Source organism: Pseudorca crassidens, chromosome 3 (genome assembly GCF_039906515.1).
Source record: "Pseudorca crassidens isolate mPseCra1 chromosome 3, mPseCra1.hap1, whole genome shotgun sequence".
NCBI lineage: Eukaryota > Metazoa > Chordata > Mammalia > Artiodactyla > Delphinidae > Pseudorca > Pseudorca crassidens.
In genome coordinates this window covers 44,114,590-44,402,947 of record NC_090298.1, presented here as the reverse complement: position 1 = coordinate 44,402,947, position 288,358 = coordinate 44,114,590, and the positions used below count along the sequence as shown (strand labels likewise).

The 288,358-nt window shown below is 39.5% G+C and overlaps 3 protein-coding genes, 2 long non-coding RNA genes and 1 other non-coding gene across 10 annotated transcripts; 3 read left to right on the top strand and 3 right to left on the bottom strand.

Moving 5' to 3' along the window:
• The first annotated feature begins 55,565 nt into the window (after window positions 1-55,565).
• MIER3 (MIER family member 3) lies at window positions 55,566-86,171 on the top strand. Of its 3 annotated transcripts, none has more exons than XM_067730713.1 (13): window positions 55,566-55,680; window positions 57,387-57,411; window positions 60,368-60,513; window positions 68,899-69,033; window positions 70,242-70,362; window positions 71,306-71,391; window positions 71,583-71,655; window positions 73,415-73,566; window positions 76,003-76,084; window positions 77,438-77,532; window positions 81,714-81,841; window positions 81,925-82,067; window positions 82,180-86,171. In XM_067730713.1, exons 1-13 carry the CDS (start codon window positions 55,591-55,593, stop codon window positions 82,635-82,637), a joined length of 1,734 nt encoding a protein of 577 aa, XP_067586814.1. In that variant the 5' UTR covers window positions 55,566-55,590; the 3' UTR covers window positions 82,638-86,171. The 3 variants fall into 3 exon arrangements, with proteins under 3 accessions (XP_067586814.1, XP_067586815.1, XP_067586813.1); XM_067730714.1 differs by lacking the exon at window positions 55,566-55,680 and adding an exon at window positions 55,836-55,942; XM_067730712.1 differs by lacking the exon at window positions 55,566-55,680 and adding an exon at window positions 56,741-56,963.
• Window positions 86,172-89,839: 3,668 nt separating this feature from the next.
• On the bottom strand, window positions 89,840-97,365 carry SETD9 (SET domain containing 9). Of its 2 annotated transcripts, none has more exons than XM_067730715.1 (6): window positions 97,236-97,365; window positions 95,257-95,624; window positions 93,912-94,035; window positions 93,574-93,689; window positions 92,747-92,852; window positions 89,840-90,759 (listed from the first exon to the last, which is right to left on the bottom strand). In XM_067730715.1, exons 1-6 carry the CDS (start codon window positions 97,331-97,333, stop codon window positions 90,672-90,674), a joined length of 900 nt encoding a protein of 299 aa, XP_067586816.1. In that variant the 5' UTR covers window positions 97,334-97,365; the 3' UTR covers window positions 89,840-90,671. The 2 variants fall into 2 exon arrangements, with proteins under 2 accessions (XP_067586816.1, XP_067586817.1); XM_067730716.1 differs by having other exon boundaries at window positions 92,747-92,848.
• A 41-nt stretch (window positions 97,366-97,406) lies between these two features.
• LOC137221306 (uncharacterized) lies at window positions 97,407-169,935 on the top strand. Of its 2 annotated transcripts, XR_010941966.1 has the most exons (5): window positions 97,407-97,543; window positions 100,981-101,049; window positions 119,090-119,231; window positions 156,218-156,369; window positions 169,718-169,935. It is a non-coding gene; the product is annotated as an uncharacterized lncRNA (long non-coding RNA). The 2 variants fall into 2 exon arrangements; XR_010941965.1 differs by lacking the exons at window positions 156,218-156,369; window positions 169,718-169,935 and adding an exon at window positions 152,310-155,221.
• LOC137222872 (U1 spliceosomal RNA) lies at window positions 106,332-106,493 on the top strand. Its single transcript, XR_010942649.1, has one exon. It is a non-coding gene; the product is annotated as a U1 spliceosomal RNA (small nuclear RNA).
• Window positions 116,061-198,139, bottom strand: MAP3K1 (mitogen-activated protein kinase kinase kinase 1). The gene is made up of 20 exons (XM_067730711.1): window positions 197,578-198,139; window positions 157,065-157,215; window positions 156,216-156,416; window positions 152,176-152,376; window positions 151,635-151,751; window positions 151,104-151,252; window positions 141,672-141,793; window positions 140,990-141,071; window positions 140,692-140,875; window positions 138,531-138,809; window positions 128,832-128,953; window positions 127,114-127,205; window positions 126,653-126,842; window positions 125,059-126,340; window positions 124,531-124,683; window positions 123,266-123,428; window positions 121,981-122,112; window positions 120,717-120,859; window positions 119,968-120,099; window positions 116,061-118,653 (listed from the first exon to the last, which is right to left on the bottom strand). Exons 1-20 carry the CDS (start codon window positions 198,057-198,059, stop codon window positions 118,504-118,506), a joined length of 4,527 nt encoding a protein of 1,508 aa, XP_067586812.1. The 5' UTR covers window positions 198,060-198,139; the 3' UTR covers window positions 116,061-118,503.
• Window positions 174,341-176,767, bottom strand: LOC137220692 (uncharacterized). Its single transcript, XR_010941745.1, has 2 exons — window positions 176,533-176,767; window positions 174,341-174,616 (listed from the first exon to the last, which is right to left on the bottom strand). It is a non-coding gene; the product is annotated as an uncharacterized lncRNA (long non-coding RNA).
• Window positions 198,140-288,358: the final 90,219 nt, after the last annotated feature.

The window sequence follows — 288,358 nt, the reverse complement described above, 5'->3', positions numbered from 1 at the left end:
TATTCTTTTTTAAGGTCTTTTCTTGGGGAGTTTCTTTCCTTCCTTCTTTCCTTCCTTCCTTCCTTCCTCCCTCCCTCCCTCCCTCCCTCCCTTCCTCCCTTTCTTCCTTCCTTCACCACCTGGCATGTGGGATCCTAGTTTCCCAACCAGGGATTGAACCTGAGCCCCCTGCAGTGGAAGCGCCGAGTCTTAACCACTGGGCTGCCAGAGAGGTTCCTTGGAGAGTTTATTTTAAAATACAAATTTATAGGCCACACTTTGGAAGTCCTGATTCATTAGAATCTCCTGGAAATCCTGATTTTTCATTCTGATTGATCCTATTCCCAGAGTAGGCGGCTCCCCTAGTGATGGTGACAACAGTGGTGACCCCCACGGTCCAGTGGTTAGCAGAGTCATTGGCAATGTTCAGTTTATAGCAGTGGTGGCAGCTGCAGCAATGGCTCCCAGCCAGGAGGGCATGATCATAGCGGTGAGCCCACCTGTTTGCCCCGCCTTGGTTCATACTCCTTTTTTGAGCTAGGTTCTTCAGGTTCCCTGATGATAAATTCCTATTCTGCTTAGTTACCCCCAAATCTTTGTCTGTTGGTTGCAGCCAATTCCTCTGGCTAGTACAAAAACCAAGTGGAATTTTCAGGAATGTTCAGTCCCTGCTCATTCCCCCCCCATCCCCCTCTAACAGAGACGAAAAAATACAGATGATCCCTTTGTCCTCTGGGAGAAAGCCTAACTGCTTGGTAGTAAAGTCTATTCCTGGCCATGAAATATACTGGAAAACGTCTTCAAATGCTAGGATGTGAAAGTGAGATTTACACCAAGCATACCCATCCCCCTTCCTGAACCCCACTGCATTGCTCCCCTACCTTGACATAGATTTATTTGGTGTGGATTACTTGCCTAGTCAATCAAAATTCCTCTCAACCTTCTAATGCTTTGGTATTCTAAAGTCTCGATTCTTCAGCCTCCAACTTCTTGTCTTAAATTTAATTCCTCAGGTTTCAGGAAAGTTGCAGCTGTGAGGCCGCCAAGACATTTTGGGAAACAAGCAGCTGTCTACTACAGGTTTGGGTTCTCTCTATCTGGTATCAAAGGTAATTGTGTCTTTTTAAAATCCCTGTTTTCCTTAAATAGATTTTAGGAGGAAATGGTATCCCTTAGCTTAGCTGTGGACCTTCACACCAAGACAAGAATGTGTCTTGTGAGTGCATGGGGTATAGAGCTTTTGTTTTGAAAGTGGACTTTCTTCTCATTCTTTGCCATTTGCAGGATCAGGAACTGTAAGAATATACATTGTATTTTTAAATCAGCTCATTTGTACTTTTCAAAAGATCTTCATTTTGATCCTAAGACTCTGAATGTTACGGTTTTTCCTCCAGGTAAAACTAAATGGGTCACCAGGCACAGCCTGGAGAGGTAGCAAAGATGGTGTTACAGGAAGTGAGAGGCTCTGGTCTGTTCCAATAGGAAGCGTTTTCTATGAAACTGCAGGAGCCAGATTTCCTTGGAAGACATTTGTGTAGCAAAGCTCAAGAACTTTTCTCTCTTACCCCTGACACCACATGGTTGTGACGTTGGAACATTAATATACAATGATGGGGAATAATACCAAATTTCACCTAAAGCAGTGGTTTAGTTTGTATCAAAATTATCTGACTGCTAGTAATGTAGATTTCTAGGCATCGCACCAGACCAGTAGACTACTAGTACCTAATTCTAGGTAAACTTGTGTACATATGTGTGCATGCGTGTATGTGTGTGTGTTGGGGGTAAGGGGCTTGGTCATTTTTTTAAATTAGAAAAATGACTTTAATAAAAGCATAACAGGTAAATCCAAAACAACTAATGATTAATATTGGCAAATGATGTCAATATTAACATTTTTCTTTATTAAATTAAACTTTTAATTTTGAGATAACTATAGATTCTCATGCAAGTATAAGAAATAATGCAGGGAGATCACACCAAGTAACTTTTACTGAGTTACCCCTAATGGTAACATCTTGCAAAATTATAGTATAATATCACAATCACAACCAGGGTATAGACATTGATACAGACAAGATACAGAACAGAACATTTCCATGACTACAAAGATCTCTCCTATTGCCCTTTTGTAGCCACACTTACTCTCTACACCCCTGTCCGGGTCCTTAACTCCTGGCTACCACTGTTTTCAGGTTCTCTAACATTCCATAAATGTTATGTAGATGGAATCATAAATTCTTTTTCGGATTGCCTTTTTTCACTCAGCATAATTAGCTGGTGATTTACCCAAGTTGTATGTATCAATAATTTTGTTTCTTTTTGTTGCTGAGTGGTATCATATGATATGGATATACCACAGTTTGTTCAATCATTCAGCCTTTATAGGACATCTGAATTCTTTCCAGTTTGGGGTTATTATGAATAAAACTACTATAAACAATTGTTCATAGGTTTTGTGTGAGCATAGTTTTTCATTTCTCTGGGATAAATACCTAGGTGTGCGACTGCTGGGTGGTGTGGTAGTTGCATGTTTAATTTTTAAAGAAACTGCCCAACGATTTCCCAGAGTGGTTGTATCATTTTACATTCCCACCAGCAATGTATGAGTGATTGGATTTCTCCATATCCCTGACAACATTTGGTGTTGTCACTGTTTTGGATTTTAGCCATACTGGTATGTGCATACTGGTATTCTCATTGTGTTTTAAATTTGCTTTTTTCTAATGGCTAATGATTTTGAACACCGTTTCATGTGTGTGTTTGCCATCTGTGTATCTGCCTCAGTGAAATGTCTCTTCATGTCTTTTGCCCGATTTCTAATTGGATTGTTTGGGGTTTTTTTACTGTTGAGTTTTTAGAGTTCTTTATATATTCTAGGTACTCGTCATTGATCAGGTCTGCAAATGTTTTCTCCTGAGCTGTTGCTCATCTTTTCATCACCTTAACAAGATCTTTCAGAGAGCAAACGTTTTTACTTTTGATGAGGTTTATCAGCTTTTCCTTTGATGGATCATGCTTTTGGTGTCAAGTCTAAGAATTCTTAGCCTAGCCCTAGATTGTAAAGATTGTCTCCTTTTTGTCCTCAAGGTTTTATATTTCACATTTAAGTCTATGATCCAATTTGAGTTAATTTTTTATATTAAGTGTGAGGTTGAAGTTGAGTTGATTTTCTTTGTCTGTGGATGTCAGTTGCTCCAGCACTATTTGTTGAAAAGGCTGTGTTCATTGAATTGCTCTTGCACCTTTGTCAAAAATTTGTTGAGCATACTTGTGTGGCTCTCTTTCTGGATTCTCAGTTCTGGTCACACATTGATCTATGCGTCTGTTCTTCCACTAATACCACACAGTTTTGATTACTGTTGCCATATAATAAGTCTGGAAATTGGGTGGACTGATTCCTCCCACTATTCTTTTTAAAAAACGTTTTAGCTATACTAGTTCCTTTGCCTTTTCATATAAATTTTAGAATAATCTTTTTTATATTTACAAAAATGTTGCTGAGATTTTTGAATGGAATTGCATTAAATGTGTATATCAATTTGCGGACAATTGACATAATATGTTGAGTCTTCCAATCCCTGAATATATTGATTGTATGTCTCTTCGTTAATTTAGATCTTCTTTGAATTCTTTAATCAGCATTTTGTAGTTTTTAGCATGCGAGTTCTGTACATGTTTTGTTAGTTTTATATCTAAGTATTTCATTGGTTTTTGAAAAATTGTAAATGGTGTTATATTTTTAATTTGTGTCCATGTGTTTATTGCTAGTGTATAGAAATACTATTGATCTTTGTATGATTTTCTTCTATCCTGAGATCTTGATGACCTCACTTATTAATTCTAGGAGATTTAAAAAAAATTTCTTGGGATTTTCTGTGTAGACAATCATGTAAATGGAGACAGTTTTATTTATTCCTTTCCAATTTGGATGCTTTTTATTTTCTTGCTTTGCCTTGCTGCACTGGCTAAAACTTCCAATACTATGTTGAATAAGAGAAGTAGGAGCAGACATCTTTGCCTTGTTCTCAATCTTCTTGTGAATGCACGCAGCCTTTCACTATTAAATGTAATTTTAGCTATAGGTCTTTAAAAAATTAATTAATTAATTATTTTTGGCTGCTTTGGGTCTTCGTTGCTGCGCGTGGGCTTTCTCTAGTTGCGGTGAGCGGGGGCTACTCTTTGTTATGGTGCGCGGGCTTCTCATTGTGGGGCTTCTCTTGTTGTGGAGCTCGGGCTCTAGGTGCACAGGCTTCAGTAGTTGTGGCACATGGGCTCAATAGTTGTGGCTCCTGGGCACTAGAGCACAGGCTCAGTAGTTGTGGCTCATGGGCTTAGTTGCTCCACGGCATGTGGGATCTTCCTGGACCAGGGATCGAACCTGTGTCCCCTGCATTGGCAGGAGGATTCTTAACCACTGTGCCACCAGGGAAGTCCCTAGGTGTTTTTGTAAATACTTTCCATGAGGCTGAGAAATTGCCCTTTATTCCTAATATACTGAGAGTTTTTTTTTTTAATCATGAATGAGTGTTGAATTTCATCAAACTTTTTTTTCTGTTTCAATTGATATGATAATATTTTTTTCTTTAGCATGTTGATATGGTGGATTACACTGATTGATTTTTGAATCTTGAACCTACCTTGCATACCTCGAATACATCCCACTTGGTCTTGGTGTATTACTTGGCTTTGGTTTGCTAGATTTTTGTACCTAATATCTAAGGGTGTGTGTGTGTGTGTGTGTGTGTGTGTGTGTGTGTGTGTGTTAGGTGAGGGACATTGTCATTCTTAACAAACATACCAAGTGGCTTTGATGTCTGTGGTCTCCATACCATGATTTGAGAGACACTGAATTGAATTAGAGACAGAACCAGGTCTAACAACCAGCTAATGATTTAGGTCAGACAAAACTAACAGGATTAAGAGAAATAGATCATGAGTTAAGGCAGGATTTCCAGTGTCTAGAAGCCCACATAATGTCCAGAAGATGAAACTGAAGAGCCAGAGACCAAGTAGAATACACTCCTCCTTCAGAGAACAGGGCTGCTACATAGGAGGTGTGCAGTGCACCTCAAGGCTAGACAGGATGGGCTGGGGGCCCAAACAGAGAAAGAAGATTGGAGGATTCTAGAAAAGATTTATAAAACCACCCTGTCTTACCTCAGCGCCATCCCCAAACTGTCCTAAGGTGAAAGTTCATGCATCTTGGTCCACCAGCCAAGTGAGATAACACCAAAAAGAAAGATCAGGTTCCTATAAAACCTCGGAACTGTGCAAACAAAACCAGTCTGGGGCTTATCTATTTACATTAGGTCAAGAACTTGTTTTCATGCAGAAGAGCCCATTCCTATGATCTCTACCTGACCACTTCCACCTCTGGTGACTAGAGAGACCAGAGTGCCCCTAGCGGCCAGGACTAGTGTCAGCAGCTTTCACACCTGGCAATCCTTTCTGTTCCCAGTGGCTTTGAGAAAGTAGTACAGACGAGAGATTTGCAGGGCTAGAATCAGGGACCGCTGTGGTGGCTGCCCGTTCCTACTTGGAGATGTGCTTCCCAAGGCAGAACAGAGTGGTGTTGGGAAGCAGAAAAGCCAGCAAATTTGCATGGCAAGTGATAACAGGATTGAGACAACTCTTTCTATCACAGTTCCACACAGAAGAACACAGATGCAGGGTTAAAAACCATAAAATGAAAAAAAAAAATCGGCCAAAAGAAGAAAGGCTGGGACTTCTCTGGTGGTGCTATGGTTAAGAATCTGCCTGCCAATGCAGGGGACACAGGTTCGAGCCCTGGTCTGGGAAAATCCCACATGCCTCGGAACAACTAAGCCTGTGTGCCACAACTACTGAGCCTGCGTTCTACAGCCCGCGAGCCACAACTACTGAGCCCCCTTGCTGCAAATACTGAAGGCTGAGCACCTAGAGCCCATGCTCCACAACAAAGAGAAGCTACCACAATGAGAAGCCCATGCACCGCAACGAAGAGTAGCCCCCGCTCGCCGCAACTAGAGAAAGCCCGCACGCAACAACAAAGACCCAACACGACCAAAATAAATAAATAAATTTATATAAAAAAAAGAAGAAAGACTGTGCAAGTGGGTCTGTAGTCACTTGGGTGCAATAGAGAGAGCCCTTCAGAGTCACTGCCTAAGAATAATAACCACATCACTGCATCATCTCTAACTTACAAAATAATAATTGCTACTATATAATAAATGCTTACTATGTCCAAGAATTGTGTAATGTACTATATACACATTATTGTAAATCTTCATATAATAGGTGAAATATCTTGAGCATGTTAAACAAATGTATTTTTGCCCTAGGTAATCCCTGGGGCCAAGTTATCTTATGAATCTCATTTCCAGAGCCACTCTTGAGGCATTCAGTATATAGAGGTTGATATCACGGCATAAAGTAGACACCACTTCCATCAAATGGTCGGACTATGTAGCCATCTGCCCCAACAAACAGGGAGGACATAACATAGAGAAAGTAAAGAATTGAACCACAAGGAGATATTATCTCACACCTGTCAGAATGGCTGTTATCAAAAAGACAAGAAATAACTAGTGTTGGTGAGGGTGTGGAGAAAAGGGAACCCTCGTGTACTGTTGGTGGGAATGTAAATGGGTGCAGCCACTGTGGAGAACAGTATGGAGGTTCCTCAAATAATTAAAAATAGAACTACCATATGATCCAGCTATTCCATTTCTGGGTATTTATCTGAAGAAATTAAAAACACTAATTTGAAAAGATATACGCACCCCTGTGTTCATTGCAGCATTATTTACAGTAGCCAAGACATGGAAACAACTCAAGTGTCCATTGATAGATGAATAGATAAACAAGATGTGGTATACATACATAATAGAATACTACTCAACCATTAAAAAGAAAGAAATCTTGCCATTTGTGACAACATGGATGGACCTTGAGGGTATTATGCTAAATGAAATAAGTCAGTCAGAGTAAGACTAATACCTTATGATTTCACTTATATGTGGAATCTAAAAAACAAAACAAATGAACAAACAAAACAACAAAAACAAGACTCTTAGATACAGAGAACAGATTGGAGGTTATCAGAGAAGAAGGAGGTTGTGGGGTGGTGGGTAAAAAGAGCTAAGGAGGTCAATTGTATGGTGACAGATGGTAACTAGACTTATTGTGGTGATCACTTTGTAGTGTACACAAATATTGAATTATTAAGTTGTACACTTCAAATTAATGTGTTTACCAATTTTACCTCAATTTTTAAAAAAAGAAAAGAAAAAGTTGAAATCCACATCTTTTTTTTAATTGAAGTATAGCTGATTTACAATATTGTGTTAGCTTCAGGTGTATAGCAAAGTGATTCATATATATACATATATATATATTCTTTTCCATTATAAGTAATTGTAAGATATTGAATATAGTTCCCTGTTCTATACAGTAAATCCTGTTGTTTATCTATTTTATATATAGTAATACGTATCTGTTAATCCCATACTCTTAATTTATCCCTCCCCTTCCTTTCCCCTTTGGTAACCATAAGTTTGTTTTCTATATCTCTGAGTCTGTTTCTGTTTTGTAAATAAATTCATTCGTATTTTTTAGATTCTACATATAAGTGATATCATATAATATTTGTCTTTCTCTGGCTGACTTACTTCACTTAATATGATATTCTCTAGGTCTATCCATGTTGCTGCATATACCAATATTTCATTCTTTTTTATGACTCATATTCCATTGTAATATATATACCACACCTTCTTTATCCATCTGTTTGTTGATGGACATTTAGGTTGCTTCCATGTCTTGGCTGTTGTAAATAGTGCTGCTATGAACATTGGGGTGCATGTATCTTTTTCAATTAGAGTTTTCATCTTTTCCAGATATATGCCCAGGAGCAGGGTCGCTGAATCATATGGTAGCTCTGTTTTTAGTTTTGTAAGGAACTGCCCTACTGTTTTCCATAATGGCTGCACCAATTTACATTCCCACCAACAGTGTGGGAGGGTTCCCTTTTCCCCACACCCTCTCCAGCATTTATTTATTTATTTATTAAAATCTATCTATCTATCTATTTATTTATTTATTTATGGCTGTGCTGGGTCTTCATTGTGCTGTGTGGGCTTCTCATTGCGGTGGCTTCTCTTGTTGTAGAGCACGGGCTCTAGGCACACAGGTTTCAATAGTTGTGGCTCGCGGGCTCTGGAGTACAGGCTCAGTAGTTGTGGCGCACGGGCTTAGCTGCTCTGCGGCATGTGGGATCTTCCCGGACCAGGGCTCAAACCCGTCCCCTGCATTGGAAGGCGGACTCTTAACCACTGCGCCACCAGGGAAGTCCCTCCAACATTTATAACTTGTAAACTTTTTGATAGTCATTCTGACCAGTGTGAGGTTATACCTCATTGTAGTTTTGGTTTGCATTTTTCTAGTAATTAGCGACGTTGAATGCCTTTTCATGTGACTTTTGGCCATCTGTAGATCTTCTTTGGAGAAATGTCTATTTAGATCTTCTGCCCTTTTTTTTTTTTTTTTTTTTTGCCCATTTTTTGAATGGGTTGTTTTTTTCTTTTGGCCTCGCTGTGAGGCTTGTGGGATTTCAGTTCCCCGACCAGGGATTGAACCTGGGCCATGGTAGTGAAAGCACCGAATCCTAACCACTAGGCAACCAGGGAACTCCTGGGTTGTTTGTTTTTTTGATATTGAGTTTTATGAACTGTTTGTATATTTTGGAAATTAACCCCTTGTGGGTCACACAGTTTGCAAATATTTTCTCCCAGTTTGTAGGTTGTCTTTTCATTCTGTTTATTGAAATTCACACTTTTTGACCCTAGGAGATTTTAAGAAATAGAAGAGGTGTACAAAGAGAAAGATAGAGACCTTCCTCCTCACGGCTGACACTTGGGACAGGGTGGAAAACATCCAGTGGTGTTAGAAATATTTAGGAATCCAAAGGATATCAAACTTGGTGATCTCCTTCTCCTTGATGTTTTCCTGGGGGATTCTTTACCCATGCCTGGGGATGGTTGTTGGGTGATGAGGCTGATTGAAAGGAGCTGTGGCTCACTGAGACCCTACAGGAAGGGAGCCAGGGGAGTGATATCCCACCCTTACTTTCCTTCCTCCATCAGATGGCCTTTCAGCCTTCTCACTGACCAAATACAACTGGAAGCCAGTAAGCAAAGGAGCCACGGAGATGGTCCATAGAAGTCAGCCTCGAGCAGGGTGGAGAAGATTGTAATGTGAAGGGACAAATGGAAGACATGTGGCACCCCTGCTTACTTTTATCATTATTTTATCACTACTTACACACACACACACACACACACACACACACACACACACACACTACAACGAGCAACTCTCAACTAACAGTTTTCTACCTTGGATCAGAGTCACCGGGATGTGGGGCTTTATACATGCTGTTCCTGCTGTCTAAAACACTCTTTCCTTCACCTATACTCATCCTTCTAGTCTCAGTTTAGACATCATTTCCTCCAGGAAGCCTGTCTTGGTCTCCAGGCCTGGGGTGGATGCCCTCCTCTATGTTCCCACAATAATTATGGTTAATATATTTAAGTGTATACTGTGGTAAGCACAGTTCTAAGTAACACCTAACATGTATTAACTCATTTGTTCCTTGTAATCTTATCAGGATGGTACTACCATTATGCCCAATTTACAGACAAGAAAACTGAGGCACAGAGCAGGTAACTGATCAAGGTCACACAAGTAGTGAGTGATGGAGCCTATGTTTGAGTAGGAGCAGACAGGAACTGGAGCCAAGCTGTTAACTACTGTGCTAAACTGCTTCCAGTTCCAAACTGTACTTGTTCTTAGATCAGTCACAGTGCCTGGTGCACACAAGACATTCAGTAACTACTGGAAAATTTAATTAGTTAGTTAATTAATCTATGTAGGACAGGAGTCCTAAGTCAGTTTTTTTAAGAACATCTGGGTGAGAAGGATTTGTTATATAGCTTTTGCTTTGTCCCCATCAAATACTTACATGAGATTATGTTTTAATGCCCAAGATTTGGCTAAGAACTTCTGATACACCAGAATTTATTTTCCTGGTTGCTCTTGGGAGTTCAAGTGTCCATATGATGAAGGATCTGACAGTACAATTTCTGCAGAAACCATTAATGGTATCCACTTCAGCAATTATATTTATCATTTCCCACCTGGGAATTCAAGCCCTATCTTTTGCTCACATGAATGTGCAGTAACTTATGGATCTGCTGCTGTGTCTGACGCCACAGTTTCTGTAAAAACCATTAGCGGTGTCTGCTTCAGCAATGAGGTGCAGGAATCAGCTCTTGGAAGAAATCAAAGAAAAGAGGAAGTTGGCTATGTAGATGAGTTGTGGGAAGATGGTCTAATATACAGGAAGGAAACAGCTCTAATGGGAAAAGAATGAAGAAGGCATATTGGATTCGACTGGATAGAGTTAAACTGAGATATGGTGAACGTGAGGAGAATCAAGAAACTAGAATTTTGGGGTGCACCTTCCATATGACAGGCACCATGTGTTAAATAACAATTCATTTAGTCATTACAGCAATCCAGAGGGAAAGTCTTCAGTTTACAGATGAGAAGACAGAAGGTCAAAGAGGTTAAGTATTTGCCCAGGTTTATGCAGAAGGAGGCCATGCTGGACTTCAAAGCCCATGCTCTTTCTTCTGCTTATAGACCTCACGGTGCATAGCTTAGAACTTCAGTGTCTAGTACAGAGACCACAGCATCACTCACTCATTCATTCATTTATTCATTCATTCATACATGAATATTTATTGAGTGCCTACATTATGCTAAGCACTGTGCTAATTGCTGGGAATATTATAGTGAAGAAGGCACATCCGTAGCTTCAAGAATCACATTCATCATTGTGAAACATGCAATGATAGGATGCTTTGTGGGGGGAGTGCAAGGACATCTAACCCAGTCTTGGAGGAGTTAGAAAGAGACATTGATCTTAAGGAAGGCTTACAAAGTAAGTGAATTCAAATGGAGCCTTGAGAGACTAGAGATTAGCAAGGAAAAAAGTGGACAGGTATTCCAGGAAGAGGTTGCAGCTGATACAGAGGCCTGGAGATCTCCCAGAACTGCAGGTAGCTCAGCAGGAGGGAGGATGACAGCAAGAGACAAAACAGGGCAGATACACAGGGGTCCAAATGTGTAGAGCCTTGTGTAATATATAAAGGATTCTTGACTTTGTCTTGAGAGCCATGAGGAGACAACAGGATGACATTATCAGATGTGTGTGACGGAAGGGTAACCTAGCTGTTGTGTGAAGAATGAGTTAGAGGGGTTAAGAATGGAGGTAAGAGTGAGAGCTTGAACTAACATAGTGGCACTGAGGAAGAGAGAGAGATTCAGAAAATATCAAGAAGGCAGAATCAACAGGACTTGGTTACTAAGTGCCTGTGAGGAATGAGGGAGAGGGGAGTCAATGAGGATGCCATAGTTTCTGATTTGGACCACTGAGAGGTGAAAGGTATTGGCAGTCCCTGAAATAGGGCAGAAGCAACAGGATTTGGGCAGATTTTATTGATCTTAATATGGGACATCCAAATGGAAAGACCCAGTAGGCAGTTGATTATATGTGTCTAGACCTAAGGATGGAGATCTAGACTGAATAGAACAGTTCGAGTAATCAACATAAAGATCATTGTTCCCAAACTTGGCTAGGAATCAGAATTGCTGGGAGGCTTCTTGCAATAAGATGTCTGACCTCAATGAAGACTAACTAAATCAAAATTTTCAGGAGGCAGGATGTAGATGCATACGTTTTTAAAGAGCTCCATCAGGGTTCTCATGCCCTGCCAAGGTTGAAATTTATTGGTATGTGTGGTAACCAGAAAGTGCACTGCTCAGACCTCCTTCAAGAGAAACCGCTACGGGAAGCATAGTTGACTGACAGACCCAGCTCAGCCCGCTCTGGATCCTGTACTGTGTTCACACCAAGGCCACACTTCCCAGCCAGCCACAGGACTACTTAACAGGTGGCTTTGGTTCCAGGATTCTCCATAGAACTGACTAGAACTTTCTGAGAACTGGCTGGCAGTCTGAGACTCTTCCTACCAATCTTCCTTCCTTCTCCCTCTTCTTCCAAAGGTGTCAGAATGACGTCATGATCTAAATGTTTTCCCAGACTATTTCTTCTCCCTTCCCTGTATCCTTTACAGATGTTCCCCCAATAAATCTCTTGCACATCTTATCACATCTTGGTGAATGCTTTTTGGAAAACCTGAACTGACACAATATGGATGATAATTGAAGGCACAGAAGTGATGAAGGTCATCCAGGAGAGAATAGAATAGAGCCAAAACAGAACCCTGAGGGTCACTTACATTCAAGGATGAGCAGAGGAAGAGGTGTCTAGAGAAAAAGAGAAGTGGTCAGAGAAGCAGGATGGGAACCAAGAGAACATGGCTTCATAGAATTCTAGGAAAGAGAGCTTCAAAACAGTGACATGGTTAATATGGGCAAACACTACAGAGGTCAAATGTTTAACAACAGGGATTGGAGATCTTAGTGAGAGTCACTTCAGTGGCATGAGAAGCCAAGACTGCAGTAGCCAAGTGATGAATGACAGGTGAGGATGAGGACATATTGAGTGCAGGCACCTCTGTGTAGAGTCTTGTCTATGAAAGGGAGAAAATAAGTCTGGGTAGATACGGAGTTCAGAGCGGGTTCATTTTTTTAAAGATGAGGACCTGTTTAAATTCTTCCAGGAAGGAGCTAGTGTGAGAGCAAGAGTAAAGATACAATATTGAGAGACAGTAGAACCAAATGAGATCAGATTACAGGTAGAGAGAACAGATTTAAATAAGAGGCAGTACATCTTTCCCATTTTGACGATGGGGAAAAGAAGGAAGAAAAGGTAGAGACACTAGGAAATTTGTGCGTTAGGTAGCAGAAAGTTGAGGGAGCTCCCAAATGATGGCTTCTATTTTCCTTGAGGTGATGTCTCCAATAGAGAGTGAGGAGTGATGGGCTATAGGTAAAGAAAAGGGTGGAGGAGTTTGAAATGATTTCTGTAGAGAGTGAGAGTAAAGCTACCCAGACAATAGGATTATCAGGCAGCCACTGAGGACCTGGCTGGAGTCCAGGAGTTCAGAGTGATTTGACTATGTGTGTTTGTAGAGTTGGGTATTTTTTTTTCCCATCAGCACCCACAGACTAGGTGTGGAGCACAGAAGGCATGAGGTTGGCTTCTCCAGGATTGGCGTTTTGCCAGGCATGTGTGATGGAAGGACCAAAGAGGGAGGTAGTGGAGGAAACTGAATAGAGAGTGGTAGAAGTGATGGCTCTAGATTAGATAGAAAATAAAGTGCAGAGAGGATGAAGAAACAAGAATGACAAGGACAGGGGGACAGAGTGGGAGAAACGTGAGGATAGGAGATTATGCAGTTAATGGAATGTTTCAAAATTTTACAGGTGGAATCATTTTAGGAGGTGGTGAGGTCTAAAATGTATAAACTGAAGTAGGTGAAGGTGATGGTATTTGGAGTTGAATAGATAAAGAAACAAGACACTGAAGTGTTGAATGGGTCTTTCACATGGATGTTGAAGCAACCATCAGTGATGATACATTGGGGGAAAGAGGGAATGAGAAGTCAAGGTTCATAGTGAATGATGGAACATAATGAGGAGGTTAACAAGAGAGATGAGGAAGCAGGGACAGTAAAACCAGGTTATGGTCCTTAAAAGAGGCTGGAAAAATAATGGCCTGAATGCATCGTTATTTAGGGAAGATGCTGTCAAGCTAATCTCTTGACCTCAGGGTACATCATGCGTGGAAGAGTGAGAAGCAACTATTCGGAGGGTGACAGGGCAAGCAGTTTCCTTTGGGAAGGTCTGGGTTTCAGTTTAGGCAAGGAGAGCTAGGGAACACTTTGTGATGTTGAAAACCCAGTGGAGTTCGTATATAGGAAATAGGGTTTCCCAAGAGCACAATGGGCAGATTTAGGAGGGAGAGGAAAAGCAGTGATTGGGGCAGGAGAAAGGGGAAAAAAGTAGTCTGGGGAAGACAGTTTAAGAGTTGAGAGATGACAAAGAAGTTTCATCTTGAGTGGTGTCCAATGCTGACGTGGAAGTAAACCATAATGAACTAAAAGTAGGGTATCTGGAAGCCTTAGTTCCCATAGTGCCTTTACAAATAGGAAAGAGTTGGGTTTCTGTAAAAAGTCAGGCGTGGTCCAGGTTGATTAATACTTCCAAGAAAACTCTAGTCTACATGAGCCCATGAGCAATGATAGTATCATGGTTTCAGTCTAAGACAGTATTAATTGTGAGATTATGCAATTAATAACAGCTTTTTTTAGGGAGGAGGAGGAAAGAATATATTAATCATACATCTTGGTTTCAGAAACATGACAATATGAAACATGTATGTCTTTAAATTAAGAAAGTATGAAAGCTGATTCTGTATAACTTCATCATGTCCCTCATTAGTGGAGGGAGAGCCACAGTCCTCATCAGAACTTACGTTTCTTAAATGAGGAAGGCATTGAAATATGGCCATTCAAAGAGAATAAGAGGAAATGAGATGACAGTGCACTCTGAATGATGTCAGTAAGAATTTCCTAACACTGATCATTCTAGTTTGGGCTGATTTTTGTTAATCACAAAACTGAGTTTATATAAAAATTTGGTGTCTCCTCCTAAGGGACTCTAAAATATAGTGGATTTTCATTCCTTTGAAATGAGGTTCCTGGCTATAAGCCAAAATCTTGATAATCTCTCAAATTCTCTACCAAAGTGACTATCCTATCATATTTCTCCTATAATTCTTGTTTTGTCTTTATGCAGCCAGTTTAAGACCTTATTTATGCCTAGAGCAAAGTTTCATTTAATCTTTATTTAGTCTTTCTCTGGAGCTTATTTCTTTAAATCCTAAAATAAGAAATTAACCAAAGAAATTCCCTAAGTTTTCCTCCATTCTATTTACATATCAAAATAAGCATAATGCTGGAATGATTTGTATGCTCCAAGAGGGAAAACCAAACCCCTAGTTGGTGTAATTTATTCAAATGCCAGATTCTCCTGGGGAAACTGGGTTTTCTTTATAACTTGATTCAAATAACTACTTTGATTCTCAAAAGCTTTTTACGAAATTACCGTGTAGAACCTAAATTGGTGCAGCTGAATTAAATAAATATCAGAACTTAACATTCTTAATCGCAAACCTTCAATTTAACCAACCATTTATTATAATCAAAAAGCAATCAATATGTTGATTGTGGTGACATGCAAATGGAGATAGAATTATTAGTAATTACCCTATATTTGTGGTTCAGTGTGATGGAGAAATAACTGGAAAGAAATTGTAAAGCACACTCCAGTTAAAGGACTGGTTGCTGTGTTTTAGAGCAGCATGCTGTATTGATTGTAGTCTTTAAATAAATTGAATAACACAGGTTGCTGTCAGACGTGAATTATTCATGAAGCAGAGTTTGGGAACACTAAAGCAGATGCTGTTTATGAATATTCAGATGTGTTAATTTATAAATGACTGACCCAGTGCTCACCAATTGTTGCGTGAAGAAAAGGTCTCAGAAACAAAGTGGAAATCTAATTAGGCAAACTCATTCACTTGGGTCACTCACTTGAAACACAACCAGTGTGAGAGATGAGTAATGAAGTCCGAACCCCACATCAGAGAGACATTCGGTCAAGGAGGGAGGCACTGGGGCTCTTCTTTGATCGGGAACACTTGGTGACATCAAAGTTTTTTCTGCAGACTCCAGAGACCTTGGAGTTTCCATGATCACATATCTGGTGTGACCCTTGGATTCCTTCCCATCAGTGTTTGGAACTAAATAGCAACACACCTTTGTTTGCTTTTTCAATCCTATTTATAAAAGGATGAGAGGAAATTACAGAGCATTCCAATTTTGAGAAATCCTACATGATGATTTTCTTTTCTCTGAATAAGTCCCCACTGTGGCCTATAAGCTGTATGTTTTGCTATACATGAGGCCTCCATAGGGGTGAAATCCTTATTTCCTGAAACTCTGGATATCATTGAGTCTTGGGATGGGATATTTTAGTAAAAGGTAAAATAGAGAATTTGTCTGAGGTTATCAGACTATGCAGAGGGAGTCTTATAGGGAAGCAATGATTTGTGAACAAGTAGGGGTGACCAGCCAGTGCATTTCGCCTGGGACTCAGGGAGTTCCCAGAACATGGGACCTTCAATTTTAAAGCATGGGGCAGTCTCGGGCAAACTGGGATGCGGTGGTCACCCTACCAATCATACCAGTTTGACCAGAGGAATCTCCTGGGAAGTGAGACTTTCATTGTGAAAACTAGAAAATATCTGGGCAAACCAGAACTCTTGTTCACCCAACCAAACCACAAAGTGAAATGAACAGATTTGGGGCGGGGGGCTCTCCTTATGTCGATCAAGTTTCTAAAAGACTCATCTATAAAACTGAAAGCTAACTTATTAATTTACAAAAGAGTATAAATTTTCCTGTGAGTGGAATTTTATGCACACCATCTAGGATACGTGTCCCATTGTCAACATGGCTGAATTTTTTGTGTGTGTGTGGTACGCGGGCCTCTCACTGTTGTGGCCTCTCCCGTTGCGGAGCACAGGCTCCGGACGCGCAGCCCCAGCGGCCATGGCTCACGGGCCCAGCTGCTCCACGGCATGTGGGATCTTCCCGGACTGGGGCACGAACCCGTGTGCCCTGCATTGGCAGGCGGACTCTCAACCACTGCATCACCAGGGAAGCCCAACATGGCTGAATTTTTAAATAGAATCTTTCAATTGTGTGAATCAGAGCCAAGGGAGGGAAATTCTGGAGTATTAATTCCCGAAGGTAATTGCACATCAGAATCACCATAGGAGCTTTGTAAGAGTATGGATCCTCGAGCCCTGCTTGTAGAGATTTTCATTTAGTAATGGCTGGGATAGGGCTTGGGAACTGTATTTTTTATAAGCTCCCCCGGTGACACCAGCCAAGTTTAGAAACAATCGGTTGGGGAAATATTTCATCCAGGCCAAGGTAGAACATGATGAATTATTTCTGCTCTGCCACAGGGTACACCTCTTGGGTGACCATGATTTTCATGTCCCATGTGATGCTGTGAGTGAACTGACTCTCAGCTCCTGGTATCAGAAACCTTTGGTTCGCTCCTGACTCTGACACAAACTGAAAACTTAAGCAGGTCACTTACACTCCCTAACCATTTGTTTCTTCCTCTATTGAAAGGGTATGATGACAGAAGTTATTTCACAGAGTTGTTACAGAATTAGGTGATACAATGTGTGTGAAATATTTAGAAGCCTGAGAGCCACAGAGTTCAATGAATATTCGCTAAAATTATGATTTAATGTCTGTTACTGAACGTTGATGGATAAACTGCCAAATTCTTACTCTTAGCTCTTTCTTTTACTAAATTCTCTGAAGATAATATCTATCAATACATTCTTTCTTTAGACAGAGTGTTTCATATTGTTAGATTTTGGGTTAAAATATTTGACTACATTAATGTTTGATTGTGCTACAATTTCAGATCTATTGGTCCAGTCATGTTTCTGAAGACTGGACCCTATGAGCCCGATTCATTCTGAGTCTATCAAAATAAGCATAATGCTGGTCTGTCTTTAGCCTATCTATCGTCTGTTGGGTTACAGTCATGGATAGTGTGAAACCCTTATGTTCTGGCAACGTGGTCTTGAGTTGGTGGTTGAAAAAATAAGCCCTGGAGCACAGAGTATAGGTGAGAATGCCTGCCCTCTTCTGCAATATCCATTTGATTCTCTCCTGTTCATTGCTCAAAAAGGTAGGAACTGGATACACTTTTATGTACTAGGGTTGGCTTTAGCTAGGTTAATTTTCATTTTCTCATTTTCTAGTTCTTGGAAGGATGCCTCACTCCCAACTCTATGTAACAAGTAGAGTTTCCATGTGGAAGTTGTCCTGGTATTGGTTATGCTAGTATAGCTGCAACTGGCTAGTTGATGACCAAATTATTCTCTTTTTCCTCCTAGTCATGTAACTAGTTGTTTCTCAGTCTTCCTTGTAGTTAGACATGGCATTATGACCGAGGTATGGCCAGTGGAATTGGGTGATATTGTGAATTCCATCTGGGCTTGTCTAAGAAAACCTGTGTAACCCTAAATATTCTCTCTTCTAATGCAAAGGATTTAGTGAAGGCTGTAGATTGAAAGAGCCTTGGTTCCTAAGTCACTGCTCAGAGAAGAGCTGCCAAGCTTTAGGGTTTATCTGTTTCATCAGTTAGCCTATCCTGACTTTTCAAGTAGAAAGGAGGGGCTGCAGGTATCAATGACAAACATTTGGCCAGTAGCATTTTTGGTCTCTGATACTTTTATTCTTTTTTTGAATAAAATGTGTTTTTAATAATAAAGTTATACAAGTCTTTATATATTTATTCCAGAAAATTTAGAAAGAAGGAAGAATGTTAAAATAAGCCATAATTATACCGTATATTCTTCTGGACTATTTATGTATATAGGTACATTTTCCCATAAAAATTAGCTTGTCTGTCTTTAGTATTTTATAACTTTCCCCATTATTTAATATTTAAGGTAATACTATTACATTTTGATCATCCTTTTTAATGGCTATACCATCATCTACAGTAAGTCCCAGACATACGAACGAGTTCCGTTCCGAGAGCACGTTCGTAAGTCCAATTTGCTCATTAAGCCCAAGAAAATTAGCCTAGGTACCCAACTAACACATTCGGCTATACAGTCTGTACTGTAATAGGTTTATAATACTTTTCACACAAATAATACATAAAAAACAAACACAAAAAAATAAAGAAAATATTTTTAATCTTACAGTACAGTATACCTTGAAAAGTGCAGTAGTACCAGCTACATCACCTCTGCTTTTTTGCTTGACTCCAGACATCCTGGGCTTGAGATAAAGATACTGTACTTTATACAATACTGTACAGTAAAGTACGCAAAAGCATAACCACTTGTAGAGAATGCACGCACGTGAAAATGTACACCAGACACGTGAAATAACTTATGTGATTGGACATGGGAGTGCACATTGGCACTTACTGTATTTAGTGTTATGTTACTGAGCATTAAAATTGTTCTCAATTTTTCCTATAAAACAAATACTGTTATGAATATCCTTGTACATTAATCTTTGCTCACATCTTTATTTTCTTAAGATAAATTAATTGAAGTGGAATTGCTAATTTTTTAACATCTTTATTAGACTATAATTGCTTTACAATGATGTGTCAGTTTCTGCTTTATAACAGTGAATCAGTTATACATATATATATGTTCCCATATCTCTTCCCTCTTGCATCTCCCTCCCTCCCACCCTCCCTATCCCACCCCTCTAGGTGATCACAAAGCACCGAGCTGATCTCCCTGAGCTATGTGGCTGCTTCCCACTAGCTATCTATTTTACGCTTAGTAGTGTATATAGGTCCGTGCCACTCTCTCACGTTTTCCCAGCTTACCCCTCCCCCTCCCCGTATCCTCAAATCCATTCTCCAGTAGGTCTGCATCTTTATTCCCGTCTTGCCCCTAGGTTCTTCTGACCATTTTCTCTTTTTTTTTTTAGATTCCATATATATGTGTTAGCATGCGGTATTTGTTTTTCTCTTTCTGGCTTACTTCACTCTGCATGACAGTCTCTAGGTCCATCCACCTCACTACAGATAACTCAGTTTCGTTCCTTTTTTATGGCTAAGTAATATTGCATTGTATATATGTGCCACATCTTCTTGATCTATTCATCTGTTGATGGACACTTAGGTTCCTTCCATGTCCTGGCTATTGTAAATAGAGCTGCAATGAACATTTTGGTACATGACTCTTTTTGAATTATGGTTTTCTCAGGGTATATGCCCAGTAGTGGGATTGCTGAGTTGTATGGTAGTTTTATTTTTAGTTTTTTAAGGAACCTCCATATTGTTCTCCATAGTGGCTGTATCAATTGACATTCCCACCAACAGTGCAAGAGAGTTCCCTTTTCTCCACACCCTCTCCAGCATTTATTGTTTGTAGATTTTTTGATGATGGCCATTCTGACCGGTGTGAGTTGATATCTCATTGTAGTTTTGATTTGCATTTCTCTAATGATTAATGATGTTGAGCATTCTTTCATGTGTTTGTTGGCAGTCTGTATATCTTCTTTGGAGAAATGTCTATTTAGGTCTTCTGCCCATTTTTGGATTGGGTTGTTTGGTTTTTTGTAATTGAGCTGCATGAGCTGCTTGTAAATTTTGGAGATTAATCCTTTGTCAGTTGCTTCATTTGCAAATATTTTCTCCCATTCTGAGGGTTGTCTTTTGGTCTTGTTTATGGTTTCCTTTGCTGTGCAAAAGCTTTGAAGTTTCATTAGATCCCATTTGTTTATTTTTGTTTTTATTTCCATTTCTCTAGGAGGTGGGTCAAAAAGGATCTTGCTGTGATTTATGTCATAGAGTGTTCTGCCTATGTTTTTCTCTAAGAGTTTGATGGTGTCTGGCCTTACATTTAGGTCTTTAATCCATTTTGAGTTTATTTTTGTGTATGGTGTTAGGGAGTGTTCTAATTGCATTCTTTTACATGTAGCTGTCCAGTTTTCCCAGCACCACTTATTGAAGAGGCTGTCTTTTCTCCACTGTATATTCTTGCCTCCTTTATCAAAGATAAGGTGACCATATGTGTGTGGGTTTATCTCTGGGCTTTCTATCCTGTTCCATTGATCTATATTTCTGTTTTTGTGCCAGTACCACACTGTCTTGATTACTGTAGCTTTGTAGTATAGTCTGAAGTCAGGGAGCCTGATTCCTCCAGCTCTGATTTTCTTTCTCAAGATTGCTTTGGCTGTTCAGGGTCTTTTGTGTTTCCATACAAATTGTGAGATTTTTTTGTTCTAGTCCTGTGAAAAATGCCAGTGGTAGTTTGATAGGGATTGCATTGAATCTATAGATTGCTTTGGGTAGTAGAGTCATTTTTACAATGTTGATTCTTCCAATCCAAGAACATGGTATATCTCTCCAACTGTTGGTATCATCTTTAATTTCTTTCATCAGTGATTTATAATTTTCTGCATACAGGTCTTTTGTCTTCTTAGGTAGGTTTATTCCTAGATATTTTATTCTTTTTGTTGCAATGGTAAATGGCAGTGTTTTCTTAATTTCACTTTCAGATTTTTCATCATTAGTTTATAGGAATGCAAGAGATTTCTGTGCATTAATTTTGTATCCTGCTACTTTACCAAATTCATTGATTAGCTCTAGTAGTTTTCTGGTAGCATCTTTAGGATTCTCTATGTACAGTATCGTGTCATCTGCAAACAGTGACAGCTTTACTTCTTCTTATCCAATTTGGATTCCTTTTATTTCTTTTTCTTCTCTGATTGGTACGGCTAAAACTTCCAAACTATGTTGAATAATGGTGGTGAGAGTGGGCAATGTTGTCTTGTTCCTGATCTTAGTGGAAATGCTTTCAGTGTTTCACCATTGAGAATGATGTTGGCTGTGGGTTTGTTGTATATGGCCTTTATTATGTTGAGGAAAGTTCCCTCTATGCCTACTTTCTGGAGGGTTTTTTTTTTTATCATAAATGGGTGTTGAATTTTGTCAAAAGCTTTCTCTGCATCTATTGAGATGATTATATGTTTTTTCTCCTTCAATTTGTTAATATGGTGTATCACGTTGATTGACTTGCATATATTGAAGAATCCTTGCATTCCTGGGTTAAACCCCATTTGATCATAATGTATGATCCTTTTAATGTGCTGTTGGATTCCATTTGCTAGTATTTTGTTGAGGATTTTTGCATCTATGTTCATCAGTGATATTGGTCTGTAGTTTTCTTTCTTTGTGACATCTTTGTCTGGTTTTGTTATCAGATGGTGGCCTCGTAGAATGAGTTTGGGCGTGTTCCTCCCTCTGCTATATTTTGGAAGAGTTTGAGAAGGATAGGTGTTAGCTCTTCTCTAAATGTTTGATAGAATTCGCCTGTGAAGCCATCTGGTCCTGGGCTTTTGTTTGTTGGAAGATTTTTAATCACAGTTTCAATTTCAGTGCTTGTGAATGGTCTGTTCATATTTTCTGTTTCTTCCTGGTTCAGTGTTGGAAGGTTGTGCATTTCTAAGAATTTGTCTATTTTATTGGCATATAGTTGCTTGTAATAATCTCTTATGATCCTTTGTATATCTACAGTGTCATTTGTTACTTCTCCTTTTTCATTTCTAATTCTATTGATTTGAGTCTTCTCCCTTTTTTTCTTGATAAGTCTGCTAATGGTTTATCAATTTTGTTTATTTTCTCAAAGAACCAGCTTTTAGTTTTATTGATTTTTGCTATCGTTTCCTTCATTTCTTTTTCATTTATTTCTGATCTGATCTTTATGATTTCTTTCCTTCTGCTAACTTTGGGGTTTTTTTGTTCTTCTTTCTCTAATTGCTTTAGGTGTAAGGTTAGGTTGTTTATTTGAGATGTTTCTTGTTTCTTAAGGTAGGCTTGTATAGCTATAAACTTCCCTCTTAGAACTGCTTTTGCTGCATCCCATAGGTTTTGGTTCATTATGTTTTCATTGTCATTTGTTTCTAGATATTTTTTGATTTCCTCTTTGATTTCTTCAGTGATCCCTTGGTTATTAAGTAGTGTGTTGTTTAGCCTCCATGTGTTTGTGTTTCTTACAGATTTTTTCCTTAATTGACACCTAGTCTCATAGCGTTGTGGTCAGAAAAGATTTTCTTAAATTTACCAAGGCTTGATTTGTGATCCAAGATATGATCTATCGTGGAGAATGTTGCATGAGCACTTGAGAAGAATGTGTATTCTGTTGTTTCTGGATGGAATGTCCTATAAATATCAATTAAGTCCATCTTGTTTAATGTGTCGTTTAAAGCTTGTGTTTCTTTATTTATTTTCATTTTGGATGATCTGTCCATTGGTGAAAGTGGGGTGTTAAAGTCCCCTACTATGATTGTGTTACTGTCGATTTCCCCTTTTATGGCTGTTAGTATTTGCCTTATGTATTGAGGTGATCCTATGTTGGGTGCATAAATATTTACAACTGTTATATCTTCTTCTTGGATTGATCCCTTGATCATTATGTAGTGTCCTTCTTTGTCTCTTGTAATAGTCTTTGTTTTAAAGTCTATTTTGTCTGATAAGAGAATTGCTACTCCAGCTTTCCTTTGATTTCCATTTGCATGGAATATCTTTTTCCATCCCCTCACTTTCAGTCTGTATGTGTCCCTAGGTCTGAAGTGGGTCTTTTGTAGACAGCCTATATATGGGTCTTGTTTTTGTATCCATTCAGCCAGTCTGTGTCTTTTGGTGGGAGCATTTAATCCATTTACATTTAAGGTAATTATCAATATTTATATTCCTATTACCATTTTCTTAATTGTTTTGGGTTTATTATTGTACGTCTTTTCCTTTTCTTCTGTTTCCTGCCTAGAGAAGTTCTTTTAGGATTTGTTGTAAAGCTGGTTTGGTGGTGCTGTACTCTCTTAGGTTTTGCTTTTCTGTAAAGCTTTTAATTTCTCCATCAAATCTGAATGAGATCCTTGCTGGGTACAGTAATCTTGGTTGTAGATTTTTCTCCTTCATCACTTTAAATATGTCCTGCCACTCCCTTCTGGCTTGCAGAGTTTCTGCTGAAAGTTCAGCTGTTAACCTCATGGGGATTCCCTTATGTGTTACTTGTTGTTTTTCCCTTGCTGCTTTTAATATTTGTTCTTTGTATTTAATTTTTGATAGTTTGTTTAATATGTGTCTTCTTGTGTTTCTCCTTGGATTTATCCTGTATGGGACTCTGTGCTTCCTGGACTTTATTAACTATTTCCTTTCCCATATTAGGGAAGTTTTCAACTATAATCTCTTCAAATATTTTCTCAGTCCCTTTCTTTTTCTCTTCTTCTTCTGGGACCCCTATAATTCGAATGTTGATGCATTTAATGTTGTCCCAGAGGTCTCTGAGACTGTCCTCAGTTCTTTTCATTCTTTTTTCTTTATTCTGCTCTTCAGTAGTTATTTCCACTATTTTATCTTCCAGGTCACTTATCTGTTCTTCTGACTCAGTTATTCTGCTATTGATCCCTTGTAGAGAATTTTTAATTTCATTTATTGTGCTGTTCATCTCTGTTTGTTTGCTCTTTAGTACTTCTAGGTCCTTGTTAAATGTTTCTTGTATTTTCTCCATTCTATTTCCAAGATTTTGGATCATCTTTACTATCATTATTCTGAATTCTTTTTCAGGTAGACTGCCTATTTCCTCTTCATTTGTTAGGTCTGGTGGGTTTTTGCCTTGCTTCTTCATCTGCTGTGTGTTTCTATGTCTCCTCATTTTGCTTATCTTACTGTGTTTGGGGTCTCCTTTTTGCAGGCTGCAGGTTCATAGTTCCTGCTGTTTTTGGTGTCTGTCCCCAGTGGCTAAGGTTGGTTCTGTGGGTTGTGTAGGCTTCCTGGTGGAGGGGACTAGTGCCTGTGTTCTGGTGGGTGAGGCTGGATCTTGTCTTTCTGGTGGGCAGGTCCACGTCTGGTGGTGTGTTTTGGGGTGTCTGTGGACTTATTATGATTTTAGGCAGCCTCTGTGTTAATGGGTGGGGTTGTGTTCCTGTCTTGCTAGTTGTTTGGCATAGGGTGTCCTGTACTGTAGCTTGCTGGTCGTTGAGTGGAGCTGGGTCTTGGCATTGAGATGGAGATCTCTGGGAGATTTTCACTGTTTGATATTACGTGGAGCTGGGAGATCTCTTGTGGACCAGTGTCCTGAACTTGGCTCTCCTACCTCAGTGGCACAACCCTGATACCTGGCTGGACCACCAAGAGCCTGTCCTCCACATGGCTCAGAATAAAAGGTAGAAAAAAAAGAAAGAAGATAAAATAAAATAAAGTTATTAAAATAAAAATAAGTATTAAGAAAAAATTTTTTTTAAGTAATTAAAAGAAAAAACCGGACAGACAGATTCCTAGGACAAATGGTAAAAGCAAAGCTATACAGACAAAATCACACACAGAAGCATACACTTACACACTCACAAAAAGAGAAAAAGGGGGAAAAAAATATATATCTTTGCTCCCAAAGTCCACCTCCTCAATTTGGGATGATTCGTTGTCTATTCATGTATTCCACAGATGCAGGTACATCAAGTTGATTGTGGAGATTTAATCCGCTGCTCCTGAGGCTGCTGGGAGAGATTTCCCTTTCTCTTCTTTGTTCTCACAGCTCCTGGGGTTCAGCTTTGGATTTGGACCCGCCTCTGCATGTAGGTCGCCTGAGGGCGTCTGTTCCTGCCCAGACAGGAGGGGGTTAAAGGAGCCGCTGTTTCGGGGGCTCTGGCTCACTCAAGCCGGGGGGAGGGAGGGGCACAGAGTGCGGGGTGGGCCTGCGGCGGCAGAGGCAGCGTGACGTTGCACCAGCCTGAGGTGCGCCGTGCGTTCTCCCGGGGAAGTTGTCCTTGGATCCCAGGACCCTGGCAGTGGCGGGCTGCACAGGCTCCCCGGAAGGGGGGTGTGGAGAGTGACCTGTGCTCGCACATAGGCTTCTTGGTGGCGGCAGCAGCAGCCTTAGCGTCTCATGCCCGTCTCTGGGGTCTGCGCTGATCGCCGCGGCTTGCGCCCGTCTCTGGAGCTCCTTTAAGCAGCGCTCTTAACCCTTCTCCTCGCGCACCAGGAAACAAAGAGGGAAGAAAAAGTCTCTTGCCTCTTCAGCAGTTCCAGACTTTTCCCGGACTCCCTCCCGGCTAGCCGTGGTGCACCAACCCCCTGCAGGCTGTGTTCACGCCTCCAACCCCAGTCCTTTCCCGGTGCTCCGAGTGAAGCCCGAGCCTCAACTCCCAGCCCTGCCCACCCCGGCGGGTGAGCAGACAAGCCTCTCGGGCTGGTGAGTGCCGGTCGGCCCTGATCCTCTGTGCAGGAATCTCACCGCTTTGCCCTCCGCACCCCTGTTGCTGTGCTGTCCTCTGCGGCTCTGAAGCTTTCCCTCTCTGCCACCCGCAGTCTCCGCCCGCGAAGGGGCTTCCTAATGTGTGGAAACCTTTCCTCCTTCACAGCTCCCTCCCACTGGTGCAGGTCCCGTCCCTATCCTTTTGTCTCTGTTTATTCTTTTTCCTTTTGCCCTACCCAGGTATGTGGGGAGTTTCTTGCCTTTTGGGAGGTCTGAGGTCTTCTGCCAGCCTTCAGTAGGTGTTCTGTAGGAGTTGTTCCATGTGTCGATGTATTTCTGGTATATCTGTGGGGGGGAAGGTGATCTCCGTGTCTTACTCTTCCTCCAACTTGAAGCTCCTCGCTAATTTGTTTTTTAAAACATTTTTAAAAAAAATAAATTTATTTATTTATTTAGCAGCTGTTTTGGGTCTTCGTTGCTGTGCGCGGGCTTTCTCTAGTTGCGGCAAGCGGGGGCTACACTTTGTTGCTGTGTGTGGGCTTCTCATCGCGGTGGCTTCTCTTTGTTGAGGAGTACGGGCTCTAGAGCGCAGGCTCAGTAGTTGTGGTGCATGGGCGTAGTTGCTCCGCGTCATGTGGGATCTTCCGGAGCAGGGCTTGAGCTCGTGTCTCCTGCATTGGCAGGCGGATTCTTAACCACTGTGCCACCAGGGAAGTCCCTAGAATTGCTAATTTAACATTTTATTCTTATAAGTTGTTCAGGGTTGCCACATTTCATTGGCCTTGACCAAAACCACAGCCATATTTTAATTTCATAGATTGTGTGACCAAGGGAGGGCTTGCCAACTTTAAATCATTATACCATGGGCAATAGAAGAAGGAAATGTTGAGTTTCATTACTTAGAATTACAATCTCTTGTCATAACGTAATTTTGGGTAAAGTTTATTACAACTGAAATTCTTTGGAAAGTGAGATGTAAGCCTATCCTGGGGTAGAGAGACTCTTTGCCAATCTTCCACACTTTCCTCTGTCTGAGGTCTGCCTGGAAGGGTGCAGTTAAATACTGAGATACATGTTAATCCAAGTGCTCCATTTAACATTCTGTAGAAATCATTCTGGTAGAGGAGCCTTTTATTCTCAAATTTGTTTGAGAAATTACTTGGTTAGAAAAAAAGTCCTTAAAATTTGATTATTTTAACTATTAACACCAGAGTTAGATGAAAATATGAGGAATCGGGTATGATTTTATTTATCTTAGGATAGCTCATAGAATGTTGTATATACTGCAAGTCTTACCGTTGGAAGGTTTTTAAAGCTCAGTTGACTGGTGGATTTCACAAATCAGTTATCTCAGGGCAAAAAAGGCAGTAGTATTCATTTTTCAATATCAGAAAGGAGTCCGTGCTCTCCTGGTAACACCTCTCTCGTCTCATTGACGTTTTGCAACCATGCAGGCCCCACACAGTTACAAAGGCTCTTATCTTCCATCTGTGGATGACTTTGTGTGCCGTTGTCAAATGATCCTCTTTGGAGGCTGCGTGACCTTGCGATGAATGCCCTTCAACAGCAGGCTTCAAAGATGAAGAACGGTGCAAGTGGTTGAAGGCACAGATCACACAGATTGTGTGCTCAATTGTTGGTGTATGCAAGAGATATTTTTGGAAATACAGCGGCCAAGAACAGGCCTTCCTAGACATTTTTTTATCAGGATTACAGATGTACGTTTAAAATATTTCATATGGCAATGTTGGTGTTGGTTTAAATCATTTGAATGAATGGATAGAATCCTAAGACATGATGTAAGTGCTTCACGGAGCCCAGTTTCATAAGGTGCCCTTATTGTCAAAAGGGTAACAAAAGGACTGGGCCATTTGCTTGACAAAGTTGCACCCCCTCCATATCAGTGTTCCCTGTGCTGCTCCAACACCAAAGCACAGTCTAAGATGATTACACCTCATCAATATCTTCTCTAGGTGGTGTCTTAGTGGCCACGTGCAAAGTGTCACTCTTGGTGGTGTGTTTAAATAACAACCTGCTTTCCAGCAACTCAAAGCCAAGCAGATTTATGTTTCAAATCCTTTGAGTGTGAAGTATTGAAAAGAACTTAACCTAAAAGCAGAGGCTGTGTTTTGTTTTTTTTTTTTTTTAAAGATTTAACTTTATTTATGGCTGCTTTGGGTCTTCGTTGCTGTGCTCAGGCCTTTCTCTTGTTGTGGCGAGCGGGGGCTACTCTTCGTTGCAGTGTGTCGGCTTCTTGCAGTGACTTCACTTGTTGCGGAGCACGGGCTCTAGGCACGCAGGCTTCAGTAGTTGTGGCTCGCGGGCTTCAGAGCACAGGCTCAGTAGTTGTGGCGCACGGGCTTAGTTCCTCCATGGCATGTGGGATCTTCCCGGACCAGGGATTGAACCTGTGTCCCCTGTGTTGGCAGGCAATTCTTAATCACTGTGCCACCAGGGTAGTCCCGAGGCTGCGGTTTTTATGTTGACCTTTGCCCAGTGAAAAAGAACTAACTGTTTCAGTGCTGAATGATTTCTTGGCTCTTGACAATAGAAGTAAGTAGCCTCCCCCCTAAAATCGGTAGCCATATTCATTTTGCTGTTGCTTCAGGAAAAGATGTTTTAATGGTGGTGAGAGTTTTCATAAGAGAGATTACATATCTTGAAATGGAAGCTTACTTAAACTGTTCCTGATTAATGAACCTCTCTCTGAGAATCTTCTCTGAAGCACTGAATTGGCATTTGACCCTGGTTCCTTTTCTCCTGCTGCAGGAGATGCTTCTAATAAACCATGCCCATCTCCTCTACTTTGTAGGCTTAGGATTGTGTGACAAGGCTTGGTTGGCAGTAGGAGGGAGAGGCCAGGAACCTAAAGATAGGACAGACCCATGGCCCATACACCCCACATTTGATGGGTGAACCTAGCATATCTTTTCTTTCCCTCAATCAGACCATCTGACCAATTTCCTAAAACTGGTGCTTTGCCCTTTTCAGAAAACAGTTACGTTCACTGGTTAATATACATTTTTATACTAACCTCTCTGCATTCTCCTGCAATTTCAGTTGCCATGCTGAGCCATTAGTTAGACATGTGATATTGGACAAGTCACTTCACTACTCCAGACCTAATTTCTGCCATTGAATAAGATCACTGGTTGAGCTCTAAGGCCCCTTCAAGCAAAGAGGAGACCAAATCCCTCCAAATTCTATGATTATAAAAATATGTATTGAGCCCACACTGCATGGTAGGCATTCTGTCGGGTGCAAACAACTTCAGATCTAATTCCTTGCGCGCTAGTAGCTTATGTCTCAGGCAGTAAATACCAGAATCAGGGCTAGGATGCCTGGGGCATGTGAAGTTCGACAAAGCTCCCCAGGTGATCCTGGTCCTCACTCCCTCTATCAGTTGAGAATTTGATGTTCATTCTGAAAAGGTTATCCACAACAGGCCATTAGGATACATTATTCCCCTATATACCGGCTAGATAAAATCAAGCCGGAAGTCACCCCACTCTTCACAGCCACAGTTTCACCACTCCACTGCCTAGTGCGTGTGTCAAGTACTATTTTAGCCAATGCTGGGTAGCTGGCTGGTCTTTTAGAGGCACAGGATTTCATCTGCATGAAAGCATTAGTTATAAAAGCTGTGAGTGATTCTGTTTCTTTTTGTAGTGTCAGGGAGTAAACATAAGGAGCTTGTCAGAGAAAGGACTGGTTTAGTGGAGCATCCTTTGACTTGGGCCCCACTTTGCTCCATATCCCATGGGGGAAGGAGAGAGTTGAACATGACAACCGTCGGCTATCAGGATGCAGCTGCCACACATATCTGTTGCCATTCGAGGGCTGAGGGTTTCTGAGGTAATTTAGGTCTTGTTACTCCCCTTTACTTTGTCACCAATCCCTCTCTAAGAGCCAGAGTAGCCCTCTGTGTACCTATTATACCCATCAACCCTTTGAACTCTTCCTCCTTCATACACACACACACATATACACAATCATACACATATCTGTATAGTGATGGTTGCACAATGCCATTTTCCTATCTTCATCAGTCATTTGTTTATCAGTCCATTGATTCTTTGAATCATTCACTGATTTATTCATTTGTCCATTCATTCATTTATTCATTCCTTTGTAGATCAGCATCAAAAAGATTTATACCCAAGGATGACTCAATCCTAGCACAGAATGCTTTGGAGAGCAACCTGCAGTGTCTCTTTATACCACTTACTTTTCAGTTTCCTTCCAACTTTGACTTCAGTTAGAGCTGGTCCTTTTCCCTCCCCCATTCCTTTCTTCCAATTCTCTCTCCCATTTAGACACCTCTGATGGGCTTTGTTCAAAGAGAATGCTTACAGGTTTAGGAGGTCGGGGCTGGCTGCCTAGAAGGAGCTCTAGTGGCAGGTGCAAGGTGGCACCAGGGAGCAAAGAAGTCGACTGAGAATCAATTGCAGAGAATACTGTAAATATTTAAAATCTCAACCCAGAGCGTTTCCCAAGTTTTCCTTTATCTCTTTAGTAATAGCTCTGCGGTATGACCCATGGGGCTACTCCAGGGGCAGCAGGTATGTTCTGCAGCCCAGAGACTCTAGCGTGTGGGGTACTGTGCTCACAGTGGGGCAACAGAGGCGATCAAGGGTCCCACTGCCTCCTGACAGCTGACAGCCCCCTCCTGCTTCGTCCAGTCTGGCGCCTGGTTTATTCCTTTTTTCTCTCCCCAGAGAGCAGTCTTTCTACTCCAGCTGAGCAACCCCTGTAGAGGTCCATAAGCAGTGCCTAATTTGTTCCTGAATTCTCCATCTTCTTTCACAGGCCCCATGTCTTGAGTCTGGGCTTCTGTATTTGAGCCTGTTCTCAATAACCTGGTGATGTCCCCATCTCCTCTTAGAACAGGAGCCTCCCTTGGCCTTGCCAGTCCAGATCCCAGGGATCAGAATCACAAATATCCCCAGTGCTGACAGATTCCTGGCTGGGTGTCCCAGACTTCTAAGTGTGCTCCACCTTGAATGCCCCACTCCTGTACTTCACGTGCTTGCTGGGATCCTCTTCCTTCTCAGCCACCTGCTCAGCTTTCTCCAGGCCACCCGCCCCGGCAGCATGCACAAAACTGGAATTCCCTGCAGCCGCAGCTGCTGGTTCCCTCTCCCTCCTTTGTGTTCGACCCGCCCGACAGAGATGCGTTCAAGTCCTGCTGCTTCCTTTCCTTCTATCCATCCGTGAGTATTGTCAGGCCTGGCTGAATCCCACAGAGTGACACAGGAGACAGTCATGTGTGAATTTAAGGTTATGGCCCTTGCTGTTCTGTAGATCCATGCCACAAAAAGAATGGACAAAACTTGAATGAGCAGAGAAATTTCAGGGCCACATGCAAATCCTCTCTGAGTGGGATGTTTCAAACCAAAAAAAAAATTGACAATTAGCTGCATAGTTTCACTGTTTCCCAATTTTACATCTGAGACATGACTATAAAAGTATCCTTAGGGTGTATGCTGTGCAGCTTCCTTTCATGCCAAACCCTTTTATAATGTGATTTTGTATTACTTTATCAAAGTCATTTTCACATGTCTTCAAAGGACCTGCTTAGTAGCCTAGTATCTTAGTTGAAAGAGCATTGGTCTGTGTCCCGGCCCAGTCTCTCTGGAACATACCAGTTGTTTGAACTATGCAAAACATTAACCTGTGAGGGACTCAGTTTTCCCATCTATGAAATGGGAAGAGCATTTCTCTGCCTGCCTGGGAAAATGCCAGGGTGTGAGGATGTGGTATATATATATATATGTATATATATATATATTTATATTTATATCCATTTATTAAAAAGTTGGTTTCTTTGACAGTCACTAAAGACTTTTAGGTTATTTGTAAACCTTTCTGAAAATCACCTTCATGTTATCATTTTATTACAAACCACTTTATATAAAATAGGTTGAAAAGCATTATTGTTTCCATTTTATGGATGAAAAAACTGAGGTAAAGAAAAAGTAACTATGAGATTTTACCCAAGATATTGCTGATAAGCAGTAGAACCAGGGTGAGAACATAGTTCTTCTGCTTCCCTGGGCCAGACCTCTTTTATTCTCTTCATTCAGGACCTTTCTTTAACCAGTTATAATAACTGTGTTCTCCCTTCGTCTAATCTCCTGACAGCCAGGGGCAGAGCTGAAGCAAGCATTCAGGTGCCAGGCAGGAGGGTGAGATGCTGAACACTAATGGATGGCAGGGCTGGGCTCTCCAGAGAAGTGGACCAACGTTGAATTGCCGGGTTAGAGCAAAGTCCAGGTATCTAGCCAGAGATCAACTACCAAAAGAATAATAATAAAATTCTTAGTGGGTAAATATGACAGACAAAAACAGTATAAGCAGATGAGGATCAAACCAACTACAGCTGACCAGCTGTAATATGCAGAAGTTGGATTAGGGACAGAGTAGTCTAAATTTTTTTTTTAATAGATCTTTATTGGAGTATAATCGCTTCACAATACTGTGTTAGTTTCTGTTGTACACTAAAGTGAATCAACCATATGCATACATATGTCCCCATATCCCCTCCTTCTTGAGCCTCCCTCCCACCCTCCCTATCCCACCCCTCTAGGTAATCACAAAGCACCGAGCTGATCTCCCTGTGCTATGCGGCTGCTTCCCACTAGCTATTTTACATTCGGCAGTGTATATACGTCGATGCTAGAGTAGCCTAGATTAATTTTCTGGGAAGGGGTCTGTTTGTGCCCCTTTGAAGTCTTGGGCCCCGACTCTGGGAATGTGCCCTCCATTCTCTCAAAGGCTTCTCTCTCATTTAATCAGTTTGCATGCATGAATCAACACATACTTATTATTTACTATGGACCATGAGATGTTAAGTACTAGAGATACAATTGTGAATAAATACCTATGTGGTTACTGTTCTCCTGAAGTGCATAGTCTAGTACAGGGTTCTCCACCTGGGCACTACTGACATTTTGTTGTGAGGACTGTCCTATTTAGTACCTTTCCACCAGACACTAGACCACCTCTCCAGTTGAGACAGCCAAAGAAGTCTCCAGACATTGTCAAATATTCCTGGGCTGGGGGACAGAGTGGCAGGAGCAAGAGACAGGTTGCCCAGGTTAAGAACCACTAGTTTAGGGCTTCCCTGGTGGCACAGTGGTTGGGAGTCCGCCTGCCGATGCAGGGGACACGGGTTCGTGCCCCGGTCCGGGAAGATCCCACATGCCGCGGAGCGGCTGAGCCCGTGAGCCATGGCCGCTGAGCCTGCGCGTTTGGAGCCTGTGCTCCACAACGGGAAAGGCCACAACAGTGAGAGGCCCATGTACCACAAAAAAAAAAAAAAAAAGAACCACTAGTTTAGTATTAATAATGATTAACAATTACCAAACACTTACTAGGTGCCAGGTGCAGTGTTCAGTACAACTAACCAAAAGGCAGATAACAATGGAAACTCCTAAGCAGCGTCCACTGAAACAACTCCTCAGATTCTCCAGGGCTCTGCCTTTCCTCCATGACCCACAAGGGTGAATTCTGATGACACGTGGAATATTTACAGCCAAGGACTCTGGTTTGCCTGTGTACTTCTGCTCCCCCATGTTGAGTCATATGCTTACGAAACTATCTTTGCTCTCAAACCTGTTTGTGCCTATTGTGCTTGTTACAATTGTGCAATTTGATTAATTAGTATATAAACTTTAGATATGAGTGTGAAGAGTTGTTCCTAAGAAAATTAAGTGGAATGCTCTGGAAAGGTATCATAAAAAAACTTTCTGTCGATTAAATATGGGTAAGAACAATTGTAACAGGTAGAAAAAACTTGTAAAAATATAGAAGATATAAATTCTTGACACACCTTAAAGAATCCCAAACTGGAAATTATTGCCAATGCATTGTGGATTGGATTAGGTAAGAAGACAGATGTGCAGTATAGCCAAAGAAAAGGCCTATGCTCTATGTGAAGATGTATAAATAAATACATATTTGTATGTTTTAAGTTAAAAGAAAATGTTTAACATAGGTATGGCATTTTATGATTCTCCATTTTAAGTTGATCTATTTATCCCAATTGCTTCAGATGGGTGGGATTCTCTTATATCATGCCCATTTTAGAGATGAAAAGTTGAAAGAGAGGTAACTTGCCTAGATGTACACATCTAGGAGATGGTGAGCCTAGAATGAAGTCTGGATATTTCTGGCCATGGTTCAAATTTTTGACCATGATGTGAAATGTTAACAGCTCTCCCCTTCCCCAAAGATGTTCTCGTGTTAAAATGAATGATTTCTGTTCAGTCAAGGATATCGTGAACAAGGTTACTAGATGGTAAATTGTGAGATGTTTGCAAAGTCTAAAATCAACAGGGGCTCAGTATCCAGAATATACAAGGCATTCCTTAAAACCAAAAAGGAAAAGAAAGCAATCCCAAGATAAAAATGGGTAAAGACTGTAACAGGCCATTTACAGAAGAGGAGTTCCTAAAGACTAAAACGCATATGAAGAAATGATCGGTAATTTTAGTAATCAGAGAAAAGAAATTTAAAACAACAAAGAGATGCTACTCTATGCTTGTTAGATGGGCAGAAATGAGTGGATAATGCCACAGAGAGTCAGAGATGAGAAGACATAAGAATCCCATGTATTGCTGTTGAGAATGCAGATGGGAGCAACCCCTCCAGGGAGCAATCTGGTCCCACCTTAGGATTCAACAACTTCCCTCCTAGATGTACATCCCCAAGAAATCTTTACACAACTTAATAGGGGACACGTATGAGGATGTTTGATACAGCATTATGGATTAGCCTGAGTCTTACAAAAAACAGATGCCAAGATGTGGGTTGAATCAATTAAATGTACAAAGATTTTACTAGGGAATATACCTGTGAGCGAAAATGGGGAGGGTTGGGAGAACTGTCATACCATGTTGCAAGTCTGATCCCAAGTGAAGGAGAGACGGAAGGGCTGTTGGTGGAAGTGTCCTAGACTGCTGTACAATCTAGGGAAGGTTCTTTGAGTCCAGCAGGAAGTCTTCAAGCCAAAATCAGCTGTGAGAGGAATCCCATGTCTCCCAGAAATGGGCCTGTCTTAGTGTCCCTGCTGCACTTAGTCACTGGCTGGGAGCAACCCGTGGGAAACATGACCTCAGGTGAAACACAGCGCCGGATTTCAGAGTACAGCAGCTGGGGCCTTTGCTCAGTTACCCTGCCTGTGGCTGGAGGTCTGTGAGGAGCTTTCGCACGGATGCCACACATTACTGGGGGTAGCAGAGAGAGGAAGGCAGCCTATATGTCAGTCACATATAGGAGAGAAGTTTGGTAACATGTAGCGGATGCACACCAGTTAGAAGCAAAGATGTACACCCAACAGCATGGCTAGGCCTTAAAAACAGTGTGCTGAGTGAAAAAAAAAGGGGGAGAAAAAAAAAGAACCAGAATGAGCTGTCCAAGGCAATAATATTTGCTAAATTTAAGAATACTTGCATACAAATCAGTAACACTCAATATGCAAGGATGCACATACTATCTAAAAGATGTTCATTATACCCACTAGAATGGTTGCTTGGGTAGAATATAGGAGTAAAAAGGAATAAATATAAAGGAATATACCCACCACCAAAGGCCTCATATGGGATTGAAGAGGATAAAATGTCTTAAACTGAGTATGAGTAAGTCAACTTCCTGACTGTGAGGACCTAAATAAACAAATGAACATGGGGCTCACCATCTGCCCCCTAAAGAGACCTGAACACAGAAGCAGCCTCTTGGCAGTTTTTTTTTTTGTTTGTTTTGTTTTATTGCAGTACGCGGGCCTCTCACTGTTGTGGCCTCTCCTGTTGTGGAGCACAGGCTCCAGACGCACAGGCCCAGCGGCCATGGCTCATGGGCCCAGCCGCTCCGCCGTATGTGGGATCTTCCCAGACCAGGGCACGTGCCCCCTGCATCGGCAGGTGGACTCTCAACCACTGCGCCACCAGGGAAGCCCTTGGCACTTTTTAATAGCAACTATAGAAGCAGTCGTCTGCCATAAAAACAGCAGCTTGCTGTACAGTAGTGTCTAGCCCAATCCCTGGCCCTTTAAATTCAACTCATCCCATCCATGCCTCATGTTGTAGCAAATACAGACCGACAGCAGCTGCACTGTAGTGAGGCCTAGGAACTGCCTCAGGCCACCTGCCTGCTTCCTCTTTCCCTCTGGCTAATTTCCAGGTTTTCTATTCCTGCCCTGGTCCCCTGTATGTTTTGGGTATTTTTGTTTTTCTTATAATAGCTTTATGGAAATATAATTCACATGCCCTACAATTCACCCATTTGAAGTGTACAATTCAATGACTTTTAATAAATTTAGAGTTGTGCAACCATCATCACAATGAATTTTAGAATACTTTCATCACCCCAAAAAGAAACACCGTACTGCTTAGCCAACAACCCCCAACCCTTCCATGTGCCTGTTCCCCCTCACTACTCTAGGCAATCACTAATCTGTTGTACTTTCTGTCTCAATAGATTTGCCTATTCTGGGGGTTTCATTTAAATGGAATTATACAATATATCGTCCTCTATGACTGGCTTCTTTCATGTAGAATAATGTTTTCAAGATCTATCCATATTATATCAGTGCTTCATCCTTTTTTATTGCCAGGTAATATTCCATTGTATGGATATACAACATTTTGTTTATCCTTTCTTCAGTTGATGAATATTTGAGTTGTTTCCACTTTTTGGTGGTTATGAATAATGCTGCTCTGACATTTGTATATAAATTATTGTATGGACACATGATTTCCTTTCTCTTGGATGTACATCTAGGAGTGGAATTGCTGGGTTATGTGGTAACTATGTTTAACCTGTTGAGAACTGCCAGAATGCCTTTCAAAGCAGCTGCACCATTTTACATTCCCACCAGTGGTGTATGAAGGTTCTAACTTTTTCACATCTTCATAACAGAGTTATCTGTCTTTTGGATTATGGTCCCCGTAGTTCTTGCTATTGACTCCTGGCTTCCCCTGGGCTTCCTGACCTTAGTTGTCTTGCACTTCCTTGATATCAGGGCTCTTCACGTTTTCCTGCAAAAGATATTTTCCATCACAGAGGCATAACTAGCTCTTGGCTTCTCCAACTTAAGGAAAAGATAGTGAGGTTCTCAGATTCCACCCTCGAAATAAAAGAGTAGAGAAAGAGGAAAGTTGAATGTGACTGACAGTTATCTTAGCCCCTTTCTTTCTCTTTTGCTCTTGTTGCTGGAATGACAAGCTGAGGGGTGCAGGAGGGGCTGATTTGGGGGCAGCAGCTATTCTGTAATTCCAGCCTGAGAGTGACAAGGGTGAGAACATGGCCAGTGCAATTACCAATTTAGAGGCAGACTCTCATTTCCTCCAGTCTTTTCATTTTCTGCAAATGCAAAGATAAGAGAGAGGAGGGTCAGCATTAGGCTTGGTTATAAAAAATCACAGTTTTTACTGACAATAACTTACAATTGATACTGTTGATTGTTCCTCTTATCAACAACTTCTGTTTTATGGCTGGTTTATTTAGAAACAAGTGTTGGCGTTTGTACCATTTCTGTATGTTCCAGGCTGAAGAGTCCTAGTTGAGGGTGAGACAGAGTTCAAGATTATCGCAGCTAAAGAAGAAATGCTTTCAGCACAATGAGAAAAACCATCAGAAAAGTCATGCATTGTGTTTCTGTTTAACCCTTTATTCTGAGGCTGAGATCACTTAAGTAGAGGTTTCTCCCTTGGAAAACTGACTTGGGTTTGGATTTCTCAAACATTTGAATTTCACCCTAGGAAAATAGGCCCAGTGAGTACACTTCCCTACAGTAATGATTCTATACACAGCAGAAACCTTTACTTAACAACCATTTAGACTTGGAAAATAGATTAAATCCATTAACTAGGCCAGTGTTTTCTCTTTTACTGTGGTCATTAACCAAATTGCTAGCTTTAGTTGTAACACAGATAACCATGCTTAAAGATAACCTAGACCTACTGTTTTAGCATTTTTATTTTAATGGGCATGACAAGGAAATACATTCTCAACCTATTTAGTTTCACAGAATTCAAGTATAAACTTTTAAACATCAACTCTCTGGAGGTGAAATTCACTTACATTTAAGTGCACCCATTTTAAGGGCTTGATTAATGAGTTATACATTTGTATAACCACTACAAATGTAAATTTGTATAAGCACTACCATAATCAAGATACAGAATATTTCCATCACCCTTTCCTCCTGCCCTGTGCTGTCAATCCCCACCCACTTTCTGCCACCAGGTAAGCACTGACTTACTTTCTGTCTCTAGATTAGTTTTGCTCTTTCGTGAATTTAATATAAATGGAACCAGAGTGCTTTTGAGAGTCATCCATGTTGTTGCATGTATCAGTTCATTCCATTTTACTGCTCAACAAGATGAATGTATCGTAGAGTGGGAATGATAAAGTTGCATTTATCCCAGGAATGAAAGGTTGGTTAGACGTTGAAAATCACCATATTACCAGAATAAGGTGAAAAACCATATGATCATCTCAATGTATGGAGAAAAGGTACTTGACAAAATTCAACACTCATTTACAATAAATAATCTTAGCCAACTAGTAATAGAAGGGAATGATGATAAAGGGCATATAAGGAAACATGATGATACTTAATGACTGTATTATTTATCTATTGTTGTGTAAAATATTACCCCCAAAATGAAGAGCTTAAACAATAAATACTTATTATCTCACTATTTTTGAGGGTTAGGGATTTGGGAGCAGCTTAGCAAGGTGGTTCTGCTTGAGATTCTCTCATGAGGTTGCATTCAAGACGTCAGTTAGGGCTATAGTCATCTGAAGACTTGACTAGGGCTGAAGGATCTGCTTCCGAGATGGTTCGTTCATGAAGCTGTTGGGATAAAGCTTCAGGTTCTTACTCACTGTTTATAGAAAGCCTCAGGTCCTTACCATATGGATCTCTTCACAAGGCTTCTTGAAAGTTCTCACGACTTGGCAACTGGCTTCCCCCAGAGTGAGTGATCCAAGAGAAAGGGAAAGCAAGGAGGAAGCCACAATGTCTTTTATGACCTGGTCTTTTGGAAGTCACATACCATCATTTCCACCAGAGTCTATTCATTAGAAACAAGTCACTAACTACAGCCCACATTCAAGGGGAGAATATTAAGGCTCCACTTTTTGAAGGGAGGAGTGTCAGATAAATCATGAATATATTTCATAACCACCACAATAGTAAAAAATAAGATGCCTTCCCCCAGGAATATCAGGAACAAGGAAGGATAAGTACTCAACGCATTTTTTTTTTTTAACATTGTCCTGGAGGTCCTAGCCATTGTACTACAGCAAGAAAAAGAGAAAGGTATTTGGATTAGAAAGACAGAAGTAAAACTGTCTTAACTATGGATGACAAATTTGTGAACATAGATATTCTACAGATGCTACAAAAAAGCTACTAAAACAATAAGTTCAGCAAAGTTGTAGGATACAAGGTCAATATATAAAATTTAAGTTTTTATATACTGGCAACAACCAATGGTGAAATGAAAATTTTAAAATGTCATTTAAAATAGTCTTGAAAACACATAAAATACTTAGGGATAAGCTTACTAAAGGATGTGCAAGACCTGTACACTGAAAACTATAAAACATTCCTGAAAGAAAGTTAGACCTAAATGAATGGAGAGGTATGTCATGTTCGTGGATTGCAAAACTCACTGTTGTTCAGATGTCATTTCTTTCCAGATTGATCTGTAGATTCAGTGCAATCTCAGTGAAAATATTGGTGGGCATTTTGTAGAATTTGATGAACTGATGCTAAAATTCATATGGTATAAGCAAAGGATGTTGAATAGCTAAAATAATTTTGAAAAAGAGCAAAGTTGAGGGGTTTACACTACCTGAGTTCAAGATTTTTTATACATCTTATTACTATAAGTCATCGAGACAGTGTGGAATTGTCTTAAGGATGGACATATAGAACAATGAAACAAAATATGAGGCCCAGAAATAGGCATTATATGTATATATATAAAATGTATATAATGTAATATAAATATCTCAGTTGATCCAGTTGAATATATATATTATACATACAGTCATCCCTGGGTATCCGGGAGAATGGTTCCAGGACTGCCTAAGGATACCAAAATCCACATATGCTCAAGTCCCTCATGTAAAACCGCATAGTACGGTTTGCCCTTTGTATCGGTGGGTTCCACATCCACACATTCAACCAACCTCAGATCAAAAAAATTTTTTTAAATATTTATTTATTTATTTGGCTCTGCCATGCCTTAGTTGCAGCATGCGGGATCTTCACTGTGGCATGCAGGATCTTTAGCGGTGGCATGTGGGATCTTTATTTGTGGCATGCAGGATCTTTAAGTTGTGGAATGGGAACTCTTAGTTGCGGCATGTGGGATCTAGTTCCCTGACCAGGGATTGAACCCGGGCTCCCTGCATTGGGAGTGTGGAGTCTTAGCCACTGGACCACCGGGGAAGTCCCAGATCGAAAATAGTTTTTAAAAATTCCAAAAATTTCCCAAAAACAAAACTTAAATTTGCCACACTTCAGTAACAATTTACATAGCATTTAAATTGTATTTGCAACTATTAACATAACATTTACAGTATCAATATTAGGTACTGTAAGTAATCTAGAGATGATTTAAAGTGTATGGGAGGATTTAGGTTATATGCAAATACTATACCATTTTACATAAGGGACTTGAGCATCTGTGGATTTTGGTATCTAAGCGGGGGTGGGAGTGGGGGGGGTGTCCTGGAACCAACCCCTAACAGATACTGAGGGACCACTGTATTCAGTTGATTTTTGACAAAAGTGCCAAGTTATTTCAATGGGGAAAGCTTTTCAACAAATGGTGCTGGGACAACTGTATATCTATATAGAAAAAATTAATCTTGACCTTTAACTCACACAATACATAAAAATTAACTCAAACTAGATCATAGACCTAAATGTTAAAGTTAAAACTATAACATATTTTGAAAAAAAGATATTGGAGAAAATCTCTGAAAACCTGGAGTGGGCAAAAATTACATAAGCTACAAAAGCACCAACCATTTAAAAAAAGGGATACGGGCTTCCCTGGTGGCGCAGTGGTTGAGAGTCCGCCTGCCGATGCAGGGGACATGGGTTCGTGCTCCGGTCCGGGAGGATCCCACATGCCGCGGAGCGGCTGGGCCCGTGAGCCATGGCCGCTGAGCCTGCACGTCCGGAGCCTGTGCTCCGCAACGGGAGAGGCCACAACAGTGAGAGGCCCGCATACCGCCAAAAAAAAAAAATAGAAATAGAAAAAGGGATACACTGGACTTTATCGAAATTGAAATCTTCTGTTAAGTGTAAATGTAATCAAGAGAATAGCAGGGATTGAGGCCGAGAAGGCTGTGTGTACACCAGATCCTCGGTGGGTGAAGGGCAGTGGCCAGGCAGTCAGTAAATGACAGTGACGGGGGAGAAGGTTGTATGACTGAGTGCTAGGATTCTCGGAGGGTGCAGCACCCTGCTTCCTATCAGAAGAGGAAGGCCATAGACCTCCCCTCCTGACTCTGAGGTCTGTGCAGTCTGAAAAGATGGTGTCCTGGGCGGGAGCAGTCAAGGAGAGGAGGTAGATTTCAGTTAAGTCAGGTGGTGGAGGGAAATGCCTGGGAAGTGATTCATGGTGTAGGGGTGTGTTGATCACAGAATATAACTCCCAGGGGCTTAGTGGAAGGGCTTGGGAAGTAAATGAGACAGGTTAGGAAGAAGGAATCTTGAGGATAGAGGACAGAAGAGACATGTTTTAGACCATGGCTAAAGGAAAACCAGGAAAATCTAGTCCTCTCATTCTCCCACAGCAGTAGCTTGCAACATTTTTTGCTTGAATACTCTCACAAAAGAATTTTGAAAAAAAACCTTTACTTTTTTCTTGCTTTTATTAAAATATAACTTTTCTAAAGTACACAGATTTTAAGTGTAAGACTCAATGAATTTTTCCATATTTATACACTCACGTTACCACCACCAAAATCAAGACGTAGAACATTTCCAGCACCTTAGCAGGCTCCCTCATGCTCCCTTCTTATTGATACCTGCCCTCTCTTACCCATAGGTAACCTCTATTCTGGCTTCTATCACCCTTCCTCTCACATTTTTTTAAGTTGAATTACAGTTGATTTATAATACAATGTTGTGTTAATTTCTGCTGTACAGCAAAGTGATTCAGTTACACATGTATGTACATTCTTTTATATTCTTTTCCATTATGGTTTATCTTAGGATATTGACTACAGTTCCCTGTGCTGTACAGTAGAACCTTGTTTATCCATTCTATATATGATAGATTGCATCTACTAACCCCAGACTCCCAATCCATCCCTCCCCCACCTCCTTCCCCCTTGGCAACCACAAGTCTGTTCTATATGTCTGAGAGTCTGTTTCTGTTTCATAGATAGGTTCATTTGTGTAATATTTTAGATTCCACATATGAGTGATATTGTATGGTATTAGTTTTTCTCTTTCGGACTGACTTCACTTAGTATGATAATCTCTAGTTCCATCCATGTTACTGCAAATGACATTATTTCATTCTTTTTTATGGTTGAGTAGTATTCCATTGTATATATGTACCATATCTTTTTTTCTTTATCCATACATTTTTATTTATTTTTTTAACATCTTTATTGGAGTATAATTGCTTTACAATGGTTAGTTTCTGCTTTATAACAAAGTGAATCAGTTATACATATACATATGTGCCCATATCTCTTCCCTCTTGCGTCTCCCTCCCTCCCAATCTCCCTATCCCACCCCTCTAGGTGGTCACAAAGCACCGAGCTGATCTCCCTGTGCTATGTGGCTGCTTCCCACTAGCTATCTATTTTACATTTGGTAGTGTATATATGTCCATGCCACTCTCTCAACGTTTTCCCAGCTTACCCTTCCCCCACCCTGTATCCTCAAGTCCATTCTCTAGTAAGTCTGTGTCTTTATTCCCATCTTGCCCCTAGGTTCTTCATGACCAGTTTTTTGTGTTTTTTTTTAGATTCCATATATATGTGTTAGCATACGGTATTTGTTTTTCTCTTTCTGACTTACTTAACTCTGTTTGACAGACTCTAGGTCCATCCACCTCACTAGAAATAGCTCAATTTCGTTTCTTTTTATGGCTGAGTAGTATTCCATTGTATATATGTACCACATCTTCTTTATCCATTCATCTGTTGATGGACAGTTAGGTTGCTTCCATGCCCTAGCTATTGTAAATAGAGCTGCAGTGAACATTGTGGTATGTGACGCTTTTTGAATTATGGTTTTCTCACGATATATGCCCAGGAGTGGGATTGCTGGGTCGTATGGTAGTTCTAGTTTTAGCTTCTTAAAGAACCTCCATACTGTTCTCCATAGTGGCTCTATCAGTTTACATTCCCACCAACAGTGCAAGAGAGTTCCCTTTTCTCCACACCCTCTCCAGCATTTATTGTTTGTAGATTTTTTGATGATGGCCATTCTGACTGGGTAGTTTTGATTTGCATTCCTCTGATGATTAATGATGTTGAGCATTCTTGCATGTGTTTGTTGGCAATCTGTATATCTTCTTTGGAGAAATGTCTATTTAGGTCTTCTGCCCATTTTTGGATTGGGTTGTTTGTTTTCTTGTTATTGAGCTGCATGAGCTGCTTGTAAATTTTGGAAATTAATCCTTTGTCAGTTGCTTCATTTGCAAATATTTTCTCCCATTCTGAGGTTGTCTTTTGGTCTTGTTTATGGTTTCCTTTGCTGTGCAAAAGTTTTTAAGTTTCACTAGGTCCCATTTGTTTATTTTGTTTTTATTTCCATTTCTCTAGGAGGTGGGTCAAAAGGATCTTGCTGTGATTTATGTCATAGAGTGTTCTGCCTATGTTTTCCTCTAAGAGTTTGATGGTGTCTGGCCTTACATTTAGGTCTTTAATCCATTTTGAGTTTATTTTTGTGTATGGTGTTAGGGAGTGTTCTAATTGCATTCTTTTACATGTAGCTGTCCAGTTTTCCCAGCACCACTTATTGAAGAGGCTGTCTTTTCTCCATTGTATATTCTTGCCTCCTTTATCAAAGGTAAAGTGATCATATGTGTGTGGGTTAATCTCTGGGCTTTCTATCCTGTTCCATTTATCTATCTTTCTGTTTTTGTGCCAGTACCATACTGTCTTGATTACTGTAGCTTTGTAGTATGGTCTGAAGTCAGGGAGCCTGATTCCTCCAGCTCCTTTTTTCTTTCTCAAGATTGCTTTGGCTATTCGGGGTCTTTTGTCTTTCCATACAAATTGTGAGTTTTTTTGTTCTAGTCCTGTGAAAAATGCCAGTGGTAGTTTGATAGGGATTGCATTGAACCTTTAGATTGCTTTGGGTAGTAGAGTCATTTTCACAATGTTGATTCTTCCAATCCAAAAACATGGTATATCTCTCCATCTGTTTGTATCATCTTTAATTTCTTTCATCAGTGTCTTATAATTTTCTGCATACAGGTCTTTTGTCTCCTTAGGTAGGTTTATTCCTAGATATTTTGTTCTTTTTGTTGCAATGGTAAATGGGAGTATTTTCTTAATTTCACTTTCAGATTTTTCATCATTAGTGTATAGGAATGCAAGAGATTTCTGTGCATTAATTTTGTATCCTGCTACTTTACCAGATTCATTGATTAGCTCTAGTAGCTTTCTGATAGCATCTTTGGGATTCTCTATGTATAGTATCATGTCATCTGCAAACAGTGACAGCTTTACTTCTTCTTTTCCAATTTGTATTCCTTTTATTTCTTTTTCTTCTCTGATTGCTATGGCTAAAACTTCCAAAACTATGTTGAATAACAGTGGTGAGAGTGGGCAACCTTGCCTTGTTCCTGATCTTAGTACTACGTCTTCTTTATCCATTCATCTGTCAATGGACATTTAGGTTGTTTCCATGTCTTGGCTGTTGTGAATAGTGCTGTTATGAACATAGGGGTGCATGCATCTTTTTGAATTATAGTTTTGTCCGGATATATGCCCAGGAATGGGATTGCTGGATCATGTGTTAATTCTATTTTTAGTTTTTTGAGGAACCTCCATACTTTTTTCCACAGTGGCTGCACCAGCTTACATTCACACCAACAGTGTCACCCTCCTTTCACATCTTTAAGTTAACATGTAAATATTTCTATTATAAATCTGAATAATTGAAAAAGATGTCATTTCTGGCACATCATATATTGTACCTTGGCCTGCAGAGTTAGCCAATTTAGTTTATGGAAATGTCTCCTGTATAATTGAAATGGCGAAGCCAGTCCTCATTGTCAGACCCATTAACCAGATTGAATTTTTCAGTCAGAAAAAAAATATGACATCATTTATCAATTAATATAAATGTGTTCATATGTCTCCCTGTGATCAACTTATCTTACTTTTGGATTGTAATTCTAAGACATATAGATGGCTGCATAAGGTTCAGAGGCTTGCAGGAGTTTGTCACCTGCACGAAACAAGATGCTGCTGCTTTAGTGTTTTTATGAAGCTCTTTTGCTTTGCACCCAGGGAACTGCCTCACAGTTGCTTCTCACAGGAGGGAGCTGTAGACTCAAATTGTCCCTTACGGGGTGTCTTGGAAGTTTTTATACCTGGGAATGTTTATTTGGGATTTGGGGAAAGGGTCATTGTAAAAGGGAGGTGGGGGTCTTCCCTGGTGGTGCAGTGGTTGAGAGTCTGCCTGCCGATGCAGGGGACACGGGTTTGTGCCCCGGTCCGGGAAGATCCCACATGCCGCGGAGCGGCTGGGCCCGTGAGCCATGGCCACTGGGCCTGCGCGTCCGGAGCCTGTGCTCCGCAACGGAAGAGGCCACAACAGTGAGAGGCCCGCGCACCGAAAAAAAAAAAAAAAAAAAAAAAGGGAGGTGGAAAAGGAGAATTGGCAGGCTGTGGAAGACCAAATTTAGGAAAGATTACAAATGGAATTGAAGATAAGTAACCAATCAGCTTAGAACAATCTGCGTGCTCACCCCTGGGAAGCCTGCATGTACCCTGGGGGTGGGGTTTCTCAGTCTCAGCACTACTGGTGTTTTGGGTTATCTAATTCTTTGTTGTGGAGACTATCCTGTGGATTGTAGGATATTTACCGACATCCTTGACCTCTGCTTACTAAAATGCCAGTGGCAACCCCCTCGCCCCAGCTTGACTACCAAAAACATCTCCAGATATTGTTAAATGTTCCAGGGGCTGGGCGGGGGTGGGGGGACGCGGCAGAACCGCTGCTGGTTGAGGCCCACTGCCCTAGCATCCTCCAGTTTGAGGATTGCTGTCCTGGAAGATAGTAGCTTCACAGAACTCACCTGCAGCCTGGAGAAGGGGCCCACAGTTGCAGTGTGGGACCCCGTTTTCCTCCTTTTCTGGTCCACAGAAGTGGAACTCGAATCTCATTTCCCCATAGGCTGGGTGGCAGCAGGAACAGGGAACCAGGAGCATGGACCACGTGGTCCTTCTTGCAGGGGTGAGCAGAGGGGGTGGGCAGTCGTCTTCACCCTCGCTTCTAGCCTTAGGCACTAAGGAGAGGGTCGGGACCATCTGTAAATGTGGTTTGATGACATCATCAGAGATGACCCTTAGAGACCCCAAGAAAAAATTGAGGAAGAGTTTGGAGGACTAAGGATCTTTTAACAAGAGAGAAGGGCAAATGTTAGAAAACTTCTTTGTTTACCCTTAAAACAAGCCATTTTTAAAATGTGGTCTAGGGTAGTACTACTCAAAGGATGGATCCATGAGCTGTTGGTCTCTGACTAGAGGAGCTTGAGCCAAAATATGAATCAACACATACTGCTTCCTTCATTGAGAATATCTTGCTGTGAAAAAATGTCAGCTGAATTTAGTGCTTAATGACTTTAGTGCATAGTGACCAAGTTTACTTACATTCTGGCTCCAGTTCCTTAACTTGTCACGGCAGCAGCCCACGCTTAGAGTAGCTAAGAAAATACACTGAGGGTTTTAGAGGGTCATGAAATCAATTTTGTGACTTGCAACCTTTCTTTAAAAATGTCTAATGAAATAAAAAGATATCAGAGTCCATGCTACTTAGAATAAATATTGTTTAATGAAACTTTTGTTTAAGTTATATATAAGTATACAAACACAGGTGTACTGGGTCACAATGTAAAATTATATTTCTAACTGGGGATATTGGTCAGAAAAGTTTGAAAAGCACTGGTCTAGGGAAACATGAAAGCACAACTGTGCTGATTTAAGGCTGGATTGTGGTCCATTATGATTCCCAGATCTTTTTCAGTTATATATCAGCAACAGATACTGCCAATGTTTGATCCATATTCCTCAGTCTACCCTGGAGTTGTCTTTGGACAGTACCTGTTCACACCTGGTTCCCGCATCTCTCTGCCTAAGGTTGTTCTCTGCCTGAGACAGTGGGCCTGGCCCTCCTGAAGGAAGGGCAGGCCAAAAGTGCCCAGGAGTAAATGCCAGGAATGACCTTTAATGGGGATGGGAATTAGTGGATAAAATTCCAACTTCCTCACCCCTCAGTGGGACAATGCTAAAGCATTACACATCGTTTCTAACAGGGTTACAACACAGATCGACAAGAGGAAACTGAGATTCAGATAAATTAAATGACTTTTCCAAGGTCACATGTGCGAATAACATTTGAACTCAGGGCTGTTTTATTCCAATGTGCACTCTGCTATAGCTGTGTTACATATATATTTTTCCCCTAAGGTACAGTACCTTGACCTGTAAAGTTATTGACCTTCTAACAACTTCTCCAAGTTAACCTGTCTTGTTTTCTTGGCCAGTCCTTACCCTGTGCTGTTAATTTCACTCTATAGCCTTCCCTTGAACTGCTCCATATGACAGGTGCCAATTCCTGCAGTCTGCATTTTCCGAGCTCCTGGGTCCGCTGGCTTCTTCCCAGTTCAGGGAATGGGAGGCACTGGCAGGAAATTGGAGGGGGAAGAGAAAAACCAGGGTATTTGTCCTTTTCTCTCTATGCCTAGTTGCATCTCCAGCACAGCTGTATCTTCAGCTGTAGCTAGTCAAGCATACAGTAGTGCCAGCTTCCCCCAGTGACTGGCCTCTGGGCTGTGGTAACATTGATTCTTCCTTTTGTCTTTCCAGCTTAGAAGACATAACACTTTCTGCTTTTGCAAATCTATGGATTGCTTCACAGTCCTCTGTTTGGCATCTCAGCCAAACCTATGGCTTATGTAACCAATTCATGGATTAATTTCCTTTGTTTTAAATCTTAGAATGGTTCCCAGTTGGAACCAACTGATATACTTTCTAATCTCCTATTTCATAAAGAGTGATGAGTCCTCTGAACATGATGTATATCATGCAGGAGCATGTTATTGATTACATGGTATTCAGCTCTGCATCAGCCCCAAGATTCCTTGTCAATGTTTGTCTTTAATTAACAGGGTTGTTTTTTTGTTTTTGTTTTTGCTTTTTCAGTCTCATTTTCCAGCAGGCACGTATGCCAGTGTTCTCTCCTGGGTTCCCTAGAAAATAGAGCCTGAGACAAGGATTAAGAGATGATGATTTGGGGAAGTGCAAAGCCATGGTAGCAAGAGTGAAGAAAGAGGGAAGTTAAACAGGGAAGGATGGGAAGCAGTGCAAGGCGATACGTAACCATGCTGGTCATTGCTTCTTGACAAAGCCACAGGAGACCCAGCAGGTCACTCAGCAAGTACATCTGCTCAACCACTGGACATCTCAGGACAGGCTGGGTGGAGAAACTGTGCCCCAGAGTCATCCACCCAAGGGCGGGAGGAAAGGGAATTTAATTGCCTGGCGCCCTGCAGTCTCCCACATCCCCATTCATCTAAGCTTGCCTCCTATGGAATTCAAACCTCCACGTTTTTGGCTTACACCATCCAATCCCCCTAACAGTCACTCAGGAAGCCAGATTCCATGCTTTGCAGCTATTTATTGTCTGAGTGCAGAAATGGCAGAAGAAGCCAGATACCAGCAGGAGCTGTGTGCATGGAATTGGCCTTCCACGGTGGAGGCTGCGAGTGCGAGAGGCAGATTGGGTGGAAAGAATCTGAGGGGGCGTGTGTTATGGATTGAATCATTTCCCCCCTCCCCCGAATTAATATGTTGAAGTCCTGATCTCCCAGTACTGCAGGCTATGACTATATTTGGAGATAGGGCCTCTCAAAACATAACTAAGTTAAAATGAGGCTATTAGGGTGGGCCTAATCCAATCTGACTGATGTCCTTATAATTGGAAATTTGGACACACAAAGAGACACCAGGGATACGTGTGCACAGAGGAAAGGCCATGTGAGTATACAGTGAGACGGCAGCCATCTGCAAACCAAGGAGGGAGGCCTCAGGAGAAGCCAAACCTGCCGACACCTTGGCCTTTGACTTCTAGCTCCAGAACTGTGGGAAAATAAATTTCTGTTATTTAAGCCACCGAGCCTGGGGTACTATGTTATGGTGGCCCTAGCAAACTAACACAGCACATAAGATGTTTCTGATACAATCAGTTCCTAAAATTCCTTCTATTGAGAGAAGTTCTCCCAAAGTATAAGCTTGTTCTTGTACAACTTTGACTTGGTAATTTTGGAGAGAAATCCACCCAGTGGTGTGGTGAATTCATTTGTGTGTAAATATAAATGTCGGGGCATAAGTATTTCAAAAGGTGAAATACAAGTTAGTGAATGAGGAGAGCTGTTTTGCAGTGTAGACTTATGATGAATCTCCTTATAGATCCCAGCACAGTGAGATCATATGTCCCTTCTTCTCCCGGATAGAAGGCCAGGTAGAGCTGATGTGGCCAGTAAGGGCCAGGAAAAACTTTCAGTTATGGGTGAGTGGAGGTCTTAGGGAGATGCTGAGAGTAAAAGCCAAAGAAGCATGTCCCAGTGAGTGACACAGGTAAGGGATCCCTGTGGGACGTTACTCTGTGGTATGACATCGAGGAGAGTTGGGTATCTGAGGTGGAGGAAGGAGAAAGGACCACAACAGGTCAGAACAAGTGAGCAGTAGGGCTGCCTGACTGCACAGTGAAGTCAGAGGGCTGGTGTCTGTGGCTGGGCTTCCTGGTACGTGTACCACATGGGCAGTCCCAATCTAACCAAAGGCCAGGGATGGAAATGGTTTGTAAATGGATTAATAAGTGAATGACTGTTGCCTTTGTAATACTGTTCCTAATGATGCATTAGGACTCATTGCCTATTATCATCATTATTGTATACCTTAGGTCATTTCTCTCTAAGGAAGTGGCTACCATTGAACTAGATCCTGATTCATTCATTCAAATATATTTACTGAGTGTACATGCACTGTGTGCCAAGCAGTGTGCTAGGCCAGATGTTTGCAAAAAAATGGACTGAGATGGACATGGTCTCTGCGCCCTCCGCTTACCATCTTTTAAGTACTGTATAACTCAGATTATTTTCCTTACTGTATTGTTACAATAAGTTGATCTGAAACACATTTTTCTTTTATCCAGTTTCATAGGTTATTCTAAAAGTTGGTCCCTTAGTTTAGCACTTGTTTTTTCCCAAGAGAGATTGCTTAGTCTCGTTTATAAAATTATCAAGATTTCACTTAAATCCTATCTTTTTGTTTTCTAATGGTTCTTGGTTCACTCGTTAACATCTTAATATGAAGAAAAGAGCTCAGGCTTTAAATTCAAGCAGCCTTGGGCCCAAATTCAGCTCTGTCATTTAAAAGCTGGATAAGTTTGAATTTCTCTGAGCCTTAGTTTCCTTATCTATAAGCTGGAGACAATAACAGCTACCTCCAAGGTGATGATGAAGAAGACTATACGGAAAAAATATGTACTTAATAGGTACTCAAGGGACTTCCCTGGCGGTCCAGTGGTTAAGACACTGCACTTCCCCTGCAGGGGGTACGAGTTGGATCCCTGGTCGGGGAACTAGGATCCCACGTGCCATATGGTGCGGCCAAAAAAATATATATATAGGTACTCAATAAATGCATGTAATGTGGAATCACACTGTATTTACATTTGGTTGTGCAACTAAATGAAAAAGGAGGAAAAACTATTTAAATAGCATATATTTTGATATTCCTGAAACATTTCATGATAATAATTTTAGAAGAAATTGAACTGAAAAAAAAAAAAGGCTTAGGAAAGTGTCTATACTTTAAGCCTAAATACTATGGCTTGTATTTATAGGTCATACTGTACCAAAAAAAAAAAATGTATCTTTAAACACCAGAATTATACTCAGGGCAGCAAGGTGCTCACACTGTGAGAAGCCAACCAAGAGTACAGAAGATTGGAGTCTCCCATTTCAAGGTAAACCCAGAGTATATTGATTGAGGGAAATGGAGAGCAAAGTCACTGGCACTCCTTGAGTTGTGCATTCTTTTTTTCTTTTTTTAAAAAAATTTTTATTTTATTTATTTAGTTTTGGCTGCGTTGGGTCTTCGTTGCTGTGCGCGGGCTTTCTCCAGCTGCGGCGAGCGGGGACTACTCTTCGCTGCGATGCGCGGGCTTCTCATTGCAGTGGCTTCTCCCATTGCACGGGCTCTAGGTGCGGGGGCTTCAGTAGTTGTGGCTCATGGGCTCCAGAGCACAGGCTCAGTAGCTGTGGCTCATGGGCCCAGTCGCTCCGCAGCATGTGGAATCCTCCCGGACCAGGGCTCGAATCCGTGACTCCTGCATTGGCAGGTGGACTCTCAACCACTGCACCACCAGGGAAGCCCCGTGTGCATTCTTTCTTCAAGATAAGTTATGCAGCCATTAAATTAGTTCTGCTAATACTTGCCTTGGGAAGTGGCAATGTACCTCCATCAAGAGAAGTCCCTATATCCTTGCCCTGTGTGTTCCATCTCAAAGCCAGTTCTCCAAGCTGGTTGCCCCAGTTAGTTTTTGCTAAAATTCTGACGTTGTTGAGTTCAGCTTTTTCAGAACTTTCTCTAGCTTCCATTCTAATACAGTACAACATACAACTACAAAGCAATTGTCAGTACTTATGGTTGTTTTGTTCAACCTGTTTTGGTCAATCTTAGAGAAATAAGAATTATTTTTTCTTTTCTTTTTTTTTTTTTTTGGCTCACGGGCCCAGCTGTTCCACGGAATGTGGGATCTTCCCGGACCGGGGCACGAACCCGTGTCCACTGCGTCGGCAGGCGGACTCTCAACCACTGCGCCACCAGGGAAGCCCTCTTTTTTTTTTTTTTTTAATAACTACATAGACCATCTCCCTCCTGTTAACAATCTTTGTTTAGGCAAAGCTTACTACAGTGAATTAGCTTTCTCAGAGAGCAGTCATCCATTCCGTCAAGAAATATTTGAGTTTCACCCAGGAAAAATGGATATGTTTAGAAAAATGCAAGAAGTTTGATGTGATAGCAAGCTGAAATGTTGGTATTACAGTCTTACCCGAAGCCATGTTGAGAGGTAAGGTTAAGAGATTCTAAGAGTCTGCAAACTGGAAGCTCACAGTTCACGTGATTTATTTAACGTGGTTTATTTAATCTACATTGTGTTGAACATTTTTTAAAAATTAGTTGATAAATTTTGAAAACCAGGAGATGTCACATAAAAATCTGGCTTTCCAGATGTGCTTGGAAATTGAGAATGCCTGGAAGCACTGGGCCCACATTCTCACAAGGCTAGAGCCAGTCTGCTGAGACTGAGTTAGTGGCTGCTCCGTTCCGGTAGGGTTACTGTCTACTGGTTTGCTATTGCCCCTACTTTAGTCTTCACAATGGCCAGCTTCACTTATTCGTTGCGCCTGCCTGACTAGCACAGGCACTTGAGATTGAGACATTAACTTTGGATAGTCTATTTGGGTTAGATGGAATCTGTAGAAAGCTAAATATTTGTATTGCATACCGTGGCCCTGTTAAAACTGCTTTCAGTAGGTCATACATTTATAGGATGCCCTCAACTTTCATGGATGGTCACTAAAAGAAACAGTGTTGCAAACCCTGCCAGTGCCCTTTGAGGATCTGGTAGAGGATATTGCCCTCTACAGTACTACATTATTATGTAGCTCAGGCAAGACATTTCTTTAAAGGTTCTGAAAAGCTTTGTTTCCATGGAAGAATTTGTACATTTCTTCTCAAGGACAGTGAGAATCAAGCAACGATTGTATTTATTTTTTGCTTTAGCTCCAGAAAGCGCTAAGCCAAATTTATGGTTTAACTCTCATGTTGTGTATCACACCTCATTACCTGCATATTCTTGTTCTGACTTCTTCTCTGGTGTTAATCTCCTAGGCTAATTAGTTTCACTGGCCCTCATTTTTTATACGTACATTTTCTTATTTTATTGTATATATTGTAAGACATCTTAAACCATACATTTATAATCTTTTCTTGATTTATTTCATTTCTAAAGATGGCTGGAGGATGTTATTACATTTTGGTTCTCCTTGGATATTACTGTGGTTTCAGTTTTGAGTTTTCCTTGCTCTGATTCCCATCCACCACGTATAAAAATTACTCAGTTACACGGTAAGCTTTGACAAGGACTTTTACGGTGATCCCATTGTGCCCAGAGTCCAGCATAGGACTTACTTTCTATATAATGCCACCTGTTGTATATAATAATAACAACAGTAAAAAGTAATTTTTTATTTCAACTCCCTAGAACAAGGGGACTTTTTATCTGTACCAACTGCTAGAAGCCTTGTCATCAAAAAGAATGAAAGATCCATGTACAAACAGTAGACTTTACACACTTTATCATAAAAGGAATGTGTTATGTAAGACTGGGTGGTATACTTTTTCTCTGGGGATTAGGAGTGGAAAGTGGCTGTATTTCCTTAATCTGCAAATTAATTTAGCTTCACTTATCTTTCTATGAATCCTTATTTAATAGCCTGGACATAGACTACATGAATTACGTACTAGGATGGAGAGCATATAAGCAGCCAAAATTACAAGTGCCTGTGCAAAATCTTTATAGTTTAATAAAAAGAGAATCTGCAGACTCTCTACTAAGTTTACGCAAGTGCAGGAGTCTGTATATTTCTTAGATAGGGCAAAATGGAACCTAAGGCCACATTTATAGTTTGGATTAGCCACGTTTTGCTATGAAGCAAACGTTTCTCCTTAGTGTTAAGTATGACAAGACAGGCTGCTGGAGACACTTTCTTCATGACTCGATCCCAACCCCATTCTGTGGTGGCGTGGCCTGTGGTCCAGCTCAGGGCATTGTTTAATGGCTCTGTCCATGGGATGTGTTCACTACCACTTTTCTAAAGTTAATCACTTAATTTCAAGCCATTTTTTACTTTGAAAACTCTAAACGCCTCATTGAGGACAGTACATACAATGTGTGCCAAGCCCTCTGGTTTCAAAGTTCAGCTGTTTTTGAGTTATTTGACTGGACAAAATGTCGAAAGATATCTTTCACAGCAGGGAAAGTGTAATTTTCCATGTCTTTATGATGTTTTGAAATGGTTGAGGTGACTTTTCTCCTAAAATTTCCATAAATAAATAACGTTCACCAGTGGAATAACTTTAATTTTGAGATGCCTTGCTTAAAAAGGTTGAAAGTAATCATCTCCCCTCCTATCCATAATCCAGTCTCCACCATTGGAGGGGAGAATAGAAGGCAACCCCGGATTAAAATCCAGACCTTTCATGTTTGGACTAAAAGAATGGAAAGTTTAAGCTTCTAAAAAGTCTCTCAATTTGTGAGATTACGGCAAATAACCTCAATTCTATTATTTAATATTACGTGTTTTAGCAATAGTTGATAGAAGAGCTCTGGTGTCTGAGATTACACTCTTCTCCAAGTTTCTATAGGGCCCTGCTATACTTTTCTAATTGTGTTTGCATCTCACTTATCCAGGACCTTACAGTCGACTTCTCTTTTCCACTTTTTCTTTTTTTTTACTTTGTTTTCCATACATATTATTTCTGGCCTCCTGCCTCAAGACACCTGTGTGCCAAGGCAACTAGGAATACGGACTCGAACTTCTTGCAGGATTTACCTCTGTGGGCTACCAACGAGTTGTTGGTGAATATTTTTGTGTACTTTGCTCAGAGTTGTTCAGTGTGAAAATGGAACTGCCAGGAGTTAGACTTAGGTCTCCCAATGAAGACCAAACGGCCATAAGACATGCCTAGGAGAAGGTACACCTCTTAAACCTTGTCCTCCATCCTCAACCCATCCACTTGCCCACAGGTCTACTTTCCCATTTGACCCTAAGCAAATGTTTGACCTTTTGGGAGGGAGGTGGGAGGTGGGTCAGTTTCAGGCCCTTGAGTATTCCTGCTCTTCCACAGGTCTATCAAGTGTGTACCTCTGGGTCATCCCTATTTGGGATCAACCCTATTCCCTTACCACCCTATTTGGCAATTAACAACCTCTAGTACTGTTCTAATTTTTTTTCCCGAACGTGCAGAGTTTGTATTTTACAAGCATCTTCTTTGAATCGTGCAACTCTATTCACTATCACTTCTTTGCCCTGTTGATCTTTTGCCTTTTCTTCCGTACTGTCACTATCTTCCAAACCTGTTTGGCAAATGACCACTTCCACCGTCCACTCCATGGGCCAGTGTACGCTGATCTGCATCCCCCATTCCTGCAGGTCTCTTAGGGGAAACCGCAAAATGCCTGGTCGCTGTCCTCTCATTCTGGACTGACACTGCAGTCCATCAGCCACTTCTTCCATTTCTCGGGGCTTCCTCTCGGCCATCCACCACCTCCTCTCCTTACTTAGGGAAGTCTGTCGAGTTGTCCCTCCAAGTCTCTTGCCCCTCTCCCCAACGCCCTCCCGGACCGGAGCGTCTGTCGGTCGGTCCGCAGCCACCCCGGCCGGTTCTTGGGCCTCGACTGGGTGGACATGGGTCTGTCCTGCGCCGATGTTTCCATCCGTCCCCCGTCTGCCTCCAATTCGGCAGGAACTTTACTCCAGCCGAGAGGCGAAGGGCGGGTGAGTGCGGGTGCGGGTCGAGGCGCCCGCAGCGGGCGCGGGGCGCGGCGAGGGGCGCCGGATGGGGTGGGCTTGCGAGCGGGCCGGGGGTGTCGCGGGCCGCCCTGCCCTATAAGGGGCCGAGCCGCCTCCGCCGCCGGGCGGGTGCCGGGCGGACCGCGGCGGCGGCGGCGGCGGCGGCGGCTGCTATTGGCTCAGGCTCCCCATCCGGGGACTGGGCTCGGCGCTGCTCGTTCGCCCTAAAGGTACCAATATGGCGGAGGTGAGCAGGGAAACCGGGCAGGAGCGGCCGGGCTGGAGCGGGTGCCCGGCGGCCTCCCGCGGTCCCCGAGCCGGCTTGGGGGATCCGGGGCCCTTCCCGCGGCCCTACGGGGGGCGGCGTGGCGGCGCGGGGCCGCGGGGCGGCGACGGGCGGCGGCGGGGCCGGCCGGGGGGCGGGAGCGGGCGCGGGAGCTGTCTCCCTCCGGGACTAGGCCGCGGCGGCTCCTGCCCCGACCCGGCCGGGCGACGGGGCCGGACGGGAGGCGGCGGCCGGCGGCAGCGAACCCCGGCCCGCGGACGCCGCCGTGCCGTGCCCCCGGGCAGCTGACGCGGGCCGCCGGAGCCTCCGCGCCACCTCCTGGGGCCGGGGTGGGTGGAAACCGGCCGATCCCCCCCCTCCGCGGCCGGATTGCAAAGCGGGGAGCGGGCTGCGCCACTGCCCTGCTGGAGGAGTGTTCTGTGCCCCCGGCCCATTGGGTCCAGGCTGCGGTGCGAAGGAACCTCAAGCTCCACTTTGCTCCGGGCGCGGAGGCGAGCGGGATGCGCGGCCGCTGGGCTTCGCGAGAGGCGAGCGGGACTCCCCGCCCCGCAGCCCGGGAGGTGCGGGAGCTCCTGTGGGTAAACGGGGAGGACCAAGACCCTCGACGCTCTCTCCACGGATTCTCGGTAGCCCCACTTTCCTCCGAGCTTAAGGGGGGAGGCAGGGCGAGCGGAGCTGCCCTGGCCGTGTCCCCCGGGACTAGTGAGCTTGGGGGGAGGGGGTGGCGCAGCAGAAGCCCCTCGGCAGGAGCACGCTAGGGCGAGGGGCTCGCTGGCGGGCCCGGAGAGCGACTGAACACTCTGGAAGGAACCAGCATCTCTGGGACTGCGGATCCGCGTCTCCGGACGCCGCAGAGAGTATGGGGGGGCTTGAGCTTTGGTTTGGGGGCGAGTGTCCGGTTGAGAGCTGGCTACGCTCGGGGGCAGAGGACAGCACAGGAATTGGGGCTACCGGGCCCCAGGAGGTGGACTGGATGCGCAGGGTGAGTCCCTTCCAGGAAAGGGTGTTAGGTTGCGAGTTGTTGTTTGGGGCCGTGGAGAGCCAGGTGGGATTTGGGGGACTCCTGAGATGCCGGGGTATGGGGGACCGATGCTGTGAGCCGACTGCTCTGGGTTGTGCTTCTCTACTTTGTAACTTGCTGAGCTCCAAGCGGAGTCTTGGAGTTGCCAGTTAGACACCGGGCTTCGTCCCCGGTGTGCGAGTTTGTACACTACGGACTCGGGGAGGAAGGCGAGGCAGCCAAGAGGGGCCCGAAAGGGGCCGGGAGCGATTGGAGCGAAGCTACGTCTTGCACTTTTGGCAGCTGCGGAGGAGCGCTGGGCTCCGCCTCCTCTGCGCCCTGTTGCCGGCGCTGCCTCTTTCCCTGGCTGCGCGATCTAACCGCACGTTTTCTTTTCTCTCCTAGGCTTCTTTTGGAAGTTCGAGCCCAGGTTTGTCCCCTTTTCTTACTTTTCAGTGGGTCCCAAAGGGTGATGGGGACCCAAAGATCTATTGCTCAATTTTTCCAACAGAAATTTGTCTTGCGAGTTTTTCATCATTTGTTTTTAAGAGGTTTCAGTGTTCATTTTGGTAATTAAGCTGTTGGAGGAAGGAACAGTTACACTCTTTTCTCACTTTTATCTGGCATGTTGAAAAAAATACTTTTGTTACAGAGCTGCTAATTGACAAACGTTCTTTTTAAGTAATAGATCTTTAATTCTCACATATCGTGTTTTTTTTCTCCAAGTCTGAAACGGTTAATCCCAAATCTTTCCCAAACTTTCCACTAACTTTAGCAGTTTAATTTAGATTTTAATTTTTTTGAGAAATTGTCTCTTTAATTTGTCAGAACTTTGGGGGTGCTTATATTGATCATTAATCCTGACTCTCCATCTCCCCTTGTTTTGTCTCATACATTTTTCATAATTGAGAAGTGTCTGTGGATTGTATTAAATGCAAAATTGAGAGTTACGTAAAGCTGTCCTAATTAAAAGAAACACATACTTTATGAGTTTGGCAAAGAAAAGTGGTAATACAGAATTTTTGAGGTGAGACAACATTAGATCATCTAGGACAGTGTTTCTTAACCATTTTGGTGTTAGAAACCCCTGTCAGGATCTGATGAAAGCAAGGGACTCTGTCTCCAGAACTCTGCACATAATGGATAATTGCATATACCTTGGGGTTTGTGGAACCCCTGAAACCCATCTATGGCAGAGACCTTTCCTCATGTGCTGAAATGTTAAGGACAGCTTTGTTTCAGTTTCTTATTCTCTTTCCAGCCCCCTTTTGGCTGCCTCTTTTCCCTCTCATAGTCTCCAGGAAAAGTGCCTCTGAACTAGTTCAACTCCCTTATTTTACACTTGAGGAGACTTCTAAATAACTCTACCGAGAGTTACCTAGTTAATAGCAGAGTCTGGATGGGCTCCCAAGTCTTCTGTTACTACATGTTGCCTTAGAGTCCATTTCCTTGCATATTACTTCGTGTCTTTAGTCAACCTTTAATGTCTCACTTGATTATCGTTTAAGGTATTATAAAATAATTAACATCAAGTAGAAGAAATTTGTGGCTATTTTGAAAATAGCTATGTCTTTACATTTAAAAATTGTTTTAAGTTTCTCTAATTTTGAGACAAACATTTCTTTGTTATAGCTGATTTCAGGGAAAGAATATTTATGTACATGATGCCAAACATCTGGATGATAATGGAATTTTTCCATTTTGTATCACTGTCTGCTTTTAAGAAGTTGCAATCTAAATAAAAAGCAAAAAGTGTGGTTTTGGTGTTTAAACAAACTTATAACTTGTTTATAATCAATTAGCCAATTTTTAAGAACATTTTAGAACCAGAAGAGACTAGAGGTCATTAAACCAACCCTATGAATTTTATAAATGAAAAACTGGACCCAGGCCCCGACGGTTTAAATGACTTGCCTCAGGTCCCAGAAAGCCAGGGACAAAGCCAAGAGTAGACCCTCAGGCCCTTCTGTTTCTGGCTGTTATTGAATGAATACTTTCGTCTTTCAGGGGAAGCCTTAAAGTGGGCCAAGTGATACGTGGATTAGAAAGAGGGTAGAGCTCTGCTTTCAAAGAGGTAGAAAAGTTACCATCTACTTCATACCTTACACTTTGGCATACCCCAAAAGTTTCCTGGAATTCCTCAAAGAAAATTTGTAATGGTTGATGTTCTGCTTTTCAGCTATTTAACAAATATTCATCTTTCTCTAAAATTAACTTAAACTACCTATACTTCAACAGGCTTTTAAAATGAGCAGGTTAATATCTTTCAGCATTCAGAAAATAACATTATAATGTAAACCTCCTAAAGAATAGAGTCCCATAGGAATTTTATTATTTTGGGGGCTAATGATTAGAGTTCTCTGAACTCAGAATCAGAAACATTGAATTGTCTGTGTTTTTTTCCATAGTGAAAAATCTTTGGTCTAGTTAGTGTTTTGGTAATGATCTTAATGTCCTTAAATGTTTAAAATATTAAATAGCTTGACTAAAAACACATCAAACTTTTTGTGTTGAATATGCTTCCTTCCACTTCTCCCTTTCTCCACTCCAAGATTCTAATACTTCTTTCCTTGCCTGCTCTGAGAGTGATCTAATTAAATTACATAGTAGAGTAAAACAAATGGAGAAAATCCTGTTTTTCATAAATTTGACTTCATTTTCTCGGGATTATGGATAGTATTCATTTCTCCATTTGGTTTTCAGGGTATCCTGTTGACTTCAGATTTGCCATTAAAAAGCATTACCATCTTTTTTTTTTTTTTTTTTTGGCCACACCACGTGGCTTGCAGGATCTTAGTTACCAACCAGGGATCGAACCCATCCCCCCTGTGGTGGAAGTGCAGAGTCCTAACCACTGGACCACCAGGGAATTCCCAAGCATTACCATCTTATAAACAAGTTGGAATTGACTAAAACAACTTGCAATGGGATACCTCTTCCAAAGCTCTTAGATATGATTTTCTGTATTCCCTTCACATAACCTTAAGAACTTTATTAGTAGTCCAAAGAAAAGCATGCTTTTATGGTTTAATGCTGGGGAGCTTGAAATACTGTTATAGACGTGAAAAGTGAGGTAGTGCTTTTGAAGACTGAATTGCTGTATAGCTGCTTCACAGAAATTTGTATTTGTTCTAAAAACCACATTTCTGTTGTGATTTGAACCTTTATTTGAGGGTTAGAATTTGAGTAAAGTTAATATTCCCTTCTACTGAAGTTTTTAGCCTCACTATGTAAGACTCTTGTGAAGTCTTCCTTTCATAATCCATCTCACATTTTTCTACTGCTTTTAGACAAGTGTATTAAGGAACTGGCAGTAGAACACAAGTTATTTTCTTTTGTAAATAGCCTTGTGAACCTGTAAAGTGATTCAGTTTGTTTCCTTCCAGTTGGGTCTTTGTCGTCTGAGGATCATGATTTTGACCCCACTGCTGAGATGTTGGTCCATGACTATGATGATGAAAGAACTCTTGAAGAAGAGGAAATGATGGATGAGGGTAAAAACTTCAGTTCTGAAATTGAAGACTTAGAAAAGGTAAAGGATTTTACTTTAGTATTTTAATACAAACTTATAGTAAAGATTTTGACATTCTATTATAAATTATTTATAACCTACCTGAAATAAAAATAGTATCAAAGGATCTACTGTATAGCACAGGGAACTGTATCTTGTAATAGTGTATAATGGAAAAGAATCTGAAGAAGAATATATATATACACACATATTTATAAGAAGATATATACACACACACATATATATAAATAGCTGAATCACTTGGCTGTACACCTGAAACTAACACAACATTGTAAGTCAACTATACTTCAATTAAAAAAATAGTATCAGCGTATTTCCTTTTGACCTAACTTGTACAGAAAGTTACTGCTTTTCTTATTATTTTGAAGGATAGCCTAATAAGTACATTTTCATATAACTTTTAAAAATTATTTTATGTTTGTTAACCTGTTTTTAAGTTTATACCAGGACAATGAACTAGGTACATTTACAGATGAGAATATTGAGATATAGAGAACTGTAGGAAACTTAGTTCTGAATCCTAGCCCAGCCTCTTTGCATTATATCACACTATTTTACTGAGGGGCAAACTTGAGTTTAACTAAGCACTGCACTGCAGTAGATACCGGGAGAAGTTCTCCTTCAAGAAACTTAAAATCTGATGGATTACTATAAGGAAATTGAGAGAGAAAAAGTTTTACTCTGTTTTTAAATTTGAATTAGTAATATCCTGTTTCCTTCCCACCCAGTCATCTTTTAGAAAGTCGGGAAGGTAAATGTAGTTTATAACTTTTAAAACCCCAAATCAGTATAAATTCAAATGAACTGGATTTTAAACATATATTTATACCAGGAACTACAGAGAGAGGGGTTCCTTGAAAAGATTATACTTATCTGTAAATTAACCTTATTTGCAAATTTCTAATCAGCCCAGAATAACAAAAGTTTTCAGGAATAATACTGAGTTTTCATACTTCTTTTTCTTGAAGAAGACAAAGCACATTCTTAAGTAATCTCTTCTGCTATCTTTGTGAGGCAGGGCTGTGCTATTATGGCATTTCTTCTTTCATCTTAACACACAGGGAAACAGAAGCAGAGTCTTCAGGGCCTAGACCCCAGGCTTGCTCCTGTAGACCTGAAATCTTCTAAACATGTTTATTCCTTTGGCAGATTAATCCAACATGGTTGCGGTTAGATTTAATCATTAAAAAAATACATATATCTCCTATAAAAGCCAAACAGATTTGGGAATATAGAGATAAAATTGTTAGGAAATAATCAAGAAGAAAAGTCTTACCTATCACTTCTTTCAGGGGTGATGATAAGTTGTTGCCTGTTGATGAGAGAAGATACCCAAGAGTCTCAAGCTCTGCCTTGACTTTATTCAGGGAATTCGTTTCTACCTCTTATGAGTAGGTAGCCTAGAAAAATTGAGAATTATAATCCAGCTAGCATTATCACTAAGCCAAGGACTGTGATGGGTCCTGGGATGGCAAAAATGAGCAATTTGACAATGTTTCTGATCTCTGGGAGCTTATGGTCTAGTGTGGGGTGACAAATGAGAGCAAAGATTTTTTTGATGTCCTCTGCTAAGAACTATGAAAGCAGTAAGCAGTGAGAGCTATGGGAGAAAGGATTTATGTCTAGTAAAAGGTGTTTAGCCTCATGTGGAAGTTCATGGAAGGCTTCTTAGAATACATACTTCTCTCCTGTAGTTTTTTATGTCAGGACACTGCTGTGGGCTTGGTCAAAAGTCCCAGGTGGTCTCATAATGCACCTTCCTTAATTATGTGTTTGCTGTTAAAGATAGGGAGACAGCAGTCTATTTACAGCATGACGTAAGAAAATAATATAAATGTGCTAGACTGTGCTTTAACCACACAAATAGATGTTTTGTCAGTAAACTAGTAAGAATTTAAAATTTCATTTAATGTGTTAATGTAGTTCCTACTTGAGTATGGGTAATCTTGTAGAGATTTTTATGGGCTGGTAAAATTTTGTTTTTCAGATTTGTAGGTTTTCTTCTCCCAGAGATTATAGTAATAGCTGCTTTAATCTGTGTGGTGAGTTTTAAAAGAAAATAGGAAAGATATAGAGAAATAATCAACAGCAAAGAGTTACTCACTTAGCTGTTCACAGAAATACCTAGTTTCTATTCCTGTGATTTTCATTTTGTTTAGTAAACTCCAGTAATTAAATCTTTGTAATGATACCTGTCACTGAATTTGTAGATTCTGAAAAATTACAGGCCTTTAAATGTTTCAACTTCTCTGTACTTAGGCAGTTTTGCTTCTTGGCATTTTGTCGCATTCTTGGAAATTGAGACAGAACAATCCAGGTAATTTTTAAACAAATTCTAGTGAAGACCTAAGAGCTGTGTCCTTGCTCAGAAGGCTAATCCTTCTCTCATTGAGCAAGGGACAAGAGGAGCTGTTTCTAAGAGTGACTGACTGCTCACTTCATCTGAACTGTGATTCTTATCTGCAGTAAAGCATAACTGTGTAGATGTGGTCTCTGTTCTTTATTGATGTTTAATGAAACATGAAAACAAAGAAAAGAAAGAGTAGATAGAGACACAAATATAAAGAGTAAAGATCATTGTATTTTTAGAAGAAGTTTGAAATTATTTCTATACAATTTAAAATAATGTATTAATCTTATATTATTGGAACAGTGATTTAGGTGTTGGTACATGGTAACAGCCTTAGAGCCTTGGTGTTAATGTTTTAGAAAACTACAAGTTGTTATGCTCATAGTAAATAAATTTGATAGTCTATACATATGGCCTTTATTTTGGTGCTTACAAATTTTTAGTACATTATATGTTATGGAAAATAAGAGCGGTACAAAATCAGTTTTCTTACGGTAGCACTTTGGTAAGTATAGAGAATAGATTACGTGACAAGATTTTAGTTATTAACCATACTAAAATAAGGTTTATGTTATATCGTTCTACATTTTAATTTATTCACATTACTGTTTCCTGAGAGGTTTTAATTTAATAATCCTAGATTTAGACCTATAACTTTTAAAAAAGTAATTTACATTTCTGCCTTTATTAATATATAGATTTCTCCTCTGATATGCATTGTGAAATGAGACTTTGATCTAGGTCCTTACTGATTTATTTTTAAAGCATTTTAAAAAGTTATATGTATGCGGTTTTGCATCCAGTATTATAAGATACCAGACTGGTGTTATGTGAAAATTAATTTGTACCTCATTTAGACAGTGTCATTTGACCCATTCAGCAACACCATCAGGTGTGTCAGACAAGTATTAGCGTTATTTCCTTGGCTCAGAGGCCTTGTTGATTGTAAGATGTACCGTAGATTTAGAAGCAGCATAGATGGGAGCAGGGAGGGACATTACTATGAGAAATTTGTACAGTGGTAATGAGGTGCATCCTGATTTCTGATATGTGAGGTTATGCATCATAGGATTAATGAAATAATGTGTTTTTCTATTTACAGATGAGGAAATAGAGGTGAGAGAGGTTAGGTGATTTGCCCACAGTAGTAGTTAGCAATTAGTGTGTCCTCTGCCTCTAAATATTGTGCTCTTCCTGTTACAAATCCTTTGACTTACAAAACAGTTCATTTATAAGTGTGACTGGACTCAGATGTGTCCCTTGAAATTTAAATAGGTTCAACAAAATGGCTGAGAAATATTGTAGAAGAGAAAAATCCTCATCCCTGGGATAAGGTGCTAGATCAAACTTCTAAGCTGATCTAGCCACCACAGATCCTCAGAGACTTTGAGATTTGCTAATTCAATTTTGAAAACATTTCTTCTGTGCTTCAAAGGACTAAGTGCTTTATTAATAGGCTCTAACAGAAAGCTCATTTGTAAAGTGCTTCAGAGACTGGATTAATCTTCTCCAGTTTTGCTTCAAAGTTTTAGTACAGATAATTTCTGTGTTTTGGCACCAGCCCCTTCTAGGGGTCATTACAGTGTCATCCTTTGACTGTATTAAGGAGGTTTCCACAAAGAAGGTCACCTTCTCCCTCAACAGATGATCATGCTTGTGTGTTTGTAGAGAAAGTAGGATTTTCGTGAATGACTACCCAGAACCTCCTGTTTGCCTCACACATGCAAACTTAACTTTTATGCTAATTCTTCCTTCCTTCTCTCCGGTCCCAAAAGTATCTTCCACATCCCAGGCTAGTCCCTAGATTCCACCCCTTTAGCCCTCAGTTTATTCTTCTACTTATTTTTTTTATTTCAGTATGGCCTCCTACTCATATATTTCCCACATTTGGAAATTCTGTTTTGACCCTGTGTTGCCCTTCAACATTCTCTTTTTATAGTGTATGTACTTTCTCCCCTCCCATTCAGTCCTCAGCTTTGCTTCTCCCAACAGGTTGTAAGGTCACCAATAATTCTTGATTGACAGATACAAAGAATTCATGTCTGCTTTATCTTGCTTGATCTCTCTTTGATATTTGACCCAAGTGACCATCCGTGGTTTCTCCACCCTTGCTTCTTTCTTAACTTACATAATCCTGCATTTTCTCCTAGTTCTACTTCTACCCTCTGTGTTTCCCTCTGTAGTACTTACGGACTTTTCTTTCTTTACCCTCATTTTAATTGATGGTATTCCCCAGGGTTCTAGCTTTTGTCTTCTCACTCTGTATTCCTCTTCTGGATAACTCATTCAAGCCCAGTGCTTCGACTTTCACCTTAAATCATCTACTGTCCCACCCTCTACCCTTAAGTTTATTTGTCTTTTGTTTTGGTCTTATAATGATGCTGTAGCTATTTAACCTTCTCAGGCCAGAAATGGGCAATCCACTTAGACTCCTGTGTTACCTACATTCCCTCTGTCACGTAAGTCAAGAAATAGATTCTTTAATTCCCTTCTTAGTTCAGGCTCTTATTCTTCTACTCCCCCTAGGATGTCTTTTTCAAAATGCAAATCATATCTAAAATTTTCTAGACGTGTCCCATTGCCTATAGGGTAATATATCTGAAAATTCTTCTAATAAAGCATAGATCCCCTTCTCTTTACTCTCTCCCTGAGTGAGCTCATCTACTCCTGTGGCTTTAAATATCATCTAGATGCTAATGAATGCCAGATTTATATCTTTAGCCCAGCCTGATCCTCTGAGCTCCAGGCTCTTAGCCAACTTGACTTTTCCACTTGGATGTTTCATAGTCCTCTCAAACTTAACTTTGTGTCCTCTGCAGAACTCTTTTTTTCTAAATTATGAAATTCACCGTATTCTTCTCCTCTCAAACATTTTGTTTTTTTTAATTATTTTTTTTTTATTTTTGGCTGAGTTGAATGTTTTTTGCTGCACACGGGCTTTCTCTAGTTGCGGTGAGCGGGGCCTATTCTTCGTTGTGGTGCGTGGGCTTCTCATTGCAGTGGCTTCTCTTGTTGTGGAGCATGGTCTCTAGGCACGCGGGCTTCAGTAGTTGTGGCTCGCGGGCTCTAGAGCGCAGGCTCAGTAGTTGTGGCGCACGGACTTAGTTGCTCCGCGGCATGTGGGATCTTTCTGGACCAGTGCTTGAACCCGTGTCCCCTGCATTGGCAGGCGGATTCTTAATCGCTGCACCACCAGGGAAGTCCCTCTGCAGAGCTCTTAATGTTTTTCCTTCATAAACCTTTCCTTCCTTTAGTCTTTTCTACCTCAGTAAAAGTTACCACGATAGGCAGTTGCTCAGATAGAAATCTGGGGAGTTGTCCTTCTTTCTCCCTTTTACTCCAGTAGCCCATTTGATTACACCTCAGAATACATCTCATCTATTCACTTCTCTCCATGTCTGTATCACTACCCTAACCCAGCATGCAACTCCTAAGTGGTCTCCCTGCTTTTCTCTTCCCTCTTCATCTCCCCAAACTTTTCTTCATACAGCTGCCCAGGATTTAAGAAGAAATAAAGTCATGTCACTCCAGTTTTATAATTCTCCAATGGCTTCCCATTGCCCTGGGAGTATGAAGTCCAAGTTTCTTTCCCATGAGGCCTTTTGTGGTCTGCCTCTGCTTGTCTTTCTAATCACCTCTTGAGCCATTCTTCATTCTACTCTCTGTGCTCTGGCCATTGGCTTAGTGGAAAACCATATTCAGGCCTCAAGTGTGTTGTTTCCTTTGCCTGGAATGCTCCTCACAGGATTGGTCACTTCTCAGACTTTGGGCCTCAGCTAAAGTCATTCACTGTCTGACTCTGTAACCCTATGACAGTAGGCCCTCCACATAATTCTGTGTCTCAGGACCCTATTGATTCCTTTTGCACGCATCTTAATTGGCAGTTCCATATTTGAGTATTGTTAGTATCCCCCTAGTCTGTAAGTTGTAGAAGGGCAAGACCTGTGTTTCATACCAGCACCTGGCACAGTGGGCTCCTGGCACAGTCACTGCTCAGTCAGTGTTTCTGACGATGAACCACAAGTCCCTAGCACACAACCCTATCTGTTAAAAGCCTCTTCATCTTTCAAGACTTAGCTCAGTCTTTGTCCTCTGTGTGATACTTCCCTACCATATACTATTATTCCTGGAGCGTAGGTCTTCCCTTCTCTGTACCTACCATTTCATAGCACCAATTCCAGAACTGATTAAAGCAGCTAGCACCATGTTTTACAGTTGTTAACTTATCAGTTCCTTCCACCAAGACTGAATTTCTTGAGAGCAGGGATTTCTTTTTTTTTTCTGGAAATTGTATTTCTTTACCCATAGCCAGTAGTCCTTCACATGGTACCTAGAGCTCAGTAAATGCTGTGTTGATGGGAAGATGGACTGTCAGTGCATGATGAGTGAAAGTTGCCATCTCCCCAGTTCATGGAGGGAATCTGAAACTGTAAAGTTTTGGAGAAATATTGCTAACAGGTGGTTGGCAAAGGCTGTAACCAGTCTCCTCTTACAACTAGTGTGAACCAGAGGGAATGGACTGCATGGACTCTGCAAGGAGCAGGACTGGAGAAACTCTCAATGTGGTTCTGGCACCTTCGAGGGGTTCTTTCATTTGGGAGAAGAATACTTCATGAGGTTTTCCCGTGGCATGGGTGAATTTCTGTCCATCCTGACCATCCAACTTAATTTGTGCTGAATTTGTCCATGCTCCCAAAGCAGCTTTTTACTGATTCCACTTCCAAGCTGAAAAGATTTCATGAGTGGCATGGTCATTGGAAAGGTGCATGTCTGCTACTGCAGATTCACAAATTAGCATTCTGTTATATACTTTATTCTAATCTCATAACATGAATCTATTTCATTCAGGCATAGTGAAAAATGTAAGTTCTGTACTGCAAAGGTGAAGGCCAATTCTTAGGGACCCCCAGAACCTGTGTCCCTTGTGGGCCCTGGTGGGCAGCCAGCTGGCTCTCTGGGAGACATCACTGGCTCTCCTCAGCTCACTTTGTGATCAACTGTAGGCATGTGTTGCATACTCTGCTTTCATGCTGTGTGCTTCATGACTTAGATTTTTTTTTTTAAAGGGAAAATTAAACCGTAAGCTAGTTTTGAAAGTGAATCTCTTAATAGATGGACATAAGCGTCTTTAAAATATTTAAGAAATTAACTAGTTCATGAATATATGGTTTTGAAGTCATTTAAATGATAATTATAAACAGTTCTATGCATTTTAGTGGTTGAATTAAACTACTTTAAAAAAGGAAATATAGCACTTATTTTCAGATTAGTGGAGGGAAAAAACAATGACTGGGTGCCACTATGTGGCATGGCATAAGTATTCATAACACAGGTAGTCCTGCAGCCAGAGTCTGTAATTTTATCAAAGCAGCACTGCCAGTAAGAGAACTTGGGGGCCTGGGATTCGAACCCAGAACTAAGCCTCAATTTTCTCATCTGTAAGATGGTGGTAATGCAAACTTCATCAGACAGTTGTGGGAAAAAAACAACTGGTACAGAATATAGAGACAGTAGTAGGAATATCAAAGGATAACTGTGTCTTGAACATTAATATATAAACATAATAGTGTTAGTAAATGTTCAGCAAAGGTTTTCTCATTAGGTATCTTCCAAATAACATGAAGAATAAACCAAGTGGTCAACTGTTAATTGCAAGGAAACAAGCTAAAAATTATGTGAAGTTATTGATTGATTAATCGGAAATGTTTTCAAGGCGAATCGTTATAGTAATATAAAAGCGAAAAAAAAGTCTGCATGAAGGCAAATATTTGAGGAAGTTTTTAAAAAGTAAAATGATGCTGGAAAATGAAAATTAAGATGTTAATTGTTAGACTTTTGTTCATATATTAATTATAGCTCTAGGTGTTTGATCCTGTTTTCTGGATACAGTTACAAAAAGCAAAACTAAAACTTGGTTTTGATTTGGTCCTGCTGTTTTGATAATGTGCTTTATGAACACTAATGGCATCAAGGTTTATCTGAGGTTCAGCATTGTGGCATCTGCTGAGTTCATGTTTGTGTTCTGGCTTGAATAGGAAGGAAACATGCCTCTAGAAGATTTATTGGCATTCTATGGCTATGAACCTACAATTCCAGCAGTTGCAAATTCCAGTGCAAATAGCTCCCCAAGTGAACTTGCAGATGAACTACCAGATATGACACTAGACAAAGTAAGTACAAGCATGTAGAAAAAAATTCCAGATCTGTTACCATTGACTGTTTTTATTAGTTTAATTTAAAGCATTTCATAATTCTGAATTGTAAACTTCTTATGGATGCATTGCTCTTATCATTTTGGTGACTGATTTGAATATTGTTTGGCTTTGATCTCACTACTTTAGAAGTAGTAATAGCTTCATAATACTTTACATATTTGAGTATTCTTCCATAACTTTTTATCTTTCCTGTGTAGACATACTGTATCTAAACTTAGATTTTGCCCTAACTTCTTTTGATCCTGTGGACACTTGAATGCATTGATTAATGAATCCCCCAGAAGTTTTCAAACCAATCTGGCTTAGGCATGGAGTGGTTGGAGAGAAGTTCTGTTTTCTTGGGCTCTGGGAGTGACAGAGACCATAGCAGCCAAGGCCTCAGTGATACATCTTTAACATAGGCTGGTTGTAGGGGAGGCCTAGTCCCTGCCAAGGAGAATTCAGTCATGGTCTCTGCTAACAGATCCCTGGGAAACTTTCCTCATCTTTCAGGTCTCAGGCAGGGAGAGGACTCCACATCTTCCTGTGAGTTATGTTGTTCCCACTTTTCAATTAAATGTGATATTAATGTACCAAAAACCTTAATGACCATAGTCATTCAGCAAATATTGAGTGCCTACTATGTACCAGGCACAAGGATGACTATATACTTACATAAAAATTAATTCTGAACTGTTTCTTTTAAAATTATATCACTGGTCGGAGTGGTGCATTAGTTGGACTTCTAAAAAATTATCGGAAGAGTGGAGTTTGGAGACTTTTTTGTTTTCTTTTAGTTATTTAAGTTGGCAGAAAGTGAGTTTAATTTTTAACCACTTAGAAGTAAGATTATTTTTGTTGTAAATTCACTAAAAATTAGTCTACCGCTTCAGATAAGTTCTTTACATACCCACAAATTAAGCAAATTGTTTGTTATATCATAAATGTATAATAGTATAGCATTAATATTATATATAATTAGTAAATGTTATTAACTAATTGTGTACGTGAAGTAAATTATAGGAGAATTTCAAATTTACTTTTCTCAAAACTGAGACTTCAGTTAGTTCTTAATTGTATTATAATACCATAATGTTTATGAATAATGTTATAAAGACTTTTTTTTTCAAAATTGATGGGATGTAATCATTTCTAACCCTAGCATTGCATTCCTATTCTTATAGGAGGAAATAGCAAAAGACCTATTGTCAGGTGATGATGAGGAAACTCAGTCTTCTGCAGATGATCTGACACCATCTGTGACTTCCCATGAAACTTCCGATTTCTTCCCTAGACCTTTACGATGTAAGAAATCCAATCATTACTGATTAGTAGTAGCACTGGTACTGTAGCTTGAGTACATTTTGTTACATTCAGTAGTTATGTCAGAATATCTGAGTGCTTTACTTAATTGAAATAAAATACTATTATAATCTGAACAAGATTATAACCTTTTTTTATTGGGGGAGATGTAAACTAATATGCTCTTTAAAAACGAAAGCATTTGCTTGGTTTTGCAGGGCTGTTTTCTTTCCCAAGACTCATCTGTTGCTAGGGCAACCAGTCTTAGTTCAGCCATGAAATTTTATAGACATTTTTTGGGTTTCTGTTAAAAGGCTCTTACTCTCCTGATAAACTACTGTCAGTTTGAAAACTACCATCAGTTGCTCCAAAAGTATTTTTTATTTTTAGCGATTTATTTAATCCTTTTCTTTTAGTTCTTGATGTTATCCCTTAATGTATATCAGTAATATTTAAAAGGTCTTTGAACTGAAATAATTTCTTATATGCAATCTTGCTTATTTCTCAGGTATTTTTATGGTAGAAGAACTGTTCAGATAACAAGTTCCAATACACATACACATATGTGTGCAAACAGAATTTTTATGGACTCAATGTGCAGCTCATTGTGTATGTCTCACTCTGGATTAATGTAATCAGTGTAATCTAGTGCTTTACCTTCTTTTTTTAAGGGGACCGTAGTGGTTTTCCTCTTGCCTCTCCAAACTATATGACCGTACACCAGATAATTATAAGGATATTATGCACTTTCTTCGTGTTTTCAGTGTCTTGTTTTGACTAGTTTCAAAATGTGAGAATAGTACAAGAGGTTTAGTATATTTGTGCTGATCTCATTTATTCAACAAATTTTTATCATAAGTAAAATATAAAATATCAGGCACTCTTTCAAGTGCTGCAAAAATAGGCAACAAAACCCTTTTTTAAAATTTAACTTTCTTCTTTTAAGCAAATACTACGTGTGATGGAGATAAAGAATCAGAGGTTGAAGATGTTGAAACAGACAGTGGTAACTCACCTGAAGATTTGAGGAAGGTATGTTAAGTTACCATCATAATTTAGTAGACCATTTGGATTAAAGTAGCTTTTAAAAACACTTCTGAAATAATTTACGATAATTTTGTGAGATAACTTTAGATTTGTAGTAACTGATTAATGAATTGGAACATTTTTTTTCAGTATTTATTTTTGTAATAAGTTGTTTTTACTTCTAAATTTTCCTGTAGGAAATAATGATTGGTTTACAATATCAAGCAGAGATTCCACCTTATCTTGGAGAGTATGCTGGTAATGAGAAAGGTAAGGAAGCCTTTTAATTTTGATAATATTTGGTAAGCCAAATTACCACTCGATATGTTTATTTAAATATCTGATTGTATGCTCATCCTGTGAGTATAAAGACAGATTTTGGAGTCAGGGAAGAATTAGGCCTGACTTAGGAGTAATGTATCATGAGATTAATTAACCATGAGACTCAGAGAACTACCGCCCCCTTCCCCCCAACCCTGGCACCTTACAGTGCTTCTTAATTCAGTATGCTAAGCACCTGTTAAAATAGTGGAGCTGCTCTTAAAGTACAGCTCTTTGGCCTACATCCCACTGCAGTGGAAGTTGGTAGCATCCTATCACCTGAGATAATGAGAACATTAGGAATATAATCCTCTTGGGAAGAAACACTTAAGGAAAAAAGAAGCTAGAAGAAATTCTCTTGCCCCAGCCCTGAAAGATAAGGTGGTAGAATGTAAAGATTCTGTTGCTTTTGTTATATACCCCTACTTAAGTGTAATCAGTTTTCCTCACATTTTTGGTAGATTCCAACTATAGCTGGTTCTGAAAATATGGAGGGGTGAGGTGGTGGGAAGTAAAAATCCAGGTACACCTTCCTAGCCAAACTTGGGAAACACGTAGATTTGGCCGTGGGCAAAAGTACATGCTCAGCAGCTGCTGGTCCTTAGATGAAACATAGCGGAGGTAATATTCTCTCAGTTCTACACCTTCAGAAAGGAAAGTATACCTTCTCTATCTTTTGAGGGAATAAACTCAAACTATATTACCTATTTCAGTTTTGACTAAAGTTTCTTTATGAAACTGGTTCCAGAAACTTACCTCAAAAGTCAGTCTTATTGCTTCACAGGCACACTTTATTTTTAACTTTCCTGCTCATTGGGAATAGAAATGCCTGCCTTATACAGTTGTGAATGTAAAGCACTTACCACCGTCTCTGCTGCATAGTGAGCGCTCAGTAAATTACTTTTATTCGCTATATTTAGTAGTTATTTTACAATTGAAGAATGGAAGCAATGGGATAAATACTTGGGCTATCTGTATGACTTTATTGTGTGAAGTAGAAACCTTCAGTATGGCAACAGTGTTTGCGTTAATAAAATATACAGTTTGTTTTAGTGTCATTTCGCTTACTAAATATCAGCTTCTCTAAGAGGTAGAAAGTTTACTTATCTTACTGTTTATCATTGTTTTCCATTTTTAATTAGTCTGCTTCCTTTTTATTTTATTTTTTTGCTTTTTAAAATAAAAATTTACCTTTTGGGAAGAAATCAGTAAAGGAAAACTATATCTTTCCTAGGTATTTCAGTATTGGCAGATATTTTGATTGTTATTTATTTTTGTTTGTTTTAATTTGTTTGCAATTTTTAACCTGTAGACATTTTCATAGAGCCATTTAGGGAGTTTAAGAGAAAATTGTAATAAGTTTATTAAAGAATTTACACAGGTTATTTTTACCCCCTCATTAGAAGAATGTAAGACACCACTACCAGGTTTTATATTAGACTACTAGGCATAGAAATCTTTCTAACTTGTTAGTAAATCCAATCACCAAAACAGCTACTTGCTCTAGTGACTGGAATACTTGGACCTTAATAAAGTTAAAAAAAAAATTGTTTTAAACCTTTACTAATGAAAGACTCAGCTTGCCAGACAATCAAATTACTGGTGTCCTCAAAGTTAGTTACTTGTATAGGAAGAGGAAAAACAGTTTTGTATACATCTTAAAGTGTGTTCACTATTTTTAATGTGTTGATGGGATTTTCTTTATCAGTGTATGAAAATGAAGACCAATTACTTTGGCGTCCTGGTGTGGTTTTGGAGAGCAAAGTTAAGGAGTACCTTGTTGAGACCTCATTAAGAACTGGAAACGAAAAAATAATGGATAGAATTTCTGCAGGAACGCACACAAGGGACAATGAACAGGTATACATCAACTTTTGTTGAAACAGCAGCTAACTAATATAGTATCTTCTTGATTTTCTTATATTTGATTCAAATATTTCTTACATATGAACTGGCTATCTCTTTCTGATTTTTAAAACTTGGAAAATACTGGTTTAAAAAAAATCCCAAGACCTAATGATAACCATTCTATTGTTTCATGTCTTCTGGCCTTTTTTTCTGTATACACACACATATATTTTACTTTACCTACCATGTTATATCCTTTTAATTACTTAGTCTTATTTTCTTTGCCATTGAGATTTCTTTAATACTTCATTCTTGATGTCTGTATGTTCCATTGTTTATTTAAACATTCTCTGTGGTCGGACTTTTAGATTTTATGTTAAAGTTATTTTTTGGATTATTCTTGAACTTTATTCAGGATGTGATTAAAGTTCATGTCTATTAAGAGTGTATAGGGCTTCCCTGGTGGCGCAGTGGTTGAGAGTCCGCCTGCCGATGCAGGGGACACGGGTTCGTGCCCCGGTCCGGGAAGATCCCACATGCCGTGGAGCGGCTGTGCCCGTGAGCCTTGGCCGCTGAGCCCGCGCGTCTGGAGACTGTGCTCCACAACGGGAGAGGCCACAACAGAGAGAGGCCCGCGTACCGCAAAAACAAACAAACAAAAAAAACAGTGTATAAATTTGCTTTAGGAGCATTCGTTAAATACTGTGTGCTTGTAGATGGAGTACGCTCCTGATGGTGTGTGGGTTAAGGGTGGAAGTATTGCCTATTAGGGTTTTTTCTCTCTGATGTTGTTTGCCCCTCTCATATACCTTTACACTCTATCTCCAGCCTAGCTAATCCCAGCTAATGAGTGCCCAGAGATAGGTGGACTCAAACTTGAATTTCCGAATAACACAGAGAAGTCAAACTAGCTGAACTTCAAAGTAGTTTTGTCAGCTGTCAAAAAGAAATCCCATTGGCTTTTCCTATTGATATTCCATTAAAACTATAAATTAATTTTGGAAGAATTAGTACCTTTAAAATATAAAACCTACTTCAAGAACATGTTCTGATTCTCTATGTATTTGACTTTTTTTTTAATCACTCAAATGTTTTTACTTGTTTTAAGTATCACATGCATTTAATTAATTCCTCATTATTTTTAAATACAGTATTTAGCACTGTTGTAAATGGGATCACTATTATATTTGTATTTGTATATGTTGATTTAGAGAAATATAAATTAAAAAATTTTTTTCTCAAGCTACTGAAACTATTTAATTTAGTATAATGATTTTTCAGTTGTTTCTCTTAGGTTTTCTAGTTTTAAAGTCATTACTGAATTATACGTTTGTTCCTTCCTTACCATTATTATATCTCTTATTCCTAGAACATGTTTTACTGCATTAGCTATAACTCGCAGAGACTTTTGGTAGTTACAGTGGTTTGAGGCCTGCTTTTGATGGAAGATAATACATGTAAGGTTTTTACATTAAGAATAGTACTAGCCTTGGGACTTCCTTGGCAGTCCAGTGGTTAAGACTCCGCCTGCCAATGCAGGGGGCACGGGTTCAATCCCTGGTGAGGGAACTAAGATCCCACATGCCACGGGGTGTGGCCAAAAATTTTAAAAAAAGAATAATACCAGCCTTGGTTTGATACAGGCTGTCTTTCTTATAGTAAGGTAGTATCCATCTACTTATAACCGTTACAGGTTTTGTCTTTTTAAAAATAGAAATGGGTACTGATTTATCTGAAGCTTTTTTAGCAGCTGTTTTTAATGATTGATTATTAATGTATTGATTATTAACCTATTGATGTATTAATAGGTTTACCAATATCCTTGCCTTTCTTGAAATGTACTTGGGAAGGTGGATTATTATTTAACTTTCAGTTGAGTTCTGTCTGCTGCTATTTAGTATATTCATAATTCCAAACAGGTTTAATGGGAAGAAATTCTAATTTTTAAAAAATGATATCTTCCATAGTAGATGGAAATAACTATAAACTCCAGTCACTAAAATATCCATCCTTCTATTCTAGACCTGCTGCTATTCTCTTTTATTAAAACTCTAAAAGGCAGGCAGAAGGTGCTATCAAGAGAGAAGACCATAATTCTTGACTTTTCCTGACTAGAAATAATCATCTAAAATAGGGATATTCTCCCAGCTCAGAAGGCCTGGCAATGAAAAAAAAAAGTGAGGAATGATACTGGTAGATAACTTCTGAGAGGTAGAATCAGAATGAACAAACTCTTCGGATACCAGAGTCAATATACAGGATAGTTACGTAGATTAAATGTCTGGGCAAACATGCGCTTCAAATGTCCTGAAATTAGAGAGCACTTCAGCTAGTATTTGTCAGGACTCTTACAATACACCTGTTTTTGTTTGTTTGTTTTTGAGTTTTTTTTTTAAGTATGAACTTTTGGTAAGTTTTATTGAATAGTTTTTTTCCCCTTGCCCTAAGGCATTATATGAACTTCTCAAGTGTAACCATAATATAAAGGAAGCAATTGAAAGGTACTGCTGCAACGGAAAGGCCTCTCAAGGTAAGAAACACTTGGGATCAAGAGAGGGAAATGATAGGGGATGGTCATTTGGGGATCAGAATAAGCAAAGTATAAAGGACGGAGCAATCCTATAACACTTTTGTATAAGATCTATTTTTATCTTCATAGCAAATAATTTTTTCCTTTTCTTGCCCTCTATTTTTAGACGTACCAGAGATTGTTCAAATACAAATTAGTTACCCCCCTGTCACCTCCAGAACAAAGCAGACCCCAGAGATGACAATATATCCAAAGTAATTAATAAGAATGATTTTATGATTTCATTGGGGGAAAAAAGTTGTTTTTTCTTTTTCTTAAACCAGACAGGAAATGAAAAGGAGATTAAAGATTAAAAAAAAGAAACATGTATAATATATTCCATTCAATTTATTGCAAGAAGTGTATGTTTAGTAATCATGTAATAACATTTTTGCAGTGCTTAGGTTTTGGTTTGTGTGTGTCAAGGAAAATGGTTAAATTTAATTTCAGTATTTTTGTCATTATATAAATCAGTTGCATGCACCATAGCTTTCATTAAGTATATATAGAGTGAAATAATGCTTACTAATATTATATAAATGACTTGGAAAAATATAGAAGCTGGAAACAATGCATTTAAACTTGTAGGTGAGATAGTCTATTGAAATGTTTCCGTGTAAAAGCTGCTTCTTTGAAAAAATTACTTTAAGCTCTCAAAACTCTGAACAAAGTTTTCACCTTCGTGGTGGGCTACTCTTAATGGCTTTGGGGACCTGGTTCCCATTGTGAGGCACTTCAAGTCTCCTCTGCCCCAAGTAGATTTGATTCATCAACATTGACATCTGCCAGGAAGTTGAATGGGATTTAGTCTTTTGAGAGCATGGGCTGTTTTTTATTCCCTTTATATTCCTACAGTATAGCACTTTGCAAACTGACTCTGAATAAATATGTGTTCATTATTTATGGTCTCTAATTAAAGAGCTTATGGTTTTGACATAAGACCAAAGGAAGGCTTTTTTTTCTATAAAGAAAATAACCTTTTTTTTCCCCTAATTAAAAAAATGCTCATTGCTTAAAAAAATCAGAAAAACAATGTGCTTGAATTATAGAAGAAAATATAAAATTCTTGTCTCATCATGCAGAGGAAAAAAACCCAGTTGTTTATATTTTGGTATTCTAGATTTTTTTAGTTAAGATTACTAACTAAAATCTCCACATAAAGAACTTGTCTGTGTGTGTGTGTGTGTGTGTGTGTGTGTGTGTGTGTGTAGAAGTTTATAGCCTTTTTATTAGGAAAACATACTGAAAGTAAATCAGTCATTTATATATATAAGAGTTTTGAGGCCAATTTATTTTGTTTTAAAATTTCTTCAGAAGGAATGACTGCATGGACAGAAGAAGAATGCCGGAGCTTTGAACATGCACTCATGCTTTTTGGAAAAGATTTTCATCTTATACAGAAAAATAAAGTAAGTTAGGCAAATTAGTATAGAGAAATTGCTTAGTAATTACAATGAATATAAGCAACTAATTTATGAGCCTCTTGGGTAGGGAATAAAAGCTATAACTTGTTAATGCTCCCCTGCTATTAACATTTCTGTTACTTTCTGATCAATTTTTCTGTAAACCCAAAACTGCTCTGAAATATAAAATCTAGTTTAAAAAGCAATAGGTGGGGCTTTCCTGGTGGTGCAGTGGTTAAGAATCCGCCTGCCAACGCAGGGGACATGGGTTCGAGCCCTGGTCTGGGAAGGTCCCACATGTCGCGGAGCAACTAAGCCTGTGCGCCACAACTACTGAGCCTGCGCTTTGGAGCCTGCATGCCACAACTGCTGAGCCCATGTGCCACAACTGCTGAAGCCTGTGCACCTAGAGCCCATGCTCCACAACAAGAGAAGCCACCGCAATGAGAAGTCTCTGCACCGCAAGGAAGAGTAGCCCCCACTCACCGCAACTAGAGAAAGCCTGCGTGCAGCAACGAAGACCCAATGCAGCCAAAAACAAATAAATATAATAAATAAACTTAAAATTTTTAAAAAGCAGTAGGCATAGAATATTGACCTATCCACCTAAATATTTTAGAATCCTGTGTTCCTTAGGACAAAAAGAAAGAATAAGCAAAGCATATTTTAATGAGATTTAATTATCCCAAACTGTTAGAATATACACACACTTTTAAATAATAGACTTTATTTTTAGAGCAGTTTTAGGTTCACGGCAGAATTGAGGAAAAAGTATGGAGAGTTCCCATGTACTTCCTGCTCCCACCCACACACGGCTTCCCCCCACCAGCCCCCCCACCAGAGTGGTGCATTTGTTACAACTGGTAAATCTACTTTGCCATGTTTTTATCCCCTAGTGTTCACAGTTTACAGTAGGTTCACTCTGTTGTTATAACGACACCTATCCACTATTGTAGTATCATACAGAATAGTTTCACTGATCAAAAAATCCCTTGTCATATAATTGGAATCATACAGTATGTAGCCTTTGAAGATTGGCTTCTTGACTTAGTAATATGCATTTAAGGTTCCTCCATGTTTTTTTGTGGCTCATTTCTCTTGCTTTTTTTTTTAAAAAAAAATTATTTATTTATTTGGCTATATTGGTCTTAGTTGCGGCACACAATATCTTTAGTTGCAGCATGTGAACTTCTAGTTGCAGCAGGTAGGATCTAGTTCCCTGACCAGGGACCGAACCTGGGCCCCCTGCATTGGGAGCATGGAGTCTTAGTGTGGCTCATTTCTTTTTATCACTGAATAATATTCCATTGTATGGATGTACCAATTTGTTTATCCATTCACCATTTGGAGGACATCTTGGTTGCTTTCCAGTTTTGGCAGTTACGAGTAAAGCAGCTGTAAGCATCAGTGTGCAGGGGTTTTTTTGGACATAAGTTTTTAACTCCTTTGGGTAAATACCAGTAAGTGTGATTGTTGGATGATATGGTAATAGTATGGATATTTTTTTTTTGTTGTTTTTTTGGGTTTTTTTAAACATCTTTATTGGAGTATAATTGCTTTACAATGTTTTTTTTTTTTTTCTTTTTCTTTAAGCAAGTATGGATAGTTTTGTAAGAAACCGCCAGACTGTCTTCCAAAGTGTCTGTGCCATTTTGCATTCCTACCAGCAATGAATGAGAGAGTTCCTGTTGTTCCACATCCTTGCCAATATCTGGTGGTGTCATTGTTTTGGATTTTGGCTATTCTAAAATGTGTAGTGGTATCTTGTTTTAATTTGCATTTCCCTGATGACATATGTGGGTCATTTTTTCATATGCTTATTCGCCATCTATATATCTTCTTTGGTGAGGTGTCTGTTAGGGTCTTTAGCACATTTTTTAATTGGGTGGTTTGTTTTCTTATTGTTGAATTGCAAGAGTTCTTTATATATTTTGGATAACAGTCCAAAAAAATATGTGTGAGTTTTGAATATTTTCTCCCAGTCTTTGGCCTGTCTTTTCATTCTCTTAACAGTGTCTTTTGCAGAGTCGACGTTTTTAATTTTTATTAGTCCAGCTTATCAATTTTTCTTTCATAGATTGTGTTTATATTGTTGTTCCTAAAAAGTCATCACTATCCCCAATGTCATCTAGGTTTTTTCCTGTGTTATCTTCTAGGAGCTTTTATAGTTTTGTAGTGTACTTTTAGGTCTTGTAATCCATCTTGAGTTTTTGTGAAAGGTGGATATAGATGTCCACTTGTTCTAGCGCTGTTTGTTGAAAAGATGATCCTTCCTTCATTGAATTGCCTTTGCTCCTTTGTCAAAGATTAGTTGACTATATTTGTGTGAGTCTGTTTCTGGGCTCTCTATTGTGTTCCATTAACGTATTTGTTAATTTTTTCACCAGTACCACACTATCTTAATTACGATAGCTTAATAGTAAGTCTTGAAGTTGGGTAGTATCTATCCTCCGACTTTGTTCTTCTCCTTCAATATTGTGTTGGCTATTCTGGGTCTTTTGCCTTTGCATATAAACTTTAGAATTAATTTGTCAGTATTTACAAAATAACTTGCTGGAATTTTAATTGGGATTTCACTGAATCTATAAATCAAGTTGGGAAGAACTGACACCTTAACAATAATCAGTCTTCCTATCTGTGAACATGGAATATCTCTCAATTTATTTAAATCTTCTTTGATTTCTTTAATCAGAATTTTGTAGATTTTCTCATATAGATCTTACATGTATTTTATTAGGTATATACCTAAGTATTTCATTTTGGCGCTAATGTAGATGGTATTGTGTTTTTAATTTCAAATATCAATTGCTCATTGCTGGTATATAGGAAAGCAGTTGACTTTTGCATATTAACCTTGTGTCCTGCAACCTTGCTATAATCATTTATTAGTTCCAGGAGGGTTTTTTGTTGCTTCTTTAGGATTTTCTATATAGACAATCATGTCATCTGTGAACAGACAGTTTTATTTCTTTCTTCTCAATCTGTATACCTTTTATTTCTTTTCTTATTGCATTTAGCTAGATCTTCCAGTATGATGTTGAATACTTCAGTGCTTTTTTGTATGTATGAAAACCTATTGTTTTCTCACAGATGAGATTAAGTGTTTAATTTATTGAAAGATGAAACAGTTGCCCTTTTAAGTCAAAATAAAATCTCAGTTTAGCAATAATTTATGAAATATATTCATTTATTTCACAAATAAGCTTTATCATTTACCAGATATTATTTTAAGCTCTAGAGATACATCAGTGAATAAGACAGGAAAGGTCTCTGTTCCCAAGAAGCCTATATTCTTTTTGAAGACTTATTTATGGCTAATGTATTTATTGAAAGGTATACCTTATTTCTTGGTTTAAAAAGCTTGTTCCTATATTATGATCTTATATCACAACATGCTCACTAATCAGGATAGAGATTCTGAAATGTCCTTATTGGGTACTGATTAAGCAGGGGAGAAAGTGTTTATTGGGTAAAGATACAGAATTTTGTCTGTACATCTGAACTCATACCTTTACCTATATATAGTTAGAAGAGCCCTAGTCTGCATGTGGAGCCAAGTTGAACGAGGCTCAAATTTTATTGTTGTTGTTGTTCTTACCAAACTCTGTTGGCGCTAAGAGCCAAGTGCATGTTAAAGGAAAAAATTCTGCCTTTATCTGGCAATCATCTTAAATTTCAGATGCGGTAGAGTACTGATCCCTTTGCAAATGGTTCTTAATCTCTTTTGGGCCATGGAACCCTTTGATAATCTGATGAAGCTGCACCCTTCTCCCCAGAAAAGTATACCTGCATGAAATTTGGGGAATTAATAGATCCCAACGAAGCTCATTCATGGATCCTTCAGGGTTAAGAAGGACCCCTGCTACAGTCAGCATCACAGTGAAAGTTCAGTGAAGAAAAGTAAAGGATGTCAGTGTTTTAAGATTTTCGGTAAAGGTGTAAAAAAAGGTAATTTCTGGATACACATTTATTATTATTATTACATTCTGATTTAAAGAAAAAGCCTTGGGCTTTTGAAGTCAGCCTCATTATTAAATAGTGTAAATGTAACGGCAGTTCACTAATAAAAAGTTCAGAATTTCATAATTGGGAAGATAGAAAATAAGACCTATGGGTTGTAAAAAATAATAGTTATTAAAAAATGCATAGAATATGTTGATTTTAAAAAATGCAACTTTTTTTGTTAGGTGAGAACTAGAACAGTTGCTGAATGTGTAGCATTCTACTATATGTGGAAGAAATCTGAACGTTATGATTACTTTGCTCAACAGACAAGATTTGGAAAGAAACGATATAACCATCACCCTGGAGTTACGTAAGTACTGTGGGATTGACTTCTGGGATTTTTGTTTTTAACTGTGATATGCAGTCATAAAATTATTGGGGTGTGTTTTTTAGGGACTATATGGATCGTTTGGTAGATGAAACAGAAGCTCTGGGTGGGACAGTAAATCCTTCAGCCTTAACATCTAACCGACCTGAGCCTGTTCCTGATCAACAGCTGAACATTCTCAGCTCTTTCACTGCCAGTGACTTGACAGGTAACATGAGCATCTTTTTGCATTTTTTACCATAGCTTGGGGCAAACTTATATCCTCTTTGTGGCATGACGTCAGACCACTTACTTAAACCATTTTCCGTCTCTTTTTTTAGCTTTGACCAGCAGTGTAGCGACCGTCTGCGATCCAGCGGATGTGAGTTGTTTGGATGATAGCTTTCCTCCACTGGGCAGCACGCCCCGTGGACAAGTCAATCACGTGCCTGTTGGAACAGAGGAGTTACTCACCCTGCCCAGCAATGGGGAAAGTGATTGTTTTAACTTATTTGAGACTGGATTTTATCACTCAGAGCTAAACCCCATGAACATGTGCAGTGAAGAGTCAGAAAGACCAGCAAAGAGATTGAAAATGGGCATTGCTGTTCCTGAATCCTTTATGAATGAGGTTTCTGCAAATAATTTGGGTGTGGACTTTGAAAATCACACACATCATATCACCAGTGCCAAAATGGCCGTGTCTGTGGCTGACTTTGGCAGTCTGTCTGCCAACGAGACCAATGGTTTCATCAGTGCCCACGCTCTGCATCAGCATGCCGCCCTCCATTCTGAGTGACGTGAGTGAGGGGCCCAGAAACAGTGGGTGTGCAGTACCAGTACCAGGAAAGTATCAGGTTTGCTTAGTCTTTCACTGGAAGTTTGAACTTTTTTCACTATGACATCAGTGATGTCAGTATGTATAGAACTATATCTTGATTTATCAAGAGTATTTTCATTTTCAATCCATAAATGTGGAAATGAACTATGATCAGCAGAGTTGGGGACTAAGATTGAACTCTGTGGTGCAGCTTTAAGCTCTGCTTATCTCTTCCTCATCCCCAGTACCTCTTCCCCACTCCCTTCTTTTTCTATTTTCTGTTCCCCACTGCCCTCACTCCCAATTTTAAAACCTGTAGACAGAGGCCACCAGCTCAAAACCAGCACAGATGTTCTGAACTGAATGGAGTGGCTTCTATTCGTGTAAATTCCTTTTGCCGTAATGGATGCAGTGGAATAACAATGTTTACAGGTACCGATCCTGATCCCTGCTCAATGTAGCATTTTTTGGTTTTATTTTCTTAATTAAATAAAAGCAGGGGTAGGTTTCTTTAAACTGCACAAACATGCAAGGATTTTTTTAAAAATGGAAACTTCTCTCATGTTGTTCAACTAGAGCACTTCAGTTTACAAAACAGCAAGTCCATCTTTATGGAAGCCAGCACGAGGAACTGCGTGCAAATTATGAAGACGCTTGCTTGGATCCTGTTTCAGAATTCTAGACCAGGGCTACCTTACACAGAATTGGTCATTTTACTGCCGGAAGATTTCTGTGTAACTTCAGTTATTGGCTAAAAGTTTGGCATTTGAAGGTGTGGTATTTAGATGGGGTTTTGTCCACCATTATCAAGATTGTAATCATAAAAATCATACCAGTCATTGATAATTTAGTTTATCCTGAGGCAGTTGACTTGCAGGGCACAGTCTACAAAGCCTAGGATGTTGCCACTCATTGGTTTACATTTTGGAACACCTCTTAGGTTTTTTTATAGTGGTGCAGTTCAAAGTGTTAATATTTAGGAGGGATTTCTAGATTTTAGACATAAAATGCAGTAGAACCTTGAAGTATATTTAAACTTTTCTGTTTAGCTTGAACAGTTACTGGCAAGAAAAATGTGAGTTCCTATCTGAAATAGAATGGTACGTTACCACTTTAAGTTTTAAAAAGTGATTGACGTTCAGTTGCATCTCAAACTCAGTTTTATTTTTATTCCAAACATTGTGAATGAGAAGCCATTGTCTTAAACTTAGGCCATTTTTGCTGTATAGACATGCATCTTTAAGTTATAAGGTGAATTCAAACAATATGTAATGCAGTATTAGAATGTGATAAGCTTTGCTTTTACAGTTCAGTTAAAACACAGAATTTTACTTTTTTTTTTTTGCACTGTCAATTAAATTTTTCAGTTTCTACTAGTTGTCTTGCTTTGCAGAAACTTAAATGTTTGGCTACATTGCTGATATTTGTAAGTATAAGTCGCTTCAAGGTTGTGCTGATGAATAGATAGAATGTAGTTACCTTAGTAGTGATGGAAAGGGAGGGTATTTATTATACAAACTGTGAACTGCAATGACATCCTTAGTTTTGGATGATGTGTATTCTTTTCTTTGCAGCATTTTAATGAAGATTGCTTTGAAGTGTTTACGCATTAGGACATTTACTATAAAAGTTAGTTTAGCACAGTGGACGAAAAGTAGTTAAATTAATAACTTAAAAGTCAGTCTCTAATTTATACATCTAAAGTCTAGCATTCCTGTATGCACACAGTAAATAATGGGTAGCCTGGGTTCTATGTTGCTTTCAGATATTTTTTTCCAAGTTGTCAGCTTCTTATTGCTGTGGTGTTGTGCTAAACTTTGAACCTAATTTCTTTTGTTAAAAATGAATACACCTATAATTTAGTAAGATACTGGCCATAATCTTCCATTGTTATAACTTTAATTTTTACTCTGGGTTTACAGTGGCTGGTCTGTATAAAATAATTTACACAAAGATGACTGAATGCTAATACCAGTTGCACTTAAATGAACATGCCCATTCTCAGTAGCTGATGCAGTAATATATTCAGTTTATCTATGCATTGCTGGGATCTTGATATAAGATGGAAACAGTGTTTCTTATCTGAAGTTTTGATTATCAGCAAGTTGAATGGACACTTTAGTTATTTAAATAAAGATTTTTGACCAAAATCCAGAAATGATATGAGAGAAAAATAATTTCCAGCTAGTTTAATGGATTTTTAAACGCCAATCTGATTTTAGCCTCTTAGAGAGCGCTAACTGGCTGGTAACGTTTACTTTTAATTCCTTGTTAAAATGAGGCAATAATTTGCAAGATTTTTGTATATATATGTAAAGTCTTCATCTCTTTTTAGATCTAATTCAATATTTTCTGACTGCTTCCTCCATGTATAATACCATTTTTGTGCATGCTTGATGTGACATTCATAAATTGTACCACTATGACTTTATTCATGTAAAATAGCTATTTATTGAATTTCCTTTTAAATCTGGATTTACTGGGTTTTTTCCTTTCCGTTTAAGCATCTTAACAGAGAATTTGTTACTGTTTATTAGAAGAATTGCGTTTGAGAGCATGAAAATAACTGATTTGCAGTCATAAGAAGAAACAATAATGCCTTTATTATCAAGTGTTAAGCACAATTCTTATAACAAACTGTGATAAATTCTTTTTTCTTTTTCCTTTGCCATATTATTTTTGTATGAACAAACCAAAAATCCATGGTGAGCAGTTGCAGTGTTGGCTGATATGTCTTTTATGTACAGGGGGTTTGAAGAGGACAGCGGATTCATTTAGAAGTGAAACTGGTGCTGTGATTATAGCAATACTTTACTTTTGTTAGTTGTACTCCACTTTTTCATGCTAGCTTTTTCAGTGTTTAGTTTTCCTCTTGTCATGGTCAACTGCTGAATTTACTTGAAGGATGTAGAATACTGTTTAAACAATACTAAAGTGTGTACAATTAGGTCAAAGAATTGTGCAATTGTTTCCTTTTTAATTTTTACAATTGAGGGTCATAATATTTGAGAACGTCAGATCTAATAGAGCATAGTGATACTGTTTAATTTAACCAAAGTCTCTAGTGAATACTTCAACTTTGAATGTAAACCAACAAATAAACCTGACCACCAAGGAGATTGTTTGCCCAGAGTTTCAAAGCACATTGTCTACAAATGGAAATCGAAATAATTTATAAAAATATTGACATTACTATGTTTTTTAAAAAGTTCTTAATTTTTTCACTAAAAGGAGGAAACTATTAGTTTTATTGTTAAATATGGTAGATATTAAAACTCCTCTTAGATGACCAGTGATTCCAATTGTCCCAGTTTGAAATAAGTACGCTGTGAGTATGAGATTGATTAGTGACAATCAGAACAAGTTTTAGTATCAGATGTTCAAGAGGAAGTTGCTATTGTTGCATTGATTTTAATATTTGTACATAAACACTGATTTTTTTGAGCATTATTTTGTATTTGTTGTACTTTAATACCTGGTGTACAGTTCCAGAAATAAAAATCTGGAAATCTTTTTTTTTCTTGGTTCGTGTGAGTATTTGCCACAAATAGATTTTTATTTAATAATTCTTAAGCTATAACACATGGGTAGATATTTAACCACTGTTAAGTTGGTTTTAGATGTAGTAAATAAGGTATTTGATAGGTAAGTAATAAAATTGGTAGATAAAATAAGTTTTCTTTAACTCCTCTAAAATAAATTTCCATCTATAATAAAATTCTCGTTATCCCAAAGTGGGGATTGTACGTACTTTTAGTTTCATTCAGGAAGTATTTATTGAATGTCTGTTATGTTTCAAACAAGTTTCTCAGTAACTGTTGTCATTTAGGAAGACATGAAATCTGAAATTTGATCAGATGTTATTATTTGACAATATATTTATAGTAAACTAGTCTTCCTTATCATAATATTCATAGTTTAGTAGACTCTAGAAATATCTTCCCTAAGTCTTCATCTTTTCAAGCTAAATATCTCACCTTAGCCTAATTTCACAAGTCTGTCCCCATATTTCACTTGATCTGACCAGAGCTTTCTCTCTGTAGTTCCATTCTTAATATGCAGTGATCAGATTGCACATAATGTCCAGATTTTGTACAAGGACAAGAGGAGGATAAAAACCTTGACGTCTCTGCTTCAGTTGCTTATCTAAAACCACATTTCTTCCTTAATGTGCAGGGCTATCTGGTGGACACATACACAGAAGTGCCTTCAAAGGAGGTACAAGGACCAGTGTTTTGAATACAGCCAAGAGGTCAGCCAAACGCCATATAAGAGCATAGCGCTTTAGTCTTTTAGGGGAGGGAGGAGAGCCTTGTGGGAGCAGAATAATCTAGTCACTTGTAGACCTTACCCATTTTGGCCATAATTTCCATCAATGGTATACTTTTTGAGCCAGCTGCTTCTCTGACTTAAAGATTTCATGTCATCTGTAAATTGGGTATTTCATTATACACACTTTCATTTTTTTTTTTTTTTTTTTTGTGGTACGCGGGCCTCTCACTGTTGTGGCCTCTCCCGTTGCAGAGCACAGACTCCGGACGCGCAGGCTCAGTGGTCATGGTTCACGGGCCCAGCCGCTCTGCGGCACGTGGGATCTTCCCGGACCGGGGCACGAACCCGTGTCCCCTGCATCGGCAGGCGGACTCAACCACTGCGCCACCAGGGAAGCCCCACACTTTCATTTTTAATTTAAATTAGTCCCTGGGATATAGCACTGTTTACAGTTTCCCACCCAGGTAAGTGATCTCTGATCTTTATTCTCTTCTCTGTGGCTATCTGGGTTCTCTGACAAAACAGTGCACAGGGCGGTGAAGTCATAGTCCTAGACCAGAAATGCTCACATTTTTCAAGGTTTAATATACTATAGCTGGCATATTCACTTTAGAGAGACACATGCTCTATAGTGTACCTCGATTTTGATGAGATTGTTTTTACACAAAAAGCCAATACTGCCACAAAGTTGTTTCCTGGTGTAGAATTAATAAAAGCATTTCATAAGCATGTCAGAAATGATATGTCATTTATAAACCTTAAAAAAAATTCTAGTAAGGAAAAAGTGGTTCTTTAAAAAAAAAATCAATGTTTTATTTTTTAAAAATATCTTCACCTCTCCAGTCCAGACCAAGTCATGGTACTGGGTACGCTTTATAATCCCATTGTAAGCATTTTATCAGCAGGAACTGTGTTTTATTCTTTGAATCTTCCAGGACCCTTCACATAGTAGGCATTCACTAAATGTTTGATGACTCTTAAGCTGATGGTGACGTTTCTCCCAACTTAAAATAATAAAACTTTTAAGACATAAGTTAAAATAACAGTATGAAGAACAATCCAGATTAAACAATTAACTTTTTACCATATTTGTTCTCTTTCTATATAATATGCATTTTTTTCTGACTTATTTATTTATAAATTTGTTTTATTTTTATTTATTTTTGGCTGCGTTGGGTCCTTGTTGCAGTGCGTGGGCCTCTCACTGCGGCGGCCTCAGCTGCGGAGCACGGGCTCTAGAGCGCAGGCTCAGCAGCTGTGGTGCACGGGCCCAGCCGCTCTGCGGCATGTGGGATCACCCCGGACAAGGGCTCGAACCCATATCCCCTGCATTGGCAGGGAGACTCCCAACCACTACGCCACCAGGGAAGTCCTCTGACTTATTTTTAAAAAGTCTTTTACATTGCAATACTTCACTCCTAAATACCTAATATGGCCACAGGAGTTAAGTTTCTGTATCTTACATAAAGTTCTGAGTAATAGGATCTTATTATTTATTTATTTATTTGCTGTACGCGGGCCTCTCACTGTTGTGGCCTCTCCCGTTGCCAAGCACAGGCTCTGGACGCGCAGGCTCAGCGGCCATGGCTCACGAGCCCAGCCGCTCCGCGGCATGTGGGATATTCCCGTACCGGGGCACAAACCCGTGTCCCCTGCATCGGCAGGCGGACTCTCAACCACTGTGCCACCAGGGAAGCCCAATAGGATCTTCTTGATCAAGTGGCTTGGCTTTTTTAATAATATGAGTCCCCCGGCATCTCAGAATCTTGGCGGCACAAATAAAAAACAAATGAGCCTGAGAAGAAGAGATGCTTCCATGGATTTACATGGACATACATGATAAATACTACAGAGAAGAAATGGATGGGGATTTTAGGGGTTGGCGGTTGGGGATTGTAAATTTCCATAGGTTGGTTAGGCAAGGTGACAGGGAATGAGCTGTATGGCTATCTGGGGGGAGGTTTCTGGAGGCAGAACTAGTGCAAAAGCCCTGAGGTGGGAGTGTGCCCGGCAGGCTCTAGGAGTGGCAAGGAGGCAGGTGTGGCTGGGTGGAGTGAGCAGGACGTGAGATCAGAGGTAATGAAAGACTGGCATTTACTCCAAAGCAGGAGTAATCAAAGAGTTTTGAGCAGAGGCGGGTTAGGATCTGATTTGTGTTTGAAAGAATCCCTTTTGGTGTTCTATTCTGTAAAAGGGGCAGGAATGGAAACAGGGAAGGCAATTAGGAGGCCACTGAAATTGCAATAAACTGAGAAAAGCTGTTGGTGTAGCAGTGGAGATGGTCAGAATCTGGTTGTATAGGTGCCATGTTAGGATTTGAGGGGCCCAAAAAATAACACCCTCCTCCCTATCCAAGTTTGGAACTGAGGGTTGGATGCAGGAGTCAGGTTGATGGAGATCAAAGTAACTCTTACTAATAAAACTGGAGAATGTGGCTTCAGAGCTGAGGCCAGGTCAGCTCACTAATACTCTACCTCTGAACTAAACTCACTCCTTCACTGGCTGGGCTGACTACAGGCTACTCCCTGCACAGGGCAGAGAGCAGCCCAGAACAGACTCAGCTGGGAGAGTCCACAGAAAAGGAACTAGAGGGGTTTGGGCCATGGTGCCTAGTTCTTCCCTAAAGATAATCTCAGAAAATCACTCTTTCGCCAGTGGGTGGAGAAAGAGGCAGGAGAATTACTTATGGAAGCTGTCCAAATATGAGAAGTGTGGAATAGGGGATAGGTGTTCCTCCCACCACCATCTTTTAACTATAATTCCATGCCAAAACAATCTTACACTCTTAAACTGTGTGTGTGTGTGTGTGTGTGTGTGTGTAAATGTGTGTGTAAATACAGTAAATAGTATGATGACCCCCCATTTTTCCCTTAACCAGCTAAAACAATCTTTTTTTTGTTTCTGTTAAATTTTTTAAAAAATAAATTTATTTTATTTATTTTTGGCTGTGTTGGGTCTTTGTTGCTGCACATGGGCTTTCTCTAGTTGCAGCGAGCCGGGGCTACTCTTCATTGCAGTGCACGGGCTTCTCATTGTGGTGGCTTCTCTTGTTGTGGAGCATGGGCTCTAGGTGCACGGGCTTCAGTAGTTGTGGCACGTGGGCTCAGTAGTTGTGGCACACGGGCTCTAGAGCACAGGTTCAGTAGTTGTGGCTCACGGGCTTAGTTGTTCCACGGCATGTGGGATCTTCCCAGACCAGGGCTCAAACCCATGTCCCCTGCACTGGCAGGCAGATTCTTAACCACTGTGCCACCAGGGAAGTCCCTAAAACAATCTTTAAATCACACACACACAAACACACCCCAATTAACTCATGACAACACAACAAATATTTTTGGTTTTAGAATATTCTGGAAAAATTAAGTCTTTATGGAAGTTAGTACACATCAATAGTACAAGAATTGCTGATGACTTGGCTAAAATTCGATAAACCACCACAGAGATAATCAAAATATACAAAAGAAAAGTTGAAACTGTAAGTTCAGACAGTGGGTTTTAATTTAGTAAACTACTGTGTACTTAGGTGAAAACCAATTAACACTGGAATTGCATTACAAATTTGAAATTGTAATGAAGCAAATAGTTTTCATGATGGAACTGAAACACAAATATCAATAAAAACTAAAAAGTTCCCACTCCAATTAGGTTTCAAAATATTTGCTCTGCAGGTGGAACTCAGAGAAACAACAAAAACATTTAGAATTAACTCAGTAGCTGAATAGAAAACCTAATTTCATACAGTTAGCTGACAATTGTATAGTAGTTTGAAAAAAGCTCTTCTCCTTGTTTGATGTCCCTGAGTGCGACAAGAATGACACATCGAAGTGGACTGAAAACAAAAAGAAACACAGACAAAATTAGAAGTATTAACAGATACAAGCTCATGTTTTAATACAACCAATATGGATTTTAGAGAATTTTATTCAGATTCCTTACTATCATCTTACTTTATGTATTTGATTTCCATGAGGAAATAGTTCTTATCACTGATGAAGGCATTTTAGAGTATGTTTATTTTGTATTATTTAAAAAGACCACAAGTCAATTGTTTATACAACTGACTACTTCTTTTGAAAATGTTGTTTCTATGTTCAAGCCCTCAAAACTGGTATCACAAAAAGCATTTTAAAATGACATTTATTATAATTTATTATAATTCAACACTTAAAAAAATTAATTTGTATCTTTGTATTCTGCAAAGCTGGAAACATTACTTTATAATTTATGGGAATTAAAAAAAATAGTTTTTATGGACACAAGACATAATGCACACCTTCAATGTTCCTACTCATTTAACTTTTCTTGTACTTGTTGAACAGTAATAATATTATGCCCCAGAGTATAAGGCTAAAAAAACCTCATTGTTAAATACACACACATAGACATGAAAGTTATCAAGGTTTAAGTACAGGGAATAGTCTAAGTTTTAAATATCATTCATCTTCAAAAGACAATTTAATAGGACCTGTACAAAATAAAGTTTGCTAGCAATTGGCAGCTCAGTGAAATGATATAAAGACAATATCTTCCTATAGCATTGTTAATAAAGAACTCTTAGCTCTACAGAATTACTTATATTTAAAAATTGTTACTTGAGTATTCTCGGTAGACTTTCCACTTAATGATTGATCAGAGAAGAAATGTTACAATAAAAATACAGGGACTTCCCTGGTGGCGCAGTGGTTAAGAATCTTCCTGCCAATGCAGGGGACATGGGTTCAACCCCTGGTCCAGGAAGATGCCACATGCTACGGAGCAACTAAGCCCGTGCACCACAACTACTGAGCCTGTGCTCTAGAGCCCGCGAGCTACAACTGCTGACCCTGCGTGCCAACACTACTGAAGCCTGTGTGCTCTAGGGCCCGCATGCCACAACCACTGAGCCCATGTGCTGCAACTACTGAAGCCCGCACGCCTAGAGCCCATGCTCTGTAACGAGAAGCCACCGCAATGAGAAGCCCGCGCACTGCAACGAAGAGTAGCCCCCGCTCGCTGCAACTAGAGAAAGCCCATGCGCAACAATGAAGACCCAATGCTGCCCAAAATAAATAACATTATTTAAAAAAATACATATATTCTTATCACTTATATGTGGAATCTAAAAAATACAACAAACCAGTGAATATAACAAAAAAGAAGCAGACTTAGAGATATAGAGAACAAACTAGTGGTTACTAGGGTCAACATAGGGGTGGGGGAATGAGAGGTACAAAATGCTGGGTGTAAGGCCACAAGGGTGTACTGTACAACATGGGGAATATAGCCAATATTTTATAATAACTGTACATGGAAAGTAACCTTTAACAATTGTATAAAAAATAAATAAATTATGGTAAAAACAAAAGCAGATTTAAAAATTCATATCTTCTGAATATTTCCCTTTTTTTGACTAAGTTTCTGAACCTAATAGTGAAGTAGGCAAAAGAAGTAATAGTCTAATTTGGTCCCTTTCTTCAACTGGGTGCTTCCATGTAAAATGGAGAACAGGATCCTTAAAATAAAGTAAAATTTATTTGAAGATTTTGTAGGTAGGAAAAACAAGAGTCACCTGAAACAAACTTTAAGGTTGATAACTTATAAAATACTATACAGAATAAAAGTGGGTAATAATAAGCAGAATAAGCTAAGTTAATGGAAAATTTTAAATTTCAGATAACCTACATTAACACACTAAAGTGTGATGCACATAAAAATCTGTTATAATTTTTCACTAAAAAACTTACCCCAATCTCTATATAGTTTTTTCATAGAAAATATATATATTTTTAGGTACAGCATAAGACAGAAGATAGGAAAAGCTCTTCCAGAAGACTAACCTTTGTTTGTCATAGCTGTACGCAATGTTTGGAAGATACTGCTTCAGTTCTATAGGGAAAACTGCAGGCACATCAAATTCCTGATAACAGACATTAGCTGCTCTGTCTAGGAACAAGTACAGAATTTTTTAGAAACAGAGACATTTTATAAGGTCATGAATTATGTACTGAATTATGGCACTTGATGTATGGTTTTCTAAATTTTCAGAAAACGTTCAAATTAATAATCACTATTATGTTCCAGGCACTGCTAGATTATATATCTATATACATATGTTTGGATGTTTTATTTACATTTTGAAGATCAGGAAACAGGTTCAGAAAGGGTAAAGGTTAAGTAGAAGAATCAGGCTTCAAATTCATGTCTCCCTAACACCAAAGTCTATGTTAAATGTAGCCAGATAATCAAACTTGTAGGAAAGTTAAGTCCTAGAGAAGGTAGGTAACTCACAAACTTAGCAACAGAAAGAGGATACCAGTCTAGTGTCTAGTGAGTAATCTATAAGGCTATGTTGAGGCACTGACAAAATAATCTCTAAGTTAAGTATTAAAAAATATTAAAATAATAATCAAAAGGGCAGTTATCAATTGCCTATATTTACTGAAAAATCAGAATAAAAATAGTAAGTTAAAGAATTCCAGTTAATGTATATCATTATCTCCCCGAACTCTCTCTTTGATACCAGCTATTATAAAGTTAGAGTTTACTCAAGGGCTTAGAATAGCTGAAATGTTAACTCAACTGCCTCTGGCACTCAGTCACATGGCAAAGGAGGAGCATTACCACTGCTGTATTTATATCTCACAGCCCCAAGGTGCCAACTTACCATTTGAACAATTGTTGACGTACTGTCCTACAGCCAGTGGATTATGAATTTCTGACGTTAGCCATGTACTATCACTCATTTTTAAAGGGCCAAGTTGATCCCTCCCATTGCAAGATCTGAAACAGGTGAAAGCATTAGCTAAGACATTGTTCCTCTGTATCTTAAAATTGAAAGTTAACCCTAGAATTGAACAGTGAAATTTTTCTTAAAAAACTTTTGTCTAATCAATAGGGCAGCTGCCTAAATGATTTTTCTTTAAAGTACAAACGCTAGTGGTCAGAGTCATTGTGGTGCGGTTCTACCTCCTATAATTAAATTTGAACATGGCACCAACTTACCTATACACGACTTTTGATATTCCTTTGTCATTTCCATCAATGAGTACCCCATCCAGGCATCTAAAAATAAACGGATTTCCAATGGACTGGAAAAAGATTGGCTCGTACTTTTGATATACTGTACCTAGTATACAAGACAAAGACATTATTATAGCAACCTATAAAAATCATAAACATCATGATAAGGACCTTTCTCTGGAACATAAACATAACATGGAAGAATTTGTTTTAATTTCTCTGCCTTTTTCTAAAGTTTCACCTCCCGTCTAGACCATCAGATTCTCTTTGGCTACCTTCCCTCATTAAAGAGTGGCCAATAGCAGAAGGAGCACAGAACCAACTTGTCCACACAGCCAAATAAAATATGACTATTTTGGTTAAAAAAATGTGAACACCACATTTTAGGTTCAGTTTTACAAAGCTGTGTTTTTATTTTTTAAAGTAGAGTGTGATTTGTCATCTATTAAAGAGCCTTTTAAGAAAAGTGTTTTTATTAATAATTAAATAATGTAGATATATACGGGAATAGATGAGTCTGACATTCAGGTTGTTTTTCCTTTCATTGGCAATGAAGGAAAGGAGAAAATTAATACTTACAGGGTGCTTCCTATGTTCCAGGCATGTTAATCTATTTATTTTACTATTAATTTGTTTGTTGCTGGCTTGTCCTATTTAGTCTTTATGGAGTTAGGATAGTTGTGTAGGAGGAAACTGAGACTCACAGAATTAAAAAATAGTAGAATGACTTTTTAAAAACATAGGTCTATCTGACAAACATTCACGCATACTTTCCACTACAGCAAATAATATGTTTAACAAGTAACATTCTACTTAGCATGCTAGTCAATGATCTTTTGAAAAGAAGCTTCTTTACTTTTCAAGTTTAGAAATGGCAGGAAGATCTTTATTCAGTGATTTATAGGTTTAAATTTTATCTTTCATGTTTTAACCCGTATCATTTTTTACCTTTAATTATTAATTAGCTAAGCCAAACTGACTTATTCTCTAGTGATTTCTAAGTAATCAGTCTTATCAAAGTAGGCCATACTATAATCTCCTAAATTTAAACATTCATTAGAAAAATTTCCTTAAAAGAAAAATGCATTTATCCCAACAAATACTCCAGGATACTTTCTAATACATGAGATAATTTACAAACAGTTAATTTCCAAATCAGGGTTTAAAAATTTGTGGAAAAAAGAAAAATCTGTGGAAAAAAGAAAAATCTGTGGAAATCAGAGTTTCCAATACAACCCCTTACTCCAAGGATTACAGGGATAGGCATTTTGTTGAACTTATATTTTTTTATAAGAAACTCTTGGCCAAGTACTAATTATGTCATTACCAGGATATATAGATACAACCGCGCCTTTTGGTACCAATCCTTTGTTAACGAAGACACCTTTTCCAGCCGAAATCAATGTGCTAGGTGCTCGGGTGACACTGAAACCCAATGTCTTATAAAGAATTTCTTCTGGTGTAAAGGTATTTTGCTGTTGATGTCTGTATTCAAGCTGTTTCACCCCTGGATGCTGAACTGACAGTAGGTCTTGATATTTTGATTTAACAGGTTCTGGAAACACAGTCAAGATATCTGATTGTTTATTGAAATCATTTACGAATAGAGCTTGGAAAACTTTCAGTAATGTTCCTAGGACCTCTTCATCTGAGATAACTTTGTCTTTGGATTCCTCTGGAACGTATCGGAGGGTCCTGAAAATGGGAAAAGTTTCTATTCACGACCCTCAACTGATAAAAGCCAGACTGTCTTGATGTCTTCTGGGTTACTGGCCTGTATGAAGATTATTCTCATGTGTTTGAAGGGCATAAAACTAAGAAGTTCAGAAAAGAGTTTAGGTTTAGTTCTAGTTACCTGACTCCCAACAATACCTACACAAGTCAACAACAGCTAATGCTTATGAAAGGCCCATTACATACCAAATTCTGTTGGGTCCTTACATTCATTACGCCATTTTTGCAGACAAGGAAACTCAAGCTTGAAGATGTTAGGGAACTTGCCCATGGTCCGAAAGCGGGTAAATGGGAGAGCCAGAAGCGGAAACAGGGCTAGTTTCCCACTACACCCAAAGCCATTATGTGAATGTTATTACATAATGAGAATCCTCATATTGCAATGGCTCTTTTCACACGCGTGTAGTTTCAAAGACAAATTTAAGTTAACATTATATATTTTGTCACATTCTCTCCCAGGAGTAATTACTTTTTTATTTTTAATTTAATTTTATGTATTTTTTATACAGCAGGTTATTATCTATTTTATACATACTAGTGTATATATGTCAATCCCAATCTCCCAATTCATCACACCACCACAGTAATTACTTCTTTAAAGATCACTTTTTATTTCCGTAAATAGTTTTTAAGTATTATTTTTACTTCTTGGTTTACTTGAACCAATTTCCGCCTCACAATTCTAGTAATGATGCAGCTGAATTCACGTTTCCGTAGTATGAAACTCTGGGAAAGCTCTCTGATTATTAACCAGCCTTCAGCGGAGCTCGTTTGCCTATTTAAGTGAGCATTACGTTGACTTCTTTGCCTATTTAAGTGAGCATTACGTTGACTTCTTCCAGACCACAAGCAGGCCACTTACTAAAGCCGGCAATAACAATGATCCTACGGCCACCCACTCAGCTAGATCCCCTTCTTCAAGCGCTGAATCCGTATTCTAAATCCAATATTCCGACATGCTTTTATTGGCTTTTTGCTCGTTTTTATTCATCAGCTACTCCAAGCTGTTATCCTCACAGCCGAGCTGCGCTGTTTTCTCCATACCAACTACGGAGCTGTGACCATACCAACTACGGAGTTAGGAGCTTTTCTAAGGAACTTCAAGCTCCTAACTGCCTTGGCGGAGAGAAGGCCACGCACCCTCACGTTGTACAAGTTCTTTTCTTTTCCAAAAGTTCCTATTTTTCCCCCAAGCCCAGGAACCCCAGCCCCTGCAGAAGCAAAAGCGAGAACTCGAGCCAAAGCCCGCGGGCGATCAGGTCCTAGCGGACCTCGCCGCGCCGGGGACGACGGGAAATAGGCCTTAGGCCTCGCCCACCTAAAAGCCCCGCGCCCTCTTCAGGCCCCCAGCCCAACTCGGACTCCATCAGCCTCCGCCTCGCCCACCTCGGGCGCTGCCCACCTCGGGCCCCGCCCACTCAGGTCCCTGGGTCGTCTTAGGCTCCGCCTGCTTGAGGCTTCGCACTCCGGAAGCTCTGCCCACCTCGGCCCTCTAACCCAAGTCCCAGCGGTCTAGATGGCGTCGCTGGGTTAGAGGAAAACGGCCCTGGTCGAGCCGCTCAGCTCTCTCACCTCGGGTTGTGGCTTAGGTTCAGCGCGATCCAGGGTACGAAGCGGTACTTGTAACGACGCCATCGCTGCCAGAGGCCGCGCAGCAGGCGGCCCGGCATGGCTGTTCTGTGGTGCCGTGAAGAGGACGGCACTGGGGAGGCGGGTTTTCTCGGGCCCGCCCCGACCCGAGGAGGAGCAGAGGCCGCGCCGTCCCTCCCCTTCGCGGTCTCAGCACTCAGTGCCGCGCTCGGCGGCCCCGGTACCTCCTGGCCTCCTGTCGCCGTGTCTCCGTGCCTCTGCTTTATTGACCCCAGCTCGCTGAAACAGAGGTGCGTAGAGCTGTAGGAGGGCTCCTTGTTCCCTTTTCCTTTCTCCATTCGCTCGTGTATTTTCACACACACGCGTTCACATTTAGGAGAGGATTAATTAGACCACGCTTAGTTGCAGGAGGGGTAAACTACTAGAATAACTCAGCCATCTTCAAATCAGGTGTTTATTAAAAAATAAATGTGTTGATGCCGCTTCCTCAGTCTGGAAAGTCAGCTTTCCTGTTCTTTGCCTGAGAGTGAGGGTAAATCCTAACCTAAACGTCTAAATTGAACTAGTCAGATCTAGTGAAAATTCAGGCAAATTCAAGTAGCCTTAGGACTAATTTCTTGTATTCCAAAAAAGGAATAAAAAGAAAAAATATCTGTCAAAGTTTCTATTTCACTCTACTATATAGGATAGTTGGCAAACTCTAGAGGCTGTGCTGTCAGGTGTTGTGTTTGGTAAATTGACATCCTCCAGGTTTACCTGATTTGCTAAATGGGAGCAATTCAGTTCCAGGATGTGCAACAAATGGCATTCAAAGAGTAACTTTAAGGTCTCCAAACTTAAAAGGAACTAAAAGGAACTAGTTGACTTCTTACCTATAGTAATATACTTATCTTTAAAAACAAAAAAGTAGTTTTTGTATATATTTACAGTGCTTTTAAAATTTTTACCATATAGTTTAATCATCTACAATGTACCTCTGGTACAAAGGACCGTTTTGCCCAGACCTTACTTATTTACTTATTTCTTTACGTTTTTGAGATATAATTGACATATAACATAATATTAGTTTCAAGTGTGCAACATAATGATGCGATATTTGTATATATTGCAAAATGATCACAATAATCTAGTTAACATCTGTCACCATATATAGAAAATTTTCTTCTTGTCATGAGGACTTTTAAGATGTACTCTCTTAGTGACTTTCAAATGTACAATACAATTTTGTTAACTATAGTTACCATGCTATACATTACATCCCCATGACTTACTATTTTATAAAAGGAAGTTTGTACCTTTTGACCCCCTTCATGCATTTCCTCCACCCCCCAACTCCTGGCAGCCACCAGTCTGTTCTCTGTTTCTATGAACTTGTTTTTTTTTTTTTTGATTCCACATATAAGTGAGATTATACACTATTTGTCTGTCTTTGTCTTATTTCACTTAATAATGCCCTCAGGGTCCATCCATGTTGTTGCAAATAGCAAGATAACGTGTTTTTTTATGGCTGAGTAGTATTCATTGTATATATATATACTGCATCTTCTTTATCCATTCATTTATTGATGGGCACTTAGGTTGTTTCCATGTCTTGGCTATTGTAAATAATGCTGCAATGAACGTGAGGGTGCAGATAATCTTTTCAAGACAGTGATTTGGTTTCCTTCAGATACATAACCAGAAGTAGAATTGCTGGATCATATGGTAGTTCTATTTTTAACTTTTTGAGGAACCTTCATACTGTTTTCCGTAGTGACTGCACGAATTTACAGTCCCCACAAATGGTGTACAAGGGTTCCCTTTTCTCTACATCCTCACCAACACTTGTTTTTTGTTGTCTTTTTGATAATAGCGATTCTGACAGGTGTGAGGTGATATCTATTGTGGTTTTAATTTGCATTTCCCTGGTGATTAGTGATGTTGAGCATCTTTGCATGTACCTGTTGGCTATTTAGATATCTTCTTTGGAAAACTATCTGTTCAGATCTTGAGGCCATTTTAAAAATCAGGTTGTTTTTCTGCTGTTGATGAGTTCTTTATATATTTTGGACGTTAACCCCTTTTCTTCCATTCAGCAGCTTACCTTTTCATTTTATTGATGGTTTCCTTTGCTGTACAGAAGCTTTTTAGTTTGATGTAGTCCCACTTATTTATTTTTGCTTTTGTTGCGTTTGCTTTTGGTGTCAGATCCAAAAAATCACTGGCAAGAATGATGTTAAGGAGCTTACTGTCTATATTTTCTTTGAGGAGTTTTATGGTTTCAGGTCTTACATTCAAGTGTTTAACCTATTTTGAGTTAATTTTTGTGTATGGTGTAAGATAGTAGTCCAGTGTCATTCTTTTGCATGTTGGCTGTCCAGTTATCCCAGCAACATTTATTGAAGAGACTGTCCTTTCTCCATTGTATATTCTTCTTTCCTTTCTTGTAAATTAATTGTTGTAAATTTATTTATATGCATGGGTTTATTTCTGGGCTCTCTATTCTGTTTTATTGATCTGTGTGTCTGTTTTTATGACAATACCATTCTGTTTTGATTACTATAGCTTTGTAATATAGTTTGATATCAGGGAGTATTTTGCCTCCTGCTATGCTCTTCTTTCTCAATACTTTTGGCTATTTGGAATCTTTTGTGGTTCCATACAAATTTTAGAATTGTTTGTTTTATTTCTGTGAAAAATGCCATTGGGATTTTGATAGGGATTGCATTGAATCTTTAGATTGCTTTGGGTCATATGGACATTTTAACAATATTAATTCTTCTAAGCAATGATAATTTAATATCTTTCCATCTATGTTATCTTCAGTTTATTTCATTAATGTCTTATAGTTTTCACTGGACAGGTCTTTCACCTCTTTGGTTATATTTATTCCTAGGTATTTTATTCTTTTGATGCAATTGTAAATGGGGTTGTTTTCTTAATTTTTCTTCCTGCTAGTTCTTTATTAGTGTATAGAAATGCAACAGATTTTTCCATGTTGAAATTGTACCCCACAAGTTTACTGAATTTGTTTAGTAGTTTAACAGTTTTTTAATGGAGTCTTTAGGGTTTCCTATATATAATATCATGTCATCTGCGAATAGTGACAGTTTTACTTCTTCCTTTCTAATTTGGGTGTCTTTTATTTCTTTTCCTTGCCTAATTGCTCTGGTTTGGACTTCCAATACTATGTTGAGTTTAAATTTATGGTGTTAAAATTACCTGTTGGTTATCTAAGTAATTCATGAAAATAGCATTCTCCTTTTAACAAATAGAAACATGGTAGATAAGGCTAAAAAGTCTCCTATAACCACACCCTGTAACCTGTGCTTCCAACAATCCTGGTCCTTACCACTCTCCTCAGAGGTTATCAGGCTGATGTGTTTTCTGCCAATCTTATTTCTGTGTATGTACCTATCTGTGTATGTTCCTGTAGAAAATCATAGAATTGTGTGTGAGTGTGTTTTGTATATTCAACTTTTATTTATTAAAGATATATTTTGGAATCTCCTCTTATTATTTTGTATGAATATACTTCATTCTTCTATTTCTGAGGTTTCACCTTTGAGTTTAATATTTACTGTAATTTTCTGGTAGGTATAATTTATAGAGTTTAAAAAGTTCTCTTCTATTTTTGATTTGTCAAGAATTTTTGTCTTAAGTTTTAAATGAATGATGAATATCAAATGCTTTTCTTTGCTGTTTATTGAGATGATCACATGACTTTTCTCTGTTTTCCTATTAATAGAGTGAATTATAATGACACACTATCAAATGTTGCACCATCCTTGGATTCCTGAGATAACCCTACTCAATTGTGAGTAACACTTTGGTCATACCCTATCGGTTTTTATATGCTTTTGTTGTCATCCCATGTTTATTTTGAAGTATTTTAAAATTTTTGGTTTCATGGCTTGTTTGTAGTTTTATTTCAAGTTTTGGTATTAGGCTTATGCTGACCTCCTAAAATGAGTTAAGAAGTGTTTCCTTCTCTTCTACTTTCTAAAAAAAATTTTTTTTAATACAAGATTGGTGTTATTCCTTTATTAAATATTGATAGAATTCTCTGGTGAAACTGTGGGTTTCTAGTTTTCTTTGATAATGAATTCAATTTCTTTTAAAGATGTAGGGTTATTCAGAATTTGTTTCATCTTGTTTCAAGTTTAGTCATGGAATTTTGTTCATTTCATCTAAGTTGTCAAATTTGGTAGCATAAAATTGTTCATAAATATAATCTTACTGTCCTTTTAATGTCTATATGATCTGTAGTGATAATTCATTCCTGATTTTGGTGATATGTTTTCTTTTTTCTTTTATCATTGTAACTGGAAGTTTGTGGATCTTTTCAAAGAAACAGCTTTTGACTTTATTAATTTTCTCTGTTGTTTGTCTATTTTCTATTTTGGCCATTTCTCTTTGTTATTATTTTATATGTCCTACTTACTTTGGGTTTATTTTGCCCTTTTTCTAGCTTCTTAAAGTAGAACCTTAACATCACTGATATTAATCGAGTTTAATATTTACTGTAATTCTCTTCTTTTCTAATATATGTATTTAAAGTTAAAAATTTTCTTCCAAGCATTATGTTTGCTGAATCTTGGGAATTTTGATATATTGTATTTTCATTAGCATTCAGTATAAAATATTTTTTAAATTTCCTTGTGATTTTTTGATCTATGAATTATTTAGAAGTGTTTTTTATTTTATTTATTATTTTCTTAATAACTATGTTTTATTATTTATTTATTTATTTTTGGCTACGTTGGGTCTTCATTGCTGTGCTCAGGCTTTCTCTACTTGTGGTGAGTGGGGGCTACTCTTCATAGTGGTGCGCAGGCTTCTCATTGTGGTGGCTTCTCATGTTGCAGAGCATGGGTTCTAGGTGCACGGCCTTCAATAGTTGTGGCACACGGGCTCAGTAGTTGTGGCTCGGTTCTAGAGCACAGGCTCAGTAGTTGTGGCGCACAGGCTTAGTTGCTCTGCAGCATGTGGGATCTTCCTGAACCAGGGCTCGAGCCCATGTCCCCTGCATTGGCAGGCGGATTCTTTTTTTTTTTTTTAACATCTTTATTGGAGTATAATTACTTTACAATGGTATGTTAGTTTCTGCTGTATAACAAAGTGAATCAGCTATACATATACATACATCCTCATATCCCCTCCCTCTTCCGTCTCCCTCCCACCCTCCCTGTCCCACCCCTCTAGGTGGACACAAAGCACCGAGCTGATCTCCCTGTGCTATGCGGCTGCTTCCCCCTAGCTATCTATTTTACATTTGGTAGTGTATATATGTCCATGCCACTCTCTCACTTCATCCCAGGTTACCCTTACCCCTCCCCGTATCCTCAAGTCCATTCTCTATGTCTCCGTCTTTATTCCTGTTGGCAGGCGGATTCTTAACCACTGCACCACCAGGGAAGTCCCTAGAAGTGTTTTTAATTTCCAAATATTTTGGGTTTTCCTAGATATCTTGTTGTAATTGGTTCTTAATTCTGTTGTGGTCAGAGAACAAGTATGTTTTCAGTTCTTTTAAATTTATTGACTTGTTTTATGTCCCAGGATATGCTCTCTCTTGATGAACATACCAAATGCAGTTGAAAAGAGTGTATATTTTGTAGTTGTTTTGCCTTTAATGATTTACATAAAATTTTAAATACAAATAAATGAGAAACAACAGACAGGCAGACAATTTTCTAATATATAATATACAACAAGCAAAAGGTTAGCATTGGTAGGTATAGAGATGTGCTGCTGTCCAAAATTGTCTTCTTTGCTGATTCTTTACCCCTACTTCCTATTGTTTCCAGTCTCTTGAAATACTCTACCCAACTAAAGATATGTGTGCTGTATTTTTTCATTTAAAGGCCATTTATGCTATTAATCACAAAAATGCCATGTAGGATAGATAAACTTTATTATTAATATCCTTAAAATCCACAAATAGTGTCCCTAAATGGATTGTAACTTCCAGAGTTCAAAATGAGATTTCAACAAATAATTTAATGAACACCTACTGTATCCCAGGCTCTAGTGTAGGAGACAGATATTAAACACATAAATAATATCAGATAGCGATTAGTGCCCTGAAGAAAATGAGGTAGGGTACTGAGAAGGGAGTGGGGTGGATAATTTTGTGTGTGTCTTCTGTTTCCTCCTGGGACTTCACCCTCTTAAGGGTCACTTGGGGTGGGAATAGGGGTAGCAGCACTAGATAGGGTGGCGCCATATGTGACTGAGACCTAAATGACAAGGAGGCACCAAACTTGGGAAGATCTATGGGGAGAGTCTCTGGATAGGAAATGCAAAGGCACTGAGGTGGGGAAGAGCTTGATATATTCAAGCAAGGAAAAGAGGGCCACGTGGCTGGAACATGGTAGTAAAGGAGAGGGGAAAGGTGATGTCAGGGAAGTGGCCAAATCATGGAGGGCCTTGCAGGTTTGGGTGAGGATTTAGCATTCTTAGTGTGCATGGGAAGTCATTGGAGGGTTATGAGCAGAGAAGTAACATGATTTGATTCTTGTTTTTAAAAGATCACTTTGAGTGTTTTATGGACAATTAGATGGGCAGTTACCACACAAGGAAGGTTAATTAGGAGGCTAGTACAGTAGTTTAGGTGACAGATAATGATAGCTTGGACTAGAGTGGTAGCTGTGGAGATGGAGAGAGTGGGTGGATTAGGATTATATTTTGGAGGAGCTGGCCAGACTTGATGATAGATTGGATGTGGGAGGGTGAAGTTTTAAAATACCTGTGAGAAATGACAAGTAACTAGTTGAATATCCGTATCTGGAGCTTTGAAATGAAGCCATAGCTGGAGATAAAATTCAGAGTCTTCAGCCAGAGGACATGAAGAAAAAGGAGATGGCAAAAACGTAGATGGATCAGTGACCATGAGTTTTACAAGATGCAGGCCCATGGTGACTTGATTAAAAGCAGTTTTGGTGAAAAGTTTGAGTGTGTTGGGGAGAAAATATGAGGTGAGGAAGGAGAAACAAATGTACACAACTCTTTTAGTAAGTTTTACTGAAAGAGAGGCAGAGAAATAGGGCCAAAGGTGAAGGGAAATTTTGTAAGATGAAAGATCCTATAGCATATTTGTGTGCTGGTGAGAATGATCCAACAGAAAGAAAGAAATTTATATAGATGTATGAGTAATTTCCAGAATAAAGTTTTTGAAAAGGTGGGAGTGGATTTAGAGCATAAGTGGAGAGGTTGTCCTCTGACAGGAGCAGGGATACATCTTCAACTGTAGTAAGAGGGAAGGCGGAGAATGTGTACTCAGTGGATACTAGGGGATTTGGTTGGAGAAAGTTGAGGGCTAAATCTGATGGCTTCTAGTTTCTCACTGACCCATGAGGCAAGATCTTCAACTGAGAATAGTTATAGGGGAATATTGGAGGTTTGAGATGAGAAGGTAAGATTTAAAATAGCCCAGAATTGGAAAGCCAGTCTTGTAGGGAAATGCAGGAGGGAACTGCTGAACTACTTTGAGTGAACCCACCAATGTTTATCTGCTCCTGGGCAAGCAAGGAAGGGTCCTCTTCCCACCCTTAGAGGAGGGCGTTAAGGTTTTTTCTCTGTGGAAAGTGATGAAAAGACTGAGTTTATGTTGACAAACGAGCAGATATTCAAACATTTTATGAATTCTTGGCAGTATTTATCCGCTTAATATTCTTTATGGGCAAGATCAGTAAATAACTAAGAGCTTTGACTTTGTTCAAGAAAGAACTGTTTTTCAAACTATAAACTGGAGGACAGGCTTACTTTGCATGAATCATGATTTCACAGTTCTCTGCTGTAAGAGAGTGGATGTTTAAAGTTAGTGGGTATTCTGGAGGCTATTTGAATAGGTACATCATCTAATGTGGGTAACATAACTGGCAAATATTTATTCATTGATAACTGTGTGCCTAGGTACAGCTTCAAAAGATTATGGTGTAGTTGGAAAAACATATAATTTAGAAAAAATTAAATATTACTATAGAATTTGAATATGAGTTACTGAAGTAAGGAGTGCCTCAAAGAGAAATAGGTAGAAGAGAGGTGGAAAGGAAGGGATAGCATAAATCAGCAGTTCTCAAAGTGTAGCCTAAGGACGCTGGGGGTCCCTACGATCTTTTTAGAGATTGGCAAGGTCAAAGCTATTTTCATAACAGTACTAAAAGGTTATTTGTCTTTATTTCCATTCTCTCACAAGGGTACAGTGGCATTTTCTAGGGGTTACATGATATGTGGTAAGACAGATTGAATGCAGAAGCATATATGAGAATCTGGCTGTCTCTTATTAAGCCAGAAATAAAATAGATTTGCAAAAATATTAAAATGCCATTCTTTTCACTATTTGGGGGGGTTAGCTATTTTTCATAAAGATAAGTTACCTATATTAACATGTAATAGATTTTTAAATTGTTATTTTTAATGAATTAATAAGTAAATATTTAAAAATTTATCAGTTTTAATATGATACAGTAAATATCAATAGATATAACCCACATAAACAAAAGCTCCTTGGGGATTCTCATAATTTTTAAAGGTATAATGGGGTCTGAAGACAAAAATGTTTGAGAATTGAGTGTTAGAGCCACATACTGTGATGCAAAATTTTGAGAAGGAAAGTTTGTGACAAGGCATTTCATTAACTTTGGATATTGAAGTTAATGTCAATTCTATGAATTACAGTAGTATATTGCCTATTGATAAAATTAGACGCAATGTATTTCAAAGTTATTTTGTGCTTTAGGGTCTAAAATACTGCATGAGGGACTTCCCTGGTGGTGCAGTGGTTAAGAATCTGCCTGCCAAATTCAGGGGACACAGGTTCGAGACCTGGTCCGGGAAGATCCCACGTGCTGCGGAGCAACTAAGGCCGTGTGCCACAACTACTGAGCTTGCGATCTAGAGCCCGCAAGCCACAACTACTGAGCCTGCGCGCCTAGAGCCTGTGCTCCGCAACAAGAGAAGCCACCACAATGAGAAGCCCGTGCACTGCAACAAGAGTAGCCCCCACTCGCCGCAACTAGAGAAAGCCCGCGCACAGCAACGAAGACCCAACGCAGACAAAAATAAATAAATAAATAAATTTATAAAATACTGCATGAAATACTTACCTGGCAGGGGAGATACCATGATCTCAAAGGTGGTTTTTCCAGGGCGAGGCTTATCCATTGTACTCCGGATATGTTGACTCCTGCGATTTCCCCAAATGTGGAAAACTCGACTGCATAATTTGTGGTAGTGGGGGACTGTGTTCATGCTCTCCGCTGAAAAAAAAAAAGTAAAAGTAAAAGAAAATAACATACTGCCTAAAAAGGAGAAGAAAAAAATTGTCTCTGCTAGTCTGAATTAGCAAAACTCACCTCTGCCTCCAGCCACTTTACTGCCATCTAGTGGAAAATGATTATAATAAACATACAAATATTTAGGAATGATGCCCCAGAGAGCTGTGTATTAGTACACAGTTCGTTATGGCAGTTTTGAATATATCAACTGGAAGATTCTATGCCATTGGCTCTCAGCTGCTTCTCAGACCAGAGTATGAGATCAAAACGTTTGAGAACCATTGGCATGAGCAAAACTGCAGAGATGGGAATGAATACTGTGGGTTCAGAGAACAAGAGTGTAACAATCTGAGTAGAGCAAAAATTTGCATTAGGAATAGTAGGAAATAAAATTTTTAGGCAGAGTAAGATCAGACCATTAGGAAATCTTGAGGTAAGCGGTAGGTAGTCATTGAAGGTTCTTAAGCAGAGCACTAGCATGTAGGAATAGTTTGGGAAGCTCAAAACGAACAGTGGTTGGCAAGATGGATGGGTGAATGGCTGGATGGGTGGGTGGGTGGCAATTCAAGAGCAAGGTGGTCTTGAGAACAGGAAACCAGGAAAAAGGCATCAGGTGTCTTTTTAGAGCCTCTCCTTGGTTGTAACTGTTACTCTTGTCTGAAGGGGATAGGAGAATAAGAATGTCCTGTTCTTATTCTTAAACTGAGTCTAAGTTTTTGATTGGAACAATGGAGTTATCAGTGAATTGCCTTAGTTTTTTCAGTTTTCTAAGAGGAACACTGAGCTAACTGCTTATTCCTGAGAAAGAGGTGATGTAAACTCTGATTTTCAGATATTTGGCAAAGTCAGTACACTGTTAAGATCATCCTTTAATTAAAGAAAACTTTTACTCTGCTGCCCTCTTCTGGATGTTGTGTAATTCCGTAAATAATTCTTTCACTGGTGGTCAATTAGTGTAGGCTGAATTGCCACTGAAATACAGGAGCCCAGCTGCAGGAAAAAAAAAAAAGAAAAAAAAAGGAAATCAAAGTAAAATACAAAAAAATAAATGACAACAAACCAAAGAATATACAAACATAAATATTTTCCCAATTTTTTATTTTGAAAATTTCTAACCTACAGAAAAGTTCAGTGAACAGCCATATATCTTTTATGTAGGTTCACCAGTTGTTAACATTTTGTAACAATTCCTCTCTCTCTCTCTCTCTCTCCACACACACATATATAAGAATGACATTTTCTACATAATCACATTACCATTGTATCTTTAAAAGTGAACAGTAATTCAATATCATGAATATAGCCCATATTTAAATTTCTCTAATTTCAAAAATACCTTTTATAACTGTTCTTTTATTATTTGTTTTTTAAACTGGGTCAAAGTTAATCTAGTCTAATTTAATCTACCTCTGCTTTTATTTGTTTTTCATGACCTAAAACTTTTATGAATACTGAAATTGAATCAGTAATTTAAAAACTCCCAATAAACAAAAGACCAAATGGCTTCACAAGTGAATTCTACCAAAAGTTTAGAGAAGAGTTAACACCTATCCTTCTAACACTATTCTAAAAAATTGCAGAGGAAGGAACACTTTTGAACTCATTCTATGAGGACACCATCTCCCTGATACCAAAGCCAGACAAAGATACCACAAAAAAGAAAATTACAGGCCAATATTACTGATGAACATAGATGCAAATATGCTCACAATATCACTAGCAAACCAAATTCAACAGTACATTAAAAGGATCATACACCATGGTCAAGTGGGATTTATCCCAGGAATGCAAGGATTTTTCAGTATCCATAGATCAGTCAATGTGATACACCACATTAACAAATTGAAGAATAAAAGCCAAATGATCATCTCATATGGAGATGATCATAGATGCAGAAAAAGCTTTGGATAAAATTCAACATCCATTTATGATAAAAACTCTCCAGAAAGTGGGCATACAGGGAACATACCTCGACATGATAAAGGCCATATATGACACACCCAGAGCTAACATCGTAGTCAATGGTGAAAATCTGAAAGCATTTCCTCTAAGATCAGAACAAGACAAGAATGCCCACTCTCGCCACTTTTGTACTAGCCACAGCAATCAGAGAATAAAAAGAAATAAAAGGAACCCAAATTGGAGAAGAAGAAGTAAAACTGTCACTGTTTGCAGATGACATGATACTATACATAGAAAATCCTAAAGATGCTACCAGGAAACTACTAGAACTCATATCAATGAAATCGGTAAAGTTGAAGGAAATTAATATACAGAAATCTGTTAGTTTCTACACACTAACAACATAATATGAGAGAAATTAAAGAAACAATCCCATTTACCACTGCATCAAAAAGAATAAAATACCTAGAAATAAACCTACCTACAGATATACAAGAGTCATACTTAGAAAACTATAAGACACTGATGAGGGACTTCCCTGGTGGTCCAGTGGTTAAGACTCTGTGCTCCCAATGCAGGGGGCCTGGGTTCAATCCCTGGTCAGGGAACTAGATCCCACATGCATGCCGTAACTAAGAGCCTACATGCCACAACTAAAGAGTCCACATGCTGCAACAAAAATCCCACATGCTTCAACTAAGACCTGGTGCAGCCAAAAAAAAAGAAAGACACTGATGAAAGAAATTGAAGATGACACAAACAGATGGAAAGATATAGCATGTTCTTGGACTGGAAGATTCAACATTGTGAAAATGACTATACTACCCAAAGCAATCTACAGATTTAGTGCAATCCCTATCAAAATACTAATGGCATTTTTCACAGAACTAGAACAAATAATTTTAAAATTTGTATGGAAACACAAAAGACCCCCAATAGCCAAAACAATCTTGAGAAAGAAGAATGGAGCTGGAGGAACCACACTCCCTGACTTCAGACTATACTGTAAATTACTACAAAGCTATAGTAATCAAAACAGTATGGTACACAGGGAGATCAGCTTGGTGCTTTGTGACCACCAAGAGGGGTGGGATAGGGAGGGTGGGAGGGAGACACAAGAGGGAGGAGATACGGGGATGTATGTATATGTATAGCTGATTCACTTTGTTATACAACAGAAACTAACACAGCATTGTAAAGCAATTATACTCTAATAAAGATGTTAAAAAAAAAACCAGTATGGTATTGGCACAAAAACAGACACATAGATCAGTGGAACAGGATAGAGAATGCCCAGAAATAAACCACGCACTTATGGTCAATTAATCTATGACAAAAGAGGCAAGAATATACAATGAAGAAAGGACAGTCTCTTCAATAATTTGTGCTGGGAAAACTGGACAGCTACATGTAAAAGAATGAAATTAGAACATTCACTAACACCGCATACAAAAATTAACTCAAAATGGATTAAAGACGTAAATGTAAGACCAGATACTATAAAGCTCCTAGAGGAAAACATAGGCAGAACACGCTTTGACATAAATTGCAGCAATATTTTTTTTTGGATCTGTCTCCTAGATTAATGGAAACAAAAGCAAAAATAAATGGGACCTAATTAAACTTAAAAGCTTTTGCATAGCAAAGGAAACCATACACAAAACAGAAAGACAACCTACAGAATGGGAGAAAATATTTGCAAATGAAGAGACCAAAAAGGGATTAATTTCTAAAATATATAAACAACTCATACAGCTTACTATCAAAAACAAAAAAACCAACCCAATCCAAAAAATGGGCAGAAGACCTAAATAGGCATTTCTCCAAAGAAGACATACAGATGGCCAACAGGCACGTGTAAAGATGCTCAGTATCAAAAAAAAAAAAAAAAAAAAGATGCTCAGTATCACTAATTATTAGAGAAATGCAAATCAAAACTACAGTGAGGTATCACCTCACACCAGTCAGAATGGCCATCATCAAAAAGTCTACAAACAACAAATGCTGGAGAGGGTGTGGAGAAAAGGGAACCCTCTCGTACTGTTGGTGGGAATGTAAATTGATACAGCCACGGTGGAGAACAGGCACTTTTCAAACTGCTGCTTTTCACTGGTCCCCAGGGCAAGTGAGTCTGCACATGAGCCCTTTAAGAGAAATGTCTCAGTTCTGTACAGCCCTTTGGGTCCCCTGGACGTGAGCTCTGTTGGTTTCCCAAGCCAGACCTTTTGGGGGCTCATCTCTCCACTGCAGGTCCCAAGGGTCGGGGCACCCGATGTGCGGCACAAACCCCTCACTCCTCAGGGAGAAGCTCTGCATTTTTGACATCCCTCCTGACTGTGGGTCGCTGCACTGAGGGTGGGGTTTTAGTGAGATCACTTCTCTGCCTCTGCCTCAATGTGGCCCTTTTATCATTTGTCGTGAAGGAGCTGGTCAGCTAGTTTTCAGGTCTTTTCCAGAGGGAAATATTCCATATGTAGTTGTAGATTTGGTGTACCTGTGGGAGGAGGTGAGTTCAGGATCTTCCTACACGGCCATCCTGGACCACCTGTGGCCTGTAGTTTTCTTTTTTGTAGTGTCCGATTCTGTCTTTGATATCAGGGTAACACTGGGCTCATAAAATGAGCTTGGGAGTGTTCCCTCCTCTTCAGTTTTTTTGAAGAGTTTGAAAAGGATTGGCGTTAATTCTTTAAATGTTTGATGGAACTCACCAGCAAAACCATCTGGTCCTGGGCTTTTCCTTTTCTTTCTTTTTTTTTTTTAAGAAGATGTTGGGGGTAGGAGTTTAGTAATTTATTTATTTATTTTTGCTGTGTTGGGTCTTCGTTTCTGTGCGAGGGCTTTCTTTAGTTGTGGCAAGTGGGGGCCACTCTTCATGGCAGTGCGCGGGCCTCTGACTGTCGCGGCCTCTCTTGTTGTGGAGCACAGGCTCCAGACGTGCAGGCTCAGTAGTTGTGGCTCACGGACCTAGTTGCTCCGCAGCATGTGGGATCCTCCCAGACCAGGGCTCGAACCCGTGTCCCCTGCATTAGCAGGCAGATTCTCAATCACTGTGCCACCAGGGAAGCCCCCCTGGGCTTTTCTTTGTTGAGAGGTTTTTGTTTACTGATTCAGTTTCCTTACTTGTTATTGGTCTGTTCAGATTTTCTCTTTCTTCATGATTCAGTGTTGTTAGGGACATTGTATTCTGCCCTGATGCTGACATCACTCTCCCCTCACATTTCCTTTTTTTTTTTTTTTTTTTTTTGCGGTACCGGGCCTCTCACCGTTGTGGCCTCTCCCGTTGCAGAGCACAGGCTCCGGATGTGCAGGCTCAGTGGCCATGGCTCACGGGCCCAGCTGCTCCGCGGCATGTGGGGTCTTCCCAGACCGGGGCACGAACCTGTGTCCCCTGCATTGGCAGGCGGACTCTCAACCGCTGCGCCACCAGGGAAGCCCTCCCCTCACACTTTCTTATCTAGATAATGCAGTTGTCTTCGGACTTTCTTTCTGCCTCTGGTACCACCCCTTTGATTCCTTCTTCAAGATACTGCTGGAGTGATCTTTATAAAATGCAAATATAGTTGTGCTACTCCCTGCCAAAGATTTTTCAATATTTCCCCATACCTCATTATTCCTCCTCCTTTTCTTTCTTTCCCTTTCATCCTAGTTACAACTCTTATCCTCTGAGTATGTCTACGTAGATGTTGTGAGATCTCATTAAGCAAATTGACTTTAAGGGAAAATAGCACTTAGTTATCTCAAAAATAAACTCCAATATGAATTTCAGCATTGTGGGAAAGGAACTTTGGGGCATGAAGACTTTGCCTCTTATGTCATCAGCTTAGCCTAGTTTTATCTCTACAGGTTTGGCAAAGTTCTGAACTGAGGGCCATGGGGCATGGGCCACAGTAATACCAGGTTGATCTCAAGTGATGAGACCGGTTTCAGTTGTGGATGAAGTTCTTTAGTCACAGATCATGCAGAGTACCTACTGTAAAATGAAACTCACAGACTAGCTATACTGTGATGGCATATTTGTTTGTTTTTCTAAGATTTTACTTATTTGTTTTTGGCTGTGTTGGGTCTTAGTTGCAGCATGCGGGATCTTCATTGAGGCATGCTGGATCTTTTATTGTAGCGTGCGGGCTCTTCCTTGTGGCATGCGGGCTTCTCTCTAGTTGTGGTGTGTGGGTTTTCTCTTTTCTAGCTGTGGCGTGCAGTTTCCAGAGCACGTGGGCTCTGTAGTTTGCGGCATGCAGGCTCTCTAGTTGAGGCGTGTGGGCTCAGTAGTTGTGGTCCACGGGCTTAGTTGCCCCGCGGCATGTGGGATCTTAGTTCCCAGACCAGGGATCAAACCCATGTCCCCTGCATTGTAAGGTGGATTCTTTACCAGTGGACCACCGGGAAGTCCTGCATATTTGAATGCTATATACATAGTTTGCTACATGATAATTAGGCTTTAGCGGTAAGCATTTCACATTAGTGCATAAAACTAGACAGTAATTTTCTCTTCATAGGTTAGTTCTCTAGCATCTATAATCAGCATCTCCATTTCCCCCTTATCTCATATATCTCAGAAGACAAAAGTCCTGGATCCAGTTTCCTAAAGCTGAGATTTCACTCTGATTTTCTACTTCATTTTTTGTTTTATAAGCCTGGACCCAGGTCAGAGGTCAAAAAGCAGCTAGTCACACGCCAGATCAAGCATATGAGTTTTGTTTAGCCTACTGTTCCTTATAAAATTTAAAATTAGTTTCCAATGTGTAAACAACAAGAAATTGCATGTAAAATCCAGATCTCTCCAGCTTCTTTTGAAAATTCAGAGGCTTTGGAAACACTGGGTTTTTTTTTTTTCATTCCAACATGGTAACCATGGACCCCGCTTGGACATGAATTTGGCATGAACTCTCAGGTTAGCCAAAAGCTCTGCTAAGGACACTTCTAGGTCCACAGGCATTTGAGTCTGTGACTTTTGGGTCACTCATTCATTCATAAAATACATATTGTGCATCCACTGTGCCTGGTACTGTTCTTAGCCATTTACATAGGTTCTCTTACTTCTTACAAAGCTGTTGTGGGGTTACACGGCTAGCAAGTGGCAGAGCCAGACTTGACCCAGGTGATGTCTCAGGCTCTGTGGTCACGAAGTCCACCATCATCACCTACTTTAAAAGACCCATCCTTTCCTACCTTACGTCTCAATTCAACATGCGATTTTTGCTTATAGCAGAAATTTTTAAAATGACAAACCTAAAAATTGTCATGACATGGAAATATGGCAGTTTGCATACGTTTGTCACTGTGTTCTCCAGTGACTGCAGTATTTCATGCATTTTGTTTTATAACAAGTGAATTACTGTATCAGTTCACAAATGCATTCATTGGCATTTCCATGTGGGCATGATACCCCAACATTTTTCTAGATTCCATCTAACCTGCAGATTTGGTCATTTTGTGAAACTGTTAATATCATTGAAGTAAAATCAAGGAACAGAATTAATTTATTAATTCCTCTGAAACAGAAAGCTTTTCTCAAAGTTAATATTTTCCTGAAATGACTGAAGTGTGCCCTTTAGGGAAAATATCCAGAGCCTATTTAAAAGGTGTACATTTTAAATCACGTTATACAGAAAGTTTAAAACAATGTAGAGACACAAGATAGCTTCTGAACTCACAGTTTTCAGTGACATTACCTATCTTGCAGGGTGATCATGTGAGAAACAACTACTGAGCAGAAATACGAAGGATGAAAGTAGAAAACAGTAACACACAACCACAAGGTACAATCTAAGACTAAAACTCTGGGGTAGGCCAAGTGAGTTCCCTGGTACAGCCTGAATTGCAGAATGATTGAAATTGCCTTATTTCCTCATTTGTGAAATGGAGTATAATCACTGTTGTAAAGTATGCCTGACAAATAGTAGCTGTTGAATAAATCTTTATTCCTATTCCCAACAGTTTAACATAAGAGGATGGTTTTTATGCTTTTTTTATGTCTGATATAAAAAGAGTTGTATGAACAGGATCAATTAAGTTTAATCTGTGCTGTCTGGGAACAGTAGTAGTATTTATGTGCAAGTATATAACATGTCAAACCACATAAGATTTTTTTAAAAAAGGTATAATTTTCAGTTAATTTTTTTTTTTAAAGAACAATTTTAAATAAAGCTTTCCTTTATTTTGTCAAAAAGCCCTTCAGTGTTGATAGTGGGGTAGGCTGTGCAGTATGTGAGGCCAGGAGTTACGGGGGAAATCCCTGAATCTTCTGCTCCATTTCGTTGTGAACCTAAAAGTGCCCTAAAAAATAAAGTATACATACGTGTGTGTCTGGCTTTAGGTAAGCTGGAACAAGGGCAGTCCAGCAGGGGTTGGGGCCCATGCAGAGAAGGCAGCCGACTGAGGTGGCAGCCTAACGGGGATCAGGAGATGGGTTACATGGGTGGGTGGAGAGCTTGAGCAAGTCAGTCAACATATTGAGGCAAATGGGAGCCAGGTTTCTTACTGTCCAGAAAAGGAGTTACAAATATGGAAAGAGGGAAAGCTTGAATGAACCTGGATGGTGGTATATTGAAATGGAAAGGTTAGTGTGAACTCATGGTTTATGTGTGTGTATGGGTAGGTATATATATATATATGTATTCTGCATACGTATGCAAAAAAACATATATTCTAGCTTTGTCTACCAAGAGGGCCTGGGAGCAGTGATACCCAGGAGTAATGAGTGTATCTAGCACCCAGTTTTTAAATACCAGTCAGGGCTCTTTGGAAAAATGGCTGATCCCAGGGATGAACCAAACTCACGAGATGGGTCTGAAAGTATAGAAGTGTTCAAAGAATAATGGTGGCTTGTCAGTCCATAGAGAAGCTAGCTCTGAGAGGCTCCCAATGGCTAAATGTGACAATTTGAGGAAATATGTGATGACAGTAATGGATTTTATCTCACTGAATAGGAATCCACAAACCCATTTTGATATATATGAATAACAAAGAAGAGAAAGGTCTTCCTTATAGAAAAATGCCCATTAACAGAATACAGAAGGAGTGCAGGAACCAGAAAACCAGTGTCTGGCAACCATCAGAGTAATAATTCAGGCAAGAAAGTTAAGAGCAGAGAGCTAAAGTTGGATGAATAACAAGCTATTTATGTAGCCTCAAAGTGTCACCTCCACAAAATATTTAATATAAAGGAAGATATTAATTATAAAGGGAAAGAGTAACTTTACAGTGGCAAAGCCTTCTCAGATGATCACAGTTTGTATCACCAGCAATGGGACAAACTGACCTTGTATACCTCCGGATAGGAGACACTGAAAAGAACACTGCCTGCACCATCATCTCTGAGATATTCCTGTCACAAATGCATACTCTGAACTGAATCATGAGGAATCACCAAATGCAAATTGAGGGACTTCTATAAAACAGTAAATTAAGGTCGTCAGGGTCAAGGAAGGCATAAGGAATGGTTCTGGATTGAATGGGACTCAAGAAACATAGCCAAGAGCAAAGCTGATCTTGGTTTGGATCCTTTTGCTATAAAGGATATAACTGGGCTGCTGGCAAAATCTGAATGGGGCTTTTGGGTGAATGGTATATATGGGAGCACTTTGTGGTGTTCTTAGGACTTTTTTGTCAGTGTGAAGTTATTTCAAAATAAATAAAAATAACAACCTTTGTTCAAAAACTTTTATTTACTATAAAGACAAAACACCAAAATAGGTACAAATACTATAAAAGTGGTTCAATGGGGTAAAAATTTTAATTAAAATATCTTGATATATTTAAAATAACAAAGGATACATTTAAGCCAAATTATCTTAACCCAGAGATTTTTTTTGTAACATTTGCTTACACAGTAAGGTGCTAATAGCCCTTAAGCCCTGGAAGTCTTAGGAATCATAGTCATACAGCAAATATAATTTCATTGTGAAAGTGAACTTTGGTAGAAGAAAAATCTATAGGACACCTGAGGTAGTAGAAACTGGAATAAACAGCAGTAGACGTTATTTACAACTTGAGTACCAAATAACATTAAGAACACAAAAATAATTACACATTACAATTTTCAGTCCAGCTTTGATCCAAAGAAAATAAGAATATTACATCACATTTGCATTGAAAACAAAACAAAAAACAAAACACCACAATTACCAGCAAGCTGAGGGAACTGCAAACAAACTCAAACAATGGATTTCTGACATCTAGAGGCAGTCTGAGTTTGAAATGTGGTGGGCATGGTGATCTACAAAGTAATACTGATTAGCTGAGGTTCCTCAGTTTATACAGTTTACATCTCTGTCAGACACAGTATTAATCTGACCAATGATCTTCCAGTACATAAAATGGCAAGAGTGCATCCTTTAAAGCTTGCACATGAGAGACTTGGAAACAATCTTATTAGAACTGTGAAAATTCTAAGTAGTCAAAAAAAAAAGAAAGAAAATACAACACATTTAGAGCTACCAAACTTCACATTTCTGTACTATGTTTAACTCTTCAAATATTGCCAATCTTCCAACCAAAGGAATGTAAAATTTCACTAAGAAACACATTCATATAAAAAAACTGCCTTTTAAAAATTATATGCAATATATCCCTGTAAACTTATCTTGTAACTTATTTTACTTCCAATTTGTGTTGTACATTTAAAATGTACTCTATATAGCTTATTTAGCTTATCCTGAGTCTTTGAGAATAACCAATTTTATTTAACTCTGCAACAATTCAACTGGCTTCTGAAGAGTTAAAACTTAACATCTCAAAAAGCTGTATTAAATACTTAATCAGTACTTAATTTAAAAGACTCACAGAAAAAAGGGTAAAAGAGCTGCCATTTTCCTTCAGGATTCCATGCATCTGAATTCAGTTTAGACAAAAACCATTAGATAACTGTGCAAAATCCAAGGAATTAGTGTGTAAATGAAATTGTTTCACTTATCTTTCTGAACACATTTTCCAAGTTCAAAGCAAATTTATTGTTTAGAAACACTCATTCCTAGTTGAGTAAGTTAATTTTTCTTTATCTATCAGCCAGGCCTACTGTAAAGAGATAATGCATGGTAGAAGGAAAACAGCAGTTAACGTTGTTATCAGTGGTGATGATGCATGATGGATAATTACATACAGAGTAAGACTTAAATGGTGTGAAGTTTCCTACAAAAGAAACCGATACATTAAAAAAATTCAAATACATTTCAAGGTCATCTTGATCTTGGTTGTGAGCTGCATCAGAGAGAACAGTTGATTTTCACTTAATTTATATTTAACCTGCATAAGAAGAGCAGTGACTGACTCAATGAAGGTAGTATTTTATCATATTCCAATTTTAAAAACAAACAAAATTGCATCTATATTTTAAAAAACTCTTGCAATAGCAAGATATTTAATAAACTCTGGTTCACATCTAGTTCTTTTTTTTTTTTTCTGGTTTGAAAAGATCACCTTTCCCTGAATATTAAACATAAATGAAGGTGAAATGAAAATATAGAACCATAATTTCCAAAAACGAAATGAATGGGCCAACAGTAAAATGCACAATGAACCACAATTGCCCAGGCATTTAAAAAGATAAAGGTCAATTGTGGGTCATAAAGAAGTTATCAACTTTTAAAAATATATTTATTTACTGCTACTTATAGCATATTCTGACCTAAAAGAGGCAGATACTGATTTTTATAGCCAGTGACCAAAAAAAAAAAAAACAAAAAAACCAACTGCAGAACCCCCTGCTTGTGATCACAATATGAAATGGAAGAATAACTGAAACATTAAAACAGATCCTGAGCCCCTCAGCTGCTAATATTGCTGAAAAAGTGCTCCAAAAAATTATGCTTCTGTTAATTAATCATGCAAACTTCATTGCTTTCCTGTTTACCTAGGGCCAGTTCTTTGAAAGGCACAGTTTACAGTTTCTGCACAAATTGTGGACTTTTGCATACTAAGCTTAGGTACAAATCATGATTTGTCAATCACATACTTAGGTAAGGGTTCCCCACTGATCTTGTTCATAGCTGTTCAGTGGCATGAAGGCCAGCAGATTATCAATGTGGTTCCCCACAAAAGTTTTTTCTCTTGTTGAGCATCCTGTCTCCATTACAGTTTATTTGTATAATTGGCTACCATGTAGTACGGAAGACTGGATGCTTCAGTAGCTCTCTTGATGGAGGTCTGTCCTGAGGTTGAAGTTCTAAACAGCGAAGAGCCACATCTCGTAAACCAGGAGACAAATGTGAAGGGATTGATGGAGCAGTAGTTGCACTGGCAATCTGTAAGAGAAAACACTAGGGTTAAAGTTCTCCACAACTGGAGCTTCTGATACCGAAGTACACGTGCATGTATTTCATAACCTCTATATATGCATCCTATACATAGAAGAATTAAAAGTGGGTGGACTTTTTGCTAACACGGTGTCTATGGAAAAACTCATGAATTTGACCAAATACATGCTGATCAGATGGAGCTACAGTTCTCTTTATTGTCTCAAATGAACAAGGCGAAGTGCATCACAATGATGAGGCAGGTGAAATAGTCACTCAGATCAATTCTGCTTTCCTCATACTCTCCAAAATGGTTTGTCCTCTTTCCTTCATTGCACATTTTCTGTTTTTTCAGCACAGAGAGCTATTCAGAGTAAGTAAGACTAAACCTGGCCAGTCAATTTAGTATATCAGAAACACAACTGCACTGATTTTTTATTTTCAGGTGACTGAGGAAGTTATATAAGCATGGGGAGACCTGGAGGAGATTACGGCAGGGGAGAGGCGCTGGGGATCAGCTCGGAGGACTAATACTACCCACTCTGCACAGACTGTGTGTTTTAAGTGCTTTACTCTCAGGCCCAGAGGTAATTCTGTTTATCCTCATAATATGATGTAATATAAATAATTCATCAAGGAGGTGCTATTATTACACCCATTTTATAAACAAGAAAACGGACAGTAGACAGAATAAGTCACATGGCTGTTAAAGGATGGAACCAGGGTTTGGGCCCAGGTCTGTATAACTACAAAGCCCAAGCTTTTAAATGAGCACATGTGCAACTCAAATGCTAAAAATCTCAAACATTACATTATTCTCTGGTGGAAGTGGAGAGAATGGATTTGGAAGTTGTCAGAAAGGTAGAACAGCCTTGGCCTCTGACTTAGGTGTGAATTTTTTAAATACAGGAAATAACAGATTAAAAAATTTGTGACAGTACAATACATAAAGAGCTTCAAGTATTTTAATTTATAAGTTTGGTGTGCGTGTGTGTGTGTGTGTGTATATATATATATATATATATATATATACACATACATATACATATATCTATGTACATATTAAACCCAGGAGCAATGATTCAGTATTTGCTAATTCAGTGTTCTCAGTGACTTGATAGAGCATGATTACCGTGAATAATGAGAACTGACTGTTCATGCTGCCAACATTCACCACACCATATCAATTCCTGGAGATATATACACATACATTTATTTCAAAGAAGATATGCCTTCACGTTAGATTGATAGGGAAGGAGAACCCATGAAAATTTGCCTTCTGCCAATTTTAGCAGAAAGAAGTAATTTTTATCTCATGATTACCTTAAATATCAAAGCAAGATGATTGGAGTGTTTTTCTGCATTCCAAGGTGGTTTAGCACAAGCCATTTCTATAATAGCACAGCCAACACTCCATACATCACAGCTCCTACCATACTGCTGACCTCTTAGGACCTAAAATAAAGCAGAGAGTTAATTTGGAAATATGACTCATTAGAAAAAGAGAAAGCCATTCTGTAGTTATGGATTCTGGTTTTTTTACTTCAGAGCAAAACAATGTACAAAGAACAATTCCACAGACTACCTGATGTCTCATTTATTTCATTAACATGCTCAATCTCCTATGTGGGACAAAAATATTTTGGAGAATTGTGAGGTTCTGAAGGAGAGGCATATCATAGAATTTCAAAGCCGCCTCAGTACGCGCAGTAAACTACAGAGCAAGAGGACAACCAATTATCACTACATATGAACGTGAAGAGTTCTGAACATAACAGAAGAGGCCGAGTTCAGAATAGCAATTATGCACCTTGGGTTTACTAGAAAACAACTACTATAAATTACTGAATAATTCTGTGTTAGAAATAGGTTTTAACAGATTTGCTTAAAGGCTACGGAAAGGCAGGGATTAAGGGTCTGAAATCAAGGATATCATTAAGACCTTAGTCTTAGGGCCGTGGACTTCTAATTAGTAGTCACACAGTGGATAACACTGCAAAATTATTTGGTGTAATGCTGTCACACAGAACTCCAAAATATTTTTTTTCATCACACTCAAAGCTGCTTCTCACCTCAGGTGCCATAAATGCAATTGTCCCCAATAATTGTCCCTGAAACTCTCCTGCACCAGTTCCTTTTGATGCCAACCTGGCTGCAGCTCCAAAATCAGCAATTCTCAGTCTCTGACCTGTGCTGTCAATTAGCAAATTGGCACCTGTCAACAAAACACAGAGACCTTATATGTTAAAAACAAAAGAACAGATTAAAAACTCAGTAAAATACTACTAATGAAATAGGATAATGACAAAAGAAAGTAGACTGTGTGTCAGAGAAATCTACTCTTCCTCTCAATTCACTTCATTCGTAAAGGCACATAGGTCTCTGCAGTGTAAAAAAAATCCAAAGCCTCAGAGGGAAAATCAGACAAAGCATCAAGGCATAAGGAACAAAAGCAGAGATTTCGTAAAACTTTTAAATAGTAAGTGTTAAACCTTTAATATAATGATTCTTAGCAAAATCTTTACTCAAAGTTCCAATTTTAGTGTAGTTTACACTTTGAGACAAAGCTCTGTTGAAACATACTGACCTAGCCCAATTCAGACTTTATACTGTAATTTCATAATTATAGCTTAAAAAAATTAATGTTATAAATAAATAAATAATTTATAAATAAAATTTTTAAAATAATTTTATTATAAATATTTTATATTTATAAATAATTTTATAAATATTTTTTAAATAATTTTATAAATAAAATTACTTGAATGTGTTATATCAAATCCTAAAGGCATTCATGTCAGAAAACCAAAGTTGCTCTCTTTTTTTGGCCACGCAGCTTGCAGGATCTTAGTTCCCTGACCAGGGATCGAACCTGCACCCTGGCAGTGAAAGCACAGAGTCCTAACCTAGACTACCAGGGAATTCCCCGAAGTTGCTCTTTAATAAACTAAACTGCAAAAGATTAGAGAGGATTTTTCTTAAAAGGAGTTTACAGTATCCCAGTTATTTTAAATAAAGCCAGGAATAGGAACCTTTGGGGAGGCAGTAAGTACATCATGAGACCAAGACAGGGGAATCAGAGACCTGGATTCGGTACTTGGTTTGCCATCAATTAGCAGTAAGACTGTGGAAGAAGTCTCAGCCTAAGGAAGGCAGAATATATTACCCTGAAAAGTTCCTTTCACTTCTGATAATTCTAGTGATCTGAGTTACTCAGGAGAAACAATCCCATAGTTGATTTCAAGTTAGAAACTATCAACAAAGGTCTAAGTTTTAAAATTACATTTGTTTTCTGCTTATTGATAATAAGAAGATAATAATTAAAAGAATTCCTACCTTTGACATCTCTGTGAATGATCTGGTTTTCATGGAGATATGAAAGGCCACGAAGTAATTGTTCAGTATAGTTAATAACTACTGATTCCTTGAAGGCTCCATATTTACTGAGCAAATGAGCCACAGATCCCCCTAAACATGTAATAATAATAATTTGTCATAAACTTAAGCCAAAATTAAAATTGTTCATTACACTTTGGTTACATAAGCTTGCACTGCATGAGCTCACATTCACATTTGAAATATTAAATTTATCATCTGCTTCAGAAGTGAAACTGGTTTAAAAACTAACACATTCCAGTAATCTTAAAACCTATCAATTAGGAGACATTTTCATGGAACCCTCATTAACTGGTTTTCTGGAAGGTCAAGATTTCAGAAAGCTTTAAAAGTTAACAATTTTGGATGGAACTCTTCCTCTTATGTACAATTCACCTCTCTGTCTTTTTGACCAAGATATACAAAATCTCTTTCTTAATGATGTAAGTAAACAGTGGTAACATGTTATTTAACAGAAGTTTTGTAAAAAGAATGGGAGGAGCCAGAAGACCCAGAGTTAGGCTTCATATCCTACTGTTTACCAGCTCTGACCTAGGACAAGTCACAAACTCAATAAGCCTCATCTAAAATTGTTTATAATAGTCAACCTATGTACAACCATCAACCCAGGTAACAACCAACATCAGAGAATGTACTAAAGAACTGATTTGTAAATAGAAATACACTCTTCAAACACAAAAAAATAAGAAACCAAGTGCTTGTGTATTCATTACGTCCCAAGTCATTTATTTTACTGTATATACGGTATAATACAAAATAAAACTCAGTCTCTATTTGTTCAAGTAGATGACAAGGTTCAACTTTACGCTTCAGTGCTAGTTTACCTGTTAGTTTTTAAAGCTATATCTTAACTAATTTTATTTTTATATTGTTATGTTAAAATATTTCCTAAATCTGTCCTATTAATGATGGCCAACTGGACAAATATGGATCTTACCATGGCAGGTTTAAAAAAATTATTCCTATAAAACAATGGTACACAATCATTTTAAAAGACACACTGAAAAAGTTTAAAAGTTAGAGGTAATGAATATTTATTTATATTTAAATGAAAGACAAACTATTTACAGTTCATACTACTATGTTGTATGTTGAGGCAATTTACTTTTAGGAATCTAAACTATTTAATAAAAATAAGTGTTCATTAAACGGTTTTTCCTAAATTTAATATCAAGCAAAAGTTAAATCTATGTATCACTATTTGTAATTTAAAACATGAACATACCTGCCATCCATTCAATGAAGAGATTATAATTGCTCTTCTCACATGTGGCTCCCAACATCCTAATGATGTTTGGATGATTCAGATGGCTCATCATTCTTATCTCCTCCCTTAATGCTTCTACTACTTCTTCTTGCTCAGAAGATGTATTTCTGACATACGTCACCTATTTCAGTAAACATGTTTACAAACTTTTGAATTCCGATGAGTTTCTATTTATAATTTTCACTAACAATCTAATCTAAAATGGACAAACCCAAATTAACTTATATATCAACAGTAGAAGGCATTTATGCTCATGGATGCAATGTAGATACTTTATAAAAAAAACAAATCAAACTCTTTTAAAATAATAAGAATCTAACAAGCAGCAGTAAAATATCGGGAGATGAAAGAAGACTGAGACATAACCAATCTTTCCAAACTGTCTGAAGGCAGACTAAAAAAATGAGAAAAGCCCAATCATAAGAACCAACATGACTTAAACATGAAAACTTTACTATGGCCTCGCCATGAGGCTTGTGGGATCTTAGTTCCCCGACCAGGGACTGAACCCGGGCCCCAGCAGTGAGAGCGCCGAGTCCTAACCACTGGACCACAAGGGAGTTCCCAACTATTGTCATATCTTGATAAGCATGCTCATTATAAAAAGTAAACCACAGAAATCCCAAGATGACATTGCACCAGTAACTTTGCTGAAGTAACTTTGCTAATAAAATATAAAGAAGTGCAAACAAAAACTGCAACCTTTATAGGGCCCATCCTGATGTTTCATCTTGATGAACCATGACAATAATCACGCTTCAACTTTCAAATAGAACTCACGATACCTTTGGTGCTGTGGCAACATCTACTTTAAAATTTAGGTTTCTCAGGACTTCCCTGGTGGTCCAGTCGTAAGGAATCTGCCTTCCAATGCAGGGGACGTGGGTTTGATCTGTGGTCGGGGAACTAAGCCCTCACGCCACAACTACTGAGCCTGCATGCCTCAACGAGAGAGGCTGCGTGCCACAACTAGAGACAGAAAACCTGCAAGCCACAACTAGAGAGAGGCCCACGTGCCGCAATTAAGATCCCGCATGCCGCAACTAAGAACCAACGCAGCAAAAAAATTAATAATAAATAAATAGAATAAATACTTTAAAAAAAGAAATTTAGGTTTCTGAAAACTTTAAAAACTAAAATATATACATATGGGGATATATCCTTTATTTGCTCATTTTTGACTTTTATAATTGTAATCATTTATATGCTCACTAGATATTTACCTGTTTAACAGCCATTAAAGTTCCAGTTCCCACATCTTGAGCCTGATAACAAGAAGAAAATGCTCCAAGGCCTATCTGCTGACCTTTCAGCCATTCAGTGTCTTCTCTATAAGGTTGTTTTGCTTTGGTATGTCCTGGTAGAGTCTCTGGTGTCTGCATATTAAATGAGAGCAATCCTTTTACTGTTAAGTTAAAAGAGTAAGAGTTTGTGAAATCAGCCTGGCAAAATATTACTCTTGTTCAGTCTGGCTTCCCCAAATCACCTATAAACTTGACCTCAGAGTGGACAGTGTTGGTGACCAATGTCAAACGCATAAGTGATCACCACTGTAGAATCAACCAGAAGGGCCTCTGAAATAGGCAATGAGTATTTCTGTTCAAATAATGATACAAAAATTGTTGTATAATTAATTCTATGTGAAAACTCTGCTTCTAACAGTTAACTCATGTTAAAAGCTGTATTTCTGAATTAGTTTTATTTTAGCACGGCCCGAGGAAACTCTCTAACCTCTTAAAGACTATACTTACATCTTGTTGAATGATGATGATGTCTTCTCCATTTTCAACCTGTAGTTGAGGAACTAGGGGGAGGGCATCCTGAGATGCTGACATTGCCATGGCAATCGCTAAAGCTTCTTCTTCTTCAGCTTCCATTTTTTCTTTGCACTTCTGATTATGATTCATATCATCTTTGTAGGTATCATCATTTTCATCCTTTTCAGGAGACAGCACAGCAACTTCTGACTTAAAAGTTACTGTTGTGTCACTTGAAGGCATAGATGCTTCAAGAAGGTCCTCAATACTGGAGTTGAGCTCTGTATTGACATCTAATCTGCATTTCTCCTCTACTGGGGTGAACACTGTCTCGTCACTAGGTATAACAGCATTACTGCTATTGCTGCTGCTGCCAAAGCCGTCATCACGTTTGGAACTACTGTTCAAATCAAGTGTCATGCTATTTTTTAAGGCATCTCCCTGTTTACTTGTATTACTTGGGGTAGGTCGAGATGGCTTTGGCCTGTGTATATTACTGGAGGGCAGGGGTCTTGACTGAGTAAAGATTGGGGAAAGTTTATCTGAGTCTTTGTTTTCACAACAGTTTCTCTGGAACTGTAGAGAAAACTTGCGCTGTGTTTGAGGAGATGCAGAAGGTATTTTGCAGGGAACAAACCCCTGAGGTCTGTGCTTAGAGACATCTGTTACGGTGCCAGGTGGTACAGATGGGGCAGATGAAGAAGGGCTTGACAAGGCTGGGAACATTAGTTGGGAATGATGAGATAAAGGAGAAGAGTTCAAACACTGACTGTGGGGTCTGCCTTTTGTTTGAACCATTGGCTTTGGCTGCTCCATTGTTGTTGAACTAGGAAGTCCTACTGAAATGCTGGCCAGTCGGTCAGAAATGTCCTCTGAACTGGCACTCAATTTTGTAGCACACAATCCTTTTCCAGTTTTCTCTAAATGGTCTGTGCGCTCAAAGGAACTGTTCTCTGTGGCTTCTGGACAGCTGTTAGGGACTGATGCCTTCAAAAAGCTGTCATGTCGACCATCCAAAGTGTCTTCTATGCCCAGCTGGATGGCCTCAGCAATTTCCACCTCATCTGCAATAGCCATCAAACGACGACGCATCCTGGTAAAATGAGTAGAACTGGAAACATTCAGCATTTCTAACAGTTTTGAAAATACATGGGGTACTGCAGTAACCATTCTTGCAGAACTCAAATATATCCTTCTGGAGAGTTTACCAACCATTGAGTGGGAATTATCAATGGATTGCAAAGCAAAGGTTAAGAGGGACAGCAGCTTCTTATACCTGAAAGAAAAAACACATTCAATTATGAAACAAATTAAAATTACTGCAAAATATATACAAATAAAATGGTACTAATTCACAACTTTTACATTTAAAAAAATCAGTATAAAGGATCTAAAAATTTTTAATTAAATAGCCTAGACTTCAGGTGTTCGCCAATCAAATATTAAGGTATCAGTAACCTACATGTATGCTGTAATTTGAGTCTTTCATTCATCTAAAATGTGTCCTTCTTGGATGGGTGTGGCGGGGGGGCGGTGGGATGGGGTAGGTAAAAGGAGGAAAGAAGTGTATTTTCAGAAGAAAAACTACCTGACTTCAACAGGCTCAGCTTGTGAAACATCAGTACTGACAGTATGAGGGTAAAATTCAGCAGGAAATTCCAACAGCAGTCTATCTATGAGACAAAGGCGGCCCAGGAGTTCTTGCCAGTTGTTTGATTCAGTTTGGTTTCCAAGAATACAATTTAAGACATAATCAACACCACCAATACCAATGGATCCTACAGAAAGGAAAGTAAAAATAAATGAAAAACAGTGATATTAAAATCTAAAACAAAACATGATCAAATGGTTTAAGGTTAACAAAAATACTTGAATTATATTAATTTCAAGAATCTCCCTTTTAGATTAATTCCTATTTCTAATGTTAGCTGAGTCAATTTACAAAATTATTTCAAAATCCTGTAACTGCCTTATTAGAGATTGTGAGATTAGACCGTCTAAGGAAAATGATAAAACATACTATATTAATTTTAAGTAAAAAGTTATTACCAGCTTTAAGTATTTCTCTGCCAACGGCCAACTCTCCTGCTTGGCCTTTGCACAATTCCAATAGCGTTGATATAGACAGCTGACTTGTGCGACTAAAAAGGAAAGGAAGCAACATCAGTTTTTAATCTTGGACAAAATACATATTAAAAGGAGAGTAGTAATGTAATGCCTTGTGAAAAGGTGGGAAAAAATGTTTTTAGGAGTGTTTGCTTCTCAACCACTAAAACTGCATTAATGATGTCACTATAAGTAATAATATTTATTATTAGGTCTAATTCCATAAATTTTACCTTATCTTCTGTGTTAAGCACAGAATCTTCACTACTGGCTCTTATAAACAGCAAGTATTAAATATGAAACCAGATAAAAGGCTTATTTTCATTATCATATCTTGTTAAAATAAGAAAGAAAAGACTCAGACATTTTGATTTCTGAATTTTCATTAAGTTCTCTTGAATTAAAAACAAAGTCTTCCCATGCAAAACCTTTATATTCTCTTTATATAGCCAGAATGACTTCTAAATATCATAACATCTCTTTACCATATTTCTTATGATGTTCAGTCATTCAAGTGACCAAGTAAACAACCTAACTTTAGAATTTCAGAAAGTGGACAACAAAACAAATGCCATAAAAGCACTGAAATTCTTAGGGGAAAAAACCCTATTATAATATTAAGAAATGAAATGATTTTTCTATGCATTTTTCAAATTACTTGTTAATTTTTTTCAGATATTTATAGTATTCTCTCTAAGCAACAAGAAAACCTCTAATACTTACAATCTGTAGGCTTGTGTAGAGAAACAATGGAGACAAAAGACATACTTTATGAGATGAGAAACAAGTCAAAGTTAAGTGCTTAATTTCTGAGATCCTCTACAGACTACATCATGTAACTTAGGGAGGAAGACAAAATTGGACTAGAAGAGCTCCAAAAGGAGGTAATGGCAGAGGCAAACCAAGGAAGAGTCAGTGCTTCTTACCACCTGAGATCTGCTGGGACACGAAGAGATGAGAACTGCCAAAAAAGTGTTTACTGTGGCTATGCTCATTATATGAAAAGTGGTCTTTTCCTCCCACTTTATGGAAAGGGAAAAAATAAAAGAGAGAGAGAGAACCAGCGGTCTAATAAAAGCATAGCTTGTGCTCATTTTCCCTATCACCATACCCTCATTTCTCTACCTCCAGTTAGGGCTGTTCTCATTCCTTGCTGATTTTTAAGGATATTGCAGGGATATATGGAATTGTTGTTGTTGTTATCTGACACAACTATCACAGAGTAAAATTCCATCACAAAGAAAATAATGGAATGGGGTTTTTGTTTTTTTGGTCCTGATAATGCAAAGCATGTATAATGATTTTATTGGTTCCTATCCTGTGTAACTCATTCTCTAAAATGAGTAATATCTCATATATCACCTGCTGTTCTTATCAACTGGACTTCAGTTTTAAGAATATTACTTTAAAATAAAAGAGAATCAATCACCATACAATAATGTGGAGGTCCACGCACTTTGTTAGCCTGGTTTTTACTTGCCATTAGCTCTTCCTAGTCCTTAAGAGCTTTAAATGTTACATGTTAATTTCAAATCTCACATTATAAAACAGTATTCAAAGCCTCATTTAGTAAGTATGTATCAAATACTCACTAGGTTTGAGGCTCTGTGCTAGGCTTTCAGGACAAGGCGGTTTGAAGCAGTTCATTTATAGGGCCTTACCTATTGACGTCTGCACACTTGACTAGGATGGTGTCTACAACTGGCCGGAGAAGTCTCTGCAGTTTGATTCTTTCTGCCAAACTATGGCAAGGAGTATATACTAGCATGGCTCTCAACGTTTTCTGGGGGAAAAAAACTGAAGGTCAGTTTAACTACATTTAAAAAGCATCAGAGACAATGGCCTAATCTGAGACAATTTGAGAAATAAAATAATGATAGGAACAGATTATAACCCATAAATAAAATAAGAATCCATGAGTTGATACTGATACAAATAAAAAATTGGATAAATAAATAGATAAGGTAGAAAGAAACTCTCAACTATTTCTGTAATTTTTAAAAGTCTGAATTAATTTCAGAATAAAAAGTTATTTTAAAAAGAAAATGAGGAAAGGAGCCAACTTGAAAGAGCTCCCAATGGCTAAAGATGGAATAACTTGGGCACAAAGTAAATGATGATAGTACTGAATTATAACCCATAGAATAAAATAAATACCCATGAGTCTATGGTGATAGAAATAAAAAAACTGAATAAATACATAAATGGGAGAGAAGAGACAGCTCTTCGTTATAGACAAATTCCAATTAACTAATAACGGAGGAATATGGGAAATAGAAGATCACCATTAGAACACCACAGTAGTCATTGCTGTAGGCAAGATCCACTGACAAATGCTAAAATCTGTGAATAGAAACAGGATATTTGCATAGTCTCAAAGTATCTCCCCCAAGACATTTATTAATAGTAATTTTACAGTACCCAGTAGACAGCACCTTAAGCAAGTGATGAAGGATGGCATCACCAATAATAAGACACACTGACATGATATACCCCCTGATAACAATGCACTGAGAAGGGCACATCACCTCTGGTGTTCTTGTGAAAAATGCATAATGTAATCATGAGAAAATACCAGATAAACCCAAATTGAGGAACATTCTTCAAAATAACTGGCCAATACACTTCAAAAGTGTCAAGGTCTACAAAAGACAAGTAAAGACTGAGGGATTGTCACAGATGGGAAAAATAGGGGGGCATGATAACTAAGTGCAATGTGAGATTCTGGATTGGATCCTAAAAGAGGAAAAAGACATTAATGGAAAAATGGGTGAAATATGAATAAAGTCTGTAGTTTAGCTGAAAAGGACACTGTTGGGACAGTTTGGGGATATCTGAATATGGACTTTATAGTCCATAATAATATTGTAATTAATGCTAAATTTTCAGAGTTTGCTGATTGCATGGTGATTATACAGAAGAATGTTATTTATTCTTAAGAGATACATGCTAAAGTATTTGAAGTGAAATGTCATGATGCCTGCACATAACTTTCAAATTGTTCAGCAAAAAATTATATATGGGGAGGGAGGGGAAGGGAAAACAAAGAAGGGCAAGACGGAGGGGAGAAAGGGAAGGGAGAGCTCTAAGGGCAGGAACCATGTCTGCCCTCACTGTGCCTGGCACACTAAACAACCGTAGAGGAATCAGAATACAGTATCATTCAGAGTCCCTGCACTCTAGGAGCTCATGAACACATTGGGAAACCATGTGAAGTGATAATAAACAACCAGATAGTAAGGCATAAACAACCAGATAGTAAGGCATTATACTGAACAGTCAAATATGTCTGAAGGTTTGTGTTGGAAAATAGTAAGAAGAAAGAGGTAAAAAGTTGAGCCAATAACACTGGTCTTTTTTCTATATTATGCTGGTCTTTATTCTACAGTATGCTGGTCTTTATTCTATAGTATTCTATAGTATGTTGGTCCCTCAAGATGCTATATAAAAAAAAAGACCACGGTTAAGATAAATTTGGTAAATAATGCATCTTATGCCATGATGAGATTCCCAATGTATATTAACTTATGAAGGTTCCTAGAAGACTTTCAGTGAACAGACCCATTTAACCTCATGTAATTTAGTATTCACCAATTTTAACTGAACACAGAACTCTTTCTTCAGGGAAGAAAGGGAAGGAACTTTTCATAATCCAGCCAAACTTCCACAGAATATGCCTTAGGAAATGCTGTTGAAGAAACAGAAACCTCTATAGGTTTCTGAGCTGGGGAATAAAGTGGCATTTAAGGAATAATGATGACTATTATATTCAATGTTCTCACAATGTACTAGACATTACAGTTAGAGGTATCTACACAATCTCATTTCAAACCTAAGAGGTACATATTTTCATTATTTTATAGGTGAAAAAGATGAAGTCTAAGAGTCCTAAAAAGTCACACTGCTAGCAAACTGGAGAACCAGAATTCAAATCAAAGTCCCTCTGATTTTGACCATATATCCAGATTGCCTAGGCTAGGCCCAGTTTAGCAGATTATCCAGTATCCCAGTTGGGATGATAAATTATGAGGTCACTCAATTTTGACTCCAAACTAATGTTCATAAACACTATACTATACTACCTTTCAAAAAGAAGATTTGCTAGGCATAGTTGTTACAGGATGGATTAGAAAAAGATTAAGAGTGGAAGCAGAGAAATGAAATGAGTTTTAAAAACAGACCAGGGACTTCCCTGGTGGCACAGTGGTTAAGAATCCTCCTGCCAGTGCAGGGGACACAGGTTTGATTCCTGGTCTGGGAAGATCCCACATGCCGTGGAGCAACTAATCCTGTGTGCCACAATTACTGACTCTATGCTGTAGAGCCCGCGAACCACAACTACTGAGCCTGTGTGCTGCAACTACTGAAGCCTGCACGCCTAAAGCCCATGCTCTGCAACAAGAAGCCCGCACACTGCAACTAGAGAGAGTGTGTGTGTGTAGCAACGAAGATCCAACGCAGCCAAAAACAAATAAATAAATAAATTTTAAAAATGAAGTGGAAGAATTTAAAAAAAAAACCAGACCAGAGGGCTTCCCTGGTGGCACAGTGGTTGAGAATCTGCCTGCTAATGCAGGGGACATGGGTTTGAGCCCTGGTCTGGGAGGATCCCACATGCCACGGAGCAACTAGGCCCGTGAGCCACAACTACTGAGCCTGTGCTCCACAACAAGAGAGGCCGCGATAGGGAGAGGCCCACGCACCGCAATGAAGAGTGGCCCCCGCTTGCCACAACTAGAGAAAGCCCTCGCACAGAAACGAAGACCCAACACAGCAAAAATAAATTAATTAATAAACTCCTACCCCCAAAATAAAAAATAAAAATAAAAACAGACCAGATTAAGAATTATTCTAAAGCAGTGGTCCTAAGAAGAACTACAATCCTGTAGCCTGTGGAACAAAAACCGCATTCACAGAAAGACAAGATGAAAAGGCAGAGGGCTATGTACCAGATGAAGGAACAAGATAAAACGCCAGAAAAACAACTAAATGAAGTGGAGATAGGCAAGCTTCCAGAAAAAGAATTCAGAATAATGACAGTGAAGATGATCCAGAACCTCAGCAAAACAATGGAGGCAAAGATCGAGAAGATGCAAGGAATGTTTAACAAAGACCTAGAAGAATTAAAGAACAAACAGAGATGAACAATACAATAACTGAAATGAAAAATACACTAGAAAGAATCAGTAGCATGATAAATGAGGCAGAAGAACGGATAAGTGATCTGGAAGACAGAATGGTGGAATTCACTGCTTCAGAACAGTATAAAGAAAAAAGAATGAAAAGAAATGAAGACAGCCTAAGAGACCTCTGGGACAATATTAAACGTAACAACATTTGCATTATAGGGGTCCCAGAAGGAGAAGAGAGAGAGAAAGGACCCGAGAAAATACCTGAAGAGATTATAGTCGAAAACTTCCCTAATATGGGAAAGGAAATAGCCACCCAAGTCCAGGAAGCGCAGAGAGTCCCATACAGGATAAACCCAAGGAGAAACACGCCGAGACACATTGTAATCAAATTGGCAAAAATTAAAGACAAAGAAAAATTACTGAAAGCAGCAAGGGAAAAACAACAAATAACATACAAGGGAACTCCCATAAAATTAACAGCTGACTTCTCAGCAGAAACTCTATAAGCCAGAAGGGAGTGGTATGACATATTTAAAGTGATGAAAGGGAAGAACCTACAACCAAGATTACTCTACCTGGCAATATTCGATGGAGAAATCAAAAGCTTTACAGACAAGAAAAAGCTAAGAGAATTCAGCACCACCAAACCAGCTTTACAACAAATGCTAAAGGAACTTCTCTAAGTGGGAGACACAAGAGAAGAAAAGGACCTACAAAAACAAGCCCAAAACAATTAAGAAAATGGTCATAGGGACATACATATTGATAATTACCTTAAACGTGAACGAATTAAATGCTCCAACCAAAAGACACAGGCTTGCTGATGGATACAAAAAACAAGACCCATATATATGCTGTCTACAAGAGACCCACTTCAGACCTAGGGACACATACAGACTGAAAGTAAGGGGATGGAAAAAGATATTCCATGCAAACGGAAATCAAAAGAAAGCTGAAGTAGCAATACTCGTATGAGATAAAGTAGACTTTAAAATAAAGAATGTTACAAGAGACAAGGAAGGACTACATAATGATCAAGGGATCAATCCAAGAAGAAGATGTAACAATTATAAATATATATGCTCCCAACATAGGAGTACCTCAATACATAAGGCAACTGCTAACTGCTATAAAAGAGGAAATCAACAGTAACACAGTAATAGTAGGGGACTTTAACACCTCACTTACACCAAAGGACAGATCATCCAAACAGAAAATTCCTAAGGAAACACAAGCTTTAAATGACACAATAGACCAGATAGATTTAATTGATATTTATAGGACATTCCATCCCAAAACAGCAGATTACACTTTCTTCTCAAGTGCACACAGAACATTCTCCAGGATAGATCACAAATCAGCCTCAGTAAATTTAAGAAAACTGAAATCATATCAAGCATATTTTCTGAACATAACACTATGAGATTAGAAATCAATTACAGGGAAAAAAAACATAAAAAACACAAACACGTGGAGGCTAAATAATACGTTACTAAATAACCAAGAGATCACTGAAGAAATCAAAGAGGAAATCAAAAAATACCTAGAGACAAATGACAATGAAAACATGACGATCCAAAACCTATGGGATGCAGCGAAAGCTGTTCTGAGAGAAAAGTTTATAGCAATACCAGCCTACCTCAAGAAATAAGAAAAATCTCAAATAAACAATCTAACCTTACACCTAAAGGAACTAGAGAAAGAAGAACAAACAAAACCCAAAGTTAGCAGAAGGAAAGAAATCATAAAGATCAGAGAAAAAATAAATGAAATAGAAACAAAGAAAATAACAGCAAAGATCAATAAAACTAAAAGCTGGTTCTTTGGGAAGATAAACAAAATTGATAAACCATTAGCCAGACTCATTAAGAAAAAAAGGGAGAGGACTCAAATCAATAAAATTAGAAATGAAAAAGGAGAAGTTACAACAGACACTGCAGAAATACAAAGCATCCTAAGAGACTACTACAAGCAAATCTATGCCAATAAAATGGACAACCTGGAAGAAATGGACAAATTCTTAGAAAGGTATAACCTTCCAAGACTGAACCAGAAAGAAATAGAAAATATGAACAGACCAATCACAAGTAGTGAAATTGAAACTGTGATTAAAAATCTTCCAACAAAGTCCAGAACCAGATGGCTTCACAGGTGAATTCTACCAAACATTTAGAGAAGAGCTAACACCCATCCTTCTCAAACTCTTCCAAAAAACAGCAGAGGAAGGAACACTCCCAAACTCATTCTATGAGGCCACCATCACCCTGATACCAAAACCAGACAAAGACACTAGAAAAAAAGAAAATTATAGACCAATATCACTGATGAATATAGATGCAAAAATCCTCAACAAAATACTAGCAAACAGAATCCAACAACACATTAAAAGGATCATACACCATGATCAACTGGGATTTATCCCAGGGATGCAAGGATTCTTCAATATATGAAAATCAATCATGTGATACACCATTAACAAATTGAAGAATAAAAACCATATGATCATCTCAATAGATGTAGAAAAAGCTTTTGACAAAATTCAACAACAATTTATAATAAAAAACTCTCCAGAAAGTGGGCATAGAGGGAACCTACCTCAATATAATAAAGGGCATATATGACAAACCCACAGCAAACATCATTCTCAATGGTGAAAACCTGAAAGCATTTCCTCTAAGATCAGGAACAAGACAAGGATGTCCACTCTCGCTACTATTATTCAACATAGTTTTGGAAGTCATAGTTGTGGCAATCAGAGAAGAAAAAGAAATAAAAGGAATACAAATTGGAAAAGAAGAAGTAAAACTGTCACTGTTTGCAGATGACATGATACTATACATAGAGAATCCTAAAGATGCCACCAGAAAACTACTAGAGCTAATCAATGAATCTGGTAAAGTTGCAGGATACAAAATTAATGCACAGAAATCTTACACTAATGAGGAAAAATATGAAAGAGAAATTAAGGAAACACTCCCATCTACCACTGCAACAAAAAGAATAAAATACCTAGGAATAAACCTACCTAGGGAGACAAAGGACCTGTATGCAGAAAACTGTAAGACACTGTTGAAAGAAATTAAAGATGATACAAACAGATGGAGAGATATACCATGTTCTTGGATTGGAAGAATCAATATGGTGAAAATGACTGTACTACCCAAAGCAATCTACAGATTCAATACAATCCCTATCAAATTACCAATGGCATTTTTTACAGAACTAGAACAAAACATCGTAAAATTTGTATGGAGACACAAAAGATCCCGAATAGCCAAAGCAGTCTTGAGGGGAAAAAAAGGAGCTGGAGGAATCAGACTCCCTGCCTTCAGACTATACTACAAAGCTACAATAATCAAGAAAGTATGGTACTGGCAGAAAACAGAGATACAGATCAATGGAACAGGATAGAAAGCCCAGAGATAAACCCACACACCTATGGTCAACTAATCTATGAGAAAGGAGGCAAGGATATACAATGGAGAAAAGACAGTCTTTTCAATAAGTGGTGCTGGGTAAACTGGCCAGCTACATGTAAAAGAATGAAATTAGAACACTCCTTAACACCATACACAAAAATAAACTCAAAATGGATTAGACACCTAAATGTAAGACTGGACACTATAAAACTCTTAGCTGAAAACGTAGGAAGAACACTCTTTGACATAAGTCACAGCGAGATCTTTTTTGATCCGCCTCCTAGAGTAATGGAAATAAAAAAAAATAAACAAATGGGACCTACTGAAACTTAAAAGCTTTTGCAAAGCAAAAGAAACTACAAACAAGACGAAAAGACAACCCTCAGAATGAGAGAAAATATTTGCAAATGAATCAATGGACAAAGGATTAATCTAGAAAATATATAAACAGCTCATGCAGCTCAATATTATAAAAACAAACAACCCAATCAACAAGTGGGCAGAAAACCTAAATAGACATTTCTCCAAAGAAGACATACAGATGGCCAAGAAGCACATGAAAAGCTGCTCAACATCACTAATTATTAGAGAAATGCAAATCAAAACTACAATGAGGTATCATCTCACACCAGTTAGAATGGGCATCATCAGAAAATCTACAAACAACAAATGCTGGAGAGGGTGTGTAGAAAAGGGAACCCTCTTGCACTGCTGGTAGGAATGTCAATTGATACAGCCACTATGGAGAACAGTATGGAGGTTCCTTAAAGAACAAATATAGAATTACCATGTGACCCAGCAATCCCACTACTGGGCATATACCCAGATAAAAGCATTAATTCAAAAAGACACATGCACCCCAATGTTCACTGCAGCACTGTTTACAATAGCCAGGTCATGGAAGCAACCTAAATGCGCATTGACAGACGAATGGATAAAGAAAATGTGGTACATATACACAATGGAATATTACTCAGCCATAAAAAGGAACAAAATTGGGTCATTTGTAGAGATGTGGATGAATCTAGAAACTGTCATACAGAGTGAAGTCAGAAAGAGAAAAACAAATACCATATATTATCGTATATATGTGGAATCTAGAAAAATGGTACAGATGCACCGGTTTGCAGGGCAGAAATTGAGACACAGATATAGAGAAGAAATATATGGACACCAAGGGTGGAAAGTGGCAGGGGGGCGGGGTGGTGGTGGTGGTGGGATGAATTGGGAGATTGGGATTGACATGTTTGCACTGATGTGGATAAAATTATAAAATTGATGACTAATAAGAACCTGCTGTAAAAATAAATAAATAAATAAAGCAGTGGTCCTGAACTGGGGGCAGTTTTGGCCCTCAGGGGACATTCAGCAATGCCTGGAGACATTATTGGTTGTTATGACTAACGGGAGGATAGGGTGGCCATTGGCATCTAGTGGGTATAGTCCAAGGATGCTACTAAATGTCCTATAATGCGTAAGACAGCACCCCTGCCCCCAACAGATAATTATGTGTCAATGTCAGTAAGTCCTGAGGTTGAGAAACCCTGTTGTAAAGATATATATACTCGTAATGGAGAAAGTCAAATTTTAGCAAACAAAATTACAAACAGAACAGCCTCCTTGTCATTCCATCTCACTCATGAAAGACAACTTCTAACAGGTTAAACTAGAAAAACAACTCAGTAATCTGTCATGGAATCCTCTTTTGTGAAAAGGTTTCTGAATTTCCATACAACGTTCATTAAAAATCAGTTCTTTTTTTTATATTTATTTATTTTATTTTTGGCTGTGTCAGGTCTTAGTTGCGGCGCGCGGGATCTTTCGTTGAGGCACGTGGGATCTTTCGTTGCAGTGCTCGGGTTTCTCTCTAGTTGTGGCATGTGGGTTTTCTCTCTCTAGCTGTGGTTCACGGGCTCCAGGGTGTGTCAGCTGTAGTTTGCAGCACATGGGCTCTCTTGTTGAGGCCTGTGAGCTCAGTAGTTGTGGCACGCAGGCTTAGTTGCCCCACGGCATATGGGCTCTTAGTTCCCTGACCAGGGATCAAACCTGTGTCCCCTACACTGCAAGGCGGATTCTTTACCACTGGACCACCAGGGAAGTCCCCCAAATCAGTTCTTCTTAATGTCTAATATCAAATTAATAAAAAATAAATGTCTAATATCAAATTTAAAAAAAATCAAAGTAACTCTGGTTACTTTGCTATCCCATAAAGAATCTTTAATTTGGTCATGTATAATGTAAGGCAAACGTGAAGGTATGAATAGCAAGCTATTGCTTTTTTTTGGCTGCGTTGGGTCTTCATTGCTGTGTGTGGGCTTTCTCTAGTTGTGGCGAGCAGGGGCTTCATTGCAGTGGCTTCTCTTCTTGCAGGGCACAGGCTCTAGACACTCAGGCTCAGTAGTTGTGGCACGTAGGCTCAGCAGTTGTGGCTCGAGGGCTTAGCTGTTCTGCGGCATGTGGGATCTTCCCGGCCCAGGGATCGAACCCGTGTCCCCTGCACTGGTAGGTGATTCTTAACCACTGCGCCATGAAGGAAGTCCTACTATTGCTACTTTAGAGTAGAGGAAAGTAAACAGCATATAAGAAATCTTGACCAGGTTAAAACGAGTAAAATACAAGTGAAGAGATTAAATGGAAGACTGCAATTTCCTGGGATTATGGAATAAAAAAAAATTTTGGATTTTCCAAAATTAAATTAGGTAAAGTAGTTTTACTGAATCTTAAAAATGATATCTGCCAACCGTCAAAAAAAAAAAAAAAAAAACCCAAGAAACCCATAATGCTATGGTTGTAGAATAAAGCTACTTACTAAAGCAGCAACGTACACTTTGTAGACAGGGTCGGCACAGACCATTGACAAAACGTTGCAGCATGCCTCCACCACATCTCCTGAGACACTGGTCTGGGAAGACCCACTGGCAGCTCCAGCACTTGGGCTGCTCCCGCCGTTGCTCCCGGAATTTCCAGTGCTCTCCCCATTTGCCAACAGCAGAGCCCCACTAACATCATGGGAAAGACGTCTGAGAGCCATCTCTCTTACATTCCAGTTTCTAGAAAATAAGCAGCCAACGAGTTCCATTCCAAATACCTATAATCAGACAAACAAAATGAATTCAATGTGAAGAAAAACTGAAGTGTTTTGAATTAAGTATGATTTTTGGTTACTAAAGGAAAATTGGACATTTCTTAAGTCTTCACCATACTATACAATTTTCAACTGTGTCCGTAAGAACATACTCAAGTTTAACTGGTAATTAGCAAAACTCCTTAACATTTATTAGCTCAAGTAAAACTAAGAGTGAACACCATTAAATAATCAGATGGATATATATGCATTTCTGTACTCCGGCGCTTACCACAAAACAAAGTAAACATATCTGTGAAGAACCTCAAATTTGTATTTGTGTTAAGGTAGTTTACAGAAAAAAAACTAAAGATTAAAAAAAGCCAAATCAAGAAAGGCACTGGGGCAGGTGTTCAAGAGATAAGAGTATTTCTCCTACCAATGATAGTAGTAAGTCAAAGGCTCTTATTTGGTTAATTAGAAAAAATATAATGAATGGAGTGGAAAAATCAAGACTAAAGAAAAACACTGTGTTCAAATCAGCAAAGGATAATGAAATACTTAAAGTGCATGTGATTATAGTCATCATTATCACATCTGCAAAGCCAGAGAATCCCTAAAGAAAAGAAAGGGTGCATGGTCTTGACATTATGGACCAGTTAGCCAAAAGTAAACTTAATATCTAAGATAATGTATCATTTGAAAAAGTTCTAAATATTAGGGATGAATAAACACATTTTTGGGGAAAATAAATCATGACTTTTTTATGTGTTCTGTTTTAAAGTGATAGTAAAGGAGAATAAATCAATTAGAGTATAGTGAATTTGTTGTATGCCTGGCACTGTTAAACAGCATATCAATAAGTCTTAATTATGTCTTATATGATATTCCTAATTTAAAAAACTAGGAATATATAGCCTAGGCCAACCTAAAGCTTAAGCAAAACAAACCTGAACCACTGCCTTGAAAAAATGGCATCCAATAGCTCAGTATCAAATTGAGAGTTTTCTTGAGGACTCATGAAGGGGCAGGTGAGGGCCTATGTTAAATACCATTAATGAACTAGATAAAATAAATAATATATTTATTAAGTTTGTAAATTTTATTAGATTCCTATTAGGCTGTTAACATGCTAAGAAAAGAATTCAAAATCTGCAGGACTATAATGGTCACAAAAAGAAAAAGGAGATAAATCCTTCTGATGTATAAGCTTAATGAGTTATTGTGTCTGTTAACGAATTTAATAGAATTTACCAGATTATCAAAAACATTTTACTTCACTATAATCTGGAGATGTTGTCTGCTTTTGGATTCTACATATGGATTAAGCAGATAACAACAAAGAAAATCATTAGAATCCAACCAACCAACCGAAATTCCGATTAACTAAGGATGAAAAAGTATTTAAGCAGAAGAGAAAGTAAAGGAATGGAAACTGTCCTTACAAATAAAAATTACTAATACAAGGTAAATACCACATTCTTTTCTTACTCATCCACTCAGCAATTACTGAGTACCTAACATATGCCATGAGAATATGAATAGGAGAAACTGAGTTTAAATAGCAACAAATAAGAAAATGACAAATTCTTGGCAGGATTAAACATTGGAGCAACTTAGCATTAAATGGTTCTAGTGTCTATCCTTGAATAACCTTTTATGTCTGTTAGTTTAGAAAGATGTTTCTAGAGATGGGAGGTGAGATTACAAAGAAATTTTGAAGTTTAAGCTCTATAATAAGTGGCATAGTATTAACATCAAAGGTAAAATTAAAATTTTCAATGGAATACGAGTCATGATGGAGGCAAGCAAAAGTACTTTCTTAAATTATAAACAACTGGGGAGACAACTACATTAATTAGTCTATAAATGTTTCTTTGAGAAATGAAGAATCAGAACTACTTACCTGAATCCATGGCTCAGCTAAATCTTTATAAGCAGGAGGGATCTGCTGAGTTCCATAATGAGTAAGATTAAAATTGCTCTCTTGATTCCTTCGTTGTGATCCAGCCAAGGGATGCTGCTGTGTGGTTTGCTGCTGTGCAGCTCGCAGGGAAGAAGGGGAATCCACAGGGCTTGACAACTCGTGGCTAAATGAAAAATTAACAAAGCTTGCTAAAAATAATTAACAGATTTGAATAACACTTTGAGAGCATTTTTATTCTTTATTAAACATACCCAAATCATTAAGTCATAATTGTTACCTGTAGAAATCATGGGATCTCCACTTAGACCTACAAAGGGGACATATTAAAGGTTCTCTGTTTCTTCTACATTCTTCTGCCCCTGAAAAATTATGGAAAAAAACTTAGAAAAGTATAAATGTTTACCATTAAGTATTTATGTAATAATTGTTCACAATGGCTAGTATAGGATTTATATGGAAGGAACCTCAAAACGTTGTATGTTTACCTAAACGCAGGCAAACACGGAAGGTTAAATTATTCTGATGCTTGTAATTGTTGCAAATGCTATTTTATTAAACATGCTATATATAACATGTACTTTGTTTACTGTTTTTCAAAACATTCTGCCCACTTGATAACCTGGTAATGTTATTCCAAAACTTGCTTTGGCGTTACCCTCTCTGGAAGGCCTGCCCAGACCTTCTTCCACCTCCTTCCCTCCATGTGCACCTTCCAGATCAGAACTGTTTCTAATTCTGTGCACGCCTTCCATTACCATGCGTCACACTTTATAACATTTCTTTGCTCATCCCTAAGAGATCCTAAACTCCTGCTTGTTGAAAACTTCTTACAGGGCCTAGGTATACTTCTTTTCTTCTCTCACCAGTCTCGCTGAAGGCCACGTTAAAATCCTAAATAATATAGTTAGCTGATAGAGTAACCATGTTGAGTAAGCACAGAGAGAAAAAGAGCCACATACAAATTGACATGCAATGGTGGTGCAGCTTGTTCCTGCAGCCATCTTCACATACTGTAAGACTTTCTTCATCAAGCATGCCCAACAAGCAAATAGGACACATCTGTTCCTCTTCATCTTTTATACTATAAAGAAGGGGAAACAAAAGCATTAACCACAAAAGAACAGAATTAATGCCATATGCTAAAAACAATTGTGGCTTCTTTAGACTATGAAAAAATTAATTAGAAATTCTTGTTTAGGAGCATCTTGTATATGAACTATTTGAGAAATATTTCTCTTATTCATATACAGTAATTTTGAATCAGACTCATACCACCACGTATTTATAGGTTGTGGATATGGTTTAACCTTTCCTTGCTATGAATATAATTCAATATATGAACTACAACCTTAGAGAAATATGTATCCCCCAAATTCTGTTATTGTACCTTTTGAATAAACAAACTGCTGTAAGATTTGACTATGTACAAACATACTACATGCCAACAGTTTCAAGATTTCAAGTATTAGAAGGACTGTAGAACTCATCTATTCCACATCCTTAAGTATGAAGACCCATCTCAGACAATTTTGGTGCATGTATAGTCCAACTTTCCTAGAAACAAGTATGTCACATTTTTAATGCACACAACCTTTCAACTAGACTTCTAGGAAATAAAGAGACATAATAAAGATATATGTGTGAGAATGTTCACTGCAGAACTATTTAGCATAAGGAAAAAAATCAACCAAAGGAACATCAAAAGAAGGTTAAAAAAATGGTACACCCAGACACTATGAAGCCTTTGAAAAGGATCAGAGATCCATAAATGATGACAAAGAAAAATATCCATAATATACCATATGGTGAAAAAAAGCAGATAACCTGACAGAATTCAAACTTGTATAGAATGGTTCCATTTATGGCAAAATTGTAACTTTATTATGTGTATCTGAATTATACTGTATATATTTGACTATTCCTATTACATACAAAGTGAATATAAAATCAGTAAGAAAAATATTAACAACTCAACAGTGAAACAAGCAAAGAAGATAAAAAGGTAGTTGAAATAAAAAAGACCAATAGCCAATAAATGTGAAAACAGAAGTACAAAATACATGTTAAATTAATAAAGCTCTATCTTATTTTATTTGTCTTTGTGGGGGGAATGGGATAATCTGATTGACAAAAATTAAGTAGGTTGATAACGGCATAGGAAAACAGGCTCTCATATACACGAATGGTGGGAGTAAAAAAAACCCTGAAATTTTTAGAAAGGAATTTGCTAGTATTTCTTAAAATACTAAATGTATATATCCATGACCTAAAAAAACCTGTTTTCTAGAATTCTATCCTTCAGAAATATTTTAAGTAAACAAAAAAATATAAAATTTATTGCATTTAATAGGCCAACAAAAAATTAGGTGTACTAAATGTCCATTAATTATGGCAATGGCAAAATATATTGTGTCACATCCATACAATCTTATATAGCTGAAGTAGTGTATTTTTTTGTATTGAGGAAAATGTTCTTGATATATAAAGTAAAAATTTTTTTTAATTTAAAAAGCAAGTTGCAGATCAAAATATATGTCATGACTATATTGCTTAACAATAGGAAAGATGAGAGAAGTATTGGGGTGTGCGTGTGTCTGCATACCCAGAATGCAGAGAAGAGTTTTATATTCCTTGCTTTATATAATTTTAAAAGATGTATTAAAAACTGTTAACAGTAGTCATTTTGTGTGCAGCCGAGACTGGAGTGGGAGGAGGCTTGTTTCTATTTTACAGATTTTTGTTTGAACCTTCATGATGTGATGAACAGCTTGTAAAATCAATAACAATATTTCCATATATATGCTGTCTACAAGAGACCCACTTCAGACCTAGAGACACATACAGACTGAAAGTAAGGGGATGGAAAAAGATATTCCATGCAAATGGAAACGAAAAGAAAGCTGGAGTAGCAATTCTCATATCAGACAAAATAGACTTTAAAATAAAGACTATTAGAAGAGACAAAGAAGGACACTACATAATGATCAAGGGATCGATCCAAGAAGAAGATATAACAATTGTAAATATTTATGCACCCAACATTGGAGCACCTCAATACATAAGGCAAATACTAACAGCCATAAAAGGGGAAATCGACAGTAACACATTCATAGTAGGGGACTTTAACACCCCACTTTCACCCATGGACAGATCATCCAAAATGAAAATAAATAAGGAAACACAAGCTTTAAATGATACATTAGACAAGATGGACTTAATTGATATTTATAGGACACTCCATCCAAAAACAACAGAATACACATTTTTCTCAAGTGCTCATGGAACATTCTCCAGGACAGATCATATCTTGGGTCACAAATCAAGCCTTGGTAAATTTAAGAAAATTGAAATTGTATCAAGTATCTTTTCCGACCACAACGCCATGAGACTAGATATCAATTCCAGGAAAAGATCTGTAAAAAATACAAACACATGGAGGCTAAACAATACACTACTTAATAATGAAGTGATCACTGAAGAAATCAAAGAGGAAATAAAAAAATACCTAGAAACAAATGACAATGGAGACACAATGACCCAAAACCTATGGGATGCAGCAAAAGCAGTTCTAAGAAGGAAGTTTATAGCAATACAAGCTTAAGAAACAGGAAACATCTCGAATAAACAACCTAACCTTGCACCTAAAGCAATTAGAGAAAGAACAAAAAAAACCCAAAGTTAGCAGAAGGAAAGAAATCATAAAAATCAGATCAGAAATAAATGAAAAAGAAACGATAGCAAAGACCAATAAAACTAAAAGCTGGTTCTTTGAGAAGATAAACAAAATAGATAAACCATTAGCTAGACTCATCAAGAAAAAAAGGGAGAAGACTCAAATCAATAGAATTAGAAATGAAAAAGGAGAAGTAACAACTGACACTGCAGAAATACAAAAGATCATGAGAGATTACTACAAGCAACTCTATGCCAATAAAATGGACAACCTGGAAGAAATGGACAAATTCTTAGAAATGCACAACCTGCCAAGACTGAATCAGGAAGAAACAGAAAATATGAACATACCAATCACAAGCACTGAAATTGAAATCTTCCAACAAGCAAACCCCAGGACCAGATGGCTTCACAGGAGAATTCTATCAAACATTTAGAGAAGAGCTAACACCTATCCTTCTCAAACTCTTCCAAAATATAGCAGAGGGAGGAACACTCCCAAATTCATTCTATGAGGCCACCATCACCTTGATACCAAAACCAAACAAGGATGTCACAAAGAAAGAAAACTACAGGCCAACATCACTGATGAACAAAGATGCAAAAATCCTCAACAAAATACTAGCAAACAGAATCCAACAGCACATTAAAAGGATCATACACCATGATCAAGTGGGGTTTATTCCAGGAATGAAAGGATTCTTCGATACACACAAATCAATCAATGTGATAAACCATATTAACAAATTGAAGGAGACAAAAGACCATATGATCATCTCAACAGATGCAGAGAAAGCTTTTGACAAAATTCAACACCCATTTATGATAAAAACCCTGCTGAAAGTAGGCACAGTGGGAACTTTCCTCAACATAATAAAGGCCATATATGACAAACCCACAGCCAACATCATCCTCAATGGTGAAACACTGAAAGCATTTCCACTAAGATCAGGAACAAGACAAGGTTGCCCACTCTCACCACTCTTATTCAACATAGTTTTGGAAGTATTAGCCACAGCAATCAGAGAAGAAAAGGAAAGAAAAGGAATCCAAATCAGAAAAGAAGAAGTAAAGCTGTCACTGTTTGCAGATGACATGATACTATACATAGAGAATCCTAAAGATGCTACCAGAAAACCACTAGAGCTAATCAATGAATTTGGTAAAGTTGCAGGATACAAAATTAATGCACAGAAATCTCTGGCATTCCTATACACTAATGATGAAAAATCTGAAAGTGAAATCAAGAAAACCCATTTACCACTGCAACAAAAAGAATAAAATATCTAGGAATAAACCTACCTAAGGAGACAAAAGACCTGTATGCAGAAAATTATAAGACACTGATGAAAGAAATTAAACATGATACAAATAGATGGAGAGATATACCATGTTCTTGGATTGGAAGAATCAACATTGTGAAAATGACTCTACTACCCAAAGCAATCTACAGATTCAATGCAATCCCTATCAAACTACCACTGGCATTTTTCACAGAACTAGAACAAAAAATTTCACAATTTGTATGGAAACACAAAAGACCCCAAATAGCCAAAGCAATCTTGAGAACGAAAAACAGAGCTGGAGGACTCAGGCCCCCTGACTTCAGACTATACTACAAAGCTACAGTAGTCAAAACAGTATGGTACTGGCACAAAAACAGAAAGATCAATGTAACAGGATAGAAAACACAGAGATAAACCCACGCACATATGGTCACCTTATCTTTGATAAAGGAGGCAGGAATGTACAGTGGAGAAAGGACAGCCTCTTCAATAAGTGGTGCTGGGAAAACTACACAGGTACATGTAAAGTATGAGATTAGATCACTCCCTAACACCATACACAAAAATAAGCTCAAAATGGATTAAAGACCTAAATGTAAGGCCAGAAACTATCAAACTCTTAGAGGAAAACATAGGCAGAACACTCTATGACATAAATCACAGCAAGATCCTTTTTGACCCACCTCCTAGAGAAATGGAAATAAAAACAAAAATAAACAAATGGGACCTAATGAAACTTCAAAGCTTTTGCACAGCAAAGGAAACCATAAACAAGACCAAAAGACAACCCTCGGAATGGGAGAAAATATTTGCAAATGAAGCAACTGACAAAGGATTAATTTCCAAAATTTACAAGCAGCTCATGCAGCTCAATAACCAAAAAACAAACAACCGAATCCAAAAATGGGCAGAAGACCTAAACAGACATTTCTCCAAAGAAGATATAGAGACTGCCAACAAACACATGAAAGAATGCTCAACATAATTAATCATTAGAGAAATGCCAATCAAAACTACAATGAGATATCATCTCACACCAGTCAGAATGGCCATCATCAAAAAATCTAGAAACAATAAATGCTGGAGAGGGTGTGCAGAAAAGGGAACACTCTTGCACTGCTGGTGGGAATGTGAATTGGTACAGCCACTATGGAGAACAGTATGGAGGTTCCTTAAAAAACTACAAATAGAGCTACCATATGACCCAGCAATCCCACTACTGGGCATATACCCTGAGAAAACCATAATTCAAAAAGAGTCATGTACCAAAATGTTCATTGCAGCTCTATTTACAATAGCCCAGAGGTGGAAACAACCTAAGTGCCCATCATCAGATGAATGGATAAAGAAGATGTGGCACATATACACAATGGAATATTACTCAGCCATAAAAAGAAACGAAATTGAGCTGTTTGTAATGAGGTGGATAGACCTAGAGTCTGTCATACAGAGTGAAGTAAGTCAGAAAGAGAAAGACAAATACCGTATGCTAACACATATATATGGAATTTAAGAAAAAAAAAATGTCATGAAGAACGTAGGGGTAAGACAGGAATAAAGACACAGACCTACTAGAGAACGGACTTGAGGATATGGGGAGGGGGAAGGGTGAGCTGTGACAAAGCGAGAGAGAGGCATGGACATATATACACTACCAAACGTAAGGTAGATAGCTACTGGGAAGCAGCTGCATAGCACAGGGAGATCAGCTCGGTGCTTTGTGACCGCCTGGAGGGGTGGGATAGGGAGGGTGGGAGGGAGGGAGACGCAAGAGGGAAGAGATATGGGAACATATGTATATGTATAACTGATTCACTTTGTTATAAAGCAGAAACTAACACACCATTGTAAAGCAATTATACCCCAATAAAGATGTTAGAAAAAGAAAAAAAATAAAATAACAATATTTCCATTACAACATAAAGACAAGATTCTGGGGTATTATAAGTAAGCTGCCCAAGATCACAGAACAGTTCGTGGCAAATCTATCATTTGGCTTTAACCTGAGGAGAATATCCCATAACCTACTTATCCCTACAAATTCGTGCTTCTACTAAGCTCAGGCTTTCCCCTGGGCTCAATATTACACTTCTACTATCTTAAGCTATAATTCCTGAAAAACAGGTCTGAGTGACTGACAGCAAATAACAGTTCCCCAAAAAACTTCCCTGAAAGCTGAACAAATATGTCATCAATGTCACGATGTGTGATTCCTGAGCTGAAGCACACTTACTAGTCTCTCTCCCTCCCATTTATCTATCCTGTCTCTCTATCTCTTTTCATAATTATGGAGCTATGAGGAGGCGGGAAAAGCTATTAAAATATGCATGTATTAATGACAAAAATTAACGAAACACTGCAGAAATGATTTACACAACAATCTAAAATAAAAATACTAATGGCAAAGATGACCCAAGATCAAATAATTTTTCAAATAATTACACCAAAATTAGCTTATTCAAAAGACTTAAATACAGGAAAAATAAAGTTCCACAATTTAGTCAAATTGTAAGTGCAACTTATTTCTTAAATGCTTTTCTGACTTAAAAATATTCCATTCTGGGGTATTTTCTGCCTTTTTCCCAAGTACATATTTTGTAAACATTATTCAGATCATTTATCTATATACATGTACAATTTCATGTTAAGAGATTTATCGTAAAAATTCTACTTATTAAACTCTTCAAGTGGTGGCATAATTTTTCATTGATTAGACAGATCCTAACTTCTTAAGCACCCACTTATTGCTGGACATTTGAGTTGTTTCCACATTTTAAGAAACTGTTAGAAACCTCTTTGTGCCCTCTTTTTTGACATTTCAGATTTTCTTTCTAGCAGTTTCTTCAGAAGTAAAATCACTTAAGTAGAGAGCAGGGATTAGTGAACTAAAGGGGGATCAAATTAGTCAACCTTCTGTAAGTAAAGATTTATTGGAACACAGCCACACCAATTCATTCACATATTGTCTACGGCTACTTCAGCTACAAGGGCAGAGCTGAATAGTTGTGACAGAGACCCAATGACCCTCAAAGCCCAAAGTATTTAAAGTATAAAAATGTCACCTGTCATAATACCACCCACTAATAACCATTAATTTTTTTATTCATTTCAATATTTATGTACCTATAATACCTTTTATATATAAAAAATGGGTTCATGCATGACAGTATTTAATCTGGATTTTATTTCATGCCACTCAGTATTCTTCAAAAGCATAATTCTAATGGCTGCATGAAATACTCATAATATAGGTATATTTTAACCATTCATTTGCTGGATATTTAAGTTCCCAATTTTTCACCATAGTACTGTGAGAAACAGCCATATATGTAAGTCTTGTACATTTCTCAAATTAAAATTTTTTTCTTAAAAAAAAAATACATTTACTGGATCAATGACTATAAACGTTTTAAAAAGTCACATTTATTTTTTTCCAGAAAGGCTATACCACTACATACAGTAAAGCATCTTATAAGAACTGAACTGTCGCATTACAAAGGATCTACTAATTCTGTAAATAAATCTGATATATATATTTTTTTTAAATGAGCATTTCCTTAGTTATTAGGTTGCCTGAACAGTTTTCATGTTTGTCAGCACCCTGAAATTGTTCTTTTGTGGAAATTCTCTTCACGTCCTTTGCCCATTTATGTCCTGGACCATAGGTTTCTGTTTGCAGCTTTTATTTCGTTGGTAAGGTTTTGTTAATTATTTTTTATATGCATATTCAATCTGTCCCAATTCTGTTTTTCATTGTTTCTTATATACCATTTAAAATTAATATACTGCAATAAGATCTCCAGATAATTTTTTTTATTAATTTTAGTCTTAAAATATTTATTTTAGACATAAAAATTTGTGATTACATGTAACAGTAACCTACTTACCTACACAGTATAATCTTAGGAAGATTACAACTTCTTTGGTTTCCCCCCTTGGATACAAAAAATTCAAATGAATCAATAAAACCCCCAAATTATGGCCAGCCCATATTGAAAGGGTACTTTTTTTCATCTTAGAGAGAGAGACTTTCTATTTTAACTTTGGCCACCTGGTTTTAAGCAGTTATTATTTTTTTCCAAAATAAAAAGCTACAGAAATATCAATCAAAAGGAGAAAGGCTCTAGAAGTTTGGGTAAGGAAGCTTGAGAAGTAAAGCTAATTTTTTCATTTATTTAGAAGAGATAACAGGTAAGAGAAAGAGCCCTGAACTAGAAATCAGGATACTCAGGTTCCAGTTCTGCCTTTGTTCAAATGACCTCTTCTGGCTTTATTTATCACTGAACCATGTAAACTGGAAAATCTCTAATGTCCAAAAAAACTCATAAAATTCTCATTCTAAAATCAATTCATTTAATATAAAATAATAAAATTCAAACATTTACTTTTTCCATAGATGAAAAAACTTCTCTCTCAATTCTTTACTTCATCATGCCCTTGTCCTGATATCATCACTTTCTATTCCTCATGAATTTTGAAGTAGTTACAATACTTAAAAGATTGATGGGATGAGAATGAGACTTAAAAGCACTTACACCAGTGCTTCTCAGACTGAGGTTCCTGGGAACACACAGGGGGTGCCCTCCTAAGAGAAGCAGCACTCCTTTCTGGAGTAATTTTTAAGAACCTCATTTTTTCATTAAAGCAATAAAGAAATCTTGGAAAAGAAAGAAAACTGACATGACTTTTTATGATAATACTCTTAATTTTTTCACACCTGTCATATTGGGCTACATCTCAGATCCTTCATGAGTATTCTTATCAGCAACTAAGCAATGGGAAAGTTTGAGAAGCACTGCAGATTTTAATTAACAACTATGATTAACAACTACTGTATCTCTTAATTACAGCTTATTAGTCTCTTTGTTCAGAAGAGCCTGCTTATGTTCTCACATGTAAAATAGGCTGTAATGAGGATTCCCTGAGAGTATCTATATGAGAGAAGTACTGATGTCATGAAATTTAAACATCCTATATTTGAAAGTGATTCTGGATAACCACTTTGCCTTGTACATAATTTATTTATATCAAAAAATTATAGACATATTCTTTATATAGTGCCTCAGGTTCATTATCTGCAAAAGTGATAAAGCCTACCTAATGAGACCAACATATAAGGTGTTTGGCACAAAGTAATGATTGATAAACAGTAGCCACTTTTTTTATACCTGCCACCTGATTTTTCTTGTGAAATGGACATTTATTATATTCTGATATTTAAGGTGCCGTTTTCAACACTGTAGTTTTCAGGACAAAATATCCAAATATATATAGATGACCTTTACTATTTTTTACCCTTGATTTTACCTTGAAAGCCAAGATTCAATAATTATATCATTTTAGAGCAACTTAACAAGTATATATATAAAAATTATCCCTAAAATTAAAAAGTAACACTGGATTAATGCTTTTAATTCCTTAAAAAGTACTAACCTGTTTTCTGAACTAGATGTAGAAGTGCTAGATGATGACAATGTATGAGAATTTGACATGCGTGAAACAAACTTCTGGATGGTGTTACGAGATGGAGCTTTGATCCTTGAGCTACGCCTACTGTGATATTTCTGGAACAAACTCTCAACCTAACATTGAAAAAAGACAGTAACAATGACATTTGTGCCATAATATACATATGAAGAGTTCTAGAGATTGAATTATTTGCCTTTTATTTTCTAAGTTTTTCACAAAGCCAATTTAAGGGCTTCAAAAATAAGAATACATATAGCTTACTAAGGATAGTATTTTTACAGCAGGTCAGTGTTTACTTTTTTTTAGTCTAGAAGAAAAAACTAATTAGTCAATAGACTATAAGAGAACTATTTACAAACATCAAGTAATCCTTACATACCTTCACACCTTTAAAATGACCACTGTCTATTTAAATTTAAAGCTCATGGAAAAATGTCAGGAATATCATAAAAATCTGTTGACAATTTTACTATAAAGCATTTATTAAAAAATTACCTCAAAATTCTTTAAAGTTTTCCTCCATAACATTGGGTCTGAAGGTTCTAGCTGAAACACTCGGAGCATAACAAATAGTAGATGAATACAAAATGTTCCACGCCCACAGCTGCAGTTCTAAAGAGTTTAAAAAAAACACAAACCTATAGTTTAATAAATCTGTGTTCTATTAGAACTCCTAAGTTGATCACTTTTAAATATTTCCAAGTTTATTATACTAAACTTTCTATAATTTTCTTCATTATCCTTATATAATAAGATATATAAGGATACGCAAGAAAAGCCTACAGCTATCTCCATGAATTAATCTCTTATTTTTGGTTTCTTAAAAAGACCAAATTTGTATTCTGAAGTACATTAAATCATAGTAAAACCCTTCATAAACACATTAAGTAAAAGTGTTTATTAGTTCCCAAAATATAATTTGAATTCTCTTTAGTTTACTAAAGAGAATTACACAACTGATCTAAATTTAAGAATGTTACAGTGCATAGAGTTAGTACCACATCCTAATAAAAAGTAAAATGGTGACAATTCCTACCTGAGGCCCAATAAACACCCGGTATTTATTGTCTGGGCTGTCTCCTCCAATCAGGAAGGAGTTGGGCCCTATTTGCTGCAGTAAGTACAGCCTGGCCCGCATCACTTTGTTTACACGGCGGTTTGTTTCCTCAGGGCTGTATGGTGAGAAGCCATCTGGTGAAGGGGCTCTTCGAGGTGGCGTGATTCTCCCGCTCTGAAACTTCACAACATTTAAAAATTAGGGGACTCCCCCGGTGGCACAGTGGTTAAGAATCCACCTGCCAATGCAGGGGACACGGGTTTGAGCCCTGGTCTGGGAAGATCCCACATGCCGCAGAGCAACTAAGCCCGTGCACCACAACTACTGAGCCTGAGCTCTAGAGCTCGCGAGCCACAACTACTGAGCCCACATGCCACAACTACTGAAGCCAACGCGCCTAAAGCCTGTGCTCCGTAACAAGAGAAGCCACCGCAATGAGAGGCCTGCGCACCACAAAGAAGAGTAACTCCCGCTGGCCGCAACTAGAGAAAACCCACACACAGCAACAAAGACCCAATGCAGCCAAAAATAAAATAAAATAAATAAATTTTTAAAAAAATTAAGAAATGCTTTAAAAAAATAAAAATTAGGTAAATTGCTCACTTCTCCATTAGAAAAAAGTTACCTAAAAAAGGTCATAGCCGACACCATTTTCATATTCTGAAAAAATGCCTAATATATAATATGATGGGACAAAATGTATTTTGCAAATGCATTTGTTTGATATACTCGTTATGAGTAAACTTCTAAAATCTGTCATCCCTGTAACTAATAATAAATCTTTGGCCTAGAGAGACAACCATGTGGTAATTTTACGAATTACCACATAAGTACTTGACTTCTTTGAAAAGTATTATGTAAATCAAAATAAAAAGCACAGAAAATTCGCCTTATAAGCAGGTAAAATGATTTGTTTCTAGTGATAAAAATTAAGCATCCAATTTCCTGGTTTCCACTTAAGGGATTACTAAATGCTCTTTTGTGACTGGTAATTTACAAACAGCTCCATGGAATTCCCCCCACGGTACACTCTGTAGAGAACTAGTGGCAAGTGACTCTTCCCAGATTAAGACATCTCACTGGAGGCTGATAAAAACTCTCCTGTGGTAAGGGTGATATATGTCGCTCTCACTCCACTTCACTGATTCCCCTAGAACTTGGTCTTTCCATCAGTGCCCTCTGGAAATTCTAGTTCTTTTCGATGCCTAACTAAATAGTTAAAAGGTAATAAAAGTTGGCGAGAAAACAAAGCAATTGGAAGCCTCATACAGTGCTGGTGGGAATGTAAAATGGTGTAGTAAAATGGTGTAGCTGCTTTGTGAAACGTATGATCTAGCAATCCCACTCCTGGGTATATACCCAAGAAAAATGAAAAGATATGTCCACACAAAACTGTGTACAGAAATGTTCACAGTAGCATTATTCATAATAGCCAGAAGTGGAAACAAAATGCCCATCAACTGATAAGTGAATAAACAAAATATGTATATCCATACAATAGAATATTATTCTACAATTAAAAATGAATGGAGTTATACCACGGATGAACCTTGAAAACATGATGCGAAGTGCAAAAAACCAGTCACAAAAGACCATACATATTATATGATTCCATTTATATAAAATGTCCAGAATAGGCAAATTATATATAGTCAGAAAGTAGATTAGTGGTTGCCTAGGGCTGGGGAGAGACTGCTAATTAGCCTGGGGTTTCTTGTTGGGGTGGTGAAAGTGTTTTAAAATTTATTGTAGTGATGGCTACAACTATGTGAATATACCAAAACTCAATGAACAGTACAATTTAAACAGGTGAATTGTACATTATATGAATTATATCTTAATAAAACCATTATTTTTTAACAGGCAATTACTAAAAAGTAAAACAAAACCAAAAACAAGTACACATGCATCTGCTATTGGACTTGCTAAGTATTCAGACTATGGATATTCTCAAAGATGTGCAAAATGATGTATGCATAAAAAATATTTTTGCACCATTGTTTTTAGTAATGGAAGTTAAGAAGGAATATAAATGTCCATTAGGATGTAGTTCACCAAATAAGCCATGATTTATCCCGATAATGAAATGTTAGGTAGCTGTTATAAAGAATGAGGAAGTAACTTTGTCTAGCACATATCCCAAAATAGGTGTAGGGGGAGGGGAGACACAATTCTGTATTTACTTGTGGTAGACTTTTACTTTGAATGGCCCCCATGAACGACACCTCCCAGTATTTACACCCTTCTGTAGTCCTCTACCACGTGGATTCTGGATTTGGGCATGTAACCGGCTTTGGGTAATAAGGCATTAGTAAACATGATGCAAGTGGTGGCTTGATAAGAGCTTCCACGCTGAGATTTGCCCTCTTGAATCATATTTTTTTTTTTTTGGACTTAGAAATTTATTGTCTCATAGTTCCAGAGGCTTGAAGTCCAAGATCAAGGTGCTGGCAGGGTTGGTTCCTTCTGAGGGCTGTGAGAGAGAATCTGTTCCTTGTGCTCTCCTAGCTTGAAACACTTGTTGCAACCCAATTTCCATACTGTAAGAAAGAGATGCCAACAGCCCCCAACTGTTCGAGGTGAAGCACCAGATATGTGAGTGAAGAAGCAGTCTTGGATATTCCAGCTTCTGCAGATGCCATGGGGAGCAGACATAAGCCACTCCTGCTGAGCCCTGCCCAATTTGTAGATTCTTGAGCTAATAAGATCCTGTTTTGAGCAGCTAATTTAAAGGTGTGTCCACATAAAGCCAATAAATACTATTGAGAATTTTGGGCTTTACTGTAAAAATTTTTACTTAAAATTTACTTTTTGAAGTATTTATATGCTTTAACAACCTCGGATGTGAGGAAAACCAAATCTCCCATTGTGGTCACTATATCTCAGTCATTTTGCCATTCACTCATTTGTTCTTCAAGGTTAGAATGTTTAACTTGCTTTCTGCCAGTGGAAGTCTGTCTGTCTCTCTCAGAGGGGTTAGCACCTATCTTTTTATAAGTCTCTTTGATGTCTGGCTCAATACAGAAGACACCTACATTCTCATCTATGCTTCTGCATTATGAGAAGGGTGTTTTGGTTAAAGTACCATGAAGAAAAGTACCGTTAACCATAAAGTACCGTTAACCATAACGTACCATAACCATAACGTTAACCATAAAGTACCGTTAACCATAACGGTGTTTTGGTTAAAGTACATGAAGAAAATCTGGCCTCACACAGATATGTATTTGGAAAATCCTTTTCAAATAATGATGAATATTCTTCTTTGATACTACATCAAAGGAGTGGTTTCCTTAAAGGAGGCTGTAATGTGGAATCTGAAACCACATAAACAAACTTTTCCTACTGTTACATTAAATCTCGATGGTTTATTTTATATACTTGGAATGGATCATTTACTAAAGAATGATTTTGTTTCATCATTCACTGGTCATATGGAAAATTCTGGTTCACTAAGTTATGCAGATCTTCTAAAAAGTTCATACATTTCATTGTGCAATATACAAAAAAAAATCACATTTGATAATATCACTGGCCTATAGAAAAGTCTAAGTATTGGGAAGCTTTCAAGCTTACAGTGGTGGATATGAGTTTTCCAAAACTCTTAATTTTTGCTTGAAATCTCAAATTTTACCACTAGTGAAGAAACATATCAGTTGTTTTCCTTGAAGTGAGTCTTACTTAATTCTTCTTAAGGAAAATGTTCGCCAAATACCCAAGTGAAGAATACAGTTTCTACAGTCATAGCTTTAATTCAGGCAAATTCACCAGCAGTTTTACCCACCACTGTAAATGTTAATGCAGTAAAAGAGGCAAATAACATCTCAGTTTTATTACAAAATTAGTTTTGACCTAATGGACCCACAGGAAGCATCTCAGGGCAGGTTCCCCCAAGCAAGGGTCTGTGGGCCATACTTTGGGAATTGTTGTTCTAATAGACGGCTAGCCAATCTTTTCTGTGTTATAAATAAGTTTAAAGATTGTAGAAACTTAACATATTTGCTAAATCATCAACTTACAGGCACCGGGGAAACTTTTTTTCTCCTTACTCCTGGAGATTCAGATTTCACTGTGCGGCCTGATGGGGAGCTGCCAGGGGAAGGACTGCGTCGGCCTTTGGGAGCTGAGGAAGCAGCGCTTGCGTGGCCTTCTCCTTGAGACTCAGCTGCCAAGGTATTAATTTCAGATCCATCTCCTTTAATAGGGATTGGTTTTACCACCTAAATTAAAATGCCAATATTTTTATTAGTTAAAAAATTAAAAAAATAAGTAAATTTGAACATCAGACTAAGGCATGAGCTCAGTGAGTTTTTTATTATGCAGTATTATACAAATACAACAGACAATATATCAGCTTCTCTTTATTATTACTTTAAGCCATAAATGAAGACTATTTTCTACCCACACAGATTTTAGTCATTTAGGCTTTATCAACTAAATGTTGATAATACATAATACATTTTAAAATGTTGTCATACATGATTTTAGAAGATTTGGAATTAAGATCCTTAGATCCTACCTTAGAGATAAAACATCAAAATAAAATTGGAAAAATTGCTTTTCTTTTTTAAGTACAATGGAAATCTCTAATTAAAGGATTTTAGATACTAACATTAGAGGGCAGTGTTGCTTTAAGCATTACCTCTCCCACTCAACCAAAGGGATTAGTTCTTAGAACAGTTTAAGTTGCTTAATGAGAATAGTTTTAGCTATGTTTTGTTCAATTGTCTAGAAAATATCAAGGCAAATAAAACCACTTCATATAAAATGAAGGAAAAAAAAAGCTTACAAAAGGATCTATTTATGCTTAATTTTTCATTTCCTCCTATGCTTTCTTCCTTATTAGCAGGTAACCCACAGTCACTCACCACAGGGCCTCTCCTGTTTCTCCTTTCCAGCCATTCGTGCTTCCAGGCTGGCATACAGGTTGCCTTCAGTTTCTCCCTGATCATTCGTTCTTCTGGGCGATCGTCCATCTTGTGCAACCCCTTGAGAGTTTCTTTATTCTCCATCTCACGACTAAAATGGAAGGAGAATGAGATTTATATATGAAAAAAAATTTCCAAGAACAATACGGTTCTATTTCATACTTTCAATGGACATGTAACTAAAAAGATAACTGTTAAAACCCCTAAATGATTTAAGCAAGATATGAAAATACCATTGTGAATCACATTATATTGTTGAAATTATAACATGGATAGTGTTGAATGTTGCCTGATAACATGAGTTCAATAATACTAGCCTTTAAAAAGAAAGGTTCTGGGCTTCCCTGGTGGCGCAGTGGTTAAGAATCCACCTGCCAATGCAGGGGACACGGGTTCGAGCCCTGGTCTGGGAAGATCCCACATGCCGCAGAGCAACTAATCCCGTGTGCCACAACTACTGAGCCTGCACTCTAGAGCCCGTGAGCCACAACTACTGAGCCTGCATGCTACAACTACTGAAGCCCGTGTGCCTACAGCCCGTGCTCTGCAACAAGCACCACAATGAGAAGCCCACGCACCACAACGAAGAGTAGCCCCCGCTTACCACAACTAGAGAAAGCCTGCACACAGCAATGAAGACCCAACACAGCCATAAATAAATAAATAAATTTATAAAAAAAAAAAAGAAAGGTTCTATTTAGAAGGTGCAGGCTTACTAGTAATATTACTGCAGACCTTTGTTTCTAGGTAGTTAATAAAAAGCATCCTAAGACATTAAGCATTGCATTAACAAATACATTCATGAAAACTGCACTGTTTCTAATTACACCATTCTAACATACTCAAGTATATAACAGACAAATATTTAGAAGAGTATTTTACTACTATTTATCCCAGGAATTCCAACAATTTAAGTCAATATAGATAAAATCTGGTGGATATGCTCATTTGCTGAAATCAGCTAAATATTTAATAAGCTAGGTGAAACCTAACCACATCTTCTGTGATCCCACAATATTTTTTCAACACCTCAATGATTAAATTTGTTTTCTCAGAACATGATATAGTACTTGGGGTACTCCATATATAAATAGTAAAAATTACCTGGTACAAACATTTTGACCTTTACTCCATAATATATTGTGGAGTTACCATAATAAAATAACCTGCAGGCTGGTAACTTTTGAGAACTATTTCTACAAAGCCTAATAGGTAAAACATCCACTAACTTCAAAATACACTCATATCCATACATGGATATATGCAACACACAATATATACAGCCATGGGTTTTAAAACTGGTTCATAAGGAAAGAGTTAAAGCAACTGCATTCTGGGAGAAGTAACAATTTTAAAAATACTAAGCTAATTTCAGTAACTATTTTGGAAATTCTGTAGAGCTACAGAATAGTTATTTCTTTACACTGATAGGAAAAGGAAATACTCAAGGAAATACCAGAGATGATAACTGCAAGCTTACCAAAAAGTCAAATTTAAACTCCTCTAGGAATTTTCCAGCTAATCATAACTATAAAGCAGCAGTATTTGCAAAGAACCAGAAAAAAAAAACAACCCAAAGAACAAGACAAAAAAAACCTACTTAAAACTAAATATGCACTAGAAAGGAAGTAACAGTTAACTGGTTTTACTTAAGCATCAACACTGTGAGGGGAGTGAAAACCAGTATGTTAAATACCTCTGTGCCAGAGACTGGCCTAGATATTTTTAAGTAATGTAAAGAACACTAACATTTGAAACTTGCAAAGGGGCATTAAGACCGTATAGTAAAATATTTCCACCACACAGGTACAAAAACTGTCACAAAGAAAGAGGCAATGTGGGAGGGAGGGAGGGAAGGAGGGAGGGAAGAAGGAAGGGAGGGAAGGAGGGAGGAAGTTGATTTTATTATTTACTTAAATAATAAAACACTTAAGTGTTTGGCTGTTATTCCTTCCCTAAATATATCATGAAGTGTAAATGTTAGGGGTGGTCAGAGGAGTAGGGAGGGACGAGAGGCTAAGGAAGGAAGGGAGGAAAGGGAAGGGGGAAAGTAAGGGAGAGGGAAAGAAGGCGGGGAGGGTAGAGACAGAGCAATACTCTCTCAAAAATTCATCCTGCTCAGTCAGTACTTACCCAGGGAAGCTCAGATTTATAGGCAATCAAATTCATGGGCTGACTGCATACTACAAATTCACTTACAACTCTGGTTTGAAAAGCACTTTCCCCCCTGTAACAATGTTGCAAGGCATGGCTTAGGTTCCCAGGCTAGTAAGTCCCCTTGTAGAACTGCAGTGCATTTTTACACCAGATGGTGCAGCACTCCCTGACAAAGAGGCTTATCTTCCCCTGGTCCTAGATGTCTCTCCTCCCCCAAATTTGTTTTATGAGCATCTCTTCTCAATTCTGTATTTTCAGTGTCTTTTCCCTAGTACCCGCTCAAACACACAGAGAACTCTCCTTATCTAAACAAATCTTCCTGGATGATGTGGCTTCCTTAAAGTCAGTATGATTTTCCTCTTTCCTTTCCACTTGTTTTCAAAATACTATCATCTTTCCAACCAATTTCTTATTATGAATAATAGAGGATAAACATACTAGTAGCTCAACTTCTGCACACATCTAAGATTATTTCTTTAGAATAAATGCCCTGAAGTGGAACTGCTGGGTCCAAATGTACACAAAATTAAGCCTCAGGTAATACTGACAAATTATTTTCAAGAAAACATCTTCCATTCAAAACACCCAGGCCAAGTTGCCAACTTAGTTGGTCTGAACTAGCAACAGCTTCTTCACTTTGAATCTTACTCCAATCCAGGCTTCACAGAGCAGCCAAGGTCACCTCCCCCATTAAAACCCTCTGGTGGCTTCCCCCTGGGCTTAGACTAAAATCCAGAATGTTATGGCCTGTGAGGCCCTGCATCACCCAGTCTTACCTCAACTGAAGTCACCCGGACCGCCCACCCCCTTCTGTTGTTTCTTTCACTGACTGGCTCCAACATCTTTCCTGCTCGGGTTTTTTGCACAGGCTGTTTCTTACTTGTCTACTTTTTACCTTGTTCATTTCTACCCACTCTTTGGCTTTTCTTCAACTCCTTACAGACCTTCCCAATCTCAAATTAGGAATCTCGAGTTCCACTCTTTCACAGCTCTGTACTTTTGCTTTAAAGTGCTCATTGCAATTTGCAAACCTATAAACCACCCCCTCCCCAAAATGTAAGCTCCACAAAGGGAGGGCACGTTTCATCCATGGCTATACAACCATCTAACAATGTTGGCTTACAGTAGGTATTAAAATAAATATTAAATGATCATTTACTAACATCTTTGGCAGCTGTAAGGATCTTCCTAGTTTTAAAATTTAATGATTACTCATGTTAATCTTTTTACAGTTCTGTATTTAATTAAGACTCAGTTTGTAATTTAGATCTTATTCAGTAGAACAATTTTTATTGTTCCTAAATTCATCTGCAAATATAAACCTAAGTGTTTTTTCTAATGTCTTCATAAGTAATAACTATATATCATTAATTCTAAAATGTGTATTTTTTCACATTAAAAAAAAAAAATTTACCCCGCCTAAGGAAGGCAGCTAGGACCCTCAGCGTGTCTTCCTGGAGCCCCGGCTCTTCCAAGTCTGCCATGGGGGCACCTGGTCCCCGGCCCCACTGTCATCTCCAATAAACTTGTATAAACTTTCCTGTCTTAGTTCAACTTTCCCATGCCTGTGCCTCACATTTTAATATCTCTGAAATCTGAATGCCTCTTAGAATCAAATGCTGTTACAATTTAATGGACAGGGTTTTAAAAATTTCTTCATGGTATAGAAAATAATGGTACAATTTATAACCAATGGAATCTTAGATTCAATGAAATATACAGTAAATTCTATTCTACATGCCAGAAAAAAAAAAATCATACCTACTTAGCTTCATTTATCTCTGAAAAGAAAACCAAACTGGGAAGAAAAACAAGTTTTTCTTACATACTTACCGTTTTGTTATAACCTTAACATATAGTCTTCACAGATCAGACATAAACAGGGTTTTTATTTTTACCAGCTATGTGTGTATGTCTACATGTATATAGCAGTGATTAGGCATCTTATCCAATTAATATCATAGCTATAGCAGGAAAGTTGTTTGTTTTTTTTAAACACAAACTAATCTAAACAGATAGTTGTAAAATCACTGCGAGATTAGAGGGCCTCTAATCCATTTTGGTTAAACATGAATAAGAGAGTTATTCTTGCCCTATCTATTACCTAGAACCATACTTCTTATTTTAACTAAAATAGTAGCTTGTATATTTCTGACTTTTTAGCAAAACAAACATATATATTTTGAGAAACTACTTTGAAGACCTAATAAAATTTTATTCAGATAACTATGAGAAACTTAACATTGTTACAGATTAAGCTTTATCCTCCTTTCCTATTTATTTAGAAAACATGAGGTTTCTTGCATTTTTTGGTTTCTAAACATTCCTCAGAATGAATTTGTGATTGACCTAGAGCTTCAAAAAACCTTTTTCCCCTGAGGTTAGGTTTCTAGTTTAGACTCTTCCTAGACCTACAGAATTTACCTGCTATAAAACGAGATGCTTCAATGGCCCCTTCTCAGTGAAGCCACTCAGTCCTGCCTTTATCTGACCCACTGTGGTACCAGCCATTGTTGATGAGACTGCCACTCTTGTAGCTCTCCCCCACCTGTTTTCTAGGAGATGATTTTTCCCTAGTTCTGTTTCTAACACTCTGACTAGCCTCACTGGTATCATATACTAGACCCTCTTCCTGGAACCCCTTAAATGCCAGCCATTGCCCTCTTCTCACAGCACTAAAATACTCTCTTCTTAAGCACACCAAGATATTTCACATCTCTCTGTCTTTGCAGATGATTTATATCCTGAAAGGAATACGCCTTTTGTCATCTCATATGCCTTCAGTAAAGAATTTCCTACCGCCATTCTACAGCAGTTAGCCATTCCCTCCCCGTATGCTAGTATTAATTATCATACAGCATAAACTCAAGTATTTGTTTAAATATCTGCTTCCCTCACCACACTGGGAGCTCTTCTGGGACAGGTTGCCACATCTTATTCATTCTTCTATCATCAGTGCCAAATGTCCTGGACAGGCCACAAAAGGCACCCTACAAGAAGCCAGAGGGCCTATCCAGCCATAGCCAATTCCTCTTCCCAGGGTGGTGTCTGACACCCGGGGCACCATGCTTTATATATTTGAACCCATCCTGAAGTCCACAGCTGGCTGGTGTAAGAATGTGCCCTGATCCAAACACCCTCTACGCTGGATGGTGCTATACATCTTCACCAGACCTTCTCTCTATGGGAGTTTGAGTACAAGATACATGGAGAGTGTTATGACAGGAAGAATGGCATCAAAATAGAGAAAAAGAGCAAAGTAGTAAATAGGATCAATGAGACAGAAATAAGGCAGAAGAGAGAAATCAGTCAGAAGGAAGATGTAGTTAGCGACAGGGAGAAGGGAATAAGCAATGAACCTAAGAGTTGTACCTGGGTCCCTGTCCATGATGTCAGCCAGCTGGAGCTACTTTTACACATACCTCCCCACGTGGTGAATCACCATGTTCTCCAGAGGCCACATGTATGTGCAGAAACTTCACGGGTCCTTTATTTTGCACTGAAATAAACCCTAACATGTCTCTCTTCCCTGCAACCCCGAAGAGCCGGATGAAAACACTAACTCAGCACATTCCCTGGCACACAGAGGACATTCGATAAACACTGAAAAACAGAATCCTACAAGTTTACTATAATTTCTTTAAGGTATTTCTTAAATGGTTCATCTTTAGCATGAAAATATAATGTTAGTCAACAACTAGTGATTGGAGAAGTAACTGCCAGACTTATGTCATAACAGAAAAAGTGAATGTTATGTGTCAGGCAAGGTGTTAGGTGCTTTACGGGTATTAACTCATTTCATCTTCCCGACAACCCTATCAGGTCTTTACCATCTGAGGTCTGGAGAGGCTGGGTTACAAGCCCAGGGTCACACAGTTTTAAGTGGTAGGAACAGGCTTCAAACCCCACTCAATCTGACTTTGAAGCCTGTGCTCTTCACTGGTCTAGCAGGTCACTGTCAAATCTGATTTTGTCTTTACGGCGAGTCAGCATCAGATATCTAAGTTGATATCTACTTGATGAGGATTCAAAGAAGTTTAAACAAGTTTTTTAAATGGTGACTTTTGTTATAAGAATTAAAGAAGCACATTAATTTTATTCATTAGTAGAGTACATCACTGTAATAGGAGTAACAAAGAGTATAATGATTATATGAAACCCTTCTGGAAATTAATGGGGTTTAACCTTAGTATACATAAAGATTTCCAGAACAGTTTAGATTATGGATAACTTTATTTAGGGAGAATCTCAATTCTCTCAGTGTCCAAGCAATCTCAAAGAACCCTGGAAAATGCACTGAATTATTTGGGACAAGCACAGTTCAGAGCCACCCAACTGAGGTCTGCTTGGGAAGTTACCTTAGCAGCAGGAATTCACATACTAAAACCCACAAGCTTTGTTACCAAGAGGAGAGAGAGCAAGGGAGGAACTATCTCCCAAAACAAAACTAGACCACTCTGGGACCCTTAAAATTTAAGTTGCCAGGCAAAAGGCAAGAGAAGGAATGACTTCGGAAAGGATGACGAGAATGTGGTGAAGCATGAAGGCTAACAACAGAGGCTAACCATCCCTTACCATCGACAGGGCACTGTGCTAACAGTGGGGCATCTCAGTCAATTCTCATGAGAGTGGGACTCTTAACTATCCCACTGGCAGATAAGAAAAAAAGCAGGGAGGTTATGTGTCCAAGGTGATAAAGTCTGTGAAAAATACTGGATTTAACTCAGATATGAATGATTTCCAGGGCAAAAGCAAACTTAGTATTTACAACTGCTTAAAGTTCATACACCTAGATCTGAGGCCAAAAAATCTGTATCTCAGTGGTGGAACAACTCTGTTTTTCCTTAAGATAATTTCTCCAGAGATATATTGTCATTGGTAACTGCTGGCCTTTTCCCTCTTCTGAGCAAGGAGGATTAGATAAAATCATTGGTAAGGCCAACCCTTCCATCTTTATGTAATGCAACATTTACAACATGTCTAATTTTACATAAGAAATAATACATAAAAGTGGCTCACATTATGAAAATTAGTCCCCAGAAGATTTCATTCCAGGTTGTGCTCGGTAATGTCTGGCCCTAAGAACTAAAGATGGCACAACTCCTATTTATTTTTACCAATAAACAGGCAACTACTTTTTTTTCCCTCAATACAGAGTAAATATCCTCTCTTTAGCACAACAAAGGACTGTTGATTTCTTAATATGGGTATGGCCATGGTATAATCAGTTTTGTAATATGTTGAATCTCTATCAGAAATCTTCATCAGGGTGAGAAAAACTATTTCTAGTATTGTGTGCAAACCTTCCTATTTAGTCCTTTGAAGGATACAGGCACAGAATTTCATCCTCAAAAAGCTCACGTTCTAGTTAACTACATCAAAAATTAAATAATATGGAGGTCAAATAACAAAGATGACAATATAGCTTACTATCAACAATGATTACCAGCAGCTTAATACCACCTTAGTTATTCTGATTGATTCATATTTATAAATTATTCTAAATTGTCTTGCACATACTAAAAATCAACTTACCTGATATCAAGGATTCCTTTCTATTAAAATATCACCCCATTTGAGTTTTAAGATTATAATTATTCTCCACTAAAAATTACAGAATTCTGAAAAGTAGAACATGGTATAGAATCGTGATAAGTATGTTTGAAATTAACCAAAATTAAACCAAAAAATTAGTGGATAATCATACTGCAAATACTCGCTCTCTAGCTGACCTAGGTCAGCCTAGACAAGGAAAGTGCAAGTTCTTTGAGGGCAGGTTCTTTCCCCTGGCATGTCCTGCAGCCACAAACAAAGCACCCAGAGCAACAGATGCCACGGACTTGATAAGCAACCAATGATTTGGAGTCAGAGCAGCTGGTTATCACTTCAAATCAACAAACATCTGGGAGGACATCCCTGGTGGCGCAGTAGTTAAGAATCCACCTGCCAATGCAGAGGACGTGGGTTCAAGCCCTGGTCCGGGAAGATCCCACATGCCACGAAGCAGCTAAGCCCGTGCGCCACAACTACTGAGCCTGTGCTCTAGAGCCTGCGAGCCACAGCTACTGAGCCCACATGCCTAGAACCCGTGCTCCACAACAGGAGAAGCCACCACAAGGAGAAGCCCGCGCACCGCAATGAAGAGTAGCCCCCGCTCGCCACAACTAGAGAAAGCCCGTGGGCAGCAACGAAGACCCAACCCAGACAAAAAATAAATAAAATAAATAAATTTTTAAAAAAAACTCATCAGGAGGAAAAGATAATTCAGACAGCTCAAACATACAGCAAATTCAGGAGGGAAGTAGTTATGTAGAGACAATCAAGTATATGCAATGACTATTAAAATTGATAAGAAATTTAAAGAAAATTAAAGGAAATAAGATGAATCAAGTCAGTAATCAAGTTAGGTTAGTAAGGAAATGAATATCCTAGAAGATTTAGCAATTTGAAATAAAAAATATTATTTTTTAAAAAGTAGTCAAGGAGGAAAACCAGAGAAGGTGAGGGCAGGTGTCTCTTCAAGTGAACACCCCTCATGTGTGGGCATAAAAGAAAACAAATCAGACTAAAGTGAAACCAACACGTCAGTTCTATAATGTCTTATGATTCAAGTTCAATGAAATTCACTGACTTGTCACAAATTATGAGCTGAAATTTGATGGCAATATTTATGCAGACAAGTGAAAATTATAAAAATAGAACTAGACAGAAATGAGTTTTGTGATTTTGTAAGATTCATCGTGTCACAAAATATATGAATATCTTAGTGACAGAAAAACTGAATGCAGTTCTGTTACCAATGATAAAACAAATGGACTGAAAAGTTGCTAGGTTACTTAAACTAAATATTTTACAAAAATACTTTATTTACTCATCAAAGTAATCACTTCTGTAACAAAATTTCTAAGTAGTACTATTCTTCTATCCATCTTCCTATGGGATAAGATTCACACTATTCTTTTCTTCTCACTCATGAACTCAAGAAAATCTACAGGTTTAATGTAAACTATTTTTTAAGAGTCATTGTTTACAGGGGGAGTTTAAAACCAATATGGTTGCATTTCTCATTTGTTCCTTTCCAATAAAAACCCATGAAAGCTTCAAATACTTTTTACTCTGTAAGCCTGTATTCTTTTAATATTCAGTGCTAAAAATTCCACTGTTTATTCCTTCCTCTGTTGTGTCCTGGATAACTGACGAAGAACCTTTAGAAACTTTGGGGAAAAAATGGGACGTATGAACATCCTCTTCTTTAATTGTTGAACATAGATCAGTAAGCAAGGAAAAGGATGCTAATTTTTTACAGTATTTGGCTAAATGTGTATTTGCTTTCAAGAATTCCTCTTTCATGCTACTTGACAAACCTAGGGTTGGGAATGTGTAAAAGACAACTGATGCATAAATGTAAGTGAGCTTTTATACTACATTACAGAAGTATATCGGAACTCCCTACACTACTACTATTGGGGCAGTTTTCAGAAAAGCAATGTGTCCTGTCCTCCATCTAAGGGCACTGGTACATAATCCATGGCACAAAGCAGGTATTCCAGGGGGAAAAGATGGCTGCTCCTTCACCATTTTGGTTTTCATCAAAAAGCTCCCAAGTCAGTGTTATGGGGGGCTCTGATGTATGTTTTTCTTTGGAACCTTCTCCAATGGGTGTGTGATTACATTTTTACTAAGTCAATTATCTTGAAAGAAATGTGGCAGCTTCAGTTTGAATATTCTAAAAGATCAAATGAACAAAACTAATAATTGCAAAAGTGGTATGTTACTGCACATTTTCCCTCCCACAGTTTAAGAAAAGTGGTTTAAAGTTAAAAATGTAACATTTTGAGTACCTTCTGTGTTAATAAAAACCCTTGGACTGTTTTTAACATTCCCAGATTAATGGATGAGAAGGCATATAGTGCTGAAGTAGAGCACAAAGCCCTCTTACAGCCTTTTTGCTAGGAGAATGATTTCTTTCAAACCCCGTGGAACAGCTAGCACTATTTCTACAGTACTTCCTCCTAGCTGGTGGAAAGGCATGTTAACTGGGATGCTCAGAATGAGGAAGAATGACTTCCTGACAAATGTAGCTTTTCTTCTCTATGCTTTTAATGCTAGAAAACCACTCTGTTCAATGAATGTTGGCACGCCTACTACGTGTAAGCTCTGGGCTAGGCAACAGAGATACAAATACGAAGTGGGATAAAGAAAAGTAAGACAGGATCTCTATCCCTCTAGGCGCTTAGTCTAGCAGAACAGAGAAAACAGATGCCAACCTTGCCATAATAGATGTATTTTAATATATCATAAATAGTTGCAAGGATGGAGTGGATCTCCATCTTAATTTTATCTAGGAGAGTCCTAGAAAGATCTACAGAGGAGGTGATGCCTGAATAATATATATATATTTTGTGGGTGTGTGTGCGGTACGCGGGCCTCACTGTTGTGGCCTCTCCCGTTGTGGAGCACAGGCTCCGGACGCGCAGGCTCAGCGGCCATGGCTCACGGGCCCAGCCACTCCGCGGCATGTGGGATCTTCCTGGACCGGGGCACGAACCCGTGTCCCCTGCATAGCAGGCGGACTCTCAACCACTGCGCCACCAGGGAAGCCCGCCTGAATAATATTTAATGAAAGAACAGGACTGGCAGGCTTGGAGCCAATGAAGGCTGAAAGATTTTCTTGACAAAAGAAACAGCTCTGGTGAAAATAATGTTCTATAGAATATTAAACAGTTTATGATTCTGCTGTTTAGGAAACACTAAAATAAACACGTTCATTTAAAGACCTATGTGCATCATATTTTTCCAAGAGGGAAAAAAAAAGAAGGTAACACAGTATTCCTTGCACTCATTTGGCACAGAAGTCCTTTAAGCAAAACATCTTTGACAGAGTAGTAGTGGTCCTTAGAGAGAAATGTGTATGTGATCATCTCTATATCCTTTCTGGCTCAAATGAGTCAATAGGTCTAAGAAGAAAAATCCAGAGAAGAAACTAACACCAGCTGTTTTAATGTCTTAATATAAGGCTTCACGGGCTATCATAAAATTCAGCAATTGTCTTTAGTGCAACTAAGCCTCCAAGAATCAAAATATGTGGGAAAAAGATCACCTGACAGCCAGCTTGAGATGAGTAAATTCACCTGGTACAAACTCATCTTAAGAGAAGTGGATGTCAGACATACAAACGTGGCCCAATCTAACCACTAGCAGAGGCCAGAGTTTGTCACTAAGATTTGCCCCAGGCCCAGTCTGCTCACTCTCTGCCAAGGACTTAGGTCCGGGGTGAGGACAAAGAAGGTATCAGCCAAAAAAACAAAGCCAAAAACCCGATAAGCCATTTGCTCTAAATAGCTCTATATGCCTAGAGGAAAGCCCCAGAATCTGAAATAAAAAAGGGGCCTGGGGCACGGTCCTCACTTCACTGCAAACCCCTGGAGCTCTGGCACAGTGGAAGCACTCGTGTGTCTTCAGCACTGATGACAGCACTCCTGGCAGTGACTGGTGGGAAGCAGATGAGGGCAGAAGCAGCATCAGTGCTCAGCAGAGGCAGTGAGACCAGTGTGGCTGAAAGAGGCGAGGGCAATGGCCGAGGAGGCAGAGCTGTCCGGAGATGGCTACAGGGAACTGACCAAATTCCTTCACTAGTCATGCCAGGCCCACACTGGGGAGTTTAGAAAGTATGGCGGTGGGGTTTGTTAGGGGCATTGATGGGGTAATGGCCACCCAAACCAGTAAAATCTTGGTTGTATACACAGCAAAATCAAAAGGGCTTCTTATTCAACAGAAATGACATAACTTGAAGGACATGTTCCTAGGATAGGGTGGATAAAGAAGTCATACCACAAACATCATCAAGATGGATGGCATGGTGATCAGTGGCATGAGCTCTGGAGCTAGAATGTCTGAGTTAAAATCCAAGGTCTGACGCCTACTAGCTGTATGGCTTTGTCCCAAGTTATTTAACCTCTCTGTGCCTTTCACTGTTTTAAGCCCTTAGCGTATAGTTCTCATCTCACAGTTTTAAAATGAATGAACATGGATGAAGCACTTAAAATAGTGCCAAGTATCTGGTAAGCACACAATAAATGCAACTACTACAACTATTACTATGATCATTATTTATGATCTGCTACTCTTTATGGAGACCTCCTCTGAACTGGGTATCATACTAGGTGCTATCCTTACAGGGGCTCCAACTCTCACACGAGGCTACAACGTTAAGTAAGACACATTGTCTCCCTGTGCAGACAAAGAAACTCTTACAGAAAGATAAGTAACTTGACTAAGGATCCACAGTAAGTGGGAATTCTTTGTTTCAAAACCAGGTCTCTCTGGCTTCAAAGCCCTGTGCTCTTCCTTCTAGTCTATGTTACACATAATTTCTTTTAACAATATGTTAGTTGAAAAACAGATGAAAATAGCAAAATACAACTATTTTTTTCTAGTTACAGGAGGTAACAATGTTGATTAGAGACATCTGGAATGTGAAGACTGCCAAACAAGGCTACTACGTGGCCCACTACCGGTGGGGTGCAAGGAGGGAGGTGAGAAGACAAAGGAGGAGGCTCCAACTGTGTCTTTAATATTCGTTTCTTTAAAGCACAGATACCCAATTGCAGCAAATATGATAAAATATTAACATTTATTAAATACAGGCAACGGTTTTATGGCTGTTCGTTATATTATGCTCTAATATTTTCCCTCTGTATGGCTGATATATTCCTTAAAAATAAACATGTGCTACTGAATTACTCTTCTCTACACTGTGGGAGGCTTCACAAAACCAAAGAAAAATAACAGGACTGGGGAGTCTTGAGATTAAGAGCCAAGTCATAACTAGGCCATTAGCCAGCTACATAATCTTTAAGCGATTCACAACCTTTCTGGAATTCAGGAATTTACCAAATCAGATCAGACTACAAGATTCAGGGCCATCCAGAATGAACATGATTCATTTATTAATGCCACTATGTAAATGCTATAGTTCTGTGAGGGAGAAATAATATCAAAAAATATAAAGCTCAACAGGATCCACAAACTCCCTCTAATTGTTGTATCTGGAGAATACCTCCCAACAGTTTATTTGTATAAAATATTCTTTGTACATCTATAATCCAGTGGCTCCTGGTGTTTTAAAATGTGAGAATCCTTTCTCAACATTACCAACACCATAGAACAAATACGGATCCACAGACCCTGTGAAAACTCAGACTAGAAATTACTAAACTTTTAGACTCAGTACCCCCGATAGGCACTATGATAAAAGCAATTCAAATCTAATTATTAAAAGGGTATGTATTATGTACAAGGGACTCTATCAAAGCTCTCTCAGAAAGATAAAACAACCGTTAGGAGAAACATTCAAGAAAGGAGAGACCACAAAACATGGATTTCAAGGGTTTTTTTTAAACACTGAAAACATTAACTTTTCTAGTTTTTTTTTTTTAAATGAAAGAACCACAGATTTCTCTTCCTTAAAAGACACATAACCATTTTGCATATTTAAGTGCTCTGAGTCAAAAAGATGTGAAGTAGTAGCCTGAAATGAGAAATGAAGCATGGTGGCTTTCTGGCCAAGTCTCAGCTTCAGTTGTGACAATGTTCCAATCTGAATTCTAACTCCCGAGTCCAGGGCTCTCTGCGGCCACAAAGCCTGCTTTTCCCATAATGTGGTATCATCATTTCAGAAATGCTTAATCTGTGTCAAGTCAGAGAGGTGAGAGTTTGCTTTTTTTAAATGGAGAAAAGCTGGGATACAGTGTTAACATTTAATGAGTCATTCTGACTGCTAATATGAAAACACAATTACTGCTAAAATTTTTTTGCTTTTGTATTACTAGAAAATCATAATATTTTCAGAGAATGCTTGCCATTCAGCCAATTAGTACTCCTTATTTAAGTAACATGAATAGATGTCACTGCAATTTATTTACTTATTTATTTTACTTTTAAGATCTACTCTCTTAGATGCAATTTATTCTTTAACCTGAAAAAAAAGTGACATCTTTGGTTAATTACATCTGGTATTTAGGACATAAGCTTGACATATTTGGGTTAGACAACTTAAACATTTTATATGGAATGAATTTTAATACCTTACACAATATATTTTTTTGGTTGTTGTTGTGTTTTTTTTGCGGTACGCGGGCCTCTCACTGTTGTGGCCTCTCCCGTTGCGGAGCACAGGCTCCGGACACGCAGGCTCAGCGGCCATGGCTCACGGGTCCAGCTGCTCCGTGGCATGTGGGATCTTCCCGGATTGGGGCACGAACCCGTGTCCCCTGCACTGGCAGGCGGACTCTCAACCACTGTGCCACCAGGGAAGCCCTATTTTTTTGTTTTTGACTTTAGGATTTTAATACAAAATATCATCCCTCAGTGGGCTGTACGATTAATCTGTCTACATCAGCAAGTATAAATCAATTTAGCATACAGTTCACCTCCTTTAAAAAAAATCACTCCCTACTTGCACAGTCCAATAAACAAGTGGAAAAGCTGGAGACAATCGATGCCTAGCAATGTATTAAGCCGATATACCACAAACGTGCCAATAAACTACAAATAATGGCCACGTAAATTCTCAAATGAAATCTTTTACTTCTGATACTGGTGTGTTTGCTAGTGTTCATGTTCTCAGCCTTTCACAGATAAGAACTACCGAAAAGTACCACGTGGTTTATTTTGAAGTAGGTATTTGGATTTGAACCTCAGGAATCTCCCCAAGTGACCTATGGCCAAGTTGTGATCCAACAATCTCTGTACTAATATCCCCTGGGAGACTGAGGTCTCCCCAGTAGATCTTGACCAATGTCATAAATTCCTCAATCCCTTTCAATTATTCCGGAATAATTCCTATTCACTGAGTGTCCATACACCCATCTTAAAACAAACAAAAAACCCTTCAGCTAGAGAATACATTAAAATAATGGGAAGGTTTTGAAACTTGCAAAGAGCTGAATCATGCTTATGTTTAGGTTTTGTTTCTACAGTTGGTTTTGGAGGCACAAACTCCCTCTAAGAATACTAGCCACCCTAGTTAATCCATTGGAAGATAGGATCAAGAGTGAATCTAACGTCTTTGTTCACTGTCTGGCATAAATTACCTATTGGAATTAATTATAGTACACAGTTGGAGAAACCAAGGATTCAAAGTGAAACAGAACATTCTAGGAATGGAAGGGGAGGAGAGAAAAAAACCTTCATTCAATAGGTGGCACTCTTTCCTTAAAAATGTAACTTAGGCAATTATTAATATTAAAGATGTCATCTGCCCACAAATACCTTGAAAGAGAAGGCACATTAATTCCGATATCCTGTCCCAAATACAGTCTGAATCATTACATTCTGTCTACCTGAATAATGTCTTCTCATTTCAATGGAATTTTGCAGATGTTCATAAACATGCTAATTTCTTTTCACTGTAGCAAAAGCTACAATTTAGGAGAACCAAAGAATCGCATTTATTTTAAACTGGCAGGTTTTGACTTACAGTTTAGCCTGCTATATGCTTCAAAAGCCATTCTTCCTAACCATTTTCTAATTTTAAAGACTTCAATTATAAAAGAATAACCTGAATGGAAATGGGGCAAAGAACTATACTTGTACTTTATAAATTGTATTATTGTTTTCTGTTTTAAAACATGACAGCAACTCTTTCATAAGCATGCATATTAATATTCTTTTTAATTAAATAACTGACTAAGGGCTTCCCTGGTGGCGCAGTGGTTGGGGGTCTGCCTGCCGATGCAGGGGACACGGGTTCGTGCCCCGGTCCAGGAGGGTCCCCCGTGCCGCGGAGCGGCTGGGCCCGTGAGCCATGGCCGCTGAGCCTGTGCTGCGCGATGGGAGGGGCCACAGCAGTGAGAGGCCCGTGTACCGCAAAAAAACAAACAAAAAAACTGACTAAATTCATTATTATTCTGGCTGAAACTCAAAACTTTTACGTTGAAAAACAGAAACAATGTTGACAATTAATAAAATGTGAGTTTATCTAGTATACAGAAGAAGCAAAAAATAAAAATAAAATTTGTCTAATTTTCCTTAGGTATATCCTGTGGTTCCCACCTCATCACAAGTTCTAGGCTCGTCCCTTCCTTGGAGAAACTATCCCAGAAGCTGCCTTCAGCCTTCCCCACTGGTCACAGCCCCTCTAACTCAGTCGGGGCGGGGGGGGGGGGGCGGCGGGGGGGTCCTTCCTCAGTCCCAACTCAGCAAATAGCACTCTGTTATAATGGTTTCTTACTTGTCTGTCTCCAACATTTGACTGTGAAATCCTTGAGAGCAGAAATGAGTCTTAACTTTATGCTCCTTGCCCTAGCAGAAAGCTTGGCATATGGCAGACACTCAATAAATATGTGCTGAATAAAGGAACAGATTGATCTTTCCCCTCGGGCTGTGTTTTTTCTTGATGGCAAGGCCTATGTCCTACTCATCCACCACTCTAACAGTACTGACTCTGAAATGCCTGGTACTTGTACACAGCAGGCGATGAGGAAGTAACACCCTTCCAATACGAAAGATCTCTAAGATGTAAATAAGCTTCACTGAGGCCTTTGTGTAAACTAACTCCCCACCATAAGTTTTAGGAACACTGCAGAAAGAGAGAAGAGCTGGGAATACCAGCTGTAGTAAGAGTGACAGATTTCACCCCCAGTAAAACACTGAGATGGTCAGTAAAGGAAGCCCAAAACCATAAGCTTAGACACATGTATTTCAGTGGAAAAAACTTTTCCATAACTTTGGAACTTGTCCATATCTCTAATTTTGTTAATACCTATTGATTTTCCTGTAGTTAACAGGAAGAAAGAATTCTAAAGAAAATCCCAAAAGATTTTGTGCCTGGGAGGGACGAGGCAGAAGACAAGACTACATCCTATTAGGAAGAAACCTGAGTGGAAGAAAGGGAACTAGCTGAGGAGGTCAATGAATGGGGTGTCTCCAGCGAAGGGACAGCGCTAGAACCCCCAATCCAGACTCCTCAAACCTGGATTCTCCTAGTTTGGAGGGGATACGGCTAGCAGGATGCATTTGAAATCACAGCATAAGCATAAAAAAAATAAAGCATCTACTTCTAGAATGTCAATTTTATTCCAAGATTTGGGAGAGCGGTGCAGTGACAGTTTTGTGTTAAAAATACAAATACGGGGCTTCCCTGGTGGCGCAGTGGTTGGGAGTCTGCCTGCCGATGCAGGGGACACGGGTTCGTGCCCCAGTCTGGGAAGATCCCACGTGCCGCAGAGCGGCTAGGCCCGTGAGCCATGGCCGCTGAGCCTGCGCGTCTGGAGGCTGTGCTCTGCAACGGGAGAGGCCACAACGGTGAGAGGCCCGCGTACCGCAAAAAGAAACTAAAAACAAAAAACAAGTATGACTAAAACATAAAACTCAAATGAATTAAGGTAAACTATGAGACTAGGGACTTGAATCAATTTTGTTCAATGTTCCAAGTAAGCATTCCCAGAATGGCAGGCTGCAGAGCATGCTCCCGGGTCCTTTCTCTTCAACAGAAGTTTGCCGAATGGATGTTCACCAGTAAGCTAAAGCAGCTGTTCTCAACAACTTTCCCACAATCTGACGATCACATATGTATGACAAAACTTCAAAAATTTGTTTAGGGGACATAAACAAATGTTTATCAATGGCACAACCACTAGCGACATATAAGTAACAAGTCACCCTCTACCTGAAGCAAAGATAAACCGCCTAAGTGCCAAAGCATCAGCCATATCTCTACCACTTTCCATCCAAGAAAGTCTATCAGTTATGCAAGATAATAAGCAATATTTACAAGGATATTTCTAAATATGTCCTAAATTATTTTTCTAAAAAGAAATCATTTTAAAACTCTGATATTTTATTATTACTAAGAAAGTACTCTTGGGTTACCTCCCCAGACTATCACCACACCCACACCTTCGACATCAAAATCTGACTGGCTACCAGTCAGGTACACATGCTGCCTAAGTTAAAATGGGACCTGGACAGTATTTCCATAAGGTAACTACTAACAGCAATTAGGAAGAAGTTAGAAAAATCCAAGAGCCACCCGGAAGGCTTGGACAGAAAGCAATCCTCTGAACATCTGGTGCAGGGAGGTCACTTTAGTGTTCATGTCATTCTAAGGGAAGGCCATAAAACATGAAAAAAAGTGCAAGCAGAAACCATGAAATGGATTCCAAGAATACTTACAACCATGTTTCTGTGAAGACATAATCTCTGTGGGGGCAGGGATTTTTGTCTGTTTCATCACTGCTATATTCCTAGTGCCTGGCATGTAGCCACTTCTTAATAAATTTGCCAGGTGGATGAATGTTTTGTTACACCATGAGCAATAATAATTTAAACACCGAGAAAACCCCTACCAACGTATTTCATAACCATGGCAAACTTCATCACAGACTGGCTTCCTATTCACTATGCAGTCAAGCACCCTCCAAGCCCCTCCCTTAAGAAATGTCAGTGTTCCAGGAAAGCACACTCACTACTTTAACAACAAACCTCCCCTCTTATGCTCCGTCTCTTCAGCCTATGAGCATCCTCCCTTCTTGCCTTAAAACAAAAACCAACCCAACCAACCCCAAAACGCTTCCCCGCTTTTGCAAATCCTTAGGCTTCTGCCTCTCTCCCACTCCGTCCTCCTCCAGCTTCTCAAGAGGAGCCTGGGCTTCCTCACTGCCCTGTCATCCCTTAAAGGGAAGCTCAGTGGCTCCAATGCTCAATACTCCACTAATTCTGGCCTTGAGGCAGTCACAGCTACCCTTGCATCCTGCCCAGTGGCATTACTACTGCTGACCATTTTCTCCTTGGGTAAAATAGTCTCCTCTGCCTCTCAGGTATCATTTTCCTGCAGGTTCTTCTCTGCTCTCTTCCAGGAAATCCTGGCATTGCTCGGAGGAATCTGAGCTAGAATTCCCCACTATCCTTTCAGAGGTATGGATATAAGCCGGGGCCTGCCTATCAGGAAATCAAAATTGCCCATAGGAAGTCCCCATTCATTCCTCAATTCTTGGCCATTGTGAGAGATTCGGAGAAACCCAAGACTGAACTGAGCAAAGGCACCATTAAAGAGAAGCGTCTCAGCCAGGAAACTTCAATCCCAGAGGTGGAATTACTATCAATGTAATAAGATATAAAGCTAAGCATATTTTACTTTCTACAAGTTGTTTTCTTAAAAGCTGTATATAAATACAACACACATAATAAAACCATTTTCAGGAGTCGGACACAATCATTCTTGATTTTTTCTGGGGGGGTGTCAACTCACGTTTTTATTAAGAGGGCTTTCTTAAAGCGCAACAGTATTTCTTTCTTCATCTTTTTTCTTCATTGCCTACATCATTTGTACCCTAAAAGGACAATCAACAGGCAGCATTCATGAAGTTGTCTCATATCCAGTGTGTACATGAAAATGGTCAAACCCAGGTAGAACCTACAACTACTCCTCAGTTTTCTCCAAGAGTTTCTCATGAAACTAGCTACTGGTAATCAGTAACTAGCTAGAGAACACAAGAACTGAATTATCTTGTTACCTACCAGCTCTTATCTGGGGATAACTCAGTTCCTAGAACAGTAGTAGCCACATGGTATATCAGTAAACATTACTGAGTTTGGAATGATGGTGAAACTTTCCAGAAGCAGCACATATGTAAGATTTCTAGGACTGCAAACACATTACTACTGTTATTTAAGAAACAAAATAATGGAATATTAGAGACCCAGTTAAGGGCAAAGATATTTATCTTGCCTTAAAGGAGATTTCAGTTTTACCTGAGTGACCTTTCTGTAGTTAAACTCAAAGATAATCTCCTTTGTTTGTTGGGGAGGCATAGGGTCAGGGAAATTACTGAATTCTCTCAGAGCCACTAAGCTCTTTTAATTATAGAAGATGGCTGCTGAAGACAAAATACTTGATAGGCAGGCATTCGTTAACTTATATTACTAGTAGAGAACAAATAACAGTAAGAGAATAAATGAACTGAAGCCCATTTAGGCATAACGCTATATTGGATGTGTGCCTTAGAAATTAGTATCTTTATTCTAATGAGTAAACAGGCACAACCAACATTCAAAACACACCAATTAAAAGAATGCTGAAGTCTAAATTGAGCTTTAATTTGAAACCACTGGAAATGAAAACTAGCTATTATTTTCATGACCCATTTATTAAGAGCTCTAACAGCTATGTTTAGTTGTAAACAAATAAATTTTAAATGCCTGAGCTACCCAAGGCAGCTACCTCAGAGCATGCAATAGGACATGCAGGTGTGAGCCTAGGAGAAGCCCAGAGGAGGGAGCGTGTGTATATACAGAGCAGAGGGTCAGGAGTTTTCACTCTGCCTATTGCCCCCTAACATATCTGAGGTATTCCCACCAGCTGTAAAATGGGAAGATGCCTGTGTCGCAGGGCGAGGATGAGACAGCCTGTGCGAGCACTCTGTAAAGGGTGAAGGCTCCACAAGTGTTAACATTGACCATGCACTCCAAGCACATCTCCCATTCTGCTGGCAAAGGTGTGCGCATGAAGGAAGTTCAGCCACATCTGCACCCTGAGCCTACTCTCTTTTCTGGTACAGTAAACATACTGAAGTCTAAATTTGTGTTTACAACTGGTCTTCTTTTATAAGAACTTCACATAACAACGAAAAATGTTAAAACATTTCACTGATGCTTCCTGTATATTTTGGAGGACCTAAACAGCCAAGACAGGCAAAACAGCCAAGATAGACAATGAAATTTGTTCTCTGATATAACTCAAACCCATCTCCTGATTTAAAAAAATATTAAAATATGCATAAAAGATTACCATAAGGTTAAAGAGCACAGTCTTGGAGTCAAACTGCCAGGGTTCACACCCAGGCTTCACCCACCCACTAGGTGCCAGGTTACCTCACCTCTCAGGGTCTCTGTTTTCTCATCTGTAAAATAGGAATAAAAACCGCACTTACTTCACACGGATAGTACAAGGCTTAAAATGAGACAAGCTATATAATGTACCAGTGTACCAGGCACAGAGGAAATTAACTACTATTGATATTTCCAATAAGACAAGCACAGCAGGAGAATGCAGCTAAACTAGGATGGACTAAGGTGAGCTACGCAGGGGCACCCTAGCCCCACACTGCACTTCAGTGCTCAATGACGGAACCTCTCTAATGCCACTCTAAGAGTCAGGAGGTTGTACTCTTGAATTCTAAAATACTGTGACCATAAATCCTAGGGCTTTATTTATTTTTTTTATTTAATTTAATTTTTTGGCTGTGCCACGTGGCATGTGGGATCTTAGTTCTCCAACCAGGGATCGAATCTGCACCCCCTGCACTGGAAGCATGGAGTCTCTGGACCACCAGGGAAGTCCCTTAGGGCTTTATTTTCACCCTTTGAAAGTAATTTCATATCCACCATCTCATTCGATCTTTTCAAATTCTGGTAGTAGGAAAGGTATCATTATTTCTAATTCACAGATGAGGACAGTCAGATTCAAAGCAGTTAAATAACTTTACTCAATGTCCTGCAGAAGTGGTAAGATAATACTGGAGACGGGCCTGATGGGCCTGAGCCAATGCCAACACTTAGTCCACCACAATAAGCAGTCGGAAAGCAGGTTAAGTACCTTTCAACTAAAGACACCTGGCAATTCCCTATCCAATAGTTACAAGGGAGAAAGAAGGAATCAGATATGTCCATAAGGAACTCTTGAATTTGGACTGCAATTTGAGTAGGCTTTTCATTTTACCTGAGACAGTAAAGACAGAAGTTTTGCATCAGAATAATTTTGGTTTTTAAAGTATTATCCACATTATCTCATCTTCAAGTAGCGCTACTTGACTACTGAGAGGTCAAAAAAGAATTCTCATGGTTATTAAAAAAAAAAGAATTCTCATGGAATTCATTTGTTTCTAATTTTTTTATTAGTCCTACATAAACAATCATAGATATTTTGAATAGACTAGAATGTTCAAAAGTGTTTTTTTTAATATTTAAAGTTCTAAGGGAAACAAATGGTCAATGATTCTAAATATTTAATAAGTGTGAAAGTTAGCATGCTACCAATTTTTTGAAATGGCAGTCTAAAGGCCCACTTGGTGGTTAGTCGAATTAAACTTTAATTACAAAATGAACAACTAGGAAAACTTAAGTTACAAATCAGGGGTTAAAGCTAATTTAGGCCTAGGTCTTTGTGGCCCACCTCCCTCTCTCAGAGTCTAACTACCTTGGAAGCAGCCCGATGAGGTTTCGGAGTTCACTGGTTCTAGAGACTGATTTCTAGCTGCCACCACAACCCGCCCTTCCTGCTCTCCATCCCATTCCTGACCTGTCTCCTAAAAAACGTCCCGGTGGCTGCTTCTATGCTCCAGCAGGCAAGAACAGTTCAGCATCCTGTTGAGCCAGCCTTATTCAGGAGGAGCAGCTCTTAGAGACATCTGAAATGATCCATGCCAAGGAATTCACCCTGGCTTCAGCTGCAGCACAGCAGTGGATCCCTCTGCTACCCAGGATCCAACATGAGCCTAGTGATGTTTCACTTCCCAGACCTATAGGAGTGACTCCAAAATAGTTACTGGGCTGTGATTCTGAAATTATAGCAGCTAAGAGTGCTGATGTCACCATTTCCCCCATGACAATTACAGGTGACATAATCCTGGAGGAGAGCTGGTGATGGCTGTCAGATCACCATAGTGACCACAGTCTCTGAACCTCAAATTCACACACATGATCCTAAGAAACCAAAATTTTATCTCATTTTCATGGGTAAGAGTTGTTGGAAGACAGAGCTGGAATGCTGAAGTTTCAATGGTTTATGGAAAGAAGACAGTATTGTATTTAAAAAGATTTGACACGTGGCTGCCTAAGCATGGTAAAGAATGAATCAACATTTTAAATATATTATTCCTTACGTAAAAACTTTTTACAAAACTTGTGTGTTATTTTCAATGTTTTTAATGTAGGCAATCTCCACAGCACACTAAAAAAAAAAATCCTAGATTAGGTATCTAAAAAATGAATAATTAATAGTATGCAATTTTCTATGTCTTTGGGCTAACCTTTGCCACAGATTTAAAAACTCTCTGGCTTTTAAATAAAATGTATTTTTTAAAATGTATCTTTATTGGAGTATAATTGCTTCACAATACTGTGTTAGTTTCCTGTTGTACACCAAAGTGAGTCAGCCATATGCATACATATGTCCCCATATCCCCTATCTCTTGAGCCTCCCTCCACCCTCCCTATCTCACCCCTCTAGGTGGTCACAAAGCACCGAGCTGATCTCCCTGTGCTATGCGGCTGCTTCCCACTAGCTATTTTACATTCGGTAGTGTATATACGTCAATGCTACTCTCACTTCGCCCCAGCTTTCCCCTCCCACCCTGTGTCAAGTCCATTCTCTATGTCTACATCTTTATTCCTGCCCTGCAACTAGGTTCATCAGTACCATTTTTGTTGTTGTTGTTTTAGATTCTATATATATGCGTTAGCATACAGTATTTGTTTTTCTCTTTCTGACTTACTTCACTCTGTAAGACAGACCCTAAGTCCATCTACCTCACTACAAATAACTCAATTTCGTTTTTTATGGCCTACTAATATTCCATTGTATATATGTACCACATCTTCTTTATCCATTCATCTGTTGATGGACATTTAGGTTGGTTCCATGTCCTGGCTATTGTAAATAGGCTGCAATGAACATTGTGGTACATGTCTCTCTTTGAATTATGGTTTTTCAGGGTATATGCCCTACATTCACAAGAAATGATATACCAGGGCAGGGGTAACCCAACAGTATAAGGACGGGAAGTCAGCCTAGGAGTAAAAGTATGGTATAGGTAATCTAAAGTGTAAAGCAGATTTGATAAAAAATGCAAACCCTATAAATGTTCAATAAATAATTTATAAAATGAGATTTATTTTTAATAAAGAACAGAGAAATATAGGAAAAAGTGTGAATGCACTGGCACTACACGAGCCTTGCTACAGCACAGAATTCTGTGTAAGTTGCTTACTGAAGACCCTGTAATGGCAAGTTCCAGCACAACTTGTCAGCATGGAATGAAAAGTCAGTACTTTAGCAAGACGTGTGGTGTGTGTGTGTGTGTGTGTGTGTGTGTGTGTGTGTGTGTGTGTGTGTGTGTGTGTGTGTGTGTGTGTGTGTGTGTGTGTGTGTGTATGGGGGAGGTGGCAAGTCTATGTGTTGGGGACTGGGGGAATAAGAAACAAAAACACAACTCAGAAAAAACAATTTCATCTTGGCTCAGTGCATGGCTGACCATATTTTCTACGTAGATAAGAAATTTCTACTAATTTGTTTTTAGTAATTAAAATACATTATTTTGGTGAATCTTCAACAAGAATAAAGCATTATATTATACAATGTAATTCTGAACACATTTCTTTTTCAAGTTGCTGTACTTAGAGATAAGCTGACTTTACACACTAATGGTTTTATATGTTATCACCAAAACTTGGCCTAGGAAGTAAGAGGGAGAATAGAAATCAAGAAGTTCTTGAACATAAACCTTTTCTCTTCGATGCCAAAACTGCCTTTATGGACCTAAGTGCCAAAAGGGAAAGCTTTGTTCTCATGTGTTTTGGGCATTATTTAAGACTCTCCTAGCAAATCTTCTTGCAGTGGAGGGAATGTTCTACTATCCACTTATAAAACTGCAGGATGATTTCAGTTTGCATTGTGCAAATGACAGTCTAGCTGCCGTATTTATTGGTGACAAAACCTATAGCCAGTTACCATAATCAGTCATGATAGGATGGAAGAATGGTGCTAAGGCAACCAAGGCTCAAAAGGACTTTGCTCTATTTCTTATCACAGCCTTGTCTGGAAATCACGTGCTGGTAGCATACAGTAAGTGCTCCCAAATATCTGAATAACTGATCACAACAATCAGAATTAGAGAGCTGTGTGGGTTTTAATGGAAGGAGGAAGGGTCAAGTATTCTTCACTACCAGGAATCTAAAACAGTAATTACTGTTGGATGTCCGGGTGCTCTGCAGTGAATTATAAGCAGCTTCAGTTCTATATATGAAGAATAGTGACGGGCAAGAGAGTTTTGTGTGAATATGCTTCAAATTGGTGTAACCACAATGATTAAATCAGTTTAAAAGTTCAATTCCAAAACTATTTGAAACTCAAGATTTTCTACCACTTGAGCCCCAAATTACTAGATTAAAAAGAAAAAAAATTCATAGTGAAATTCATACTTTCCAGCAACTGCCAACTCTATATAAATCATGTGAAAAGAACTCCTGAAACAGAACGAAATCTGAATTTTCACAATTAGGAAACAATACAACTGTCTTTTAAAAGTTTTAGTTAAACAAAAGAGTATGCATACACATGCATGTTTACAAAAAGGTCTTTATAAACATAGGAAAAAGTCAAAGGATTGCTTTGCTTATTACAGGCTATCCCTAGGGAATGTCCTTTCCTTATATAATTAAAGTTGAGGAAAAAAAGATAGTTTTTAACAGCAGTAAAGTTGCTAAAAATTAGGCGTAAAAAGTTATTTTCAAAACTACTCTCTAAGCATATTTGCTAAACACAAACATGCAAATGACCTTACCCTAATTTATTTTCTCCATTTTGCAAAATACTGTTCTCCCGACAGTTATATGCTTTCTAAAAAATACTTCTCATCATATAATGTCAGGTAATAAATATGATTATCTCTTTTCTGAGCCTTCATTGCTTTTCATTTGCATTTCTTTTTATAGTTGGTACCCAGCTTCAAAATTTCAAGAGTTTATAAGTTCAAAAATCTACTTGTTTTAATAATTAGAACTAAATTTAGCCACAAGAAATAATTTTCAAATTAAAATTTTGGAATATAATTTGCTAGAGCTTGAAGGGAACGAAAAAATTATGTAAGCCAACCTCTTCTTTTCACAGATGAGAAAGAGACCCAGGGGATCAGCCTTAGGTCCTCACAAAGTGATGAGAACCCTCATTATGTCCTACCGATGACATGCTTTATCCCACATCACATAATTTTGAAAGTTGCATTTTCCATTATTCTCGTTAATAATTTCAAAATAATAAGGAAAATATACTGCTCCCAAGATGATGCATAATCTATATAAATTAATGGTAACTAGTTAAATTAATGGTAACTAGTAAGGGAACTGTGAGTCTCTTTACCTCATCCTCATCTGTACAGTCAAGGTTTAAGCAGTGAGTCTTCATAGTTACTTGCACTTATATTATAGACAGTTAATTTTTACTGAGTGCTTTTCTGGGTTAAGAACCGGACTTCATTATCCTGTCTAATCACCCCCACTCACTCCATTTTCAAGATGAGAAATGTGAGGTTCAGAGAAGTTAAGTGACTTCTTTGGAGTCCAGCGACAGTAAGTGCCTAAGAGGACCTGACTCCTCGGGTCCAGCATCCTCATCACTACCCTGTGCTGCCCCTGAAACGTAATCGTGCAGTTCCAAAACACATTCATGACCAGAGTGGATGGAATTCATTTGCCTGATTACATTTCCCAATCTGTGAGCCTCTGAAACTATGGGAAGCTATTGGAAATGCAAGAGCCACACAGCTCCCAGACTGTGATCTCAGACTCAGACTGTCTTGCACCAGCTTTGATGTAACTCCCCCTTTGGGCCTCCTGACCGACTTCCTAGGGCACTGTAGTTACTTACCGAACTACAAAGGCTTTTTATTTTGTCCCAGGCACAGCGATCTAAGGATTGCCCAGTGGCGGCAATGAGGAGGCAGGGAGCTCTGCATGGTTCTCTGGCCAGAGCCAGGAACCCTACCCCAGGCTTGCCTGCTGAGCCTTGTCTGCACCCTGCTCCCACCCAGACAGGGCTACCTGAACTATACTCACAGTTCTCCCTATCAGCGCGCAAGCCTACCATGGACTTCCGGGCCTGTGTGTGTTCTCCACCCAACCCCACCCGCAGGCCACAGTCTCCCTCCAAGTCCCTTTCACTTGTTTAACTCCTTGGCATTCTTCACAACTTGGTGGACCTCCCAATTCCCAGAAAACCCTCCCTATACCCTCCTCGTTCCCAGCTGTCACCAGGCAGTCTGTTACCTTGTTAAACTCCTTCATGGGCTTCCCCACTGCTGGGTCCCCAGCACCTTGGAGCCTGGCTCACAGCAGTCACTCCAAGAGTGTTCATGAAGGCATGACCCTGCCCGTGTCAGGAGCGATGACAGCACTGACCATGGGCATTCATCCTGGCATGTTTACTACTCTGCCCTTTCGTTTTTCTAGAAAGAGCACCCACAGACCAGACAAAAAGATTTGGAATGACCCTCCATCTGATGTGCTTGTTTTCCTATAACCTATCAGCTCCCCGGCACCTTGCCCGTGGAGGCTGCGCAGCTGACATAAACCTTGTGATGGGTGTGCCTAGGCCACAATCAAGCTCTGTGCGTGAAGCATTTGAGCATATTTGTTCTCTGACTTGAGATGGTCTTGGATTATTCTGGATGACAGCAATACAGTCGTCCCCCAGTAGCCACGGGACACTGGTTCCAGGACCCCCTGCGGATACCAAAATCCACAGATGCTCAAGCCCTTATACTATAAAACTGTTGAGTACCGTCGGCTCTCGGTACCTGCGAGTTCTGCAACCTCAGATATGGAGGGCTGACTGTACACTGCTGGGCACCAAAATATCTTCCTGCCTCTGAAATTTTAACACAAATTAACAGAAAATCTGATTCACTTTACAATAATGTATAGTTTAAAAAGAACTTTTCGTAAACACTTGTTCAGTCAGACATGACTATGTATGCAATGACAGAGGAAAAACTAAAAAGTTTTAAAAGTGGGATATCTAACTCAGATACCAAGGAACTTTAAATCAAAGAGTTCAGCAAAATTCACAATACAGTACTGACTTCTGTAAATAGACACATTTATATTTAGTAGGATACCAATAATTCTTTATTGCAGAGGGAATAAAAACATATTAAAAAGTATCTCACAACGGAGACAAAATGAGTGTTCCAGACAGAAGAAACAACATTTAGCCCATTGAAAGAAAAGAAGAGTTAGCCGGGGAAACAAAAATGTGAACATAGCACTGAATGACTGGAGCAGGGAGTTCTGGAAGGGGGAGCTGAGAGGGGAGCAGAGCCAATTACCAGACCTTCTGAACTACACTAAGGAGTCTGGACTTTATGCTCAGGATGAAGAAAAGTTGTTGTTTTTTTTTTTTCCTCTGAATTCATTTATCTAAAGATAGAACACAGCCATTTGAAAGTGTGGAACACAATATCAACACAGAATAAAGTTGGGGAATTAAATTGAATTGTTACATTTCCTTTACATGAATAAGTATCTTAAGAGAAACAATTGTAGATTTTAAGATTTATTAAGACACTAATGACACAAGTAACTAACAGTATCTAAGTTGAGTGATACTGCTTGATTTTCAGGTTGAAAGATTATAATAACCTATATATTTCAATTAGATGGCAGCAAATGCAAAAGCATCTTTTGAACTGTATAGTATACTGTAAGCAGGAGTTCATTCTACAGCATTTCATCATTCTCCTGGCCTCAGTTTGTGTGTAGAAGGCATGCTGAACACCAGCAATTCAAATCACATAAATTATCCACCACTCACAAGGTGCAAAATCTATTATGCATATATTTGAAAAGAAATTATTTTTGAATGCCAGAAAAAGTGCCAATTCTTTCTGATGGACTTGGGATTTCCCAGCTTTACCACTGATTAGCTATCTGAGCTGTTTAAGCCTGTGTTTCAGTTTCCTCATTTTTAAAATGAGAAGACTAGATTAGATTTTTGTCTACTGAAGTGTCAAGATCAGACTTGCATCATAGAAGCCTCACTCTACCTGCAGTGTAGAGAAATGACTGAGGAGAACATGTCCAAAAGCCAGAGGCTAGTTAGGAAGAAGGTTTGCAAGAACTGGGACAAGGTGACAGAGGCCTGACCCTGGGTTAGCAGCTGCGTGGGTGGATTCCAGGGCTAGCAGACAACTGGCAACAATAGAACTGGACACTGACTGGAAGCTGAGGGTGAGAAAGCCAGAGGAGTAAGAGCACGGTGATGAGGGAGATGGTGACAGGAATTACCATCGGCACCGCAAAGGACCAGGAGATCTGAAGGGGAAGACAGAGAGGCTGCGGAAGACAGGGATTCAATTCGGACACTGTGCCGGCTGCAGTGCCTGGCAGAGCTGTACCTCCTGGTGAAGCTATCCCAGAGGCTCTGTCACTGAAGCCAAGATATTTTAGGCACCAAAATATTAATAAGAACGATTCAGCAAAGATACAGCTAATAGTCTTCTGATAGATCTTCTTCTCTCTAGTCAATGACATTCTTTTAGAATCTTCGTACAAAACTTGAAATGTGGTTATATAGGAATTTAGGCCCTTGGTGCAAGAACAAGATCTAAAGAAATGTATTTGGGAACTTTGAAATATTTGAAAATCTAGTATATGATAAAGGGGAAACTTTTAATCAATAAGCAGTGCTGGGACACCTAGCCAATCATTTGGAGAAAATTAAGTTAGGGCCCTGTGTCACCCCTTAAACTTCATACAGATAAGAGATTTTTTTTAAAAAACCTAGAAAAATAGTATTAGAAAAGACTAGTGAATTTTTATAATCTTGCAGTAGGGAATAATAATAGCTATTACTTATACAGTGTTTGCCATGCACCAAGCACTGTTTTAAGAACTATACAAACACTTTGTCCTCACAACAACTCTGAAGTAGTATCTTCATTTTATAGTTGAGGAAACTTAAGTGCAAAGAAGTTAAGTAACTTCCCAGATACACTACTTGATAGTGGTGAAACTCTGACTAGAACTCAGGCATCTGTACTCTGAACCACTACACAACCTACCCTCTCTAGAAGGCAAGGAAGGGAGGGAGGGAGGGAGGGAGGAAGGGAGGGAGGGAGGGAGGGAGGAAGGGAGGGGGGAGGGAGGAGAAGGGGGGAGGGAGGGAGGAGAGGGGGGAGGGAGGGAGGAGAGGGGGAGGGAAGGAGGGAGGAGAGGGGGGAGGGAAGGAGGGAGGAGAGGGGGAGGGAAGGAGGGAGGAGAGGGGGAGGGAAGGAGGGAGGAGAGGGGGGAGAGAGGGAGGGAGGAGAGGAGGGGGGGAGGGAGGAAGGAAGGGAGGGAGGAGAGGGGGAGGGAGGGAGGAGAGGGGGGAGGGAGGAGGGGGGAGGGAGGAGGGGGAGGGAGGAGGGGGAGGGAGGGAGGGAGGAAGGAAGGAAGGGATTGAAATTTGAAGGAATATTTAAAGCTTTATAGAAAAATACTATAATTGAAATTCATAACACAAAAGTAGAAGAAAACAATTCCAATAAATGTCAGAGCTAATATTCTAATATACAAAGGATGCTTAAAAATCAGTAAGAAAAAACAAACAATTCTCTCCCATGTGTGAAAGGAAATACACAAAAGAAGTAGGAAATTGTTAATAAACACAAGTTGTACTATGATGCTAAAAAGCTAAGAAATGCAAATTAAAATAAGAAAACATCTTTCATCCACCACATTGGCAAAAATGAAAGACTGATAATATCCAACGCTGGCAAGAACGTGGGGCAATGCGCACTCTCACCATGAGAAAAATGTAAACTGGCAGTGTTTTACAGGGCAATTTGGCTATATGATAAAATTTTTAAATACGCATGTCCTTTGACTCAGCAATTTCACTTCTGAATATTTATTTTACAAAATCAAATGCACAAACATATGAAAATGTAGGTACAATGGTAGTCACTACAGCTCGATATAACAACAAAACAATATAAATGTCTAAAACTAGGAAACTGGTTAATGAGACAGGCAAATGATAGAATCTACGCAGTCATGGAAAATGACAGCTCTATGTTCATCATTAAGATAATGAACAAAATACTATTAAGAAAAAAGCAAACTATATAGCAGTCTACATAATACTGTTCTTTTGTTAAAAGAGAAATAAAGTAAAAAAATAAATTCTTCTGTTGCTTTCAAAAGGACTGTCTAATCATTTTATTAATGAAGTTTAATTCTATAAATTCTGAATCCCAGAGAAATCATAAGGACCTTGTATAACAGTGTGGAGGTGCCAGTGTACCAGAATAATTGAAATATATTTTCAAAATTCAAAATAAATTTATATTAAGACACTAAACCTTCTCCAGGAATATGAACATCTACATTAATATGTCACATCTTTTTTAAAATCTAAGGTTCAGTGAAAATAATTTTATTTATTACCCAAGAAGAATTTAAGAATACCAATAAAATCCAGACCATAAATAACAGGTAGAGCCAATTAATTATTTTGAAAGAGAAAAAAAGAATTCTGAAATGTCTTTTTCAAAACACTAAGCATCTTAAGAGCATGTGAACATCAAGAATCCTTTCACAAGTAGCCATCTTATTAAACCAAAGTCCTTGCAGTAATTAAATAACTTGGTCAACATTGCAAAGCTGGCGCTTACTGCCTGACTTCTCAAAGTCTAGCTAGGAGAAAGGGCAGTACATACTGGTGGTGGTGATTAACTATCAAGCATTTTTTAAAAACTGCAGGATATAAAATGACTCAGGCCAACAAATAAAGCAAAACGATTTTCCCACAAAGCCAATCCACAAGACATTTGTAATGAGCAGCACCCAATTTCATGTAATTCCAAACAGCACTGTATTTATTCAGCATCATCAAGGCTACAGGACGACCCCTTCCAGATAATTTAGATGTTTACCACTCAGGATCAAAATACTTTCTAAAACTATAAACACAACAACCTTGCAATAATGAGCCACAGTAATCAGCATTACAAAAAACAAAGCCAATCATATAACCCTGATCACTCTCATTTTACAAATAAGGAAGCTGATGCCCAAAAAGTAATGTTGGAAAGTGCTGTGATTTAATAAATTTATAATCTTAGAGGCAATCCAGGTATGTGGAACCTAACGTTCAAACACCAGGTGGCCCCAACTGCAATGTTTTAATGTCCTCTTATCTCTCCCTTTCTCCTCCCTTCTCTCTCCTCACCTGTCAGGTCTCTGCTTATATGCTGCCTTCAGGGAACCTGTCTCTTGCTCACACTACTCGCCTTCTAATTGGCTGCTTTTAATTGCTGCATGTTAGGGATACCAAATGGACAAGACTGCAAGAATAATAACTTAAATAAATGTCAGTGAATTCTGAGTGAATGCCCTTGGAACTCTTCTAAGTGTAAAATCAAAGAACTTCAAAGTGCAGATTTTGTTACAGGCCCTTTGGCAGCTCAGAGCCTTTTTTACTTACTTCTTAGTGCTAAACCATGTTCTAGATAAGGGAGGCTGCCAGGTTTAGTTACCACCGGTAAATCGTTTTCTGTTACGTGGGTTCTTGGCTCCTGAAATCTCATATAGTACTTGTCTAGCAAACCTCTTCTTTAATGCAAATGTGAACTATTTATCCCAAGTTGAATTATTATCAATAACAAATTAAATTTTGGATGAAGCAGGGTTATTGGCACAAAAATCCTAAAAGTGGTACCCTAAGTTTAGATAACACTGAGAACTCGGAAGAAGGAATCATTATATTAATGCAGAACACCTTCAGGTGTATATTTATTCATATATATGCACACACACATGAGCCCACACATATACTCTCTCTCTCAACTCCCTGGTAAGAGCAGGAGAACTAAATACACATAGCAAACACTTCTTCCTACAGCATATAATCATGCAATATAGCTATTTCCTCTGTACCACATTAAGCTGTCCTACTTCACCTGAGGCACTTGGTGTGTTTAATAGTCCAGATACGGCCTAATGAATCTATCACAAACCGACAAGGCTTTTGCCATTTAACCCCGTCTTAGCTAGGTCCCAGACTACATCTGACAAAGGGGAAGAACAGATAATCCATAGACTAGGTTGAACTTGCCATGTCATTATTACCCTCATCCATTTAGTCAACAAATATTTATCGAGGGTCTACTCTGTGCCAGGCATTTTGCTAGGTGCTGGGTTGCTACCAGCCAAAGGCTCTGCCCACTCAGATTTTACAGTCTTCCAGGGAAGGCAGCCATTCACCAAATGACATAACAAATATAAAATCACAACACTGACAGTAGGGACACTGAGCTACAAAGCCAGTCTGGGAGATCAGGGAAGGAAGGCTTCCCTGACAAAGCATCAGTGAGCTAAGACCTGAACACTGAGGAGCTGGCTCGGGACTAGGCACAGTGCTCCTGGCAGAGGGCGCATGCGGTGCGTGCAAAGGCCCTATGGCAGGAGGTGGTGTGCTGAGTCTGAGGAACTTACGGCAATCCTGCAGAGAGCAAGGGCGAGCGTGATCAGAGATGGGCCTGGAGAGGCAGGCACGGGCTAAACCAGGCAGGGACTCTGTGGGGCATGTTAAGGATTCTGTGGTCTTTATCCAAATGGAAAGCATTTGAAAGTTTTAAAATTCAATTTAATTTACTTCTCTAGAGGAAAATTGTTATAATAAGATTTACATTGTAAAATGATCACTCTGGCCACGTAATATGGAGAACCAACTGGAAGGGAGAAAGTAGGAGAGAATGAGCAAGTTAGAAGGCTACTTACTATTACGTTAGTCCAAATGAGAGATCACGGAAGGTGGACTAGGGATGTGATAATAGATGAAATCACCTGAAGACCAGAAGTTGTCAAGGACAACCCTAGGTTCTGGTTCTGCCATTTCATGAGCAGGGAATGTATTAGTAGGGCAAGGTACAGGGAAAATCCTAAATTTGGTTTTAGATATCTGAGTATGGATGTGTCATGTAGACAGGTGTGGCATTTAGGAGAGATCATGGCTAGGAAAATAAACTCTGCAATCATTCGTGAATGGCCAAAAATTGATCTAAATGCATTAATGAGCCTGGGGTGGGGGTGGAAGACAGGGAATGACAGAAGGCCTGGGCCTGAGTATGTTCTAATATTAATGTTCAAGAAGATGAGGAGAAGCCATTCAGGAAGGGTTGCCACAGGGTTAAGAAGAAAATCAGCAGGGCTTACCTATCAGCCCAAATAACTAGACACTCAAATACCAGAAACTCAATTTTCTCAATATCTGACAGTTTATACATGGCTCCAATTATTTTGTAACTACACTTAGTTATTGAACTAATTACTGTTTGGTTTACATTATATAAAACTGGTCATTATTATTAACTACTGCTTGCTAAATACCAACTACTGCTACAAAATACCAAGCAATGCACAAAAACTCATAAGAAATAGTTCCTGCCTTCAAAACCTGCCTCAAGCTAGATTATGATTAAAATCACATCACATCACAGTAAGTCATGAGTCAGTGTATCTTCTTATACACTTATGTAAAAATAACCACTTTGGGAAAATGAATTCATCCTAACACTCAAGTGCATCCAATATTCATGGGTGCTAGACATTAGCCTAGGTGCTGAGCAATGACAAAGAATAAGACAGAGCTCCTTGTCTGTTAGCAGTTGATATTTAGTATTCAGAACGCTGTAAGACCAGTTTGAAGATTATTTGATGCTATATCAGTCGAATGGCTATTTAGCAATAAAGAAAGGTAATAATCACATCTTATCTGTCAAGAGTACCACCTCCACCCACCACCCAGTATCTACCCTCTCCTTGCTCCGCATATATTCATCATCATCATGCTTACATGTGATAAACTTAGTAAACACACTAACTACAGCACTGTGTGAGCTCCGGGCACTTCCTCCAGTCTTCAAGAAGTCTGACTGTCTCATCAATAATTCCCAGGTGACAGATTGTACTTACAGAAACACACGCTTGGTGGGTCTTAAGAACCTGAAGAGCTCTTGGCAGTCTACAACATCTCAATCTATTAAACCAAAACTAACCAGACTAGTATTTCAAAGGACTCAATCACTAACAGTACAGAGCTCCTCTCCATACCAAACATACCTAAACCAACCAGGATATGTCATAGAGTAAATGAAGACAAGGGTATCTTCTTGATTATCTTACATCCTAGAGCATATTTTACATTTCCCAATGTTGTTTTCTTAACTAGCAGAGTTGCTGTTACTAATAATAAAGTCTCAATTCTAAAGCCAGCATTGGTAGATACTCGGTTTCTTGCTCCTATACCCCCATTTTAATTTTCTCTTTCAAGAAAGACAAAAATCATGTCTGAACTTGCAGTTCCATACATATACCTCCTAAGAGTAGGCAGAAATAGTTTGAAACTAATCTGTATCTGAATTCCTGTTGCCATTGCTGTGGAAATGGAAAAGCTACAGCATATATCTGTCCTAAGAAAAGGTAAAGAGACCAAAGGGAAAGAGCAAAAACTAGCAGACCAAATGTACAAGCAGAAAGCAGAACAAAGCTACCACCCTTAACTACAAACCTAGAAGGTCAATTAATTCCTCAGAAAGTTAGTGAGGTACTACTGTATTCACTGCAGGAATACAGTGTGGAATGTCATGGGTGAGATTCACAGCACTACTCTTTAATCTGGATGCCCCTCTCTATTCCTATCTATCTTACAACGCTTAACATGGTGGTGTGAAACATGTTCATACTACAATCTGCCAACAGAAACAGAGGCTGTGCGTTGATGATATTTTTCTCTACCACCCAGAACATCACCTTGCAGAGGTTCATAAATGCTGGATGCATGAAATCTAAAACAAGTACAAAGGGATAGGGTCTAGCTATACTGCAACAGCTTGTCTCCATGTGTGATGATTAAAAATAAATGTGATATTATTTCAGCTTCTTTATTTCCTTCCACTTACGATGTAAACAGCACAAATCAAGGAACCTAAGAAACACTCAACACTAATCAATTATTCTCCCTGCCTAACATGCTAAGGTGATCTAAGCACAGCTTACTTGTATTACATGGATGAGGCCAGGTTACAGAAAGCTATGCATTACATACACATCAGGAGACAAATGTATTAGCAGTGGCACTGGGTAGAAACCTATCAATTGCTTATTGACTCTTGAAGAACAACTTTCTCCTTCAAAATCATTAGTTAATCTGATTATTAACTTGAAAAAGAAAATGGAGACATTAGAGAGTGATGAAAAGAAATGGACTGTGGAGTGGGACTAACTTGGGTTTGAATCCTAGCCTGTCTTCTACTTGTATGATAATGGGGCTTTAGCATTGCACATGAGTTTCCACCTCTTGAAAACAGAAACTACAATGCACTGGAAGGCTGCAGCGATGATGAAATGAGATAATATATATAACTTGCCTGACACACAGAAGGCAAAAAAAGTGACTATATAAAAGGTATCTAAATGCATCTCTATGCTCAATGTACATGTTTAGCCACAGCAAAAAACCTCTTATATTCTTGCAATAAGAACACCCAACTCATCTCACTGCTTTGCAATGAGCATTTGTAAATGAACATTTAATTCTGTTCCTGATTATTTCTTTCGTGTTTAAAAATGTTCTTAAATTATTTCTTAGAAACAACTTGGGTTGATTCCTAATACTGCACATTTCCTCACATTAATCTTTTACCCGTTTACATTTTAAAGTAGCTCTAATTTTTGACTCAGGATATAAAAGGAGGCCAAGACTCAGGAAAACAACCAAGTCTAAGGAATATACTTGGTATATCTGATATAGCAAGGCATTTCAAGGTTAGAAGTGCAATATACTGCAGCTCTTAAGTAGCCTCTGGAGACTATTACTTTTCCATGCCACGTTCTCCTATTGCCTTCTTCATAAAGAAATAACTCTCAACCCAAGAAAATAGGGTACAAAATGCAAAAGTTGTGCCTTCTAACTCAGAGCACTTCTGAATGCCCTACATTTTTCCTCAGGGGAATCCACTCCCCATTAACTGCCTTGCCACCCCATCATTTCTTCTTCTGGAATGCTCACAGCAACTGTCAAGGGCTGATCAGCAGACAGCCTAGGCAAGCTGTAGCTGGTTCTTCTGTTCTTGTTGAAACCAAAGAACACTCCTTTCATTCCATATTTTGGAATCTTTATGTCAATAAGTCCGCGACCATTTCTAAAACATGCAACATATGCTTGAGGTGCTACAGGAGATGTGAAAGAATACAAATGAACAGAGCTACTTCCTGTTTTTTGTATCTAACAAAACGGAGTTATTATAGTGTATTGGGGATAATATATTAAGGAATGTTGGTTAACCAGTCACCCTTGCCAAAATCAGATATGAAAAGACAACAAAAGTTGGCAACAATTCTAGTTCTGATATTTCTTTTTCAGAATTATATTTAATAAGGTTAGTCTTTAAAGAATGCATTAATTTCCTTACCTAATTTAAAACAGAACTTGGAGACAATTCATAATTACAAAACTTACAAATTCATGTAAGACTAACTTATGTAACTACCTCTATTGTTTTATAAAATCACCAACTTAACTTTTTTAAAAACTTGTTTTTAGGTAATAATGTTCCTATACCTCCTCTAGTAAAAATTCACTAAGTTATATTTATAGTCTAGCAGCTTCTAAAAGGAAGTGAAAGCTAAGGGCTCTATGAGGATATAAAAGCAGCCTATGAAATAGCTTTAGTTTTACACAAAAACTAACATTAACAAGTACAGCATATCTTGTTCTTTCATGGGGCCAGCAAATTGATAGTTGTTTTTTTTTAAGTTACAAAAATAGAATGGAGTAATTATATCTACCAACTCACAATAGCCTGTTCAATGGAGAGTAACACTGTAATTTCTCTTCAAAGACTGTAAATAGGAAGAAAAAGCCCCTAATTCTGTAATATAAGGAAAAATCCCAAACCCTTGGGCGCCACTTACAGGCAAAAAACTTCCACTGATTTCAGTTACTAACCTGTAAAAGAGGGATGTACTTAAAATCTTGTTTTAATATGAGTATTCTTTATATAAGTTATACTACAAAAATGTATTTTCTACAATTTAAATTTCTACATCCGAAGATCAAAAATTGGAGGAAATTATGAAATTAAAAATCTCACAGAATTCTCTTTAAAAGAATACAATAAGTCTTTAAACAGAAGGGGTCTCCAGACCTATAGTACCACTGAAACAAAAATATTTCAAAATCTCAATGTTAGATTTTCCTCCTGAAAGTATGAATGCAACTACTGTCAAAAAAGTAAAGTTCAACTGAGATTTTACTAACTGCTTACAATCAAAGTGTTTATACCAATAGAATCAAATGAATTTCAACCCCATTAACAAGGAAATTGTAAAAAAAAAAAAATCACTATTTCAAGAGGAGAGGGAATCAACATTTTACTATAAATGAAATGTTTAGGTATAAGATTTGGGATGAACAAACAGCATTCTGGCTAGTGACATTCATTTTAAAAAATGATTATGCTGATTAGCCCATAATTTCATATACTGTGCAATTATTATCCACCCCTTAAACAAAAGGGGGGAAAAACCTAGGTTACAAAATGCAAAAATTAAGCATGGATTACTCAGTACCTGAATTCTATCTGCTTACACCTTCGTCCTCTTATTTTGTGTGGAGACAACACTAAACAACATCTATATGTTAATTTTACAGTAGTTCCTCTTCTGCTATATTCAATAGCTCATTAAGATGACTAGAATGCTGACACTTGCTAAACTATTTACTGTATCCAAAAATTCGGTCTCATGAGAACAGACAAAATTAATCTCTCAAATTTTGGGTTTAATATTTTTATCTGGAGCTCACTTGTAGTAACAATTGCCTACAACGAATTATCCTAGTCAAGTTTTAATCCAATCTTCCCAGGAGCAGTAGTGTAGAGGAATAACCCTGTAAGACTAAGTTACATGGACAAGAGCACACAGAAAACTACCACAGTCACAAATCTTTCCTATCAATACTGCCATGGCACAGTGCTGACCATATTTTTAGTTGGTTTTTTTTGGGGGGGGAGGGTTGAGGCGAGGAGAGGGAAAGGGGTAACTTCCAAGGAATCAACGAACTGTGGTTTTAAACAATCAAGTTCCCCCAAAAATCACTTTAGATAATTAACCAAAGCCAATGAGTCCTACTGTCAAATTCGTTTCACAAGGGAAACAAACCTAAGGCAGTCTTTAAAATACTCAGAATAAAGGTCAGGAAACCCTATAGGGAAACGGGTGACTATCACAAAAACATTTCCAGCAACTCAAAATACCTCTCAAACTTGTGCTTTGCATACACTAGTCAGATTCTTTTAAAAACAAGGATGATGGCTGTCACAGTCAAAAGAACTTCCTTAAACATAAAAATTTCCAGTTGCCAAAAAGGGTCAGGCCAGGAACGGCTGGTCTGAGTTACCTTACAAACACCGTAGCGCACAGGCAGTACGGCTCTTACGGAGCCGGAGCCACAGCACTGTGTCCCCTGGAAGCCGGCAGTCGGCGGCGGCCCGCGCAGCTGCACGGAGCAGGAAGTACCGCACCCGCGCCGCGGTCCCCAACCACGCCGGAGAGGCTGCGGGGAGCAGTCACCACCGCTTTGAAACTGAATGGCTGACACATCCGGTCCTGGCTCTTACACCACTCCGCCAAATGCAAACCTCAAAGGCCAAATTCAAACTCCAAACAGAAGTCACTCAAGTCTTAGTGGTGCAGTCTTCATTCCCAAGGACATTGGGGGACGCAATCAGAAAACCCCACGTCCTAAAAGACCGCAAGCCCCCGAGCATTTGCAGCCGATCAGCCCACATCGCTTTGACAGACGTTACGGAGCCGTCCACCCGGAGCCCCCTGCGGCCGCGCTCCGGGCGCGCAGCCTTCGTCCCAGCCCGGCCCCCGGTACCTGCCGAGAGACTCTGCCTGTCACAGCCGCGGGGACCCCACCGCTTTCTCCGCCGCGCTCCGGCCCCCCCACCCCCGGCCTCCGGCAGGGTTCCCCACCTACCCCGCCCACCTACACCGCCCGCCTGCAGGGTCGGGCCTCACCCCGGCGCCCCCGAGGACTCTCGTCCGAGGTCGCCGCCGCTGCACGGCTGCCCGCCTCCCAACCCGACCCGGAGGGCAACGCCAGGGTCCCGCTCCGGGGCTCCTCGGAGAGTTCCGATTCCGGGAGCCCCCAAAAGCCAGCCCGGGCCCCCACACCTTATCTCAACCGGTACCCGCAGTGCGGCTCGCACGCCTGTCACATGTCTGCAAACAATAACAAACTCTCCCGCATGTCCCCGCCCCGGGCCCCCGTCCCGTCCCGTACCCCAGGCCAGGTCCGGGGCGCCGCCCGACGCCGGAAGGGTCAAAGGGGGTGCCAGAGGGCTCCCGGCGAGCGGCGTGCAGCCTCGCTGCGCGGATCCCCGGGACGCCCTGCGCAGTGCCCGGGGTTCATTCATTGCCCTCGCCCGCCCGCCCCCCAAGTCCCCATCGCGCCCCCGGCCGCGCTGCTCACCCGGCTGGGGCCGCCGCAAGAGGCGGCTCGGCGGCGGGCGTCCGCTTCTCCCCGGGCTCGGCCCCCGCGGGGCTCGGGGCGCCGCTGTCCGGTGCGGCCGCCGGTTCTGTAGGGTGGGCGCCGCTGCGGCTCGCGGCTCCGTGGGGCGGCGGCACCACCACAGGCTGGAAACCGCTCCCGCCAGCGGCCGCGTCCGCGGGCTCCGGCGACGGGGAAGTGGAGGACGACGGCGGCGAGGCGGTGAGGAAAAGCGGCGGCTCGGGCAGCTGGTCCAGCTCCACACTCCGCACTTTGCGCAGCTGCCGCCGCCGCCAGTCCGCCCGTTCGCGGCCCCCACTGCCCGCCTCCCGCAGCAGCCCCGCGGCTGCCGTGGGCGTGCTGCTTGCCTTGAGGGCCCCTCCGCCGCCGCCCGCTTCGGGGCTCGCCGCCCCGGCGCCCGGGAATCCCGAGGACGAGGCGCGATTCCCCGCCGCCGCCGCCATTTTCTCTCGCGGGCTACATTCGCTTGGCCCCTGCGAGGGAGGGAGGGGGCGGGGAGAGTGCAGGGGGCGGGCGGACGGGCGGGCGCTGCGCCTCTAGCGTAAGGCCGCCTGCGCCAACTGCGTGAGCGCGGCCCTCTGGGCGCCCGGCAGGGACTGACGCGCGGGCGCGCGGGGTTCAGTGGAGGGAGGACAGCCGGCCGCAGGTTGGTGGGGGGCCGGCTGTGCGCTCCGTCCTGCGCGCCGGCCGGCAAGGTGGGCTCCGAGGTGGCCGCCGTGGGGGCGCGCTGCGGTTTGCGCGCCGCACCCGCCGCGCCGCCAGGTAGTCCCGGGCTGCACCGGCGAGAGGAGGAGCTTCGGTGGAGGAGCGCCGCTTCCTCTCCGCCGCAATCTCGGCCCGGCTTGGCCGGGGCTCGCCTCACGGGAGCCGCAGTTCAAACTTCGGTGTATGGGCCGTTGAAGAGGACGCAGGCAAGAGGGTCTGAAGCCTGTCATTCGCATTGCTCGTTGCAGTGGGCGTCGGGGAACCCGGGCGCGGACCAACCCACCCCCGACCCCGCCTCCACTCCGTACGGGGCGCGCAGGTGGCGCCCAGGGCTATCGCCTGCTGCAAAGCGAAAGAAACCCAACGTTCAGCGGCCCTAGTTCCGCGCACCAAAAAAAACAAGTTTTATAAAAGCTTTCCTCATCTTTTGCCCACCCCCCAACCCCCAAATCATGCTACAAATAAAAGTTTCCTGGAATATCTTGTTCAAAACCTGAAGTCACCGATTGGGACACTCTTCTCACCCTCTATCCCGCCCCCGGCTAGAGAGAGACAGGAGCGGGCGGCGGGGGTCCGGGGGATCTCTATAGATTTCTATTTTTTCCTCCGGTGTCTTTGGGGAAGGCAGCGATATACAGGACCACAGAGAGCACGTTTGGGGAAGGAACCAGGAAGTGTTTGCTATTGTCATCCTCGGCCAGGTTCTGGCCCTCCCCGAATCCTATGCCTTTAGCTGCACGTCCCTCTTTCCAGCAGGGTCGGGCCGCCGTCCGGGTTCCCTCCGCCCCCGCCCCTGCAGTGCCCGAGCTGCCTAACCCGGAGTTCCGAACCCTTCCAGTCCCTGGGGGCGTCTGGCGATAAGGTGCTTTGGAATGGAAAAAGCACCATTTACATGTTAATGATTTTCGACCTTTCTTCAGGCTTCCGTGTCGCGTTTATTTCTCCCCTCCCTTCTCTTCCTCCAGCCGGTTTGTCTGTGATGAGAAATCTCCCACAACCCGGGAGCAGAGTCCCTAGATTTATTTTGTGAAACAGGAATTAAGGCGGGGGCTGGGTTGGGGGGGGAGGCAGAGGGCTCCTCAGGAACAGAAAGGAGAGCGGTATCCTGTCAGTATTCATATATTTCGACAGGAGTCTAAACTGTCTACAAAATAATTCCTTTGATTTTTTTGGAAATAGATAAAATGAAAACCTCCTTCCTGGCTATAAATGGTAACTGAGGAGGATGGTGATATCCGAGGGATTTTTAAAGCGGGTTCAGATTTCATATTAGCTCAGTGTTTTGAGTACTGCAACATCTGCCATAAGATAGTTTTAGATAATTACATCCAATGGCACAAATTTTGAAACTTTAGATAAATCTGTTAAAAGTTTAAGTCTACATTTAGGCTATAATTATACACTCTTTTAACGGTAGCCAAGTGTATCATCCAAAGAAAACAGTAGTTATTTCCCAGGTCTTCCCGGATTGCCACACCCACCAAATCCTACATTGGAAAGGATAAACTTTTTTCTTTCCTATTTAGATCAGAAAACCTTTAAATTTGCACACACATATTTAGGTAACTGTAAATGAGAAAAGTAAGTAGACGCCTTCAGCTTTTCAAAATTGTTCCAGTTTTGAAGTTTGGCCACAGTAGAAAAGTGGAAATGGAATTCCAGCAAAACATTTACTTTTGCCTCTTCATTTGTACAGTGATGAAAATGGAACCAAGTGAGAGGAGCACCAAATACAACACTATCAACTAGCCACAGTTCTCTGACCTCCATCCATCACACCACCATGGAGAAACCTTAAGTGCTGGTCTTTCATCTAGCGTTTGGTACTTTGAGTCATTTTCCCCTTAATCTTTTTTTTTTTTTTTTTTTGCGGTACGTGGGCCTCTCACTGTTGTGGCCTCTCCCGTTGCGGAGCACAGGCTCCGGACGCGCAGGCTCAGTGGCCATGGCTCACGGGCCTAGCCGCTCCGTGGCATGTGGGATCTTCCCGGACCGGGGCACGAACCCGTGTCCCCTGCATCGGCAGGCGGACTCTAAACCACTGCGCCACCAGGGAAGACCAATCTTTTTTAAAAAATTTATTTATTTATTTCTGGCTATGTTGGGTCTTAGTTGCTGCGAGCGGGCTTTCTCTAGATGTGGCGAGTGGGGGCTACTCTTCGGTGCGGTGCGCGGGCTTCTCATTGTGGCGGCTTCTCTTGTTGCGGAGCACGAGCTGTAGGTGCACGGGCTTCAGTAGTTGTGGCTCGCAGGCTCTAGAGCGCAGGCTCAGTAGTTGTGACACGCAAGGACTTAGTTGCTCCGCGGCATGTGGGATCTTCCCGGACCAAGGCTCGAGCCCGTGTCCCTTGCATTGGCAGGCGGATTGTTAACCACTGGGACACAAGGGAAACCCTTCCCCTTAATCTTTTATGTAAATATTCATGTTGTCATCATGCATCTATACACCGACAAACTTTTTTTTTTTTTTTGTACGCGGGCCTCTCACTGTTGTGGCCTCTCCCGTTGCGGAGCACAGGCTCCGGACTCGCAGGCTCAGCGGCCATGGCCCCCGGGCCCAGCCGCTCCGCGGCATGTGGAATCCTCCCAAACCGGGCACGAACCCGTGTCCCCTGCCTCAGCAGGCGGACTCTCAACCACTGCGGCCACCAGGGAAGCCCCAGACATTTTTTTAAGGTAGAAAAATAATCAAAGGACATGCTTGACTGAAAAGGGTGTTCCTCCTCTGCCATATGTTGATACAACGTATTTTTGAAGAGATTTTAACCCATCGAATTGCTACCATAGTTTTTGCAGCTTAAGCATGGTTAAGATTCTATTTCTAGTTTGGTGCTGTAGGAGCCTGCTTTATATTAATGCATAAAGGCGTATGTCAAATTGCCTTAATTTGATTTCTTTAATGACATAATGGTGTCTCTTCCAAGGTTGCTTGTACACTGAAAATTCCGGTTCCTATTTCCAAGATCTTTATTTCTATCCTCACTCAGATACAAATGTTGCAGTGATTTCATTTTCTTTGTTTCTATCCTCACTCAGGTACACGTGTTGCAGTGATTTCATTTATGCCATGACAGCTATGGTAACCTTTACGCCAGTGCTTTACAGATCACTGCTTCCACATAGTGCTTCTGGGATCCCTAAGTCACACTTCAGTTCCTACATCACATTCATTTGGAGGATCCAGTTTAATATTGGTGCATTTCCTCATCGTGCATAAACATCACTGATATTAGAATGAATGGAGTTAATATGCACTGGCAGAAATATTTCAGCCCATGTATCATTCATCATGTGTTTATTAAACACCTATTACGCACATGCAAGAAGTTTTCTTCTTCTCTGGGGATATTGTTGGTTGTTTTTCATATTTATAAAAGTAAATAAATAAAACATTCCCATCTGCAAGTATTTTTATTAGTGGGTATTTATCAGGCTGACTCTGATAGAATTTCAGATCCATCAGTGTGTGTGGTTTCACTCCTCTGTGAGATCTATGTCTTAGGTAGTCATAGAGAGTAAGAAGATAACCTTGAGAACAGAGTAAAAGCTGGTGTCCTATCAGAGTTATCAATATTATTATGGAATACTTGCAGGAGAATTGGGGCTGGAACTTGGTTTCTCTGTGCTCTTTCCAGACGCCATAATTCCCAGGTATTTCCAGATGTCCTAAGTCAGGAAATCTTGTCATTTATGGGATAGTTGTCCCTCTACAAGTACACTGTAGGTGACATTATAGTAAAAAGTTTCTTAACAAGCCTTCACTTAGCTGACTCATCCAATAACAGATACCTGTCATTCCTGGTGTGGTGTGCAGCAGGCAGAGGGATGCCACAGCACAATGAATGCTCATGACACCTGCACACCAGATGAGTTATGGACCCCAAGAGAATCCATCATATTTTTTCACAAATCTGACTATACCTGTTATAACTATCCTTATGGAATTTAATTAAATACTATTAAACATGAGTATGTAAGTGCAAAATGAAAGTTGTTCCAATGAAAATTAAGTTAAATGCTTTGAAAGAATGAATGAAGGTGAGACACAGAAGAATCTCTGTCACATTAGTTGTGGGTATGATGATTGTGAAAGATTGGGGAAAAAAGCATTCAAATCTGTAAGAACTTTGCACGTATCTATCAGCTTTCACTTTGCTTGAAAGAGATTAAAAGTGAAAATTGTCAACGAGATATGGGAGAAAGATACATAGGGCTCTGAATAGTGGACCCACACTCAAAAGACCAAGGCCCTACAGCCAAATACTGGTTAAAACCCCCCAACTATACAAAACAAAACCCTGTTATTTATGTTTTAGGCTAAAAGAAAATATTTTATATTATATATACATATATTCATATATATGAGATTCCTTTTTATTAACCAGCCATCTAAACATTTTGCATGTATTTACTTGTATTTAAAATCAGAAACTAATTTTATGGTAAATAATGAAAGCCAGTTGAATTGGGATTTTTATATTTAAAAATACAACTCCAACTAATGAGGTTTCATTTATCTCACAGTTAGCAAAATTCTGCTTACCTTTACAACTCTGCACTGATTCTTTGAATTCTTTGCATGAGCCGTGTTGCTTGCTTTTTTTTGATGTATGATGAGATATTCTTTTTCCATTTAACTTTTGTGTCTTAATCATGACTATCATTTTTGCAAAACAATATTTGAAGACTTCCTGTGTTTCCCCAAGGTCCTCCTGTAATATTCAATTTCTTTCTTTGAATCAGTGTCCTTGTTGGTTTTCTCTTCCTTTGTGGTCCACTGATCCAACTCTGCTAAATCCTATGCTGACAAGACTTTACATGTAATCTGGGAAGTTTAGTACCACTTCCTGTGGCTTAGTCAACTTCTGCATCTTTTGCAACATTTGCACCTTCAGTTTGCAATCGATGTGCATTGTTTTGGGGTCCAAACTGCTAAAGATGTATACGAAATTGGCATCCACTAGAACAGTGCCGCCTGATAAACTATAACGCAAGCTACAAATGCAAGGCACATATGTAATTAAAATTTTTCTAGTAGCCACATTAAAAAAAACTAAAAAGAAACAAGTGAAATTAATTTCAATAATATATTTTATTTTACACAATATATCCAAAATATTACTATTTCAATATGTAATCAACATTGTAAAATATTACTAATGAGATCTTTTACCATTTCTTTTTGTACTAGATCTTTGACATCTGGTGTGTTTTTTACTCTTCAGAACATCTTGAACATCATTTGAGCCACATTTCAGGTGCTCAAAAGGGCACATGTAGATAGTGGCCAGTGTTATCAGACAGCACAGCCCTAGAGCCGTTGTACCTAAGACTTAGGAGTTTCATGGACCATTAAATGTCTGGTTAGGCCAGATTAGTGTATAATTTTAAATATCCACATTTATATGTTCAGGAAATAAAGAATCACAATAGATATAAATTGGTAACATATAACTAATATATTAGTTAACTAAGTATATTAGTCTTTAACTAAGACTAAGTATAGTCTTAGTTATAACTAAGTATATTAATCTTTCTACTTCCAGCAGCTAAATTTTCAAACAAATTTCAGGCACCATTGTCAGCTGTCTTTCCAAACTACGGTTCTGATTCTGTCCCATCTCCTCAAACTCTTTAGTGGTTCTACATTACATACAGTATAGGGTCCAAATTCCTTCTTTCATTCATTCAGTGAGTATTAAATGCATTAGCTCCTATGTGCTGGGCACCATGCAAGGCCGAGGGATGTCACAGAGATCAGAGTAGACCTACCATCTGCCCTTATCACACTCCCAGTCTACCACGTCCCTCTGCCTCCACCATTGACTGTTCAGTTCTCAACACAGCTCACCCCGTCCTGCGCCTGGGCTCCAGCCACAGATTAGGAACAGATCACGCTCTCTTACCTCCATGCTTTCACCCATGAGCCCTCTTCTTCTGAAAACACTTCCTTATATCCACCCCACCCCCAAAGTCTGGACACCACTACCCCTGGGCCTGGCCCATTCCTAACATTTGGAGGGCCAGGGTGAGTACCCATGAAGGCCCCATACAACATTTTAAATTAGTTAAAAGTCAAATTGTAAACCAACAGTAAATAAAATATGTTCTAGGCTCCTACCTGGATATATATAAAGACAAATTTGAATGTTACATGTAAAGTTGTGATTTTTATATGACTGGCAACAAAATATTAAAGACAATTGTATTTTTATCTTGTATAATATACAATTATATTTATATAATATAAATATAATTGTATATTTATAAATTGTATTTATATCTGGTGTTCCGTTGATGGGCTGAGAGTGTTTGGATGAGGACTAAAATAAAGACACATTAACTTCCTACTTTTATTTCAACAAAATTACTAATTATGTTGTTATAATTGGGATTTTCACATAATTGGCATTCGATCACTTGAGACAATCCAATTATCTGTTATTATTAAAAGGCAAAATTCTATTTTAAACTACAAATTTGATGAATATCAAAATGTTAAATAAAAATTATTCAAATAAAGCTGAGCCTTTAACTCTGAAAATTTAATTAAATGTCATCAAATATTTTATTAGGATAAAACTATTTGCAGTCCTAGCATTCAACATCCATACAGTTGCCAATGTAAGGAATAGCAACATACTTCACATGTTTTATTTATACCTCCATAAATACAAGTCTAAGTCATACATATTGCTTAATACTGCAAAATTTTTCTCAGCATTTGTGAGCAACTGTTGTGAATACTGGCCTAACGGGTGACTAGCTCAGGACCTATGAAATAGGTCAAAAAGAGAAGCAAAGGCTTCCCTTGTGGCGCAGTGGTTGAGAGTCCGCGGCCGATGCAGAGGACACGGGTTCGTGCCCCGGTCCGGGAAGATCCCGCATGCCGCGGAGCGGCTGGGCCCGTGAGCCATGGCCGCTGAGCCTGCGCATCCGGAGCCTGTGCTCCGCAACGGGAGAGGCCACAACAGTGAGAGGCCCGCGTACCGCAAAAAAAAAACAAAAAGAGAAGCAAGAACAGGAGCACTCCAACGAAGAGGATATGACACGTTGTTATACAGGAATCTATTGCATTCCTGTTATCAGAGGGGCAGATTTGACAAGTTAGCTTATCTCTTCTCTTACTGAACACTTCAACTAGTGAAATTCTCCCCGACTGCAAATTAATGTTGATGTCCAACATCGGCAGGAGCACAACCACAGACCTTCTCGACACGTCAAGGTCATGGGACAAGACATGTGAAGCAGTGTTTCCCTGGGGCCTGAAAGGCACTGGTCTCTCGAGCAGATGTTTAGGGTTATGGGTCATGCTAAGCCAGCACTGCACACCAGATCTGAGTGACCAGGGTAGCTGTGTGTTCTTTAATACATTTGTTTTTCCAGATTTGTGATGCATGGTGCACTGTATTCTCCTGCCCAGGTCTGAGGGAGGTACTGCTAAGCACCTGCTAATGAGCAGGCCCTGTTCCAGGTGCTGGGAGTAGAGAAAGTGAGACGATACCCTTTCCCTCAGAGAACTTCCAGAGGCTGCCCTTGTGGGAGAGCCACTTTTGTCCGTGTCTGCATTTTCCACCAGCTCATGAGACCCTGGAGAGAGGAACCATCTCCTCTTCATCATCCTTGTCTCCCCAGAGCCCCTAGCTCAGTGCCTTTCATGTAGTAGATGCTCAATTAAAAGGAGTTGACTCCAGTTGTTACAAAACACAAATTGTCCAAGACTCCTTAGGATTTGAGCTTCAATCACAACATTCCATCCCTAATGGGGGAAAAGTTCTCTTTCCTTAAAAGAATATGAATGCATCTGCAAATATAATTTTGCACTTTCTTTAGAAGAAGGTGAGAATTTATTTCTATATGCATTCTAATTGTCTCTTATTGGGGATAATTGAAAGGGCGGGAGAGATAGAGAGAAGGAGGGACATAAGGAGAGAAGGGAGAGACAGAGAGAAAATGAGAGAGAACTGAGGAGTGGGAATCTAAAATGCAGAAGAAGAGAATGGCAGAAAAGGAGCCATATCTGTAACACATGAAACAAATCTGAAAGTTTGTAGGAACAGGATCCTAGGAAGTTTATAGTTATAAATGATTTATTGAGCATTTACTATATGCCAGTATGGTGATAAGTGCTTCATATATGTTAACTTATTTAATCTACACAATAACCCTATGAAGTAGGCACTATCATCATTTGCATTTTCCAGATGAAACTGAACCACGGAGAGGTTAAGCAACTTAACCAAGGTTACTCAGCCAGGAAGTGGTGGAGGTGGAGTTTGAACTTATATGCTCTGGCTGCACAGCCTGTTCTTCAAATCTTAAAAATGCAATATATATCCATTATAGATATTGGATATATATACTAATATAACATATTAAATATATTTGTTGATTTTCACTGGTTAGATATCATTCTCTTAGTGACCATAAAAATATTCATGAGATCTTTCAGAGTTCTTGCCTCAGTGAGAATGGGGAATTTTTATTCCCCAATGATTTAAGCATCTCAAGTGAAAATTTTACCATGGGGATCTTTACTAACACATCCCTTTGAATGGGAAAAAGGATATTATACTCTGTATTATTTTTTAACCCAAAGTTCCAAGCTGTTTCAAATCTTATATTTGAAAAAAATCATTGTCTATCAAACATAAAAATTACCTTTGAATTACTATAGATCTTTAAATTTATTATACAAAGAAATGGAAATTAATATCTAGCCTAAATATTCTCTGGAAAGATGTGTTAGAGAAAGTTAGCTGCCCACCAAATTCCCTCTCTCCATCCATTACCATATAGTTGTAGTTGGGAAGCAGCTACCCAGCCAGGGACTATGTTTCCCAGCCTGCCTTGCAGCTAGGTATGGCCATGCAACTTGTTCTCACCAATAGGATATGCGCCTCGGCACTGTCTGGATACAGATGACTATAATGCCCCATGGGATGGCAGAGCCACAGAATAAAAGGGTCCCCAAATGATTAGGTAGAGGACAGCCCCATTAGACAACCTCCTGAATTCCTTCCCAGGGAAAAAAAAATCTATTTTGCTGACCAAGGAATAGAATTCTAGTGTACTTGTTTAGATCTATTTGTTATAGCAGTTTAATCTACCCTAAGTAACACAGTATAATTTTCTTTGTTCACTAATGCATTGTAATACTTACAGCTTTCTATAGGAGAAGCAGCATGCCATAGAGACAAGAGGGCTCTAGTATTAGCCAGGTCTCTGTTTGAATCTCTGCTCTTCCATTATTAGCTGTGTGACCTTTGGCAAGCTGTACACACTTTAGTCATCATCAATACGGGGCTATACTGTTGGAACCTCGCCCTTTTCCTCTCACCCTTACCACTACTTTGGAACACAGCAGCCAGATTGCCATGCTGGCCACTGCATCTCTCTGGCCTCTGAAGCTCACTTTGCTGACCATGTGGCCAGCTGGAAGTGGGCCCCAATTTTCAATCCTGAGCGGTCCTTAACCAATGTTGGAAGTTGCAGGGGTATACTACTACAGGTGGTTTGCACCAACTTATGAGAACCTGGAATGCACATGTCTTCCCAACTCCAAGTTCAGTGATGTCACGTTGACAGCTTAAAATTGGCCATGATGGGAGTATTTACACCACGGGAATAAACAAATGCTACAAATCAAAACTCTCCCACCCTCTCGCAGAGCTGTTTGTTAAACATTGACCAACATACCAGCTTTCTTACCCTCGATGTGGGATAACCCAGGAGTGTGTTCTACAATGATTTCTTGATTTTTTCCCAGCAAGACTAAGATCCAGTTACTCATAGTAGTAGCCAGCTTGGAAATAAACCTTTATTAGCTGCCTTCCCTGTATCACTTCTTCACTACTCTGCCTTCACCTCCCAAACAACTATTTGCATTAGAATCTTGTCTCAAGGTCTGCTTTTATGGGAACTCAAACTAGGACAGGGTCTAGCAATGAAGTTGAAATCATGCAAAGTACATAGCACTTAGTAGGTGCACCGCAAATATTACCTCTTCCCTGTGCTAAAATACTATATGGCTAAAGCAAACTCAGCAGAGTTATTATAGGTTAGTTAACCATAATAGGAATTGAAAGTATGCATTAAAAACTCAATTGCCCAAATACATGAATCACTTCCAATGACTTTTTAAAACTTTCATTATTTTAAATAGAGTTTTACCATAATAAATAAAAATTACACATATGAAAATTCAAGGTAAATCTCTAATACATCCAAAGAGACAAAGTTAACTCTGGAATCTACTCTTGTGAGATACAGATCTCCAGTTTCCCTTTACATTGCTGGTAGCTATAGGCTTCTAATAAATTTAAGGCCTCTGACCTCTAATTGATCTTGATGTTTCCTTAGCAATTGTCAGTTTCGTTTTATTTTGTTTTTTATTTTAGAGATTTGTGTTGACCTCATATTTTTATGTCAACTTGGAACAGTGATGTATGCCGGGATCCCAGTATCCTAGTAATAAATCACAATTTTGGAGCCACCGGAAAGCTCTTTCATGAGGTCACTGTTACAAAGTTGCTTACAAAGATATAACCTCTCTGGATATTTTTCTTTAAAAATAGTCCTTTGTGGTGTCTTTATGGTGAAAGTATGAATAACATTTCTTATTTCAAAATAAATGGGGTCTTGGGACTTCCCTGGTGGCACAGTGGTTAAGAATCCACCTGCCAATGCAGTGGACATGGGTTTGATCCCTGCTCCGGGAAGATCCCACATGCTGCAGAGCAACTAAGCCCATGTGCCACAACTACTGAGCCTACGCTCTAGAGCCCAAGAGCCACAACTACTGAAGCCCGCATGCCTCAAGCCCATGCTCCACGACAAGAGAAGCCACTGCAATGAGAAGCCCACGCACCACAACGAAGAGTAGCCCCTGCTCGCCACAAGTAGAGAAAGCCCATGTGCAGTAACGAAGATCCAACACAGCCAAATAAATGAATAAATAAATTAATTAGTTAATTAAAAGAAAAACAAAAAAAACAAAAGTAAATGGGGTCCTAACAGATACCAGAACTGAGGATGTTTTGGAAAAGCCAAATGATCAGTTTCCGAGGAGAGGGCATTATGATTTAGTAGAAAAAGTGCCAAACCAAGGGCCATGAGTCCCAAGTTGTTGCTACCTCTGTCTGTGTCATACAGGGTGAGTCTTTCAGGCACTTCCCTTCCCTGGGTCTTAGTGCCTCCATTTTCAAAGTAAGGATTCTGAACCAGAGGACATTTAACATCTATTGTAGCTCTAACATTTTATGAAAGTCTAACACATATGGACAAAATCTCCAATTCAAATTAAATAGTTATCATTTGCCGGTCCTCTTTTAACATTTCAAGGGCTATAAGGCAGTAAGAAAAGACTTCTGGTCATGTTGTTTCCTTGCTATTGCCTTTGTTATATCAATGATTATGTGAAAATCAGAAAGTACTACCCTGATGGGGAGAGATGGAGGCAACAAAGTGTTTTTCCTTAGGGTTTTAATGTTAGACGAAATGACTGATTCTTGATTGTGGTTCACTTGCTGATTTTTAAACACATGTTTTATGTTTAACTTACTGTTAATCAGACATGCAAATTAAAACAGTGAGATTTCCTATCAGCTAGACAATATTTAAAAACGTAGCTAGTGCCTGCTGTGGCTGAGGACAAGAAGAACCAGTCATCAGTGGTAAGATTTAATCTGTACCTGTGTTAGCTGAGGTCCCCCCAGAAAGTAGAGCCTGAGACAGGGGAACAGGAGTAGGGGAGTAAAAAGTGAGAGAAAAACCAGTCCAGGGGACCCTCTTCCAGCTGGTCACCACCCTTGTGGGCAATCAGGGCTGGATTTTTCCAGGACCTACTGAGGAGCTATGTAGATCTGGCCTCCCAATTGCCCTCTTAAAGAATGGGAGAGGGGAGGGGACCATTTCCCCACAAGCTCCTGTCCTCATTGGACAAGGGTTGCACCAGGAGATGTCAGCCTTTCACATTCCAAGGTTTACGCAAGTGCCAAAGCTGATCAGGGTCCCACAGGCACCCTCCACACAGCCTAAGAAACCTGGAGCAGAGGATAGAGACGAGGTGAGGCTGGAGTGAGGTGCTGTCAGGCTGCAGACAGCTGCACGAAGCTGCAGCAATAGTGGAAGTAAACGGTGGGCCGAGATGTGAGGTGGGCACAAGAGGCATCCAGTATAGTCCCATAGTTAAAGGCCAATGTGAAATATTGTTCAAAAATTTAAATAAACCTATCCTCTGAAGCAGCATTTCTACTCTGCAGAGAATAATTTCTATTCTACAGAGACCAAGAATGTCCTTTAGGGCAGTGTTTATATTCATTAAAGAGTAACAATAAGCCAAATGTCAATAAGTAGTGGCTAGATTAAAAAAATTATGCAAACTGAATCAATATTCAGTAATAAAGAAGAGTGAAATAGCTCATTCTGCCTATTTATTGTATTGACGCAGAAAGAAAGGTATCTGAAATGTAGTTAAGTGGAAAAGCAAGCAGCAGAACATTATATAATTCCAGTTTTGTAAAATCTATACATATATTATTATATATATGTATATTATATATAATGCTAATATGATATGATAAAATTTTAAAAAATATATTTCAAATACATGTAAGATGGTTAATAGTACTCTTGGGAGTTGGATGGAGGAATTTTCACTTTTTACTTCTGTGTTATTTGTACATTTTAAAACAGACATATATCAGTTTTTCAATAATAAATAATAATACATTTAAATAATATGTATAAACATAACATAATAAATATTTCCAAAAAGTGTTCCTGATTATCAGTGATATTGTTTTGGCTAAGTTTTAGTTAGATTGATATAACTTGCCTAACTTTTGAAAATAAGTGTTTCTATAACGAATCCCCCAATTTACATACATTACAAAGTTTACATTTTAGGAAATAACCAGAGTGACATTAAATGCTAGAATGGGATTCCCTGGTGGCGCAGTGGTTAAGAATCCACCTGCCAATGCAGAGGACATGGGTTTGAGCCCTGGTCCGGGAAGATCCCACATGCCATGGAGCAACTAAGCCCGTGCGCCACAACTACTGAGCCTGCATGCTGCAACTACTGAAGCCCGCACGCCTAGAGACTGTGCTCCACAACAAGATAAGCCACTGCAATGAGAAGCCCTCGCACCGCAACGAAGAGTAGCCCCGCTTGCCGCAACTAGAGAAAGCCTGCATGCAGCCACGAAGACCCAACACAGCCAAATAAATAAATAGAAAAAAAAATATATATATATATATATATATAAATATATGCTAGAATGCCAGGTTCTCTTCTGGAAGTATAAAACTTTACAACTGATTTTATTTACTTATTTTCCCCAAACCTTAGTGGTGAACATTTGAATTGGTTATGAAGACTTTGCATTTCAGTCTGAAATTACAACACAGAGAGACTGATCCTTGCTATATATTCAGTGCACGTTGTGGACACAGTATGTTCTTCAGTACATTAAGTAATTAAAGTGGTTTTGCCAAGTTACAAAAAAAGAAACCAAAGTAAAAAAGAAATACAACTCATGAGGTGGGGGAAACAGTCTTGATCTGGGGACTTGGTTTAGTACTGCTCTGTCTTTCCTAAGAGGACACCTATCATTGACTTCCATCTGTAATTAAATTATAAATTAATTAATTTAATTATAAATTAAATTATAAATTATAAATTTCTTTATAAATTATAAAGAAAAATAATTTCTAAGATTTTTCTAAGAAAAATAATTTCTAAGATGAAAAAGTAAAAGTGTCAATGTAGTAATGGCTCTAAACCACATAAATTTTCATATTAACCTAATAATAATGCCAGCTTAGGTAACTGCCAAGAGGCCATCCTTGATGAGAGGATGGCATAAAATTACAATCAGTTGGGTTCTCTGTGAAGAGCACAGTTGTTTTTACCCAGGGAATTTACTGTTGGATTCATTGCTTCCCTTACTAATGTACACTTAGGAGCCTGCTCTGTGAGCTTACTAATATCTCAAAGAAGGTCTTAATCTTTTTTTTATTGACATTGTAATATTTAATATTTTTATTATTTTTGCCTGCATCTGTACTTTGCCAAAAATGAGTTTATTTTTAAGGGAGGAGGAATACTAAATAATGCAGAGAACAAAATAAATATATAGATAAAAATTATTGGTGGAAAGACTAAAATTAGGGACAAATTCATTCATGAGAATGAGTAATTTTGGATTTGATTCAACCAGCATTTACTGAGGTTCCCCCCTGTGTGTCAGGTGTTTTTGCATTCTGTCACCCCATTTAATTCTCCCACAACTCTTTTTCGAGACAGAGTTCTTCCTCCCATTTTACAGACTTGGAAATGGAGCCTCAGGGAGATTTTTTTTTTTTATGCTGCCCCAAATTACTTAGTTGGCAAATTGGCAGGATAGGCTGCTAACCCTATATTTGGTACTCTTCCCACTCTACATCACTGCTTCCAGGAAGAATAAATGTATTCTTCGTATAACAATCAGGCACCACTTAATCAGTCAACAAATATTTATCGAGTGCCTATGAGGTACCAGGCACTTGAAGATTTCTTGAGTATCGATAGCGTTATCACTCACAGTCCTCGGCCAGTGCTATTGTCAGCAGTAGCACAAAATGTCCCAGTAGTTCACTGGAGTTAGAAGTTTAGCTGGTGATATAAGTAAAATTTCTCTGAATGATGCTGAGTAACTCAAACAGGGACCATGCCTGCCATGTCACCTCATTAGCATTATACTTTAATTCACAGAGGTAGCAGGGCCACACCAGAGAACGTGGGACCGGAGTTGCACAACAGATTCACATGCATTCACTAGGATCATCCAACACGCACAGTAGGCATTCGAGATACTCAGATGCCAATGTAATACTCTCAGTTTTGTATTTTCTCAGTTTTGCAAATTGAGTACTTCACATTTTCCTTATTTATTTATATTATTTATTTATTTATTTTGGCTGTGCTGAGTCTTTCTTGCAGCATGTGGGATCTTTTTTTTAGTTGCAGCGTGCGGGCTTCTTAGTTGCGGCATGTGGACTCTTAACTGCGACATGTGGACTCAGTTGCGGCATGCAAAGTCTTAGTTGCGGCATGCGTGTGGGATCTAGTTTCCCGACTAGGGATCAAACCCAGGCCCCCTGCATTGGGAGCACGGAGTCTTACCCACTGGACCACCAGGGGGTCCCCACATTCATCTTCTTAAGTCTGTTTCAAAGGGCAGCTCTTTTTTCTCCTTCTTCTTCTAAAGATACTCACGTGGATGAAGAAGGAAAAAAAAATCTAACAAAAGTGGCAAGAAAACATTTTGCTTTATAAAGTCCTCATAACTGAAGGAATGCTAATCAAATTTTCTCTCTAAATTAAGTTTGGGTTGACGCCAATATGGGAAGTTCCGGCTGCAAAGGATGTAATCCCAGAGATTTGCAAATCCCAGATATTTTCCTTATTCTTTGTCTTTGACTCGAATCTTTTCTATTAGCATTCAGTAACGTTGATACAAATCCACTGGAGATGAACAAATGGAGAGAGTTAAAATTGAACAAAATGAGCTCATAAGAAAAACACTGGTTGGTCATCAGTGAACAATAGCACATAAAAATATTGTTTTTCAACCATTAACTTTAGAAAAATCTTTGGGTGAAATGTCACCTCTCCTTCCTGAAGTGCTTCACTTTACCAAGTAATTAAAATTTTAATTGGACTCAAAAGAGCAGAATAGGCCTTCAGCATTTTACACTTGAAGTATAATCAGCATCTAACTTGTTTAAATGCATGGCTAAATGAAAGGACATTATAAAATAGCACATGGCGTGCTTACTAAAATTATTGTTCCCTCTAATATATGTCACTGAATTAGAAATAATATCATAAAATAGTGATTTTAGCCAGACGATCTGAAAGCCCAGTCAGACCCGCCCAAGTCTGGTTTTTCTTGAAATGATGATGAATCAATGTTACTGTACTTGACAACCCACCACAAGAATCTATGTGCAATTCTGTCGTTCCTACGTGGCCCAAGGGAAAAAGAAAAGGATGAGGCAAACACAGCAGAAAACTTCCATCCCATCTCTACCTTCTTATCACCAGCACTATATCCCCCTAGAAAATCTCGAAGGATTGATGACTTGGTTCCAGGACTTGAAAGATGCTGTTTGGTTTATTAGTGGAACAAGGGAAAGAGCAATTTCTATGGGCACCAGATAGCAAGTTCTAGCAGTGGAAAGTGAGACTTGCAGGTTTGGTAGAGGGAAAAAAATGGCCCCACTAGTGAGGCATCTGGTGGTCAAGGCATATGCCCCCCAGCCCCTTAACTAGCTCTACCTCTACCCACCAGCCCCACAGCAGGATTTAGAGTAGACAGAATGTTCCCGGTTTCATTGTAAGTGGAGAACTGTATCCTGAAACACTGAGTTGGAATTATATCCATTATTATCTCCAAAATAGTATTACATATGTTAGTTTGGTGCTATAGGACTGTTAGCCTTGTACTGTATATTCAAAGTTACAACAGGTTTTCTGTTAGCAGGTTTTCTAAACTGCAGGTCATAACCAACTGAGTGATGATGAAATCGTGTTATTGGGTTGTAATCAGTATTGGGGAAAAAAAGAAATAGAATAGAATAGAAAATACCAGAGTGCATTGTCTGAGGTAAGGGCAATGTGAATCTTGTGTGTGTGTGTGTGTGTGTGTGGTCACACTGTAAAGTGTAAAAGTGTATTCCTTACTGTAGGTTACAGTAAAAAAGGGTTCAAGGTCATTGGGTTGGGGATTGTAGGATCAAACCAACGTTTATACGTTACAGTTCTAGATGCTGAATCAGGCACATGCAGCAAAAATCAACTCATTGACAGTGAATTTGCCACAAACCAGTTCACCAAAAATCAGTTCCACAAATGATTAATGTGCTGAATCATCAATTCATTGCCTTAATGGGGACTTTTCCCACATTTCAGTTTCCTTCAGCTTTAAGGAAACTGAATGATTCTGTAGATAGCAACTTGTTAGACTTGCCAAGTGACTATCAATTTTGGCTATCAATCTTGCAACTTAGATAGCTCTGTCCCTTTCTGCTCTTGGCCATGTGGATGGCTCTTGTAGTAACATAGCTGCAATGAATTTTCTGACAAAAATTTTAGCTAATTTGTCATTTGGCAAATTGATCATTTGGTAAATTGACTTAGAGCAAACAGACCTAAGGCCTGCTCATATCTTCTCTACTTAGGAAATTCTTTTCCAGTCATTTCTATGCATAAGGACCTCTCTCTTCCCTGATCCCTTTTACATTCTCTCTCTGAACCACCCTGTACATTATGGTATGGCATGCTATTCTCTAATTACCTCTACCACATAATGGTATCATACCATGTTGATATAAACAGGCGACTGACACACACACACACACACACACACACACACACACAAACTTTGGAGCAAGACTGTCCAGGTTTGAACTTGACTCTGCAACTTAATAGTCATGTAATCTTGAACAAATTACTTAATCTCCATGTGCATTGTTTTCCTCATCTGTAAGATGGGACTAATAGTAGTACCAAACTTGTGGTGTCAGTGAGAGGAGTGAATGAGTTAAAATAGGAAAAGCACTTAAATAGTGCCTGGAACACAGAGAGTACTACATAAGTGTTAGTTATTATACTTCTATATAAAACAACATATATGAAGTAGTTACAGGTAAAGAAATTTAGAAATTATAGATTTGGATTTCTTTTCACTAACTGCTATCAACATTTAAAGCTGGCGTTTTTTCGCCTAACATCATCAATTAACCATGGATTATTTGGATTGTTTATAGAGAATCTATTATATCCCTAGCTATGTGGAACCAAGAGGGCATTTGAAAGAGGTATAAAGCAAAGAAGTTTATAGTGTGGTTAAAAAGCCTATTATTAAGGCATTCACTCACTCAGTTTCAGTTTGGGCAGTTCAACTGCAATTATCAGAGATAGAGCAATTGTCCTGAAGGTCTCAAGAGTTTAAAAAAACAATGCAAAGAGACAAGATCTGGTTTAAGAAGGAACTTTGAGGAAGAAGGAAGAACTGCCACCTTCACAGAAGGCTTTTGTTCAGGAGCTTTGCCTCAGTCAGTTCCAGCAAGAGGAGCCTTGATGTTTAACATCAACCCAAAGAAGAGAATGACAGGACACCTCCACAAAGAGGAAAAGACAGATTTTATGTAAATTATCACTAGGACTTTGTTTCAAAATCAACTATAAAAGAGATATGTGGATAAAAAATGAAATATGTTATAAATAAAAAAATATGCAGTCTTGAAAAATAACAAAATTGGAAGAGTCAAACATTTCAAAACATTTTAAAAAGGAACAATAATCAAAACATTGAGGTACTAGCATAAGGACAGGCATCTAGATCAATAGAATGATTTGAGAATCTAGAAATAAACCCTCCCATTTAGAGTCAGTTGATTTTTGACAAGAGTGCTAAGAAAATTAAATGGGGAAAGAATAGTATTTTCAACAAATGATTCTGGGATGAGATAACCATATGCAAAAGAATGAAGTGGAATCCCTACCTCATAGCATATACAAAAATTAACTCAAATTGGATCAAAGGGCTAAATGTAAGAGTTAAACTTATAAAACTCTTGGAAGAAAACATAGAGGTAAATCTTTGTGACCTGTGTTTCATAATCATTTCTTAGATGTGACACCAAAAGTACAAGAGGCAAAAGAAAAATAGACAAAGTGGACTTCACCAAAATGAAAAACTTTTGTGTTTCGTAGGACACTATTAAGGAATTGAAAACACAACCCTGATAAAGAACTTGTATCTGGAATACATATGAAGAATTCTTCCAACTCAATAATAAAAAGACAGATAACCTGATTTAAAAAGGGGCAGGACTTCCCTGGTGACTCAGTGGTTAAGAATCTGCCTGCCAATGCAGGGGACACGGGTTTGAGCCCTGGTCCGGGAAGATCTCACATGCTGCGAAGCAACTAAGCCCGTGCACCACTACTACTGAGCCTGTGCTCTAGAGCCTGTGTGCCACAACTGCTGAAGCCTGCACGCCTAGAGCCCATGCTCTGCAACAAGAAAAGCCACCTTAATGAGAAGCCTGCACACCGCAATGAAGAGTAGCCCCCACTCACCGCAACTAGAGAAAGCCCGTGAGCAGCAACGAACACCCAATGCAGCCAAAAATAAAAATTAATTAATTATTTTAAAAAGGGGGAAAAAGATTAAAATAGACATTTCTCCAAGGAGGATATACAAGTGGTCAATGAGCACATGAAAAGATGCCTAACGTCATTAACTATCAGGGAAATGAAAATCAGAATCACACTGAAATACCACTTTACACCCACTATGATGGTTATAATAAAAAAAGACAAATAGGGCTTCCCTGGTGGCGCAGTGGTTGAGAGTCCGCCTGCCGATGCAGGGGACATGGGTTCGTGCCCCGGCCTGGGAAGATCCCACATGCTGCGGAGCGGCTGAGCCCGTGAGCCATGGCCGCTGAGCCTGCGCGTCTGGAGCCTGTGCTCCGCAACGGGAGAGGCCACGGCAGTGAGAGGTCCGTGTACCGCAAAAAAAAAAAAAAAAAAAAAAAAAGACAAATAATAACAAGTGTTGGTGAGATTGAGAAATTGCTTATGGGAATATAAAATCATGCAGCTACTTTGAAAAAGTTTGGTGGTTCCTCAACATGCTAGAGATGGACATACCATATGATGCAGCAATTCCATTCTTGGGTTTATACCCAAGAGAATTGAAAACATATGTTCACACAAAAACTTGTGCATGAATGTTCATAGCAGCAATATTCATAATAGCCCAAATGTTATCCATTCAACTGATGAGTGGATAAAACAAAGTATGGTAAATTCATAGAGTGAAATATTATATAGCCATAAAAAGGAATGAAGTATGTACTGATTTGTGCTGCAACATGGATAAACCTTGTTATGCTAAGTGGAAGAAGTGAGACACAAAAGGCCATATATTGTCTGATTCCACGTATGCAAGATGTCCTGAAGAGGCAAATCCATAGGGACAGAAAGCAGATGGTTGCCAAGGGCTGGGCAGAGGGAAATAGGTAGTGACTCATCAGGGGGTACAGAGTTTCTTTGTGGGAAGATAATATAGTAAAATTTATTGTGGTGATGGTTGCACAACTTTGTGAATGTACTAAAAACCAATGAATTGTCCACTTTAAATGAGTGAACAGTATGGTATGTGAACTATATCTCATTAAGGTTGAGTTACAGTTAACTGCAGTTAAAATAATACTATCCGTTTTGTGAGATCACACACAAAGGTAACCATCCACATTAAACACGTCAGATGTGTCAGAATTGCTGACCAGAAGGGTTCCCAGGAGGTGCGCAAGGAGCTCTCAGCATTTTGGTTCTCCAACCTCAGCTTGCTATCCTAATCTTTCCCCTGTTTACAATCTCAGTTCACAACCGTAAAGACATGTAAATACCCAATAGTTTTGACCTAGTTTGGTCTTAACATTGGAGCAAGGGAGCCCTCTTGCTCAACTGGTCTGTGACTGGTCTGTCCTTTAGCATTTCTTGGTTAAATAGTGAAATTTTCACATACCAAATTTTGTTCACAATGATTTCTTCCTTTTATGAAAGAATCACATTTATTTAGATTGGACAACTGATCATACATTGCCTTTGTCTGCTTTTGTGTTGTTTTCCTATGTGGTAATTTATGTTTTAATGCACTTAAGCCTTTTCTTCCTGACCAAATTATAAATCTCTTAAGGGCAAACCCTTTATACTTAAAAAAAAAAAATTCCACACAGCAACTGTTGTGATTCTTTTCGTATAACAAGGACTCAAGAACATTGATTAATTGACAGATTGATTGGTGGTGTTCTTGGATTTACTAAACTGATTTGGAGACTCACACAAAAAAAGGACTTTTTACAAACAGGTCTCAGGTGGTATTTCCTACTACAGTTCCACGAATGTGTTTTAAAAAATTAAATTTTTAGATTAATGTGAATTTTAACTCATGTACTTTTTAAAAATTTTTATTTAAATTTTATTTATTTATTTTTAAAAGAGCATTTACTTATTTGTTTGTTTGGTTGTTCTGGGTCTTAGTTGTGGCAGGCAGGCCCCTTAGTTGCAGCTCGCCAGCTCCTTAGCTGTGATATGTGAACTCTTAGTTGTAGCATGCATGTGGGATCTAGTTCCCTGACTGGGGATCAAACACAGGCCCCCAGTATTGGGAGTGCAGAGTCTTATCCACTGTGCCACCAGGGAAGTCCCTAACTCATATACTTTTGAATGTCTTTACATAACTTGAAAACAGGTGACTTATGATTTGTAATGTAACAACTAGACATTTTACCCATCGCCTCACTGGGCACTGAGCAGAATGTCACAGATAGACAGACCTGGCTCTCAATAAGTTTGCTGAAACAAGTTTATAAAAATATAAAGCTCTTTGGTAAGATTGCATGGGCTTAAAATTAATTGGCTTAAAACTATACCTATTGTTACAATTAACCTTATTTTTGAAACCTAAAAAAGCATGTCTACATGACCTTTATTTGCAGAAGTCTGTAGCATTGGTTGGGAAAGGCATTTTGGCAATCTTATTCCAGTAATTGCACTCTATCAAACACAACAAAAGAAGTCCTGAAGCTAAAGTGTATACCTTTTTCAAAAAGTGTTCACGTAGCATATTCATAAGGTTTTAGGTCCAAATTCCACTGATGTCTTACATTCTCGTTTTGTGGCAGAGGATGGGAGAGTGTAAATGAACATCTATCTCAACATTAGGCTTCAGCCCTGTGGTACTTACTCATTCAACTACTAGAGTGTTTGCTTTTTCAGACTAGAATCTGAGTCCTGAAACCAGTGAGAAAACTTACAGCTTCTAGTAGCTTTTTCTAGTCACTTCTAAGGTTTAAAATAATGGGTTGCCTTAAAGAGCCCTTTAGCTTTACAGATAGCTGAGACAGTGCAGGACTACTCCATAGATTACGATGTGTTCAGAGCACCAGAAAAGCAAGGGCATCCTCCCTCTACAAATAAACAAGTTAACTTTGACATAGTTTTCTAGAATTTCACACTCAAAAATGGAGAGAGGGATTCTTTTAATTTCAGCATGCATGAAAGTCTTGTGTCAAAATAGAAATTTGAATTACCAATTGGGTGAGAGGACTCCATAATCTTTTCAGTGTTTGTGGTCTCCAAAGGGCCCTGGCTGTGAGAAGCCACACCCTATATGTACAAAGTCAAGTGACAATTCTCTAACTCCCCACACATAAATTGGATAATCTAATTTTTGCAGGTAAAATTGAGATAACATTTTAGAAGCTGGGCATATGGAAACTTTGTCCTACCAGAAGGAAACCAACTGGAATTAAGGCCCACCTGTGCCTGAAAGCTGGTTGTCCTGTTTCAAATATCTAAGCATCTAATAAGTCCCTTAAGTCCTCTAAAAAAGTCCCTAAGCACTAAACAGCCACTTTTTTTTTAACACCTTTATTGGAGTATAATTGCTGTACAATGGTGTGTTAGCTTCTGCTTTATAACAAAGTGGATCAGCTATACATATACATATATCCCCATATCCCCTCCCTCTTGAGTCTCCCTCCCACCCTCCCTATCCCACCCCTCTAGGTGGTCACAAAGCACCAAGTTGATCTCCCTGTGTTATGCGGCTGCTTCCCACTAGCTATCTATTTTACATTTGGTAGTATATATATGTCCATGCCACTCTCTCACTTCATCTCAGCTTACCCTTCCCCCTCCCCGTGTCCTCAGGTCCATTCTCTACGTCTTCATCTTTATTCCTGTCCTGCCCCTATGTTCTTCAGAATGATTTTTTTTTTTTTTTTTGGATTCCATATATATGTGTTAGCATACGGTATTTGTTTTTCTCTTTCTGACTTACTTCACTCTGTATAACAGACTCTGGGTCCATCCACCTCACTACAAATAACTCAATTTCGTTTCCTTTTATGGCTGAGTAATATTCCATTGTATATATGTGCCACATCTTCTTTATCCATTCATATGTTGATGGACACTTAGGTTGCTTCCATGACCTGGCTATTGTAAATAGAGCTGCAATGAACATTGTGGTACATGACTCTTTTTGCATTATGGTTTTCTCAGGGTATATGCCCAGTAGTGGGATTGCTGGGGCGTATGGTAGTTCTATTTTTAGTTTATAGGGAACCTCCATACTGTTCTCCATAGTGGCTGTGTCAATGTACATTCCCACCAAAAGTGCAAGAGGATTCCCTTTTCTCCACACCCTCTCCAGCATTTATTGTTTGTAGATTTTTTGATGATGGCCATTCTGAGTGGTGTGAGGTGATACCCCATTGTAGTTTTGATCTGTATTTCTCTAATGATTAGTGATGTTGAGCATCCTTTCATGTGTTTGTTGGCAATCTGTGTATCTTCTTTGGAGAAATGTCTATTTAGGTCTTCTGCCCATTTTTGGATTGGTAAACAGCTACTTTTTCCTTCATTCAAGCAGTGCATTCTAGATGGATTCATGAGAATAAATTATGGTCTTGATTTTTTCCTTATAGCCTTCAAGTCCATTTCTACACCACATAAAGATGCAGAAAATTCTCTACTTTGGCATTTTCCCTACTCCAAAACCAACTAGAAAGGTTTTATTTGTATATATATTCTTGTTTTCTTCACAGTTTTATAGATATTTGATATCATAGTGACAATCGATAAAAATGAAGTTTGTTACTTTTTTATTAGTTTTTAAAGCATATGTTTCTCATATGTAATTAAGGAGACGTAAAGGTAGCTGATGACTTAGAAAAATTTGAGGAGCACAGAAATAAATGAAGCTTATATTTTGTTTCTTAAATTATTAAACCATATAAAATTACAAAAATTGCTGGCGGTAGTAAAGAGTTAGATACTCACTAACCAATTTTAATGTGCGCTGATATTTCACTGCTCTTGCTTCAAATATTGTTTTGCAGAAATAAAACAGTATGACAGATAAGGATGAAATCTTCCTTTTCCTATTCCCTTCCCTGAACCCCAAAAGTAATCACCATCCTGAAATTGTTCCATATTTTCATGCTCTTACTATGTGTTTGTATCCATAAACAAAATATAATATTGTTTCATGGTTTGTAAAAATTTATATGAATCTATCTTGAAATGTTTTTGAGATTTAATCACCTTCATGCGCGTAGAACTATCTTATGTATTTTAAGACTCTATAGTGTTCCACTGTGTTGATGGACACTTAGGTGTAAATATTCTTCAATTTTATTTTAATCTATTGGCCTATCATTGAACATTTAGATTACTTCCAGTTTTTCCCTAAGATAAAGGATGCTACCTGGAATATCCTTGTATAGCTTTCCAGTGAAAATGTGAAAGAGAGCCTCTAGGTTAGTTCCTAGAAGTAGAATTGCTAGTTTGTAGGATATGTACATTTTCAGTTTTACTAGATATTGCCAAATTTTATAATTTACACTTAGGGTGCTTGCTTCCCCACATACCCCTCAATGTTTACATTATTAGACTTTTGATTTTCTGCCAACTCCTCAATGTTTGTATCATTAGACTTTTGATCTCCTGACAATCCTTTGTGTAAGAAATAGAATTCCATGTTCTTTTCCTTTGTGTTTCATTGATTGCTGATGAGAATCTTTTCACATATTTATTGATCATTCTTATGTGAACTAGCTGTTATCTTTTGCCCATTTGAAAAAAAAGGATAGTGTTTTTCAAATTGATTTGTAAAGTTCTAAGAAATTTGTACTAGGGCTACTGGATTTTAAGAACTTTACATTGGATGTATCTTCTCTTAGTATTTGTCTTAATTTTGTATGTTGTGTCCCTTGTTGTCTAGACACTTAATTTTAATGTATTAAAAATTTTAAAAAGTTTTAAATATTTTATTTTTCATACATATACCTTTAATAAATGTTGATTTAAACCCATGTTCTTGGGCTTCCCTGGTGGCGCAGTGGTTGAGAATCTGCCTGCTAATTCAGGGGACACAGGTTCGAGCCCTGGTCTGGGAGGATCCCACATGCCACGGAGCAACTAGGCCCGTGAGCCACAACTACTGAGCCTGCGCGTTTGGAGCCTCTGATCTGCAAGAAGAGAGGCCGCGATAGTGAGAGGCCCGCGCACCACAATGAAGAGTGGCCCCCGCTTGCCACAACTAGAGAAAGCCCTCGCACAGAAACGAAGACCCAACACAGCAAAAACAAATAAAAAAATAAATAAATCTATGTTCTTGTGAGGTGAGGCCTAATTTATTGCTCTATATGGACAGCTAATTAGATGAGCACACCCTTTTCTCCACTGATTTGTGAAGCTTCTTCTGTCACACGCCAAGTTCTCGTGGACACTGGCTCTGTTTCTGGACTTCTTAATCTCCATTGATGATCTATTTATCTACCAACCACATTGATTTATCTTAAGTTTAATATCTGGAAGGATTAACCTCCCTCTCCCCACTCTTCTTCAAAATCTTGAATATTCTTGCTTTTTATTCTTGTTTCTCCTCTTCTATGTGTATTTTAGGATCCACTTTCAAGTTTAGTGAAAATACCTGTTGCAATTTTCATTGTAGTTTGCACTGGATTTACAAGATCATTTGGGAGAGAACTGACCACTTTATTTTATTGGATCTTTCCATTCATGAGGTGATACATCCTTTTATTTACTCAGTGTGTCCCACTCTCCTCATATGCAAAAAGGCTAACAATAGTGTTTATTTCAGAGTTTGGTGGGGCTTAAGAATGCTAATTCACAAAGCACACTTAGAATAGGGTACAGCACATAGTAAGCCTTCAATGTGATGATGTCGTGTTGGGGTTTTCGGAGATCATTAAATAATTCCCCCCTTTCCCTCCCAAATTGCTCTAGCAGAGATGGATAAATGGTGATCAAAGTATTGCTTTTATTGTTGATAAAAGTGGTTAGGGAATGTGCTTTAGATCTGTGAAGACATGGTTTCCTCTGCTCTCTTCCCCAGTCAGTCCAGGAGACCTTGGGATTTAGGGAAAGTTTGGGCTTGCAAAGTAAACACTCCAACCAACTTTGTTACTTAAGGTCAGATAGAGTGAAGAGGGACAACAGAGAGGGAGAATCTGCACTGCTTGGAGCAATTTAATAGATTAGCTGCATCCAATAGAGAAAATGGGACCCATGGAGGTCAGACAAACTCTCTACTAAAAACTCACTTAAGGAGTGGGAAGCAAGGCCTAAAGTGTTACTACAGGGAAAGTTACTGCAGGAAAATATGGTGGGAGATTTCCACCAAATATTTAAGTCTCCATTTTTGTCTGGAATAAATGTTTATAATTTCCTCCATAAAGATTTTAGACATTTTCCCAAGTTTTGGGATGGCCTTCTTTCACTTACTGTAATGTTTTCAAGGTTCATCCATGTTGTAGCATGTAGCAGTACTTCATTCCTTTTTTACTATTAAATAATATTTCATTGTATAGACGCATCACACTTTATTTATCCATTCGCCAGTTGATGAACATTTGAGTTGTTCCACCTTTGGCTATTACGAATAGTGCTGTTATGAATATTCATGTACAAGTTTTTATGTGAACATGTTTCAGTTCTCATAGGTAGATACCTGGGAATGGAGTTGTGAGGTCACATGACAACTATACGTTTAGCATTTTGAGGAACTGCCAAACTATTTTCCAAAATGGTTGCATTATTTTACATTCACACTTGAAATGTACAAGGGGTCTAATTTTCCACACCTTTGCCAACATTTACTGCTATCAGTTTTTAAAATTGTAGCTGTCCTAGTGAGCATGAATTGGTATTTCATTGTGATTTTGGTTTACATTTCTCTAATGGCTAATGATGTTGAGCATCTTTTCTTATGCTTATTGGTCACTCATTTATCTTCTTTGAAGAAATGTCTATTCCAATTCTTTACTCATTTTTCAACTGGATTGTCTTTTTATTGTGGAATTGTAAGAAATTCTTTCTGGGTTCATTTTTCTTTGCACTGAAGCACAATCTTTAGTGGCTCCTTTGGCCAAGGTTTTTGGATGGTAGACTTTCCTTGTTTGAAAATGTCTTTTTTTTTTTACACTTACCTTTTCTCTCTCTGTCTTCTCGTGACAGTCTGCTATCCTGGGCTGTGGAAACATTCCTGCAAGGAGGTTTCATTTTTGCCTGCTATCCTGGGCTGTGGAAACATTCCTGCAAGGAGGTTTCATTTTTGCCTGCTATTCTGGGCTGTGGAAACATTCCTGCAAGGAGGTTTCATTTTTGCTTCCGCCAGTCCCGGGAGTTTCAGGTATTTCACTTTGGGATTTCCACATCCTGCAGTGTTAAATCAGTCTCCACATTCACACACGGCCCATTGGGGATTGAAATCTCCCACAGAATCTTTCTTTTTTCTCCTCAGAGCCTGAGGAAAAGACAAGCTTCCTTGGGCAGAGAGCAGAGTTTTTCCAATCCTCCTTTCAATACGGGAGGGGGTGTGTGTCTCAGCTTTCTGAAGGAGTCTTAATTTTAGGTCCCTGACTTCATTGGGCCCAGGCCACATCTCTGTTCCCTTGTGGGTAATAAACCCCATCCCCTGGGACACTCTGTCGTCCTTACTTACTGTTCTGTCTGTGGGTTCCCACATCACTTTTTTCATCTTGAGATTTCCTATTATTTCTTTGGAGCTTAGTTTTGTATTATACATTTCTATATGCTGTGATATGAGAGATTCTCCAGTACCCCAGTCTTCCATATTCTTGGAAGCAGTTTACATTGCTTTTATACTGTTAAAACAAAATCTCTGGGGACTTCCCTGGTGGTACAGTGGTTAAGAATCCTCCTGCCAATGCTGGGGACACGGGTTCGAGCCCCGGTCTGGGAAGATCCCACATGCCACGGAGCAGCTAAGCCCGTGCGCCACAACTACTGAGCCTGCGCTCTAGAGCCCGTGAGCCACAACTACTGAGCCCATGTGCCACAACTACTGAAGCCCATGTGCCTAGAGCCCGTGCTCCACAAGAGAAGCCACCGTAATGAGAAGCCTGCACCCCCCACGAAGAGTAGCCCCTGCTTGCCGCAACTCTAGAGAAAGCCTGTGTGCAGCAACGAAGACCCAATGTAGCCAAAAATAAATTTATCAATTAAAAAAAGAAATAAAATCTTTGTACCACGCAACCCTATGAACTTATGTAACTAAATATAAAAGTCCTTTAAAAATTGGGAAAATCTGACTAAGAATGATCATTGTTACACTTTATAGAGAGAGCGGGGTTTTTAAAAATTTTAGCATATATCAGATTCACACAAGAGCTTGTTAAAATCATAGATTCCCAGGCCCCGTCCCCAGAGTTTTTGATTCAGTAGGTCTTGGGTGGGCTCTGAGAATTGGTTTCTCAAATAAGTTCTCAGGTGATGCTGGGGCCGCTGACCTTGGAGTCATACTAGCTGTGTAGGCATCACCTGGGACCACTCTCTGAGACCCACTTATGTAGAGGAATCAATATATTTTCTTAGCATCTTTCAGCGTTAATGCTTTGAGAAAACTTAACTTTAAACCTATTTTATAGATGAGGAATCTAGTGCGGAAATCAATTAGATGATTTTCTGAGGTTTGTACTAACAAAATAGACCTGGGGAACCCTGAGATTTCTTGGTTTTTGTTGCCACAACTTTTAATTAAGATTAAATCATAACAAGATTGAAAAGATTTTTAACAGACCAGTCCTCTTTTTTACTTGAAAATTATATCTTTATATTATTTCTTCTATAAATAAAAATTAGCTGGTCTGGGCTTCCCTGGTGGCGCAGTGGTTGAGAGTCTGCCTGCCGATGCAGGGGACACGGGTTCGTGCCCCGGCCCGGGAAGATCCCACATGCCGCGGAGCAGCTGGGCCCGTGAGCCATGGCCGCTAAGCCTGCGCGTCCGGAGCCTGTGCTCCGCAAGGGGAGGGGCCACAACAGTGAGAGGCCCGCGCACCGCCAAAAAAAAAAAAAAAAAATTAGCTGGTCTTGGTAGTATCAACGAATAGCATGCATAAAGTGAATCCAAAGGACAAATGTAAACATTATCAGAAAACAAATTGAAGCCCTACTTTCATTAAATACATAGAGATAATAAGCAGAGAAATCTTATGGTCTAACTAAAGTCAAATAGCAACTCAGTCATAAAAGGTCTAGTCAGAGACTGTATATCAATACTAAGTGAATCCTTATTTATCAACTACTTACTTGTCCCATTAAATCTTTTTGTTTTTGTCGGAAGACCTGGTGGGTGCAGTGTCTTCCTGGGCTTCTTACCTACACCTCCCATTTAGTGTGGTCTGAGGACTAGCTGTATAGGCATCACCTGGGAATTCACTGAACTGCGGGATCTTGGGCCCCACCCCAACTCTTGGGGTCAGAACCTGCTTTTTACCACAATTCCCAGTTGGTTCAAATGCACACGAAAGAGAGTTTTTGAGATTCTGCATTCCTAAGAAGCTCTTAGGTGATACTGATGCTGCTTTGCTGGTCCTCTTAACCACACTTTAGCAGGACTCTACTCCCTCCCTACTCATTAAAATGAATATCTTTGAAAAATGCTACCTTTGCTAAGTAGTTCAACAGTTACTCAGTTCAGTAAAAATTTATCGGTGTGCTGGACATTGTCCTGAGGAGGGAAGAATAAAGACAGGCAGGCACAGCTCTCAGAGTGAAATGATGAGTTTGACTGGCAGTGTTTTAGAACAGTGATAGTTGTATCCGATTGCTTCAAACAAAAGAAAGGTCCAAAGAGCAACACTAATGAGCCTAAATAAAATATATATTATATAGAAAATATGTTATATATTCAATAATTAATATATACAATATATATAATTGTAACAAAGAAAGTCCAGAATTCAACTGACATGAAACTGCATTTCCTTTGAAAGAATATAAAGCAATGGAAACAGACAAAATTATATAGTACTTAGATGGAACCCATCACATTACATTATGTACATTGTTTGATTTGTTGAAGCAGTTCCATAGTCATTGTTTTGATTCAGAGACCTTTGTGCTTTAAGCTATGTACAGAGTAACTGGTGTGAAAGAAACACACGTTTTACTAGAAAGTACATTTGGGTCAAAGTGCCTTGAAGTTTTTCCAGCTTCAAATATAAGAAGGAACTTTTCAAGGTTTGGCTGACACATTCTGGTGCTGATTTGTGCCACTCAAAATGAAGGGAAGGAAATACACTAACTCCCATGGTTTGAGGATAAATGTCAGTTTGCAGCTTGGGTAGCTCGTGTTATGACAAAGCATATTGCTAAAGGAAGTATAACCACATATGCTGGACTGAGACTGGATTGAGACCTAGATATGTGGATTCCATTTCTTAGGAAGCAAGCCCATCATTCATTCATTCACCCATGCATCCCCGAACATGGCCCTACCCCCCAACCAGTGGTATCCAGGCTAACTTTGTAATGAAATAGTTTCCTGTTGACTCCAGAGCATGAGGGCAGATTTGCTTGTTGTTTTGTTCTTTTCATGAGAGAAACTGTGAATAAGGCTCCTGAGAGACATATTATTTCCATAAACAACATTCCCATCTTTTCTTCTTTCATCTTTTCAGTTTCTCTAGGGTCAAGAATTGGAAAGCTCATGGGTGGGACAATACTCCTATCTGAAGGGGTTTGGATAACATCAGCAGATATTTTTTTCCTATGTGTTGGTTTAGCAATGGAGCAATATCCCATTAAGAAGAAAGTCTGAGAATATCTTTGTTGGCAGGATAGCTTCCTGTCCCTATTTCAAGGACATTCAAATTTCAGTGGAGGGCTTCCCTGGTGGTGCAGTGGTTGAGAGTCCGCCTGCTGATGCAGGGGACACGGGTTCGTGCCCCGGTCCGGGAAGATCCCACATGCCGCGGAGCGGCTGGGCCCGTGAGCCAGGGCCGCTGAGCCTGCGCGTCCGGAGCCTGTGCTCCGCAAGGGGAGAGGCCACAACAGTGAGAGGCCTGCATACCGCAGAAAAAAAAAAAAAAAAAAAGGAAAAGAAAAAAAAATATTTCAGTGGATATCTAGTAGCTTTAGGTAAATCTATCCCTTGATCCATCCATTTTTAAAATCTTTTCTTCTTTCATCCAGCCATCCATTCAACAAGTGTCTATACCAAGTGCTTTCTAGATATCAGGCACTGTGCTCAGTGCTGTGATACAAATATAAAAATGCTTCAGTCACCAGACTCAAGAAGTTTCTATTCTAGTGGGAGAGAGAAACACTCAAAAGAACAATTTTAATATGGTAGGATACATGCCATTATGCAGGTATTATGGAAACTAATGCATTGGGGCCTCTATCACTCACTGGTTAGAATGATAATAACTTGCCAGGTCTTCAGTTTCAGCTAGAATCTAGCTCTAGACTGCCTGGGTTAAAATCGCATCCTCTTACTTTGTAATTATTTGGCCACAGGCAAGTTAGGTGACAAGTCTGTGCTCAGTTTCATCATTTGGGAAGTGAAGATAATAATTATACCTCTTGCATAAGGCTCATACCAAGATAAAACAAGTTAATATACATAAAGCATGAGAATTAATGATTTTTTGCAGTATTTACTTACACTATGTTAAATGCTAATTATAGTTATCACCCCTTATTTTCAAGATAGATTTAACATTCCATTAGAGCACTAGTCTCCAAAGATTATCCACTGAAAGAAGGAAGAAAATACTAGAGCAACTATTCCTATTTATTTTCTTATCCATTTTCAACTTCTATTTTTTGTCTTATAATATATAATATATTATTAGAGATTATACATGTATAGTTTATTAATGAATGACTAAACACACATATAGATTTGGGGGTAAATGTTAATTTCTTTTTGCTGGTACTCAACCAAAAGCTTAGAAATAATTGCATTACTGAAGTATATGACATTCTTGTATACGGAAGAGAATTGTAATTTATAATTTATAATATATGCTTTACATAAATTACCTCAAGTACCAAGAAGATCCTGAGCATATTAGTAACTATGTACTTTTCATCAGCTCCTGATTCTTGCCAAGTCCAAGTGAACTGAACTGAGTGGTGCAGACAGGTATACCAGAGGAAATAACTTGAGGAGTCAATCCTACCTTACACCCTTGAAGAGGCATTTGCTAAGCTTTGCAGGGCCTCAGAGAAGTTGACTTGTATTTTGCTAGCCCATGTGCTAATCACACACGCTCAGCTATCACATGGCAATGATGAAATAGAAAATCCATTGGAATATGAATCGAACATATTATTGGCCAACATGTTCTCCCGTGTGATGGTTAACGAATGGTCTCTTCTGGTGTTTACTTCTCTGAAACTTTAAGAGTTCTATGAGATAAGCATACAAAAACATTTACCATGGAAAGCAATCTGGTTTTCCCCGTCTACATGACTCCTTTTCAGATTTTCTTGTGTAAAAGAAACTGAAGATGCTACCAAAACAACAGCTGCTTAGCTATAAATTACTAAAACAAGATTCTCGTTCAAGATTACTATTGAAAGGCTTTATTCAGAGCAATTTACAAAGTCATGAAGGATTTTAATTAACACATTCATACTTGATACAGCTTTTGAAGCCATTTAGGGAAGGTCTGGGGATTACATGGGAGCAACCCCTTTATTCTTTGCTGAGAATTTGAAGATTAATTTATGTAAACAAAAAGGAAAGCCATGCTTGCTAGAAATTTCATAAGCTCCCTACATATTTAATTGGGTTTCATAAAAAACTACTCATTAAAAAGCAAAGCATATCAGGTAGAAAGAGAGAGTTATCATCAACCTCTCCTTGACTAGAAAGACAACCCAGAGGAGGAGGTGGTAATTAGCAGGAACCTTGGGGGGCATACAAATTATTAGCTTGTGAAATTCTGTTCTTAGTTAAAAAAAAAAAAAAAAAGCCTATTTCTCACACCAAAGTGCATTTTTCTAAATTGAGTTATTTTCTCCTTTGTTTCTGTTTTGTATTTCTTGATTTTTAAGAGATGAAAATCCAAAGCAATTGTCTTAACATAGAGTCTCTGCATTTGGTGCTGACTCATGCCTGCCTGGGGCAAGTCATTACCTCCTTGCTGAGTTTCTCCATCCGCAAAACAAGGATAATCACGCCTACCAGCTTGGTGTGTGAGACTATTAGCTAATGTTGGTGAAGCATTTCTAAAGATGGAATGTCCAGTGGGCTTCGCTGGTGGTGCAGTGGTTGAGAATCTGCCTGCCAGTGCAAGAGACACGGGTTTGAGCCCTGGTCTGGGAAAATCCCACATGCCGCGGAGCGAATAGGCCCGTGAGCCACAACTACTGAGCCTGCGCGTCTGGAGCCTGTGCTTCACAACAAGAGAGGCCGCGATAGTGAGAGGCCCGCGCACCGCGATGAAGAGTGGCCCCTGCTTGCCACAACTAGAGAAAGCCCGCGCACAGAAACGAAGACCCAACAGCCAAAAATAAACAAATTTATTTTTTTAAAAAGATGGAATGTCCTGATTATGGCTCCTTTCGATACATTTGTATAATTTGGGACACACACTCCAAATTTTTTAGTGAGAATAAATAAACTTCGAGTTTCTCTTTTGAGTGTGTGTGTGTCAGTGTGATTTGGTCTTCTAAGAAAAGCAAATATTGTGAAGTGCGGGTTAATTTGTGAATGAAGTATGCCTCCCTTGCATGTTTACTTGACAGACTATTACTATGATATTCATAATAACCTGTAAGTGTTAAGAAGCATGAGGAGGACTGTATTGGCTTCTTAAGTCTTCATTATTCAAAAATTTTGGAGATCCAGCTATTTCCTCTCCTCAAACAAGATAAAAGAATGCTGGGAACATGAATTCCAAATACCAGTTACTTTGCTTACATGGATACTTCCTCCAGTAATTTCCAGATTTAGTGAATTTTCTCTTTTTAACCTGAAGGTTTTTTTTTTTTAAAGTTTTATTTATTTATTTTGGCTGCGCCGGGTCTTAGTTGCGGCACGTGGGCTCTTAGTTGCCGCGTGAAGACTCAGTTATGCGATGTGAGCTCTTAGTTGCAGCACGTGTGCGGGATCCAGTTCCCAGATCAGGGATCGAACCCCGCCCCCTCCACCCCCCCCCACCGCCCCGCACTGGGAACACGGAGTCCTACCCATCGGACCACCAGGGAACTCCAAAGGTTTTTTGCTTTTTTTTAAAGAATTCTAGAGCTGCAAAACACACCAGGCATGGCTTGTTATCAATTAATCAATATACACTTAGTGAGCAACTTCTATCTACTAGTCCTGGTGTAGATGATTGGATCAGTTGTTCTGAAAGTGTAGCCTCAGAACCAACATCACCTGGGAACTTGTTAGAGAAATTCTCGGATCTCACCCAAGACCTCTGAATCAGGGACCCTGGGAATGGGTCCCAGCAATAGATGTTTTAACAAACCCTCTTGGTGATTCTGCTGTTTGTTTGCTAAAGCCTAAAGAGCACCACTCTGGAGGATTGAAAGGTAGGGTAAAGTTATGTAACTTGTAAATTGCCCCCCTCTGTCTTATTGCCAGCATTTGGGCTGACATAGGCTGACACCTTCCTCATAAGCGCATCTACCTACTAACTGTGTACTGTGCTTTCGGGTTTAGGTTAAGAAATACTCTGTATTACCTCTTCTTGCACCTCCACTCTATAAGCAGGAGTAGGTGTTGAAGTTGTGCTGGGAGAGGGAGGTTCTCTCACCTGAATTCAGTTCTTCTTGGATTCAGGATCGGCCCCAGGTTGCAGGGGTTAGACAAGGGCCTACACCTGTGCAGAAGGATATTTAAAGGCCATGGAGAGGGCAGTCCAGGATCTGAGAGTAGGCACGATGGGGATGGTGTCGGTAGGAGGGGCTGCTTTGGTTTGTCCCTGTGCTTTCGGCTCTGGGTTTTTCGTTCATGAAGTTTAGCCAGAGCCATAGGACTGTCCCGGCCAGATTCTGCCTTCCCAGATGAATGAGACCTTTTCTGCCAGGCAACGCGGCTTCCCCCTCACGTTCAAAAGTAAGTAACTGGAGCTCTGGTCCCTGCCAGGGAACGAATGTTCCAGAAGCTGCCTGGTAGCATTTTGCGGGGCCAGTGTGGGAGTGGGGTGTAAGAGACCACAAATGTTTGGGCCTCTTGGGGGTAGAGCTAGGAGTTGGGGACAGGAAATACTCCAGAGCTGGTCTAGCAGGAAAGGAGTCTGTTTCCTGGTCTTGGCTCTGCAGCTCTGATGGTGAGGTGTTCTTAAGTTTTGTGGCTGATGTCCTTGATATTCTGTGTGCGAGGATGCTCTAAAGCATGAAGTGTACATCTGGTAACCTGGGCAACTACAGTGTGTTTAGGAGACGTGACGGGGCAAGTGGCTTATCCTAGGTCATGGTGACTGGGATTATTGTCAGCCCCGGAGCTGTCTTTCTTGGCCTTAATACAAGTGGTAGGTGACGGGATTAGAGGAATCTCTGTCCATGCCTGGCTGCTGTGGAGTCAGAGCTGGCTCGGTGGGTGGGTGTGCATGTGCTGGGGCTGCTTAGTCTTCGCCCTATCCTGTGAGGCCGAGTGCATGGGGAGGAAGGAGCTTCCTCTGTGAGATGTTCTGTGATAGCAGCCTCCTTGAGCATCCTCTGTTCTTTCGTCCAGGCTCCCAGATCCTATACAGTTACTGGCTTCTCCATTCTGAAACAGCTTCCTTCTTGGGGATTCAGCTGTAGGCCTGAGTACCTATTGCCCCCCACAGAGCTGAGCTACTTCTAGAGTTCGAGGATCATTGGAGGGGCACCAAAAGATTCCTCCTGGGTTCTTTCCCCATTATCTTTCCATCCTATCTGTCAGACAGAGGATCATTATTGGAGATCTACTGTTGACTAAGGTATTGGGTAGAGCTGGTACCCACCCTCATGGCAGAGGAAGTTTCCATTGCTGATGTTACTGACACCGGCCTGAATGAGTGTGTCTACACCAATGGCAGGCAGGATACAGGGATGCTGGTTATGTCCTGGTTCCTCGCACGACCCCCTCTGTTTCTCCTGCCTTACCTGCAGGAACCCTTTATCCCTGATGTGGAGCAGCTGGTCCTGGGGTTCCCAGGCCAGTGTCACTGGTAGATAGGGCCTGGCCAGGCCAAGTCTTCAGCAGAAAAGTTCTGTCACCTGCAGGATCACAAGGTGAAACTTCAGAGATGCCTGCAAAGAGTATTGCTGCACCCAGCTTCCAACTCCCCTTAATGTCAGGAGACATGCGTGGTTCTTCCAGGTCTGCGGTCCCATCAAGGTCAGGGTTTTCTCCTTGATGGTCCGGGATGGTGAACACAATGAGTGTGTATTGCATGAACACATCCCTGATAGAAAAGTGAGGCTGCTTTTGAGATACGCTGGAGCCTCCCACCAGCCTCACAGCCACGGCGATCTCGGGACTCTAGTGAGGGCCTGGGGTTAGTCCTCATAGCGATGAGAGCTCTTTGAAGCTCTTTGGTTTCTATTTGTCAAAGCACAGTAGGAAGGATGGAGCTATGAGAATAACTCCTCCTTGGATGCTTGTCTTTGTGGGCAGAGGCCCCTCTAGTGCTGTTCTCACCACCCCATCACTGGGGGAGCTGGGCCCACTGTGTGTCAGGATGTCTGGATACTGCTCTGTCCTAGATGGGTGAGTTGGCCAGGCTCTGTGTCACCTTGGGGGTCACTTAGGAGGGGGAGGAGGAGTTGGAATGGGTGTGTGCCTGCCCTTGGGGTAGGGGTAGAACTGTTACTGGTGTTAATCAGGGCTCTGCTTTGGACCTTTCCAAGCTATTCCCCTCCTCTTGTCCGTCTCTATACCATAGGCCTGCAGCTGGCCCAAAGCAGGCTTAAGTCTCAGACTGTCAACTCCTCCCCAGCTAACATTCCTGGCCTCTTTGGAGTAGGTGAGGACTCTGTCCAAGGGAGCATTCTGCATGGGCTAGTCGTGGTGCAGGCCACCAGGCTTTAGATAGTGGTGAGTGTCAGCTGAGAGCCTGGGAACCTCTGGGTATGGATGACATCGCTGGAGACTGACCCTGGGTGCAGAGAACTTGAACCTCACAGACAGATTAAGTCTCTCATTATCACTTAAGAGACTTTCTGCCTAAAGATGGTTTAACTCAGTTATATTAGCTCTTTTACTATCTTTAATATTCTTTACAATCTGTACTAGTTTTGTGGGTCTCATGCTATCTTTTGATATCCTTGAGAGTCTGAATCAGAATGAGTAAAGGTATTGGGTCACAAGTCTTATTGTCTAGGATCACAGAAAAGAGAAGTAACTCAAATGCTCTTTGAAATGTTTGTCCTTTATAGTATTTATTCATGACTTTTGGTTTTAAGTTCTAAAACCTAGCTACAAAAATATAAGGAAGTACTCCGATGTGACTATTCATGCAAAAATTACTTGTTAGACGTTGATGCAGGAGAGAAACTGAAAAGTTCAAGATGACACTCTGCATTTACTGAATACCTTAATATTGTATGATGGGTCCTAAAATCCTAGGAAAGGAGAGGAATACATCAGTTACATTTGGAAATAACCTTAAGATCACTGCATTCAACGTTCTCAGCAGTATTCATAGTTCTCCATGTTAGCCTGTCCTTGCAGCATAATTTATGAAGTTGACAATATGGAAGAATAGTGGTTGGGGTGGGGACTGAGTTAGAAGACATAATGGTCCCTGGCTCCTGTCTGTTCCAAGCTCTGTCTCAGTTTTATGGTATTTTTTAAATGGACGCACTAACTTGTTGGCTAGATTTTTAGTACTCCTGCAACGGAAGTTCAACATATTTATGGAAGTTTGTGCAACTGAAGTTCTAACACATTTATGGAAGCAGTCTGTGCTTTAAATGTAAAGAATAGCAAAGGATACAAATGAAAGGCCCACCTCCCACCACTGATCCTATCCTGAGGTCATTACCATTGGCCTGACTGTGCCCTGCCAGATTGCTTGCTTTGCATATGAACAAAGTTCCAATTAACGGATTGCATTCTTGGTGGGTCCTCAGAGAATATTTAAAGTTACACGCTGTTAGAGTGCTATGATAATTTTTGAGTACATTTCTTCATGCTCTAGGAGAATTTCTCTAGGGGAAAGTGCTAGACATAGAACAGCTAGTCAGAGATGTGTCTTGGTCTTGCTGCAATACTGAGCTTCCTCCTAAAAAGGACTGTATCAACTTATATTCTCATCCACTGTGAGTGTCCATTCTCTCCCTGTCCCCCCCACACACTGGGCAAGATAATTTTTGTTAATCTGATTATTTCATTGTTTTAAGTTGCATCTTTAAAAATGAAGATTTGAATATCTTGTAGGACACGTGAATTCTTTGAATTTCTCTATCATTTCTCTATTTTCTTGTAGAAACTCTTAGCATGTGGCAAATATATAAAGTTTATCTTTTCTACATGGAGGTTTATATAGACAAGTCAATCACTGTCTTTATTGACTCTTGGTTTCATGTTTGCTTAGTTTTCCATGTAAAAGGATCATACACATTCTGCACTTCCTCGTTTTTGTGTTTTGTATTGATAGTTTTACCTACATGTTTCCTCCTTCTGAAGTTTGTTTCTGAGTGAGGAGACGTGGATATCTCCCACACCCTCCTGCATCTAGGGCCCTGTGATATTCTGGTCTATGAGGTGGAAATAGAGGTCTGCAAGGTTTCCAGGAAAGCTCGGCTTTGGAGCTTGGGGCCTAGCAAATTACTGGGGGTCATGTGGCAAAGATGGCAAAGGAGAAAACTGAAATGACCTTGGGTTCTGTAGGGCAGAGATCAGCAAGCTTTTTCTGTAAGGGGCCAGATAGTTACTATCTTAGGCTTTGTGGGCCATACAGTCGGCCGCAACTACTCAACCCTGCTGTTGCACTGTGGAAGCAGCCACAGAGGAAATGTCAACAAATGAGCATAGCTGTATTCCAACAACTTTATTCATAGGCACCAAAACTTGAATTTCATAGACTTTTCACTTGCCACAAAACATTTTTTTGCTTTCTTTTTTGTCGTTTAAAAAGACCATCCTTAGTCTGTGAGCTGTACAAAAACTGGTAGTGATTGGCTCATGGGCCATAGTTTGGCCAACCTCTGCCCAACGGTATCATTGAACAGGTGGGCCACTGCTAGCAACTGTCTCTCCTGACTTACATGAGAAAATGTAGCCCTAGCTGTTTAGGCCACTGTTAGTTTTTTTGGTTACTTGCAGTTAAATGCATTCTTACCTGATGAGAATCTTTTTTTTTTTTTTAAATAGCCAACTGAAACAATACATAAATAGTCAACTGTCCTGACCTTTTTTATTGTCTATTCACACTTTCCCCCACTGATTTGAAACACTAATGGGGTGGGGTAGTGAGATTTTCCAGCTGAACAAAGCAGCACCCACAATGGCCTAGAAAAGAAGGGAGAGTAAGACCTGCATTTGGGTAAGTGCAGAAAGCCCAGTGGAGCTGGAGCATGGATTTGAGGTAGGGGAAGTTGAGGGAAGTGGGGTGGGCAGATAGACCCTGGGAAGAGAAGAACTGTTCTGGGCAGAGCCTGTGGCATCATATGTGTTCAAACATGTAATTGCTCTTCTTGGAAGATTATCTAAGTCACATGATACAAGAGATCACTTCTCTATAGTGACTTGTAGTAAAAAAAACTTCATGGGGCTATCTGCTAAAGCTGAACACCTATGGCCTAGCAATGTTGCTCCTAAGATATAGCAGTACTATATATAAAAACCCTCAAACTGGAAACTACCCAAATGCCTATCACCAGTAGAATAAATTATGGTATGGTCACACAGAGGAATACTATGTAATGGTGAGAATAAATAAAGTGTAACTGTCTACAACAGGAGTGATGAATCCCACAGACATGATGTTGAGGTGGGGAAAGCCAGACACAGAAGAAGACACACTTGGATGATTCCATTTTTAGAGAAAACCAACGGCCAAAACTAGCACCAATACTGTGCGATTCCACTCATATGAGGTACCTAGAATAGTCAGATTCAGAGACTGAAAATATAAGGTGGTTGGCAAGACCTGGGGGTGGGAATAGAGAGATTGTTTAATGGGTACAGAGTTGCAGTTTAAGGATAAAGAGCTCTAGAAATGAGTGCCGATGATGGTAGCACAACACTGTGAACATAGCTAATACTACAAAACTATACACATAAATGGTTAAGATGGCAAATTTTATGTTGTATTTTATAATTATATCATAAATATAAATGTAAATATATCTTATCTATAAAGCATATCAATTATAAATATAAAAGTATATTTTAAAAAAGCAAAACTAATATTGTCAGGATAATGGTTATTGTTAGCTGGCAGGTGAGGCAGCAATGGCTAGAGGGGAGGGTCTTAAGGTGCTGGGAATGTTCTTATTCCAGGCAGGGCTCTCATGGTTATCCTCAGTTCGTGAAGATTTACCAAGAGGTATCTTACATGCACTTCTGTCTGAACGTTATGCTTTGGTACAAAGTTATCCTGGAAGAAAAAGACTCAGGAAGTTTTGAAACGAATGAATTTGTAATAGGTTACACTATTGAGTGCCAGGTGCAAGGCACTCTTCTAACTCATTTAACCCTCTTATAATACTGAGTTAGGTGCTACTTTCTAAAAGAGGAAATGAACGAACAGGTTTATTGAGGAAAGAGTAGTTGTATGTAGGTGTGTAGTAGGAGATATCCAATATCTCAGATCTTCAGGGTATACATCTCTAGAGGTACACTCCCTTGTTTACTCAGTTTAAAGTTTTTCAGTCTATAGAATAGAACTTCTAATTCCTAAAAAAAAATAGGACCTGGTGTTAAATTGCATGTTTCTCAACCAGAAGGAAAAAAAATTCTCATTTAGCCATAAACTTTCTCATTCATGTTAATTTCAGGGTAAGCTGGAATTATAGGATGGGTGCTAGCTCTGGATAGTTCAAAGCCAGTCATGAGAGGCTTTTTCTCCACAGAGAATTTATAATACTCTCTAATATGGAAGGAACATAAGTGTTTAACAGACGAGTAGCTAAAGATGTGGGATAGATATATATATATATATATATATATATATACACACACACACACAGAATGTGTATATATATATGCACACACAATGTGTATGTACATATATATGTACACGCACACACAGTGTGTGTACATATATACGTGCACACACGCAATGGGATATTAGCCATAAGAAATGATATCTTTCCATTTGCGACACCATGGAGAGATCTAAGGGGTATTATGCTAAGTGAAATTAGTCATACAGAGAAAGAGAAATACCATATAATATCACTCATATATAGAATCTAAAAAACAAATGAGCAAACGTAACAAAACAAACAGAGAAAAAAAAAAAAAAACAAACAGGCGTAGATACAGAGAACAAACTGGTGGCTGCCAGAGGGGAGGCCATGGTGGTGGGCGAATGAGTAAAATAGGTGAGGGAGATGAAGAGGTACAAACTTCCAGTTGTAAAATAAATGAGTCATGGGTATGAAACGTGAAGTGTGGGCGAAAATAGTAAACGAGGCACTGTCTTTGTACGGTAACAGATGGTAATGAGATCTATCATGGTGATCATTTTGTAACATATGAAAATATCAAATCACTATGTTGTACACCTGAGCCTAATATAATTACGTCAATTATACTTCAATGGAAAAAGTTCATAATACCTCTTAAAATTTTTAGCGGGTGGGGATCAAACTGGGAATTTGAAGAGAAATTTCAGTGTCTCAAAGCATATTTCACAGACCTTTGGGAAGAGGTATATCTAAAAACTACACACAACTTACTATTTTCTCTTCAAATATGGCCTTCATTCTCTGTCCCTACTTAGTTTACAGGGGAAAGAAATGTAAGTCTTCCCTTCTGGGTTCTACTCCTGTGTCTGTCTTCTGGGTCTGCCCCTTTGTGTCCATATTCGTTCCTCTAAGGCCTGTTTGTCCTTCCACGCTTAGTTTCATTCAGCTTTGCAACAACAGCCCTTGCACCTTCAGCCACAGCCACAGCCGGCGATCTCCGGCTGGCTGGTCAGAACTCAGAGCAGCCGTGGGCGGGATCCTGCGGCAGAACAGGAAAGCATGTGCTCCTGGCAGGCTGCTCCGGCCCCATTCTATCACACCCCATCAGATTTTTGAGACACCATCTTGCCCCAGGGATTGGGCCTGGTGAAAATAACCATTCTCTAGGGGTGTTCTCAACAGTTTATCTGGGGAGGTTGGGAAAGAAGGAAAAGGAGAATCATCTTAAAGATAAAAGAAAACAGTACCGGAAATGGGGGAAGAACTAGGGGGAAAGGTTAGCTCTTATCACGGCCCAACTGGTGCATCTTGCTCTGTATCGTCTAAAATATCTCCTTTGACCAGCACTTTACAGGCTATCTGCTGGTGACTGTCACTTATTTCACAATCCTGAATTCGAGGGTGCCCATGAGACAAGAATACAGTAACTATTGAGAAGACTCCAACATGAAGCCCGTTGTGCCTTTCCCTAATTTTAGCTCAAATCCAGGCATGCTGACATATTTTTAATGGGGGATCTGTGCACAAGCTCACTCACTGCAGACAAGCCATTCTGCTGCTATGCGGAAATCTCCCATTTCCCTTCCCCACTGTGTCTTTGGTCAACAGTTATAAACTCTCTCAGACAGCTGGTTGTGTATTAAAGTCTATTTATAACAGTCAACGGACAACTGCTTGTTTATGGGGAATCGTGGCAATTTTTGCTTAGGAAGGACAATTGGGGTATTTCTTCTGGAGTGGAGCGGGTTCAGTCGCTGGACTCCACAAACATTGCCTTGCTTGTCTTCTTACATTCTGTGGACTGAGGTTACCCTGGGTGCTAATGGTGAATTCAAACCCGGCACAGACTGCTGGTTCTTCACTCAAGGTTCTTGGGGTCTGGACAATGGAAAACATAAAACAATAATACTTTGTAAGGAACAAAGAAGTAAAGAAGTACAAAAGGACCCATAGCTCTGAGGAATAGCATACTCTACTCAAAAATCTGCAATAGCGTTCATGAAACTGTAGATTTCCTTTTTCTCTCCTATGGCTCTACTCAAAATAGGACCACATGATAACTTGTTAGTATTCAAAAGACTCTATTCTGGTGGGTCTTGAGGTGCTTTTTTTTATTTCAGGAAGTTTAACAACTAGAACATAACACCACTGAAATCTACTGGTCATGAATGGGCAGTGAAATAAATATGTTACCAGGAAAAAATGTTTGGATTCCTAGAGAATGTCTTGCATTGGATTCCTAGAGAATGTCTTGCGTAATGTTTTTCTACTAGTTCTAACTTTAATGGGATGGCTTCCCGCTTTCCCAATTTTTTTGCATAATAGAATAGGTAATGATATTTAACTTTAAAATAGAATGTTTTTAGTTTTAGTTTTGTTTGTTTTTTTTTTTTGCGGTACACGGGCCTCTCACCGTTGTGGCCTCTCCCGCTGCGGAGCACAGGCTCCGGACGCGCAGGCTCAGCGGCCATGGCTCACGGGCCCAGCCACTCCACGGCATGTGGGATCTTCCCGGACCGGGGCACGAACCCATGTCCCCTGCATCGGCAGGCGGACTCTCAACCACTGCACCACCAGGAAAACCCTGTATTTGGTTTTTAATATAAGAAAGCATATAGAAAAATTAAAATGGACTCTAGCCTCACTGACCAGACAAAACGTTTTATATTAGAAACTGTCACTAGTATGTGGTTAGAAAGCTCAATTGAGTAGCTTTACACTGAACATGAAATGAAAACTAAAAATAGCCAAAGTTCGTGATTATCAGTCCAGAAAAAAATGTATCTTCATACACATCTATATCTGTGTCCTTAGAGCAGTTTTAAACAAGTGTATTTAAATACTGCAACAACCTGGTCCACGTTTTGGTTGTCTGATTCTGATTTCAATTTATTTCACCTCATCTATAAAACTGAGCACATCCATTTTATTTTATTGTGCCTTCTCCAGAAGATGCTGATTTCACAATAAATATGATTTGAGTGACTTTTAATAGTTAAGAACTTAAATCCGTAAACTAGGATTTCAAAAATTCTCAGTCACTTTGCTCTTCCAGTCAGTGTTATCCCTAAGTGACTACTTACCCAAGTTCCAACGCTTTTGCTGGATTTAGTAACTTTTTGAAGCATTGCTTAACTCTTACTTTTCTATGTACTTTTTTTAAAGACTAGTTTGGAAAAGAAGCAGACTTGTGCTGCTGGAACAACTTATTCTTATTTCTGTACTAATTTGGGACTGCTTTCCAGAAACAGCAGGATAAAGCCTGTTCAGTGCGCTCAGTGAGGCCTCTTTGAGATTTGGTCCTTGGGCATTTTTCTTTTGGTCTCTGCTGCAGCAAAAGGTAAATTAATAATGAGGTGCAGATGAATCAGGTCAAAGCCCTTTCAAGAGAAGCCTGTACAGCAACATCGGGCTTTCAGTTCTCACATTCTGCCTAAAGTCTTGGACTCTACTGGGATATAAAACTGCAAAACCTTCTGTAGAGGCTGGAATCAGTTTCAGGTTGTTCAGACAAGATCATCATTCTTATTCTCAGTTCCCACCAGAGGAAGAGCTGAAGGTTGAACTATTGAAAGCTTTTCTTGTGGCCACACAGATGTTAAACTGTCAGAGAAGAGGAGAGAGAACAGTTAATTCATCTCAAATAAAAGCCCCTTTGGGTGGGTTTATCAGTGAAAAGTAGTAAAAGTTTTACATTGACTGATGTCTCTGTGAGTTGTCTGAGGTGGAGATAAACAACTAAAATGGGAGGATAAAGACTTAAGTAGGTCAAAAGAAGTATTTTCAGAATTGTATTCCATACGTGAATATAGAACGTGCTGGAGGGAGTAGTCAATACAAACAATAGTGGCACATCATTTAAAGCAGAGAAAACTAGATTTATTAGTTTGGAGCCATAGTTTACTATGGTTTTACTGGGGAAAAAATCAGTGTGGTGTTTCCCTTCTAGCAGTTAAAAGGTCTGAGTTTTTTTTTTTTTTTTTTTTTTTTTGCGGTACGCGGGCCTCTCACTGTGGTGGCCTCTCCCGTTGCGGAGCACAGGCTCCGGACGCGCAGGCTCAGACGCCATGGCTCACGGGCCCAGCCGCTCCGCGGCATGTGGGATCTTCGCGGACCGGGGCACGAACCCGTGTCCCCTGCATCGGCAGGCGAACTCTCAACCACTGCGCCACCAGGGAAGCCCAAGGTCTGAGATTTTTAAGAACTGAACCCTCTTTGAGGGACAAGATCTATGTAATTAGAGTCTTCCACAGACAATGTAAGGGGGTAACTTTTAGAAGACAGAAGTTATAACTCCTCAGGATCAGCCAGCCCCCAAGATAGCCCCCCTATCCAGAAGAACACACTTCTAAAAAGCCAGCAAAATCCCTTCCAGCTAATTTTGGGGGCAAGAGAGGTTTGACAAGTCTTCCTTTCTTCTTAAAAATCACTGAGGGCTTCCCTCATGGTGCAGTGGTTAAGAATCCACCTGCCAATGCAGGAGACACGGGTTTGAGCCATGGTCTGGGAAGATCCCACATGCCATGGAGCAACTAAACCCGTGAGCCACAACTACTGAGCCTGCACTCTAGAGACCATGAGCCGCAACTACTGAGCCCGCGTGCTGCAGCTACTGAAGCCTGCACACCTAGAGCCCGTGCTCTGCAGCAAGAGAAGCCACCGCAGTGAGAAGCCCATGCACCGCAATGAAGAGTAGCCCCTGCTCACCTCAACTAGAGAAAGCCTGCGTGCAGCAATGAAGACCCAACACAGCCAAAAAAAAAAGAATAAATAAATTTTTAAAAATATTTTAAAAAAATCACTGATAGGGTAGGTTCTTAGGAACAATGAATGGTGATTTTGAGCATCCCTTTTCTCTTTTCTGTTTATTTTCTTTTTTCCTTTTTATTGTTGAAATCACAGAGAGAGTGGCTTCCCAAGTACACTGCAACAAAGAAATAGAACACACTTTCACCAAAGCTTTCTAGGAAACTTAGAAAGGGTGGCGGCGTAGGGGGGAGGTGGATTATTTAGGAAAGCGACTTAAGGTCCCTGGTGGCAGAGCAGAGAATCAAGGAGAGAGAGAGCAGAGCAAAGCTAGGACAAAAGCTGTAAGCGCTGCTGGATGTAGTGAAAATCTCTGGGGAGCTGAGGGGATGGGGAAACTACTTGTGTGTCCCTTTTGAAGCAGAGGGTGTCCCTGGCACCCTTGAGGGCAGTGCTTCTCTGTGCTGGCTCAGTTGGGCCAAGATGAGCCTGGGGCCACTAGGACATAGTATATTAGAATCTCCATAGAGAGGACTCTCTACAGTAGTCCTGCCTTATCCATGGGGGATGTGTTCTAAGACCCCTCAGTGTATGCCCGAAGCCATGGATAGTACTGAACCCTATACATACTATGTTCTTTTCCTATACATACATATCTATGGTAAAGTTTAATTTATAAATTAGACACAGTAAGGGAATATCTGAGCTGTCAGCATCACTATTTTTGTGCGTTGGGACCATTATCAGTAAAGGGTTACTTGAACACAAGCACCGCAGTCCCGCAAGAGTTGATCTGATAACCAACATGGCTACTAAGTGACTGACAGGTGGGATGCTCTGAACAAGGCCTGATTCACATCCCCCGCGGGACAGCGCGAGATTTTATCCCGCTGCTCAGAATGGTGTGAAATTTAAAAATTATGAGTTGTTTATTTCTGGAAATTTCCATTTAATATTTTCAGACCATGGTTGACCGGGGGAAACCGTGGAAAATGGGAGACTGTTTAAAATCCTCTTCAGGCAATTTTAATGTGCAGCCATGAAATCGGCTTCTGAACAGGCATATAATACATGTGGGCCATGAGGGAGTGACTATTCCAGAAGAGATCTTGTGAATTCCAGCATGGACACCCTCTTAGGTGGTAACCTTGGGTAACACTGCAGGTAATGCCTACTTCATGGAGTTTGCTGGGAAGCTTACCCTTGTGGTTGAGTTCAGAGATTTGGAATCAAAAGCACTGGGTTCAAATCCTGGGTCACCCGTTTACCAGGTATATGTCCTTTGGTAAGTTGCTTAATTTCTTTAAGCCTCAGTTTCCCCACTTATAAAATGGGGGTAATAATATGTGTATGGAGGGTTTGGTTCTGTAGCTGTCCTGAGCATGCTCCTTGGCCTATGGAAAGCATGCAAAAATTGTAACTGCCCTTTTTTCCCTCTCTTCCTGTTGTTATGTGTAATGCCTAACGAAACGCGTAAATACCTAAAGGTTAACCTTTCTTCCCATTTCCAAACTTTTTGTTAATGCTCAACATGGGATACTAACAGACTGTGGAACATTATTATAACATCCATACTATATAATGTATAATGCCCCTGCCTGTTGATTCTTTTCATTTTCCTATATTAAAATCTTTCATCATAATGTGAACAGAATATGTGCAAGGACTAAATACCTGTTGTCTGGGTGGGATTCAAGTCAAAACAAATGTGACAACCTTTTCTAGAAAATAATAATGACATCACCACCACCTAGATATTAACTGAATGTGCTAAGCACATGGCAAGGACTGCCCAATTCAACATAGTATCTCTTTGAGGTCATTAACAGAATTGCCTCTGTTTTTTCGATAAGAAAATGGAAGTTTACAGAAATTAAGTCATTTGTCCAAGGTCAGAGAGCCAGCATGGGGAAGAAGAGGAAGAATTCTAACTCAGGCAGGCTGGCTGGGCATAGCTCTATGCTTAACGGGCCTCACTTGCTGTGGGTGAGCGTCAGGTTCAAAGTCCTCTAAGGCAGACCTGCTACCATAAGAGAAAAGGGAGCACCAAGAAGCCTTCTCCTCCAAGTTGCTAAATAGCGGCATTCCTCATGTGTGGATTGCTGTTTAGCGGCACAGTTTTTACACTGTTATTTTGGGGCCTGGTATGATTGTTCCTGTGTTTACATTATTTGTGTGTATCTGCATATCTCTCCAAACCTGTATGTAAAAAGAAGGTTAAAAGGCAATGAGATTTCTCAGAAAAATTATATCAACTTTATTTTTGAAGATTTATGTTCTTATTATAAAAACAGGTACAAAAATGAAAATAACAGCATGTATAATATCTTAGCATATTTCAAAATGTACATTTACATATGGAAATCTACAGATGAAAGTAAATCCTAAATGTTAACACTAAAATGTTGACAGTGGTTAACTCTCTAAGGCGAATTTGGGTTGATTATGACTCTACCTTTATGACCTTTAGTCTTGTCTGAATTTTTTCTTATGATGGACATGCATGACTTTTATAATCAGCAAAATAAAAATATATGCCCACTGTAGAAAACTTGAAAAAATCCAGAGAAGTATAAAGAAACTAACAATCGTCCCATTCCTAACACTCAGTTAAAAATGCCAACATTTTCGCAAATTTGCTTCCAGTCATCTCTATACCTATGTATCTTATGTGGTCATACAATATTTATAATTTGGGTGACTCAATTTCTTTTCTTTCCCTTTTTTGGGTTAGTATATGGTAAACATTTAATGATATTAAATACACTTCTCAGGCATTATTTCAATGGCCACATAATACATCACCTATACAATTTACTTACCTACTGTCCTATTTTTCTACTTTTTTGTAGCGATCATCAATGAGGTATTAAACAGTTTTGTTTGTGAGTCTTGGCCTATATTCCAGAATATTTTCTAGATTCCTAGAATTGCTGGGTTAAAGTGAATGATCATAATTTGGTTATCTGTTGCTGTGTAACAAACTGATCCCAAAATGAGCAACTTCATTTATTATCATTCATGATTCTGTGGGTTGAATGGTCTGAACTTGGCGGTTCTTGTTTGGAATTTCATACAGTCAAATGCAGGCTGGGGCTGGAGTCAGGAGGAGGCTTCACCCCGCTGGACATTCAGCAGAGCTTCCTCACGCACGTGTCTGATGTCTTGGGGCTCCCTCCACCATGTGGCCTCTCTCCAGTGAAGTGGCCTGGATTTGTTCCATGACACTCAGGGCTCCAAGAGACGGGAAGGGAAGCTGTCAGTCCCTTCAAGGCCAGGGCCCGGTGCTGGCACAACGTCACTCCTACCATGCTCTACTGTTTAGAGCAGTCACAGGCCAGCCCAGATTCTGGGGTGTGGAGGACTACATTCCACCTCCCAGGGGAAGAGTGGCACGTGCCTACGGGGAGGGTTGACATCGATGGCAGCCATCTCGGGAGTCAAGTTACCAACGATCACTTTTGAAAATGTTCTCAAGTTTAGTTTGGTACAGTTTTAAACTTGTGAAGTGGCTGAAAGAAATGTCTGTCCGAAAGAATTCTTGCTAATGACCCTTGAAGGAGGATGAGTGAGGGCAGCTGGCCTCTTAAGACTGGCCCTCCTCAGCAGGCCTCGATGTACCGTGAGGACACTGCTGGGATGGAGAACGAACAAGTGAGAGTTACGGTTGAATGACTCACCATGCCTCAGGCAAACACTGAACTTTCCCATTCTCCGAGGTCCAGCTCAGGCTGTCCAGGCCTCCAGGGCCAAACCGGGGCAGAGGTTCCAGGAGAGAGGTGGGGCATGGTCGCAGGGCCGTGTCCTGCGGCACACGGGTGAGCCCTCGCTGGGAAGGGATTTGAGATAGAGAGGACTGTGAGGGGAAAAAAGAGGGAGGCCCAAGACAACATGACTAACTGAGAGAGAGATCTTCTACTCTGGCCTAAAGATGCAGTGGATCCACAGTGCTTGTCAGTGCTGGGCACATCAGCCAGTATTGTCTTTCTGGGAGGGGTTGTCATGTCGCTTGGGGTGAACCCTCCACCCAACGACCAGAAATCTAGCATTCCACCCTGGTGGAAACTCCACCACCTGTTATCGTGAGGCTCTGAAATACTTCAGGCACGGGAAAAATGAGGACTCATCCTTCACCTGCCTCAATGGTTCCTCTGCCCCTCTCTATCACTCCTGAGCTTCTCTTCTCCCCATCCACCCGTGCCCATCACAGGAAGTAATCCCCCCATCCTCAGCTGTCCCAAACCTCCACGGAGGCAGGCAGCAGATGATAGAAATTAGGAGCGTGGCTTCTGGAGCTGGCCGCTTGGGTTCATAGGCTGGCTCCACTCACTAGCTGTGACCTTCGGTAACTTGTGCAGCTTCTCTGTACCTGGGCTTTCTCACCTATAAAAGGGGTATTTTTTTTTTTTTGATTGCCAGTTAACTTTATTTATTTATTGGGAATATACATATCAAGTATATAAAATGGAGTTTAAAAAGCAATTACAAAGGAAATACTTTGTACAACAAGCACCCAAATCAGTAACCCCCCAAACCCCAAATATGCACACCCCCTTTACAACTTCACCGTCATCTTTGCCTGTAGGCAGCATCTAGTTGGGTTTTGCCTTTTTATCTAAACTGACAGTCTCTTTTTAATTGGTATGTTTAGATTACTCACATTTAATGTGATTATTGATTGGATTAAAATCTACCACTTTGCCAGCTCTTTTCTATTTGGTCCAAACTTTTCTTTGTTTCTTTTTTCCTCTTTTTCTTGCATTAATGGGGATTTTTTTTTAATGATTCCATTTTATTTCCACTATCGATTTATTACTTATACCTCTAAAAATTTTTTTAGTGTTTTTCTAGGGTTTAAAATCATCTTTAATGAGTCTATCTTCAAATAATATTATACTACTTCATGTGTAGCATGAGGATCTTACAACAATTTCCAGTTTCCAGTTCTTCCCTCCCACCCTTTGCTACTGTTGTCAGACATTTTCTTTTCTTTTTTTTTCACAAGTGTATAAATTTCATTTTGTAAAATAACATTAACATAACATAACATAACATTAACCCTCCCCCCTCTCTCTCTCTCTCTATATATATATACACACACACTTATATGTACTTATATGTATAATTACATGAGCCCAGAGAAAACTACAGAGCTACTAGGTTGTTAACATGATTTGGGGATATGGTACGGTAGGGTGGGAGAGGGTGATGGTGGAGGGGAGGAATTAAAGCAGTATTAAAAAAAATTCATAAGTGTTCTGTAACGACAGTAATAATATTGTTAGAATGGTGGCTTGAAGCAATTAATGTGCCCACCAAGGACCAATCTCTATATATTAATTTGTCTTTTGGAATAATCTGAATGATGAATAGATTGATGCAACCTCAGCTCTGCTTTGCTGATAGTAATATTGCTCAGAACTGTGAGGCAGTATTGAAAGCTAAGCTTAATTGTCTAGCTCTGGATCAAATTCAGGATGACATAATATGAAGAGTAGTTAAGGAAGTAAGTGCCAATATTAATTGATTTCCTGGGATATGAGTGCTTGGTTTTAATTTTTGTTTTGTTTTCACAACTCACATACACACACACTGTATTTTATTTTTACAAGACATAAATAAACTGACACCAAGCATTGTAAATGCATGACCACAACAAAAGCAACAATGACTGCAATTACCACACACGAAACACACTCACACTATGTCATAATATTGACATTCAGTCCAGGAATCCTCCACTGTAACAGCTCCTTTACTTTGTAGTGAAAATTGATTTGTGTATTTTTTGCCTCTGAGTCCTTGTGGGTTTTTTTTTTTATTATTCAAACAGAAAGTCACAAAAATTATAATCATCCTCATCAGTTCACTCAGTATAAAAGGGGTATTTAAAGATAGTTTCATCTCATTTGGTTGTAGTGAGGATTGAATGAGCTAACTCATGTAGTTTCTTAGACCTGTGTGCTGCACACAGTAAACACAAAGCATGAGTTATTTTACCTCTGTATCACTTTTTTTCAAACTCTTAATTTTTTTTTTTTTTTTTTTGCGATACGCGGGCCTCTCACTGTTGTGGCTTCTCCCGTTGCAGAGCACAGGCTCCGGACGCGCAGGCTCAGCAGCCATGGCTCACGGGCCCAGCCGCGCCGCGGCATATGGGATCTTCCCGGACCGGGGCACAAACCCGTGTCCCCTACATCGGCAGGCGGACTCTCAACCACTGCGCCACAAGGGAAGCCCAAACTCTTAATTTTTAATTGAGTTTAAAATTTTGTTTTTAGAGCAGTTTTATGTTCACAGCAAAACTGAGCAGAAGGTACAGAGTTTTATTATTTATTTATTTTAAACAATCCTTTATTTTTATTTTTTTGGCCATGCCATGAGGCATGCAGTATCTTAGTTCCCCGACCAAGGATTGAACCCACGGCCCCTGCAGTGGAAGTGCGTAGTCTTAACCACTGGACCGCCAGGGAAGTCCCCAGAGATTTCTTTTATATCCCCTGCCCCCAAATATGCACAGCCTCCCTCCATCACTGTCAACATCTCCCACCGGCATGTTGTACAGCTGTTACAATCGATGAACCTATAAGTGATTCATCGTAATCGCCCAGAGTCCATAGTTTACATTAGGGTTCAAGCTTGGTGTTGTACAATCTGTGGGTTTCACCAAATGTATAACATGGTATCATACAGCTTAGTTTCACTGCCTTGAAATCCTGTGTGCTCCATTTGTATCACTTTTAATTGCAGCTTGTCTCAAACTGTACATATAATAAGGCATTTCTTAGATATGCTTTGTTTCCTCTTCTGAACCAACTAAAACTGAATTGGTTTATGTGACTTGCACAATTTTACTTCTTCCACAGAGCCAAGTGCAGCACAAGGCAAAAGTGTACTGAATAACTGGGTAGATGGGCCGATGAATGAGTGAGACCCTTGGATGGGTTGAGAGGACTCAAGTTTACATGAGATACATTCTCTTTTTTATACTTCATTATTTTCCATGTTTTCTATGAGCATCTTATTTTTTAGTCAGAAGTAAACAACACCAAGGGTGGGGTTTTTTGGCGGCTTAAAACCAAACACAAAAACTCTGTGTCTCCTCCTTCTCTACTCACTGATTCTTAGCCCTGGTTCATCGTTTTGGAAGTAAGCACCACGTTATCTGTGGTGGGAGGCACTGAGTTTTCCAGTTAGTGTTCACTTGGGCAGTCGCTATAAGGGCATAGATTCTGGAGCCAGACGTGAATCCAAATCTTGGTTCCTCCCTTCCTTGCTGTGTGAACTTGAGCAAGTTACTCCTCTGTGCCTGCCTTGCCTCATCTGTAAAATGGGGATGATGATGGTAACACACTCATCGAGATTTGCGAGGATTACCTGAGTTAATACATGTAAAGTGCTTAGACGGTGACTGGCTTGTAATACGTGCTCATGAGGCCTTAGCTCATGTTGGTTATGCCTTAAAGCTTCTTAGGACATGTGGGATCAGCCCAGAAGTTTCTGTTCCACTTCAGCACTATCGAGGGTCTGTGTGTGCCCTTTTTTACTGCCACACCCACATTCTGACCAGAAGTACAATTCTGACAAAAGAAGCTACATTTTCAGTTTTTGTAAAAATCTAACTTTAGGCTTCTGCTACCTTTTGAACTACAACTCTATTGGAGTATAATAAACATATCAAGGAGTAAATAAAAACGTCAAGATTGATTACATGCTAAGTTGTAAAGGGGGAATCTGCTTGCTCCCTTGATCCTCCTTTCACTCTTTAATTGCACCAGCAAAATGTAACAAGCAAGACCGTGGAACTTGTCTGGTTGGAGGTGGTCCAGGCAGGTCCTGTCACTCCATATCCCACGCATCTAGGCACAAGGTATGAGAATCTGCATGGCTGGACGATATCACCCTTCCAGCCAAGGCACCAGTCACTAGACACTTCATCTTAGAGAAACGTGCAACGTTGTGACTTCTTCCAATCAAAGTCAAACCTGAAGTTAAGTCCAAATCCAAACTTCTTTGGTTATTATTATGCTTCTGTTAGCCTGAGGTTCCCTAAAAGTTTCTAGATTGTGCAAGGTTTGATTTGGTCAGTATAAAAGGCTCAAAACAAAATGATCCTATTTGCCAGAAATGGCTGATGTGTATTATACAAAATAGACTTCATTTCACAAACATTTCTGAGCAGATAGGGGGCTCCAGGCACTGAGGTGGGTGCTGAGGATATCGTGGTGAACAGGTCAGTGAAGTTTCTCTCCTTATGGAGATTCCAGTCCAGCTGAGAGTCAAAGACTGACTTGTGAATCAGTAATGTCCAGTGCCTCAACATCGAGAGAGGAAACAAAACCCCCCACACCTTTTTTGTCTTTTTGTAAAGATCCAGGATTCTTTCCTGTGATTCCAGGTCAAACCTCAACTCAGGGGGCGGGGGGGCCAGGTGGTGTCTAATCAACTTTCTTCCCCCTCCCCTTCTCTTCACTAACCCCTCTTTCCAAGTCCTCATTTGCCACACTGGCTTCCTGTTCAAAATCTGGGGATGGTGCTTTTGACTGGTGGATGTATTAATATGGATATGCCGGAGAAACAGGAAATAAGTATTATGTTATATTTTTTATATATGTGTGTGTATATATATACATATATATATATACCTCCTATACATATATGGTTTGTTATAAGGCGTTGGCTCTCTGGTTATGGAGGCTGAGAAGTCCCAGGAGCTGCAGTTGGCAAGCCTGGAGATCCAGGAGAGCTGATAGAAGAGTTTCAGTCTGAGTTCAAAGTCCTAAGAACCAGGAAAGCCAATGGTGTAAGTTCCAGTCTGAGTTTGAAAGCAGGAGACCGGTGTCCCAGGTTGAGTAAGCTCAGGCAGGAAGAGCGAATTCTCTTACTTGTCTTCTTGTTCTATTCAGGCTCTCCGTGGATTGGACAGCACCCAAATTGGGGAAGGCAATCTGCTTTACTCAGTCTACTGATTCAAATGTTAATCTCATCCAGAAACACCCTCCCAGACACACACTCACAGACATACCCAGAGTATCTTTTAACCAAATATCTGGGCTCCCCGTGGTCCAGTACATTGATACATCAAATTAACCATCACAGTGGAACTTAGGTCACATGCCAAAATTCTAGCTGCAAAGGAGGCTGGGAAAATAAGTATCTGGCCTTTCAAACTTACACAATGAGATATTCTGCAATTCTGTAAAGAAAGGGTCAGATACTGGGTGACTAAAAAGAATGGCAAAAGTTTCCTTCAGGCTAGAACCCAGTTTTCCTGATTCCAAGTCTAGTGCTTTCTTTACTACATCGTGGTTGCCACATTCCACTCCCCCCTCCCTTTACTTTCGAAAAACAGGCTGGTGGGGTGAGAGAGCGCTGAGAATTCCATTCTTCAGAGTGTATTTAATTATTTCTACACTGGAGCAAATGCCATGGACTGATGTTTTTTCATGGGAATTCAAGCCCCATTCTCTTTGGCAGAAAGTCTTAACTATTTTTGGAAGCTGGAAAAAAATTCAGAGAATCTGGTTCACTTTTGGTCATGTACAGTAATGTTATTTTTACGTATCTAGGACAGTGACATGGTCAATGCTTATTTTTAATTGGCTTTCTGGGGACACAAGGGTGGTCTAAGAGGTCGGGAACAGGGGAGGAGAGTTGCTCACAGTTGGCTGGAATCCTGTCCTGAAGGGATCCTCACTCACTAGCAGAAGCCCTCTCTCCCTGGGTACCTGAGATTGCTTCCCTCCAGAGCCTACCAGGCCTCTCTCCGGTCTTCTCATTTCCTTTCGATTCCAGCTAGAATGTTCTCTAAGGTTTGGTGCAAAGTGCTTTAGTCCAAGAATCAGGACTCCAGCGTTTGAGTTGTAGTCCTGTCACTTAATCACTGTGGGTATTGAGTGAGTTATTTACTCATAGTCTCAGTTTCTTTACCTGTGAAACCAAACTATTAGATTAGATAATCCATAATCAGGGTGCTTTGGCTATGAACCAGACTATCCAAGAATAAAAATGACTTTAAAAATAAGGAACATAATCTGTCAAAATCAAAATTCTGGACTTAGGGTAATTTCATGGATTGGCTCAACAACTCAGTGAGATATTCAAAGACACCAGCTTTGTCTTACTGCACTGTCATCTTCACCATGATGTCTCTCCTGATAGCTGTAGGTGGCTGCCAAGATTCCAGGTCTAAGAGTCCATCAGATCAAAGAGGAGAAGTCAAGGTTACTTCCTTGCCAGTCTTTTTATTAGGGAGGAAATATTTCCTAAAAGAACCCAGCAGATTTCTTCTTAGGTCTCAAGCCATGGTTACAAAGGAAGATGGGGAAAAGATCTGCAAAATCTTTTCCTTTCCAAATATTCTGTGGTTCTTTGGTTCTTTGACATTTTTCAGCAGTGAATACAAGGATCAGGCTTTGGCGCTGTTGCTTGAGTGTTGGGTCCTGTGTGACTTTGGAAAGATAATAGAACAATGGCCTCCTCCTATGAAAGGTGCATGGAGAGAATCTTGGCAATACTCTTTGGAACATTTTTCATGGGGGAAGTAATGAGTTGTCTGTTTATGGGAGTAATTTTTCTTCTTTAAATATAGAAACATCATACAAATATACCTAATATATGCTGCCTATAAAGTCTGTGTTTTTGCCTAATTTCTCCTTCTGTTAATATAGTGCATCCTAACCATGTGGCAATATTGGAAGTATCCCATTGACCCCAGCCATAGGTTGGGTTCTCTGGAAGCAGATGCTGAGCCAGGGATTAACACCTGTAGCTCCCTGTAGTATAATTCTTTTTTTTTTTAAATAAATTTATTTATTTTTGTATTTATTTATTTTTGGCTGCGTTGGGTCTTTGTTGCTGCGTGGGGGCTTTCTCTAGTTGCGGCAAGCAGGGGCTACTCCTTGTTGCAGTGCACGGGCTTCTCATTGCGGTGGCTTCTCTTGTTGCGGAGCACGGGCTCTAGGCTCATGGACTTCAGTAGTTGTGTCACGTGGGCTCAGTAGTTGTGGCACACGGGCTTAGTTCCTCCACAGCATGTGGGATCTTCCCAGACCAGGGTTCAAACCCGTATCACCTGCATTGGCAGGCAGATTCTTAACCACTGAGCCACCAGGGAAGCCTGAAGGAGATGTTTTTAATGACCAGAAAAACAAATGGCTTAATTACTTTCGTCCAGATGCCGTCAGTTCCCAACTCGTCTGCAAAAGGAGCCAGACAATGTGTTCTTTCTGCGTGCTTAAAAAGAAATGAGTATAGTGAGCATACGATATTTTCTTTGTCACAGAAACCAAACTCAAAAATTCCCCATTTTCCTAAAAAATAGCATCTTCCCCAATGTCATATTTGCATATGCTTCTCTTGTTTATGATTCAAGTTCCAAAGACATGAATGCCCTTAGTAATGACTGAGAGGTTTGGGGGACCAGGTTCAACCTGTGTGTATGTAAGTGACCATCTCTGAGGCTACCCCAAAACTAAATATAAATTAATGGAATTATTTGTGTGTCCTCTCAACACCATTGATGTAGCCAGCTGAGGGTCTATTTCTTCCATTCTACCAAGGGGAAGGCTCCCTGTTCTTCAAAGTCTATTTCTAACTCTTCAAGTTCCATAAACCCTCAGTTAGATATCTCCCCGTGATTGCAGTGGATAGAGTGCTTTGTGAGCAGGTGTGAGACTGCATCTCTTTTTTGCAGATTCCCAAAATAACTGGGAGGGGTGTATGTTTCAGAAAGGGCAGCCTGATACTCTTTGGGTACAGTGCCACAAAAACAGGATTTGTGCATTATTGATATTTCTGTGACTTCTTTTTGTATCCATGGGCTGGAAAAGTATAGGAGCATTTGAGATATGTTCATTTTAATTTTGGAGGGGGGTGTTATACTATTTTAAGTCTTTATACTTTGTAGTATTATAGCTAATTTTGGAGTCAAAAAGGCACAAGTTTGAGTCATAGCCCAAGCACTTAATTTTCTTGGTAAATCGTTTATTCTTCCTGAACCTCTGTTTCTTTGTTGGTAAAATGGGGATAATAATACCTACTCAAATAGTTGGGAAGAAAATACAATAATGTACATACAGCACTTAGAACAGTATCTTCAAGATAAGGCTTGGCATAATTATTATCTTCCTGCATCCATTTTAGGCTTCGATAAGGCAGGGACCAGGTCTTATATCTCCCACAGTGGCTAGAATAATGTCATGAACACCATAGGCACTGGATAAATATTAAGATAATTTAAGATACCTTCAGCAGTGCTTTGATTTTTCTGTTAGAAATGCCCTGCACAAATTCAAGACATAATAAGAATTATATACTGTTTGGAGGGCATGCTTTTGATTCCCGATCAATAAACTAAGCATTTTGGAAGTTGTTTGACAGCAGCGTTTTTTATTTTATATTTTTATTGAGTCAACTGATTGCTTGCTGACTAGCCCGTTGTGAACCTGTGAAAGGTAGGATGCAAGATGGCAGGCTGGGGCAAATGGAGAGAAACCACCCAACAGACACACAGCTGCAATTGTGGCCTCATCATCACAATGCCCTAATTAAGGGCTAATTAGTTACTATTGATAATTCAGGTATCCATAATGAGCCAAATGCCTGGGTGATAGATGGAGGTCCAATGACAAAGGAAGAAATGCACAGCAGCAGAAACCATCACTGTTCCAATAAAATGTTTCATCCTGTATGAATGTTATCTACATTGCAGGAAGCCTAATTTCATTTCTACCTTTAACTGAATGACACCTTAGAACACTGGGGCTTGGGCTTGGTTCTGTCATAGTATATTTAGTACTATAAATCAAAATCCAACAGAAGCTCTTCTTACAGAAAAAAGATAGGGGAAACAAGGCAACTGGGTTCACAGATCAATTCAAAGTAGCATGTTTTAAAACTAAGTATTAAATTATAGAGCGCTTGCTCTAGTACAAATATAAACCCAACAATCAAATTGAAAGAAGGTAAGAGTTCTGCTTCCTAGCATTAATTCAAGGTAGTATCTGCAGACTGCTGGGTAAGGTAGAATGGGCTAGTGAATTAATACTCAATATATTTTTTAAAGTGTATGTTTAGGACATACTTTTGTAACTAAAAAAGCCACCATGGAAAAACTTTACTAGTAAACTTTTACCTCCTTTCTTGTTGATGATAGATACTCAGTGTTCACTGTCATTATTAGTCTCCTAATTAATATTTCAGATAGTATCAACAATATAGATAAAAACTGGACTGAATTTTTTTGGGGGGGGTAGTATAACCACTGACCTGGGAGAAAACACACTGGGCTGAGAGTATTCACATCGAATATTTATCTGCTGATTTAACCAAGTCACCTAAGCCCTGGGTGCCTCAATTTCTCCATTTATAAAGTATAAATTACAGGGACTTCCCTGGTGGAGCAGTGGTTAAGAATCTGCCTGCTGGGCTTCCCTGGTGGCGCAGTGGTTGAGAGTCTGCCTGCCGATGCAGGGCACCCGGGTTCGTGCCCCGGTCTGGGAAGATCCCACGTGCCGCAGAGCGACTAGGCCCGTGAGCCATGGCCGCTGAGCCTGCGCGTCCAGAGCCTGTGCTCCGCAACGGGAGAGGCCACAACAGTGAGAGGCCCGCGTATGGCAAAAAAAAAAAAAAGAATCTGCCTGCCAATGCAGGGGGACATGGGTTTGAGCCCTGGTGTGGGAAGATCCCACATGCCGCGGAGCAACAAAACCTGTGTGCCACAACTACTGAGCCTGCGCTCTACAGCCCGCGAGCCACAACTACTGAGCCCGTGTGCCTAGAGTCTGTGCTCTGCAACAAAGAGAAGCCACCGCAATGAGAAGCCCACACACCTCAGAGAAGGGTAGCCCCTGCTCGCCGCAACTAGAGAAAGTCTGCATGCAGCAATGAAGATGCAACACAGCCAAAAATAAATAAATAAATTTATCAAAAAAATAAAAATTAAAAAATAAATTACTTACAGATGTTACAAGAATCAGAAGAATTGCTTACAGATAGAATTATGTAGCATATGTGGGAGAACTTTTCACAGTGCCTCTTAAGTATCTTCTGTACACAAAAGACATTGTATATACCCCTTACCTCAGCTGTTCCTTCTTGTTACTCAAACAACAAAAATCTCGTCAGAATCCATGGAGAGAGAGATGTCACTTCTGAATAATAACAAGAGTTTTAAAAATACATTACAAAGGAAGGGATTCACACCAAAAATAAAAAGTGCAAGGTTACACTATAAACATGAATTCTTGGATCCAAACCTTGAGATGTTTGTTCACGTAATGAGAGCCTAATTTTTGGGGTGTGGGGAGGAGAGGAACAACTTAGTTCCTCTCTCGGAACTTGTTTGTAAATATGAGACTGGGGCATGGAGGTGTGTGTTGAAAGGGATCTAGAAGGATGCTGAGCAAAGAAGTCCTGCCAACTAAGCCACAAGGACAGGGAAGGGGCCCCCAGGGGCCTCTGGCATAACAATGTCCTCTTTGGAAATGCCCAAGCCACAGATCCAGCCATCTCTGTGCAAGCTCTCTCTTGCCTGAGGCTCTCTGGAATGCCAGATGCCAGGCCTCTCTTCCCTCCCAGTGGCTCCTGGCATTTCCACTGCCTGCTGGATGTGGGGATTGGGCACTGGCTCCGAATCAGCTAGGTCAGGTCTGTCGTTGAGATTCCTGGGTCCTTCCAATTTCATCTCCCTGACCCCCTGCTGTAATTCCCCTCTCCCGAACACGCATGGTTACTATCATCTGTCTGTTATACAATGACATATAAGGAGAGAGACAATTTTTCAAATGAAAGTGGCACTGCAACACAAAATATTTGTCAAGAGTCTTCCTCCTGGTGGGCCACATGCTCAGTAACCACATGCTATAGAATTGCAGAGCCATTATCTCTAAATAACACAGATTTAAGTATGACAAGATTTTATGTAGGTTGTAGTCCACTCCGGTGGTTCTCAAAGTGTGACCCTGGAACCCCTGGGGGGGGTCCCTGAGAACTCTGCACGGAGTCTGCAAGGTCAGAGCAATGTTTATAATATATTAAGAACTTACCTTTTCAACTGCATTGACATTTGCAATGATGACACAAAAGCAATGGTGCGTAAAAGCGCTAGTGCCTTAATACAAATCAAGGCAGTGGCACCAAATTGTACTAGTTGTTGTATTTATTCTTCACCACCATGTAGTTGGTACGACTTTTTAATATTCTGTGTGATGACCTGGGAAGTCTGATTCATGAAGCATTTCTGTCATCAATGAAAGCACGTTGTCTTGGAAAAAAGAACTTTTGCAATTTTTTGAATTAGAACTTTATTTTTGGAACACCATTTTTCCTTGAAGGAATGACTGACGGACAAACCATGGATATTCAAATTTGGGTATTTGGCTGACATTTTTTTCCAAAGTAAACAAAGGGAAAATGCCACTTTTAAGAAAACAACTGGTGGTATTTTGCTAATGTCAAAATCTGAAATTTCAAGCAAAAATTAAAATTCTAATACCGTGTCCATCACTGTGAGCTTGATAACTTCCCAATATCTAATGATTTTATGAGATCAGTGTTTATTAATATTATATGCTAGCATTTTTACTATTTATTAAGTGTAAATTTTTGTTACTGCATAAAGAAATGTACTAACAATTTGGAAGATTTCCATAACTTCAGTGAACTAACACTTCCTAAACGACAATGTGTAGTGTTACATTATAACGTGGGTAAAAGATGCATGAAAGTGCATGAGATCAATGAATTTAATGTAACAATATGAAAAGTTTATTGACACAGTTTTAAATTCCACATTGCAACAAATCTTCAGAAAACTATTTATTGAGTTTTGGTATAATATCAAAAAGGAATATCCACAATTATCGGCAAAAGTTATTAAAATGCTCCTCTTTTCCAACTGTATACATGCATGAGGGTGGAGCTTTTTCATTACTTCAAAATATGTCAGAACAGTTCTGTTCTGGACTCAGCTGTATTCTAATAAGCCAGACATTAAAAGGACTGACAAAAATGTAAAACAGTGCCACTCTTCTCACTGATTTTTTTTTTTGGTTTTGAAAATATACTTACCTTTTATTGTAATGTTATTTATATTAACATGTAATGGGTTTATTTTTTCATGAGTAAAATTTAAAAATTTTCTGTTTTCATTTTTAACACAGTAAACATCAGTAGATATAACTTGCATTAAAGTAAGCTCTTTGGGGTCTTCAATAGTCTTCAATAGTTTAAGAGTGTGAAAATATCTCAAGACCAAAATACTTGACAAGCCCTAGTCTATTAGAATAATTGGTTGAATTCTACAAGGTAATTGTGAAGTCTGGAAATATGGCAAGTATAATAATGAATGATCTTTGTATTACAATACCTGTGTTTCCTGTGTTGTCCCTCATCAGTAAACCATTGTCCAGTGCTCTGTGCAAAATTACAATGAGACTGTGCATTAACCCAACATTTCCGTCAATCTCTGCACATGCATCCGTGACGAGTGGCCTTAGAGGATTTCTGACTCAGCTTTTCATTAAATGAACCTGTGCCTTTAACCTAATGTAAAAGAAGTAATCAAGCGGACTCAACTGTAAATAAATAAATAAATTTAAAAATGTACTTCTGTTCAATACTTAATGGCCATCCTGTGGTTCTGACCCTACTCAGGATGCAACCTTTATCTTTGCCATTTTCTCTCTATATTTGTGAAGATAGAGGAAGTTAAGGGAAGTATACTTCAGGCTCTTATAAATAATCGCATTGATTAATGATGTAATTGCTTTTCTTCTGTTTGATTTTTTGGTAGTGTTTTATTTGTCATTACTAATTTTAAAAGAATTGTCATTCACTTTTCTGTACTGTTAGGAAGACTCTCGGTTCCCCATCTTAAGAAAAATAAATCTTGGGCTTCCCTGGTGGCACAGTGGTTGAGAGTCCTTCTGCCGATGCAGGGGATGCGGGTTCGTGCCCCGGTCCGGGAGGATCCCACATGCCGCGGAGCGACTGGGCCCGTGAGCCATGGCCGCTGAGCCTGCGCATCCGGAGCCTGTGCTCCGCAACGGGAGAGGCCACAACAGCGAGAGGCCCGCGTACCGCAAAAAAAAAAAGAAAAAGAAATCTTTAGTGCCTTTAGATCCTGAGAAATATGAATCCAGAAGAATAAGCCATTGGCCTCTGGTAAGCAAATTGCCTCTGAATTACATTTTATTGAGGACTGTCTTTTTGAAATAGTGACTCCAGCAGTAGAAGCTGTAATTTAAGACTGCAAATGGGGTTGAAACACATTTGGCTTTCTGTTTTCTGACTTGATACTATCAATATTTTTTAGCCCTTCCCTCCTTTGACCCACGCAGAGTATGAGCTCTCTGACATTTGCACAGCAAGTGGATAGATGATTCTTGATTCAGTGTGACCTCCTTTTGAGCTATTAATATTTTGTATGTATATAGAGCCCTTCTACTTGCCAATGAAGTACCAAGCCCAGGAAGGAAGAACCTAGTTTTTGTGGAGAGAAGTAAGTCATTTGGAAGGGAATTCAATTGCCTTAGAAACGAAAATGTGCTGATACTATCCAAGCCCCAGCTTTTTATTTTCAGGCCTGCATCACAGCCAGCTATTCTTCAAAAAGAAACTTCAGCACACCCCTAAATTTTAGCCCTCCAGGGTGGCTAAACTGAACTGAGTAATTCAATAGAGGCATTAGTGAACTTTCGCTTAAATATTGCAGACTCTTTGCCAAATATCAAATTTTTTTTTTCTTAACAGCAATTAGTAGCAGGCCCGTATGTTTCTAATGACTGCTCCAAATGAGCATGAATAAAGACAGGAGGAGAATGATTGCTGTAAGAAAGGGGCATGCTTCCAACTTACTATAGTTTCCTCAAGTACTTTGGAGCAGCCCTGTTTGACACCATTTATGATTGGGATTAGCAATTACAGTTAAAACTGGCAATCGAACATCATGGTGAACAGGATTCTGGAGTCAGAAACCGCTGCTTACTTTGTGGCTTTGGACATATTTTATTTTCTGAGTCTGTGTGTTTTTTTTTTATTGAGGTATAGTTGAGGTACAATATTATATAAGTTTTAGGTGTACAACAGTGATTTGAGTCTGTTTTCTTAACTGTGAGCTGATGATAGTAACACCTGTCTCATAGGGTTGTTGTAAGGATTTAATGAGAGAAACCACGTGAAACATGCAGAATGGGGCTTGGCACAGAGTTAGGGTGCTATAAAAGCTCTATGTATGTATTATTATAATTATCCTGTTTGCAAGAGCAGGGTACAGGCTCCAAAGAACAATTGACCTAGGGTATTTGTCAAAATTTTCAGTTTGGACTAAAGACAATTCATGCCTCCGAAATCATAGGCTGATGAAAAATTAGTGAATGCTACCTGTAGCCTTACGTTATTTAAAACTTTCCTGGATTCGAAAAAAACAAGCTCCATAGTGGTGTAATTCTGCCTGGGATTAGTTTACTCACAGTCAACTACACTCATGCAGAGAACATTACCATTTGATTCTGAAGAGGAGCTCATTGGGCTGGTGGTTAACTGGAGGATATAGAGGATCTCTGTCTTTTTGGCAGTGGGGTGGGTCACATTTGTGCCCATTCTGGGAGTATTACATCTCCTGAAGCTTCAATTCAGTTAACTAGATGGGCGCCTTGCGACCCACCAGGCAGAACAGATCCTAAACCATTCTGGCAAGAAATTTTTTCCTGGTTTTTTTTTTTTCTTTTCTTTTCTTTTTTCCAATTTTAGGCAATTAATCCATCATCTTATGGTAGGTGAAATTATTAGCTCCCAACATAGGATTATCCTGGAATTTACAAAATAAAGAGATCTTTTAAGGGCTATATAATTAAGCGAAGTAACTTGCCATCAGTGGAAATTTGTGCTACAGCAATTCCTATTTCACAACTTGTTTGGGGAAGAGGGATTAGTATATCCTAAACTATGCATTTATTATGGACTTTGGCAGCTGAGTCAGTTTCCAGTTTAGGATTTTTAAAGTAGTTGTAGTCTTTGTGAAATATTTTCAGCAATGATTTGGGTTTGTTTAATTTTGCTTTACAGTAGTCTATCGAACAAATTGTAAGATGATGAATTTTTCGGTTAAGAATAATCAAGGCTGGCTTCAGCCCTTTATCTAGAAGAACATAATTAAGAAAACTCTCGAATGAAAGAGAACATATGTAGAATGCTATCATCCTTTTGATCCTTGCTACTCAAAGTATCTGTGGAGCGGCAGCATTGCCATCACCTGGGAGCTTTTTAGAACTGGAGACTCACCCCAGACCAACTGAATCATAATTTGCATTTTAATAAGATCTGTAGGTAATTTGTATGCACACTAAATTTGAGAAGCACTGTTTCAGATCACAGGAAACTAATCAAATAATCAAAGAGCTGGCCTTCAGCCTTTAGTACCTTATTCCTTATTCTCATCATTCTACCTGACAGTGAGGGTCAGAATAATCCTAAGAGAACCCCGTTCTTTTGAAACTTATAACAAATTAACCAAAATTAAGCCGAGACATTTCAAATATGCAGAAAAGTACAGAAACTAATGTAATAGACGACCTGTAAACCTACTACTAAGATTTTAATTTTAGCACATTGCCATATTTGATTCATCTTTCTCCCACTAGAAAAAAAAATTATTGAGATAAAATACACATAACACAAAAATGACAATTTTAACCGTTCTGAATGTACAGTTAGTGACATTAAGTACATTCCCACCATTGTGTAACACCACTTTCCATCTCCAGAATTTTTTCATCATCCCAAACTGAAATTCTGTACCCATTAAACAATAACTCTCCCAGCCTTTGGTAACCACTATTCTACTTTATGATATGGCTTTTCTAGGTAACATATAATTGGGATCATACAGTATTTGTCCTTTGGTGACTGGCTTATTTCACTTAGCATAATGTTTTCAAGTGTTATCCATGTTGTAGCATGCATTGGAATTTCATTCCGTTTTAAGGCCGAATAATATTCCATTCCGTGTATGTATCACATTTTGTTTACCCAGGTATCTGTCAATTGATGTTTGGGTTGTTGCCACCTCTTGGCTATTGTGAATAATACTGTTATGAATGTTGGTGTACAAACAACTGTCCAATCCTTGCTTTCACCTTTTTTTGGGGGGGGGGAATATATACTTAGAAGTGGAATTGCTGGATCATGTGATAATTCTATGTTTAGTTTTTTGAGGAACCAACATGTGGTCTTTCACCGTGGCTACAACATTTTTCATTCCTACCAGCAATGCATCAGGGTTCCAATTTCTCTACATCTTCCCCAATACTTATTGTTTTGTTTTGTTTTGTTTTGTTTTTTTAACATCTTTATTGGAGTATAATTGCTTTACAATGGTATGTTAGTTTCAGCTTCACAACAAAATGAATCAGTTATATATATACATATATTCCCATATCTCTTCCCGCTTGCATCTCCCTCCCTCCCACCCTCCCTATCCCACCCCTCCAGGCGGTCACAAAGCACCGAGCTGATCTCCCTGTGCTATGCGGCTTCTTCCCACTAGCTATCTACCTTACGTTTGGTAGTGTATATATGTCCATGCCTCTTTATCGCTTTGTCACCGCTTACCCTTCCCCCTCCCCATAGCCTCAAGTCCATTCTCTAGTAAGTCTGTGTCTTTATTCCTGGTTCACCCCTAGGTTTTTCATGACATTTTTTTTTTTTTCTTAAATTCCATATATATGTGTTAGCATACGGTATTAGTCTCTCTCTTTCTGACTTACTTCACTCTGTATGACAGACTCTAGGTCTATCCACCTCATTACAAATAGCTCAATTTCGTCTCTTTTTATGGCTGAGTAATATTCCATTGTATATATGTGCCACATCTTCTTTATCCATTCATCCGATGATGGACACTTAGGTTGTTTCCATCTCTGGGCTATTGTAAATAGAGCTGCAATGAACATTTTGGTACATGACTCTTTTTGAATTATGGTTTTCTCAGGGTATATGCCCAGTAGTGGGATTGCTGGGTCATATGGTAGTTCTATTTGTAGCTTTTTAAGGAACCTCCATACTGTTCTCCACAGTGGCTGTATCAATTTACATTCCCACCAACAGTGTAAGAGGGTTCCCTTTTCTCCACACCCTCTCCAGCATTTATTGTTTCTAGATTTTTTGATGATGGCCATTCTGACTGGTGTGAGATGATATCTCATTGTAGTTTTGATTTGCATTTCTCTAATGATTAGTGATGTTGAGCATTCTTTCATGTGTTTGTTGGCACTCTGTATATCTTCTTTGGAGAAATGTCTATTTAGGTCTTCTGCCCATTTTTGGATTGGGTTGTTTGTTTTTTTGTTATTAAGCTGCATGAGCTGCTTATAAATTTTGGAGATTAATCCTTTGTCAGTTGCTTCATTTGCAAATATTTTCTCCCATTCTGAGGGTTGTCTTTTGGTCTTCTTTATGGTTTCCTTTGCAGCGCAAAAGCTTTTAAGTTTCATTAGGTCCCATTTGTTTACTTTTGTTTTTATTTCCATTTCTCTAGGAGGTGGGTCAAAAAGGACCTTGCTGTGATTTATGTCATAGAGTGTTCTGCCTATGTTTTCCTCTAAGAGTTTGATAGTTTCTGGCCTTACATTTAGGTCTTTAATCCATTTCGGCAGTGGCGTTTTCGTTGTCTCAATTTCTCTACATCTTCCCCAACACTTATTGTTTTGTTTTGTTTTTAAAAATAAACATCCTGATGGATTTGAAGTGGGATCTCTTGTTTTTGATTTGCATTTCCCTAATGATTAGTGATGTTGAACATCATTTTATGTGCTCATTGCCCATTAGTATATCTTCTTTGGAGAACTATCTGTTTAAGTTTTTGCCCATTTTAAAATTGTATTTGTTGTTGACTTATAAGAGTTCTTTATATATTCTGGATATTAATCTCTTATCAGGTATATGAGTTTCAAATATTTTCTCCCATTCTATGGGCTGCCTTTTCATTCTGTTGATAATGTCATTTGATAACACAAAATTTTAAATTTTGATGAAGTCTAATTTATGTTTTCTTTTGTTGCCTATGCTTTTGGTGTCATATTCAAGGAGTCATTGCCAAAGTCGATGCCATGAAGCTTTTCCCCCATCCTTTCTTCTGAGAGTTTTATAGTTTTCACTTTTATGTTTAGGTCTTAAATCCATTTGGGGTTAATTTTATATAGTTAGTTTTATATATAGTGCAAAGTGTGAGTCCAACATCATTCTTTTGCACTTGGATATCCAGTTTTCCCTTTTATTTTGATGGAAAGACTATCTTTTCCCCCATTGAATGGTTTTGGCACCCTTGTCAAAAATTATTTGAGCAAATACACAGGGGTGTTTATTGCTGGGCTTCGTATTCTATTCTACTGGTCTATATGCCTGTCTTTATGCCAGTAGCATACTGTTTTTTCTTCTTTTTTTAAATTTTCAGCCCTTTCCCTAAACACATGAATGAATTAATGTTCCTCCCCCCTCTTTTTGTTTAATTTTATTTATTTTTTTGCCTGCGTTGGGTCTTCATTGCTGGGCACGGGTTTTCCTCTAGTTGCGGAGAGAGGGGGCTACTCTTCTTTGTGGTGTGCGGGCTTCTCGTTGCAGTGGCTTCTCTTGTTGCGGAACACGGGCTCTAGGCGCACAGACTTCAGTAGTTGTGGCACGTGGGCTCAGTAGTTGTGGCTCACAGGGTCTAGAGCGCAGGCTCAGTAGTTGTGGCGCATGGGTTTAGTTGCTCCGCGGCATGTGGGATCTTCCCAGACCAGGGCTCGAACCCATGTCCCCTGTATTGGCAGGCAGATTCTTAACCACTGCGCAACCAGGGAAACCCCTAGCATAATGTTTTGATTACTGTGAAAAAAGTTTTAAATCTAGCTAAAGATGAAAAGAATTACACGTAGAGCAAAGCTCTCTTCATCTCTTCTATCCTTCCCCAGAAGGATACATGTTTGTATGTACCCATTTATAACTTATTTTGTACATTTTAAGTTTTTTACTAAGATACTAGTGCTATGGCCTAAGTATTTGTGTGCCACCTCCCTTAAATCCACAGGTGGAAATCTTAACCCTCCAGGATGATGGTATTAGCAAGTGGAGCCTTTAGGAAGTGATTCGGTCCTGAGGGCAGAGCCCTCACAAATGGGATTAAAGAGGCTCCAGAGAGGTCCGTTGCCCCTTCCATGTGAGATCACAGTGAGAAGTTGGCAATCTGCAGCCCGGAAGAGCGTCTTTACCAGAACCTGATCATGCGGACACCATGGTCTTGGACTTTCCAGCCTCTAGAACTGTGAGAAATACATTTTGGCTGTTTATAAGCCACCCAGCCTGTGGTATTTTGTTGTAACAGCCTGAATGAATTAGGACAACTAGCACACTAAACACAGCGTTTTTCAATTTGCTTTTCTTCATTCAACAATATTTTGAGATTTATCCATCCTGAAATGCGTGCGTCAATTTATTCATTGTATTCATTGTTTATCATTCTGCTGTATTCACATTGAGTCAAAACATTCAAATCCATTTCTTCCATGAGGGCCAGTTAGGTTGTTTAAAAACTTTAAAAAAGTTAAAAAAAAAATAACAAACAGCACTGCCACAAACATTTTTGCACACATCTCACGCAAACAAGAATTTTTCTAGGTTAGAAAACTAGAAGTGGAATTGGTATCATAGAGCAGGTTGGGAAGTGATAACCTAACAATGTAACCTGGACATGCAGAACTGAAGTGGATGTAAACAATAAGGGACTACTTATTGGAACTATCCCTAGTTACTTGATTAGATTATGTGTCATTTTTACTAGATTTATTCTAAGGGCTGCTGTTTTTTATTGTAAAGATGTGATGATGGATGAGTTTGACCATCTGTTGTCATCATTTGATTACATGGCTGAATCTTCTAGAAAGCAGGCCTTCCAATGGATTGCTGCCAGCCTTGGCCTTACAACTTCCCAAAGTATTTTGTCACTTGTTACACAACTTGAGATAATGATATTGTAAATCCAATCAAATTGGTTTCAGACTCCTGAAATGGTAAATACAAAGGTATCCTCAATTTTGAAAAATAGTTTTTTAATCAGGAATCTGAATTAAGATAGAGTGGTTATTATAGAAGCAGATAACTCAGAGGCAGTTGTTAACTGAAATCAGTTAACCTCTTACTTCTCCAAAAATGTGTTTGGCAGAGGGACTGCATAAAGGACCTTATTCTTAGCCTCTGATGTGGCATTACTGACCTGGATGCCGAGGCAGCACACAAGACTGTCCTCTCACCTGGATGGCTGGTCATCAAACAATGAGAACTGGTCGACTATATACCAACATTGAGAATCGGCCTCAGCCGGAAGTTCTTTGCAAGACCTACTTTAAACTTCATTAAATGCTTTCATGTTAAAATAAACATCACACTCCCCAACATTCCAAACCAGCCAAAGACAATAAAAATAAAACCTGACAAAACCTGTTTTTTGTGGAGAGTAAAATGGTAGTTACCAGAGGCTGGGGAGTAGGGGAAAAAGGAGATACTGATCAAAGGGTATAAACTTACAGTTATAAGATGAATGTATAGCACAGTGACTATAGTTAGCAATTTTCAAGAGATCTCAAGTGTTCTCAGCACACACACACCAAGAAAATGTAACTATGGGAGGTGATGGATATGTTAATTTGTTTGATCGTGGTAATCATTTCACAGTGTAAACATATATAAAAACATTACTTTGTATACCTTAAATATATACAATTTTTATTTGTTAAAAATAACAAATTTTTAAAAATTTAAAAAACCCAAAAGACCTCTCCTATTTAAATTATGATTTTTAATAATATTGCTATTGGTTTTTATAGTTCCATAGATTTTATTGAATTTCTTTTTTAAATTTATTTATTTATTTTTGGCTGTGTTGGGTCTTTGTTTCTGTGCGCGGGCTTTCTCCAGGTGCAGTGAGCAGGGGCCACTCTTCATCGCGGTGCGCGGGCCTCTCATTGTCGTGGCCTCCCTTGTTGCGGAGCACAGGCTCCAGATGCGCAGGCTCAGTAGTTGTGGCTCACGGGCCTAGTTGCTCTGCGGCATGTGGGATCTTCCCAGACCAGGGCTCGAACCCGTGTCCCCTGCACTGGCAGGCAGATTCCTAACCACTGCGCCACCAGGGAAGCCCTTTATTGAATCTTTTGATTGCTACATGCCTGGGTCAATTGCAACAGAGAATATCGTTTTACATATAAAAATCAGACCAAAATCTTTAGAAAGTAAAATAGATGTTCAAAAGCTAAGTCATTGAAGTTGCCAGAATGTATAATTGCTAATCCCATCGCATATCAGGCTATTTTTCATCCCAGAAATAGGTAGACCCTGTCTGTGATGCAGAAAGCCATTAGGAGATGCTTCCGTTTGAACTAGCGAATCGGTATATTAGCAAGATTGCTCGTTTGATTGGAGCCAGAAGGCCTGGGATTGAAGCCTGGTTCTGTCATTTACTATTTGGACAGTCTTAGGCAAGTCTCTCAGCTTGTCTGAATTCTCAATTTTCTCATCTATCGAAAGGTGATGACAAAACCATACTTACCTCAAAGGACTGTTCTGATGATTTGACAATATGGTGCATGGAACCGTTGCTGAGGAACTGTAAAATCTGTAAATTGTCACATAAACGTTAATGGTTCCCTAGCAGTCACTGAATGCCCAGGTCCTAAGCGAGAGTAGTGCATTTGCCACATATTGATTATGTTATCGGTATGAAATGTCATGTTCTGGTTTTTTTCTTGTTTCTCTGTTTTCTATGAGATTTTGATTTTTGCCCACTTCCGTTGTGCTAACCATGATGCAATTCATGGACCTAACCCAGACAGATTGATAAGGGATTATATTACAAATTGGGGCCATGACCTTGGAAGAATAATCTGTCTGAGGAGTGGAGGTTGTTACATTTTTTTGTTTGGCTGAAGTTTAACCGGTTGTTTCGATAAGACGTTCAAGAGTTTTGAGATAAAGGCAGTTAAGCGTCCCCAGCTGTTCATCCTGTGAAGTCTAAATGTTCTCAGGTCCTGGCTGAGGATTGCTCACATTATAACGAGTCACAATGATTTGTGCCAAGGCATGGGTTATGATCCTGACAAATTAAATTGTATTAATCCCGGACGTTATTCATTAGATGTAAGGAGCACAAAGTGCTTGTGAAATGAACAATACATGTATCATATGAAACATGACAAAGGATCAAACATTCCACGGAGATGTTTTGATACAGCTGGTGTGGAGAAATCAATTTTGCCAACCATCCTCCCACCCATACATGCCAGCACAGATCTATGATTCAAAACAGGATTTCCTGTACGCTACCAGAAGCATTCGTCGTGACCCTTTTTTTTTTTTTTTTTTTTTTGCCAATTCTAAATTTCCCCATTTGGGCCTTTCAATCTCTTGCACACATTCTTCCCGAGCCCCACGTGTTATATGTGCGGGCTCTGCCTTGCAGAAGGGCACCTGGCCAAAGGGAAGAGCGAGGGCTGAAATCTAGCCCTGCACCCTCACATGTTTGCGTGTGCTCAGAAAAAGGGATGCCTCCTTCTAATTTGCATAAAGCTGTACGGCTAGCAGAGGCTGTGCTGTCTTAATGTCTGTCTTACCTACATTCTCCCCCATACCCTATTTTCCATTCTCAGGCCGTTAAGCTGCCTCATCACCACCCATGAAGCTGATCTCCTTCTAGTAACCCTCTGTGTCTCTCCAGGCATCCCAAGGCCATCCCAAAGCTCCCTCACCCTCTTGTTTCCAAGGAATCTCTTCTAATTCCACTACCTCTTATAAGATGTATTCAAGTGTATTTTTAATAGCATCATTCAAAGCACATGAGATCAAACAAACTTCACTAGTTTGGTGCATTCATTTTCATGACTACAAAAACAATTTAAAAGAGGAAAGCTAGGTTGAGCTGAAGTGTAAAATTATCAAAAGCAAAACAGGAAACAAATGTTTGCTCAGCCAACCATTTCCTACTGAGGGCTCTCTGTGGAACGTGGTCTATGAAGGGCTCACTGTTCAACCTTAAACAGATTGAAGTAATCCATGTGGGGAAGTAGCACCAAATCCAAGGGCTGCATGGAAGCAATGTGGAGTGCCAGGCCCCTGAGCCGCTGCAGAAAGGCAGGCTGTGAAGGGCTCCGTATCTGTGAGGAAGGGAAGTCTTTGAAAGCTATCTTTTTAACAGGACGAATGTGAAAGCCACTGGGAGGGGAAGAAAAAAAAGGCAGCACAAAACTGGCATTTGAGCATTGCTTCCTGCCCATGTCCCTCTAGCTCTTTGCTGACAGTTATTCTTAGGCCTTCTTTGGCTTCAAAGGTTTCCTCTCTTCTATTTTTGGTAGCAGAATATGGATTTAGACCTGCGTTACCCCTCTCGACTACTAATCCGAGCCCCGAAGAGAGTAGGGCTGCTGTTTTCTGTTAGCGATCAGTTCTCTTTCTTTTCAGCACCTCTAAATGATTTTTAATATTAAGGACACAGATTTATGGGAAGGAGTCATTGAGTTTTCAAACTGATTTGTGATCTCCTAATTTGCACATTCCTTTCTCCAGCAGGGGCATCTCAGAGATCATCTCCGCGGGCTTGACTTCCGTGATGAGTGAGAGAAACCAGGTTGGTAAAACAGATGGCCATCGAATGAGCAAAAAGTAAGCAAGGATGATTTGCATTGGAGTAACGTGTAACTGCTTAAGCACAATCCCACTTTGGAAAGAAATAATTGATGCCTATGTAATCTAAGATTAGCTTAATCTATAGGGATTGCAACAAAAGCTACACGTTTTTGGAATGTTTTGGAATGCTGACGACCCTGACCTGTGCAAAGGAAAACACATTGTGTCAGAGCAACATTTCCACTTTCACGGGTATTTAATTCCATGTCCTCTGATTCTATTTCTTGAATCACTTCAGTTTTTCCCGATTTCACGACCACCTAACTTTGCTGGACTGCGAATAATAATAATAACCTCGCCTGGGTTGTCTTTTATATCCAGATAACTCAACCTTATTTTATTTTATTTATTTTTTATTTTTTGCTGTACGCTGACCTCTCACCGCCGTGGCCTCTCCTGTTGCGGAGCACAGGCTCCGGACGTGCAGGCTCAGTGGCCATGGCTCACGGGCCCAGCCGCTCCGCGGCACGTGGGATCTTCCCGGACCGGGGCACGAACCCGCGTCGCCTGCATCGGCAGTGGACTCCCAACCACTGCGCCACCAGGGAAGCCCTCAACTTTATTTTTAAGAAAGAAGAAGCATCAAGCCCTTGAGTCCTCTCATGAAAATATGGGGCTGCCCACTTGGATGAAGGCGGAGCTGGGGCTCAGGAATGCTGCCCCCCTCAGCCCAGCTGCCTCTGCTCATGTGATCTTAATCAGGGTCTCCCTCAGGGCTTTCAAAGGGTGACCATCTTATGCTCGAGGAGGATTATTGTGGCAAGTTGTAAACTGAAGCATCAAGCCTGTTGCCCCACCACCCCAAGGTTATCCACACACACCTGGCTTGACCTTCACAACCCTCTAGAAACCATGAACCCACACTCCACCAATATTCTACGTGTGCCATTGATTTTATTTTGTTTTGCATAGAACAAAATGAACAGAAGCATATTGGGATTGGGGGGAGGGGGTGGAATTTTGAGAATTAACTTTAAGTACTTTGCAAATGGCTAACTGAGAAGGAAAAAAAAAAAAACATAGTGGGTTTCCAGCACTGAAGAAGGTGTTTTTAAATATATTTTACATAATGTGTTTGAGCAGCAGGCAGCATTATCTGCTAAGTGGCTGTAGAGACAGTGAGCTAAAAAGCTACATAATAGAGTTCAAAAGAAAGCCTTCCTTAAGTTTTCTCCAGAGCATTTTTACCCTGTGGAATTTTTTAGGGTTATTTTAAATGTGTCCCAATGTCAGACTTGTTCAGAAAGAGCACTGTGTCTCCCAAGAGAATGATGATTTGCTCTCTTGCTCTCTCTTTTTTTTAGTGGAGCAAAATGCTAACTTTTAATAGACTATCTAGGCTTTTTTTCTGTACAGAATTCCTATGCAAATATTCAAACTCAAGGACTGGGAAAAGGTTAAAAGGAGCTGAAAAAGTCTATAGTGGCTCTTTCTGAGATGCACTCCAACACTTGGCAGGATGAGGTGTTCATAGCAGGTGCTGGATTTGCTATAAATGGACAATTTATAAACAGAGCTGACAACTGGGAAAACAGAGCAGTGGGGAATGCTGGCATTCCAGGGGCCAGCGGTTGATTTCCTATCAGATGCTCCTCAGCATGGAATTATTGATAGCCGCTGCTCTGAAAGAAAGCCAGTTGGCTGGCGCATAAAAGGGCCGTACCTCAATGCATGCCTGATCTGCTGCTAGATATTTTAAATAGGTCAGTGCAAATTAGCTTCTTCAGGTTGGTATTTCCTTAATTAGCAATTTAATTGCAAAGTCTTCTCCCCCCTCCACCTTGACTGAATCTCTCTTCCTTCTCTGTAATGCCTGAGGAGTGGGTCCTGGGAGAAGTCTGACTGAAACAAAAGAGGAGCCTGAGGGCAGCGGGGGAGGATTCAGAGCAGCCTTCAGTGCCCAAGGCCAACACAGAACCTGGCCAGGGCAAGTCGCATGTGCATCTTAAGGCAGCATCTTTGGCCTTGTGTCCTGGGCGAGAAAGGAGCAGAGCCTTTGAGCACTGAGCTCTCTCCTTTCTCTTTTGCTGTTAGTCAAGGGCTGCCAGAACACTAGGACATTCCTGAGACCCCTCAGCAAGGTTCTGCTTTCCAAGTATTCCCATGGTGCATTCCAATAATCACACGGTAATTTCCAGCGTTTTTGTTTTTTGGGAAAATGTTCCCCCCATCGGAAAGTTTGGTGGTGGTTCCTGGATAGACGGCATTGGATGGTGCTGCTAGGTATACATCTGTGGCCTGCACTGGTGCAGGGTTCTGCTCAGGGCTAGTGGAGTGGTCATACCTGTTTGTTCTAGCTGCATGAGTGGTTTTTCCAGGAGACATTGTTTGGCTGGGTCTCTACTTTTCTCCCAACCACACCCTGTTGTTTTTCTCTTCAGAGGAACAGACCGAGGGCCTGATCCTGCAAAGACGTCTGACTTCCTTACAAGGAGTGAAAATTGCACAGGCCTGAGATTCAGTTATTGAACTGGACACACATCCCAACACGAGGGTTGGCCTGGACAGGAGGCCTGTCGGATTATAAAGCATAGGGCTTTCAGGGAATCCAGAAGAGGGACTGTTTGGTGCTGCATAATGGCAAACATCCCTGGATGAGAGAGGGCTCTGAGGCACTGAGGCAACTGATACTTCTGTCAGTGGTAGGAAGTCTTGTCTGTGAGCGGATGCTCCTGAGAATCTTGCTTCTGGGAATCTCAGTTTCATCAACTGTGGTGAGCTCTCTGGTAAACAGGTGAGAAATCTTACTGAGCGTCTATTTACAAAGGACTGTACCAGGGACAGGAGGTACAAGGAAGTATAGGCACAGTACTGCCAGACAGAAGTTTATGATGTGCTTAAGGAGATACACCATATTCTTGTGAAAAGATAGTAACTCGGGAGAAGCAGGACATGTAAAAGCCGTGGATGACAAGGAAGGTCCTAGAAGTGTCCAGGACCTGGTGGGACCTGGCGGGTGTGGGAAGGATTGACAAGAAAGATAGGACTGGGCTTCCCTGGTGGCGCAGTGGTTGAGAGTCCGCCTGCCGATGCAGGGGACACGGGTTCGTGCCCCGGTCCGGGAGGATCCCACATGCCACGGAACGGCTGGGCTCGTGAGCCGTGGCCGCTGAGCCTGCGCGCGTCCGGAGCCTGTGCTCCGCAACGGGAGAGGCCCCAACAGTGAGAGGCCCGCGTACCGCAAAAAAACAAAACAAAACAAAACAAAAAAAGAAAGATAGGACTGAAGCGGGGCCTTGGGAAGTAGGAGTATTTCAGTCATTGGAAATGTGAGAGGGAGACTTTCCAGGTAGGGGAATCCATGCTGTGAGACCTGGCTGAGGAGACGGCTTCTGAGCTTGGGAGGAGAAAAAAGAATGTCCTGGGAAGTAAGGCTGAGGATCCCATAGATCTAGAGGTCACAGAGAGTTTGCAGTTCAACTTGCTAGACATGTGTGGTCGGGGAGGGAGGTGAGGAAAGCAGAATGTCCGGAAGGTGAAGGCAAAGGAGACAGTGGTACCCACTGCAGGAGGACCTCACTGGGTCCCGTCTCAAGGTGGCCAAAGACTTAAGTCTGCAGAGGTTTGTGGACTGCGTAGAGAGCCCTACCGAGCTGCTGTGTGTACACGGAGCCCTCGTCCTCCTTCAGCCCCTGCCCACCATCTGACGGGCAAGGGCTTCCTAAGCTTCTGCTTACGGAGTTTCCCCGCAGGCCCAGAGCCAAAGCGAAACAAAGGCAGATTCTTTTTTTTTTTTTTAAAGTTCACTGCTTGACTCTTGGATTCCCATTAGTGTCGCCCTGATTGATTTGAGGCCTTACTGGACATTTGGATAATTGCTTATTTTCATAGCTAACTCAGAAGGTCATCTTTGAGATCTGGTAGCATCTGCTCAACTTGGCAGATGGTTGAAGAAAGAGCCATGGATCTTGGGGTGTGGAGGGGTGTGGAGTCTGCCCTGGTCAGGGAGGGCTCATCTACTCACTGCCCCGCCCCCCAAGCCCTGGGAGGAAATGAATGTGGAATCCTCTTTCCTGACACTTTCCCCCCCATTTTCTGACATCTCAACCTATGGCCTATAGTCAGACAGCTTGGGCATCACCTGAGAGTTAGTTAAAAATACAGAATCTGAAGCTCCAGCCTAGACCTCCTGGATTGGGATCTGTGAATTCTGCAAGATCCTGAGGGATTCAGCTGCACATTAGAGTTTGAGAAGTGCTAAGGATCACCTGAGGAGCTTTTAAAACATTCCCTGGCATACTGCCTACCCAAGACAAATTACGTCAGAATCTCTAGGGGTAGAGCCCTGACGCTGGTTTTTGTTTTTTTTTTTAAGTTTCTAAAAGATTCCATGAGCAGCCTGAAAACCACTGGTCTGAGTTAGCCACTCTGTTTCCAAGGCACCAAATTCCCCTCATGTTGTAAAACAAAACACTGCTAACCTTTTAGTCACAGACCCAGATGGAGTGAAAATAATGCTAACTAAGCATTTACCCAGAAGCTGGTTAGGAAACTCCTGGCCAAGAGCAGAAGTAAACCACTGGAGTCACTTGAAAGTGTCAAGACAGTAGCTTGTTAAAATTCCTAGTCTTCTCTTCTGGCTTTGGAGTGTGGTTCTGTGTAGAACCTGGCAGATTGGTGCCCCTGCCGGTGATCTTGATATCTAAGGAGACGGTTCCCAGGCCTGTGCCCAGAGGAGCCATGTCCCCTGTCCAATGACAGCAGACACACACTGAGGAATTCAAAGTACTGATTTTTCACGCAAATGCTCACTTTCAGGAAACACAAAGATTTGAAAGCAGTTTTCCACCAACCCTCAGCCTAGGGTAGATGTCAAATGTTAATAACTACTGTAGTTATCTCAGTACATTTTCTTTCCCATTGGGGCCTTTCAGTTACTTAATGCCAGGGTGCTGAGAACCTTCCTGGTGAATTTCATTGAATCTCAAGGTAGTCTCTGATTTCCCTTAGTTTACTCCCCCAATCCGGCTCTGCTGTAATATCAAGGATCTTCCACCAATAGATTCCAATCTGGAACCAATCTTGGTCAAAGCTGGGAGGGTATTAGCAACTCTGCTTCTTCTTCCTGGCTTACACCTGGCTCTCATCCCTGGGATGGTTGTGGGTCTGAGCATTGCAGTAGGAGCTTTGGCCTTCCTCCTCATGCCTTACTTTTTGTCCTCTGGGAACCAGGTTTGAAGTGTAGCCTGCTTAGTTGGAGTCTATATGTGTTCTCCTTAATCCTTTCTAGAGATATTTTTTTCTGGGCTAGATCCTGCTTTGAACCAGGACATCCTGGAATTAGTGTGCTGGTACCTGTCTGTCTGGGGTCTCCAGGTGCTGTGTCCACTTAGCAACTCAGAGCGTCATGCATACTGGTCTGTGCTGAGCCTGAGGTCACCTTGCTCCTTTGTACACTCTAGTTCTGGCTGCTCCCCTTAGGGGCTCACTTTCTGCTGGCCACACTTCCTTAGCTTCGGCTCCTTCCTCTCTTGGTTTTCTCTGGGCTTTAGGGTCTCAGCACAGCTCACTGCTCCTGCCCCACTCAAGACACCACAGTAGCAGCACCTGCTCAGATGAGACCGTGGGGACAATGCCACCAAGACCATCGTTCTCAATAACACTGGTAACTTTTTTTTTTGCTGATGAGGAAACAGATTTGGGGATGAACCAGACAGTGGTGGTAAGATCCCAACTTCCTCATTTCTAGTTTGAAACATCTGAGGCTTCTCCATCATAACATTGCAAGTCAAGATGACCATGGAAACAATTTGAATAACTAAATTGAAATCCAGCATTGATGTAAACTGAAGTGACATTTCTGTTTGGCTTTGTGCTTGGTTCATTTTATATATATATATATTTGTGTGTATATATATAAATTATTTATAAAAATACATATATACTGAAATATATATACACATACATACATGTATATACACTGAAAACATACTGGGTGTCTGTGAAGTGGGCATCAAGTCCAGAAATAAACATTGTTGCTTCCACTAAAAGTAAGGAACTGCTTGCTAATTGCGCTGTGAGGTTCCTAGGCTGCCGGTCCTAGGCTCCTTCAGGGACAGCAGAACACTTACTACTCTCTGTAAGCAGCTTCATGAGGAAGATCAGAGGATTGGAGACATTGTTGCTGTCTATAAAAGAATTTATAATTTTCAACTTGCTGTGCTCCCAGGCACTCTTGTTCTGGTGCTTGAAGCTGCTATGCCTTTTGTCCAGACAAGTAACTTCGTGGGCTATTCATTATTGAATTAAAAGTCAAAGCCTTCTAATTTTAAAAGATAATAAAATGTTTAAAGGTATGCTGCTTATAAACTGATTTTATTTTTTATCTTTCCATTTATTCCTATTTTATTGCCTTTTGTTGTGGGCTGGCTGACAGGCCAAGCCAAGCTAATTACTGCCCTATTGCTTTAGGAAGACTAGGTTACACCAAGGCTATTAATGAGTCAATAAACTGGGGCTGCAGGCGAGCCTGGCTGCTTTCCTCTTGTCCCATCTTGTTAGGTGTGTTGTTCTGCTATGGCAAATCTGAGAGGATGGGCACCAGGAAGCTGGCTGTCAATATGACTGAGAGCACTGGTTGATAAAGAAAATATCAAGGTGGGTGGAGACTCCAGGGACCAGGAGGGCAAGAGAGTCAAGTGGACCACCATAATGGGAGAAAGGAAAGGGGGAGAATTCAAAACTGAGAATTCCACCCTATGTTCGTTAGAAAAGTGTCTCTACTCTGATCAAGACTCGAGTCAATCTTAAGTTGACTGTTACACATACCTGAACTAGAATGAAACCTGGCAGTTGCATGGTGTCTACGGAAAAGATAAATGTTAAAGGGTCAGAGTAGTCTCTCTTCTTCCTATCTTATCATTAAATCTAACCCATTCTTAAAATGAAATCAGATCTAGCAAAACTTTTTATCCTGGACTCTTGCTGTTTTTAAACTTTATAAAGACTGATCATCTATTTTTGGAGGAATAATATAGTGCCTAACACATAATGGCACTTAAAAAATAATACAACAAATGAATTGTTGCTTTCTTGATAAAACTCTATTTTCCCTAAGAGTTCTGTTGGCTGTATCTTTATTTTTAGATTTATTTTAAAATTAAAGTGTATTTCTTTTCATTACAAAAGTAATAATGGTAAATACAGAGTAAAAAATTAAAAAAAAATTATCCCTGCTGTTACAGACCACCTCTATTAATATTTTTGTGTATTTTCTTGCAGACTTTTCTATCAAGAGGTGCTCTTTTGTTTTTGTTTTTGGTGGGGGGGGCGGGTATTGGGAAGGTGGAATGTGGGAAACACACAGTTTTTAATTTAATTCAATTAAAATGAATTTGGTTTGGAGGCTTCCACCAACATTTGGAGTCACTGGGGTGTCTTCAGCACATTGTAAATTTCTGTTCTGAGAATTTTGAATAATAGTGTTTGAGCTAGAACAGAAAGAAGGCTCCTTGTTGATGAAATGAGATGTAGAGAGATTTGATGCCAGTTAGCTGAGTGTAGAATCTCATCTAGGACTCCCAGCCCGTTTGGGAGTCCTTCAAATAAGTATCCTCTTAGTGTAGTCACAGCAAGAGAGGCAACCAGAGAAAATGAAGGACGACCTGGAATTCCTGCAAAATATCTTGATGTGAAATAAGCCAATACATTAGAGAAGATGAAGTGACCTCAAGTAATAGCAAAATGTTTAAAAGCGTGTGTTCAAGAGGTATAGTCTTGGATCCAAATACTGGGTCCACCAAATACTAGCTCAGTGGCCTTAGACAGATTTCTTCAATCATTTCATTATTGAACAGATATTTATTAAGCACCAAGTACGTGCCTAGTACTCTCTGTGCTGGGGATATAGCAGTGGACAAAGCAAAGCCCCTTTCCCATGAGGCTTATAAGCTACAAGGGTAAGATAGACAGCAAAAAATGTAAATGTAGGATGTGTCAGGTTGGCAGTACATGGCAGGGAGAAAAATAAAGCAAGATAATGGGGGAGAAGGGAGTGCCAAGGAGGGCTTGCTGTTTTATGAAGGGAGCACTTCACAGATAAGGTAACATTTGAGGGGAGATCTAAAGGAAGTCTCAGTCTTTCTCAGCCTGTTTTCTCCTCCTAAATGGGATAATGACAGTACCTCCCTCGTAAGGTAGCATTGAGAATTAGAGGATGCATTAAAGCAAAGTGCTTTATTGATGGTAGCCAGAGTTATTATAATTTGTTTCCTCCTCTGTCAAATGGAAAAATTAAGTAGATTTGTAAAGACCTTTGTGGCAATAATACTCCTGTGATGCTTGGTCTTTGACTTGTGTGATGACACATGCTCTTGATGGAATTTTGGATCTAATTCTCTCTCCCTGTTTATACTTAGCATATCTGCCAAAACTGCCAACCTATTTGACATCAGGTAGAGATCTTAATGCACAGCTGAGAACAATAAGCCTTATACAAAGGATGAGAACTCAACGTTCAATTCCTATGCAATGCAACTTTTCACTGCAAACTTTAAAACAAGATTCTATCTAGTGGAGGAAATTAAGATATACTTCTGTTCAGATTTATAGGGATTTTCTGTGGATACAAGGCACACCTTGCTTGAAAGGATAACATTAAGACTCATTAAATTTTGAGCAAAGTGTACAATTGTGCTTATTATGAAGAAACTGAAAAAAAAAAACTAAGGGCTTTACCTGGTTGGCATTTCTAAAGTTAATGCATCTTGAGTTAAAAACCAGCGCTTCCACAAGGTTCTGGAGTCTTCACGTTTTTCAACCAACATCTGAGGAATGATTTTGTTGCATTTGAAAGTTGAATAAAGTGCTTAAATCTGTATGAAAATGTCTTTTATCAGGAAATGTGTTTTTTAAAGAGCGATGGGAAATTGTCTTCTAAAGCAAGCATTTGGGGAATTCCTCCCGTGACTTTTGAACATGTTTCTTTCTTTCTTTTGAATAAGGACTGCCTTCTCTAAATCCTGTGTTAGGACTTCGGTCAGCAACATGGGTTTAAACGTCACTGAAAGGCACTGATATCCATGAGTGTTTTGACTTCTTCATGGATGTTATGCTAGATCTTTTTTTTTTTTAAAGAAGATGTTGGGGGTAGGAGTTTACTAATTTATTTTTATTTATTTTTGCTGTGTTGGGTCTTCGTTTCTGTGTAAGGACTTTCTCTAGTTGTGGCAAGCGGGGGCCACTCTTCATCGCGGTGCGCGGGCCTCTCGCTATCGCGGTCTCTCTTGTTGCGGAGCACAGGCTTCAGACGCTCAGGCTCAGTAGTTGTGGCACACGGGCCTAGTTGCTCCGCGGCATGTGGGATCCTCCCAGACCAGGGCTCGAACCCGTGTCCGCTGCATTAGCAGGCAGATTCTCAACCACTGCGACACCAGGGAAGCCCCAAAATCTTTTTTTTTATTATTAAATTATAGTTAATTTAAAAACTGTGTTAGTTTCAGGTGTACAGCAAAGTGATTCATTTATATATACATATTTCTCAAGATACTCTGGAGAGGACCTTGCAGATCAATCTAAGATTAAAGTTGGACCTGGTTACTACGGCTGTGCGGTACAGAACTCCTTCCTCTGGCTAATTCCAGATTTATAAATTGATTTGTATTTATGGAAGAATTTGACCTACCCATTTTAAAGATATTTCTTATTTTAAAGGTACACATTAGCTGGTGTTCCTTTTTTCACTTCCGGCAAAGACGCATTCTGCTGATCTGAAAGAATTTACTGGACTGAAGGAGGCTGAACCCACTTATCAGCAGTGTTTATGTCTAGGCTCAAGCATGGCTAACTTATGGTCAGTGTCTGATTGTTTGAGGCTGCACTTTCCCCAACCATCTTTTCCTTGGCCTCTTCATGAGTCCTCCTGGAACACCACAGGGTCTTTAAAAATGATTTGACTCTAAAGGTCCTTCAGTCTGTATTTGTAGAAATTTGTAGCAGAAGGAGGTCTCAATACGTTTGGGCTACCTTTTTTTTTTTTTTTAAACAAAAGGGGAAAACAAAATAAGTGCTGTTTTTTCAGTGGTAATAGAAACACCTAGTGTGCCTCTTCCATACCAAGTAGCAAGGATCTCCAAAAACAGGAAATGATATGCGACAAAGACGCAAGAAAATATGAATTTTTTGGTTGTTTGATCTTTGTATAAAGGCAGCTTGCACAGTGAGAGCCTGTGATATATTACCTTTCTTATATTAACTTTTGTGGCAGCAGCGGGTTCCTATGACACTTTCCTTCTTGTTTCTTCTTTTAAATTTATTTTACTGAAGTATAGTTGATTTATAATGTGTTAATTTCTGCTGTACAGCAAAGTGATTCACTTATACACACATATATATTCTTTTTCGTATTCTTTTCCATTATGGTTTATCTCAGGATATTGAATATAGTTCCCTGTGCTATACAGTAGGACCTTGTTGTTTATCCATCCTATATATAATAGTTTGCATCTGCTCACCCCAAACTCCTAATCCAGTCCCCTTCCTCACCCCAGCAACCACAAGTCTGTTCTCTAGGTCTATGAGTCTGTTTCTGTTTTGTAGATAAGTTCATTTGTACCCTTTTTTATAAGCTTCTGCATATAAGTGATATCATATGGTATGATATATTCTTTTCCTGACTTACTTCACTTAATATGATAATCTCTAGGTCTATCCATGTTGCTGCAAATGACATTATTTCATTCTTTCTTATGGCTGAGTAGGATTCCATCGTATATATGTACCAAATCATCTTTATCCATTCATCTGTGGATGGACCTTTAGGTTGCTTCCATGTCTTGGCTATTGTGAATAGTGCTGCTATGAACATTGGGGTGCAGATATCCTTTTGAATTAGAGTTTTGTTCAGACATATGCCCAGGGGTGAGACTGCTGGATCACATGACAACACTATTTTTAGTTTTTTGAAGAAATTACATTCTGTTTTCCATGACACTTTCCTTCTTGACATACACCTTGGTGTGATCTACTAGCCTTCGTCATGGACTTTGCGTATCCAGGATTTATAGATTCACAATAATGCCAGATTGCTTTTCTAGCCTCACCAGCATAGCCATTAATTACACAAAGAGGCATGTGGCTAAGGACAGAGGTCACCAGTAATGTGATTAGGAGGCCCACTGTGCTTCAAAATTTTTCATGGATTAACATATGTCTTTTCAGTATCTGTTGACTGAGAAATAACACAATGTAAAAAAAAAAAAAAAGGTGACGCTATTGTGAATTCAGTTACATGGCCTCTTTTTAAGTGTGCTTAAATACAACTGTTTATTAACTTCAGTTATACAACCTGTAAAGCTGGAGCCTCCTTCCCATCTCATGACCTGAGCTCCAATTCCAGGCCCCTCCCTGGAAGGAACTGGTATTAGTACCATAGATTGTATCCATCCATAACTTTTCTCTGCTCTCATATACAGATGTGCATCTATAAAAATAGTTGGTACTACTTTTTACGTGTGGTATATGCATTTTTAACAAACTACATCCTACGGTATTATGCTGCAGCTCAACACAGTGTCTTGAAAGTTGTTTCATGTCAGTTCATAGAGAGCCTCACTTTTTTTAACCCCTGTGTAATATCACAGTTTATTCATTGCCCTTTTGTTGGTCATTTATATTTTCCCTCACATTTTGCTACTATGAAATGTGTTGCACAATCATCATTTGGTGTGTATGTGTGTATCCATCTGTGTGTATGTATATGTAATCTCCTTAGGACTATATGGCCAGTATCTCTGAATTAGACCCCAGGAAGTAGACTTGCTGGTGGATATGTGTTGCTTAGATATTTCTTTTTTTTTTAACTACCTCTGATTTTGTTGTAGCAGTATAATAAAACCAAAGTTATTTTTTATTAAAAAAAAAAAGAAGTAGACTTGCTGGGAGTTTTACTTTTAAATGAAGTTATATTTCATTAATCACAAAATCAAACAGATATATTCAAAACATAATAGAATATATGTGTTAAGGCATTGCTTATTGAGCCTGAAGACAGTTCTTAGTGCCAAAAGGTTGAAGAACACCCTGACTAGGAATCTCTAGCAGAGTGGACCTGAGGTGTAGTTCCAGAATGGAAAGAATATAGGTCTAGATGTCACCAGCTTTGCTTCATCATGCATTAGCTCCGTGACTTAAGATGTCTGAATTTCTATTCCCTCGTCTCTAAAATTGGGAAAATATGTTAACTTCCCTGTCCTGATAAGTAAATGAAAAAATTACATAAAAGTTCTTTAGATTGTTGGTCCCAGAAACATGACAGACTATCATGGAAGTTCTGTACACACACACACACACACACACACACACAAAATAACAATAATTAATTTTTTTAAAAAAAGATTGAAATAATGCCATTCGCAACAACACTGGTGGACCTGGAAATTATCATACTAAGTGAAGTAAGTCAGACAGAGAAAGACAAATATCGTATGATATCACTTATATGCGGAATTTTTAAAAAAATGATACAAATGAACTTATTTACAAAACAGAAACAGACTCACAGACATAGAGAAAGAATTTATGATTACCGGGGGAAAGGTTGGGGGGAGGGATAGATTCAGAGTTTGGGATTGACATGTACACACTGCTATATTTAAAACAGATAACCAACAAGGACCTACTGTATAGCACAGGGGACTCTGCTCAGTATTCTGCAATAACCTAAATGGGAAAAGAATTTGAAAAAGAATAGATACATGTACATGTATAACTGAATCACTTTGCTGTACACCTGAAACACAGCATTGTTAATCAACCATACTCCAGTATAAAATAAAAATTTAAGAAAAAACCACATAAAATGTTAAAAATAGAAAGTTGTACCCGAAAGGAAGAAAGGGAAATCTCCAGGTATCTGAAAAAAAGAGGGAACTCAAAACCAGAATGATAAGTTCATGAGCAGCTGTTATCACGGCCCAGAAGAGAATTAGACTTTGATATATGCACCAGATGCCTAGGGAGATGGTAGGGTTTCAATGCCCAGAGATCTGTCCCTGGCCTCCTCCAGGCTGCTGAGATCCTAGCCTGAAGCCAGGGCCATGGATGCCTGCCCTTTCAATAAAAGGTAAACTTTAAAAACTCCGCAAAGGCCCAGGGAATCTCCAAGGAAGCTCATGAGTACCCAGGGTCCTGGTGGAAAAAATATTTTCCACGACAAATTGAAACTCTATGAGTGTGCTATGCATGGTGTGGAATCCAAATTTACCCTACTTGCTTCTTGGGGAATCCCAAGCTGAAAAATTAATATAGGAACTTACTGTAGACTAATGAAACCCCTGGGCTTCCTTTACAGAAAAAAATAAAAATCATCCTCTAAATACATTTCTACAGTTCACAGCATACAGAATTCACACACACATACACACTCCACATGCCACAAAATGAAATAGAATAAAAATTAGGAAAATTTATACCCCAGGAACTTATTAAGGCAATATGAAAATTAGGATATTATAAAATAGGTGTCTAAAATAAAATAAGGGGAAATCATAATAATGGAACAGAATACTAAAAAGGACAGGCTCATTTGAAAGATATCACATAACTCTTTAGAAAGGAAAATTACAGTTATTGAAATTGTGCTTTGTAAATAAATACTCATGATGAAAGATAGGGCTTAATATTTTAAGATATAATTATTAGTGACTGAATAGTGAAAATAAAGCAATGATGCATGTTAGGGCATACTAATATGCTATAAATGCATTGACTTGTCATGATTTTCCATTCATCTAATTTTAATACCAATTTTTTTTTTTTTTTTTTTTTTTTTTTTGCGGTATGCGGGCCTCTTACTGTTGCAGCCCCTCCCATTGCGGAGCAGAGGCTCTGGACACACAGGCTCAGCGGCCATGGCTCACGGGCCCAGCCACTCCGCGGCATGTGGGATCTTCCCCGGGGCACGAACCCGTGTCCCCTGCATCGGCAGGCGGACTCTCAACCACTGCACCACCAGGGAAGCCCATAATACCAATTTTTTATAAAGAAAGAACAAATTCTCCTTACCCACAATATCCCAATCCACACAAATAATAACCCCAAGGAGCAAAATATAAATCAAATCCAAAGTCTTCAGAAACCTCTGGACTTTCAGTCTTTCAGCCTTTATTCTTCTTTGAGTTTGGACTCCTTTTTTAGGGAATAAATTTCCTTGTGGGAATTAAGGGACCATACCTTGTAAGTATAAAGTAATTCTGGAGACAAAGGGAAGTGCTTGTAAAAGTTGAACTCTAAACCTTAGAAACATCTTGCGTCCCATCTTAACAATAAAGACAATCTTGTTTTGCCTCTGGGACTTGGCATGGCTGTAGCCTGAGGAGCTAGAGCCTGCTTTTCTTCAGCAGTAAAGTTGTCCAATATGCTTAGACTGCGAAGAAGTTCTTATTGAGTGTGCTGCTAATGAAACTGTTGCTTATTTTCCACGCTTATGGGACAGTGGGCACAGGAAGAAACCCAAAGAATTTCTACTTTATAATAGACAGTTCAGAGACTTTTCTGAAATGTCCCTTTTTGTTGATGTTGCTGCTGGTAAGAACCTCACCCTCCTCCTGATTCACTGCTGAAAGGTCTAGACCTTTTCTGCACAACTGTCAAGTGTTTTCCTGCTCTTTAAAAATAAGACTCTCCCAGGAATGCTCATATTTTTGTTTCTACAACATTTGTGATGCCAAGTTCTGAGCTGAGCAGAAATATGAAATTTGCTAAATATGAGAGAATATTTATTAGGATATCAGTTCTTGTCTGAACTTTCTAGTCATCTCCTTTGCTTAGGAATGTTTTTTGTTGTTGTTAATATTATGTATCGATGAGAATAATGCTAAGTTATTTATTAAAATAAGATGAGAAAGCTAAATTATCATAGGAAAGGTAACTTTTCTAGAGATCGTAGGGAGAGACTCTGCAACTTAGACTTATTGGACGGCTTAGACTTGTTGGACAGCTTAGAACAAGTAAGCTTAAAATGTGAAACTGATGTAACCAGCTAAAGGGAAAAGAAATGAAGTTTAGAATTCGGTTATCCCCCAGAAGAAAAAGAGGTCCTATTAAGTTCATGTAAGAACAACTGAAAGTAAGACATGCGCCATCCATTTTGAAAATAATTGAATTTGTTTCAATCACGACATGTTTCCAGCATTAAAGACTGTAGACTCATGTAGGATCTTGGAACCAGATTCAGAGCTTGACAATGCAGGATGGGGAGAGAGGGAGGAATGGCTGTCTTGTTGGAAACATTTAACTGTTAATAATTTCTTCTGAACCTCTTTCGGTAGAAACCAAAACATGCTATGGTGGTGTATACAAGATGCCAAATCAGAATACAGCCCCATCTACAGATGCATGCTTTACTTTCGTTCCATATGTAGGAACTGTCTTTGGAATGGCAGCCCCATTCTAAGCAAGGATCGGGGAATGGCAGTCAGGGAACAGGGAGCTATTTCTGCTTCCCAGTTGACACTCTCTGAGGCTTCCTTCAGTCCTCCAACTTGCTTTTGCTGGCTTTGCTCCTGCTAAGAACTGCACCCTCTTCCTGCTTCCCTTTGTCCTTGTTTCTCACTTAACCTCCTTGAGGCTCAGTTTCCTCATTTGTCAAAGCCTAGGGCCTGGACCATGGTAAAAACTTAGATAACATTGATTCCCTTCTTAATATACCCTATTTTCTATCCACTTAAGTGGTGATATGATAATAGCAAAATGGAGGAAAATGAGACAGGAAGCTAAGTCTCCAGTAGGTTTTCTCCTTTAATATTCCTGTGGTCCCTCGTGGAAGAAGCCTCATCTGTACCTTACCCTTTCACTCCCCTTTCTTACTCTCCAGGGGCCCTAATGTTCAGGGGAGTCATTGGAATGGAATGTTCCTCTGAAATGTAGATGATTGTTTTGTTTCCTCTAGACCCCTGTGATCTCTAATCTCACTTTATGCCCTTACTACCACTGCCACCCTCGTCTTTCTATAGAATATTAAAATTATGGTTGGACTTTGGGGGGGAGATTTCACTTTCTCTTTCTTAGTAATCTTTTTTTTTTTTTTTTTTTTTGGCCTCGCTGTGCAGCTTGTGGAATCTTAGTTACAGGACCAGGGGTCAAACCCGTGCCCCCTGCAGTGGAAGCGTGGAGTCTTAACCACTGGACCACCAAAGGAAGCCCTCTTTCTTAGTATTCTTAGCAACACAAACTCCTAGACAACCTTAAAAAAGATTTTAAGCTTGTTATAGGAAAAGGAAGGCTTAAAAGAATTTGGGAAGTGGACAAAGGTAGGGAGACAACCTTGAGGGGTGTCGATAGATGGTGATGGCAGAACGTTGAAGCAGGCAGACCCACCCTGAGGTGCTCAGAGCAAAGTATCTGGAAGGTGACCCACACTGAGAAGGCTCTGAGAAGGAGACACATTTCCCTGGAGCCCTTGAGCCTTCTTTTCGGGACTTTGCTTCTTTGAGTGTCCCGAGATTGCTCTCTGGAATCCTAACTCCTGCTGCTGGGTAGCTGGGGTGAAAGATAAGAAAAAAAGTCACTGATCTCACCAAAGTACTCTGAATTCATGTTCTCCCAGTATGATTATTACACTAGTATATGGTACCCCTAGCATGGCATATTATGCCTCTTGTTCATTGTCAGGTA

What these genes read in the sequence shown, in the direction of transcription:
- MIER3 (XM_067730712.1), top strand. Translation starts at nt 56,841, where the DNA reads ATGGGGGGGCTTGAGCTTTGGTTTGGGGGCGAGTGTCCGGTTGAGAGC. An exon ending in ACACAAGGGACAATGAACAG is followed by an intron (nt 73,567 to 76,002) that starts GTATACATCAAC and finishes CCTTGCCCTAAG; the next exon opens with GCATTATATGAACTTCTCAA. An exon ending in CAACGGAAAGGCCTCTCAAG is followed by an intron (nt 76,085 to 77,437) that starts GTAAGAAACACT and finishes AAATTTCTTCAG; the next exon opens with AAGGAATGACTGCATGGACA.
- SETD9 (XM_067730715.1), bottom strand. Translation starts at nt 97,333, where the DNA reads ATGCCGGGCCGCCTGCTGCGCGGCCTCTGGCAGCGATGGCGTCGTTAC. An exon ending in AACCTAAGCCACAACCCGAG is followed by an intron (nt 95,625 to 97,235) that starts GTGAGAGAGCTG and finishes TCCCATTTTCAG; the next exon opens with GACCCTCCGATACGTTCCAG. An exon ending in ATATCAAAAGTCGTGTATAG is followed by an intron (nt 93,690 to 93,911) that starts GTAAGTTGGTGC and finishes CACCTGTTTCAG; the next exon opens with ATCTTGCAATGGGAGGGATC.
- MAP3K1 (XM_067730711.1), bottom strand. Translation starts at nt 198,059, where the DNA reads ATGGCGGCGGCGGCGGGGAATCGCGCCTCGTCCTCGGGATTCCCGGGC. An exon ending in AAAAAGTTTCCCCGGTGCCT is followed by an intron (nt 152,377 to 156,215) that starts GTAAGTTGATGA and finishes AATGTTGTGAAG; the next exon opens with TTTCAGAGCGGGAGAATCAC. An exon ending in ATCTTGCTTTGATATTTAAG is followed by an intron (nt 118,654 to 119,967) that starts GTAATCATGAGA and finishes TTTCTCTTACAG; the next exon opens with ATTGCCAGTGCAACTACTGC.